Below are 218,382 nucleotides of genomic sequence, written 5' to 3' on the forward strand. Positions count from 1 at the left end.
GGGTTGTAAATTAAGAAAAATGAAACAATTTAACGTGAGATGGAATGTTTTAATTGAATTAACAAGTACATAAATTAAGTCAAGTTTAGAACAATTAATAGTTTTTATCTGGAAATAGTAATTATTATTACATACATGGCATACACGAATTATAAAAATAATTCACTTAAAATTACTCCGTAAATATTATTTTGTATTTACAATACTATTGGGTTGATGCAAAAGTAATGACCGTTTTTTATGATCCCAGGTAAAAAAAAATTTTTTCATAAATTATGAATAGCATCTTCTTTTTTTATGAATCCATTGTATAAAGGATGTTTTCCCTCTACTTTCTATTCAGTTTTGGCCTGGCCAGAGTACAGTAATAACCCCTTGTATTTTTTCAAAATGTCGTTCGATAAAGTGCATTTACGTCATTGTTTACTTTATGAATTCCGTAAAGACAATACCGCGAGTGTGGCAACCAAAAACATTTGTGAAGTGTATGGAGCAGATGTCATCAAAGTTCGACAGGTACGAAGATGGTTTGCAAAATTCCGATCTGGAGATTTTTCACTCATTGATAAACCACGTACCGGGCGGCTATTGAAGTCTGATGACGACGAATTAAAAGACATAATTGACACCAATCCACGTCTAACCATCAGGGAGATTGTGTCAATGATGGGAGTCAACCAAACAATCGCATTAAGACATTTGAAGCGTATGGAAATGGTTTTGCGGTACGACGTTTGGATACCTCATCAATTGTCGGCTGCCAATTTATTGGATCGTGTTTCAACGCGCGTTGCTTTGAGTGCGAGACAAAAACATGAACCTTTTTTGCATCGTTTGGTGACAGGAGATGAGAAATGGGTCGTGTACAACAACGTGACAAGAATAAGACATTGGACTATACCTGGACAAGCCCCATTAACAACTTCGAAGGCCGAAATACATAAAAAAGTTATACTTTGTGTTTGGTGGAATAATAAGGGTATTGTGTATTTTGAACTCTTGGAACACGATAAGACAAGTACAGCGGAACAATATTGTCAGCAATTATCCAAATTGAACATGGTCCTTCAAAAGGATAGACCAGAATTGGTAAACAGAAAAGGGGCAGTGTTTCATCACGACAACGCGAGACCACATGTGGCTATGATGACCCAACACAAGCTAAATGAGTTAAATTGGGATGTTATCAAGCATCTACTGTATTTTCCAGATCTTGCTCTTTCTGATTTTTATTTATTCCGATCACTGCAAAAAAATTTAAATGATGAAAAAAATTATTCAATAGAGCAGGTAAAAACATCCCTTACTTCATTTTTCGCATTAAAATCCACAGAATTTTATACTACTGGTATTTATAAGTTGATAGAAAGATGGGAGAAGGTTATAAGAACTGATGGAAATTATATAATTTATTAAATAAATAATACACAAGAAAAAAAAATTTAAAAAAAATATATGTAAAAAACGGTCAAAACTTTTGCATCAACCCAATAATTGTTACTATTTTAAATACCATCCATTCTGACTCCCAGTTCTTACGCTAGAAATATTACTCTAGTTCTACTCATTAAAGGTAAAAAAAAAAAACAATTTCTAAAAATAAAAGCTAAATAATTGTTTCACAACTTACACAGTTACACAAGACATGGAAGACATTAGAAAATTATCAAAACGATTTTGTTTAAAATTATGGCAATCACTAGACAGATAATAGAAAAATGAATGTTGATTATTTGTGAGTTAGTTAATCATATTAGACAAGAAATAAAGTGTCCTTATCAATCCGCGCAAGAAATATGAGCAGATGAAATATATACATCTGTGTACATTTCTAGTACTGGGCGTAAGTAGATTACATGTTTTGTATTTGGCATCTGCAATAAGAAAACCTAAGCAAGGTGTAAATGACATTCATTACATGTGATATTTTCATAGAGCGAATCAATGCACTTATACATAAAGTTTTTATAGCAATCGCTGCGTTAATCATTATTTCTCAACATAACATTCCCACACAGGGCTGTGTTCAAGAACTACATCTGACGATCACCCGACATGACTCGTTCATAAAGTCAGAGAGCGGTATTCGAGTTTGTAGAAAGGTATCGCTGACGAAATATAAAATACCTGTTTCTAATGAAATTCAATAAATTCAATACAAGGGAGGTCTTAATATTGGATTTAGCATACTCTACATTTAAAGGGATTTTTTATACTTATCTCACTACATATTATTTTTACACATTTATCATTGTAATTTGCAAAATTTGTTTATAAAAAAGCGCATTTGTAAGTTAAGCAATATATGGCAACATTAAGAGTACATGTTTGAGTACGTACATTTCATTTCTCTCGATTTACACTTCTAGTTCTACATACTTAGGACAGAGTATGCAAGCTACAAATAAAGTAGAAAATATAGAAGTAGAGAATAGTACCCATAGATCGCAAGACTTACAGATTTCTAAGTATTTTGGACAAATGTTATAACTCCGTAATGTTTTTCATATGCATGATAATGGGCATTCACTACAAACGGTTAAATCTACCTTCCTAATATGCAGGCTTAGTAAATAAATACAATAATTATGAAATATGGTTTGTGACTCACATTTTTTTAAAGAAAAAAATTGTTTGAAATTTAACAAATCTTAATGCTCCGTTAGTTATAAAACCTTTATCACTCTGACCTGGGTGATTGTCTGACGAACTCTCTAAGTAACTGAACATAGCCCAACCCTCATATAAAATAAGCACAAAATCAATCCAATTTGTAATATACTCCATGAATCTGATATCACTTATTCAATCACTCGTTACGATTCACAGCTAGCAGACTAAATAGTCTGCTACCCGTATAACACTATAATTAGTTGGGAGAAGCAATGTTTTTGTAATTTCAGTATCGGCTGAGTTTGCTTTCCCTGTCAGAGTATTTCCCGCTAAGTTTGCTGACGGAGTACCTATCGGAATATCTGTCGTCTGCGTGGTAAGGCTTCTCTCCCGCTCGGTAGTGTATTTCTGACGGCCCGATGGTCTTGGACCAATGGTGTGTCCAGTACAGGTCCTCGGGATGCATGCTCCTGGGAGCGTCTCTGCACACCACTACGCAGTATATCATGCTTCCGATGAGTGTCAGGAATCCAAATATTAAGAAGATGATACCTAGAATCCTGAAAGAAGATGAAATACAAGATATAATTAAGAAGGTATTGAAGGCCAACGTAGTATGATTTCACTATAGGGAGTGAAGGGATAATGATGTTCAGCATGATTGATAATGATTTGAGGGGTTCCTCATGTGTGTAATTTGTAAAGAACCCCTTGAAAGATATTGCAAGTAACAGCTTTGTGTTATAAAACCGCCATCAGTTTGATGAAATCAATTTACATAATAAAGGACGAAGTTTATCGAAATTGAAATATGTAAGTGTGTATTGCATATTTCTGTCTCAATGAATGTATGTTGATATCAACAAAATCTTAATATAAATAACTCATAAAATGCAGTATTTGTGAAAAAATATTGTCACAAACTTAAGATATTGTGAAATATCAATAAATGTATTGAAATTGCAAGTTTAAGGCATGAATTCTTCAATTTAACGGTTCTATTGTCCGCGAAAAGGATGACAGCCTGGAATGACTGATATAAAAGGAATGTAGAAGGGGAAGCTCTCCAGTTCGATGAAGTGGTCAAGGGGGCCACAGGTCTTACTCATGTGACAATGTGAGAGAGCGAGGAATATTGATCACAATACTCGGGTGGGATTTTATTCCAATAATCATTAGAATTTAAGAGTCTGTGGGTAGTGGGTAGGCTCCTTACCTATATTTGGATACCCGATATATTTGGGATAAACTAAGATGAACCAACAGAGAATCTACAGTGGGCTCTCTCATACTCAAGAATACCTGATTGGTAGATTTTCTTTTGATTGAGTAACTGTCCCAGTTCAGTCAACTAGCCGTTTTTATAAACGTCAAAGAAGGCCCATATTTATGGTCACGGGGCGGGTGACATAGTCGCAGAACACCAAAAATGTGTTTTTGACCATATCAGCTGCCACCGAATGATTCACTACTCTACCAGACTTCTCCACCAACTAAACTGAGAATCAATTGATCTTTCGAAATGAGAATTTTTTTGTAAAACTTACCAAACGAAGAGTGGCTCGAAGAACTGTATGACTATGACGAAACCGAGTGTGACGAGGATGAGGCCGAGGTTGAGGAGCAGCATGAGGCAACACATCCCTCGGATGTTGGGGCAGAAGGGGTTCGGGGCCGTCATCGCCTCCACCTTCAAGCCCGCCTGGAATAAGTTTTATTTCTTTTCTTAGGTAAATCATAGGTAGTTAACTTGCAATTTCTTCTGAACCTTATCAAATCACCATATGAGGTACAAAATTATTGTAAAAAAAATAACTATGCCCATCCAATTCTGATCATCATCCGAACCCATTGGTGCAGAGGACACAGCATTGTATCGACACAGTGTAATTTTGATTGTTAATTACATAAAGGTAAGGTGATCTGTCTCGCGCTTCAGGCATCAGCTCTGACCTCCCTGAGAATTAAACCCGGGACCTCCAGCGCTGTAGCCAGTCTCGCCAACCTTTACGCTACAGGACCATCTACTATATCTAGGTCATTTTATAAAACTTTATCATTTCTTTTGTTGTCCATAGGTGTTAACCCCATTCAAATTTAAAATAACATGTTTGTGTTTTTTTCTTCTTTTATGCATCGACAGTTGTAGGTAAACTGACTACTCAGAAAATATCATGATATTCAGTAAAGATGCTGTGGATTTCAGAAGTCCTGAAAAATCTTGAAAACTAAAAAAATAATAATTTCATTAATTGATTCGGCAGTCACTTTGTGGTAAAATCTATCCATTTTTAATTAATGTTTTACTTAGTAAATACCACTTAATTCTTAAAATCTACTGTGACGTGTTTTGATGCATTCCGCATCATTTTCAAACACCGTATGTGAAGCTAATTCTAAATTTTAGAGTTGGGTCCTTGGGACTTTGAAGGTTGAAGAGGAAGTAGTAGCTGTTTCTTATTTTTATTTATTTATTGAATTTTTATTTTTTATCAGTGGGGAACATAGACAATAGGGGGGGGGCTTTAGTCATTGTCATATTGTTGATTGTGGGTTTATTGTTATTTATATTTTTATGAATTTCTATTGTTTCAAAATGTTGCAGTTAATGGCTTTTCGTATTAATTATTTTTAGGATTTCTACGTTATTGTGGTTAAATTTGTGATCATTATCTATTGAATGGTCAGCGAATTCCAAATTTTTTTTTATTTCTCAAATATAATTCATGTTCCCTGATTCTTGTTTTGAATTTTCTGGAAGTCGTACCAATATACGAACTTCCACAGTCGCAGTTTTATTTATATATGCCACTATTGTCTAATATATTTCCAGGATTACCATAGTTTTTACAACATAACAGCTTATGTACATACGTAATTAGTTTTTACATTTATACGTTATTATTATGTAGATTATGATATACGTGGGCAGATTGTATTATATTATATCGCAATACGACATACACGCACGACTATAAATTTACAATAAAAAAGAATGAAACAGGTCATAAATAATATGAAAATAGTTTTACCTCCATTTTTGTCACAAATTTATCCGAAACGCTGTCTGAATATAGTTTTGACTACGCGAACGTGAAACCGTCACAGGTGACGAAAGCAACTGATAGAAGTACGAGCGAATGTACGAGCCTCGTAGGTACAGGATTTGATTTTGAACATAGCTAATAGCTACTGGAAATGTGTGTAATCGGAATCAAACTTACGTAGGCCGAACTACCCACGATCCTTCGGCCTTTATAATAATTAGAACGATTGTGTACCTTGACACCTCTATTGTAAAGACATGATAATCAGGTATCGGCATCAAGTTGGCTTATTTATGAAAACACAGATGATAAAGTATTGGGCAAATTTTCACAGGTAAGCACGAAAGAATATTTTATTGTATGTAGGTACATAGGTACCTAACTAGCAGGTTTTTTTTAGATGTAAACCCTCAATAGGTTTTTTTTTAATATTCGAATATCGATAATTATTTAAAACAAATTGAAATGAGTGACATCTTTGGAAAATCAAACTTAGTGGAAATACTAAGTTACATTAGTGTCTCTGTAACTCAGTGAAAAGTGTGAGAAATTAAATAATAATTACATTTGTTTATTTGATGAGATTAATGATATATTTAGGAGTTCCAAAAAATAGAGTAGTGTGGTTGTAAATAATGGGTAGAATGGTGAATGTTGCATGTGTGTAAAAGTGATAACTTAACCAGCCTTTGACAGGTCATAAACCCATCCATAGGGTGAATAATCTAGTGTCTGATATAGTAAATGATATTAATATTGGTAAAATATTGAAAAATAAATTTAAATAAATTATTATTAATATGAATATAGAAAATATTCATTACCTTTCGTGATGTTTTCGTCCTCGCTGTTGAGGCTACGGATGGTGCAGCTCCGCTTCGGTAGGAGTACAGGCTGCGAGGGGCACGGGAATGTCTGGAATTGCGACTGGAACAAAAATTATAACATTATTTACATAAAATATCAACAAAACAGTATAATTAAATGCACAATTGTCTTGTTAGACCATTTAAGATTAAAATGATTTCTCTATTTTCAACAATGTCCTAAAAGTAGGTTATACTATATTTATGCAAGTATTTTATTTTAATTTTATTATATTTTATTTACGGCTTATGTAACATTAACAAAAATATGTAAAATAACAATTAAGAATACACTAATAAAAATCACCACTGTCATACAATAGATTTAATACAATACAATAGATTTTCTAAACAACTCGTCGAATAAACGACAGTTAGATACATACTAGAAAGTATGTAACTACCACCACAATCCTAGATTATTGACTCTATCCTACGAGTGACGTTGTTGCTAAACATTCGTAAAAATACGACATAGAAATAAAACGGGAGTAAATAAGATTTTTTTATTTTTTATTATAATATTTGGAAATGATAGTAACATTCATTGGGTTTAAGAGATCAAAAGCATTGTAAAATTAACCACTAGAAATGCGTAATTTCTGTTTTATTTCTATTCCATTTAACCAGACTAAGCCACAGCAACGCGTGGCCGGGTTTAGGTAGTATTAAATAATTTGAAATATCTTCATTACGTTTTTGTTTCATATTACTTAAACGGTATATTTCAAGTGGTACAAAGTATAGTCGTTAAACTGTCCGAGAATGGTTCACCTACCCTGGTTTAATTTAAAGATATACTCGTATAACACATTTGGCCCAAATGTTTTTCTAAGTGCCAGATAGTTGTTGCTATAACGATTATAAATGATTAATTTCTAAAATTTCATCTGACACCTTTAGGATTTCTCACACTCTCGTTATCACCTTTGCACCTCAAGGTTAAACGAGGGTTAGGTCAGGATATGTTCGTATGGGTCTTATTAGCTCTCATGCTCTTTTTAAACATTGCCTGTGACTTTACTCACGGGAATATAATTTACGATTAGGGTAGGCCTACTTGTTAGTAATAATATTCTGAATATATTATTACTGTACAAGGCAAAACTAAAGTACCTGTATATTTTCTAGTTAAATAGACACCTTATGATACACCTACTACTACTACCGACCCTTATCCGCATCCAGTGGTGCATAGGGCACTGTATCAGACGTATGAAATGTTTATTCGATTATGTAATATGATCAGTTCCGCGTTTCAGGTCCAGGGTAATACGAGTATTAAATAAATATTGGAGTGAAAAAATACATACTTATTTTGAACGAAAAAAATATAAATATATTGGACGTACAGAACATATTAATAAAATTGATAAAAGAAAAGCCACCCATCTTCAAGTGTGGAGGCTTGCATATTTGCAGCGTTTTTTTGTGTAACGCGCACCATTTTAATTTAGCTACAATTTTTCACGCTGTTGTTGTTCAAGTTATGTCGGGGCCAGTGATAAATCCATGGATGTGCATAATACATATATATGACCGTGAAAAATTGTAAGAAAACCAAGCACTTACTTAGAAGATAACCGAGGTGTTGGAATCTAAGAATATTAATAAGCTGACAAATGAAGGCTGTGATCTGTGATCACAGTAATTGATGGTTGTTTACGATCAGATGATGCATTAAAAATTACTACCGCCCTTCCAATTCTTTACGATCGACGTTCGACGCATCGTAATGAGTGCGGTACGTATGTACCTACACGAGACCTACAAAGTGCCTACAAAGGTACTCCAGTTTACGACCAATAAAAACACTAACCATGCCCCAAAATCTTCTCCGTGTGAGGATTTTACCTTCGGGCCGCGACTAATTTGAAAACGCGTTATAATAAAACTTAAATGAGAGGACGAGGCTGTTCGTCCTATTCTTTACAAATTACGTTCGACCGGCGTCAGTCAAAGGGAACTGTTCACGTTGTGTTGAATCAGAGTAATTGTCTGGTTGTAGGTCATTACCGAGGTAAAACATCTCTAATTTAGTGTAAGGGCGGAGTTACTGCCTTCACTGTTACGGGGGACCACGGTGGATCAACCCGTAGAAAGCTCACTACTAAATTAAAGTCAAACTGAACGAACAAAGGAAACCTATAACGGTGTAAATAATATTACATATTTGTAAACTCGGAAGTGTCTGATGAAACGGGAATTGAACGATATTATTATGCGAATTCGATAAGTTGACTTTATTTGTTTAGTCAAAATTTAAACCGTGTTTAAAGATGCGACGTCGCAATTAGTTGATAGTTTATTTAAAATTTTCACCAACTAATTTGACTGTTTTGAAAATTCGTTTTTACGTGAATATTTGTGTAAATACTCGATACTTATTTTACATTATTTGTATTACATGAGGCATAGGCCACTGTATTTTATTCATAAGACGTCATCATCGTTAGCCATATATAACATAAAGGAGAGCTTTAAGCGTTAGGTGTCGGCAAAGGTTAGCATTTTATATATAAATTGCGAAAAAAGCACATGTACATGTATACCAATAAGGAAATGTAAATATATATATATATATATATATATATATATATATATATATATATATATATATATATATATATATATATATATATATATATATATATATATATATATATATATATATATATATATATATATATATATATATATATATATATATATATATATATATATATATATATATATATATATATATATATATATATATATATATTTATATATATATATGTGTATATGTGTGTTATACTTGGATAACATAACGTTGTGTATAATGGTATTTATTCCTATGTGGCCGAAGATTCGACGACCCTCGATCTCTGGGTGTGGTTGTTGAAACAGGCACAAAAAGAATGTTTTATAGCATGTGCTATAAAGTTGTAATGGTTTCGTGCTTATAGCTATGATTATTTAGTGTTGAATTTGTATGGTTTATGAAAGATTGATATAAAGTTCAGGGACCGTTAAGCTTTTAGGATGTAAATAAGGGAAGTCGTAATTTTTATTGGGAGTGTTGTATTGTATTTATATTGAATCCAACTGTAAAAATTAAAAAACCTGTTGAATGTACACGTTGATTTTTAGGTACAAGGTGTCCGAAAACAATATTTTACTTATCCGTCCAAGAATTATAAGGTTTGGATTTGATCACCTCGCCTGGCATGTAATTAGTGATCAAATTAACACCGCATCGATCCGATGCGGTTCTGTAAACATCATCTTGGTGTGGCGTACTAAAGCTATCCTGAACCTGTGCCATCAGACGTAAGTCATAAATATGTAAGTTACAAACGACATTATCCAGCATCGGCGACTAATGCATCGAGTGTAGATAAGAAAAACAAAAAAAGGTGACAATAATGTTTTTTAAACTCTTATCCGCACCCGATGGTGCATAGGGCACTGCATCATATAAACACAGTGTTATCATAATCGTCAACACACAAAGGAAAGGTAATCAGCCTTCCGCTTTAGGTACGAGTCCAGGGTAATATTAGAGTGAACAAATCACTTATATTTATTTACCGAACCCGGGACCTCCAGTACGGTAGTCGAGCGTGCTGACCATTACACCACGGAGGCGGACAATAATGTTAACGACTGGTAAATTTATTGACCGTCAATATTTTCGTGACAAAATAAATATTCCGGGCCGAAGTCGGCTCTCTTATAAATCAGTTACATGCTGCGTTCGGGCGTGTCGCGATCGCTTTCTCGAAATGAGACAAAAACCAACATGACCAGACCATGACCGGACACTTCCCACAACGGCCGACCGCGTCCCGGCTCCATCCCGGGGGTAACAATGCACCTCGTCCACTGGAACGTCACGCTGAAGTAAACAAAAGCCGACAACGGAAAAACCACAAAGACGAGGAAGGATGGCCATCGATGAATCTACATTTATTGACTCTTCTGGTACCCACTTTAAACAGACGTCAATTATTATAATAGTCATTCAGAACCTACCAATTAAAATTGGTCGTGGCACCTAAAATGTAGTAAACTACATCATGTAAAAGAACAACATTAAAAACCTCAAACAATTATGTTTTTCTTCACATGTTTTAAAGCCTGCAAAAAACATTGAACAGATTCTCATACGCGGTAAAAATAAACACAAAGAATAGTAATTACGAGAGCAGCCGTTATTGAAATGATAGTATTATTAATAGAGTGATTTAAGCATGCTATTATGTATGATAATAATACAAATTTGAAATAAATAAATGATTCGTAATTAATAACCTCTGTGTGGATATAAATTGGCATTTTTACACAAAACAAAATCTACGTAAAAACTAAGTTCGATAGCATTTTTTTGTTGGTAAGTTTTGTAGCCTATTAACCAGACTAGAATGCTATAAAGTTTTCACTTTTTATAGTAAAAAAAAAATATTTAGTGGATATCGTTTTGAGTTTCAATGATGAATATCTTTCTTTCTTTACCGTGCGTCGAATTTTCTATTGGTACGTATAAATTGTTATAAGCTCACAGTTGACTGGCTAAACTATCGTGATTCAGATATTGGTAATATATTTATAGTGGATCGGGGAAAAATAATAGTTTGGGTGAAAAAAAATCCACGGTTTTAGGCATAACGATTAAGCAATTGTTATTTCGCGGACTTCTCTATTTAATCTCACTTAAATCCTATCCCCATACGCGAAATCATCCGACAAATCGCGGATTTCTCGCATTATACTTCAATATAAATTTGTTATTAGCAGTATAAATATATCGCATTAAACTTCCGTATAAACAAATGTTTGGCGCTGAATTTTTATATCAAAGTAATAGAATTCCCCTTTAAAAATTTAGTTTTTTTTTACATTTTAACATTAACATTTTCTCTACGTATTTTGTTTTTGATTTAATTTTTTAAAGAATATTAAGTTGAAGAATCACATTATCTTAAAATTAGTTTTATCGTGGATGTAACACATAAAATAAATTTCCACAAACGTGTTATATTGAAAATTAAACTAGAACATCTCCACGGAGGATTTTTCGCTTAGTACCGTTTTATTTATGATGGATTAATATAAAATTAATACATCTTAATATTTTGGTAAGGAAAATAAATCAGGTCGGTTTTTTTGTTTATTCCGGGGTAGTTGGGTACCTGCACACGTAATATAACATGTGCAGGTATATGTGAAAGTGTACCAGGGCACTTGTTGATGACCGTGTAAATGCGGTTAGATTATGACTTATCCCGGTATAGCTATGGGCGCGATATAAACTGATTTATACAATATAAGTGTACTACAAACACGCTCTATCATGAAACATCTAATAATGATTTCATTTCAAAAAACACTTTACAACCGCAATAAACGTATAGAACAAGCTGATTAAAGTTTATTAAATATAAAAAGTATTCTTAAAACCTTCGGGGAGATGATAAATTAAATGATGTTGTGGCTATTTTAATATGTTTTGTTGTTTTGAAAGTTGTAGGTACTATTTATAAAAAAACAATTAAATTAATGATAAAGAACATTTTTTTAAATTTAAATTATTTGCTTATTCAATAAGAAAATAAATATAGTCGTAAACCAAAATTTATAATTTTGGCATTTATGAAAAAAATCATAAATCATTCTTAAACTGAAAGAATGTAAAAAAATCAGGTGTTTTAATTAAAAATAATACATTGTATTATTGAATTTAGAAAAAAATTCAACTCTATTTTGGATCTGCGAAATAAAATATAGTAATTATTAATAAAATCTAAATTATGATTATTATTTTGAAGGCATACCGGATATTGCAAGAAAATCATGTCAAATAAATGGATGAAATTGCGTTATCAATCTCATCCAATTTAAATCTGCTTTCCATAGTAATTAACTACAAAATTCGACGATGAAATGAAAATGATCCTAAGATAAAGGAATGAAGATTAGCCTAATACCTTTTGTATGTAGTTATCGTTACTAGGTCAAACATTAACAGGCTTTCTGAATACGGATATTATTGTCTTTGTCACGCCTGTTTCTAACATTCAATTAAAATCCTAGGGCAACATTGATTGTATTTTTAATAGAATTTGAACAGCACCGTACGTTTCATCAGTAACAATAACCGACGGTATTCAATTGAAGATGAACAAATGTTTTTCAAGGATTAAAATACTAGAGTCTTCATTTGAATATGGGACTACAATAACACGCCTACAATATTTCGTTATGTATAATTTGCATATTAGAAACAGATGTCTATTCGATGTTATCAAATAATAGATACGTAAATAAAGCTATGTTTATGTAATAGTATGCAAGTAGGTGAAGACTTTTTTCGTTTATCAAATAAAAATGTATTATAAAATAATAATGAATTAAACAAGCGCAGAGAGTTTCTTTTTGATATTTATTCTTCACACATATTTTAAAAGCTGTTAATAAAACGCTAGCACGTAAATATTTGCGAAAAGGAGTATGAAATTTAAGTGAATGTCAAAAAAACAATGCTCAATTCATCATGTTTTTACATACATTATATTATGCATTTACTTTTTTTTTAGTGAGGAACATTTTAATATGCTTCATGTATACTGAGTGAACTGAAAATAAATTTTCTTTCTAAAAATACGAATAAATTTAATCGTAACAATTTTATTTGTTTTACCAAATAATATAAGGTGGCGCATTGGGTATTGATGGTTTTTAGAGTGTTATTATGGATAAAATAATGACACGACCAAGGACAAAAACGTGTGTTTTCATTACACGTGTAACACAGTTTTACAACATTTTTTGTTGTTGTTTAAATAACGTCTTATGGTTCTGCGCGAATTTGCATGCCTGCTCTAAGAAAAAACGTTTCCTGGGCAACTTGTACCCGACATAGTGATTTTAATTGGCAGGCAAGGCATATTAAACCATCCCTGATTTTTTTTCTTATGAAGAAATTTGAAATGTAGGGTTTTCGTAAAAAGGCCTCAAACGCAACCATCTTTAAAAGCCAACATTACTCAAGAAATCAGAGTGATAAACAGGAGATACGGCCACCAGTTGAAAAAAATTCAATTAGGACTAAAATATTTAGAAAAACGCGATGAACACTTGAAAAACGTTATTATTAACAAAAAAAAGTGAAATTATTATTATGTGTAATAAAAATGGATTTTTTTATTCTCAATATTCTTCTTAATATTTACTTTGTGGTAAGTCGTTTTTACATTGTTATTTTTTTACAAAAATGTTAGTAATATTAGAATATAAAATGTTGATCACATGCGATTTTGTTCGACCCGAGGACCAACATGCACTAAGGATTGTAGAACAACATGCACTAAGGGCCGAGGTCTGATATGCTTTAAAGCACTAGTGCATTTTTGACTTCGCCCCTTAGTGCATGTTGTTTTGCAATTATTTGTGCAGTTGGTCCTCGAGTCGACCAAAATCACATGTGATCAACATTCTATGTAGTTAGAAGTGAGTGAGTAGTGCTATGGTAGTGACGTGTAGTATTGTTTGCATGCTATTGTAGTGATTGTCCTGACGAAGAGACGGGTACGTCTCGAGACCAGTAGGTAATCTTGGTGAGTGGTTATATTCTAATATTTGTAATTTTTTTTTTCAAATAATAATATAAAGGTAAAGATTTTATTTTTATTTTGGACGTTTCATTAGTATACGTGTATCATAATAACTCTCTAAAAACCGTAAATACTTGTTGCGTCACCTTGTATAAGGAAGATTAAAAATCTAATCGAAAGATAGTTATAACGAAATCAAATCATGTTTAAAATTTCCTGTTTCACGTGTTGACTAGAATATGAATGCATTATTAATTTTATTATTCACGCGGTTGACCGACATATTTAAAGACGGCCTTTTAGGTTCATAACGAAATAATATCTCAAAACGTCAATTAATATTTTATTTTAGTTAAGAGCACGTTTTTCGTTTTGTGTTATCGGTAGCCTCAATAAATCCATACAAATCAAAGTGTGAATGGAAAATAATACAAGAACATCCAAGACGTGATTATACTTGTATGATTTGTTACTTACAATAAGTAATGAATGAGAAATTTAATAATAGTGTCCTAGGACCGAGAAGATAAAATAATTATCTTATTCTTTCATCTGTAGAGTTTTATCGGTTTTTATCGTACCACGCGCACGGAGAGAATGATTTAATTAATGTGTACATCCACTGTGGATACCTTTCAAAAAAGGATATTATTTCAGCAAATCAAGTACTGAGACTGGAGGTGTACATATCGCTCACTCGTTTCAACAACGTCATAAATCAAAAATCGTCGATTTTCAGTTGTGCATGTTTTCGGAATGACCAGAAAATGTACTATATCCCAGCAAAAGAGGCATATTTTTAACTTAATATTTACCCGCTACAGGGCAGAGAAAGACGTTTTTGCATTTTGAAGAAAAGGTATTGTTTAATTATTCTTTTTAAATATACTAAATATTTTCAAACAGAGAAAAAACCTTCAGGTTTTACCTAAAAAGATCTGTTGCACAGTAAAAAGTTCAATAAGTGGCTTGAAATTTGCTTTTAATACATTGTGTTATATTTTTAAACTTTAAAAACGTTTTCCTGAAAAATAAAGTTCTTTGATTTATGACGTTCTTGAAAGGAGTGAGCGATATGTGTTGATTGGATTGTTTTTAGAGGTCATAGTTACGATGTTGCCAGGTTAAATAGTAGCACTATTAGAAAAAAAATAATACAACGGTGTTCCAATGAGAAAATTGTTGAAATCGAGGATCTTCGATTTTTAGAATAGTAGAAAGTCATACGTGCGAATAATTATACGGTCATACGTGCGGTTAGAAGAAGGAAGTCATATAAATTAAGGGGATATTCGCAAACACAGAATTCATTCCACCGGAGGCCCACTGGAGAGGTCACATGTCTGTTCAGGCCCAATTTTTTTTATAGAATGTATTTTGGATTTTTTGCTGTTGTTTAGAATATATGTGTGTAGAAAAAATATTTTTATACTTTTTTTTAAACTCCTTGCCTTTCAATAACTCTTTTTTTTCAGAACCATTCAATTATTTCGAAGAAATACTTGTTTTTTCAATGTAAAACCGGTATTGTGAGAAAAAATATCAACTACGTTAAATGTTACCTGGATTTAGAGAAAATTACGTTGCGACTTAACAAATAATAACGAATACTTGGCCTTAAGTTACAACAGGAAATCACGGTAAATACTGCTTAGTTTGCATATAAAATGCATATTGAATATGCCATCGATGTCAAAAACAGTTTAATAGTTTGTTGAATTCAGTTAATTTCGTTACAAGCCATTGGAGAGCAGCTCGTCAAGTGGATGACCTTTTAAGGATATCGATTCTCGCCATTTGGAGAAGTTGGTTGTTAGTCACGGTCAAAAGGAGGGCGTGGAAGGCACTGCTGCAAGTATAGAGCGACAATGGTAATTACCTATGTAAAACGTTCCTCTCCAAGATTCTTTAGCACCAGTTCATTCAGCAACGGGTTATAATAATTGCCTTCTTGCCACGATTAGCGGTATTGTTCTCATTTATAGTCCACTTCGAGGCGCGTTTACAAAAGGAATTCGACTCGAATTCATATTAAATTACATTAAGGCTGAGATCTCAGATGCTCTAATTCAGAACGCGAACGGCTGGGCTAGGGACCGGACATGTTCCGGACATAGATTTTTAATATGTTCATTACTTAACAAGCATTATGAAATTAAACATGCAAGAAAAATGCGCTTCTTATTTTCCTTCTTTTCCATTTGACCAAATTGAGTCATAGTAACCGAGTAAATAACACCAATAAACATCGTAACTAATGCGTCATTCAATCTGAAATACATTTAAATTGTAGCCGAACAGTGTTGTGTGAAGGAAAGCGTTCTGTTAAAGATAATTAAGTTTGGTAATAGAATAACTCAAATTAGATTCTCCCCTAGAGTCTAGAGAGCGGCTTAGATTAATTCATTTACTGTCAGTAACAAAAAATGGAGCATCTACGAAATAATGGCCACCCCAGACACGGTAAGATCGTAAAAATAACTTATTTATTTAGTAGAGTCGCACGCAACGTGACTACCTGATAAAATGTACGAGTAATTTATGGCTACAAGGGAACAATTATAAAGACGAGATTTATTCCGGAGCTCGGGGTCGTTAGCACGATATTCAATATTAAATTTAAATAGTAATGTGTCTGTCTGCGTCAACGCGTTTAAAATTTGAATTGAATGCATTCAATGCCGCAAGAGTCGATACACGACCAGAGAGGTAGCACCAAAAACGGATCAACACATCTCAATCTCTTCATTGTGGGCTAAATCGACTCTCGGAAGAGTGGAAACGTTTCTCTATTATCAGCCGGAGCTGGTCCTAGGACAACCGTGAACACAAACACAATCTACCCGACTCTCAACACGCCTATTGTACGGAGTTAATGATTTCTGTTCAAACATCAAATACCTACAGCGAGATCTTCTTTCATAACCGACTTTCCAGCCGGAATGCACTTTATTATACGGTGATTTTCGTTCCCATAATGAGTTTCATTTGATACGAGAAAAAATTGATTGAATAAATTAGTGCTTTGGATATTAAAATCCGAACGACTCATGCGTAAACGTAGTTAACATTTACAGACAATATTACTATTATTTATTATTTCAGACACTGGATTATTCACCCTACACATGAGATGTCGATTTATAGGTGTCTCAACTCGATATAAAACATTTGTCATGCGAAAGAAAATGGAATTTTGAGCATCGGTTGGTTAAAGTGATCACTTGAATTGAACAACAAAACTGTTTTGGTTTTGAAAAATTGTATAAGTATTTGTACCTAATTGTTATAAGTAAGTATTATAATTGTCTCAGTATTTTATGTTCAATTAAATATCTCGTGCCGCTCTTGAAGATTGTTATGAGAAAATATATCACATATACCTATGGTAGGTACATAGGAGCTACCGGATTAAAAAATATATGTCGTTATTTTAACGCGGCCATATTTTTTTAGGAAATAGATGACTGATGATTATGTATTTATTTATTTATTTCACCATGTACATAATAACTAATTACAATCATGTGCACTCACTGAGTTTTCCCGTGCCGAGGGCACATTTTATAAAGTTATAATGATAAAATTGATTAAATAATCAAATACGACATGGCTGAATGATACGATCTATTTCAGATCTACCTGCTTCCATTATCTAGTTATGAATAGCTCCTTCATATTTGGTTTGATTTTTAATGTTTTTAAATATATAATAGAAGCAGTTTGCACAATTTTATTGCATAATAATAAAAGTTCTTTTGACCAAAAGAGGTATGTGTTAGATTTAGTTTGACGTGTTACTGTGAGTAAAAAAGCACGAGTTTAGCTTATCAAGCTTTTTAATTAAATAAAGAAGCAAAAACCTTCTGAAACTATCAAGATATACGCGTATAGATAAAATGATAAAAGATAACAATGTTCACACGTCTGCTTTAGGATTTTTTCACATATTTCAAACCGTGTATATTCCGTAACTTCTACAAAATACTTCACGCCTTGCATATTTTTCATTTATATACGAGAATGATAAAACCGCATTCTTATATTGTAATTGGATTATGTAAGTTATAGAATACGGCTAGAAGAATAATTAAAATTAACTCCAAGAATAACTGTTGGTTATATTAAATCAAATTAATACTTATTTCGTGATGAGATTAATTGGACAGGCTCTGTATATCTGAGGCGGTCGTTCGCCTCGTTTATTGAATAATAATTATGATCGCAAGTTTGTAAGGAAATTACTGTTTCTTTAACTTTGAAATGCATCTTAAGGTTTTTAATATAAACAAATACAAAAATTACAGTAAAAAACTTTAACTTCTTTACATCTCACCAATAGATGTCTCTAGTGAAGTTCTAGTGATTCAAGAACAAGGTTTCTAAATTGGTTCATATATATAGAACTTCCAAGAATTTGAGTAGTGTGGTTGTCAATAACGGGTAGAATTGGTGAATGTTACACGTGTGTAAAGTGATCACTTAAACCAGACTATGACGGTCCTCAGCCCCGTAAATGCCCAGACTTCCATATTCTTCTTCATCTTTGATGAGATGTCAAAAAATTATATGAAAATAACTCCTGTAATTGGAGATAATCCAGATTTTGTGAACAAGTATTTGGACACACTCAAAATGTTGTAAGTAAAAAATTTAAAATAAATAAATCGGAAGCCTCAGAAGCTGAGCATAATAATTCAAATATATTTATTATTTATTTTATTTATATTATTTTTTTGTTTGTTTATTATTTTAATTTTAATTTCATTATATAAAACATTGTTGTAAAACATATATGGCTGTCAAATATTGCACCGATGACATAGTAAAGCTGGAATAAAAAAGTTATTATTATAACTAACTAAACATCACGCCGCTTCCCCGCAGGGGTAGGCAGAGAGAATAGAACGCCACACCACCCTGTCTGCAAACATTCTTCGCCTCTTCCACGTTCATGCATTTCCTCATACGTACCCGACGATTATTACGACTCCTAATCTGACCACTTTCAAGTATTTGGCATTCCTGATCGTGCCAAGTTTTTCTCGGTCTTCCTCTGCTACTTTTTCAAATTACATTTGCCTCATAAATTTGTTAACCGTTTTTTACTCGCTCATTTGTTCTACATGTCCAAACCATCTCATTTATTATTATAATTTAAAATATTCGAGATATATGTATATTTGTAATTCTTAGTCATCCGGTCCAATTTTACAATATAATAAATGATATGATATAATCAAAGGTGGTTTGTATCCTTGTTTTACAACATCGCACATATTTTTACGTGTACTTCTTTCGAAAAGAGAAAATAAACGTAAATTGGATTAATCTATTACAGCCCTCTAGACTCTAGATGGTTCATCCTTTTTTAAAATTGAATAATATTTAGATGGGGTTATTTCTGCACTAGGTTATAAAGAAAAAATATTAAATGATCTATAATATATGATTGCAGTAAAAAAAAAACATTTTATGGTGTTAAACCACTTTGAAAGAATAGACATTATATTTATAAAGAAATCAAGAAATAAATATATTTATTTAAATATATATATATGTATATATATATATATATATATATATATATATATATATATATATATATATATATATATATATATATATATATATATATATATATATATATATATATATATATATATATATATATATATATATATATATATATATATATATATATATATATATATATATATATATATATATATATATATATATATATATATATATATATATATATATATGTATTATATATACACTCACGCAGTGCAGTGTGATAAGCGTGCGATAACGCGCATGAAAGATTTCGGATCTACAATAGAAAAGGCGACATTTACTTTGAAAATTATCTCCATGTTCGGGGTGTTTGTTATGCTACTGCAATAAGGAGATGGTAAATATATGGCCGATTGCATTCCTCAGCACGTTGTTGAATTATTATAATTTGAGTATAGCGGTGATCATACGAGTAGTTGCGGGCGAGGGTCAGGAGAAGTCTCATTATTTGCAAACAATGCATCAGGCCTGTGGATTACCATTTACTGTCCATTAAGACAAGATAAAGGTATTCACAGACACGGAGACAAGGGCGAGTATGAAAATGGCTTCTAAGGCGGCATTTGAAGAGATAAATTTACATTCGTTAAAATAATATTACGGTAACGAATATCTGCAGGTACCTTAAATTATTCCATTCTCAGGATTTATCAATCCCCTTAGATCCATTTACAGAAAATTTTGTTAATTGTAATAAATAATCTGAATAAATCAGAAAAACTTAACAATTCTTTTTAACATGCCCATGGTATGTCGATACCCAACAAACACACACAAACATATACACACACATATATATATATATATATATACATATATATATATATATATATATATATATATGTATATATATATATATATTTATATTTATATATGTGTATATATATGTGTATATATATATATATATATATATATATATATATATATATATATATATATATATATATATATATATATATATATATATATATGTATATATATATATATATACATATATATATATATATATATATATATATATATATATATATATATATATATATATATATATATATATATATATATATATATATACATCGCCTTACAGTAAACAAAACATTTATTTTTAAATCCTTTTATACTCTTCATTCTTCATACATTCAGGCATCTCATCATACATTTTCAAACCCTTATACATTAAACAATTTAAATATATAGAAGTACCAGCTTACCTTACTACCTATCTCTACTCCCTACCCTAATTAATTCTCTGTGCACGCTACTGTATACCTATTTAATTCGATTTAAAAAAAAACATTGATTGATAACATTAACTGTTATTTTGACGATTCAATTTCGTTTGATAGTTCTGTAGTGTGAAGATTACTCAAAAATAGAATTGAGTATTACCAAGAAACTAACATACCTAAATCATGCACAGAGAGCCCTCGGCGTAATCTTAATGAATTAATTTGAGTGTGCACATTATAATCTAAAGAATCTCAATAATGTATCGCTCTGTTGAATAGTGAACAGCTAACCAATAATACCGGGAATCCAAATAGGTAGATACTCATCACACCTGGTTTAAAGGCGTATTATTATGCTAAGACGGATTGACATATTTACGGAGGCGGGTGAATGAAGGTTGTGTGTGGACAAGCGAAATTATACATGGATCATTCCATCAAAGTGCAGGAGGTACTACAATATAATAGGTACCTACTTCTCTTCTTCTTCAAACCCTTATCCGCACCCCAATGGTGCATAGGGCACTGCATCATATAAACGCAGTGTTATCCTGATCGTCAACACATTCAGGAAAGTTGATCAACCCTCCACTTCAGGTACCAGTCCAGGGTAATATTAAATAAATATTAGAGTGTAAAATCACTTATATTTATTTGATCCACCCTGGGAATCGAACTCGATAAATAGGTACAAAAAGGATGAAATGCTTATAAAGGAGGGAGTTGTAAGTGAAATATATAAATTTCAAAGGGGAAATATTTTACATAAAAAAATGATTTGATTTATTTTGAGATTCTTTGAATATCCTTCGATGAACCGCCAATTTTCCATCATTAAAAAAAGTATGACGTAAAATGAAAACAATATGAACAATATAATACTAAAGAATTACGATACAAAAAAAAACACTTTTAAAATTGAAGTAAACAAAAATTGAAAAAAAAATAACAAATCAAGCTCTCTCCGATGGAAGATGGAATCAATTTGTGTATTTTTTTAGACATTATTTAAAAAAAAAACGAAACTGTATTTTTTAATTCAAACAATGTACTATTCATATTTACCGCTACTCGACTTTGAAACAAATTAATATTTCGTTTTTATTAAACAAGATGTTTACTCTTAGTATATTTCTGTCAGGAAGTGGTGGAAATTACAATATCCTCAGGATTCACAATATATATTTTCTTTTACTGAGAAAGGTGATAAATTTAGTAGTATTGTAATATTTAGACTTCAATGCAGAGAAGAGAAGATGCTTTAAGATCATCGTGAATATAGGTACACAATGGAAACTAAATCAAAATGTGACTATGACTTCCGTGTTGTGTCTAGGCGAACTTGCGCAACATTCATAACACGGTAAAACGAATCATTCTTTTTCACCATTCAGATTTGTAAAGAACATTTTGTATTAAAAATTATACAATAACTGACCGTAATCGAGCAAATTAAACCTTGGTTCAGGTAACTGTTATTATGATGTACAAAACAGCCTATCCGCTAAATCTTAACACATTCGTGTGGTGACCAAACCGTAACATATTCACTTGCTCGTAATGTATGGTAAAGTATTAAGTACGTATTTAATGTGATTCAATGACCTATAAAATATGTATTTAAAAGGATTGTCACAGGTAAATAAAATGCCTTTGCTTGTCACAGGTAAATAAAATCACTTGAAGTTACTCATGTTACACGCAATTTTACTACATTTTTATCAATTGAAATACAAAAAACACGATTTCAAATTAAGATATTCGCAAAGACAGAATTCATTCGCCGGCCAACTGCTGAAGAGGTAACACGTCTTTCCACGTCCGATTTTTAAAAAAATGTACGAGTATATTGGATACTTTTTTGTTTTTTAGAATAAATATAGAAAAAATATTTTTACATATATTTTCAAATCTTTACTCTTCAAAAACTCTTTTCTTTTCAAAACCATATAATTATTTCGAAGATTTTTTTTTCAATACAAAAACGGAGTTTTAAGCAAAAAATCAAATAACGTCAAATGTTTTTTGGGTTTAAAGAAAATAAAGTTGCTATTTAACGAATACTAGGCCTTAAAGAAAATAAAGTTGCAATTTATTGTATATTTGGCCTTAACTAAAAGGATTGATTGAATTTTATAACAATGGTATAAATGTCGTTATTAGCGATTAGTCGTGGCCTTGATTAGATTGTTAATTGCTCTATTTGAACCGAGTTGAGTTGTCGCCCAGGACCGTTTTGTAATTGGTCCCTTGATTTATCTCCTCCGGTCGGAATTTCACACACTCCGCGACCGTTTTGTGATAATAATAGCGGCAGTACGCGCGCAGATGTGAAATCATTACCATAAACACAATGAAGTTTCAGTGTACTCAAGTGTAATAAAAATGGCGAAATTATAACGGTTACGTCACGAGCAGGGCCGGTCCGCCCACGGGCCGCGGCCGAGACGGGGTCCCAATGTCAAATTCCTCTGTCGAGCTCGGATGATGGATACACATGCAAGAATTACTTTGCATGGGCGGTTTCGATTATTTATAGATAGGATAGACCATTAGCGTCATCGGCTTGTAAAGAAATAAACAATTTCTGGAAGCCCAACCTTAAACATTATGGTTGAAAACAAATAGATGCACGTAATAGTGCTCTCACTGGGCTACGTGCATAAAATATAATTTATAATAAATTATTTACTAAAAAAAAAACTTGTATAACAGATAGGGGTTAATGATGAATGAAAATAAATAAAAGATTTTATGGAACAAGTATGTAAATCTATTAAGTTTAATTAACTATAAGAATATAATAACCCTTATCTGCACCAAAATGGTGCATTGGACACTGAATCATATGAAGCTTGATGGTTAACTATATGAAAGCAAGGTGATTTTTTCATGGAATACAGATGACATAAGTGAAGGAGTTGAGTGTGAAGGACATTGCTGCTATGTAAGAAATGGAGGAGGAATAGTAGGTACAATAAGAGGTAGACGAGAATAGCAGTGATGGCAAGAGCACTCAAGGTTGGATAACTGTACTCGAACTATGTACTTAATTTAACACTGTTAATATGTGTCTTTGGAGAATTATGCAGTGTAATGTATTTCAATTTCGCAAAAACGTAAGAATTAAGGCAGAAAAGATGGAATTATTTGGTAAATTTTAATGATACTTTATAATAATCATTTGTAAATCTAACTACCTATACTTTCATATTCTTCATTCTTTTTCAAACCCTTATCTGCACCCCTATGATGCATAGGGCTCTGCATTATATAAAGGCAGAGTTATCTTGAACATGAAAGAAAGGTGATCAGCCCTCCGCTTCAGGGTATTAAGTGGAAAAATCACTTATATTTATTTGACACCCCCCCCCCCCTGGGAATCGAACCTGGGACCTCCAGAAAGGTAGCCAAGCGTGCTGACCATTACTTATCTTAATACCAGTAAAAAATAAACGATTGTAAAACTTTATTTAAAAAAGTATTACACGGTTTATTATAAAATTTGGCCAGGTTATTCTGCTGCAAACTTGGTGTCATTTTTTTGAAATGTGATTTAACACCGTTTTCTGTGAGGCAACAGAATAGAAAGGTGAAATGATCAAACTTCACACCTAGGCGGAGATAAATAGTTTTCCTCTTTCCCGAAAATCATCGCTATTTAAAAATTAAGCACGCGTTATAAAATATTCCAAACATTGTGTTTGTTAACATCTGTCTGTCAAATAAATAAGATATAACTAGGAACATGATGTTTTGTGTACATAGGCCAGTCGTGAGCTTTAACTTAAGAAACTTCGCTAGAAATACAATTTTACAGTATTAACATAGTATATATGCTGGAGTGAATTAACGTCAAGCTAAATGTGCCAAAATTACCATAAAAATAATGTCGAGAAGAGTACCGCTAAAGTCTAGTACACAATTGGGTACAAGTAAAAATAGCACTTATAAAAAAACGAATAAGATCTATTATTGTATTTTGGGTATTTAATGTGTGTGGCGTGTTTAAGTAAAAGGATACTTTTGACGACATAAACGTCAAGGGTCTAAAATAGACAATGTAGGTAAGTACTGTAAGATAGGTTAATTTTGCATCGAGAACATATGTACATTAAAAAAAAAGCGTTTGCATATTCCAAACTTATATTAAGTTTGATAATATAATATAATGTAGAGCATAATATTTATAATAATGCAATATAGTGTGCTACTAGTGTTTAAGGAGGGAGTTCGGTTATGTATATTAATCTCAACCCTTAAAGTTGGATGCAATTACTGGGGAGTTGAACCGGCTTTGAATCAATATTTTCAGGAAGTGGAGTTACTGAAATAAATAATATTTTTTTACCAAACCAAAATAATGTTACACTTTTTTTAAACAATTAACTAATCTGGATAAATAATGCTTTGTAGTTCCATCTCCACTCCTTACGAAAAAACGAAAAAAACGATGTTCTACGTAAAGGAGTATAATTTGTAAAAGGTCCTTTCTAATCAGTCAAAGACGGATAAACTCATTTATCTGTAGGTATTGTGGAAACGAGTGGTTTGAATCCCTTATAAAAATAATATGTTTGTTGACTCTATTTTTGGCGGATAATTAGAAGTATTACTGTATATGAAGTTCTCTCTGAAATAATCTTTAGGCATGGGGAAAATTGGACTATTGACATGAAATCCCTCCAGTCACGAATAGTGCACATTGCATATATTGAGGATACAAAGGGTATTATTTACTTTCGTCGCAGAAACCATCCCACTCGGGAAATTATAAAGGTACAATATTTTCCATGTATCCAGCATAATATGAGGACAACAATAAGAATGTTTATAATACTCAGCTTCATCTAAGACACTCATCAGTTATATAAAAAAAAAAACAATTTTGACGAAACTACATAAAAGGTTTTGAATAGAAATTGATGAGGTCATTTAGGTGCAATTTGAGGAAAACGGTGCTGATGAGGTAATGCACCATGTCATCATATGCAATATTTCTTGATTATATAAAAGATGTACTAGGTTCGTATGAAATAATTTGACTTTTAATTGGTTGTGATTTATCAAACTGTCTTCATTTAATGTACTTAAATTGTGCTACATTAGTTGCAAAACAGGGAAAAAAAGTAGCCATAAAAAGTTATGCTAAAATAAAATAATAAAAAAAAGGTAAAATAATAATAAATAATATAATAAATAATACAATACACAATGTGCACTTACTAACATATTAGGTAAATTTTTAACACAACAACCGCCAAATAATCGATCTCTTAATTTATTGTCATGGCATACATTATTGTACTATTGAAAACAACATTTATTTTTTATACTTGTTGGTATTGTTTGTAATATTGTAATATTTATTTATTACACTTACTATAAAGTGTAATAAATAAAAGTATTAAAACTGTAACAACGTTGAAATACAACGGTCTCGTTACTTTATATCTGTTACTTTCTAAAACACAAGTAACGAATATTCATATTTATCTGGTATTCGTTACTTTTTGCGTAAATAGTATATGTTACTACATGTGTTTGATCTAATAGCGGAATTCTTTATCAGCAACGAATACTTTTGTTCGAAAGTAACTAATAAGTCCAAGTCACGCAGGTGGATAAGTCCACTACGGAGTATTTTGCATGATTTTATTATTTATTTATCATGAACATTAAAGGCACTTTGTCAAGTTAATTTAAAGTTCCATATAGTACATAATTTTACTCACCGTGAACGCTTTGGATGAATTAATATGCTGAACGATTACGCATTGTTTATCGGGTTTGGATAAAGCCATACCCATATTAAATTTGTTATGCGACACTTTCTGTGGGAGGCGTCTTGTGTTCAAATCCTGGCATTATGCAGATGCGGTCGGGACTGCGTGCAAGGATCTCTTCATCACTCATACATATTAATGAGCAAGGCTGGTGGAAATATTGAAATTTGTTGTTCATAACAGTAAATAAATGCCGTTTTCTCATTTATTGATATAAAATATTATTTTGCAAACGTAAAGTTATGTATGGTTTGTTTCCGGATATTATGAACCCACTAACTAAATAATAGCCTACCTACATCGATTCATACTCTAAATTCAGATATATTTACAATATGACTCAAGGAATATCCGGTTACCTTAATGGGAATATTATAATTAATTTTTAAAGTATTTAATATTTTAATTTTGTAAATATAAAAATCAAGCACTTGCATAACACTACCTTTGAGTTCATCAATGTAAAAACGGCTAGTTGCGAAAACTATATCCTCTTGGAACTAGTGGTGTTTACATTAAACTAAAAAATGGTCTTATGCAAGTGTTTCAATTTATAATAAAATCATCATGTTATTCCACAAGGTTTATGTCAAATATATGAGAAACGTTATGATTTTCTGTTTCACAATTTTATGTACATTAATTCTTGAAAATTTAATTAATTGTAATTTTCATTACCAATTACTGTTAATATATTATAGTATTGTTTCAAAACATGTTGAAAATATCGATATATACCTACGAGGTAAACGATATCAAATCTAAAACGTCCTTTATTCAGTAGAGGAAATTAATAAGATTTTTGCAAAAAAATTAATCATTTTACTCCAAAAAGTATACCAAAATAAACTATAACAAAAATAAAATTTAATATGAAGTACTCAAAATAATATTTTTTACCTTTTAAATGTCCATACAATATAATTGTACCACAAAGTGTCTAACAGTTTCAGAGCAGTCCACATATCAAAAATGTACGATACTAACTACTCATAGTCATTCACGCGTAACTTACCTACTGCCTAATTATGAGAGATTTTAGGTTCATATTTAGGTTTGCGCCTTGTACGCATTTCTGGCATAACAAAGAAAAGAGTTAAACGATATCCTACAACATAAAAAGAGTTTTCTCAACAATTAAGCTACCTTGCATCACATGTGAGAGAATTGTCTGGTGAATGAATTCGCCATTTTAATTTAATGCAGTACAGACGATGTGCTAACTACTCATTATGTAACTGACCCACATAGCGGTGGGATAACATTATACTGTTTACGCACCGCGTGAATCCATTACGCTTTTCCCATTGTACCGACTCATCTCCCACTCACTTTAACGTCTCATCGAAGCCAAGGGAAACAGCAGGAGAAAGATACAAAGTCATTTGAAAAATTCAAGCAAATTCGGTTTTTCATTTGCATATGACAGTTACATTGAGGACAACATTCGTAGATAGTACACTTTACAGTGGTTATGTAGTAACGAATGCTAAATACATTCTTGAATTCGATGAAAAAAGAAACGCGAAAGACAAAAGCGATATAAGATGAAAAGAATTTCCGTTTTTCTTTAAATTTTACAGCAAACAAGGGTTTGAGACGTAGAAGTATATTTCCATTAGTTGAGGTTATGAGATATTTGACAGAATATTCATTTGAAAATGCAAACAAAAAGGTAAAATAAGTATATTTAAAAGGATAAGAAAATTAAGGGGAGAACAAGAATAGTAAGAAGAAGAGAGCCGATTACGGTATTTACCTAAAAACGGTAAGCATATAAGGTTAAAAAATTAAATACGACAGGAAAATTTTGAAGTGATAGGCATCACAAAATTAAAAAAAAATGGTTTAAATTAATACATGAGGGGTAAATTTACCAAAAATAAAAAAAAAATAAGAATCGATGCTTATTTGTGCAAGCAAACATTTGAGTTGAAGTTGAATAAAATATTATATAAAAATATAAATATATAATAAATAAAATAATATTAATAATATTATAAAATAATATAAAATAATATATAATATATAAATATATAAAACATAAAAAAGTTTAATAAAATAAAGTTGAGTGGGAGTTGAATAAAATAATGCCTGTATGAAACGATATTCATTTTTGCAAGAAAAAAAGCATTGATACTTACATCTCAGTCATGCACATGCGGTGTATCGTGCAACCTAAATGCAATATGCATTATAATGGTCGGTAATGTACGATTATTGGGACACGAACGCCCATCGCTAACCTTAGAAAGTCATTGTCAATGTGTCCAGTATCTGCACATTGCTCATGTACCTGAGGTTACCATCCACTTAATGCATTTATGCATCATCAGTTTATAAGTATAAACACACTGTAATGCCTTCAATCATCTAACTGTAATGGTTTCCAGCATACAATCAGCAGTTCCATTTAGATATTTAAAGTTTTTTTTCAGTCAATGTTCAAAATGCAAAACTGTTAGCTTTTTAAGATTCGTAAGATAGTTTGCAGCTATGTACTCTAAGCCAGAGAGAGAAAAACAATTATTAAAAAAAAACTTTATTTATTAAAAAAAACTAACTAACCAACCATCGCACCGCTTCTCCGCAGGGCTAGGCAGAGAGAATAAAACGCCATAATTATCTGTGTTTGCAAACAATCTTCGCTTCTTTCACATGCATGCATCTCCTCATACATACCCGCCAATTGTTCCTACTACTGACCAACAGGTATCACTTTCAAGTACATATTTGAAATACTTGATCATGCTAGGTCGGATTGTGGTCCCTTATCGCGGACTCTTGAGTCAAAGTTTCTCGGTTCGAACGCATTCTAACACAATTTGATTTCTAATAATGAGTTGTTTAGGCTCGCAGAAATAGTATGAAATTGTAGTATTTTTGTAAAAATAAAAACAAAAGTATTTCTCTCTTTTTTTAAGTTTTCCTTGGTCTTCCTTTGATTCTTTACCAACAACATTCGCCTCATAAATTTGTTTTACTGACTTTTCTTCACTCATTCGATTCAAATGCCCAAACAATCTCAACATAATAATTATGATTTTGAGTAATTCTGCCAGCAAACATTCAAAAAAATATATTACCAATTTACCGTGTCATTTTCTAGGTACTAAAACAAATGAAATTTGACGAATGTACTAATCAACTAATCCATTAATTAATTTTATTTCTATATTGATTTGAAGACACTATAAAAACAAAATATTCAATCAATCTTAATAACAAATAATAAAGCATCCATTTCGTTACCCGTGAGTTTGTTATTTGAACATAAAAGACGCCATTACACAATAATAAAAATAATAATTATGAATATATATAAAGCTCCTTTTAATATCAATAATAATAGTCGAACAAAGAGAAAAATACATTCGCAGTACCAGACGGCCAATGCAGGATATTGTATAGGTATACAATGAAGTAAAAACAATAAATTATTTCGCTTCATTATCAAAAGAAAATTAATCCAACACGCCGTAACTGTCCGCTTTAATCGAGGCGTGTAATTAATGATCGTGTTAAGAAGAACTACACAACAAATCATCTGAAACTCACGGGCAGCATCTTTTGATACAACATTAAATATAACATACTCGGTTCAAATTTTAACAGCTGTTAAAAGTTAAATTACCAGTTATTCTATTAATCTAATGATAACACTGTTTGGTAAAAAAAATAAATATGGCTAAACAAATTAGTGATTTGTACACTGAAAATATTCGTGTATATATATATATATATATATATATATATATATATATATATATATATATATATATATATATATATATATATATACATTTTAATAATATAATAAAAATAATTGTGACACTGCACAAATGTGTCTACTATACGCCATATCACACATATAATGGATGTTCGAATGGTGATATACGGAAAGAATGCAAGGCTGACATTAGCATTATCGATTAAATTAAGAAAGGTGAGTTGAGATAGTTTGAGATTGTAAATCGAATGAGTGAAGAAAGTATGGCAAAATAAATTTATGAGAGGAATGTGATAGAAGCAGAGGAAAACTTGGCATGATCAAGTATTTCAAATACTTGAAAGTAGTCTGGTCAGGAGTCGAAATAATTGGCGGGCATGTATGAGGACATCCATGAACGTGGAAGGGGTGAAGAATATTTGCAAAGACAAAATGGTGTGGCTTTCTATCTTTTCTTTCTACCTCTGCGGGAAGTGGCGTTAGAAAATTAGTTAGGATTTCAGTGACATGTGCACGTTAGATGCATCATCATCATCATTAAACCCTTATTCAAACCCAATGGTGCATAGGGCACTGCATCGTATTGACGCAGTGTTATCTTAATCGTTACTTCCATGAAAGCAAGATGGTCACTCCTGCAACCCAGGGACCAGTCCAGGGTAATATTATATTAATATTAGAAAGTAAAATTACTAATATTTATTTTCCCCCCCGCCCCTTGGGAATCGAACCCGGGACTTCCAGCACGGTAGTCGAATATGCTAACCATTACACCCTGGAGACACACGTTAAATGCAGATAAGAATTATTCATTTGTATACGAATTGTTTACTGACATATTTCGTATATTAGATAAAAGCATTGTTAACTTTGTGGTATTGTAATATAGCACTCTCCTTATCATTCATTACTTATTACAGTGGTATTACACAAAGTGAACGATGAATGATAAGGAGTGTTGTTTACTAATATGCTAAACCTAGTTGATGAAAGAGGAGTGGAAGTAGAAAATTGCGTGTAATTCCGTGATCAGAGACTTTTCATGTCAGTGTCACTAAGAGTTCAATTTACTAGTCACTATTTTCTCACTGTTTCTGCAACACACTGCCCATAATATTATATGCTCATCGCACACGAGGCACATTTCCTTCGCGCATTGTCATAAATTATTTTCTAAACTCTGGCCATTGTTCTGCTCTATTATGCTACGTGAGATACGTTCGATGAAACTATGAGTGACGTCATGTCAAATTATTAAAATAATTATACGCTTAATCGTCTAAAATCAAACTTTCAAGTTTGCGTCACTCTAATTATACACTTTTCATAATTATTTAATTGACTTTGTGCAACATTTTTATATGAAAAATGGTTTAATATGCAGCAAAAAAGTATACAATAAGCGATAATTATTACGTTACAATATATTTATGAAGTCTTTAAAAATAAAATACATAAACCAACAATTGTTTCATTATATATAATGTTAAATGAAGAGAATAGTTGTTTTTTTTTATTCACAGTATTTTAAGTGTTTACAAATTATAATTCGCCAATTCTGGATTTGCTCCCCTTAAGAGTTATTCATATCTAGATTTTTTGAGATTTCAATAAAAAAATCTTTAAAATACATTTCATCTTATCGTTTAGTGCGAGAAAGTCGGGTGACTTCTTGATTATTAAAAATTAAACACTAACAACAAAACACCACTACATAATTTAGTTTTATTTCATTTCATACGACTAGTTTAAAAAACTAGAGATGTTTTTATCGACAGGTGCTGACAAAAACTCTCAGCTTTTGTGAGCATCTGTCGATTTAAACATCTGTAGTTTTCGAAACTAGCATGTCATTCCACAAGTCAAGTTAATGCCGAATAAATAAATACTGAAATGATTCCCTCAAATTTTCTTATATCCACCCAAATGATGTATCCACTGCATTAGATAGATGCATTTATAATGCATAAAGGCAAGGTGATAAGTCTTTGTATTCGAATGACATTCGGGGACCACAAAAAGTTAATACACACATCAATTTTTACGTTTATCTATCAGGGAATCGAATCTGGGACCTTTACTATGTAAGATTGTGGCTATGGGAAAAGGGTGCCTTCATTGTGGAAATATGGAATATCTGTCGTATATACTAAATGATCTATACAAGATGATAATAAATTATGCATCCTGAATCATCACCGAAAATGTTCATGGTGGAATAAAACCTGTTGCATTATTGACTCAGACAAAATTTTCTTCGACGCTCTTCAAGTAGTCTGTGAATCATGTGGCGGAAGTTTTCTTATATATTATAAATCTCCTCAATTTACTTTCTACACCTCTAGAATCCATTATAATCATGTCATCGGAAACAATGGGGAGCGGTATAGGTACTTCGTAATGGGTAAACATAAAATGCACACTATTCTTGTGATCGTTGCAGTCTCGCATTTCTTATGCATACATCTGGTTAGTCACTGAAGGTGAAATTTAATACTTTGACTTTTCCAGTGGAAAAGCATTTTTTGTTTGGAATAGAGACAAAATTAAATATAATTCCAACAATATACTTGTATTTTATTGAAATTTTTAGATTTACTATTCAATTGTCTCGCGTTTTGAAAACAGTTGTTAGATCAAAGAAAGTAAAGAAAAGCGTGTAGGAAAAGAGAGTTCAGTTGAGATTAGATCTAAATTCAGATCAGAATTAGGCATCTTGATCGTGAGTACTGGATTAGTGTCTTTCGAATTAATAGAGCAGATATTAATAATAATTTACAGCAAAAATTGCTGAAATAGATATGTGTATAAAGGAATAAAGGGGTAAGGTTTACTGTTTTTTTTTGCATGTTTAAAATCAATAATATATATGAGAACGAAAGCCATTGTGCAAAAGTATGTTATAATTTTTGTACTGACATTTCTTAATGGCACTGCATTTTTTATAATAAATAAGAACCGTGAAGTTTTTTTCCATATACTTGTGTATATTTTATTTACAGTACCGGGTTTCGTCGTTACCGACATCAACCATCTGGTTTATCTAACAGTCTTTGAATGTGTTTTGTTTGGTGTCTCAAAAAATACTAACTGAATTTCTTTACAAAATTAAGGGCTATCCCTTCTCGAAAGCGCAATTAAAATGGTAGTAATGCTATGTAATTTAGCAGCCGGATAAATGATATACAGAAAACAAAGAGCGGTTGTCTAGTTGCGCATTAAATAAACGATTTTGACCTGTGCATTGATTTCGTAATTCAAATCAGTTTAAAGTACAGTAAGTCCTCTACTTACGCGATCAATTCGTTCCAAGGGTTTTCGTTTAAGTCGAAAAATCGTGTAAAATAAAAAAATTTGTGATATGTGGGTAGATAATAATATGCGTTAATTTCAAAGGATATTATATAGTACATACGCGAAAATAGAATAGATCTACATGCATGTGTTTACTGAAACATTTTTAGATAAACAGATACATACATAATTATTTCTGAGAATACATATGTAGTTACATTTAAGTAGAAACTGATTATTTATTATTTATATTGCTATACTTTTGGTAATTGTCGTATATGGCATTAGTACTGATTTTATTACATAATCCATAATTCGAAAATTCGATGTAATAATGGCTCTAATCGTAGAATGAGAAAGTGAAATTATGACTTAGTCCTTAATCGCATCCTTGGTCAGTAAAGGCAGAGGGGGGAGAGGGGTGCCAGTGCCGTTTCTCTCTTTCTCTCTATCACTATCGCATCAACACAGTAGTTTATGTAAACAAAGTGAAAAGACAAAATCTTCTTTCATCTCACAATAGATGTCTCTGGTGAAGTTCTAGTGATTCAAGCACAATGTTTTGAAATTGCATCATACATATAGAACTTTCAAGAATTTGTAGTGTGGTTGTCAATCATGGGTAGAATTGGTTAATGTTACACGTGTGTAAAGTGATCACTTAAAACAGCCTATGACGGTCATGAGCCCCGTAAATGCCCAGACTTCCATATTCTTCTTCATCTATGTACATATGTTGAGATGTCAAAAAATAATATGAAAGAGATTTTTTTTTTAAATTTGGCGTAAGAACGAATTCACGTAAGTCGATATCACGTAAGTAGAGGACTTACTGTACAGGTTAGTTGGGCGTTTGGAAGGAGGTTGTAGAAGGTATTTCTCCATTCTCCCCGAGGGAGAGCCGAGATTAGAGTTGCGCCGAAACTGCGCTTGAAACTAGATAGCAGTATTACAAATTGAGATTGTGCTCGAGTAAGGTAAGGTAAGATTCGGAATACAGGTTCAAGCGTGGAGCGTGTAACCTATTTAGGTGTAGCCAATCGCGGAGTGGTGTTTTCTCAAAACATTTCCACAGCGTGGTTTGGAAACAATCACATTCTTAGGAGAGATTTCCGCAACACTGTGTACGGAGCATTACACACGCAGAAAAATCGTGCAGTGAGAACGGACTATTTCTCTCAATGCAATTATAATTAAACGAAAAAACTGAACGACTCGTACTTAGAGAATTAACTGGCGAAATCAGAGCGTAAAAAAGGCATTTTTGGATGCGTTTCCAAATCCTTGTTCACGGAGAAAAACTTGGCATGATCAGGTATGTCAAACACATTAAAGCTATCAGTTCAGGAATTGAAATAATCGAGGGGATTCATGAATGTGGAAAAAATGTTTGCAATGAGTGGTGTGGCGTTCTATTCTCTCTGCCTATCCCTACGAGGAAACGACACAATGGTTAGTTTGTTAGTCAGGTGCAAATTATTGTTCACAACAAAGATTTTGACATACCCAAAAACGTCATCAATAAAATAATCTGTTTTTACTACAAGCTGTATAAAAATAGAAAATCACGTTTTTAGGCGTCTTTCAGTATGTCAAATAATCCGGTAAGAATCTTGCATACATCCAAAAAAAGGGTCTCAAAAAAGAGCTTTCTCAAATCAACCGTAGATGGATCCCGTAAACTGAAAAAAAGCGTCATGAGTTAAGCTTCAAGATATACTTATGTCTTTTATTAAACAGTAATTCTAATCAGACTTCTAAGTACGTTTTTCGTCGTTAGATATAGGTTATTGTAATCGGTATGAATTTAATTTTAGAGAAAATCTGAAAATATCTCTGAAAAATTTAAATTTGCTAAAAAACCTCAGCATGTTGAAAGTGGAGATTACTTCTGTTATTTCGCTACAAAAAAAACATTGATGAATGACACTAACCCACTAAAGTTAAGACCGTGAGCAAAAACTAGTAAATTGATAAATAAAATAATTGCACAACGATCGCAATTTTCATTACACTTGACCACAAAGAAATTTATGTATGTAAATTTGCCGACTTACATACCGTCATATTTTTAAGACCGATTTGAAAAAACTTTATGACCCATTTGCTCACGCAATTATATACCAATTTATTGATTGGGTCGGTACTTCCAATAATTTTGGTAGCTCTTTTAACAGTCGATTTATTATTTGATGTCTGAATAGATAATCAGAGAATAAAGCCACACAAACAAGTCAAGCAAGACATTTATAAGTTACATACTTGACGATTCATGCAACAAAGCTGCACTTAAATTATTATTGAATACTTTCATCAAATGACTACGTTTCCGTTAGTAATTACTAATATCGTATTTTTTGCTTGGAATGTTGAGTATTGAACTCTATTATCTATGTACATATAAAGTAGTGATGGGCAATTGAAGGCCAGCGGACAGTATCCGGTAGCAAAGATATTATTAATTCAAGAAATTTAAAATAACGTCATTACAAACAAATACAGCTTGATACAGAAGTAAAAAGACTATTAAATCATATTTAACACCTCCTCTGCGATGGTGGGTCTGGTCAGACCCACCATCGCGGAAAATTATTGATTACGTAATAGGTAATTTGTTTACGTCGTTTTCCTTGAGTGTAATCGTTCTTCAAAAAATTACCTACAAATTGAGATACAAACGAAAATTATTGGACCAGATTCAAATGAGTTATTTAAAAAAAAGAACAAATAAAATATCAAAAATCATATTGAGTATGGTCAGTTGTTCGCTATCAATGTGTTAGTGTGCCGTCTGCCGTGATTTTGAAATCCCAAAAACAAAAGCATACATTGTCAATCTTTGGCGATTGTTTCCGTTTATTGTTTTTTTTTATATTTGTTTTTAACTGATTTATTTGTTTACTTGTATGACGGATTAAATATCATATATATACAGTATCTACTCAATGAATTAGGGCCACGCAGAATTTCGCGCAATTTCTCAATTCAAACAGGAATAACTCAGAGAAAACCTTGAATAAAACAACATTGAATTTTATTTACACATGAACACTTTATTACGCTTAAATTATGCATATATTTTCATATAAATATAGTTAGTATTTAGTATTTCCACCTTTGGCAGAAATAACTGCCTCAATTCTTTTTGGCATACTTAAAATGCACTGTTTTATCATGTTTTTTATTTCTTCGTCTTCTGACCAATTTTTTTGAATATTTTTTTTTAGACAGTCTACTGTCGGATTTGGAAATGAGTATACCTTATTTTTAACATGCTTTATACGTTTTCTATAGGATTAAGGTCGGGAGAATTTCCAGGCCAGGGGAGCAAAGGCAGATTTTTGTTAGACAAAAATTTTATTATTGATTTAGCCCGGTGGCAAGGTGCCCCATCCTGCATGAAGGTGTATGGACTTTCTGTTGGGTCGAGTGTATGGTAGAAGGGCAATAAAATTCGTTCGAGGACCTGCTTATAGGAATTTTGGTTCATTGTTCCTTCCACGAAAAACAACGGCCCACGTAAATTGTTAATAATACATGACCATATCATTGTTGCAGGGGGGTGTTTGATAACTTTTACCACACTGGCCTCATTGTAACGTTCCATTGGTATTCTCCTGACGAATCGACGGCTCTCTGTCACGGCTTCTAGCCGGCACTCATCACTAAAGATGACCTGAAAAATAATGAAAATTTAAGTTTAATTCAAATATATAACTTTATTTACTAAAATGATATGTTGAAAATTCAATTTAAATAAATACCTTTTTCCAATCATCTACCGAGTAATTTCGATGTAGCTTGGCCCATTTTAATCGATCCGCTTTCATTTGTGGTCTCAAGTTTGGTACTTTTACAGGGCGCCTGCATTTCAGATTTACTTCGTAAAGACGTCGCCTCAGTGTTGATACCGATATATTTATACCCTCTTCTTCCAATTTATTTATTTATTTTTAATGTTTTTGCTGATGCACTACAGTTTTCTAAGGCACTTTGAACGATTTTTCGATCAGTCCTCGGTGTTGTTTTTCTAATCCTACCACAGTTCTTTCGCCGATTGCTGGTAGCGGGAGACTGATTTTTTATTGATTTTGAAATTCTGTCCACTGTTTGACGACAAACGTTTTCTTTTTTTGAAATTTCTCTATTAGATAGTATTCCTAATTTCAGTAGCACTATAATACTAGACTTTTTTTCCTCAGAAATGTCTTTACTTTTTCCCATTTTGTCCTTTTCAAAAAAAACACTTGTGTTTACAAAAAAAAATTATACTTTATGAACTAAAATTAAAAATTAAGTTTTTTTCACAAGACACGATAACTATATAACCTCTCTGAACAAAACAACAACTAGAACTCAAGAAACTTCACTAATAAATGAGGTAGGACTATTTTTTTAACTTTCAACTATCTGTCTACCTGTACTAATTAGGGACCTTTCTCAGAAAAAGGGTTTTAAATTTAGGAAAGGCTTAAATAATCCAGGTATATTTTACATATTATTGAAGGTAATATACATGATATTAGATGTCAATAGAAAACTTAAAGTATTTATGTAAAATAAATATAATAATCCAAAAGATTTCAGAGTATTCAAAAAAATAATGGGTGGCCCTAATTCATTGAGTAGATACTGTAGACTATAAGGTAAATCTACATTTAAAAAATATTAATATTACAAAACGCAGACCTTCACAATAAACTGTTTTATATTTGAACGATTTCTAGTTTTATTTTTTTTAAATCTTTTCGACACTTTACCACAATGGCAGGAAAAAAATAATTATCTCATGACGAGATTGAACGACTTTTGGACAGTTCTAAAAGTGAAAGAAAAGTGAGAGAATAGTGCAGATGACAGTGATTTAGAATTCAAAAACCTTAGATTCAGAATTTGAAAGTGCAACGGAAAACGTGGTTTTATAAGAAATGTCAGTAAGTGATAAAAACATCAATTTCATCAAGAAAAGTACCGATTGTCCTCTTATTTTTGGGTAATAATTTATTGGTCAATAATAAAAATAAATATCATACCTATTATGTCTAACGAACTTGTATATAAAATTTTTATAATAATTAGTTTTATTTGGTTTCGTACAAAATTGTATTCATAATTTCTAAAACCCGCAAAATGTTTATGTAAGAAATGGCGAACTTTAAATGAATATTTACACCATTTTGGGCAATTCCGTATATATTTTTCAATGAAAATTTAAATATTTTCACTGTATTTAAAATGAATTTTAATTGCATTATGGACAAAAATTTATCTTGAAATATTAACTCAAAATCCTAGAATCATTTTGTGGTTTTTGGAGCTAACTGCCACGTTTTATATTTGAAGATAATTACTTAGTTGCATTTTGTTAATAATTCTATCTGTTATGATGTTGACTTAAAATATAGTTATAAAATTAAAAACACAAATTATTTGAATTCAGTAAAAATAAAAATGTTTACAATCACTGCTTTATTGCCAACCATGCTACATGCGCGTGTGACATGCTCCGCGGTAGTAGCGAGTATATAAATTAGTTAGTCTGTGGTAGTGAGCCGCAGCGCGCTGTCGCGTTTGGATGTAAAATTATGCGCTTGGATAATTTAATTTCAAAACTATCAAAAACTTGAAAATTCTCATACAAAACTTATGACACATTATCCTATTGCTATGTAGGCTATTTTGAATAATATATAAAATATAAAAACCCGACGAAAAACGCCTAAAAGGCGATTTCTGTACTGGGTCAGATCAGACCCACCACCGCTGGGCGCGTTTTGTTTGAGGCCATCGCGCTTTAGGTGTTAATGAGGAACGTGTCTGTATAAGTAAAAATGTTTTTTTGTTGTTGATATCTCAACACTTATTTACTCAATGTTTGTACCAATGTCGTTAAATAAGTGCAAAAAATCATAAAAAAATCTCGCTCCGAGTACCAAATACTTAGAACAGGGATAGCAATCTACCCGAGAAGAAGAATAGTATCGAGTCTAAATTATGCCTACTCGAGATAAACTCTTAAATTGCAATGACGTCACATCTGAAGTCATTATGATATTATCTTGGCGGAAATTAATATATGGTACAAAGCGTTTACTAATCCGTAAAATCATCCTGAATTCATTATACATTTTTTCCAATTTCCTTATTTTTAAACATTATAATTTACTACTAAAAAGTGATAATACGCCGATGCCCAGCTCCGTACTATACGTTGCTCGCTGAAGTGAATTAATTTAGTAGTCGAGAGATTAAAATGCTTTTAACTTTAGCAGGTCAAATTTGTGAGAACGGTATCGAATTCACTGAAAAAATTATATGTAAAAAGTTAATGCTCTTTAATGGAGATATTTTTTAAGCTGAAAATATTAGATACATTGTAATTAATTCTAGCGATGTAACTGTAAACGAATTCACTGATTAAAAAAATCGTCGGCAGGAAATTAACATGCAAGAATAATAGTTTAATTGTAAAATATTTATGTATAATTAATTCAAAATATTATCCGAAATCTAAAAATATATTATTAAATGTATTGTAAAGAATCATTCAATCAAGATCTAGTATGCAAATTAGATTAACACTTACTCTGCGATGGTGGGTCTGATCAGACCCGGTTGTACATAAAATTATCGATTACTTAATAGGTAATTTGTTTACGTCATTTTCCTTCAATGTAATCTTTCTTCAAATATTTACCTACAAATTGAGATATAAACGAAAATTATGGGACCAGATTCAAATGAGTTATTTAAAAAAATAACAAATGAAAGTTCAAAAATGATTATTGAGTATGGTCAGTTGGCCGCTATCTGTTGTCTTGGTGTGACGTCTGCCGCGTCCGTCGATTTCTCAAAAACAAAACCATACATTGTCAATCTTTGGCGATTGTTTTCGTACATATAATTTTTTACATTTATTTTTAACTAATTTATTTATTTACTGCGTTTTAAATCACTGATATTAAAAAAGTTGTTAATAGTTTTAAAACACAAAGTTAGTGACTCAAAACATCACAATAAATTGTTTTATGTTGAACGATTTCCAGTTTATATTTTTTTTCGCCACATTGCCACAATGGCAAGAAAAAATCAATTATCTCATGACGAGATTGAACGATTTTTGGAGAGTTCTGAAAGTGAAAGAAGTAGTGTAGATGACAGTGATTTAGAATTCGAAATCTTAGATACAGAATTCGAAAGTGAAACGGAAAACGTAGTGTTGGAAGAAATGTCAGAAAATGATGAAGATATCGATGACATCATTGAGCAGCCAAATGGATCCGATGAAGAAGGAATATTTTTCACTTCTAAATCTGGTTTTCTGTGGTCCTCTTTGCCACCACCTAACTCACGGTCTAGGGCTCATAATATAGTGACAAAAGCTGCAGGATTAAAAAATGGGAGCGAAAACATACTGACTATAAAAGATTCTTTCTTCTTGTTTGTTACAGAAGAAATGATAGATGAAATAGTAGATTGCTCCAATAAATTTTGTCAGCTGAATCCCAAAAATTCAAATATGCCAGCCATTACACGTGAGGAAATCTATGCTTTTTTTGGAATTCTTCTTGCCTCGGGAAGAAATCGTGGAAGAAAGTTAGCATTAGATGAATTGTGGACCTCCGACGATTTGTTCCGGCAGCATTTCTTTCCTGCCGCTATGGCCAGGGACCGATTTCGTTATATTTTTAGCCATATCCGCAGCGATGACAAAACTACAAGGGAAGCAAGAATTGCTCAGTCTGGAGATAAAATGGAAGCCTTGCGATCAATATTTGATAAGTTTGTCGCTGCCTGCATTAAAAATTATGAGCCAGGATACCATGTTACCATAGATGAGCGACTTGCAGCATATCGTGGACGCTGTCCGTTTAAAGTCTATATGAAAGATAAACCACAAAGGTATGGTATAAAAATTTGGATCGCTGCCGATTCTGCAACATCTTATATCTGCAATCTGCAGGTTTACACTGGCAAGAAAAATAATAAAAAAGAAGTTAATCAAGGCCAAAGAGTTGTTTTAGAAATGACCGCTCCATTGGCAGGTTCAGGTCAAGGTATAACAACCGATAATTTTTTCACAAGTATACCTTTAGCAAACATTTTGTTAAATGAAAAGAAATTAACATTGACTGGGACTTTGCGTTCAAATAAAAAAGAAATTCCCAAAGAATTTCTCCCATCAAAAGAAAGAGAAGTGTTCAGCAGTATTTTTGGATTTACCCATGACCTGACAATTGTGTCTTATGTACCGAAAAAATCAAAGGCGGTAATACTTTTATCTTCAGAATTTAACTATAAAAAAGTAAATTTCGGGCCGAAGAAGAAACCAGAAATCATCCAACATTACAATAAAACGAAAGGAGGTGTTGACGTAGGTGATATGATGACCAGGGAGTATTCATGTGTAAGAGGGACGAGGAGGTGGCCATTTAGGTTACTTATGGAGATATTAGATATGGCCGCTCTGAATGCATACATAGTGTGGATGACAAAATATCCTACCTGGCGAGAAAAAGAGAGTGCTCGCAGGAAGAGATTCATAAGAGAATTAGGGAAAGAATTAGTCTCTGAAAATGTCAATAAGAGACAAAATAGTGGACATACGTTTCATCGTCAGCAGCTAGATAGTTTCGCGATATTTGATAAAACAAAAAATAAAGATAACATCAACGTAGAAGAAAGTGTCATGAACAGCAAATGCCAATATAAACGACAACGGTGTAAATTTTGTCCATGCAAATCCGATAAAAAAACCAAATTTTCGTGTTCAGCTTGTAATAAGGCAATTTGTAGTACTCACAAATATGACACAATTTACTGCCCGGATTGTAAATAAAATAAATTTACCCATTTTAAATATATATATATATATATATATATATATATATATATATATATATATATATATATATATATATATATATTTTTTTTTTGTGTATGTGTATGCATATAAATTCATTTATTCATTTGGTGAACGTCTCACCAGGCAGAACACGAGACATTCATTTATATTGTAAAGTTTATAAATAAATATTTTTATTTAAAAGATATTCAGAAATTAGTTTTATTTGGTTTTGTACAAAATTATATGTACATATACTCATAATTTCTAAAATCTACAAAAGGTTTATGTAAGAAATGGAGGATTTTAAATAAATATCTCAACCATTTTGGGCCGTTCCATAAATAAATAGTTTTCAATTAAAATAAAAATATCTTTAATATACTTTTAAATTTTTTTTAGGTTGAACTAAAGTCTAAATCCAACAATCAATTGGTGGTTTTTGGAACTTACAGCCAAGTTTTATGTTTTAGGATAATTACTTAGTTGCATTTTGTTAAAAATCCTGTCTGACAGTGACTTATAATTCAGTTATAAAATTAAATACATAAATTATTTGAATTCAGTTAAAACAAAAATGTTTGGAGCCACTGCTTTATGCGTATACACGCTGACCACTATTCACGCGCGTGCAACATGCTCAGTGGCGTTAGTAGGTAGCTATGCGTCATCGTGTCTGCACGTACGCTTCGATAATATGTATGCGCTTGGATAATTTAAATTAGGAACTATCAAAAACTTGAAAATTCCTACACAAAACTTATGGCAGATTATTCTATTGCTATGTAGCCTATTTTAATACATTTATAAAATATAAAAACCCGTCAAAGAACGCCTAAAAAGCGATTTCTGTACTGGGTCAGATCAGACCCACCACCGCTGGGCGCGTTTTGTTTGAGGCCATCGCGCTTTAGGTGTTAACAAAATGCGAGCTACGCAAGAATAGTTTTTGGCAAATTTTTGCTAAATGCTGATTTTTTGATATTCATGTTATACACGAAAAAGGAAGCTTTGAAATTTTTGTAGGAAATCCAATTTTATCCAGTAAGAAAAATACATTCCATAATTTTAACGCATTTACTTGACTTAATTTTTTTTTAAATTCAAGAAATTTAATCGAAAAAAAAGGTGAGCCAAAAAAATTTATATTTAAAAAAGGTAAATGTTGATAATGTAGGTAAGACCTAAATACAGTTTTTGTTTTATTCGTTGTAGGATTCCAGTATTTTTTATACAGAAGTATTGATAAACGTACACGAATGAAATAAATACATACATACATATATTATTCGATATGTGTGGTACAAGTAAAAGGGCTAACTAGCACGATATAGGTGGATGTAAGGAATAATATTCGGATAATGGTGGGTAGCTTGTATATATGTATGTGTGTGTATAAAATATATACTATAATTGATGCATTTCAGTGACCCGGGGATAACATTTTCTTTCCTCAAAATTCTAATGAATCGCCGTAAATCATAAGTCAGTTATGGCAATCGCTTCAATAACGATTAATCAGTCACATCGATGAACATTAGGACGTAACATAAATGTGATGTGAAAATTCACATTACTGACTTTTTTCTCTCTTTGAAACCCTCGAGACGGTTCGTTTTGCTTAAAATTTCGGCTCACCTGATTTCTGAGGGTGGTTTGTAGGCGGCGCTGGTCACGTATATGTCTGATCCATTGTCCGTGTGGTGAGGGTCCGGCCCCCGTGACGAGGGGGGCCCCCTTGCCGGGGAGAGAGCGCGATGCTTGCGAGAAGGAGCCACCGGAGGGGTTGAGCGCTCATTGCTCGTCTGAAAAGAAAATGGACCATATTAACTGAAATTGGACACTTGGTAATTTGGAAAATAAACACAGACTTTTAGTATAGATCTATTTATTATTTATCATGTTAGGGCATTTTTGTAGAATTATTTGTAGTTGGAAATGAAAACCTTGACACAGGAGGTCAATGCATCGCAACTCAATATTTTCATACATATTTCTTTTACTAAAGAATTAATGATTTTAATAAGATGAGTTTTGATGGACAGTTAGGATTCTAATGATAGATAGTAATGTCTCAGACGTTTCTTTAAAGTTATAAGAGAGAGTCCATTTTTTACAAGGAGAGGTAATTCATTTTATAGTCTGGCCGCTTGGATGAGAAAGAATTACTGAAGAATGATGTGTTATCGCGAGAAATGGAAAAAAAGTTAATTGGGAAGAACGAAGTGATAGACCATGATCTGAGATGTACGTAACTCACCATGTACTCCGATAGGGTTCTGTCAGAGGGGGCTCTGTGTGAGTCCTCTCCGTCTGTAGAGTACCCTCTGTTGTAGGCCCCCGAGCCAGGAGAGCTCCTGTTCCCGGAGCCGGTACTTGGCCTGTGGGTCGCCACATAGTGGTTATTCTTCACCTTGTGGGCCATGATCACAATTTTTAACTCAAGTAAAAAACAACTTAGTATATTCACCACTTTTATTTAAAATAAAAACCACTTTGTAACTCAATGTTTGAATAACACTTTTCTTCTTTTAACGAATAAAGTTTTAATTTAGATTTCTAGATGGGTGAGATATAGTTTATCAATGAATTCCATTATTTTTCATAAAAGAACTGTTGAAAAAGATTTTCGTTTTCAGCGCGAAAAAACAACGTAACACTTTTCAAGTACACATAATTGACCGTAAAATATTTTGACACTTATTTTTCTTTGCATTCCGCGGGCGGCGTTTTTTAAGCTCCGAGAGATCGATTCTATGTAGAAGTTCTACGCTTTAAAATAGTGTAATTTATATATCGCAGCCGGAGAGAATTATTCGTATTTACCGGAACGAATCAAGTGACGAGATGGTTTGGGAGCGAAATAAAAAAGTGATCGAGCGAATCGAGTATTAGATCTTTTTTCCGTTCAATCTGGTCAATGGGCACAATAAACACCGTTCAAAATGGCACTTTTTGATGTGTAAACATAAAGGCCGAACTTTTAGTGGGACTCTTAAAAGTGAAAAGGAATACCACGAGGATCGATCATGATTTAAGAAAGTTTCGTGTTGCGGTATCGATGCACTATTAAATGTCATTCAATATAGAGAACGAAAGTGTGTCTGTGTTGTGATCTTGTAATATCAGCATGGTAGTGTTTGGTCATGCCGATTGGTCCGAGAGACGGACTTGCAGACAGTGCAGGCGCCACACTCGATGCATTCACCGACCGCCATCACTCTGAAAAGAAACGAAAGTCCAAATTATGTAAGCTTTAATTAGACATGTGCGAATAGACACAATCATGTGTAATACGTAATTGATATATAATTATGACGAACATCATCATATGAGATGAAAGTAAAAGTCGTCAGACATGAATCGTGAAAGAAAAAAAAAGCAAAGCGTAATATAGTTAGGTGTTAATATATATTAATTTTGGGCGTTGCATAATTTCAAGATACGAGTTCAATGAAAAAACAACAAACTGTTTTGTGGTAACGAAGTTTGCAAGAGATATGGAAATATAATTATTTATTAAGTAATTAGTTTTTGGCTTTAAATATTCTAAGAAAAATATTTGATTAAAAAAACAAATTTTATACTCCTTTTATACATGGATAATAATGCAATTTTTTTAAAATAAAAATAAACCTATTTTATCGAGAACAATCTAAATTAACTTTACTTATTGACTTAATGATAAATAAAACATACATCATTTTACACAGATTAGTATCATTCAGCTTAAATACTAAAAATTGAGTGTGTTAAAAAAATAATTGGGAAAAATTTGTTCCTTATTTTAAGATTAACTTATTTCAAGATTACTTGTAACTATAAACTAATTTTACAACATTATGCTTTTTATGTAGTCCTAGCCAGCCCGTTAATAAAGAAATAGGAATCAAGTGTTAGAGAGTGATTTCGAATCCATAAATTGTGACTTAGAGTCCGCGACTCTAACCACGGGACCACAACCCGTTTCCTAATTAAAGTCGTGAATGTTAAATATTTGATCTCAGCATGCTAGAAATTATTATGATATCGAATAAATAAACATATTTAAGACCCATTAATAAAATAAAAGGACAATGAAATAATGTATTTAAATCTAACGATCAATATATTACAATATGATACAAAGTAATCACTCGCAAAACGTAAACACAATCCAGTTCCAACACATTGTTCCAAGCAGAAACTAATTAGGTGCTCAAACACAATGGGCATTGGAAGGTCCTGAGATAAATGGCAGAGATATAAATTTATTATATATTTCTTGCGATTCTAAATAACGGGGATTTTAAATGGCCTTTATAATATCGCCATGTGCTGATGGAGAGTCGTACGGTGCACGAGGTACCGAGTCAGGTGCGAATGGCTCAATAGACATCTCCTAATAAAGGCAGCTCTTGGGAAATAATGGGTGGAATGAATCACAGACTAGCAAGGAGAACCGGTCGACATGATGGTATAAAAAATTTGCACCTCAATGAATTTGTCACGTGTGTCGATGAAACAGAATAGGCTACTTTTTAACATTATAAAGAGTATTTAACTATTATCAATATACAGGGCTTTTTTTCATGTAACGCGGTGGAACGGCGATTCGGAACCTTTTTTCACAGATTTTTTTTTTGTATTTTTTCAAAATCAATAAGAAGAAACAATGTCTGCGCAAATTATTTTGATTATCTATTTTAACATGATATGCGCACCACAAAAGAAGAAAAGAAAAAAGGAAAAAGAAAAAATAAAAACTATTTCAATACATTAACTCTTTTATTTTGCCTTTCTCCATATTTTTATACGATCTAAGCATCCTGTATTGCACAGTTGTTAACAATCACATCCAATGTATTGGATATCATAATAAATAGCCCTTAAGGTTTAAAATTCAATATTTGGTACAATCATACATTTACGTGATTTTTTTTATTGCGAATTTAATATCGTAAAAAATCTAGAATACGAAATCATAATGTAGCCAGCGGAGCGACAAATGATTGAGATGAGATATTTAACCTTTACGGTTTTCCATGAGTTTCCATTGAGTTCTCTTAACAACTATAATAAAGGCGTTATTTGTCGTGTTGCCTCAAAAGGTTCCCGTATTCATGAGTAACGCTTCACAGCGGAAGCGGACTCCCAGACACAGAAAAATTATTAGATTTAAAATAATACACTTATAAAATTATCAGCATTAAATTGTAAGAACAAGATATGTAAATATATATATATATATATATATATATATATATATATATATATATATATATATATATATATATATATATATATATATATATATATATATATATATATATATATATATATATATATATATATATATATATATATATATATATATATATATATATATATATATATATTTATTTATATACATATTTATATATACATTCAATTCATTACCTGATTTGCTTTCTAATTTCAAACGGCTGTATATGGTTTGATAGTATCTGCTATGAGTTTGTTGTCTTATTATTTTTTGACACCTCAACATAGATGAATAAGAATATGGAAGGCTGGGTATTTACGGCGCTTACGACCGTCATAGGCTACACTTCACACACGTGTAATATTCACCAATTCTACGCATGAATGACAACCACACTACTCAAATTCTGGGAATTTCTATATGATCCGATTTTGAAAAATTGTTCTTGAATCACTAGAATTTCACTAGAGACATCTATAAGTGAGATGAAGAAGCTTTTTTACTGAGCAGAATCTGCATATACATATTTGCTTCGTAATAATAATCCCGTTAGTATTCATATATTCCGTACAAAACGTTTTATAAATTAACAAATAAATATATATTATACATACAATAAAACAAAAATTTAACTAATTTGTCGTTAACTCCTTACATAATACGAAAATAAAAAAAAATATATAAATTTTTATATCGTCGTTTAGTTACAAACTATAATATAAAATACTTACACATTTAAAATGAAAGAAAAAGAAGTGATTAGTTAGCATTTTCCGCAATGTTCCCCAGGTCAATCCGCGCTAGCTGTGTGTGCTCGCTAGTATCGTGATATTTGGATGGATGCTGTGGCAGGCCAGAGTTACACTTTACGCCGAAGAATGTGAATAGCTTCTTTGTTTTATTGTTTCACGATTCAAGGCTGCAGTTCGGAAAGGCGGAAATACACGATATATTAATCCGGAGCCATACCATAGTCAATTTCAGAAGTCGTGAGGCGAATCTTTACTTTATTAATCAAGAATCCCGTTGGAAAGCGCAATCGAAAAAGAAAACATTCCGCACTATTTTTGTTTTAAATTAATTAAACAATTGTTTTTCTAAAAACATGTGTTTTGATGCATTCCACATCATTTTCAAACACCGTTTCAAAATGATGCGGTTTTTATTTATTGATTTGGCGTTTAATTTGTAGAACTCCATTTTAATTTATCTATTAATTATAAATCAAACACAGATTTTTTGAGTCTACTAAGTTGTATTTTAGTAACAAAAACACATAAAAATTATATTGTGACAATTGTTTCGCCTTGTTAGGGCATTATCAAACGAATGTCATTCGTTAATGCCCTAACAGGGCGAAACAATGGTCACAATATAATTTTTATGTGTTTTCGTTAATAAAATACAACTTAGTAGACTCAAAAAATCTGTGTTTAATTTATAATTAATACATAAAATGATGCGGTTTTCCCTGTTTCAAATAAAGATTCTGATAAATACTTATGAAAAAGACATAGATGCCTTTATTGTTTCAATAATATTTCTGCCCGATCAAAGCACAAAAATTAGATATACGTAAAAAATCGTAAGCCAAGATAATCATAGCTCCATATAAAATAGTAGCATTTTTATTCAGTACCAGAGGATCCAATGCAGTGTTAGTTGGTCATTAATTACACGACGACAATATGATCAGTTCTGGGTTTTAGTTGTATTACAAAAAATATTATAACTGCTAGGTAATTAATTCCAGAGTATGACAGTTTGAACATAATAGGATCACTTAATAACAACATGTAGGAATATAAAAAGTTCTCTCCTAAGAAGAACCTCGTAAAAGTTCTCAAGAAAACATACAAGTAATAGTTTGTTATTAACATTTTCCCCATTGAAGCATTAAAAAAATCGTTTATAATTCAATGAAATATCGCAGCAGTTGACAACAAGATACAAGATTATACAGGGATATTATGACTACTATTATTCTGATATAAATCGATATACAAGGACATCAACAATACAGTTGAATGATTTTACCACCGGTCGATATTTGCATAGAGGTTTACGGCCAATCACAGTGATTACCTAATGTAAATAATCGGATATATAAAACAACGCGTTTAATTTGAATTTATTATTCAAATGACTGCTGCCAATTACAATATGTTTCTATTTTGATAAGTGAGTGAGCTCATACCAGAAAATTTATTGTGTGGAATGATAAAACAAAGATTGAAAAAATATTTTTCATTATAGGAAATATAGGAAAATTATAAATCACGTATCTTCTCTGATTGTTTTTCATCATATTTTTCGACTTTACTTTTATAGGATTCGAAAAATATAATCAAATAAAAAATATAACGTATTATCTACATATAACTTGCATTAAATTTGTTACTTATTATTGGGACATTGAAACCAGTAATTTAGCATCGAATAAATTTTACAATTAACAAATAAAATTACTCAATATTTAATATATATTAACAAATTCTTGAAAAAGGACACAATTTGAATAAAAACTACCAAAAAATATAAAACTTAAGGATCGGATAATTTTCCCCTTAAGATCATGCTAAGGTATAAATATTTATTGTAAGTAGATTTACAAAAGAAAAACGATATTTGCTTGAAGTTAACGACTTAGTATTTACCCAGGCGTGAAAGGGTCAATATTATTATAAATATTCTTGAATATATTATTCTTTAGTTATTATTTTATTCATAACATATAATATAACAGGTAGGTACTTTAAAGAGTGTGCTTGACATACTTTATTAAAATAAGCACGAAAAAAATAAGCATAATTATTATATTTACATGAAATAGTCCGATGAATAAGCCTATGTATAATATTTAGTTATGTATTAAACGATGATGGTTCTAAAGGTTGCACATTACTGTAACATATTGCGTTTGCATCAATATAAAGAAATTGCCAACAGGAAAAAATGATAAATCAACATAAATGAAGATGTCTATCGAGACGAGAAAATGGAAGCCTGGGCATTTATAGATCTAACGATCCGTCATTGGCTTTTTTAAGTGATCGTTTTATACACTGCGTAACACTGACCCATGATTGAAACCATTTCGATCAAATTTTTGATCGTTATATACATGCTTTAATTGAAAAGATCTACTGTATTTTTCGAATGAAACTTCGTCATCTATGATTGAAATGAGTAAGTTTTTTTTTATTAGAAACTTTATTAAAATGTAAGTGAGATCCTAGACTGTAGGTGGTTGTCAATCGTGAGAAGAATGGTGAATGTTATACGTGTATGAAATGATTACTTGGCCCAGCTTATGACAGGCTCGTATATACACAGACATCCATATTATCCCCCATCTATGTTAAGATCTCAATGTAAAAATAACTTCTAAGTAGAGAAATCCAGATTTGTGAACACTCCCAAAATCTGTACATATAGTATACTCATATAGGTAGTCATCTAATATTTTTGAATGAAAATCCGTCGATTTATATTGAAAGTTTATTTTGAAATGAATATGGAATTATTATTGTGAATTGTACGAGTCAGAAGTGGCCATTCTGTTCCGCATTCTCGGATTACCTACCCACAGAATTCATTCATCCCAATACACTGGTATAGAGTGTACCCAGTACTTGAAGTAAGTCATCGACTTGGTGTTTCTTAGTTTATAGTTTAAAGAGTTAAAATAAATCGTTGGCTTTATGTTGCTAAAGTAAGTCGCTTTCGGTGTCGGAGTTGAATGCTATTCGCTTGGTTTGTAATCTAGAGTACACATATCGCTCACTCCTTTCAAGAACGTCATATATCAAAAATCGTCAATTTTCAGTTGTGCATGTTTTCGGAATGCCCAGTAAATGTACTATATCTCAGCAAAAGAGGCCTATTTTTAACTTAATATTTACCCGATACAGGGCAGAAAGTGTTGTTTTTGCATTTTGAAGAAAAGGTATTGTTTAATTATTTTTTTAAATATACTAAATATTTTTCAAATGGAGAAAAAACCTTCAGGTTTTACCTAAAAAGATCTGTTGCACAGTAAAAAGTTCAATAAGTGGCTTGATATTTATTTTTAATACATTGCATTATATTTTTAAACATTAAAAAGGTTCTCCTGAAAAATCAAGTTTTTATTTTATTTATGACGTTCTTAAAAGGAGTGAGAGATATGTGATGGACTACACTACATGTAACACGAGTAGTCCACTTGGAAACCACGTTATATTCAAAAAAGTTTTTTTAGCCAATGGCGGCAGCCGGTAGAATATTAAATCTTCTACCGATTTGAGCTTTTTTGAGCGATTTTAGAAAGAGAACTGTGGATCGGCATTGCGAGTTTTGCAAGAGTATTGATTTTTCTATTCCATTTTATTCCTAACTTAACGAGTGTTGGCAGATTATGTTAAATATGGACACAAATATTTTTAATTTTCTACCGATTGGAGCCATTTTCTAAAAAAAGCTTAATTTTTAAACATAATGTGGTTTGCAAGTGGACTACTCATGCGTAGTAAAGTTCGCTTTCGTAGTGTAGTGGTTACAGCATTTGGCTGAGCGCTGGATGTATCGGGTTCGATCCCAAGGGAGGTAAAAACAATAATTAAAATGTAGTAATTTTTAACTACTTTTAACCCTTATTCGCACCTAATGGTGCATAGGTCACTGGATCAAATTGATGCAATGTTGACTTGATAATTTATTATATGAAGGGGTATGTGATATTTAAAGAATTCGTTTCACGTTAGAATTATATTAACCCATAGCACTACTCAATTTATTTTGATTGTAATTTTGTTAAACCTAGCACTAATTCTTTAATTTATAAAAAAAATAAATTAAGGGGATTACATATGTTTTATTTTGGTAAATTGTAGTGTACATAATTTTAAAAATATATTTTGGAAATTCATATGTTTATATAATGTTGAGCTTAACTCGACATCAGAGTAGGGGTAATAAATACGACATAGGAGTGTTAAAGGTTGAGTACGTCTTAAGTTATCATTAAGATAATTATTAATATTAAGTTAATATTAAATTAGTCCAGGGTAATATTAAATGAATATTGTACTGAAAATGGTAGCCAAATATCTTAATTGCTACACAATGGGGAAGACACACTTATTATAAAAAAAAAATACAGCAAGAACATCCCAAATTTCTTAAATTTAAAGTACTTGAATTTCAAGGTAACGCACTTATTAATATATAATTTATAACAAACACATATGGTAAACTTAAATAAACAAAAATAAAATAAAATGTAAAAGAAGACAGGGTAAAAAATTGAATGTTGATAATGATACACACGATTTGTGTTTAGTCCATGGAATGTAAACCCATTGAAAGGCGGTAGTAACAGAGAGCTCTGAAAGGCTCAATTTCAATAAATTGATTGTTCTTAATACGAAATCCTTGGAACAGACGAAGGGTGTTACCAGGCTGCTTATGAATTGCATACACAGTGGGGGTCTTACACGCAAGCAAAAATGTTTATGAATCAATTAAACACTCGAAGGATAGCAAATAGCTTTATGGGCAGATAAAGCAATAAGTTCCTGAGTTATAATGTTATCCCGATACTTTGTAAGAGAAAAAACGGCATAGAAATATATTTACATATATTTCATATTTGTTATAGCGTGGACGAACATAATCAAACAAAAAGTTTGAAATAATACAGACTCTTATTATGTGCAGTAATCACCTCTGCCGTTTCGACTTTAGTAGAGATACTAGTATTAATAAGTATTTTTTCCGGAATATTTCTTATTGATCAAAAATGTTGATAAACTTTCATTTAGTTTTCCTCCGTAGTGTAGTGTATTTGTCTATCACACTGGTGGTCCCGGGTTCGATTCCCAGGAATACTTATTTACTTGAATATTAATTTAAATTATCCTGAACGGTACCTGAAGCGCAAGACTGATCATCTTAGATTTATATAAGAAACGATCGAATAAACATTGTGTCAATTTGATGCAGTGCCCTATACACCATTGGATGCAGATAAGAGTCAAGTGGTGGTCTCGCTGGGTCGATTTCTTTTGTTTGGCTTCATGTTATTATCGTTATACAATAATTACAAATGTTTGGTGATAATCTGAAAATAAAACAATTTTTTGTTGTTGAAATACATAATACGTAAAGCCTCTACTTGAGATACCTGTATGTAAGTAAGATAGTAAGTAAAAGCTCGTTTATAAATAGATAGAAGGTAGATATTTAAAAAAAAATATAACAAACTGAGGCCAATTATAATTTAATATTTATTGAACTCATTTTGCAATAGGCGGGAATCGAACTTGCGACGCCAGTTTCACAGTTGAGATTTGACTACCCACTACACCAATATGCCTGTCACTAAAAGTTTTTAGGGTGCCCGGAACATTCGTACAAAAGACAGCTACTCCATTTTCAGTTTTCAGGAATTTTCAGGAACATTGAAGACCATTGTGCTAATGTATAATATAAGAGGAAATAATATAAAATATACAAGCATTTAGACGCAGACATGTAAGGAAATTAGTAAACGGTGTGATATATATATGAGGATTTTTGAAGGACATGATACTAAGACGCATGGCATGCATTGCTAGCTCTATTTCGAGGGTCGTCTCGAAAAATGTTAAAAGTAATATTATTTGTAAATAGTACATAAATCATTATGGGAATACTACTTGACCATAATAAAGAAATAAAGATTTATTATTCTGACCTTTCCTAATGATCTACGCAGTATTGTTAAATGGACAATACATGTAGGATATTCAAATCAATCAAAATAAACTAGCGGTTGTTAAAAAGTAACCCAAATCCTTTAGATATCATACCTTGTAATGTAATGAGACTTAGAAAATGTTAGTGTTGCTAATTCTAGTTTCGCACTAGACTACAAATACAGCTCGCAACCGTCTGCGCGAGAACCCATACGTGTCGTCTGCGCACGATTTGTATTTTTAGAATTTACATTGAAATTTAATTTTTTTATACAATAAATATTGAAAAAAATATTCATTCTTTTTTAACTATTCTCTTTTCAATTACTATTTATTTTTCAAAACTATATATTTAATAGGAAGTAAAACTTATTTTTTAATACAAAAGCGGTGTTTTAACAAAAAAATTATTACGTGAAATGTTACCTTGGTTAATGGAAAATAAAATTTTGGGCTATCGATTATGCCACCTTAAAGAATTAATTCTGATTTAATTCATATAATCGACGTATAAACCAGAAAGGGATCAATGCTGGCAGGAATTGAAACTAGGATTTACGAGGAAGCCTTCAATTACTATGTTTAAAAGCAGCATTTTAATATAAAAAAAAAACTGGACTGAGTTGTGAGTAAGGAAGCTTGTTATTTTTATGTGGCTATGAACACCTCAGCTTAATCGAGATAATAAATAGTATTGCTTAATGCAAAAATACGATTGTATAGACCACGGAGTAGACGCTCTAGTAACCTCTTATTTGAAGAAATTTGAAATTTTATCGCTTGTTTCTTTGAAATTTGCTTGAGACAGCTGTAGAGAGCAAACGACTCATTTGATTGGAGTTATTTCGATCTCAATTTATACACAATATATTCTTTTTCTCATCGCCTGTACATGTTGTTACGAAGAAATACACACTGCCGTGTAACAACAGCCCATACAGATTTTTTAAATAAAGAATATTCATCTGGTTGTGTTAAAAATCTGCGTAATCGGAGGGCATGTATGACTAGATGTATAGATGTTAAGGAAGCGAGGAGTATGTGTCAGGACAGAAGGGTGTAGAGTTCTATACTTTCTGACTACCCTGCGGAGAAACGGAGTGATGGTACTAGTAGTTGTAGTAGTGAATTCTTTAATAGAAATTTGACACACATTCTTATTTACGTATATGAAATCCATCATAGGACGAAAATAGGCTCCAAGCCTTATGAAGTACCAACCTCTAAACAAAAGTAGACACCGTAGTAATAAATTAAGCTGTAAAACAGTATTGCAAAAGTAGCTTTAATAACTAAATCTAATACACTTTCATGACTGCAGATTGCATAATTATAGCATCAAAGTTTTATGAATGAAAAATACTCGCCATTCCAACAGGACAGCGTATGAATATATTTCAAGGAGATGTTTCGGTTAAATTAATGACTATTTATAATTTACGAGTCTCATAAAAGTTAATTTTAACCTTGAATGGTGCATGAAAGAGTTGCGGTTACTATTAATTATGTACACATGCTATTATCAGTTTGTAAGTTAACCTTCGTTGACATTATGTCAATGTTAGTTGCTTACATGTTGTAAAGTACAATCATAACCAAAACTTTAAGAAAAATATTATTTTCATAATTCAAGGTTGAGTAAATATTAACATAATTCAGCTGTTGATGCTAAAAGGATTCCAAATATACGCGTACTTATAAAACAATTAGGTATCGCATTCTTGTAAAAAATATATAATTGTTAATAACGTAAATAATATATATAAAACCTCACTGAAGTAAGTGCAAAAATGTTCTAATAGCGGCTTGGTATGTTAGGTTAAGTAAGATTTCCTGTACTAGCTGACTTCAATTGAATTTAAAAACCCCACAAGATGTTTTTGCATACATAAGTATCGTTTATTTATTTATTATGCTTTAATACAAAACTAAATGGCAAATTACTTCATTATATTATACTTGACATTGACATTATTTTTTTTTAATCTGACCAATATGGATGCACATATCCGTTCTAAGTGAGATAGTAGCAAGTATATTATAACAAAATGGTGGCCCAGACCTTACTTTACTATTTAAAAAGTCATTTTCAAGTTTTACTAATATACATTTTATTGTTTTGGGTTCAGATTTTAGAAATACATATCATTGATATTTTCACAGGTAAGAAAACGATATTTATCGGGAATTGAAAATCCAAAGATAATCATTTAAAATTAATTATTGCACCCTCTCAAGGTCCCTATTTGTGTGGCCTATACACTCTTTTTGTGAATAATGAAGCAGTAATTTGGGTGAAATAATTTCAATAATTTTAACGCACTTTTCAAACCGTTATCCGCACCCCAATGGTGCATAGGGCACTGCAATATATAAACGCAGTGTTATCTTGATCGATAACACACGAAGGAAAGGTGATCAGCCCTCCGCTTCAGGTACCAGTCCAGGTTAATATTTGATAAATATAACAGTGAAAAAAAATCACTTGTATTTATTTCACCCACCCTGGGAATCGAACCCGGGACCTCCAGAACGGTAGCTACGGTACGGAGGCGGACACACACACTACGGTACGGAGGCGGTACGGAGGCGGACAGACGCACTTACTTGTTTTAATTTTTTTTTTAAATCAACGAATCTTAAATGAAAAAAAGATGTTTAAAACTCAATTAAAGTAGGAAAGACCAAAATTCAGTTTTTATTTTATTAATTGTGTGATTCCAGTTTTTTTTTACAAAAGTGTTATATAAAAAATAAATACCATACACACATCAATTATCCATCATGTGTGGTACGAGTAAAAGGGCTAACTGGCACGATACAGTTGGATGTAAGGAACAATATTCGCATTACGGTGGGTAGCTTGTTGGTGTTATCGGTGAACAACCAGAAGATTAAACTTTTGACCTTTTTATCGCCCCTTCAGCGTGGAAACTACACCTATCGTTCGATTTTATTATTGCTTCCTCTTTGTTGAAGTTAACGTTAACGCTAATAACATGACGTATATTCAAAGAAACTTATTTAACGCCATTGTTCTTGTAATTTGATACAATGTTGAATATTTTTCACTAAATAAAATTGATCTGCTATTTTATATTTTTTCAAGCAAGACTTAGGAAAATAAAATGCAACAATTTTAACGCATTTACTTGTCTTAATTATTTTTTGTTTTAATTGTATTTAAAAATAAGACATTGCTTATTTAAATCATCATAGGATTTTAATGTTTATAAAATTTTTAAATGTCAAATTACAATCCTTTATAATATTGATGTTTGTTTTTTGTTTCATTTCTGGACTATAAAAGTATGAAATAAACAATATGACCAAAAGAATACATTTGTGCATGTTCATCAATATCATCCATGAAATTTCACAACATCATACAATTCTAATTAAGTATTAAAAGCAATATATTAATTGTATGTCGTTTGTTAAGTTCTGTAAATAAAATAAAATAATATCCGTTATAAACTTCCATTACTGATCAGTGTTATTTAAAACCGGTACCGATATCAAAATGACTATCGTTTTGCAATAATTTTTAGCACGAAATGTAGGTGATGCGATTTGCATTCCACCGATCAGCCTTAGGGGGCGAATTTGCGTTCTCTGCCCAGTACAGGTTCTGCGTGATTTGGTCCAGAACCTCCCATTAGATGATGCACTTGAAGCATTGATTGCGTGTAAACGGTCCGAGGCATGTCATTTGCGTTCCAGTCCGGGGTAAAGACAGGGCCGGGAGACGAAATTGATACACGTCATTATTGCGGTCGACCTAATGTGCACGTGTCGCGAGATGAATGAAGTCCGACGTAGTACGAGTACTCGATCCACTGTTGTTTACCGATTGGTCACGAAGAGCGGAAATTGTTTACACAAAGTACCCGCCATTACGTCGCTGTTTAATCGATTCGACAGACATGTAATACAAACATGCGATTATCGGGAAAATAATAAAACATAGGTGTCAGTGAACGCCCGTGGCAGTTGGGACTCATAATTCACGGGAACAGAACGAGAAATTTCAAATTTAGGAATAACGTACCGCCTTTGTTGCGTATCAATTTTTTCGCACAACGGGGTCAACATTAGTTGTTAAAACAATGCACGCTTTATTTCAATATCCGTTTATAAATCCTACACGGATGAGAAGCTTCGAAGTAACTATCGTAACACCTAAATTGATATTACAAAAAATACGCGTATCGCTATTATTTCAAGAATTCGCATGTGTACAAAATTGTGTTGCGGACTTCTCCTTAGATAAAATACAACGAAAAAAGAGTACTTCACACTCGTACATTTGATCAGTTCAAGCTGATAACATAATGAATTTTCAACGATCTTCTTCAGAAGTGAAATAAAGAATGTAGTCAAGGTGGTCTTTGATGTGATGCTTTGTATTTGTTTTTTATTGAAAGTAATGTTATATTTAATGGACACGAGTAAAGGGGAGCACGGTTGTAAATCTATAGAAAGCACTTAAATAAACGAAAGACAGAAATCCTAGAGTTACGAGAAGTATAGAACGTAAACTAGGTAGTAAACAAAGATTTAGTAATAATTTAAGTCGCATTTTCAATAGACAAAGAACTGGCGGAGATAAAGTAGTGTGAGCACATGTATTTAAGACTTTAATGGATCGCGGCCATCATTAGCGAAGCGCTAAGGGCTCATGCAACTCGTCGGTACGCGCTTCTTCCATTAATCTTCAGGAGCTTCTATCAGGATAATCAACAATTTTATAGACGTTCTCAGTAATTTAACTTTATTGTGTTGATTCGTACAAAGAAGGGAAAATAATGGGCTATAAAGACTACAAAAATCAGAAACTATGAAGATATTAAGACATTAACTCTTTGAAAAATACGAATATGATTATATATTATTATATTTTATATTACTGTTTCCTCATCTATGAGATGAAGAAGTTATTGAGATGTAAATATAAAAATCTGGGTATTTACACACAAATGATTGGTTCGAGTCAGTGGCGGCCAACCTCAAGCATACCATGGACCAATTTATTTTTACAGAAAATTTCAGATGCGCCATATAACTCAAGGGCGATTTTTAAAATCTTTTTGTATAAAAAAGATAGGTATAGGATCTGCTTAAGGGAGAATTATGATAAATCTCAAATATTATTTTGTCCTTTTTGATTTGAATCTGCAACAAGAAGTATTTTAAAACTAACTCTTCTTACTGAAAAAAATGATGATGACGATTATTTTCGTGAATACTTTTGAAAACTTAATTTTAATTACTTATAATAATAAATAATTACTGAGATGTTTGATATTATTTTTTGTTATGAACAGAATACATTAAAATACTTAGTTAATTATTCAAACACTATAGGAAGTTTTTCAGGATCATTATTTATCATTAGAAAAAATATTTTTCTAAGAAGTGTAGGTTAATTGGGTTCACTTATGGTTAAAGAATGTCTGCACTTAGTTAGTCCTTTGTGTTCTATAGAGGCAAAGAAATAGATCAATCTTAATAATACAATAATTTACAACGTGTATTTTAATTATTACGAAGAGAAAAATTAGATTACTTTTCAGATAATCAAAGCAAACCTTTCTTTGGTTGGCAAAAATTTATCTAAAACTATATATGTAGTTAGAAAGTTCAAAGTTCAAAACCATGGTAGAAAATGACCTAATTATGCACTTTTGTTTTGTCTATCACTATCCATGTCTCATTTACATTAAGCATTTTACATTGATGTGTTTAGCATTTTTATTAAGTATACATCTTATTGAATGAAATATTCTTGAAACTTATAATAAGAATTATAAATCTCAATTTGATATGATAATTATGGTATTTTAAGGTACCTCTAGAATATTAAAAAAAATTAAATATACAATTTTGTAAGATTTTTATCTTCTATTCATGAAAAAAATTATATGTATATAACGTGGTAATATTTTTCTTTGTAAATTGGGTGTAAATAATATGTAAAGTGGGTGTATAATAATAAAATAAACAATGTGTTGCTTTGTAATTAAAGTTTATTCTTAATATAAAATATTGTAAATATCTTTACAATATTTTAATATCTATTTATCTATCTATCTGATTCTGACAGTTCAGAATATTTTTTTTTTCTATCGGATGTCTTTTGTTTTATTCTGTGCGACGCATACGACATCTGGAGGTAGAACTGTATTATGTAGGTTCTATTTGTAAGTACTTAATAAAATGTATAGGTAGGTACCTAAGTATTTTATTACATGTATTAAGTGCTGCCATATATTTTTAACGATTTTCTATTTGAACAAACTCAATTACGTTTTCATAAGTTTGGATTTGCCTCGTAATGAGCCAGAGTGGGAGGAATTCCATAGGGTATGCTATAATCTGCCACAAGCCACAAGTCACACGGGAATCTTCCCTGTATCATTAGAACAGTTGGGAGTTGGATGTTCACCCATTATTCTATGGACAGGGGCATTAGTGTGATGATACGAGAGATGCTTTCGATATAATCACGGCGACGCCTTTGTATATCCTGAGTGCTGTAATTAGATAATTCTGGGAGTGCTTACTGGGATTTGCTTCGTGCTGTCGAAGTGTGGGAATGTTTTGGAACGATTATTGTTTAATTTCCTTTATTCTTGCTTATGACACGCTGTATCTACAAAGATTTATTTGTATTTTTGATAGATCTCTGCTAGTATTTCGGCCGCCAGGCGAATTCGTAATGATTTATGACGCTGTGTGTATTACATCGTATTAGGACATCGGGTAATTTGGTTTTAGGTAATTATCCCAATGAATATATTACTGCTGTGCAGTTTCTAAAGAACAGTAGGACCGTGTCATAGCCATTTTAGTAAAGGGCGCGTAAAGAATTCTACGATGGATGATATTGAAATTATTTTTTGTGTTTTTGCAACACTAAATTTTAATGAGCTTTTATTTGAAAATTTTCATATAATTAGGCACGAGATTTATACTTTCATTCTTTAAAAAACTACAAGTTTATGCATAACAAAACAAAACGTGTTTTACGTCAATATTATACAACATTATCAAATGGATGTTGGTCAGTTTTAATCGCATACAATATTTCTTGTTTTTTAATGTATTAAGGTATAAGTGCCTAAATCTCTTTTTAAAGTTTGTATGCGTTCACTTTAAGGTATGTACGTAAATTATATCGAGATAATGTGCATTGAAACATGCCTTTATCATCTTACTCAACTCTTTGATCATTGACGTTTGCGCCGTTAATCAGTTTCAACATTCTTTCCTTATTTATTTGCAATTCGTGATCATCTATTTGACAGCCCTTTTGAACTTAATCGGTAAAACTTATCTCAACTTTTAATTATATTCATATTCAGATATTATTCGTAGTGCTGTGACCTTAAACTTGTAATTATCCAGTCCTGTGATTCAGTTTTAGGCATGAGACGCTTTATTTGTAATTCTTAGTAAAGCATCGACCATTTTTTTTCAATTTTTTCAATTATGAAATGATTTTTTACTTGCGGGGATACATTCAATTAGTGTGTTCTTAGTATACATTAAAAAAAAACTGATATGCGGATGGGTTGACGTACAACTATTCAAAGCCATCATTTTGACTTCGAAAAGTTCTTCATACTGTAAAAATAAAATAAAAACTAGAAAAGAAAAATGATAGATTTTTAATAGTAGTAAACATATACTAACTTGTTTTAAGTCAATTCGAAGTAAATTTATTTAAATTAAAATAAAAAAAAACTTATCGAAAACTACTTTTCAATTTATTTATGTACATAACTTGTTTCGAGAATATCTGTGATTCCCGAAACTAGTCGTGTTTACTTTAAAAAACTCAATAGTAGTGTTTTTGAAGTGTTTTATTTTTATATTTTAACCAGTATGTAATTCCATAAAGTTAACGCTAAATCAATATATTTTTATTTATAAAAAAAACATAGATTTGTATATAATTCATAAGTAAGTTTACGTTCAAATAATTAAGTTGCGATGCTCCTTAGAGTACGTGACGGCCGTACTAAAAATAATATAATACCTGTTTAAGAGCGCAAAAACAGTTCAAATAATAATTGTTTAAGGCAAACATGCAACAAGCTTTACGATTACTGCTCGTGCAGATGTTGTTTGAATGTGGTAGTTGCAAGGATAGTATGTCAAGATAGGCATGCTATCATCTCAGTCTTCCCCTGCTCTCCCGGGACACGCGTTGATGTTACGTTAATTGGTTACGAATGCTGGGATAAGAAATAAAATAAAAGCTGAATTTTCCCTCGCGATTCTCCGAGGAGGTGGATGGATGCTGAATTAGAAGCGGAAGGATGCCCGTATCAACAGAAGCAATGCCTTGTTAATAAATTAACCAGCTTATTTACATATAACGGTGAATGTTCTTATAAGTATTGCATAAATCAACGACCCTACTATTAATGATTATTTAATTTAATGTATGTTTAAATCAAGTAAGTACAAGAGGAAATTAATATTATATGATTTATTATTAAATATAATATTACGTCAATAACATTTATGTATACAAGTAGCGTCAGAATTGAATATTTATTTTCATGTTTAACTTTTTTCCTATGTAAAAACCTCAGTAGGCACAATCCGTATGGTAGTAGATATTAATAGATATTAATATATTTTACAGTAGGTATTTTAAATAACGAGATACCTCTCTAATAGAGCGTGTTTAAGAAGTTCGTTTTAAAATTTTATTTGCAACTGATTTTCAATAATAATTCTTATTCTAAGATAAAAATAAAAGAAAAATAGGGGGAAGAAAAAGAATTATTACAAAAATAATAAAGTAACAGTAAATAAGTAAGATTAGTTTGTTTCTAATGATTGGAATTCATTTTAACTTCTTTTTTTTAATTTGCCATAATCTTTCTTCATCGTCTTCTGAAAAGGCACTAAATTAGGTTGTTGCCGAGAAACTTGTGTTGTTGTACTGTTGTTGTTTTTGGCATGATTTTGACACCTCTCGTTCTTCGTCGGTCTTGGTCATTAGTACAGCATAAATACAAAGTAGACTGCAAATATTGAGCCGACAAACAAGTCACTGTCGTGGAATATTTGCCACCTCTATATCGGAAAGTTAATAATACTATATTCATCTAAATGCTGTGTAGATATTAATACAAAATATGACATGCAACAATTTAGATCAGAAACAAAGATACATACAGTAAATACCGAAACATTCATAAGAACAAGAGGATTGACCTTTATCAATGAAATAAAGTTTGTATGATAAATGTAATAATTATAAGATAAGAAACATTTAAAAACTTAATTATTCACTTCGAACAGAATAGTTTATATTTGGGAATATTCTAGACTTGATTATATGATGATACATACATATGTACCTACCATCCCAGATTTGATTTGATTTTGATAAATGGTATCTTTAAAAGTAGTATGTATACTGTTTATACATCTACTGCGTAGATAGCGCTACAAATTGCAACTCGGTCGAAAAAAATATGAAAATCGTAAATCTAACCCGGTGCCCTACGTACCTACCATTGGATTCGGATAGTGGTAAAAATAGAATATTGTATTTTCCATAACATAAAGTTAAGCAAAGTAAGTAGTAGGATAAAATAGCGAATGCTAGAAACATCTGAATCCAGTCATAAAAATACATCATAGTACATCATAATACATCAACACATCATCTGAATCCAGTCATAAAAATACAATCGTAATAATCGTCGGGTATGTATGAGGAGATGCATGAATGTAGAAGAGGCAAAGAATGTTTACAAAGACAGAGTGGTGTGGCGTTCGATTCTCTCTGCCTACCCCTGCGGGGAAGCGGCGTGATGGTTAGTTAGTTAGTTAGTTAAAATACATGTAAAATTATAGAGATTGAGAAGAATTTCTTAAATTTGATTTATATTTTATCCAAACTTATTATCATTTTTCATTTATATCTGAACGTGGACCAATGTCCATCCTGATGTATCCTAATGGGTAGAGTCTAAAAATCGCCGATAAAAACCGAAAATAATTGTCCATTGCCTAGAGTCTAGAATGGATCCAGTCGCATGTAGAGATTAACGGTTAGCTCAGTACGAACAAGATGCGGAGAGGAAATGAAGAGGTTACACGGCTAGGAACATTCGTGACCGAGTGTGAAGTATTAAGTCGGTATGACAGCGCAGCGTTTTGCTAAATAAACATGTATCGCGATTTGCTCCGTATACGAGTACCAGTGTCGGGTTGCGTGATATGCCACAGGCTACAAGATGACAGAAAAATAAACACACCAACTTAATTGGCGTTAAAAACGAATCATTCACGAAAGCGATAAAAACGAGAAAATACTGTCATTAAGAACTATAATAATGTACGTTGAAAACAAATGGCTGATACCCACTACCTGGGGTGAAAAGAACATTTAACAATAAAGCAAAACTCACAAATAATTACATATTTATATAATTATATATATATATATATATATATATATATATATATATATATATATATATATATATATATATATATATATATATATATATATATACATATAATATATATTTATATATTTGATATCTCAATAAAGATGAAAAATAATGTGGAAGACTGGGTATTTACAGGATTTACGACCTGTAATAGGCCGGTTAGGTGATCACTTTATACACATGTTACCTACATTGAACATTCTACGCAAGATTTTAAATCATTCCTTAATTTTTTAGAAGTCATACATACATAAAAGATCAATTTCATGACTTTTATTTAGTAGAGACCCTTTTATTTGTATGCACGATTCGTATATTTATTTTACATACTGGGAAATGCCTTAAACCCTGATTTTTATTTATATAGTTCGACTTTATAGTGTAATGGTTAGAGCGTTTAGCTATCGTACTGGAAGCCCCGGGGTCGATGCCCAAGGGGGGAGGGGTCAAAATAAATATGAGTGATTTTTCACTCTAATACTTGTTTAATATTATCCTCCCACCTGAAGTGTAGGAGACCTTGCCTTCTGGTGGATGTAGTGCCCTATGCACTACTGGGTGCGGATAAGGCTTTTAGGACTATGATATACATAAATATTTTGTCTGAAATATTTTCGATCGCTTAAACCAGTTTATGAAGAGTCATAAGCCATGTAAATACCAAGACTTCCAATATTGTTGAAAAATGTTAGTAATAATAACATAATATATAATATCATTTTTTAAACATGACAAATTAAAAGGATGAACCAATTGCAAGGTTTGCTTGTCATTTTAATTTTACTTATGTGTGTGAGTGTGTGTTAATTCACAGATCAAGCGCTAAGGTTGTTCTTTTCGGCTTATTCCTTATTTGTATATCGGTGTCAAGGAAATTCAACTCAATGTCACGCAAAGAGACGTCGGTCTAGATATTTCCATTCAAAAGAAATCACGGCATTTCTTAATTAATATATAACATTTTTTTATCTTACAGTTTTAAATTAATAAAAATTAAATTCGTATCTCATATTTAAAAAATAAAGCGATTCTTAAATTGTAATGATTTAATATGTTTATTGAAGGTATATTTCTACTTTTACACTGGTGTGATACGTATAATTTAGGAAAAAAACACCCTTCATAGCGCTCAAATATCATGCATAGGAAAAAATCAAATGTTCGTTTCTGCATATAGCTTTAAAACTGTGAGAAACATTACTGTATATTCTGTTATGTAATCTATTTTTGGAATATTGATGCATTTGATAGGATCCACTTCGTGGAAAATTACAATATACATAATTTAAAATAAAATTGGGGTTAAACGATTTTTTTTATTATTTATAAATATACTATTAAAATAAGCAAATAAAAATAGCTGCAATAACTCCGCTGTATATTTGCACGAAGCTTCATACGAACGATGTTTTAAACAACTTCGATGTCACAAAGAGCGTCACGCGAAACGCACGAGTTAAACTAGTGCATAATGATTTTAGTCACATCTATCAAAAAACAATGTTGCCTATGAAGATTAATTTGACGTCAATATATATAAGTTGCTGTTTTTTCGTAGGCAGATATTCACGTGGTGAAAATAGACAACAAATGGGACACATGATGTTACATATTTATAATCAGTAATAATTGGTTAGTTGGAAGATATTGCTTTACAGAAATATCCCCGCTGACGAGCATTTATTCGGTACAAGAAGGTTGATAAATTAATAATATATTTTTATTGGGATATTTTATCACATTTTAAAGAAGGGTATCCATAATATAAAAAAGTTATTTTTTACAGAATTAAAAAAAAATGGCACGGCAGTAGAGCTCCCTTAAGGTGGGACATTCGATAGCCCGCTACTTAACTTTCTTTAAACCCACATAAGATTTGAATTGATTGAATTTTTGCTTCACACAGTTTTGTCTTGAAAAAACAATTTTTTCTTCGAAATAGTCCTAAATATATGGCTTTGATTTGAAAAGAGTTATTGAGAGGTAAAGAGTTAAAAAAATCAATACATTCTAAAAAACAAAAATCCAATATGTATTCTAAAAAAAAGGACGTGATCTGACGTCCAGTTCTCTGTTTTGCCGGACGATAATTGAATGATATTATTGCGAGTAAGGCCTTAGAGAAGGGTTTCATTTTTAGCAAGGCAGTTGAGCTCCCTTAATATCTTGGTATTCCTTTCCTACGGAGTATTTCATTTAGGCACCTGCAGATAGCTAGTAGAAAATGTCCCATTAATTCAGGCGCGCAGTGTCAGACCCGTCAATCGTCTAAATCCATTTCCTTTCCGCAAAGCGACGCGCGACGGTGCTGGTCGCAAGGGGCGATGCGCAGTGCGCACTGCGCAGTCACGACTTCCATCCGCACTCCGTTCTCACGAGCCATTGCCGGTCGGACACAATTCCCGCCGAGATAATGGCGCGGAACAAGCTTTGTCGAAACTCTAATAACTCCATCTGTGATGGTAGTTGGAAATTAAAAATTCACGAATCCTGCCTTCTCGGGGATAGATGATTTAATTATTACGTTATCGCAACGCAATTTAAACATAGATGTAAAAAATGCTTTATTTATTAAAATTCAAAAAGTGCTCCGCCGATAAAACAGAGCGCGACAGAGATAAACCAAAATGGCAATGTTTTGTCAGTTTTGAGAGGGATTTGATAAATATCTATTTTACGTAAATAAAAATATCATTTGTTAAATGTCTGCTTTGATTGCGATTCTAATCCGTGCGTATTTTTATTTATCTATGTAATTAAAAAATAAATGTTCTTTTATTCAAAATCTTATAAAACGTTAGTTTGTTCAAAATTTTAAATCTCCTAGAGTATTCAATTTTGATACAACGTTGTATTCGAATCTGCGCGTATATTTTTACATAGTAGGTACACAGGTTAAAACGTTAAAAATTATGATACAGGTTAAAAAAAATTTTTTTACCGTAGCAGTATCATCTATATAGAAAAGGAGCAAATATTCACCTAATTAAGAAAACACAATGTATAATTTAGAAAAAAGTTCATCATTATTTCATATTTTTAAAAAAGTAAATCACATAAAGTTGAGGGGATTAGATTATGTAACATCAAGAAATTACATTGAAACTTATTTCATTATACTGACAATTTATTAAATTTGAAAAATATAATTATAAACTGTTATTAACAAATAAATATAAACTGGTAAGTACATAAAAACCAAAATATTATTCCAAGCGTATTTTAGTATATGTTCATGATTCAAAATAGCATTCAAGTAAGAAAAAAGTTTGAAGAGGTTTAAGATTTTAAGGTAAAGATAAAAACAACAACTGGTTTTTCAACTACACGAGCAAAACATACTTCTCCAGTGACATATTATGTGATATCTTTATACATTTAAAATGTCATTTTTTACTGCGCAGGAAATTCGCCTTAATCTTTCTAAAATGCTGATGGAGCGGTGTTTATACAAACTAGTTAGAGCAAGTATAGTCTGATGATTTATTTTAACAAATTGCAAGGTTCAATCATAAGAGGTCAGTATCTCGTTTCGCAACCGCTGGAAGTTAACAAGACCGGCAGATGAGAATATATGGATGACTGGATGGCCTTAGATAGTAAAAGTCTTCAGAAATTATGTACATAATAATATTATATTAGAGCAATAATAATGATATTATTACTATGATGGTAATTTGAATGAACTAAATTCAAGAATATTATTATTTATTTTGATGTAGAACAGTGGTTCCCATTTTTTTCTTCTTCATTTGAGTCTTCCTGGTCTTTCTCGAGGTGATTTCAAGAAAGACCCCAAACATGCAAATCCGTTATTGCGGGAATGAAAAGCAGTTTTTTATTGAAACATTTATCACCACCAAGACACAGTTCTAATGACGTCAAAAATCAGTTTCATGTGATGATAAATGTTCTCGTTTTTCTCGGCACAGCGCTGAAAAATCAGCTTTCAGTCTCAAGTCATTTTCCAGTCCAAGTCTGTGACGATGTTTCGTTTTTGTGTTTTACCGATTAAATTATCTTAGTAAAAAAATGAGTAGTGTGGTTGTCAATCATAGGTAGAATGGTAAATGTTACGCGTGAATAAAGTGATCACTTAAACCAGCCTATGGCGTTATGTAACCCCTGTTAATACCCAGACTTCCATATTATTTTTCATTTGTGTTGAGATGTCACAATATATGTTTTATATTATTAAAATAGTAATAGTTCATATTCATATGTACATTTGATTTTGCATATAAGAATAATTCATATAAGTAAAAATAACTCCTTAGTGGAAAAACCCAGATCTATGAATAAGGAATTGGACAAACCTTAAATGTTGTAGACAAATATTAAGATTTCTTACTATTTTCGTAGGTCGATAATATAAAGTCAAAAAAATAGACCAAACCTAAAGATGTAATGGAATAATAATAATAATACATTCAGAAGGTGCACGGTTGTACATGTATATTAAAAATTAATGCATCATCCAAAGTTGACCTTATAACATTTGGGTTATAAAAGTACGCACGGAAAGCTTTTAAGAGAAGAATGAAGCGGCCGATGGACCTGCGATAGGGTCCGTATAAAAACAAAGGCTTTATGGTCTCATGGTAACAAAAATCACGATACGGTTCCTTCAAATTGAGGGGTCAGATGGCTTGACACTAGATGGTATCTTATCGCGGATTTAAAAGCTTCTTTCGTAGGACTACTTGCACAGCCATAAAATGGAAGAAATCAATTTATTTTAATGATTTATTTATGTTCCTCATGATTAACTGTTAAAAATAGTCGGCTACTCACAATATTTTGTATTAGTGTGTATTCAAACAAGTATCTAGTTTTTTCCACTTTTATAAGTTTAAATACAAGGTCAAATAAAAACATATAAACACTATATACTTAGTTGTTATTTTATTTTGTATTCAAAATGCAGTTCCAACAAGAAATGTCAGTACAAAACTCATTTTCCCAAATCTTTGTTCACAAATCTATGTTTTTCCACTTGTGAGTTAAAATTGATATCTCAACATAGATGAAGAAGAATATGGGTTTCTTGGTATTAAAAGGGTCTTCAACACGTCATATATCATCAATCATGGGTAGAATAAGTACGAGTATGTTAATCTGTGAAAAACTTATTTTTACGAGAGGTCCAAATTCCAATGGCTTTAAAAATAATGTGTGGTAAAAATAAAAAATAAACCAACAAAAAAGGAAAAAAATATCTTTTCGTAAATCTGAAAATTAACCTAATATGACGTTATTAAAAATATGACAACCTCTAATTAAAATATGCAATTATGATTGTGAAAAAGTCGTGGGTTAGTAAAATTCATAATCTATGTGATTGAGTAGCTTGACGATAGGAAAAATAAATGAAAGCTTTCTTGGATTGAAAATACCCACATGAAGTTATTTATTTATTACAGAAGTATCTTTTGTCGTAGCTATAAATCGTACTATCAAAGGACATTATTTCAAGAGATACAAATGTATACATGCATGTACATATATACACACATAGGTAAACATATCTTGAAAGTGAATGTATAGGGGCGTTTGTACATAAAAACCCTTTTAGACCTGAATCCAAATTGAAAAATTTGTATCTAAATGAAAAAATGTAAATAATGCACGGTACACGATAAAATAATAGGTACAATATAACGAGTGAATTGGGGAAAATAGGCTTAAAAAATATTTTATAAATGAATAAAATACATTTTTACCGTTTTGTAATTTTATTTGAAAAAAATGTGAAATTGTGTGTACTTGTTATATAAACAAATATTTTTCTGTTGGCCCAAGCAGCCCGTTATTACTAATGGGTACCAAGTTGTGGTAGAGTGCGTTCTAACCCATAAACTCTGACTCCGAGTTCGTAACCACGGGACCACAACTGGTCTGTTGTTTTATTGAATATTAATCTAAATATCGCCCCATTTGCAAAAACTTTTATATATGTTTTTATATATATATATATATATATATATATATATATATATATATATATATATATATATATATATATATATATATATATATATATATATATATATATATATATATATATATATATATATATATATATATAGTTTTATAACAATATCAATCGCACACATAATATGAATCCATTATTTAAATAAATGCTATTATAATTCACTATAAAATAACATATTGATATCTTCTTTTTTAAGAGGCCATGTATCGAAGGGTTAACGATAAAATCATATCGGAAAGTTTATATTTTCATTAGCTCAATAAATAAAGTCGAGTCGGAGATTTTTAAGAAGGAAGTACATAATTTATATACCCCATTAGACGTTTCAGAAAGATAGGGTTAGTAAATAATAAAATTTGTTACGAGATTATTATAGTATCAGGGACATGAGTTGGGAAGCTGGGAATACGTATATCGTATGTACCTATCGTTTTGTGATATTATAAAACAAAGAAGATAACGCTCTATTACAAATTATAGAATATAAGATGGGAAGATGCTTTTGTATAGGTAGAAATATGTATTATTTATTGATTTGGTATGAACTTTGTACAATAACATGATATAAACATAAAAATAAATCACTTGGATAGGTTTATTTTAAAATTTAAATTGAGTCTACTAAGTTGCATATTTTATTTAAAAAATAAATAATAAAGATTCGTGACAATTGATTCACCTTGTTAGGGCATTATCAAACAACTGTGAAGATTACATTTCAATTTGAAATATAAATATGGAGTTCTACAAATTGAGCGTCAAATAAATAAATTCACTTATACAGGACTACTTTTGAGGTTATTAATGTAAACTACAGTGATGTAAACGAGAGATCGCATTTCAACTATATTCAATCTACTTTTATCATTTTTTGTCGACCCCACGCTTCACTTCCATACATTTGAGTTGGTACCAGGACTCCATTGTATGTAGACAAATATTGTGTGATGTAGACATATATTTCAATTCCACATGTGTGACGTAGACAAATATTTAAATTTAATACTATTAAATAATACTCTTTTGACATTTCAATTCAGAACGACGATTTCATAACGTCATTTTAAAACACTAACATTGATTCTGCCAAAACAGTGGCGAGTCCGGGATAATTGGTGTTCAGTGGTCGAGCAAATATGTACGTGACATCCGCTGGCCCCTGGTAGGGAACTCAATGCAGAAGTTATACAAGGAAGATAAAGCGTCAAAAAATATTAAAAAATAAAAAATATACGCTTTTATTCTGTCAGGTAATCGGTAATCGGTAGATTCTACAATGTCCCTAAAAAAAAAGAAGTTTTCTTACAATTTTTCTAATTCACAATAATATTTTCTCTAAGGACTATTTTCAATTCTCAGGGGGTCAAAATAAACCTATGTGATATTTTTTAAAGGCCCAATATACGAAACATCACAACTTAATTTTCATTGAACCTAGGTAATATTTAACGTCATTAAATTTTGTGCTTAAAACACCGTTTAAATATAAGTTTTACTTCGAAATCAATGTGGTTCTGAAAAGAAGAGTTGTCGAAAGAGTTAAAAAACGACATAATTATGTTTTCAATATTTTAAGAAAAACTCAAATTCCAATAAACATTTAAAAAAATTGTGCGCGGAGACACGTCTTGCCTCTCGCACGGCTCGCTTAATAAATTGGATGTTTGCGAGTACCCCCTTAATATTTACTAAATATCACCCTGAAGCGCAGGACTGATCATCTTGCCTTCGCGTAATAAACGATCAAGATAACACTGCGTTGATACAATACAGTGACGAAAAGATCATTAAGTGGTAAGGTTAAAGGCAAGAATAAGTTGTACATTTTATTACAATCATGGGTATACAACCTTGAATCCCCTTTTAATTTTTGTGATTTTATTTTTCCACTTTATTCCTTTTCCATTTCTTTTCCCATACTGTAGTTACGTTTTTCACACCAAGCTTCTTCTCTTAAGTTATATGTATCCTGTCAAATATATATCCTTCCCATACTCAATAATCTGGAGTACAGAACTGATCACATTGCGTTTATGTAACTAGAGATCATGTTTACACTGGGTATCATGCGGTGCTCTATGCACCATCCGGACGAGGATTGGGGTCAAAGAACAATTGCTGGCTGATATATATAAAGTGAATTTCTTGAAGATGTTGATTGTATACGTCATTTTAACAGTTTACTAATTTTTTGTTGGGATTTTTTTTTATCGTCTAATCTAATATAAAATCTACAACCGTTTAAAAAGTTTTTTTTCGGAGTGTGCCAAATAAAAAATCATTAAAAAATAAATAAGTATGTATCAATAATTTTAGATTTATTATTTAAGCTTTTCATTTCTATTTTAAGTTACCAAAATGAAATGCAGCATTGATATTGTTCAGAGCTATTTTGATCGTAAAAAAAACACGAAGCCAAGGTGATTTATCAATGATTTTATGTATCAATATACGGTAATGAACTCAATATTTTTTGCAAAAATGTACTTAATTTTCATGTCGTTCAATTCTGAAATCGAACTTGGGACCTTCGTTCACGGTAACCAAATGTACTAACCACACCTTTGTCTTTCAGTTTTTGCATAACTTCCATCTGACTCTTACTTTCGACAAGATATAATGGTCATTTTATGCATTTGTATTTTTTTGTCATAATAACTAATATCTTTCATATTCGTTTGCAGTTTCGAGGTCATTGCGGTATTCATTTAACGTAAGCAAATCAAAACGTGTATTTTCAATAGTATTGAAATGCATTTACTAAGTCCAGTGCTTGTCCACTAACTAACCCCGTAATGTCTTGTATGCAATAGCAAACAGTTATGTTCTACTTTGTTACTCGTTTTATTAAAATAAATATTGCGCTTGAGTGAATATAGACATACTCAGGTTGTATTTAAATCACGCTGTATAATCACTAAGGTTAGTGGAACTCTGGACTGCCAGAACACATTTCGCTCACTCTTTTCAAGAACGTCATAAATCAAAAAACTTGATTTTTCAGGAGAACGTTTTTAAAGTTTAAAAATATAATGCAATGGATGAAAAATAAATATCAAGCCACTTATTGAACTTTTTACTGTGCAACAGATCTTTTTAAGTAAAACCTAAGGTTTTTTTTCCATTTGTAAAATATTTAGTATATTTAAAAAAAAAATTAAACAACACCTTTTCTTCAAAAACAACACTTTCTGCCCTGTAGCGGGTAAATATTATGTTAAAAATATGTCTCTTTCGCAGGGATAAAGTACATTTTCTGGGCATTCTGAAAACATGCACAGCTAAAAATTTACGAATTTTGATTTATGACGTTCTTGAAAGGAGTGAGCGATTTATTAATCGTCATCAATGTAGTGGAGGTGTATAAATAATACATTCTATATATACACGGTGTTTATAATTACTAAGTAACTTACTAACTAACTCACGATCACGCCGTTTCCCCGCAGGGGTAGGCAGGTAGAATATAACACCGCACCAATCTGTCTTTACAAACAATCATCGCCTCTTACATATTCATGCATTTCCTCATACATACCCGCCGATTATTCCGACTGCTGACCTGATCACTTTCAAGTATTCGAAATACTCATTTATTTATTGATTTGGCGTTTAGTTTGTAGAACTCCATAATTTATATTTAAAATTTTAAAATTAAACAGTGATATTTAGGGCTTATTAACTATTGATTTTATTTAAAAAAAACATAAATATTAAATAAAATTAGTGACAATTTTTTCAACTTGTTAGGGTTTCAACTTGTCTTGAGTTGCAGTAGTTTGATAATCCCTAACAAGGCAAATCAAAAGTCATGATTAATATTTTTTATTATGTTTAAAAAAGATAAAATACACAACTTAGTATACCTTAAAAATCAGTGATTGATTGTAGACTGGGGGTCCAAACTAGACGGTAATTACGTGACTGCAATCAAAGGATTTTTGTAGGATTGTCACATAGCTCATGAAACTGCACTGCATTATTTATTGTTCAAAGACGTAAGTTATAGTCAGAGGCGTGGATTCTATATAGGCAGAAAAGCAGTGCCTACTCTAGATTACTCGCGTTCCATATAGAAACACGACCAGTGCCTACTGCCTTTCCCATCCTTTCCCATCCCTATCCTTTCCCAATCCTACTGCCTACCCTAATTTAAAACTCTATAATAATGAAATTAATATAATAATAAAAATAGTATACTCGCTAGTTTATATTATATATATATATATATATATATATATATATATATATATATATATATATATATATATATATATATATATATATATATATATATATATATATACGATATGTTTCGGTTTAATGAAAAAAGTAACGCTATGAAAATAAAATATTGAGCGGACGAATGTTATAAATAATAAAAAAGGAGAACAGAATAGCAAATCATGATAGCAGAGCGGAGAGCTTTTATTACAAGTCCGACATTGTAGTGTCCAAACCTTACATGGTTGTTTGTCAGCTAACTTCCTAGTCTGAATAGTAGGTTATACCACATAATCAGTTTTTACCCGGGGCTACGTAGCACGTTAATTCCTATGTAGTCTACTTAATACGATATTTCGAACATTTCACGCAAATTTAATTAAACATGATGTAATTATTCAATACAAGGAAATCTTTATAACCGAATTAGTTCTGGACTGCTTGGAATATTATGAAAATAATACTTTATGGGTGCTTACGGTAAATATTATAAAGTTTCTGTGGGAAATATAAATCTTAAGTAAATTAATAATAAAAAAATGCGATTTCAATATGTGTCATCATATTATGTGGTCCAAATTCAGTCTCCGAAATATTTAATGTTTTTAAAATTATATTGTATTAAAAATGACGTATACATTCGAAATAATTCATTTCATTTATTTTAAGTCATAGAATATCCACAATCTAAGCTACAGGCGCATGTTGGAGATTCATTGGAAGGAAAATATCGGGAACAACGAGGTATTAAGGCCCAGTAAGTATTCGCATCTTAATTTTCATTAAACCCTGGTAACATTTAACGTAATTGAAATTTTTCTTGAAACACCGTTTTTGTATTGAAAAAATAGTTTTTCTTCGAAACAAATATGTAGTTTTGAAAAGAAAAAAATAATGGGCAGGTAAGGTGTTTAAAAATATTATAAAAATATTTTTTCAATGTATTCTAAAAAACAAAAACGAAAAACAAAATATATATTCAATGAAAACTTGCGTCCGGCAGCGCTAAGGGGCGGACGCTTGGACCAAATTATGTCCGACATGCGTTGTAGTGGGTACGCCAAGTTGAAGAGACGAGCGAAGGATAGAGATGGGTAGAAACTGACCATGAAACTAGCAAACCAATCATCATAAAGATTATAACCCACGAATAATGGTAACATACATGAACCAAGCTAGGACATAAAATGCCGAACCCTCTTCTAGTGGAACGGAAGGTATGTTGACGACGGTCAACAGTCCGGCCTCTCTTGAGGAGTTTTACATGGTTTCCTCCCAGCATAGAGCAAATACTGAGAAGTTCCTGATTGGCTCACACTAGATTATCTCTCCTGTACCCAACACAGATTAAAATTAATCATTTTTTTAGCTAGACAAAACAAAAATTTACTTGATGATGTAATAACGAGTATAAGCTGAGTAAATAATAAACTCCTATCTAAAAAAAACTTCCACGAAGAAGAACATAGAAAATCATCGCTATTCTATTTTAGATACCTTTTACAACGTTTTGAGTGTGTCCAAATACTTGTTCACAAATCTGGATTATCTCCATTTCATGTCACCAATAGATATCTCTAATGAAATTCTAGTGATTCATGTGCTGTGTTTGGAAATTGAACCAAATATATAGAAGTTTCAAGAATTTGAGTAATTGGTTGTCAATCATGGTTAGAATTGGTGAATGTTACACGTGTATAAAGTGATCACTTAAACCAGCCAATGACGGTCGTACGCCTTGTTAATGCCCAGATATTCTTCTTCATCTATGTTGAGACGTCAAAAAAAAACCTTTTAGATATCAAATAAGTATTATTTATTGATTCGGCATTGACTTTGTGGAATGACATGTTGATTATTTATTTAAAAAAATAAACACTTGTACCTTGTACTATACCACTTAATGAGTTTTATTTTTATATACGACTAGTTTCGAAAACTTACAGATGTTTTCATCTACAGGTAAAAATTAAAATACAACCCCTTATACCGCTAAATATTTTTTGCTCGTTAGTTTTTATTAAGGGGTATAGTATAAGTGTTTAATTTTTAAAAAAAGAATCAAATAAGTAAATAGTAGAGCACCTATACACGCGTAATGGTTATTGCGATTAGATATAAGAGATTTTGTTTGCGATGATTTCCTACCGATCGCCTTTCAATTCGCTACGTCCATTACTAGTTTTCCTCGGGCCAACACGACTTATCTTCCTATCTACATCCGCTTTGGTAATTATTTCCACCAATCTCTCATCAGCCTCATGTTCCACACGTCTGGATGCCCCGCGGCTGAATGAGGAGGTAATAATTCTGGAATTATTGTTTAAATACAACCTGGGAGCGGTTGTAAATCGCAATCTATTAGAGCCCCAAAGGTCGCGGGACTAACGATGCACCTTCAGGTATTAGTCATATGGATTCATACGCCGCGAGCCGCGAGCCACGTTGTGACAGTGAATATGAATAATTTACACGCTTTTTGTGCTAGCTATGAACGTAAATGGAAAAAAAAATGCAAAAAGAAGCATGGTCTGTTATAACTCACACTAAAATATGACGTGTTTCAAGACAATGTTACATTTGACTCTAATGTCTATTTATTTATGATTATTTTTTATGTGAATAAATTAAGATGGAACTCGCAGACTTCAAATTCAAAACGCGAACGACCACGCTAGAGTTTGGTCGTGTTTCCACGGGGGAGTTAAAAAAATATACACATTGGAATTATACTTTTTTTTTTAAAAACAACTTTATAAAAAAAATATATTTTCATAATTTGTTTTAACTCCTTTCGTTTCAATAACTATTTTCTTTTCAAAACCATACATTTATTTCGAAGAAAAACTAATTTTTTTCAACACAAAAATGATATTTTAACCAATCAAATCAATTATGGTTACATTAGAATGGGGCTACTTGAACTTTGATGTGTTTCTTGAGCCCAGTAAAAAAAATATTTTGATCGTGGTATCGATCGAAGTATCGTGACAATAAGTGTCACCGTCAGGGAAACAATGAATCATGTCGATACGTTCATTATTGTAGACCAAATACAGATTTAAATCTTTTTTTGTACTGGGCTCAAGTAACACATCAAAGTTCAAGTAGCCCCGTTCTACGGTACGTTAAATGTTACATGGGTTTAAAGAAAATAATGTTGCAATTTATCGTATATTGGGCATTAACAAATGGTTTGATTATTCCCATCCTTCCAGTATATTCTGAGATTATAACAAATCATATTTAAGCAATCATATTGAGCAGAGAAGGATTTTGTGAGTAAAAAATTATCGGTTACATTTATTAAAGTAAAAAAAAAAAACATACAAATACGACATTGACATATTAGAGTCCCAACTATATGAGATAACACTACTGTTTTGAGTTGGGACAAGATGGGACAAGATGGGACAAATGAGTAAGTATATAAAAAGAATCAACTTTTTCATTCCATTATTAATAAAGAATGTCGTCATAGAAATCCATTAAATATTCAAAAAAGTGTTATTTTTTTTCGCAATCATCAATAAATAATACACAAACTTTGTTTTTAAATAGTTTTATTTTTGGTACTATTATTCCAATCAGTTTCAGACGAATTCCTTGTTTTATTCAGGGATGGATACGAATATCTAAGGATAAAGATAAGGTGTTCGGAAACAGTAGCAAAGTTTGTGATTTAGCAACCATTTTCGATTTTAATTTCAATTTCAAGTAAATTTCATAGAGTTAAAAAAATGTGCTACAAAGTATTAGCAAAAAACATTCCAAAAATTGTAGTTATAAATTGCGCATCATTATTCGCAAGCATTCTTCCGGCAGGCATGAATAGATCCCTGTTTGAAGTTGGGTTTATAGTGATGGGCGTAACTCCTATTCTGAGGAAGAACGAAATTATCTGGGAGGAGTTAATACCACACGTGTTCACTGTTCACGTCACAATCTTTAAAGGATGATTTAAATCAAAGTGGTGAGGATACCCTTAGCATTTTACACCCCATTATTCTCAGGAATGCTCCGCGCGCCGCACGGCATTCTTCAAGGAATTCCGGTGATGATAACTCTATTAATAATTTTGTTTCGGATATCACGCTTAGGTAAAATTTTATTATATTCTAAATTAAGTATTATTCAACCCTAGTCAAGTAAGTTGATAGCCGTACAATACAAGTTTGAGCAGTCTTTTGTAGATAGATAAAAAAATAGGTGTCCAAATAAAATTGTATTTTAAAATGAGGTTTATTTATATACGCACTTGTATTACTGATTAATGACTAATCTACATAGTCTAGGATACCTTTTAAAGTTGTATGTGTTGTGATGTAAGATTTTGCACTACTGGACAAATACGAAAAGCAGAATATTACATTTTCATACAGGAAATGCCAATCACGAATATTTTATTCAAATCGCTTTAAATTGAAAGGATTTATATAGTAACGGAAGAACAAGATGTTTTCTAGTAGGTATACTAGTTTGCACTATGCAGATTTCACATCGCGTTCCTGTTTTGTAGGTACTCGTAGCAGTGCATCAGTCGAAACATCTTTCTCGTCTCTAAGAGTATCTAGGTAGGTTTATTATTGTGTCATATTTACAGATTCTCGAGCGAGAAGATTAAAGCGCGAAATTATAGTGTATAACAGATAACTCTCGGCCGAACATAAACAAAAATAAAATACAGAAAACCTCATCCCGGCCGATAATCTGTCGGGGTTTATTTTGCTGAAATAATATGATGTAGCGCTCGATAGCCGTAATTTTGCAAACCATTCAATTTGTTTTTACCCGAGATATTGATCATGATATTCTATTTGTTTTCGGAATGGAAGCTCCGACATGACCGAGACCCGAGACGGGAGAGCGATACTCGGAAGCGATGGCTGCCGCTGAACGATGATGAACTCTGACAGATAAAGCTTCGCGCTCCTAGATCTGCAGATGGTTGCGATTCTTCCCGAGGGCTGAAGGCTGCCGGATGATATAACAGCGGGACATGACAAAGGCGTTACCGAGATTAACTGTAAATCGCGAAAATATCCGCAATCGCGGACTACCCGAGCCGCTTTATCGAATTAGATACAATGCGGGTTACCATCGTAGTTCGTCGGGACTACAGCGAGCTGAAAACAATAGAAGCAACGGGATTTTCACGTGCAACACCGACCGTCCTTGGGTACTTAGTATCCGTTGAAGAATATAGACAATCCAAATTTCCTCATACTCTGAGATCTACCGCCTGATTACTAAAACAAATAAAATCGAGTGACCTTCAACGTAAAGTCTCAGATCCCAACGGTAAATCTTATTACGATTGTTCCAAACTCCGAAGTATTCATCGCAAGAAAAAAGTCTTAACTGTGATTATTTTTCAGGAAACGATTACGTAGTAAATACTTCATACATAGCGAGTGATAGAAGTGATGAGGGAGATAAAACCTAAAATTATCGCAGCGGCTACTCGCAACGCGGGGGTAATAAATCAAAAGAGGTTCAAACAGTCAATTAACAAATACCTTTCCGCCTTTGAAGTATTATTAACAATAAAGTGCAGATTGGCTACGATTTCAGTAAGGTTTGCATTTCTGCGGCGGAGTTACGGATAGTTAACGGGCGTACTAAGAAAGCGTCAGATGACCTGTCGGATTACTGCCGTATGCTACTCGACTTGTATGGAAAATTATAGCATTAGATAGCGGACATTGCGATGTATGGCGTAGTGTGCTCGATGTAACTACGCCGTGAACTAAAATACATTAATTGTTGTTAAATTGTAGACATGCTTTGTGGAACTGCTGATACTGCAAGTGCGTTATTAAATTTACGTTATGTACACATGGATACTCAAAACCGACAGGAAATTGATTTCGAATGAATAGGCAGAAAGGTATTGTAAACAGGCATTCCAAGTTATTCATAAAAGGCGCAAGTCTACAAAAAGATCATTGATGCAAAGAATCACTTGAAAATATATCCGTTGAATGTTTTTATAGCTTTAGTAAAATTTAAGTAGATAGATACTTATATAAGAAACGCAACATAAAACAAACATAACATTTAGCCTTGGCTGCTGCATTCAACACATGAAGCTATGATGTTTAACTTACCTACATAAACGTATAAAATTAGAAAAAAATGTGTGTATACTAGAACTGCATATAATGTTACGTAATTCTAAAAACATTAGTTTATTTTTACTGCCATTTTTCCACATTAAACACACACACACACACACACACACACACACACACACACACACACACACACACACACACACACACACACACACACACACACACACACACACACACACACACACACACACACACACACACACACACACACACACACACACACACTCACACACACACTCACACTCACACACACGCACACGCACACGCACACGCACACGCACACGCACACACACACACACACACACACACACACACTCACACACACACACACACACACACACACACACACACACACACACACACACACACACACACACACACACACACACACACACACACACACACACACACACTTTGAGCGGAATTGTGATTTGTTGATTTTTTGAGTTATCAAAATTTAGGGTTGTCGCGATTAGAAGTGCAATATTAGAATATTTTACTGGCTAAATTGTCAGAGATTAAATTCATCTTTATCATAAATTATACGAAAACAATGTGACGATGCTACTTTTAAATGTTCCAAAAATGTGAAAAAACCCCGTTATTATTGTGCGATTTTTATCTGATTTTTGACCTACTTGGAGTTATGACAATGATAATCCATCATGCTGAAGTAGCAGAAAATAAATCAGTAACGGACTTCAGCGTAGTTCGCCTTGTCAATGTCTGTTTAGAATTTAATAATGTTTTCTCTCATGGAAGAGCGGTTTCGCTTGTGGCGTGACTGTATCAGTAGTATCACGAGTGACCCTCCCGTGGCATGTGGCATGACTCCATGACTGTCGTCTTGTGACCTTCGTACCATGACTGTATCTCCGTGTGACCCTTCAGAGCCGGACTTACACTGGGCCATTATCACCATTTTAATTAAGGTGCATTTTTTTCACTTTATTTAAACAAATGTTTAAACAGAAATATAAATAAAAAAATAAATAAAACGGAAATATTACATATCAGAGAACCCAGGACTTTCTTATTTAAATGTGCAGTAGAAGGAGATGTCAACCAGCAGTTATAGATTCACTAATATATTTAAAAAATATACAAAAATCCATTTCTATAATAAAATTATATCAAATGAAACTTTAAATACTTACCATAACATATGTATAACCACTTAAATTCATTAAATTATATTTTGTATTGTCAGAATAATTACAATAAAATTATAGTTTTAAACCCCCGCCTTGTTGAGTATAAGACATATAAATTGAGTGTCAAACATAGAATTTTGTCTAGCCTCCTACAAGCGTAATAATGTCGGTAACAACGAAACTTGGTCACTGGTCAAATAAAATAAACGTGGAAAAGACCATGTATGTATTTGTTATTTCATTATATAAATTGACAATGAATTAAGAATCAGGTAAGATATAATATTAGTTGGTTGGAAGATATTGTTTCTTAACAATATCTTCCAACCAACCACCGTACATATTTCTTTTCTTTACATGAAGATAAAGAAAAATTGTGCATACTTTACTTTTATATGGTGTGTATTGAATAATTAATTATTATAAACTGTAGGCAAGTAAGTATACTGACAATGAATCTTGGTTTAATGGTTAAATGTACAATAAGTGTCGGGTCTATTAACCCTCATCTGACCCTGTTATTTAGCACCATGACTATATCACAACAGTGTGACATACCCTGGGGTCAAATAGGTCACGAGGTCGTCGCGAATCGTGAAACCGAGTCCGATGCACACGGTTTAGTTTAAATAATTGTTTCTGGCATTGTATAAATACAAAAAAAAGTATAACAGTGACGATTTTACTTAAAACTCAAATTTTAGTCAAATTAATACGAGGAGTGTATTTTTTCTTGCAGTAATTAAGAAAATCCCTATCAGCGTATGGAGCACAGTTTCTCAAACATGTCTATATGGACCCCCAAGGGTCGATTCCGACATGCAGGGGTCTTTTTTTTTTCATAAAGCAATGTTTGATCAGTGGTTGAGAAATAAGACAAATTTTTGCCCATATGCCTTTCTGTTTCAAATGCATTGTTAGAATAAAGTCAGGAAGAGAGACAAATATTTTATTCAAAAAGGTATCTTTTTCAACCCCAATGATTTGATTTTTTTATGATTTCAACGCTGGCGTTCACGTAATTAAATTCACAAAACATGATGAAACGATAAACCGTGATATGGTCGCGATAAAAATAAAAATTTATGCTTTAAGCAGCGTTTAACGATATTTTTATAACGATATTCCGTGCTAGGCAGATAAAATTGTTTATATCATAGATTCTAAATATTAGATTAATGAATTTCTTATACACAAATTTTCGTTTTCAATCAGCTTCAATAGGTTTTATGCACTTCCAAAATTACTTTAAGTATCTAATATTTTTTTATCACTAAAGAAAGGAACGGTTTTTTTCAATTTATAATATTTTCCATGTTTTTAATGAAAAAATGTCTTTTAATATTCTCTTCAAAATGTTTTCTTATTTGACTAGTTTTTAATATACACAAGGAACGTTTATAATGAACAATAAATTTAACACATTTTCGGTTGTCCAAGAAAAACACGTGGAACTAATTTATGCTAATTTCTTAGATTTCTATTGGAGCTTTTTTTACAGTAACGATTTTAAATATTTAATTATTTGGACGATGGGAGTTTGACTGAAACTATTTATATTCTAAATACTTTATTGCGATGTGTATCTCCACATGTTTACATTACACGTATTTTGTACCTAAATGTGTCTATGGATATGTAGGTATAATACGTAGCATGTAATTTTAACGAATCATGTAAAAAAAGTACCAATTATCCGTAACATATGAACATATCCGTGTGCTCGTATGTTCGCTCGGAAAAGCCTTTTATGATTGAAAAATTATAGTATTTAACTTTTATTGTTGAATTAAGGTGCCTTCAAGGTTACGAACGGTGATTTATAGCCCTGTTTAACGTATGTACGACACATGTATAAGAAAAAATAACAAAAATATCCATGATTAAGTACAAGTACAATGTACTTCAGTATCCAACGTCAGCTCGAACGAAGATGCATATCTCCATTTATATTGTTGGATCATGATAGAAAAGAAGTCGAATGAAGAATGCAACGTTACTTACTACGCCTTTAGTGCACATAAAATAAACCCTATTTTTACATCCATTACATACACAATAAAGATCTTAGGCGGGAGATAATTCAAATTCTTCTAGAAAATTCCTTTCTTCCTCAGACCGTTCACGACTATACTAATTTATTTAGATTTTCACCTCGTACGTTTACCGATACATCAGGTTTATAAAACTACATAAAGCGAGGCATTCCTTAATAAGCGTCTAATCGACGGTCCCGGTGACTGGGATCCGAAGCAGTAAATTCGGTGCGAGGAGGTACTAAGCTTTTTGACAATTTATTACATCAGAATGCCGACAAATTGGTATTGAAGGCTGAAGATTTATTTGACCGGAGAAAAATATGGTACGGCTAATAAACCTATTCAAAACCATGTTGTGGGTTATGGCATTAAATGGGCTTGAAACGGTTTAACGGAACAAGTGGCTTTTCTACAAGTTTAAGGCTTAACAAGTTAGTGCGCCATAAATTAGAGTAATATCCTATATTCTATATCAATGGGAAAATATTAACAAACCCTGCTATCGTGATGGAACGATATATATCTAATATCTAATCTGCGACAAAAATCTAAATTTAAATTATACCTTGAAAAACATTTTTCAATAAATAAAGTGCAAAAGAAATGACATGAAAAAGGTAATCTTTAAAAATAATCATTTTTAGATTGAAAAAATTGAAAAGTGATGACAGACAATAATATTTTATTTTTTATTTTTCAATATATTGTTTATTACTTTGTTCTATTCATTGATCAAATAGCTGAGACTGCGGTTTGACGTTTCCGAGTTTATATATTATAATTTTGGAATTGGACTTATACGATTTTTCACATTTGACACAGACCTCCTTTAAATAAATTAAATAAAAATAAATTCAAATAAAAATATGTACATAAGTATGCGAACTTTGTAATTATTTCAACAACGGAAAATGGATAAAAATAGTAATTATTGTTGGACAATAGGTTGATACCTTATCGTCAGACTGAAAATATAATTTAGAAACGATTTTATCACATATTTAATACTATAAAACTTGGTGAATCGATTTTGTCCTGAAGTTCAGCATAAACTTCATACAGTTAATTGATACGGGCTTGATAAATCATTTGACTGGCGTAAACGCAAGTCTGATTTATTTCTTTATTTTAGGATTATGTACAATTTTATTTTAGGGTTCCTTATTTTAGGATTATGTATTATTTTTCATAATTTCAAGGTACATATATGTAGATCTTCATTAGTTACATACTTACATATATAAATTTTAGCATAAAGCAAAAAGCTTTCAAAGAGTGATTTTTATTCCGAGAACTTTGCGATTGGAGAACGCAATTCACTTCAGTTTTTTTTCTCAAAAGTGGTAAACATTGTCATTATCCCGGTTGGTGAATTGATGATGTAATTACAACAAAATTGTTATGAACTTTGGCAAGCTTCGTTAATCACAACGGTATGGAAGTAAGATGGCAGAAACCATGACAGAGGAACATGGTGACTGGTAGAGGCTGCGACGTCATTAGTTTCGGATGGACGCTTCCGACGCTTCATTGCCGATGGCCAAACTAGTATCTTCTATTATAACTATGCACGTAGGTATCACTGCTAACTGGTCAACTTTTCGTGTCATAAGTTCGCCAGAATGCAAATACAGGGTGGCGCAAAATTAATCAAACAAATGTGTATGAACACCGGCGGCAGCCACTTGACGGATATCATATTTTCCACTTTACAGAAAAAATGTAAAGGTGGAAATAATGATTTCCATCACTGAAAATCATTTTTTTTAGTGAAAAAGTTTTTCAAAAACAAAATAATTTGATTAATTTTGTGCTATTCTAATTTTTTGTTTACTGCAGCTGTCTATTTCACATGTCACTCACTCCTTTCAAGAACGTCATAAATCAAAAATCGTCAATTTTGAGTTGTGCATGTTTTCGTAATGCCCAGAAAATGTACTATGTCCCAGCAAAAGCGGCATATTTTTAACTTAATATTTACCCGCTACAGGGCAGAAAGTGTTATTTTTGCATTTGGAAGAAAAGGTATTGTTTTATTATTTTTTTAATATACTAAATATTTTTCAAATGGAGAAAAAACCTTCAGGTTTTACCTAAAAAGATCTATTGCACAGTAAAAAGTTAAATAAGTGGCTTGATATTTATTTTTAATACATTGTATTTTATGTTTGAACTTTAAAAATGTTCTCCTGAAAAATCAAGTTTTTTGATTTATGGCGTTCTTGAAAGGAGTAAACGATGTGTCTAATATGCTTAACGTAAGACGCCATTTGCAAAAAATATAATATCTTCCGATAGGGTGATTAATTATGCGCCACCTTGTAGAATTATATTTTTACTATCCATAATTATTGTTATCGATTGTGGAGATACGCAAAGCCATCTGAAGAGTGTTGTTGGCGAAGATATTCTTAATGCATTTTTTAATTTATTGACCTATTCTACAATACATAACTTGTAAATAATGCAAACACGATAAATAAAATAAATATACCTCAGACGATAATTCTCGAAATAAAGCTGTAAAAATTCTCCGAAAAATCAAGCTGCACGATGGGTTTAATATATAAAATAATATTCTCCTTGATCTCAGAGAGGCAACTACTCGAGAGACGGCAAAGATGTTAAGACTTTTCACAAATCCGTGAGAAACTCGCAATACAAATTACAAAGTATTGTTCCGGAGCCATCGCCTAACGGGAATCCGACGGCTACAATACCGAAATGAAAGAAATATCAATATTTGATTGACAACTGCGATATCTCACTTGTTGGTTGGTTTAAGGGCCGTGTGTCGATGGCACAGATTTGCCACTCGAGTGGGTGGCTGCAAACGTAATGATTGATGTCGATAATTATCGACTAGTAAACGATTTGACTGGCAGTTGCGAGTAAATGTATGCATGGAATAACCCGGTTCTATAATAAGGCTACTACGTACTCGTACATTGTACGTAATGCGTAATTAAACAGTCGCAAGTAAATCAATTATTTAAATTTACTGCTTTAGATTGTAAATACAATGAAGTATAATATTTAAATAAATCAAATGTTACATTTTTTAAACTTATTTCTGGTATATTCGTAAATTGGAAATAATTGGTAATAAATATGTAACCAAATTTTGTCACTCGATCGACAAAATTCGGTTATATATTTTGTCAATCGAGTTCTTGTTTAGAAAGAATCTATTATTCGGTATTTACTAATTTAAATGTAATTTGAGGAAGTCTTAATCGAAGAGGTGATTTTTAATCAATCTACAAATAAGAAATGATTTTTAATCAACTCGTGGCATTATTGGAGAAATTATCAAGAGCACTTTGTTATTTTAGTTTTTCTTAACCCAAAATGTTTTACCTGGAAACGATGTATTTATGAAATTACAAAAAATAATAGATAACCGCGAATCAAAATTTATAAACGCAGTACAATTAAAATCCTTTTATTCTTTTGGCAGTTATTGGTAGTTACAGTACGAAAAAAAAGTAAAAAAGAAATATAGTGGTTTTTCAATAGTAGTATGTCCATAAAATTCGATACATGGTGATTTATTATTTTCAAAACATTTTTGTAAAGAAATGTATTCAAAATATAATTTGTATATATGTAAGTAAATGTATATTTTAAATAAAAGTAAATAGTTAGTGGTAAAAGACGTAACTATAAAGATACTATTTTGAGATGTTCCTTATTACAAATCAGATAACAATTAGGAGTTAGTACGTTCAAATGTAGATTATTTATTTTTATTTCATAATTTAATTTAAAAAAAATAATGGTCTACAATGTAGACTATACATAAATAACTTTTTTGTATAAATTTAAAAATCAGTTAAATAAAAATAGCCTTTATATCTTCCATGAAACTAAGAGATGGGTTTAATAGGAATTCACTCGATGTAGGTACGTAGGTATACATAATAATGTAACGAGTTTAAAAGAAACAAATAGACCCTAATTATGGATGTACGGAGAGTGGAGATCGTGCGTTTGTGTACTCGCTTATCGATCTTTGCACAATCTTGACGCTAGACGATCGATCAATATGTTCAAAATGATATATGATCTGTCTCGCTTAGATTTTCAGAAAAATATCTTTATCAAGAACATCCTGCTAGATGTATAATTATTACTAAGAATGCTTTGGAAAATACCTACAATTTATATAATATTGTATAGAAATAAAGACAAGAGCAGTTAATTGTTATGTAAAGTTATTTGTAAGCTGTGCGCTTAAAATCGGTTGAAATATTTTCGTTTATACGTATTTGTGATAAATTTGAAGTTCTCATTTGAAAAAAATGGTTTTATGACCAAAAACACATTATTTTACTATTTTACTATATTCACTAAATAAAGCTCCTTATGTATTTTTTAAATACATCACAAACGATGTGTTCGGGCAGATTCGACTGAAAATGTTGCGAGATAAAGAACTTTAGGACATTCTCAAGTTTAAATGAATGATATTTACACTTGTGATTTTCAAAAAATATGAAAAAAACATGATTTTTCTTAAATGTTTTTTTATGGTACGTATTCGTATTTTGATGTTATGTTATAAAAATGGGAAATATTAAGTACATATCTATTTTCAGAATCGTTTCACATCAATAAATATTTTTCTGACCTACCCAGTACGAAAAAATGTTTGAAATCTTATATTAAAAATGTATTTTAAAAATTCAACTTCGATTTCATTAAAAAAAAGTAACATTTATTGTGAACAGTTGATATGTCATACAAACTATATTTTAAATAATTTCTTCTAGATAAATTTTATGTGTGGGTAGTCGATGAGCTATAATAAAAGTTGAATTTTAAAGAGTAGGGATAAAATTTTATAATAATTGCGTAATTTATTGATGACGGTATGTAATAATTTTATAAATGATTGTAAATATTTGTATATCAATGAGTCAGTATTAGAAAGTTTATAAGTTATTGCAAATAAAGACATTATGAATTCTTAAAATAAGCGATTCGCATTACAAAATTGTGAATAAGGAGATGGTAATAAATGTGACGGAGTTTGGAATTTCATCTCGTGTAGAAATATGAGGAAAGTAAATGTAAATAATTAAAATATTCATTGAAGATGATAATGCTTATTTGAAAAGTGAAAGTGTCTCTCTTACGTCGGATTGCCATATGAAATAACACAAATAAAGATTAGGTAATTTGACGTCTGAATACCATGGTTTTAAAAGTGATATTTTGGTATATCAGTGAAAAATTAATTACATTCTGTGTAATATTACTAGGAACGTTTACCAATACATGGCAATCTTGTTCGCCTTTTTATTTTTATCGTTTTAAAAATAATAATGATGTATAAAATATTAATGCACGCTTATTAAACATCTTTGAAAAAATGTAAACTGAACTTCTACGGTTTTTTAGCATGTTAATTGTGTTAAATATTCATAGTAATAGTAAGTGCGTTCAACTACCATGCCGGAGAGCCCGGTTTAAATTTCCAGGGGTGGTGAAAATAAATATGAGTGATTTTTCACTCTAATCTTTATATGGTACTATTATGCAATGAAACCTAAAGCGCAGGATTAATCACCTTGCCTCTATGTACGGTTAACAGGATGCATTGCCTTATGCACCATTGAGTGCGGATAAGGATTAGAGAAAGAGTAATATCTTAATGGTAATCGAATAATATTTTATTTTTAGGGTACTGTGACAATTTTTAGTTATCATATCAATTCAAATAATACTTTTTCACATTCTCCTATTACGTAACAACAAACAAATTGGAAATTCCTCTTTTAATTATTATTCGTTAATTCATACTTATTTCTTGCAGTGATACGTTCAATAATGATCTTGTATGAACTAAAAAATTCCTAAATGTCAGTTTTATGGCAATCATGTTTTTTATTCTTTAAATATGTCAAATATTTAATGAATTTATTTTAAAAATTTATTTATACAGTAGTTGCATGATCATTAAACTTATCTAAACTCGTATATAAAATAAATAATTTTATCTACATCTCAAAAAAGACCAAAGAATTCGTGGATGTTACAGAAAGATAGCATGATCCGAAGGCATGTCTTAGGTGACGTTGTCCATAATAGAAGGACATATTAACTGAAGACGAGGAAAGCTGACCCCGACAGTTTACGAAGACGATAAGTTGGGATGGAGGCAGGAAGAAGAAGAAGAAATGGTTGAATGATCATAATATATGCATGACCATGGGGCATGTTAAATTAATAGATGACTGCGTAAAAATAAAAAAAAAATAAGGAATTTCTTATAGATAACGTAATTTTAAAGAAAGAGTACGTCATAGAACAGTACCTAAATAATAAGAAGCAATAAAAATGATAGGTGTACACAAAAGTTGTGTAAAACTTAGAGCTTTTTTATAACCCAATTTTATACGATCTGCATTATTTAGCTTCGGGGCTTATTCTAATATAATGATCGCATCAGAATTCAGCACGAATTATGATTCATACGTAAGAGAGCTAATCCACTGAAGATGGAGCAGATTCTAAAATGTTATTCTGGTACCTAACGCCCAGTATCACTTTGCATCTTCATGTTATAAGCAACCGATTTAACATTGTTTCAATACATACACCATTTATCAATAAATTGCCCTATGCACCATTGTCAAAAGAAGCAGTGAGACAAACTCAATAACCTATAATAACTTTTTGACATCTCAATGTAGAAGAATATGGAAGTCTGGGTATTTCCCACCATAGGTTGGTTTAAGTGATCACTTTATACATGTGTAACATTCGCCATTTTACCTTTGATTGACAACCACACTACTCAATTTTTTGGGAACTCATATATATATCATATAATTCACATTTCATCTTTCATGTCAATTGATACATCTACAAGTAAAAATCGACATATTTGTATATTTTCATAGCGTTTTTATAATACCAACCTAATCTTCAACAAGAAACATCATTATTAGGTACGTTAAAATAATAAAACGTTAAAAATAAAAGTTAATTAATTTACAGCATAAATTTAAAATACGTCAATATCAATCATTTGGCCTTACCTAAAGGAAAAAGGTGTGCCAGGCTCATAAAACGTGAAGTTTCGTCATCTGTAACCAAAAGACAAAAAAACATTAGATTTATGAAAGGAAAATTAAACAGAAATAATAAATCACAATTCCCATAGTAGCAGCAAAGGAACTAAACTGCATGAAAACTCAAACTGCGTACACGTTTGACACGATTCTCAAGAAAATAGATAAGTAGGCAATAAGCTATTCATATTTCATACATTCAATAATGGGGACTTAGCGGAGACTTACTAACTCACATACTTCTTATACAAATTGTTTTATTATATTTTAAATTTACATAAACGCAACTCGTAAAATTATTTTTTACAAATAGTAAAACTTAGACATGACGGACCTCTATTTAACGGACAAAAAAAACGGTCGAATGTAAAAAAAGGTCCTGCTAATATTATTCATGCTTTAATTCAAGTGTCGCCACATGTAAACAATTTTTAGCGACTATGATAATCACGTCATACGTCTAGCAAAAGGATTTGGGACATAATGTGTGACAACAACAATGCCAAAAATGAAGTTTTCAGTGATAAGATAACATTTTGACGATCTAATAACATTTTTGGACTTTTTGACAGATAACATAGTTCAACTATATTCTACCCATTTTTGTAATTTTAGAGAGCAGATGATATATTTTTTTGAAAACGCCAAAAGTGCAAACAAAATTTGATACCTTTCTCAAAGCGGATTACCGAAAGCAAACGAGTCAGTATCAAACATCAACGGCACTTCACGTGGAGTGCGAGTGTCCGAAGATAGCAATTATGTATAATTTTGTTTGTGTTTTGTATTGTTTATTTAAATCTTAATACAGTGTTCATATTTTCAAAATATTTTATTATTATCTATTTTAAACCTATTTTTTATAACGGACTTTCGGCTTTAATGTACATTCTCCTACCCCCGATTAGTCTATTATATCGAGGTTTTACTATAATTAATTTCATTGTACTCGTAGCAGTAGTAATAGTACCCATAATGATAATATCAATATGTCCGCTTAGTTTAATTCATAATCAAATGCACTATAATACATGCAATTGTTTTGCAAATCATCGCGTCCATTGTTATCGATTCTTAATATCATTTTATGTAGATCGAATCCAAACGATTTCGTACGGCCGATTAAATGCCCGGGATGGCGTACAGACAAGGAGATAATGAGAAACTAACTGCCATTAACAACTGTAATAGCAATAATAGATAATAACTTATGCCGCTTACAAAAACTGTCGGAGAGAATGACTTACTAACAATGCAATTTGTTCAGGGATAAAAAATAATCAATAACATACCGGTGACCTCGTGATGTATTTGGACTAATTGAAAATCGATATTTCATGCTTCATCGATCGAATAAAATTATGATGTAAATTAATATTTTCAAAGGAGGTTATTGTTAGTACTTGTAAGAACGTATCCGTTTAAAAGTTATTATGCAAAAAAACGTTAATGGTTCTGCTTAATTGCCGACTGATTAAATTATTAAAAACAAATTATAATACTCGTCAGAACTGCGAGCTTCGACTTTTTAACCATGTTTTGTTTTGCACTCGCAAAATCAGCAATAGGAAATATATAACTTTTTGTATGCACACGAGCTGTGTTGGTATTTTTTAATTAATTTAATTTATTGATAGCTTCTGAATGATCAGTAAAATATTATATAAGTGATTTGTTCACGATGCATTACGACCTACCTGATAATGGTAATGATAATAATTTTCTCACACCTATGGAAAACTTTTATTATGATCACGAGTCTCGGATTTTATTGGAGGTGTCAATTAAATTTAAACGAACAGTCATTTTAAAGTTCAAGGAAACCTCACTCGGGAGTGGATTAATATTATAAAGGTGGCACTGTACTCGGCTTCTTGTACTAAAATCAAATTGTCTCGTAAGTTGCAGACTTTGTGGCTTCCTCGAGAACCATTTGGTTACAATGTATCTCGCTATGTGCAGGTCTATTATTTTCTGGGTTGTATTTACTTTTTCTATGTAGCAGACCTCACTGTAAGGGTCCCCTGTGGTGAGGTGGAAAAGGTGCTATACTCACGTTATAAAAAGGAAAATATTTATGTATTAAATATTTACTTACTTTAATAATAAAGGTAATCCTCTAGTAAATACGCCTAAGTATGTGCGGATTCGTGCGGTGCGGAATTGAAATTTGATTTTGATAACACCTTTGAAACGATAAAAAGTTATAGAGCGATCTAAAACCGATATATTTAATTTTATAAAGAGTTGATTCAACGGATGCTATACATAGTTTAAAAGGTGTCTTAACTTTATATGAAACGTACATCATTATTCCCTTTAAAAAAAGGGAATAACGATACATGTTTCATGTCAAGTTGAGACACATACAAAATTGACATCTCATCCGTAGGAGGAATAATCTAGTGTCCGATATAATAATTAGTATTGATATTGTAAATGATATGGTAGTTATTTACAAAATTTTGTAAATAACTACCATATCATGAGTCCAAATACTTGTTCACAAATCTGGATTATCTCAAATTATGGTGAGAAGAAAGAATATTCTTCTTTATTTAGTTGAGATGTCAAAAAAATAATATGATAAACAACTCCTATAATTGGAGATTTGTGAACAAATATTTGGACGAACTCAAAATGTTGTTAATATAGTTATTTAATTTAAAAAGAAAAAATATTAATTATGTTGAGATAGTGCTGCAGCTTATGGCGTAAAGCTTTCAGGGTGCAGGGCGCAGGCGTGCTGAATAGTCGCGGGTACAGCGGGTACGGCGGGTACGGCGGGGACTCGGCTACCCGCGGTACCCGCAGACTATCGCGTATTGTTATCTAGCCAGGGCTGACATTCGTTAGATGGGACGATAGCGGACGGCAGACTTAGACGATACGGTTAACTTTTTAATTGGCAACATATCTCCCGCACGCCTACTGCCCTAGGAGCGAACGAGACAAACCCGCGAGAGAGGGATGGAGGCTTTGAAATATGCACCAGCAAATTAAAAAGCACGCGGGCAATACATTTTATATCGTGGGCTATTGGAGATGTCCAGATTGCGAGATAATGAAAGAACAATGAAATTGTAATTTAGGTTGTTTCATTGCTTTCTTCGTTGCGGACGGCAACACAATGGTGATAGCTGTTGTTGTTCGAGACACCTCGCCGGCTCGATGGCGATATGCGCATTGTATACGACTAGTAACGAGAGGAACCAGAGAGGTTTCATTCAATTATACACATCTAATTAGCTGGATTGCAAATCACTAGAAATCGACGAATATTATCAATAAGAATCATCATAAAATATCCATGATTATTTCCTAAAATTCTTTTACAAAATACCTTGTTTATAGCTAGGCATATTTCTTTGAGGCAATATATTATATTCAACCAAAAACAGACGACTGATAATTGTATGCACTTTGTTAAAGTTTGTTATTATTGGATGGATAGTGTTTCTAAAAATAAATAAAAAATGTACCAAGAAAAAAATAAGTATGAGAATTCCAGTAAAAATAATAAAATAATAATAATGTTACGAATTGATGGTGGAATATAAGTGCTGTGCATAGGGCACTGCATCGCATTAAGAAAGTGTTCTCTTGATCGTTACTTATATGAAGGCAAGGTGATAAATCCTGCACTTTCAGTACCTGTCCAGGGTAATAATAAAATTTAATAAAAAAAAAACACGTTCAATTATTTTGACTTCCGTGTGAATAGAGCCCAGGACTTCTAAGCTAAACCCGTTAATCATTATACTACGGAGGAGGATCACTAGAACGATAATATTGAAATTGATATATTATCGGTGTTTTTAGGAACATTTACCGTATTTCACTGCAATACAGCGGTATGATATCAAAGGCGCACGATAAATAAGCAAGATTGTTCATTAATCGCCAAGAAAACAGATGACCAATTCCAAATAAAAATCCCGGCATGTTTTTACATAGTGGTGATTAATAAATTAACAGATCTTCCCGCATTTTTAGAACAAACAACAAATTACAGCGCCTAGCACTGGATGTAGAGAACACGTTGGGAATATTTCACAAAACAAATTTGAGCAGGGTAGAAAAAATCGTGAATAATGGCAACCGAGATAACATTTAGCACGAAGTCTGAAGGCACGAAATATGGATGGAAGTCAATCTAAGCTACGTAATTATTTAATGCCGATATTTGAAGTCCTCCCATTCAGAGAAATTATTTATTCAATCGTGTCTGAAAAGCCAGATACCGATATATTACGTCTCCTGAGGCAGCCACAAAGAAAATATATTTTTACACAACATCATGTACCTCCATGACTGGAGAATTTGTACGTATTTATTAGCATTAGAGTCCCATAATCCGTCATCTAATATTAACATTGTATTTAGAATCATTTATGTGGGTCAAAATTTTAATAAAACAAGCGTTTTATTAAACTTTATTCAAATAACTAACTGGTACCATATCAGATTTCATGGGTACCCTGTTGTGAAAAATCATTTCAAATATATGTTTCAATATTTTCATAAGATTTCGTGAAAGGCGTACTCAAATTATGTACTCCGTAAGCATTTAATATTGTATAGAGTTACGTAAATTGACTAGTTGTGTATGTAGGAGTATAAGCCCTTAATTCAAGAATGTTTTTTTTTTTAAGATAAATATTTGTGTTTTTATTATTTACACAAATATTTCGATTTCATACTGTTTTTGTAAGCCTAAGTCTTAGTTTATTGAACTTAAGATCCTTTAATGTATTCTGAAGCCGATTTTGTACATGGCTTCATTAACTGTTTCACTTTAAAAGAGGGAAAGTATGATTTAACCGTGAGAAAAGTAAGAGTTTAGACATATTCGCAATGAAGAGTTTCTCAAAGTATGGCCGAGCTGGTTCCCAGTTCCCACAACTGCGTCTCTTGGTCTAACTTATTTATTACGACACGTTCACGAGGGCATGTTACACCGCGGTCTGTACAGATAGATGCACATTCAAATGGAAAAACTCTTACATTATTGCGTCCGACGTTTATCCGAGAATGCGAGGATTCCGAGCGATATATCGCGTAGCCAGTACAGAAGGTACAAAGGCGCTGCTCTCCTAGGTACTAGATTGTGCTCGACTTCCCGAGACTGGGAATTCTTCTGATCAAAGGGTGTTCCGATCAACTCCCCGAAGTGTTAATGTCTTTTCGCTGACGAGGAATCTTTCCTGCTAAATGCTTCTACACAAGTACATACGAACGTTTCGCTAGCCAAAGCGTTTTATAATAATAGTAAAAACATGAACCTATATTATGAGAGTTGAAACTGATTATACGGCAGGTAGGGTAGACAACATAATATAAGTTATTTTTAAACGTTTGCTTGTTAATTTTTATGATTCTTTAAACATTATGTTATGGAAAAAAATATTACATAATAAATAAATGCATGTTGAATATTATATTTTAAAGTAATTAAATGTGATACATACATTACTCTTCTATGAACCCTTATCCGCACCCAATGGTGAATAGGGCACTGCATCGTGTAGACTCAGTAATGTTTTGATTCTTTAATAAATGGAAGAAAGGTGATCAACTCTGTGCTTCAGAACCAGAGTAATATTAAATAATAGATAAAATAAAGTAATATGAAAATAATTACTCTTATTTATTATGAATCCCTTGGGAATCGAGCCCGGGACCTCCAGCACAATAGTTCAACGTGCTGAATACTACACTACGGAGGCGAACAATACTATATTATTCTTAGTCATCAATATACGCATAGGTATGTATTTGGGATTGTCCGCCTCCGTGGTGTAATGGTCAGCGTGTTTAGCTACCGTGCTGGAGGTCCCAGGTTCGATTCCCAGGGGAAGTGAAAATAAATATTAGTGATTTTCCACTGTAATATTTATTTAATATTACCCTGGACTGGTTCCTGAAGCGCAAGAGTGATGACCTTGCCTTCATGTAAGTAATGATCAAGATAACACTGCTTCAATTCGATGCAGTGCCCTATGCACCATTGGGTGCGGATAAGGGTTATAAGTAAGTAAGTAAAATTTGGGATTGATTGAAATAATTGTGAGACTCTTTTTTGCTACAGAAAAAAAGCATACTTATGAAGTTAAGCAATATAAAATAAAACTGATGAATAATGCGAGATAAGTAAATTATTTGTGGAATATTTGGGTTATCAATTGCGGAGCATCTAAGCAACAATAGCGCAAGTATTCAACTCTCGCCAACCAGTAGCATGGAGTACAGTGATACTCCGATTTACGTTACTTCAACTTGCGTCATATTATAAACGTACGCAACTGATAGAGGTCAGATGTCCTAAAGTTTTAGAATGATGGTTCGAATAAACGGAGAGCAGAATTTAAATTTGTACACAAGGTATAAAAATTATATGATCCAATTTGAAAACATCAAAACTAACAAAAATCAACCATAACATAACTTTGTTTTCTATCAAAACAAAAAAAACCTGATTCAGCTTATAATTTTTTTTTATGTTTGAAAAGAAATTAAAATACATAATTAATTATACATTTTTGCTTCCACAATCCTATACTGCCTTTAAGATTGTGAAAAGAGGGTATTGTTACATCTTTAATTTGAAATTAAATTAATTTATGAAGTTGGACAAACAATTAATGGATAAAGAAGGTTTATATAAAAATACAACACAAATAGACCAAACCAGACCAATCGAAAAAGTATTTCTTGATTTTATTTTGCAATTGGCGGCAATCGAACATGTGTTGAATTCGAAACGTTCGCTGAATTTAAAAAAAAACCATTTCATTCATCGCACCTATGAAAGGACAGTATGAAAGGACTTAATGCAAATCTCGATTAACGTTCTTTTTAGTTAAATCTATGAATATTCTTTTTCGAAATCTCAACAAAGATTAAGAAGAATATGGAAGTCTGGGCTTTTACCGGGCTTACGACAGTCATAGGCTAGTTTAAGTGATCACACACAGACGAGTAACATTCACCAATTCTACCCATGATTGACCACTACACTACTCAAATTCTTGGAAGTTCTATATATATATATATATATATATATATATATATATATATATATATATATATATATATATATATATATATATATATATATATATATATATATATATATATATATATATATATATATATATATATATATATATATATACATATATATATATATATATATATATATATATGTATTTACATATATACATGTGCTTAAATCACTAGAGACACCTATTGGTGAGATGAAAGAAGCCTTATATTGAGCAGAAACTCTTTCGTTTCTCCACTCAAAATGTTGTTAAATCTTTGAATTGTGGGATCACCTACGTCGTAACTTCGGGGTGTTGCTAAACCGCGAACGGCATTTTTGATTTACAGCCACGACTTCTTTAGTTCCAGCATTCCAGGTGCAGCTGCGGAGAGGGGACAGGAACGAGACCTGAGATGTGTAATGGACCAATAACTCCGATTTGACGTATAATTGCTGAGTGTATCGTATTACGGTGTGGTCGTCAATTATTATTATTGTAACAATTATCTAGTAACAATTATAAAGTAATGATGCTAAGCTCACTTTATAAACGTCCAAACTTTATAAGCCATCCATTACTTCACAAATTATATACTTTTTCGTGTCCGTAACTATTTAAGGTTACTTGTTTTACGACATGGAATAAGAACAAAACTTGAAAAATAATCATACAGAAGCTTCTCTTAGTTATTATTCATTTTAAAATAGTACTTACAAAAAAAAGAAAAATTGAAATAATATGCAAATTGTCCTATAAATTGTCTGCCCAACCAGACAAAAGAACACCGAACAATTTACAACGAATTAGAATGTAACTGTAAGATGCAAATTATGTATATATATATATATATATATATATATATATATATATATATATATATATATATATATATATATATATATATATATATATATATATATATATATATATATATATATATATATATATATATATATATATATATATATATATATATATATATATATATATATATATATATATATATATATATATATATATATATATATATATATATATATATATATATATATATATATATATATATATATATATATATATATATATATATATATATATATATATATATATATCCACATATATTAATTTAACGCAGCACATAACCTAAGTTAAGAAAATGTAGGTTTCACTACAGCATAAAAACTAAAATTTCATGTTTCTTCATTAATTTTCAGATAAAAACCACGCAGTTCTCAAACTCAGGTAAAAAGGATTTAAAAAAATAAAAAAATAATACTCTGCTTTTCGTACTACCTACCCTAATTATAAACTCTGTGCACGCCGCTGCGTATATGGAAACGCATTAGAAGGTCGACCGTACAAAGTATCTACCTGACCATGTGACAATACTCTTCTCATTTGCTGTTGAAAATATTAATTGAGTTATTATCATCGATAGTCTTTAGTACATATGAGGGATGAGAGGGGATATGCAATGTTTAGTATGATAAGTTGGTAGGGAAAAGATGTAACTGATGGATTTGAAAGGAATGAGGAAGATGCTGAATAAATGCTGGTAAATAAATATAATAAATATTATTTTTTGACATCTCATCAAAGATGATGAAGAATATGGAAGTCTGGGCATTTACGGGGCTTACGACCGTCATAGGCTGGTTGAGTGATCACTTTACACACGTGTAACATTCACCAATTCTACCCATTATTGACAACCACACTACTCAAATTCTTGGAAGTTCTATATATATGAACCAATTTAGAAACCTTGTTCATGAATCACTAAAACTTCACTAGAGACATCTATTGGTGAGATGTAAAGAAGCTTTTTATTAAGCAGAAACTCTTATATTAGTATGTGAGATCCGAATCCCGGATTATAATCACACACATGAGAAACGCCAGAAAATACCATTTTCATTTTTATTATTAAGCTTATAATTTGACCAGATAATTTATTTACAACATTTTGAGTGTGTCCAAATACTTGTTCACAAAATCTGGATTATCTCCAATTACAGGAGTTATTTTCATATTATTTTTTGACATCTCATCAAAGATGATGAAGAATATGGAAGTCTGGGCATTTACGGGGCTTACGACCGTCATAGGCTGGTTGAGTGATCACTTTAATGTTACACGTGTGTAAAGTGATCACTCAACCAGCCTATGACGGTCGTAAGCCCCGTAAATGCCCAGACTTCCATATTCTTCATCATCTTTGATGAGATGTCAAAAAATAATATGAAAATAACTCCTGTAATTGGAGATAATCCAGATTTTGTGAACAAGTATTTGGACACACTCAAAATGTTGTAAATATAATAAAAAAACTTATTTACATTATTTTGTATAAAAAAATAAGGAAATTATAAAAAAAAATATTATCCCTTTAATTTTTTCTCCTAATCAAAGTTAAAGTAAACACAGTTCATTTCAACCGCTTTCTTCAGTAATGTACCGTTATCTGTGTGCAAATATAAAACCTAAAAAAAGCAACCGCTAAAATGGCATTTGGTGTAGTCAATAAAAAAAATCGGGAAAAGGAAATTAACAAGGCAATTTAAGATAAGCAGCTGTTTATTTTACGTATAGATATTTATTCACTATGATTACGCAAACACTGAAAAAACATTTAGGTAGACAAAGTTCAACAAACTTGAACACGAATGGGAATTCGAAACGAATAATATTTACTTAAGATGCACTACTGATATATTTGAATAATATACACGGACGCGTGTGAATAAATAATCAATATCTCGAATTGCTTTGGGATGAGGGAAATGGGAAGAGACACGCTCCAACCTACGGGTAAACACGGAAACTGGTTCCGTGATGACGGACCTGGTGTAAGATGTTCTACCACCAGAGACGATTCAGGTGTATGCTGTCTGTTCAATATATGTATGTATATTTGTAAAATATCTGTCGGAGATTACTTTGAAGGGGACAACATATATATTCGTGGATAAAATTAATGAATACGTGATTAAAAAAATATTTTTGAAAAAAAAAACCGCGAATTTTTTTTTAACAGAACTCGAATAAGCATACTTTTTTATTATTTTTTTTTACAAAAATGTTAGCAATATTAGTAAATAGCCTCTCACTGAGATTTTTTTTTCTACCGGTTTTGAGGTGTACACGTCTCTTCGTTAGGACAATCACTACAACATCACGTAAAGAATACTACCCGTCACCACCATGGATGTGTGTGTCACTATTCACACACTTAAAACTACACAAAATTTGAATATTAAGTATCGAAACCCATTTTTTCTCAATCCCAAATTTCCAGGATTGCAAAACAGGATAAACTCTTTTAGATTGAATTTTCTAGTACTAAGGTAATAAATACTTCAAATTAAGAGGTATTCTCGCCCTATTATACGAAAAACTACCATGAATGAATCAGTTGTTTTTTCTTTCTCAGAAAATACTTATTATTTGAGTAGGCTACAAGTGTGCGGAGTGCATATGTATATATGTATACAGAACGCTATCTGGATAAGTACCTACTCAAATTATAATAGTTGGTTCATCTAGTATTTAGTGTAATAATAAAGGTACTTTATGGATAGCTCTTCGCTCGAATGGTCATTTAATGTTCGGACATCTAGGATGTTCTTGGTAATTTAATAAATAAAATCTAGGTTTATTAGACCACCGGCTGCGAGCAGATTCGCCATACCTCAATACTATCATACTTTGTTTTGATGTACGAGATCCTCCGACAACAAATTATATGCCAAATTTAAGGAAAACCTACGAATCTATCCCTGGTTAATAAAGGGTGTTTTTAAAAATATGCAAATTAAAATTTCCCGCAATAAATTGATGGTGGTACCCGCCGTGTAGTATGTTGCGCCATTTTATTAAAACCACACCTCTGTCACATCAATGCCATTCAACTGAGGTACGAATAAGTCTTAATGTAATAATGGTTCTGCAACGCTCTCCATTAACCGTAACATTCTAGCAGGCATCGTCTATTTAAAAATATGGGTTAATGATTCCACCTGTCCATAAAGCACACCAAACAGTGACTTTAAATGGATGTAAGGGCGTCTCGACAAAGGCTTCTAGATTTTCTCCACTTCAAATCGGCAATTCTGCTTATTGACATAACCATTTAACTCAAAATGTGCCCCATCGGTGAGCAAAATTTTGCGTTGAAAAAGAGGTCAAGCTGAACATTGTTTTCTGTCATTCAGTTTTATCATGGTAAAACGTACTACAAATCAACTGTAAACCCTCAAATTGACAGTTGACAGTTGATTTTGACTTTGGTTTTTAAACTGGCTGCATTGTTTTTAACCACAGTAACATTAAATATGAACATATCTTTATAAATATAAGAAATTTACAAAAAATCATTTGTTCTTATGGATGATTTCATTGTTTGAAACAGACTTTAAATATAATTAGAATATTTTTTTGCTATGTCCAAGTCACATCGATCAAAAGCAGGTTTGAATCTCAGTTATTTAGAAAAACTGGTTTCAATTCACTTGTAATTTATTGACGGATAGCGATGTCAAATAATTGAACTCTTGCCCTCGACAGATGTCAGAACACAGTAAGTAGGTTCTTGAGTGCCATTTTTTTTAATGTCTGGAGTGAGTTACCAGTAATTGGCATTTAAAGTCATCCAAATTGACAAGGTACTTATGATTATATGTTGTGTTGTGCGAATAAAAACACTAAAGTATTATATAGTTAACTACTTTGTTATAAAATGCCTAATAAATAATATAAGTAGGTACGTACTACAAACATGTTTGTCCGCCACCGTACAGTAATGGTCAGCACGCTCGGGTACAGGGATACGGGGATTTTTTTCACTCAAATATTTATTCAACATTACCCTGGACTGCTTCGTGAAGCGGAGGGCTGATCACCTTTCCTTCATGTGTCAATAATCAAGATAACACTGAGTTTATATGATGCAGTGCCCTATGCACCATTATGTGCGTATGAGGGTTTGAAGAAGAATGACATAAATGTTTAATATAAAATTTACTAAGAAGTATACGATATTGTGATAGGCATTATTTATATCAGGTAATAGGGATAATTTTTATAAATTATTTTTTAAATTAGTTTTGCAGACCGAATTTATTTTTTATCAAATTACAAAACTTGTAGGTGCAATAGAATGCATTGCATTAGCTTATAATATACATATACCTAATATCCTACGTATGTATTATTAGTTCATTGATATCATTTAGAGAAGTAAAGATTTGCGTGGGTTTCGATTTGTATAATCACGATAATATAATATAGAAAGGAACGGACCAATAACAAGGAATTTGCTTTTGTTCAAAAGTGAACGTATTTTTTAAAAACCTTGAATAACTAAAAGTTTTCGAAAAGGCTGTTGCGTACGACTATTATAAAGCTGTCAATACGTTTTGGTCCATTATGATAATACATACAATTTGTTAGGCGGAATTTAGGTAGGCCACGTTCACTTTTTTTAAATGAGAAAAATGTGGATGAGAATTAGTTCTGTACTAATTTCTATAATATGATGGTTATTGAAACGAAGCAGTTTTGAGCGAGTAATAAATTATGTAACTAAATAGAATAACAAAAAGTAATTGACAGTTCACATCTTAGCGTTTTTAATAATGATTACGGAGGAAATATGCCGCGGGAAGACAAATTATTTATTGACAGTGATAGCCGATATGATAGATGTTCAAATAATCAATAATAAATAAGCTCACTGGTTTTAAACACGTAGGTAAGGAATAAAATATAAATTATTATAGTAATGTTGGTTTTGTTCAATAATAATTAAAATAAAATATGTATACATATCTATCTTACTAAGTTGAAGCTTTTAAAAAAAAAAATACATCAGCTGCATACGTACTGCAAATAGGCTTTTAAAATAATTTTTTTTCATATAAAAATAAAATTATTACACTCTCCTCATCATTCATTGTTCACTTTACGTAATACCACTTTAAAAAGACACTACTTCATGACTACTGGTTTCGGAATAATCATTCCATCATCAGGTCCAATGTAGTGTCTACATTTTACATGATGATGGAATAATTATTCCGAAACCGGTAGTCATATAGTAACTAAAAAATGGTATTCCACAATGTGAACGATGAATGATAAGGAGAGTGTTATATCACCGTACCACAAAGATAACATAAAATTATTTATTATCTGTGTTGTTGTTACCTACTCGTATATAAAAATAACACATAATAATATAAGTATACGACTTCTTACATCTTCCAAAAACATGAAAATATCAATTTACAGTATTTATATTGTATATTGAAAAAATTACTTTTAAATTTATTAAAGTAAACATAAATAGTTTCAAGAAATACAGATCGCTCACTCCTTTCAAGAACGTCATATATTTAAAAAACTTGATTTTTTAGGAGAACGTTTTAAAGTTTAAAAATATAATACAATTTATTAAAAATAAATTACTAGCCACTTATTGACCTTTTTGCTGTGACACAGATCTATTTAGGTAAAACCTGAAGATTTTCCCTCCATTTGAAAAATATTTAGTATATTTAAAAAAATAATTAAACACTACCATTTCATAAAAATGCAAAAACAACACTTTCTGCCGTGTAGCGGGTAAATATTAAGTTAAAAATATGCCTCTTTTGCTGGGAAATAGTACATTTTTTGGGCATCCCGAAAACATGCACAACTGAAAATTTTCGATTTTTGATTTATGACGTTCTTGAAAGGAGTGAGCGAGATGTTCTCATCAACGTATGAAAATACAAACTCCGTATTAAGTAGTTGTGTTTTTATTGATTAACTTAAAAGTGATCATCGTGTTATTCCACAATGTTAACGTCAAATTAATAAACAACAATGTAACAGCGTTTGTAGTCTATAAAAGTATTTTGTGAAAAATAAATTAATTGAAAGATTCATCACTTATCCCGTACGTGTATTAGATAATGTGTGCAGATGATGCAAGAAACATGATAGTAAGCACTCAGCATACAATGCAATACATTTAATGATACATTGTCTTCGACTGTGTTTAAAAATGCTTGGCGGAGTTTTCTACGAGCGAATAATCTGACAAATTGTTAGGGCGGGATTATCAATAGCCCGCAACTTCTTCAAGCAACGCATTTTCTTCAAGCCCAGGTCACATATAATATCGTTTTAGTATTGTAAAAATAAAGAAAGTTTTTCTTCGAAATAAATATATGATTATGAAACGTAGAGTTATTGATTTTTTTAGGGAATTTCCAATATTCCAAGTCGCGTACTGACTTTGTATATTAAATAGTTCTGTTCTATTTATGTTTTTAAATATCCTACGTATAACAGTGACCTTTACTATTCGGTTACTTTGATTTATGTAATTTCTCTTCGAGAACATATTTTGTCTCATTTATTACAATGTAAACACATTGAAAAATGAAGTTCAAATTGAAATGTTCCCATTGAATGCGTTAATTGTTGGGATAAACCTGTTCATATTCTTCCATGTACATTTATGACATATTAGGGCGTTTGTGCACTACACGGAATTACACGGAATTTTACCGTCCGGCACGTCAGTTAGCGTTTTAAAACGATGATTGGCTTGGATTGGCTCGTGCTTTTGTCCATCTTTCTTCAGATCGGTGCGTGAACACGTTGCGCATAAATTATTAGTATGTACATATGTACTTCTATTTATAAATTGATATAAAATATACCGTAAAGGATTACCTTCAATCTTTATTCTACTGCATTATGCAATTATTCAATTGCACAATGCAGTAGAATTAACAGGATATAATTTTATTACCTTATTAATGATCATTTTGAAGATATTTGCAAGAAAATTTTACTGTGAATTCTGATGAAAACAGGATATTTTGAACTTTTTAAGGAAATGTCAAAATATACATAACACGAATATTTTTAATACTTTTATAAATGCTGAATTCTAATTTATACATTTTAAAGTATTTATGATCGTGTTACATGGCTAGCTAAGATTTATGTTGAAAAAAAATGCAACGTCGAGTAGATGTTTTGGCATTTATAATATGCCATTTAAATCGATGATCGTGTTAAAAGGTTTACTGATTTTGTTTGATTCATTAGATTGTAAGATATTACATAATCGATGTATGAAAAATAGAATCATCGCCATAAATCATGTGCAGTAAAGTCTCGGTAACTCAGTAACATGATTGGCGGATTAAGTGAGTTTTTGCTTTTATGTAAAAAAAATAACTATATGTTTTTTCCACGTTTATTTTATTTGACTGCCATCATCAAACTGGTGATACAAAAAGTAATGTTTTGCAGTATATTCCGGCCTTATTATTTCATTATCTACGTATATAAAAATTAACTGCCGCATATTTTTGCGTTAGTATCGATAAAATATAAGAATGGCTAGACCGATTTGTTTTTTTTTGTAGGTTTGTTTGCCTTAATACTGGAGTTTTACAACAACCCACAAAACAAAAAAAAACCCACAGGAACAGCCGAAAAATCGAAATCGGTAATTTTTCATGGTAACTGCTTCAATCAATACAAAATAGAATATTTTGAGTGTGTCCAAATATATGTTCAGAAATTTAGTAGATTAAATTCACGCAGGAATTATTTATACATACATTATATAATCCGGAAAGGAATAAATATGGAAATGTTTGTTTCTTCAAAATCATGCTTTTTGGAAAAAAAAACTATTTACAAAGCAATATTTTTACGTAACAACAACAAAAAAACATTGGTAATGGCAGAAAGCGTGCCTATTGACAGGTACTGTCACTGGTTTTAACGTAACATCAACAAAAAACATTGCTAATGGCAGAAAGCGTGCTTATTGACAGATGCTGTCATTGCTGTTTCATAGATTTTTAAAATATAATTGCTTCATACGCATTGCAAAATGACATTAGAAACGTGTACTTTACATATTTTTATCTATTTGAGTAGAGCTAATCCTGGATAGTAAAAAAAAATATAAAAAACTGTGACTTTATTTTATTTATAGCTTCTAGAAATAACACTCACCTTATCATTCATCGTTTAGTTTATGTAATACCACATTTATAAACACTTATTCGTGACTACCGGTTTCGGAAAATCAATCCACCATCAGGACATTAAAATACAATTATTACGATTTGACATTGGTATTAAAAAAAATGATGGAATGATTTTCCGAAGCCGTTAGTCACAAATAAGTGTTTATAAAAGTGGTATTAGACAAAGTAAACGATGAATGATACGGAGAGTGTTATATTACCATACCACAAAGTTATCAATGTTTTAAAAAATATGTTTCTACAAATACATACATTGAAACAAACACAGTAAAACACAGAGAAATGAAAATTTTGAGATTCAACGACGATTATTTAATTTTTTGGATATTTTTCCTGTAAGATATAAAAAAACCTATAAATATCAATGTGACAAGCATCCGATACCATGATATTTAGTTAAGGTTACACCACAACAAAATCCATTCATAATGCTTTATAAAGCTATATAATGCTGTATATTTATTTTAAGCAAAAATTGATTCGAACACCCACGCGAAGTCTTGAAAATAAAATAAAAGAATCCAGTTATTACGCAACGACTCAAGTGATTCCATATTCAAATGTCAAAATCGCCGGTTGCGACCTTTCGGATTGGTCCGTTCCGGAGCATGGCGGTCAGTTCGTAGGGTGCTTGTGCACTATACGGAATTTTACTCTTCGGCAGTCCGGTTTTTTTTAAATAAAAGCTACTACGACAGTTTAGCGTGATCGAGTTCACGTGTATACTGTGATCGCGCACCGATCCAGAGAAAGACGGACAAGTGCACAAGCCAATGGGCACTTGTGCACTACAGGAATTTTACCGTCCGGCAGTCCAGTTAGCATGATAAAAACGAATGATTGGCTTGGATTGGCTTGTGCTTTCGGTCGTCTTTCTTCGGATCGGTGCGCTTGATCGGTGCGTGATCACGATGCGCATAAATTCGATCACGCTAAACTGTCGTCGCTTTTATTTTAAATACCGGACTGCCGGACGGTAAAATTCCGTGTAGTGCACAAAGGGCGATTGTCCACTACCCGGAATTTGACCATCCGGCAGTCCAGTTTTAAAAAATTAAAGCGACTACGACAGTTTAGCGTGATCGAATATACGCGCAACGTGTTCACGCACCGATCAAGAGCACCGATCCGATAAAATATGGACAAAAACACATGCCAATCCAAGCCAATCACCGTTTTAAAACGCTAACTGACGTGCCGGACGGTAACATTCCGTGTAATTCCGTGTAGTGGACAAACGCCCAAACGCTCTATCATCCGTTTTTTCACGTTAACCGGATTGCCGAGCGGTAAAATTCTGTGAAGTGTGCAAGCGCTCGTACTGTTCGGTATCGGTTCGCCGGATGACGTCACTTCTTGCAAGTGAAAGTCCGGCACCTACCTGCCTGCGCGCCGGAGGAGGGTTTGCATGTGTTGGTGCGGATCTCGGGCAATGTGGATGCATGAAGCGAGCCATTGTCCAGAATCGATATGTGTGGGCGGTTAGATGTTGCGATAAAGTAGGTACTTATTACATAGTTAAAAGTAGGTATTTATTCATTTTTTTAAAATGGCTTTTCACTCTTCTAGGGCGTTCTAGCTGGGGTAAATATATCACATACTTAGTACACACTTCAAATAATTAGGTACTTTTATAGAGTTTTGTTAAAATGTTTTTTTTTTTAAATTTTTATTTCATTTAAAATCATAGTCCACTATGTCCCGTTTTTTTCAATAATTTAAAAATCAATTTTTGTAATTAATAATGTTGTATTAATAGTTAACGTCAAAACGTGTTTTTGATGAACAAAAAATTACAACAATTATATAAAAATATAAATGAAGAAGAAGAATGTTTGCAAAGACTGTCTTTGCAAACATTCTTCGCCTCTTTCACGTTCATGCATCTCCTCATACATACCCGCCAATTGTTTCGACTCCTAACCCGACCACTTTCAAGTATTTGGCATACCTGATGGTGCCAAGTTTTTCTCGGTCTTTGCTCCTTTTTCCAATTACATGGTGTGGCGTTCTATTCTCTCTGCCTACCCCTGCGGGGGTAAGCGGCGTGATGGTTAGTTAGTTTGTTTTAAAAACATTTCTATCTTCATCATACTCCGATGAATGAAAAAAAAATTGTGAAAAAACTCACTCCTCATAGAACGGATACAATTAAATTACTCACTCCCGGTTAAGGAGTTTTTTTTGTATAATATCGCCCGTTGCTGTGAAAACTTATATTTGTGACGCATTCAGTGTCATCTACACAGATTGATTTTGCTTTCAACGGAGATCAAACAAAGAGGAATTTATCCAATACGTAACTAAGTATGGTGTATGCACGTGAAAATGCGACGACTTTGCGTGCGAGCATCACGTATTTTAATTAATCGACCATGACACACATGGCAATTATATACATCAATTACCTTCCATTTTGTGAGTTTTTGCTCATTTTGCACGAGTGGCCTGCTTACCCTTGCTCGTGAGTAGACTCGCGCCATTAACGAGGTGTTTCTCTCTGTCAGCTAAGGATGCCGCTAATGGGGCTGTTCCGTCACAAAAAATACATTTATCTCGGGAATAATAGTCCTTTTTATATGAGAATATGTATGTATACTATTCAAATTATAATGTTTTATTAATAATATATAAAGAATGTTGTTGTTGTTTATTTTATTATTATTTTTTTAATTTTTTGTTGTTAGTAGAAGCAGAAGAAGACCTAGGAAAACTTGGCATGATCAAGTATTTCTAAAACTTGAAATTGGTCAGGTCAGGAGTCGGAATCATCGGGGTATATGTATGTATGTATGTATGAGAAGATGCATTAATGTGGAAGAGGTGAAAATTGATGTGGCGTTCTATTCTCTCTGCCTACCCCTGCAGAGAAGTGGCGTGATGGTAAGATAGGTATTAAGAATATTATTTTTTGCTAAAAATATTGGGTCAGGTTTACAGGGGTTATGACCTGTCATATGCTGGTTAAGTGATCATTTTCCAAAGTGCAACATTCACCATTCTACCCACACGACAATTTTTTTTGTAACTCCTACATTAATCATTAATCTCATGAAATTGTGGATGTTGAGTTCACTGGAGCCAGCTATGGTTAGATTGAGAAAAATTTCATTTAGCAGACACTTTTTTATTTGTATGTATGCAAGATCCAAACCGCGTATTATTTTTACATACCTTCTGAGAAACGTCTGAAAACATGATTTTCAATTTTATGCAGCTTATAATTCGGCTAGTTATTTATTCTCAACATATTCCTAAGTGGAAATAAAAAAAAAACAACAGATTTGTGAACGAGTATTTGGGAACACTCAAAATTTTGCGAAAATAATGTATTTTTTCATTCGTTTTTTCTAACGAATGTGGAATACTTGCATATTTGATATTACATACCATCCAATGAACAAAGAGATTTAATTTTTTATGCATTCATTTTTAAATCAAACACAGAGTCTACTAAGTTGTATTTTATTAACAAAAACACATTAAAAATTAATATTGCGACAATTGTTGTTGTTATAAATTTTTTATGTGTTTTTATTAATAAAATACAACTTATTAGACTCAACAAATTTGGGTTTGATTTGAAAATTAATACATTTATTAAAATGGAGTTCTACAAATTAACCGCCAAATAAATAAATAAAGAGATTTCTTTTTGTCTCTTTGTCATAAAGACAAGTCAGGTTTATTTATTCTACACATGTAAAACTAGCTCGATAGGTCCATATATAAAAGAAAGTAGCGAAACGTTGACTACTGAAAGGGTATTAAAAGAATCTGAAATGGCCATCACCGTTACTTCCACCAGCAAGTGTCATCAGATAAATACACTTTGCAGGCAAAGTGCGTGCAAAGACACGCTCGAATTCTTTCTAGGTCGAATTCTCACACCACAATGAATCGTTCTGGCGTTTATTTCAGTTTATTGAGTCAGATTTAGCGAATGATAGCAGGTGTTTAACATTCCAAAGGCTGAATCTCATTACATCGGACGCCTAAAGAAGACGAATCAACGAACTACTGCATGCCAATAGAAAATGCTACAAAGAATTCGACTGAGGTTTTCAATATAAACAAAATATCTACGTCATAGGCTGGTTTAAATTATCACTTAACACACGTGTAACATTCACCAATTCTACCTTTTATTGACTACTCGAATTCTTGGAAGTTCTATATATATATATATATATATATATATATATATATATATATATATATATATATATATATATATATATATATATATATATATATATATATATATATATATATATATATATATATATATATATATATATATATATATATATATATATATATATATATATATATATATATATATATATATATATATATATATATATATATATATATATATATATATATATATATATATATATATATATATATATATATATATATATATATATATATATATATATATATATATATATATATATATATATATATATATATATATATATATATATATATATATATATATATATATATATATATATATATATATATATATATATATATATATATATATATATATATATATATATATATATATATATATATATATATATATATATATATATGAACCAATTTTGAAACGTTGTTCTTGAATCACTAGACCTTCACTAGAGACATTTATTGGTGAGATGAAAGAAGCTTTTTTATTGGGCAGAAACTCTTACATATATTCATTTATGGGGTCGTCAGCCTGTAAATAATATGAAAATAACTCCTGTAATTGGAGATAATCCAGATTTTGTTAACAAGTATTTGGATAAACTCAAAATGTTACAACTTATAAATATATCTGTACATGTATTTGATTTATACATATCGCTCACTCCTTTCAAGAACGTCATAAATCAAAAATCGACAATTTTCAGTTGTGCATGTTTTCGAAAAGCCCAGAAAATGTACTATATCCCAGCAAAAAAGGCATATTTTTAACTTAATATTTACCCGCTACAGGGCAGAAAGTGTTGTTTTTGCATTTTGAAGAAAAGGTAATTTTTAATTATTTTTTTAGATATACTAAAAAAAATTAAAATGGAGAAAAAACCTTCAGGTTTACCTAAAAAGATCTGTTGTACAGTAAAAAGTTCAATAAGTGGCTTGATATTTATTTTGAATACATTGTATTATATTTTTAAACATTAAAACCGTTCTCCTGAAAAATCAAGTTTTTTTATTTATAACGTTCTTGAAAGGAGTCAGCGATGTATTTTTAAGTGCCCTTCACAATTAAATGAAATAAATTGCGCCTTCATGGTAGTAACCTGCATTAACATATGTATTTATATGTATTATTTGTTCAATGAATAATTAATTAACGATGCAAAGTTCATAAATAATAAAAATACGTAAGTATACATAAAATGCTGCGTTTTATCTGGTTTCATCTTCATATGCTTAGTATTGATATTATATAAGTAACTGTCATAAACAATTTTCATTTCATATATAGTGGAACCTTTCATAACGAGCATAATTCGTTCCAGAATCTTACTCGTTAAGCGAAACACTGGTTATGCGTAACATTTTTTGTTTTGACCGGCGTGGAAGTCAAAACAAAAGTCCCAAGTGAATGTCGTGAAAAATGGACTTGCCCTTTCTCTATTACTCGTTATGCGAAATTTTGCTCGTTAAGGGAGCAACTTTTTTATTTTTTTGGTCGCTACGCGAATTACTCGTTCAGAGAGGTTCCACTGTAGTTTTGTCTATAAGTATTGTAAAATATGCCCTCGGCTCGGGAAAACCCAGTGAGGGCATATTATTGTAATTTGTAAGAATATGTATGTTGAAAATAAATAAATAATTCTTGAAAAGGAAAAAAGCTAGCATTAGTAGTATTTCACAGTGATGATTGTTTAATTATCAATTTTTGAAATATCCTAAAATTCTCATAATAATGTCAAACATAAAAAAGGCAATTTCTATTACGTGTCTCAAACTGGAGGATCCTCGCCTCGTTACACACTAAACGAAGCCTAAAATATAATTAGATAAATTGCTCAGGAAATAATTATTGCAACGTGTGACGAATGTCATGACTAAAATAAGGCAAACAATATTTTATATTAAGCAACCGGCGGAGTAACGAAAATTAATTCTCGACATGTGTGACTGACAAACTAATTTATATCGTACGTCTAAATAAACTGATAAGAGATCATTTTCTATCGATATATAAATTGTATAATATTCTTTTGAAACATTGTAACAGTTATATACATATCTAGAAAAAAAGGTAAATTTATGTCACAATCAATCATATTATTTTCAGTGTGCTTAAATTTTTGTTGACAAATTCAGGATTTTGCTTCACTTAGGAGTTATTTATTTCGACATTTTATAAAGAAATTTGACTGTTTTAAGTAGGTTGTTTGATTGTAAATTGTGGGTAGAATGTTACACCTGTATAAATTGATCACTTAAACCAAGCTATGACAAGTCCTAAGTCCTGTAAATGCCTAGACATATTTTCCTTTATCTACGTATACTATAAAGATATATATATATATATATATATATATATATATATATATATATATATATATATATATATATATATATATATATATATATATATATATATATATATATATATATATATATATATATATATATATATATATATATATATATATATATATATATATATATATATATATATATATATATATATATATATATATATATATATATATATATACATATATACATGATAAATTATTATAATTGCTTTTTTATTGTATTATTCTTAAGAATGCACGTTAAGATATTTAATAATTTAGGTAAATTTAATAAAAAATATATTTCAGGTTATTTCATTTCCTTTCAACTTATACATTTGTAAAATGAAAACATCTGAATAGAAGGTTCAAAATTGGATATTTGCATAAAATGTCGATGCCTTGGCGCACAAATGTATTTACTTATCATAGTGCAAAAAACTTACAAAACTGGTATCGTGCGTCCGTTTGGACCCGATGACAAGATGTATCTCCGCTTTCAGTAATATGATGAGGCCGAATATCTGACACCGATTGGAATACGAGATACATATCATGAGAATAGGACCCAGGATTACATGGTGAGAAGAAATTACAAAAACTCAATTCTAAATGGAATCCGGTTAATATATCGCTCATTTGGTACAACATTGACGTAATTACACTTTTGAAAAAAGTTAAATATGTGATATGGAGCGAATGCCATTGTAAAATTGAGTAAAATTGAGCCATTTCTATTGCTACAACATCTGAATGGCATCTCAATAATATTTATAAAAGTTTAATTACGCTATTGTTGCACAAAATGAGCAATATATTGTATTATACAAGAAAATGTGTCGGGTTGTGGTCCCGTGGTTAGTATGCGGACTCTTAAGTCAGAGTTTCTCGGTTCGAACCAACTCTACCACAATTTGATACCTATTTCCAATAATGAGCGGCTTAGGCTCACACAAATAGTATGAACTATAAATTATTTATTGTAACTGCAGAGAGTAACGGTAGAATTCCACATTGAATTGTTGGGTAATATATAAAAAAATAAACTAGGTTTATTTGGTTGAATTCTACATTTATTTATGTATATGTTAATAAGTGACGCGTTTCGTCTTCTTAGGACATTATCAAGCACGTGAGTGTTTGATAATATCATAAGAAGACGAAACACGTCACGTATTAACATACACATAAATAAATGTAGAATTCAACCAAATAAACCTCGTTTAATTTTGGATATATTAAGCAACAATGAAATATAAATATTTGTGTAAATAATCAAAACAAAAATATTTTTTTTAATGAAGCTTTTTTCTGTTAGTTCAAACATTAAATTATTATTTTTTAAATACAAATGATTAACGCTCTATTTAGTATTGATGTATCTACTTAAAACCCGATAGCTGTAATTTAGAAGGTAGATAAATGGTACAGGGGAACCGACTTGAGAAATGTCTCGTGACATGAGACTGAAGCGATGTCACAGATCACTGACACGATAGCAATTTAACAATCATTCAAGATCAAAGTTAGATTTATAAATCTCTTATTAGAGAGTGAGATTAGAGATTGCATGACTCCGATTTCCTTTCATTGGATAACAAAGGAATTAAAAATTAATATATCAACGTACTTTTGGAAGAGAAAGACAATTTTTTTACTTATCAATATTTACTTATAAATATCATTTCGTCCATATTATTCTTTATACAAAATTCAAGAGTTTTATTATAGGCTCTCAACTGAAACAAAGCCACTATTATTTTTGAACGAAGGTAAGATAGAAATAAATATAAGTGATGCACTCCTAATATTTATTTAATATTATTCTGGACTGGTCCCTGAAACGCAGGAGTGATCACCTCGCCTTCGTATAAGTATCGATAAAGATTACGCTACGTTAATACGATGCAGTGCCCTATGCACCATTGGGTGCGGATAAGGGTTATAATAAGTTGGAAGCCTGAGAATCCAAGGGCTTATAACTTGTCGGGTTAAAGGATCACTTTGTGTATTTACAGTTTATATTTAAACCCGTAGATGGAAGCATGTATAGCTTCCGAAACTAGTATTAACAGTATAATACTCAAGTGGTAAAAAAAGTGTGTTTTATTTTTACTTAAATCATGTCTTAGCACAAAGTAAATGCTGAAACAATAAACAACAAAATTTATCTATTTTTTTATTCATCTGTTAATAATCGATTTATTAGTTACAAAAATAATACTTGAACCACCCTTTCTTTCATACAAATCAAAAGGAAGAAGAAAATGTTTAACTTTATAAAAATCTGTATTCTGTAAGAATAATTCTTGAGATTATAATTTTCTAGGGAAATATGGTATAAAAAAAAATATTTTCGAAATTCATATTAACAACCTTTTCAAGGAACTACGCACATAAGAGACTCGATGATTTATTAATCACTCATCGGTGTGCATTTACAACTTTTTCAAATCGAAATAATACAACGAATATGATTTCATTCCGTTTCGTCGTCTCGAGTGGTAAGGTCGGGAAGTTTTCCGCATGACATCACACTAGCAAGTGAGCACAACATAAAGTTAGGTATAGAGACATTATTCATGAAGGTATTCTGATTGACTAATGCAGGAAGAGAAAATCATGTAGGAATTTATTCAGGGTAATGGAAAGATCTTTTGTAACAACAGATGAGTGTGTATTATATTTATATATTTATATATATATATATATATATATATATATATATATATATATATATATATATATATATATATATATATATATATATATATATATATATATATATATATATTCATTCGAACCCTTATCCGCACCCCAATGGTGCATAGGGCTCTGCATCATATAAACGCAGTGTTATCTTGATCGCATTAACACTCGAAGGAAAGGTGATCAGCCCTCCGCTTCAGGTACCAGTCCAGGGTAATATTCAATAAATATTAGAGTGATATAAATATAAATATAAATATATATATATATATATATATATATATATATATATATATATATATATATATACACATACCGTATACATAATAATAATAATTCATGAGTTCCTTGCGTGCGTATTGTAATGTTTATAATATTAAGGAGTGACCATTGCATGACCTTTTCTAGAGCACAAAAGGTTTCTATAATATAATTTCACAACAAAAACAAACTCAGTGCCCTTTGTAACGTGCCCAAGTTTCATAACAAGTCATGTAGACCCACGCCACGATTTTGGGTCGATTTCATGTAGATTTATATCGGCTATGCCGTGTTTTCCCTTGTACATAAAATAAGGCTTTTTAATTATAATTAATGTTAACTACCCACTCACAGTTTCCACGACACTTGACTCACACAAAGAAACCAGTTTAAAAATACATTTCTTATTTGAATAAACACTGATTTTCACTTCAGTTCAAACCCTTTGCAATGTCAAGTAAAAACACAAAAGTAAGTATTTTTGTGTGAGATTTTCTTTCATATTGATGTTTCCAAAATACTGTATCAAGTAAAAAAAAAAATTTAAATCAACATTTAAAAAAGGATATTAAAAATCACCTAAATTAAAACACACAAAATAAATTATGAGTTTTAATTTTTTTTTTTTTACTTTGCTAATTTTGATAATTATTCGTTGATATTTTTTGACATTAAGTGACAATTGCTTCATTTTTAATCATATAACACTTTAAATGTTTTTTTTTAAATAAAAAAATGTTCTTTCTTTACATATATATATATAATAGAGGGCCCGTGAGTATTAATTCAAATGGGATATTTTTATTATAGATTTATTTATTTATATTGTTGCAATTTTTATGTATTAATCTTGCTTGTGTCTTAATAGCCTTACGGGTTTCTTATATAAATATGTACACAAGTAAATACATAAACATATACATACAGATAAACGAGAATAAAATTGATGTCCGTAAATGAATGTAAATACTTTTGAAAAAAAAACTATTTTGACTAATTTCTCCCTCTTTTTAAGAGCCTTAGCGGCAATTGAAAATCTCTTGAACTAGAACATGAGATAAGAATAAGTTTAAATATTCTGATGTTTAATTATGTCCGCCTCTGTAGTGTAATGGTCAGCACGCTCGGCTATCGTTTTGGAGGTCCCGGGTTCGATTCCCAGGGGGGGTCAAATAAATATAAGTAATTTTTTCTCTCTAATATTTATTCAATATTACCCAGGACTGGTACGTGAAGCGGAGGGCTGATCACCTTTCCTTCGTGTGTTAACGATCAAGATAACACTGTGTTTGTATACTGCAGTGCCCTATGCACCATTGGGGTGCGCATGAGGGTTTGAATGAAAATTAAATATTCTGAACCATTTTTGGCACATTTTAACACATCTCTCTTAATTGTATCGATAATGCTTATCTCAGCCTTGCATTCTTTCCATATTTTACTATTCAAATATATACATATATGAACATAATATCGTATTCAATTTGAACATAATAAATTAAAAATAATATTGCAAAATAATCGAAAGTATGTACTCCCGGCGAACGGGACCCATTCGATTCGATTTCTATCAAAAGTGTATGCGTTTTTGGTCAGGAACCGAGAGTGAAAGTTGAAATACACAATATGGCTCACCCGGTCGTGGAACCGAAAACCTTATATGGTCGCGGGCTGTGATTATTATTTTTATTTATTTTGCGGCATGGTTATAAAAATTATTTTATTTTTACCGCTCACTCCTGACGCAACTGACGCAAGTGGGAGCCGATACACGTTTTGTAAATCAATCTTATTTATAGTTATTTATTTATTAAATCGCTATATATCTTATTGTGTGCAAATCAATATAATACATTATCCCTTATTAATATCGATAGTTATAACTGATTTTTGGTATATTGGTTTTCTATTTCTCGAATGCGAAGCTCCTACTAAGCTTTAGTAAGTCCTCATTTATAATAAACATATAGGAGACCTGAAAGGTATAAATGCGGTAGATCTAAGGCAACTCTTGACTATTTCCGAACAACTTCAAGGTATAAATTTACAAGTCATGAATTAAGACAAGTTTTACACCATCGAGTTTATTAATTTTCACAACTGTATGCATAAAATAATAAAATAGTTTACATATATTGATACACCATATAAACTAAACTTATTACGAAGAAGTCTGCAATGAGTTTCTTGTATTACCAATATTAATATTATTCGCAATATTATACATATGAGTGTCCATTTCATACAAGATTACTGCTAGTCGTGTGATCTTATTTGGCGTACAGTGGGCGAAAGTGCCATCGAAGCCAAACCAGTATCGCAGAGTGGGCAACCTCGAAGGATTCGCGTTCACGTGAAGGCATTACATGCAGGTATCACAAGCTCTATGGTGGGTGTTCTCACAAGTTTCTCGATGGGAAAACGCTTTCGCAAATGACGACTGGTCCAATTTATCTCTCGATACCGAACGTGCCAGATGTTTTCATCTCGGGAGCAGCCTATTTCCTGGATTCTGAGAGTTATATCTTCGTGACATTTTGATACATTCAACAAGCTAACCTGTCGCCGGAAGGGAGAGAAAATAAACTGCGAAAATGATACAGAGAAATGGAAATATGAATCGTTTCGTGTTTACATTTTCTTAAACTTCAAAATTGATTTCTATATTTGCATTTAACTGTAAAAAAGTTGAATATATTGGCGTTCTGAAGTTTCCGAGATATTCCCGATAAGCCTTCAAACATTTTATAAAAACACGAACTGTTTTGAAAGCTGTTGAAATTTTAACATCGCTCGAAAGTTTTTCAGATATATGTAGTTTTAAATCTCATTTGTTTTTTAAGGAATGTTGTTCATTATGTTAGATTTATTTAAGAATCAATAAAACATTCCTCTATCGACATTTCCTGAATAATTCTAAATGTATTTCTAACAATCTCATAACTGATACATCGATAGTAAATCTGGAACTTTACGATATTGAACTGATCCGAAAGGAAGCCAAGAAAATGACGCGTGGCAGTTACTTAAAGACAACTTGTGGTAGCTATATGCTCCACCAAGGGAGTAAACATGGATATAAAAAAGAAACCTCTCATAACTACTACCGTACAAAACATCCAAATTTAATTAAGTACGCAAAAGTAATTATTTATCTTTTGAATTGTACTAAGCTTACAACAATGTAAAACAAAGCATATCAAGTACTTCCTGACAAACTGCATATAAATATACTAAAAAAATACTTTTAAATGATTTTTTATTTGTAAGTTATGTATGTACTTACAAATAAACTTACAAAATTAAATAAAAATATTCATTTTTGTAAGTAAGTTTTATAAATTTAAAAAAAAGTTGAGGAAATTGAAATATATTATTAGATTAAAACCAATATTTTTAGCTTTTCCACTTTATTTTTATTTGACCAGCGACCGGGTTTCGTCGTTACCGACATCATCAGACTGGTGACCAGTCTGATGATGTCGGTAACGACGAAACCCGGTCGCTGGTCAAATAAAAATAAAGTGGAAAAGCTAAAAATATTGGTTTTAATCTAATAATATATTAAAATGCAATTCCATCACGAAGTGTCAGTGGATAAAATAAATCTATTAAGAAATTGAAAAAGTCAATAATTATATTTTATGACTAGCACTGATAAGTATGGTATCAGAGGGATAATAAGTATTGCAAGTTAACCATCAATATGTACATACAGCAACGCACTATACTCGTACATATTATTTATGATGTATTTTTTGTTGATATATAATAGGAACACCATGGTAAATTTTGTGACAAAAAAATTATTAGTGAGGTTTATTAAAATTTTACATGCTTCATAAATAGGCAGGTACTACAACCTTTCAAGCACAAATGAATATAACATGTTTTTCTGATTAACTGCCGATTAAAATCAATAAACTACATGCAGTTTATATCCGCATCAATAGGATTCAGTAGGCAATATATGTATTAATAAATATACTATACAGTGTAAAAGATTTGATACCTTAATGACCTTGATTTTTAGCTGCGATCAAACTTATAACTCTGTGATCATTAACGTAAATATTTTTTCTACAATATGAATTTGGGAGTAAAGGCCCGGTAATCAATAGCCTGCAATTTGATTTTAATTAAACCCATGTTACATTTAACGTAATTGAATTTCTTCCTTAAATCACCATTTTTGTATAGAAAAAATAAGTTTTTCGTCAAAATAAATACATGGTTTTGTAAAGAAATTAGTTTTTAAAAGGTAAGGAGGTAATTTTTTTGTTCAGTACATATTCTAAAAAAATGTACACAGCGACAGGTCTGGTTTCATTAAATTGAATGTTGGCAAGTTCCCCTTAATATCACAACCGTGTAAGATAAAGCAATCGTAAAAGTTTGCAAATGAAAATAAAATTTTGCAAGTCATTTCATAAAAGAACACCGGATTCCTCAGAACAAGTACAGCGCCGTAGAAGGAACTGCCAATCAGCGGATCCAGATACATTCGTAAAAAAAACTAAAAAACTAATAATCAGGCTGCTTTACCACAGGAGTAGGCTGAGAGAATAGAAAGCCACAACAATCTGTCGCATTGCGAACAATCTTCGCCTTTTCCACGGTCATGCATTCCCGCCGATTATTCCGACACCTGATCCGACCACTTTCAAGTATTCGAAATACTTAATCATGCCAAGTTATCTTCGATCTTCCTTTGCATCTATTAAAGACCACATTCACCCCGTAAAATTGTTTTAGAATTCTTTCTTCACTCATTCGATTCACATGCCTAAACCATCTCAACACAACTTTTTAAAATTTTATCGATAATGCTTATTTAAGCCTTGCATTATTTCCGTTTATCACCGTTCGAACATCTTTAGCATTCAGTCTACTTTCATCCTTCTTTTGCCGACTCTGCTTCACTTCCATAAATTAGGATTAAAACCAGGACTCCATGGTGCACTGCTACTTTGACTCTCTCTGAAAGGTTTAAAAAGTTTTTGTAAAATATTTTTAAACGCGTGTTTTTTTTGTACTGTCTAACCGATTCTAACACAACATCCTGAACTACATAGATAGAATTGCTATGTAATAGATTGTAATTCTAGTTGGATATGTAAAGGTTTGTGACATGTGATAAAATTAATATTGCTAACTGCAACGAGCGCACATTAACAAAAAAAAATTAGCAGGTATCAATATTTTATTTTTTATTTATTAGGTGAATACCAGCAAAATAATTTATAAGAATTTAAATTGCTGATCATAATAAAGTCATGAACTGTTGATGAGTTTCTGACATGTTGAGTTCGAAGTTAAACATAATTTATGAGTTATATGTAATATTCTGAGTGACAGCTAGATTATTGGATAACAGGTTAGTAAACTTAGCAAGTATGGAAACATAATATCTCACGTAATATAAATTACGTAACAAGTGCGTAGAGAAAACGATCTTATGGAAAATCTCAGGAAAGGCATTGCAAGTATAAAGAATATGAGATAAAAATCAAGAATGTAAAGCAACTAGACTCTAGTTACTAGAGCGTACATGGGAAGATTTTTTCACTTAAATAATTTTGTACATATGTGCAAATCAAGCATACTGTAGGAATATGTAGAGTATAAGCATTGAATGAAAACTGTAGTGTATTATAATAAAAAAACATTTTAAACAAAAATTACTAAGCTCGGTAAAAATCATCTACAGCGGATACTTTTATCACGTGTCTTCATAACGTACCATTCGATATTGTTATTTGAAGAAAAGTTGTTAAATTCTTTCAAAAGCATGATTATTTTCCTTAATGTGATGTCATGTACAGAACATAAAAATTTCGGTGCCATAATGAGCGTTCTACGTAACTTAACTGTTTGTATAGGACTAACTTATAATAATTTATATATGTATGAATTATTTTACTATTTCTATATTTTGTATACAAATATTATAAATATTTAAAAATAAATAGTATTTTACTTAAAATCGTAAAATTAAAAGTACTATTGTGTCAGCACTGAAAAATAGTTATATCAGAGATATTTTTTAAAGTTAAGATACTGGATACAGATTTATTTGTATTCTCAATATGTTATCATAAATTCACCATTATATAACTCTCCGCGGGCATATTTATATGAAATCTAAAAGGGGATCTAAAAAGGGATTACGAGAAATTACCATAATAAATAAGAAAAATATTTTATGAAATGTGGTATACATTTTTCAAGTCATCTTTGTCGGATTCAAAACAAGTTTAATTATTCATAATATCTATCCGAGACAGGTACAAATATATGTTTATGTGGTACTTTTGTTTGTTTTAAGTCCCATAGAAAACTGGAACTTTTCATGTAATATGTTAAAGATTAAGCCCACTGCGCACGTGTAACGGTTACAGCAGCATACAAAAATATAAAAGTAAAGATAAATAAAAAAAACTAGTATTTTTTTATAATGTTTAAAAAATAACATAATAGTAATTTTTTTTTGGTATAAATGTAGGCTTAGGTAAACTTATAAAAGTTTTATATCTTCATGCTTACTTTAAGTTTAAGAACGCGGGCAATTACGCAAGAGGTCGATCGTGACTTCACGCGAGATTTAAAAAAATGTTTTTTGGAATTTAACTTTTTTGTATAAATTACAGATTTTTTTCAACTCCCTACCTTTCAAAATCTAACTCCTTTTTTCAAAACCATAAATTTATTTCGATAATTTTTTTTAATAAACATAACGGTATTTTAAGCAAAAAAATGAAGTTTTAAAACAAACGATTTATCGTATATTGGGCCTTAAGTCAAAGACTTCTGTTCTTATAAATTATATATTTTCAGAATTAAAAGTATGTTACATACGATTATTGATTTTTTTTTCTTCAAAAATTGATCTTTACAATGATAAAGTCTCGTAGAATAATAAGCTGAATTATTGAAGCGAGTTATAAAAGTACAATAATTTGAACGTGCACGATGGGTCTTACAGAAGTATCGGCAGGTGTGGGCGGGTTATCTCTAGATGCCAGAATCAACACGCGATAGTAACGTACCTACATTATAATGATTACCGATTTATCATAGCTTACCGAATGACATCTCAAGATGTAGGCACAGTTAATGCGTCGGCCAGTCTGTAGGGCGTTATAAATTACTTGAGAAGATAATTATCGTATTTCCTCTCCGAATCAATAATAAGAGATAGTCATTAAATCGAACTTTAATGAAATTTTTCATGAAATAAATTACAAAAAGGCATGAATCGAATCACGAAATTCTTGGTATTTTGTTTAATGTAACTGAAATGAACGTCAGTATATCTTGAATCTAATTGAAGAATCCATGTTTCATATGCTAGTCAGAAAACGCTTAAAAATATATTGTTATTATAGGAGTTTATTAAACTCTATAATTTGATGTCCATAATTTTCACTATTAAAAATATATTCATCCATTATGCATATAGTAATTAAACGTTTGGATTTATATTTAAAAATAAATGTAAGTCCTAAGAAAAAAAAAGAGATTAAAAAATATGTATTTATATCAGAATTGTGGTTTAAAAACAATTTATAATTGTAGGCTAAATAACTAAATAACGGATGTGATATTTTTTTAGGGTCTTTGACATCACCTATATAATATCGCTTTTTCCTACATTATTTTACTCAAACTTTATTTGAGATATTACGTTTCATAACTGTACATTTAATTTCGGTAAATGATAAACATACAGATTCGAATATATTTAGTATAACATATTGTCAAAAAATTATTCGATATCATAAATAATTCATATGTTTAAATATATTATTTTATAATAAAAACGAAGATTTTTTATTATTGATTTTGCTTTGATAAATATATCAGGTAAAATTCTCGAATAAGATCCAAGTAAGAAAGTAATTGATCAAAGAAACGATTAAATTTAGAGAGATTGAATGATTTTCAATATGCACAAAATTAAACACGTACATTTTAAAATGAGATTATATTATACGATATCTCTATTCCCTCAATAAATTAAAGCAACATTTTCATACTCATTGTTCAAATAACGCGACGGAAATACTTCTTTTTTATTAAAATTATAATTTATGAGCACTGCATTTTTTCAGACATCTGTTAGCTTGCATTTGTTTTCCATAACGATTTGTTTAATTAACGAATCAGCCGTAAATACAGATGTTGCAAATTCCATAAAATTACTTTATTTGCCCGCATAATTTTATACGTAGGCCTGTTCGTATTGTGTGGGACTGTGTTGTCACCAAACTCACCAGTTGTTGTGTTATTTACGACAGTATTTGACTTTTATTAACATTCATAATTCTTTTATTACGAAATTAGTGATTATTAAAATTTAATGCTAATCGGATGACAAATATAAAGACTTTATTCAAAGTGTCATATTCATCCTTATAATATATAAATTATGAACGTTTAATAATGTGTGAGAATATTACTACTAAATTATTGAGTGATTGTATTTATCCGTTATGCAGTAACTGAGGAATAAGTTATCACAATATTTAAAGTTTTTATGTAATATTGACGCAAATAGATATTGTTAGTTATAAAATTCAGTAAAGCAATAAAGTGAAGAAAAAAAAACATCTTTGGTAAAACAATATTAACAAAACCATTACTTCGTAAATTACATCATTTACACGGAGCACTGGATTGGATTGATGCAATCAATATTCATCAATATCGAGGGTAATATATTAAATATTAACTGGCAAAAATCTACTTTTTTCACATGTGTAATTCATGGAAATATAGCTGCAGTATCCTTCCGCACAAATTTCGTCTCTATCTTATTCATGTAAACTCATGACTTATGAATAATATCTTATGCATAAGTCATGAGTTTACAAAAGAAATGTAGATATCTTAAAAGGATGATCGTTAGTTAAAATCGTCACCATATCAACTCCGTATTTAAAAAAAACTGAAATAGAAAAATTAACATTTTTACATTGATCGGCATTGTTTTTATAACTTTCGAAATATGCAAGACGAAAATAAAGCATTTTTCACTTATTCGGCATTCTTTACAATTATGATGATGTATCTTCATCTTTATCTTAGCTAGGAATAAAAGTGTAAAGTACACTAAGAAATTTGTATGAGGGCTCGCTTGATATGTAGCGAAAAATATTCCAACATATTTTCGACAAAAATATACAGGTACGAAACTTTTGTTCGAGCATGTTGGTCGAAATTCCTGTAGAAATCCTCGATTTTGCGTGGTCGAAATGAAGCACTACTATATTTAGCCAGCCGCGTCACCACTCGTTCGACCTTCGCTCCACCTTTGTCAATCTTTTAAGGTGTCTCAAGATCGTGGTTTATCAATTATAGTTTAATTTTTGCCAATTTTTTGACTAGATGGCACATTACGCGAAGGGAGTACATTCTCCCATCGAATCTAAAACTAGTTATTCTTTGAATAGTTTTATCAAAGAATTACGAATAGTTAATAACATAATATTATGGTGGGGACTGACCGGAGCCATTTCGTCGTAACGTAACACGTTACGATGCGAGCATTCGTATAGTCAGTACAGCAAGCCGAGCGCTCCATTCATAGTTTCGGTTGGTCGCTGATAATCGCCGCGAGCGACGTTACGACGAAATGCTCTTTAAAAAAATTAATATTTAATAAAAAAAGCACATTATTATCATATCAAGGGTTATATTTTAAGGTACTAACAAATGTTCTAAATTTTCTCATAACATTTAAAATGTTGTTAAGAGTTTAAACATATTATTGGATATTTCAGTATTGCATTGCATGATAATTATATTAGTGAGGATGTAATAAAAAAATGTGTTTGTGTTAAATGAACCTTTAAGATTTTTAACAACCAACGAATAAAGAGTTTACTTTTTTGACAGCTATCAGTTGAGTGGGATTATAGAAAAGGTTGTATGTAGTGTACGGAATAACATTGATTGATAGTCTTACATTCAAATTACGAGTGCATTCGTGACTATGATCAATGAATCGTATTGCGCACATTAAAAAATATGTATTTAAACATCCAATTAAATTAAAATGATCCTATAACAAATGAAGTGTAATTAAAATATGTATAAATATATAGAATCATAAAAATGTTTTGCGCGATAGGGATTAAAGAGCATGATTTTTAATCTTACCCACTAAGCCGTAAAATTGTTCATTTTTATAAATATATAAATAAGATAATACTTGACAGCTGAACAAAAAAACATTACCGAGTTTGTTTTAAATATTGAATTTCTGTAAGCAAATTATATTAAATTCGTGAGTCATATGTGCAAGATAGAGTTACCGAAGTAGCTAAAAAAGCTGAAATTGCTGACGAAATAAACAAATGAATATCTAGAAAATCATTTCATAAAATTTATATTTTATTTTGTTTACTTTAACAACGTGGAAACTTGCAACTTGAATTTTTAAATAAATTGCCTGGTGTAGTGAAAATTTAAGCAATTTCTAACTTTTAATTGCTTTTCATAGCTTCATTTTGTTGTATCATAGGATATTGTATGACTAATCTGATTTTTAAAAATATTCACCCAATCCACGAACAATCCAATAAAAATCCGACTTACTTATTAATTGAAGCGTATTGTTTTTTTCCTTGCGTAGTAGAGTTTCTGGAACAAATAAAATAAAATAAATATATTAAAAAAAATATGTCTATGAGTTTCAAAGCAATAAGAGTTTCCATCGTTTTTTGTTTTAAGAATATTGAAGAGGGTGTAAATCTTCTCGACGCCATCCACCAAGGTGTGTTAAATTTAAGGATACACAATATATTAACTTCATTCAAATGTATTATTCATTAGATTTATTATTCTATACTGTAGTGTATATTATAATATTATATATATATATATATATATATATATATATATATATATATATATATATATATATATATATATATATATATATATATATATATATATATATATATATATATATATATATATATATATATATATATATATATATATATATATATATATATATATATATATATATATATATATATATATAAACAAATTGTTTAAAGATACATATATAAACAGAATATGTCAACAGAATTCTTGTACATGACAGACAGGGATAAATTTTTAGGTAACTAATAAAGAAAAATAACACTTCACCTCTTTTTGTTATGTTTTTAAGACTAAAATACAAATAATATGAGAGGATTTCTTTGAAATATATACACATAATTCTGTGTTGTTGATATTTTGAAATTCGATGATTATGATATATAAATATATATAAAATCTGTTATTGTCATGACAGTTGTTTGAGGTTCTGTGGGCATTATGGAAAAACTGCTTGATTTTGATAAATGCTTCATCATTCATCATCAAGACTGAATTTATTATTTATCTCAATAAAAGCTTTAAAATGCTCTTATAAAAGGTGGTAAATTCAGAATTTAAAATTTTGGTTAATTTTTTTTCTTTCTCAACATTTTGCGAAATAAACAATGAAGCAGACTGACGCCAAAATCGCCATGACGAATAATTGATTTAAAAATATATTTTTAAAAAGAGATTTATCTCGGTTGGTCGCTTGTAATCGTTAGGTCGTTGTATTCGGTTGGTTAATTACCTTGGTACCTAGGTTTGGCAACATCGCATCCTTAATTTGAAAAAACGAAACAAATTATAAACACGAAACCAATTTTAAATTAGAGTCAATGTCGATATGCATTAATTCTGTCGACAAAATTCCAAGAATGTACGAGATCAGAATAATAAAATGTTGATTTAAGGACGAATACGTTAACTGGATACTTCATTTGGAAACAGGAATAAAACACGTTTGCTAATGAGATTTGATTCTGTCCTTAAAATTTTATGTGCAAACATGGAAATACGACGTGAAAAATACGAATTAGTCGACAATTTTCATTTTATAAAGTTATACTGATTTCAATATTTATTGATATATTTATTTTTATTCCGAGCCTTGAGGTAAGAGTGCTATCCTCTTAGGTTTATACGATGTCTACATCATATGAAAAAAGAAAAAAAAACGGACATACCATATATGGTTTAAGAAAAATAGCTGATTGCGGAGAGCGTACTTCTTAACAGATGCTAAAACTTTGTATACCCACAAGCATTGTGAAATAAACCATATTTGAAGTATAAGGTTTTTAATTTTTCTTTCAATTCAACCAGCCTGGGCCACAGCTACACGTGGTCAGATACAGATGCATAAAAAATATACCAATAGTGTTGAACGATCTAGTGAATTTTAATATAAAATACAAAAAAAACGCAATAAAACGCAATGTAAATTAGTCGTTTTGTTCTCCCGATGAAGTGATCTGTCCGATTTGGAATATTATAAAATAAATCGGTCACGATTCCCCGAATAGGAGTCGAGACGCTCTTCAGCGGGCGGGTTCGGTAGTTAAGAATTGAACACGCCAGCGAAAACAGAAAAAAATACCACCAATTTACGGCAATTACCAAATATTGTCCAGCTCTTCCCACGGTACAGCATTCAGCAATAAAAGTGTAAGTGGTTACATTATAGCAATTTTATTTAACAGGGGAAACAACACATTTTGCAGATGTTACAAAATATATTGTTTTGGGAAAATCATTAAAAATATTATGAATAGCACGAGCAACACTGCGTTTTATTAAATCAAAACTAAAGTAATTACACATTGCAAATAACATCAAACAGACTATGGAATGTATTACGTGTCCACTGTTAATAGTATGTATACGTCTAGTCACGAGTAAATTATACTGAAGAAAGATGGTCAAAATAAACCATCTGAAATGATGATAATGCACTAAAATCGTTTAAGAACAGGTGCATATTAGAATGAATGAGCAGTTTACTGCTGGTTATATACTGTTTGTGTCAATCAATATATGTAGTTGGAAACCATGAGCATAAAAAAAGAGCTCGAAAATAGCCAAGCTATCTGTGTTACGTGAAAAACATTTTAAACGATTGAGCGCTATTTTTCATTAAAACTTTAAAAGTACATCGTATCCGTTCTTCCTTGAATTTTTTCCTCTTCCACTAAACTTTTTACCTATTCTCTATACCCCTTTCTATTATCTCCATATTACATTTATTAATTAAAAAGAAGTGTAACTGTGTCAAATTAGTAAAAATTTCAACGATTCACATACTCAGAAAGGTACTAAACTCGACTATTCGTATCAAGATACTTACGGTGGGTTGTAAAATATTGTTTTATAGAAAGAGGCCCGGTAATATACACACCATTTAAATTCTGCTTCTTCTACTTCAAACCCTCATCCACACCCGATGGCGCATAGGGCACTGCTTCATATAAACGCAGTGTTATCTCGATCGTTAACACATGAAAGAAAGGTGTTCAGCCCTCCGCTTCAGGTAATATTGAATAAGTATAAGAGTGAAAAAATCACTTATATTTATTGGACCCCCCCTAGGAATTGAACCCGGGACCTCCAGTATGGTAGCCGAGCATGCTGACCATTACACTACGGAGGCGGAAGATTGTATAAGGGATTGAAAATAAATAAATAAATGAAAAAGGGAAAATTTCCTATTTTATTTTATTCAGTCGATGAAAATTAAAATTTAACCTAAGCAGTCGCGCGTTTTGCATATTTTTCAAGTGTTCTAATCACTAATCACTGCACTACTGAGTCAGATAATTTATAAAGTATAATGCATCAATCATAACAATCGTAAAAAAATAATATTTTACCAGACAAGTGCAGAGCAAAAAAAACTCTTAATTTTTATCGTGTGGTCAAATAAACAGGTTATAGGAAATGCCAAAATATATTTAAAAAGTTGAACCAACGAAACATTGGAAACGCATGTCAATACTTAAAATGAGTTGAATGACAACATAATCAATTGATATCACAACAGCAGAAATGTCAAAGTCAGCGTTCTCATAAATACTCAGTTTAATGTCGAGCAAGATTCAAGGTTGAATATAATTCTAATAAGAGTCACAAAAAAATATTTAAATTTCCTTCCAACTTCGTGACTGTCTACATGGATGAATGACTGAGATAATTTGGTCAAAATAGCATCCATTACACAAGGTTCTTTGCCTAGCTTTTTTAGATAAATTAGGCAAACCTTATACAAATATTATGGACTCTTTTTTCCTCTGTAATTTAGTGTCCGTGCGTAGAATCTGAAGACGTTTTTCGAATATTTAAAAAAAAAATGGTATGCGACTCAATTAAAGGATGAATTTTGATTTTCAAAATAAAAATCGATGAATCAATTTCGGAAGATTTTTTCAAAAATAACTTGAATATGGGAGTAACGAGAGAAAAACTTTTTATCACACAATAGTTGGTCGTTCATTTTTAAGGAAGTTAAAATGAATAATATTACTGGCTTCATAAATAATGTAAATATACATATATAATCGTTTGTAAATGTAATACCGAAGTGGTAAAAAATGATAATCAAAATTAGATATAAAATTCTGAACCATTTAGAAGTGGAATGAAAGGCATTGCGTTTAGAAGCAAGTTAAAAAAGTCCGTTTTCTCCTGTTGACTTTTCGGTAATTTTAGCATCACAAACTAGAGGTAAAGAAGTTCCTATGAATAGGCCATAGCCTATCCCACTTCACACAAAATTGCTTCGATTTAAAATACGTATTTTACAGAATAAAAGCCTCGTACATCAATCACATAAGCAAAACAAATCAACACTGCACTTTTAAATTTAAAAAAAAATACAATCATCGGTACAAGTACAATATAAAAGGTATTATTACAATTATAGATAGATTAACCTTATCAAAGTACCTTCGGCAATGTGCATGATGACTTGATTCAGAATAACACATAGCAAAATCCAAAAGTAAACTTTACCCTTATTATGTAATTGAGATATTTGAAGAGAAAAGGATTAAGGATTATCATAATCGAAAAAAAAACCTTTACTCGTTTTTTTTATCTTCGTTGAAACATTTCAGTTTCGCATTGCGTGTCTGACCGCAAAAATGTCGATTAAAAAGTTGATTGAGGTTAATTTGAACTGCACACCCAAAATTTCACTTTCAGCAATTCACGTTTTTTCATACAAATTGAAGATCAGATACCAAGATGGCTCAAATTTGAATAAACAAGGGTTATTGGTGGAAATTTAAATAGTAATCATAAAACAAAACTTTAGCAAACATACCGCCTAGGTTATAATGTCGTAATGTTACTTTTCCTAATTTATCATTTTTTCATAGTATCTATGAAGAATATTGAAATCTAGATATTTTAGGTATTTACAGGGCTTACGATCTGATGCTTTTAATCCCTTGGGAAACGGAACTGGGACCTCCAGAACTGTAGTTAAACGTATCGACCACTACCATGCGGAGGCGGACTCTATATACACACATATATATATATATATATATATATATATATATATATATATATATATATATATATATATATATATATATATATATATATAAATGTATTAGTATGCAGATTTGGGATAAATTGGTTATCTACATATGTTTTACATAAGTCAAAGTTTGGTTGGTTTTTGAACGACATATATGTATGGACACAAAATCTATAAATATGTCAGATAATGATCGTGGAATTTAATAGCATGTACGAAAGGTATGCGCGACCTTGAGTCAATGCATACTATGTAATGACGCCAACCTGTCATAAAAACAAACTCACGCAATGGAAGACAATCTCCATTATGTAATACCTTCACCAGGCAAGATGTTTTCCATTAACAGTAGCGACTGCGCGTATGATTACATCAATTTTCGCTCTGTAGCAAAATTATAATCGTCCAAGAGAGAACTGCCGGACTGTGGATAATAATTACCTAGAAGACACGCTTCCACGAGAAACAAGACTCATCTGCCGCCACTGATGAGCCCGGCACAACTACATGATCTGTTTCAGCACTAATCTCCATGCCAAAAGACATCCCCGGTATACAGATTTATCGCCGTTAATGCTAAGGTAAACATCAATTTATCATGCTAAATCCAATTCTAATCAGAGTCGGCTTTTATGTTGATGGGTCTTGTTCTAGTATAATTAAATAAAAATATATAAACTTTTTGCTGTATAGAAAAATATGTTAATATTAATTGAACGGGACTATTACGGTAGGTACATGATTTATATTTACGTTAACTTGCATAGTGTAATATAAATTATTAAATTCAAGAGGTTAATCGTATCTACTCAACTTAATGTGGTCAAGGATATTAAAAATAAAAGTACTTAATTAAAAAAAAAACATATCAACATACTGTTATTGATTCATTTGGTCATTGAATTGACTGAAAGTTTTCGAGGTTCATGTTTAAATTTAAATAAAAATTATAGTCTTGCATCCTAGAGGATATTAATTCATGTTTTAAATGTCATCTAATACTTTGTAAACTTTTTATCACATGAGGCAGTTTAAGGCATTTTATTATTGACAATACTTTGTTCTGCACCCTTTATTCATTTCCGTCCCTTTCATGCCCCTTATTTTTAAATGTGCAAATACATGTGAAAATTTGACAAGATAAATTCGTACTAATATTTTCAATATACCTCGAATATTTATATACGCTTTTACTCTGGGTCAATGCCACATATTTCTGAACTCAGAAAATGCGGAATTGTGTCCGCAACATCATCGGGACGATATTTTCTTATATAAAAGGTATAAAGATAGCGAAAAGTGTATGTTGATGTGTGACAGCATGACAAATGTATTGTACTTTGACATTTCGTACTTTTACAAATGAAATAAAATGTAACTGTTACTTGAACAACCGTGTGAATTCAGTCCTGTCACGATGGGTAGTTACAGGTGGAAATGGAACTGCGGAAAGGAAATAATAATCCGCAAACACGTGAGAACATCCGTGTCGTTAGATGCACCGTCACAAGATGTCCTCTGATAAGTAATCTTTGGATCTGACTGTAAACCGTGCCGCGGATTTGCACAAGGTTCTGTTAATCTACATATAAAGGTACATACTTGCGAAGGTAGTTTTCGTAGTTTATAAAGAGTACTACACCACCGATCTAGGATTTAGGTCATGCTGCAAGGAGCGGGTGAATATCAATTTATAATTACTGACTCATTTTATGAATCGATATTAGAATTCGGTAATGCAAGATAGATCCTTGTGAGCGAATTTTCTATATGCGCTAAAAGTTTTACCATTTAACGAAAAGTTCATGAAATAAGGGATTAAACTAATTCTAACCCTCTGTACCTACATGTTTACCCTCATCCATTTCATATAATTATTTCCTTTAGTAAATTGTATCGATGCTAATATAGCTTTGTCTAAAAATCCGTTGCCAGCATATCCCAAATCGTTGGGTTTAATGAGATTTGCCGGGACAAATCTTGTTAGGGTACTTATTTAGGGTAGAAGATTATTCTTCATTATATATGGTCCATGTGCTAAAAATATCTATAGAGCTGTCTACTAACTTTGGTTTTCTCAAATAAATTATGTTTAAAAAATAATGAAGCGGACTAATATAAAAATCAGTAACCCAAATTATTATTTTTCAGCTTCGTCGCCAATTCTACAATTTCGTCGGATCAGCTTTATGATAATACATGTAGGCAACAATAATAATATTGTTATGATTTTCGTTATTTTTTTAAAATAAAATTAATCAAATAATAAACGTGCTGGTGATAATTTTCTATCCATAGTACACAGTGCCTCATGGAACAAGATTGTTAATTTATTATTCATATATATTGTTATAGAATGGAAAACGAATATTTTATGTTAATTTTTGGAAGAAGTTTTGACATTTTGTCATAATTTGAAAGGATTGCATACATCTTGACCAATCACGAATTTGATTGTTAATTATGCTAGTCAACAACTTAACCCAATAATTGTCGTTTTTTCTCAAGCAAAAGTAAAATATGGAATTGTGTATAAAGTTGGTAAAACATTGATTTTTTACCCGGCACTTAAAGCAAAAAAGTAAAAAAGAAAGAAATAGAGAAATCACCACGATTATACCATATAAGAACTTGTAGACCTTGGTCAAATGTAGACCCGATGATGGAATGATTATTACGAAACCGGTAGTCATGAAGTATTGTTTTTTTTAAAGTGGTATTATACAAAGTTAACGATGAATGATAAGAAGAGTGTTTTATTACCATACCACACAGTTAAAAATGCTTTAAATATACAAAATACCAAAACAAACCTAACCAAACCTAACCTAACCTAACATAACCTAACCTAACCTTACAAAAATAATGTATGCTAATACCTCACAAAATAAAAACCTATAGCTATTTTATAGCTTCTATACACGATTAAATTTATTTGTGAATTTAACGGTATATACGTATGTATTTATGATACCGGGTGACAGCGAAAATCGTGACTATTTGCAGATATAGGACTTCGACGCCATTGGAAATTATAGATATTATGTATGGTCCACTTTTTTGTTTGAAATTTATCTGATGTCTGTAGCATCTAATTTCATGCGTTCAAATTTGTGCAGCGTAGGGTTAAAAGGAACTATTGAAAATTATGAGAGTTGTTTGCAGTGAAGGGGTCACGAATAATCGGAATAAACAAACGCCAATTAAACCAGACATATTAATAGTGATGATAGCATCATGGGTTCGATTCTCGATGAGATTATTTCGTCTTTCGGTCGTGCTTGGAATATGAATTAGCGAAGGAGGTATCGCTCTTTCCCGTGCGTTTATTCTCAACATTTTCTCTTAGTCCTAAATCTTCTATTGTATATAGTACGTACTTTGTTAGTTTAGATCACTGATAACGACTCTTATTATTAAATATGAATAAAAATTAAAAATGAGTAAATTTTAATTAAATACGTAATGTGAATCATGTCTTTAATTCTGGCATGTACGATTTTTTGTAATTTTCTGTTAAATATTTATAACAAATTTTAATTCAGCATTGGTACCGTTGAAATATGCTCATGCTAATAGTAATAAATATTCATGGATAACAATTCATAAAAATGATTATGAAAGTCATATCTCCGTAAAGTTTTAGTAATTATAATTGATATAGACATCAGTTCAGATGATAAAATTCATCATGAAAAAAATATTAAAATATACAGGTTATGTGGTATTCGAAATACTTTGGTGTAATGTTTTCGGACACACGAATGTACAGACGCGATGACCGCAAAAACTGCTGGTTTTTCGGAGTATCAAATTTACTGCTCGCGTATTATTGACGCATCATTCAACAAGATGTCCGCAGCAACTGGTAATTTGATATAAAATATTGCTGAAGCGATTATGAAGACAAATGGCGAATCCGATCCTTCAAAGTGACAGAGCCGCGCCGCGAACTTCACGACTCGCGACAGCTAGCAACCGGACACATTGTGAAAAGACAAAAAGAATTGACCAATGCTCGGAAAATACCTTCACATATCGCATACCCTTTTCGGGAGATGCGAAGTCCATCCTCTCCATTCGGAGACATAAGAGGAACATAATAGTTTAACAATGGTTTTAAATATAAGAAAGGGGACACCTCATTAAATACTCGTTCTCAAAAAGGCAGTGGTATACAATTATTTAAGTCAAAGAATTCCTTTTATGTATTCCATTTAAAGACATTCTGAAATCGTTATTAAAGAATCATGTTCAACATCCAGCATATAGCGCGGATATTTTGATTCTTTGTCCAGGACACCGAGACTGGGTTCAGGTATGGTTTTTGAATGATTCGGCACTTAAGGTACGTATGATTCGCTGATCGGTTGCTCAATCCGACCATGGAGCTTTAAGACAGTAGAGTATATTGGAATACCTTATTCTGAAGCCAAGCTATGTTCATGACTATAATTTCGAGTAATTTTAACACATGATACCCGCCATCTTATAGGTGGTCCATCATTAACGTTTGCATGGCGACTTATCAGAATAGGGAGGGTTTTCAGCATGGTACTTGGATCATGCCTTAGCGTGTGGTCCGTGTTGGTTTTTCTGCGAAGTTTTAGGTACAGATTGCAGGTGTGCCCTTACTATCCTATATTTAGCTAAACATCAGAATCAGACTGGTGTTATGGCTAGTAGAATGCTCATGATAGCGTCCTTGAGAGCGTAACGCCCACGGGCAGGTGTTTTATCGCGCAGGCATGGAATAAGTGCACTGCATCAATATACCTATCATATACTTACTGGTTAATGTCAGGATTTTCAGTTAATTTCTATATGTCGATTGCCTTCTCGGTCACTTACCGCTACTTAACAAGCCTTGTCTATATCGCCAGAAAAAGTATAATGATCGTGGGATGGATAACGATAAAAACATTTCGTAGCGTTTGCTATTTTTTGTTATAATAGAATCAATATTACCATGGACTGCTGAGAACGAGATGTTCTCATGAATACAGCCTATAATTCTCACAAATCGGAATGAAGCTGAGGGTAACTAAACCCAACAAAAAATAAGTTTGAATTTGCAATACGCAAATTATGAACTTTTTATGACAAATTGCATGCATAGTTTTCCAATAAGATTTTTATGGTGATTACTTTTCACGGATAAGCAATGTGCGAATTCTGACAGTTTTTTACATTTCATTTTTCTCGTTAATTAACACCGCGAAAGTATTTCAAATATGCTTTCCATTTTCTGACATACAAGTCGACGTTCTACGCTATTTGTAGTAGTGTGATTTCAATTCCGGTAATAACTGAACTTAATTTATATAATTCAGATTGGTGATACAAATGTCCACCTCTGCAGCGTGGTTATTAGTACATTTACATACCGTGTTTGGAGGTCCCGGATTCAAATCACAGGGAATATATATTATTAATAATTTTTACTTTTACTTTATCAGTTTCTTTGTATATTTTTACTTTTAATATATCTTCTTCTTCATCTTGGTGTAGGCCTTGTGGCCTGTTTTTAAGAGGGATTAGCCTCCTGCGATGTCGATTCCCAGCTATCGAGCCATCTCTTTGGTGGTCTGCCCGGGAGTCGTCTACCATGGGGTTGGCCGTACAGTGGGATGTAGGGGAGTCTGAATGGTTCCATTCTCCTCACATGCGCATACTATTGACTTCTTCGTTGTTTTAACATTGGAATTTTAAATGACTCATTACACTCAATTCCGCTGGTTAAAATACAATTTAAAATATTAACCCATGATAAAATTCCATAAGATAAAGCGGTTCCTATGTCAACGTTGTACGGGGGTTTACTGTAGGCATAAGACACTGTCAAAATATTCAATAATCAAATCATTCATGACAAAACGAGCATTGCGATATTCAAATATGGATTGCGGTTTCGACGAAAGGATCAAACAAAGGAGAAAAAACCGAGAATTTCGTCGTTACGCCATTAGCAAATCTTTACATTTCAAACAATCGGCTCTTTGACTAGGAAAAACAATAATTCCATTCCTAAAGGTGAAACCACAAGACGCCGAATGGCGCATTGCGCCGCGTACCTGCAAGCGCGGGCTCATTGTGAGGTGTTTATGGCGAGATTTTGTAATCTGGCCGCAAGGAAATAATGAATAGGATACAAAGTAGAGTGTGTATCCGTATTAGTACGGTGTTATACAATAAGTTGGAGTGGAGTGCCATTACTCGAGTATCGGAAATTCCTTCTCCAACTGAGTCGTGAATTGTCTCATTCTCCGAGGTAGGAAGGAACAAGAAGCGGAACTTTAATTGGATAATAAAAAATGTATTCGCCAAGAATTTGTAGCGAGAATGGGTGTATCTATAAAGTAAAGTGGATACCGAAGAAGTTACCACCTGTCTTGCAATGTACATATATATATATATATATATATATATATATATATATATATATATATATATATATATATATATATATATATATATATATATATATATATGTATATGTATATATATATATATATATATATATATATATATATATATATATATATATATATATATATATATATATATATATATATTTATATATATATATATATATAAATAAATATATATATATATATATATATATATATATATATATATATATATATATATATATATATATAACTAATAGATTTATATTATCCACTGACACTTTGTGATGGAATTGCATTTTTAATTTATTATTAGATTAAAACCAATATTTTTAGCTTTTCCACTTTTTTATTTGACCAGCGACCGGGTTTCGTCGTTACCGACATCATCAGACTGGTGATGATGTCGTCGACCAGTCTGATGATGTCGGTAACGACGAAACCCGGTCGCTGGTCAAATAAAAAAGTGGGAAAGCTAAAAATATTGGTTTTAATCTAATAATAAATTATATATAACTAAGTAACCATCACACCGCTTCCCAGCAGGGATAGGCCGAGAGAATAGGAGGCCACACCAATCTGTCTTCGCAAACAATCTTCGCCTCTTCCACATTCATGCATCTCCTCATATATACCCGCTGGTTATTCCGACTCCCGACCTGACTATGCCCTAGATAAGAGGTTCTCAACCCCGTTCCCGTGGGCACCATGGCGCCCGCGGAACGATTCGTATGTGCCCACCACTATTCGACTGAGACAGAATTTTTTCATAAACATTAATCTGAAATGTGAATTATTTTTATTTATTTGTTGGTTTTAATTGTTTTGAGCGCCTGGGTTTATTAAATACGTTCGTATGTTTGCGATATTGTATGTATGAGTGGTTCCTTTGCTGACAGTACTTAAAAATAAGTCGATAGGTGGCGCCCGCCACCCTATCGATATTTTAGAATGTGCTCTAGATTACAAAAAGGTTGGGAACCCCTGCCCTAGATCATTCCAAAGTTTTCTTCGGTCTTTCTCTGGTTCAATTTACTACATTTACATCATAAATTCATTTTACCGTTCTTTCCTCACTCAATAGTTCCATATGTCCAAAGCATTTACATTTTGGTAAATTACATATTCTAGTACTTTGGGACTCACGTATTGCGTGATTGAGTCATGTAAATTTACAAGAAGGATTACTTGTGATAATCCCAAACACGTCAGCTCGCCATTAGCGACCAAAATGGTGGACACCAGATCATCTCAGCCTACCACGTCCGCGATAGCATAATTCCTTATAAAAAAATATCATTTATCTCTCTGTAATCGCTCACCTGCGAGGACAGTGGGCCCGCATACAAGTTTGAGTAATCTCCATCGCATTTCGCAATCGGAGTTATGCGCGAGCGCCACCTGTGTATTGTTGATATCTTTTACGAAACGTGCCGAGTTTTCTTTGTGAGTTTAACCGACATCCTTCTGTCGGGAAATGTGGCATGGGTGGGGCAATCTGTCGGTTGAGGTTTACTGGCATTGAATAATCACCGACAGAGCCGGCCGGCGCGGCGGGCATAGGTAACGAGGCTATTTTCCGAGACTTTTAGAGTGCAAAGAGAGGACTGTTGGCTATTCGGTTTGTTCGCGAGCGAATCAAATCAGCCCCGATTGACCAACGCCATATGTTTTAATGTTTATCGACAAGTATTCCATTTTGTTAAGGTAAAGTAGAACTATCCCAAGTTACTTAATATGTAAGCAAACGGAATTTAGCGAGTGTGTAGCAATAATTCGTGCATTTTAGTACTTAAGTGTACTTATGCTGAGAATGTTGTAATTGTGGATGAGACGAGAAATCGTTCAAAACAAAATAATATTTATTATTCCATAATATTTTTTTTACTTTTAATATAAAATCCTTCAAAATGGACACTAGCAGAGAAATAGAAATAATATCCTGAATGTATAAGGAGATGTTTAAATGTGAAAGAAGAGAACCATGTCTACAAATACAGAGAAGTGGGGCAATCTATCCTCTTTGCCTACCGTTGCCGGAAGTAGCATGATGTCATCGTTGGTCGGTGTTTAAGTTAAGTATACATGTATTTTCATCATACACATACTAAAATGCATGTGTAAGGATTGTTAAGCTTTTAATATTTATTTAACAGATTTTATACTACTTATAATTAAAATGGAGATATATCACCATTAATATGATACAAAATAACAGCAATACAAAACAAATGAAACTGTACTCAATTCCATTTATTGGTTAAGAAAATTACTATGATATTTCAAAAAGAAAGAACTCATTCTAGCAACTTTTAATGTCAAAAGATAATTACTATGGCATCTAAAATTGCTAAAGGCCAAAGCAATATAGAAACAGAATTAGAAAATAACGCGTTTTAGCAAATACCACATCTTAAATTATATAAGTTATCATAAAATCCATTTGAAGGTGCTAGAAGGTTGATTTTAATGGAGAAAGAAGGCGTGCAACAAATGTTAAAACATTTCATTGAAAATGATTACAAAAATGCTGCAAAAATAAAATAGTACAGAATACTGTAAATATGTTTCCCTTTTAAATTGTATAGTATTAATATTATTTTCTAACGCAATTTTCCGCTCGTAAGCTTGACTAAAAACTTGGCATAATAACAAGAACCGAGTCGAGACCTAACAGGCAGGTCACGTCTTAACATTGAAATGATAAATAAAAATGCCTTTTCGCAGAAGACTTGGAAGGAAAAAAACTGTTTAGTTATTCATAATGTAACGGAACACATCAAAGTCATACATGTAACATATACATAAACGTGAATTATATTCGGTTGAAATTATAGAGATGCATACATATAATTTTGGCAAATAATGATTATAATATAGATATAATACCTGGATCTACTATGAAAAATTAAAGCAATGTTAATTCGACGTATGTGTGGGTAAGTGGACAATCTGGATTAAACTATTCAAATATCTCATGCGAGTCACGAAAGATTATGTATTGAGAAAGTTATGTCAATATAATTGGATAAATATTAAATAAAACATGTTTTTAACTTACGTACTCGTTTTTTTGTGACAGATAGGTCATTGAATTAGATTTTGAATTGATGTATTTCGTGAACATGTTTAAAAATTTACCAAGTAGAAAAAAATACATAGATTACACGGATCCTTGCACCTCTATCCTACACTCATCAATCGAAAATCATATTTTTTTCTAGTAAATTATTGTTGCCTGTCCCCCAATTAAATAAATAACGTATCCCTTTAAGATGGCATTTAAAAGTAAAAATAAAATTTCTTTTAATTTGTCATTGTATACCTAATGAAAAATATTAATGGTGTGTGCTATAAAATATATATTCTATAGTGTAATCAAAGTATTACATTTCGTATACACAAAGTTGTAATACTTTTTTTCATTTAAATCTTAAAATACTGCAATCAACATTTATTACTGTTTATCAAACATTTTCGAAGTCTGAAATAAGATTTTTTTAAATTAAACGATACGAAAAGTATTAGTTGTTACAAATGAAGTAAGAATGCTGCGTTTGTTTTCACGAAAGTATAACGTAATAATAATAAAATAACTCATTAAACATACCTAATAAAATCGTTTATCAAACTGTATCTTTTTATGCGGTTGAACAATGATTTTAAGTGATAAAACTTCCATCCGGTCAGACTGAGGAAGCAGTTAAAAATGAGTTGTAACTGAATGAAATATAATAATACTCGTATTAATATTAAATAACGGTACACTGCGACTTTCCAATATTTGCGGGGCAAACGTAGATTGATAATATAGGTAGGATAGTATTCTGCCCCTGGGATGGTAAAGCGATTATAGAGTATTGGATGCAAATAGCCAGACCATCGATAAGTACACATCGATCATAATGGGACCATAAAAACTAATAGGTATCTTCCCAAGTTGCTCAGAATGGCGGGCGATCGCGGCCTCGGGCACCAGGAGGGAAGAAGAGGAGAGAGTCATGGGCACTGCACACTGCACACTTATGTCCTCCCAGTGCAATTGTTGCAATATGTGCAGAGTTAACAAACAAATGAATAGCAACAAAAAATCGAACCGTGAAATATCATCGTGACATTATGTTTGACGAAATGTTCTTTTAACCTAGCCGGACCAAACAGGGGGATTGAAATCCCCCATTTATGAATTTAAGTGCCATTACATTAGTTTTATTAGAGATACATACTCCATATTTTTGGTCAGCTTAAAAATAACATTAAAGAAAATTTTACATTATTTATTTTTATAAATTCAAATCGTTGAATGTTTCAAAATACTGTTTTTGGTAAAAAAAATAGTAAAAAAACAATCGGTCGTTGGCGTAAGATCAACGTACTTATTATCAGCACGATATTTTTTTGTCTACTAGCAACATATTATTTCATTAACTCCTGTAATAACTCCTGTAATTGGAGATAATCCAGATTTTGTGAACAAGTATTTGGACACACTCAAAATGTTGTAAACATATTATTTCTTTCACTCTGATAAATGTGGTACTACGAGAGAGCGAGACAACTAAAATAGTCGGTTTTCATTCGATCCAATTTTCGGGCTCTCATTCAGTCACTGAGTGACGGTGTGTCGGAATGGTCGTACCGCCTACGACTCAGTTGGCGGCGACTTAGTACTTGCCGCGAGCTGCGTACTACGATTTCCACACAAATATTTTCTGGGGTCTTTTGGTACCCCGTTTCGTATTACGACTAATTTTTGGATGATCAGTACCGGAAAAGTAAAAAAATAATAATAATAAAAAATCTTTTAAAAGCATTCTGCATAATGCTACAACACATACACAATGCGGATTTTTATAAACCTTATTCAGTTATAATGTGACGTATGTTTTGTCTCGCAATAATAGAGAAAATGTTTTTAGTGCAGACGGTGATGTCAGTGATGCAGTGATGCAAAACTAAACAAATCGTTGAACTTTTTATAAAGAGAGTTGACTAGTTCATTCTTTCCATTACAAAAGGTTCAAACATGAACATGTTTTAGATTTATGTCCGATTTGAAAATCGTGTTAATGATTTTCTACCATTTGCTCAGAAGTAAAATGTAAGGCAGTGATCGTTGTTTTATATAATTTCAAAGGTTACCAAAGAAAATAATAATTATTGAAGCGAGTATAATGAACTTTAACAAAAATCACGATTTCTTACAAACTATAAAAAGCAAATAGGCAGACATTTAAACAAGACGTTTAATTAATCGCCGATAATTTATTATTATCAACATCCTTTCATTTTGTTTATAAAGTCTCTATATTCTAAATAAGGTTAGAAAATACTATAGATTAATAAGTTGTAAGGCTATTTCTTTAAATGGTTACTCACGTGCTTTTGCATTAATAAATTTTAAAACAAAATAAGTTAAAAAATAAATTTTAATTTTTTAGTGCCCAAACAAATAACAGTGTGTCCAGATTCAGTCAAAAATAAATGGATGATATATGAATAAAAAATGAAAAAATTCATAATTTTATTTATTTTAATTTATTATTACTAATACATGTTGGTTCTGAATATAGTAATATTCTTTAGAATTACAACATTAAACAACTTGGAAAAATGACAAGAACACATTTTTTTTTTTAAAAGACAATCGATGTTTTTCAAAAGTAGGACTGCATTGAATTAAGTAGGCGATATTTTCGCACAAATCTATTCTAATATAAAATAAAAGAATAAAATAAAAATTTTGCTCCTTTTTTTCTGATACATCAAATTTTACAAAATCCCAAAATGTACCGTAACATTTTATTTGCGTTTTCTCAAAACCGTTCCATGATATTTAGATTATCAGATCAAGTGAGCTACAGAAACTGTAAAGTTATTTTTGAGTAAGTAAAGAAAGTAAGTCCTATTATAGGTGTCTCATCTTCAGACAAAGTATCTCTCATTTTCATATGAAAGAAGATGGAAGTCTGAGCACTCCAGGTCTTACGGCCTGGCATTTGGCTTGCTTAAAGAAAGGAATCTAAGAGTGCAAATATACACTTTTAAAAAATATTCGAAAACGGATGTTTAATAATGGGCAGAATGATGAATCTTACATAAGTGTATAAAGTGTCATGTAAGCCAGCAAAATCCCGGGTCATAAGCCCTGGGATGCTCACACTTCTTTTTGATAAAAGGATAAACGCTTCGTCTGAAGTTGAAACATCTTTAATCTATAAAACTACCATATCACGAGAGAAAGGGAGATTACTTCGAAACCGAAAAACAACACCAGTTCTTCTTTCGGATGAAATAGATGGACGCTTTGTCTCAAGTTAAGACACCTATAATATATAAACCTACCATATCATAAGAGAAAATGTGACTACTTCGCAACCGTAAAACAATAACAGTTCTTCTTTCGGATAAAAAAGATCGATCTTCGTCTCAAGTTGAGATGCCTACCTATAAACCTTTAATATCATGAATTTTTGAATTACCTAACGTCCGAGTGACTCTGAAATCTAGCTACGACTTATGCAACACCGCCTATCATAACCCTATTCAGGCTTCAACTATTTAAGTTTTATAGCCTTTGCCTACTCGTGAGTGGATTTACTCTTTACGTTTTAATTGATAAAATAACAACTATGTAATTTTTTTCCACATGAATTTTATTTGACCAGCAACTGGGTTTCGTCGTAACCGACATCATCAGAATTTCTGTTTAAAGTTACTATAATTTCATGTAATTCATGAGTAAAAATTCTAGGCGAAAACACTCGCTTTCTCGCCAGAGGCATGAGTTTATACATTTCATTGATTCTAAGTTAGCAGCGAAGTTACTTAGGTGTATGATTTTACTTAGGATGTGAGTTTGCATATGTACTAGGTTTATACAGAGAAAAGGTGATTACTTCGAAACTAAAAAACAAAATCAGTTATAATTTGCTACTACTACTACTACCACCACGCCGTTTCCCCGCAGGGGTAGGCAGAGAGGATGGAAAGCCACACTCTTCTGTCTTGACATACACTCCTCGCCTCCTTTACATCCATACATCTAGTCATACATGCCCTCCGTTTACGCAGACTTTTGACACCGCCAGATTTTAGGTTCCGATTGATCTGATCGTGCCAAGTCTTTTTCGGTCGTCCTCGTTCTGTTTTCCCTCTCACATTCGCCACATATATTTTCTTAGTCATTCTCTCGTTATCCATTCGCTCCACATGTCCATACCACCGCAAATAACTCATCCTAATCTTTTCAATTATTCCTCGTTCAGCCTTACATTCCGTTCTTATATCTTCGTTTTTAATTCTGTCATACAATGATTTTCCACACATTCGTCTGAGGTAGCGCATTTCAACAGCGTTCACCCTGCTTTCATCCTTCCTTTGCCAGTTCCGTGTTTCGCTAATTTATAGTTATAATTCGAATTATTATTAATAGTTAAAAGTTGTGCATTGTAAGCCCCTGGCAGAAATAATAATTGTGATAAAGCGGGCATAGTACATAGATGGAAGTGAATAAGATATTGCGCTTAGATGTATCATATTTATTGGCCGGCCCGCCTACTGTCCATTGTGCGCAGTGCCGGGAATCAAACGGCGGATAATATTGAATTATTATTTATTGGGGATAAAGGATATGCCGATCTGGCAACAGCACGCGTTCGAAAATCATCATTTATCAGCTGCTTCGGATCTCAATTCAATTAGACACCCATTACGGATGGAGAATGGCCAGGGTGTATGGGCAACACACAATAAGGCTATTAATGTCATTCTGTTTAAGATTTATAAAACAATTGGGATAACAAAAGGATTCGCATTGGCTGCAATCCTAGGAACGAATAACAGGATATGCTCAAGAGTCTTAACGTGTTAATTGCCATTCGGTTACCTGTTGTTATATCTAATCAATTTATAGCTACGTTGTTATTTGTCCACCTCTGTGGTGTAATGGCCAGCACGCTCGGCTACCATACTGGAGGTCCCGGGTTCGATTCCCAGGGGGGGGGGGTTAAATAAAAATAAGCGATTTTTTACTGTAATATTTATTCAATATTACCCTGAACTGGAGCGGAGGGCTGAGCACCTTTCCTTCATGTGTTAATGATCAAGATAACACTGCGATTAATGATGCGGTGCCCTATGCACCATCGGGTGCGGATGAGGGTTTCAAGAAGAAGAAGAAGTAATTATAATAGCATACTTTTTTTTTCGTTTCACGGTAAATATCATTTGTCAAATTTTAGCAAATACACGATGAGAAATTGCTGGCAGGATAAAATCAATGACATAAACTTGGAATAATATTTTAAAGTAATAAAGTTATTGAATACATTCCCTTTAGAGCGGATAAGACAAAAAAGGAAGAAAAAACTATGTGTGTTAATCTGACAAAAAGAATCATCGTCAATCATTGAAACGCCAAAAGTTGTGAGTTTGCGCCATAGATTACTAACAGGGGACGGTAAACCGCTGGGGTGGTTTACCGTCAAACGTGGCCCACTAGAGTGGGCATTGGTGATTACGTTTGAGGTAGTAGGAGGCAAAAGGCAGTGGTGGGAGGTAGGAACAATATTTTTATTACTTCCCCCTCTCTGTGATGACAATATACCAATTCTCTTCCCTCAATCAGAAATTTTAGCAAGAGGTGTAAGATCAAAAAAAGTTGGGAACCCGTGGTGTATACATATATATATATATATATATATATATATATATATATATATATATATATATATATATATATATATATATATATATATATATATATATATATATATATATATATATATATATATATATATATATATATATATATATATATATATATATATATATATATATGTGCGTCAACATTAAAAAAAATGAATAACTAAATAACATTTGAAATTTTGAACTAACTGAACTTTTAACTTCGGACCTTACTTGAGAGGATGTAAGGAATCTGGCAGCCGACAGAAAAGCCTGGAGAGAGTCTGTGGACTCCATATGCTCCATATAGGGAGCGGATATGGTTTAAGAAGACGTGAACATTTTTATTTAAATAGATATTACATATTGTTGTCTACGTGCGTAAACTTATCAAATCCATTTCACAACAGTCTGAAATCATTTCATTGCATACTTATCTAGTGTAGATTAAAATTTTCAAAGTATGTATATTTTTAACGCCCCTGCCAAAATTGTTTACGTGAATTTAACATATTAGAACATTAATATAATATGAGTTGAGTATATAATCATTTCCCTATTTTATTTTTATCGTCAGTATATTTAGCAATACTAAAAAGTAATAATAATAAAAAGCGTAAATTCTCTTTGGTTACCAAAAACAAAAACCAGTTTATGTTTAATTCTTCATTTTTAAAATGTAAAATGTAAAGACGCAAATGCTTTTAAAATGTAAGGACCCAAAGATCGATAAAAATGTGGGTAGGTACATATAAAAATATGTGCATGGGATGATTTTGTATTCTTCTCAGGCGCTTTATTTAATAAATTATACAGCAAACGGTGGCCATCAAATTAATCACGTGGAATCAAAATGTATGACAACACATATTGCATACATGTACGTTTACATTTGTACATATTGCTAATATTATTGTTGTATGGTGACTAGCTATTTACATAATCCTTTCGTACGCCGATACCGAGTGACACAATACACAATGCAATCATGAAACGATGCACTATCAATGTTACAATACTATTAAAATAAAATGAAATACGCGAATAATATAATCTGATATTTTCAGCTGATAGAGTAACAAGTTGCTACTCATTTTATTATGAAACTTAAAAGGTTCGGCTGATATGTATGAGGTTTTTAGGTCGATTTTATTTAGGGACACGTTTCGACAATTATATAACATTTATATTTTTAATTTTAATTAAGAAAATTATCGCAAATTAAGCCTTTAAAACATCTACATTTAAAATATCATCAGTCGGAAGGTCCGAGATCAACCATCATCATTTCCTATTTTAATACACATTTTCAGGTAAGTCGCTTCGACTTATTTGAAAAAAGCATTGAAATGAATAATTTCTGTAATAATTAATAATATAAATATTAATGTTCATGTAAAAATTCTTAAGAAAAATGTATTAATTTATGAGGCAAATGTCGTTGGAAAAAGAAGCTGAGGAAAGCCGAGAAAAACCTGGCATGATCTGGTATATCAAATACTTGAAAGCGGGTGGGTCAGAAGTCGAAATATCGTCGGGTACGTATGAGGAGATGTATGAATGTGGAAGAGGCGTAGAATGCAAACACAGAGTTGTGTTTCGTTCTTTTCTCTCTGCCTACCCCAGCGGAGAAGCGGCGTATCGGTTGGTTAAAAATAAATAAGTGAAACGAAATAAAATATTATTTAAAAATAACAATGAATACAATGAAAAAACAAGTAAGTATGTGAATTTTTCCACATGAATTTTATTTGACCACCAGTCTGATGATGTCAGTTACGGCAAAATCCGGTTGCTGGTCAAATAAAATTCATGTGCAAAAAACTACGTTGTTATTTTATTTTATAAAATGCAGTTCCACCAAGAAATGTCGGTACAAAACTTAAATGTAATATTAAAAAAATACATAATCAAAAGTGAATTTTAAATTATTTATAAAAAAATATTAAGCTTACCGGGTGCTAGAAGTTTCTTCAAAATTTAATTGTTAAAAAAAACTGCTTGCAACAAAACAAATATCCACAAATTATTTTCAACGGATATCCCACATGTCAATAACAAACAAACGCAACTGTCAAAAACACTTTAAATAATTGTTATTTCGCAATCGCCGTCACATTATCCCTATATATTTCCAGAAAAAAACTTACTAATTCTTTTTTTCACATCAAAATGCAGAAACACACACGTGTGGAAAGTCGATTTCGTTTGTTTTGGGTAAATTCGATTTGAAATTTCGAACGCACAGAGAGCATGCGCAAACAGAAGAGTCGAGCGCGCGCACCTTCCCGCGCAACGGTCGCCTGACTGATTGTAAACTTCGCCGGCACCACGCTACCATGCAAGCTAATGCTATACTACGGCTAGCAAGGTAACAACATTCCGTCAAAAAGTACCCATGATTTGTATAAACACAATTAATCATTAGTGAAATTGAAACGGCTCTTTTTGTACTTTCAGATTGCTGCCCGCGAAAGTTAGCCATGAAAATTCACAGGTGTGAAAAATTAACATGAGGTTTTCGCGAGAGTAAAAATGTCAGATAAGTACCTACTTATGATAATATCTAAATATTTTTGTGGTTCATTTTGTAAACAACCTCGCATACTGAATTAATTACAGTTTTATTTAAATTAATAAATATACGACGAATTAAAAATATCTGATAATTTGATTCCATTCTTGGTATGGTCAAATAATATCAGTGTTTTTTTTTTTAGTAGAAAAGGCATTAGTACCTACCTGAAGCGTAGGACCTTGCCTTAAGGGGATATTCGCAAACAAGTATTTAAAAAATAATTTTACAGTATCGCACCATTATTAAAAATCTAATGTTTTTATTTATTTCATATTAAATTATTTATATTTACAATATCAATATTAATGATTTAAGGACGCTGAGGACCTAGCAGAAAGCAAACATCGTGGCCTCACAACATCCGCAACTGGACCGGGATGAGAGGAGGGAGGACTTGTTCCGGAAGGCGCAGGACCGCGAAGCCTTTGCCATAGTGATCGCCAACGTTGGCGTTGGGGGGACCTGACAAGGCACACAAAGAAGAAGAATTTTAGTAACGTTGAAAAGAAAATTTCTAATAGAAGCATTTAAATAAAATGTGATTAAAGTTAAATTTGTAAAATTTTTTGTGCTGATAATATTTTTTACAACATTTTAAGAGTGTGCAAATACTTGTTGATAAATCTGGATTATCTCCAATTATAGGAGTTATTTTTTGTTTTATTTTTTGACATCTCGTCAAAGATGAAGAAGAATTTCTGGGCATTTACGGAGCTGACGACCGTCATAGGCTAAAATCTAAAAGTCAAATTATAAGCTAAAATGATAAAAAATGAAAATGATATTTTCTGGCGTTTCTCATGTATGTGATTATAATCCAGGATATGTCAAAAAATAATATTTTTTTAATCATAATATGAGTAGTAAGTAAAAAGATTAAAGTAAACTACAGTTCGGGGTACTTTTTTAACCATAACCCAAAATATTTTTGTGTTAGTCGATATTACCCCCTCCCACCATTTTGAAAAGAAGACAATGAATGTAAATTTAAAATAAAACTTATTTATTGAATTAATTTACACAAAAAAAATACATGAAAATAGTAAGTACATATGTAATAGACAAACAAAATAAAATTCTCAAATTGGATCAAACGTAAATTCAGATTTCCTTTTCAGTTTTTGGAGAAATGATGTTGCTTCATGTTTGATACAATTACTTAAAAATTGGGACTTTTTGATGTAAGATCAATTTGAATAGTCTTCAGCGAGTAATCGATTTCGGAATTGTTTAAATTTGTAAAAATACTAATACGTTTATGAAATATCAAAATAGAAGAACTTCCTTATTCCCCCCAAAAAATTAATTTTTACCGAATTTTAATTTACTCCGGTTCCCCGACCGCTGAAGTAAACGAAACACCTATGAAAATACTACGTTGGGACGCATATTGAATCGCTGTTTAATTATAATTGCTGCAGATCCGGCTTAATATATAACATGAAATAATATGCCGTGATATAGAAATAATACGGCGAATATGTCTTGATTTAGTCACGCGATGTCATTTTTTTTATATTTATATTCCGTAACAGAACTATCAATTTGAATTTTAAATTAATGACAAAACCGAATTATCGTCTTCGGTTTGTTCGAAATCTCATTTTAGCTGTTTAAATAAGTATTTTACACAAATTTAATTGTAGTTCAAAGTTCATACAGCTCATTGAGTTGTCATAAAATTTGTCGTCGGATTTGTGTAACATTTTTTCAATAAATTAAAATAAAAGTATGATGAGATAGATGAATATATCGCTCGCTCCTTTCAAGAATGTCATAAATCAAAAATCGTCAATTTTCAGTTGTGCACATTTTCGGAATGCCCGGAAAGTGTACTATATTCCAGCAAAAAATGCATATTTTTTACTTAATATTTACCCGCTACAGAGCAGAAATGTTGTTTTTGCATTTTGAAGAAAAGGTATTGTAGATTTTTTTTTTTTAATATTAAATCTTCTTCAAATGGCTAAAAAGCATTCAGATTTTACCTAAAAAGATATGTTGCACAGTAAAAAGTTCAACAAGTGGCTTGATATTTATTTTTAATAGATTGTATTATATTTTTAAATTTTAAAAACGTTCTCCTGAAAAATCAAGTTTTTTTTATTTATGACGTTTTTGAAAGGAGTGAGCGATATATGAAAAATGGAAAGAGTATTAGAGAATTTAGAAATAAATGATTTGGATAGTGTAAGAAAATGTAAACAAACGGTGGAACCTTTCACAACGTGCATTATTCGTTCCAGAATCTTACTCGTTAAGCGAAACATTTTTTTTTTGACTGGCGCGGAAGTCCCGGCTCACAAGTGAATGTCGTGAAAAGAGACTTGCCCTATCTCTGTAACTCGTTATGCGAAATGTCGCTCGTTAAGGGAGAAACTTTTTAACTTTTTTCGTTGCTCGTTATGCGAATTACTCGTTATGAGAGGTGCTCGTTATGAGAAGTTCCATAGTATATATGATGTAAATTAAGTATAAAATTGGTTTAAATTAAAAATATAAATAACTAAATTAAGACTCTAAGAAGCATATCAGGTAAGAGTCTTCGAGATAGAATAAGAAATCCCAGGATCAGGGAAATGGAAGATGTCGTAAGGAGACAATGGTATGCGCATGTGGGGAGAATGGAACCATCCAGACTCCCCCACATCGCACTATACGGCCAACCCCATTGTAATCGACTCCCGGGCAGACCACCAAAGAGATGGGTCGATGGCTGGGAATCGACATCGCAGGACGCTAATCCCTCTTAAAAACAGGCCACAAGGTCTACAACAAGATGAAGAAGAAGAAGAAGAATAACTAAAGGTTTTTTAAAAACTTTTTTTACTAGAATGAAGAGACCGTCGTAACATTACTTTATCACTACGCGTGCGACGATCATAGTTATATTATATAGAGCTATGGTTTCGAATTTATCTGTTAATATTAATTTCCTTTACGCCATTGCATAGTCAGTTCTTTGAATTGATGATGGGATTCTAGTTAGAAAAAAAATATTTGAGGGAGTATGTGTTTGAGAATAGCGCCTTAAAATATTTCATTGTCAAAATGCAATAATTGAATTCTGATTTCATACGAAAGGCTCACTAAAGAAAAGGTTTTATGTGATATGGCAGTTTAGTTTTTCTACTCGCGCAGTTATGTTCAATTTCTTTGCTCAGCTTAACTAAATTCGATTCTTATTTATTTTTTATAAAGAAATAAACGCGTGATATTTAAGTATTCCCGTGGTTCAAGTTAGTGACGTGTATAGTGTTTATTTAAAATAGTATTTTTTTTACAAGGTGATTAAATAAAATAATAAATATGCTGTGAAATACAAAGCTAATTAATGCCGAGGGAAATTTTGAGCGAAAATTTAATCCAGGACATCGAAAAAAGGTATTTTCAGTGCCCTAGTAATATTGCAACATAGATGGTAATCTACATTTACTAAAGATCTTTTGAATACATATTTTCATTTTCATCCAAACCCTTATCCGCCCCCGATGGTGCGTAGGGCACTGCATAATATAAACGCAGTGTTATCTTGATCGTGATCAGCCCTCCGCTTCAGGTACCAGTCCAGGGTAATATTGAATGAATTTAAGAGTGGAAATCACTTAAAATTTTTTTTATAATTTTATAAGTGATTTCCGATAATTTTAAAGTGATTCGGGAATCGAACCCGGGCCCTCCAGCACGGTAGCGGGGCGTGCTGACTATTACACCACGGAGACGGAAATAACGTAATACGTATTAGTTAATTTAACCAATTTGGTTATACAATATATGTACTTATGTTACAGGAATAAAATAATGTTTTAATTATTATAGAATAAAATATCATTCCGGATTTGAAATAATATTATCGGATAATGCGTAGGGCTCTGCATCATATAAACGCGGTGTTATCTTGATCGTTAACACATGAAGGAAAGGTCAGTCCTTCGCTCCAGGTACCAGTCCAGGATAATATTGAATAAATATTAGAGTGATAAATCTCTTAAAATTTATTTGAGCCCCCCCTGGGAATCGAACCCGGGCCCTCCAGCACGGTAGCGGGGCGTGCTGACTATTACACCACGGAGACGGAAATAACGTAATACGTATTAGTTAATTTAACCAATTTGGTTATACAATATATGTACTTATGTTACAGGAATAAAATAATGTTTTAATTATTATAGAATAAAATATCATTCCGGATTTGAAATAATATTATCGGATAATGCGTAGGGCTCTGCATCATATAAACGCGGTGTTATCTTGATCGTTAACACATGAAGGAAAGGTCAGTCCTTCGCTCCAGGTACCAGTCCAGGATAATATTGAATAAATATTAGAGTGATAAATCTCTTAAAATTTATTTGAGCCCCCCCTGGGAATCGAACCCGGGACCTCCAGCTCGGTAGCCGAGCGTGCTGACTATTACACCACGGAGGCGGAAATTACGTAATACGTATTAGTTAATTATTCAATTTGGTTATGCAATATATGTACTTATGTTACAGAAATAAAATAATGTTTTAATTATTATAGAATAAAATATCATTCCGGAACTTGATTGGAAAGTGATTAAAAAAGATATCAAAAAATTGAAAAGTTGCATATTAAGTTGCAATCGAAATTTATTAGATGTAGAGAAAATGAGTTATTTTTTAGTTTTTTGGTTTTAAATCTAACTGCTTTATAAAATTCGTCATTTTTATTTTATAATAAAAAATAGTATCGATTAGTTCATTCAACTTACACAACAGTCTGAAATCATTTTATTTTATGTTTGTTTAAGTATTTAATTTTTCTTGTATATTTTATAATGAAAATTTGTTTGACTGCATTTGAAAATACAATAAAATACATGTATTTTATTAATTGATCTATTTTGTTTTAGGACCTGATTTGTTCGTCTCTTCAAACGGGTAAGTGCCTAGATGTCTGTAAAAAGTAATTGATTAAATTGGTAAATTTTAAATATTTCACATTGTACCAGCATTATAATAATTAATGTTTCACAAGCAGTCGAAATTTTTCAATTTATTTTAGGTTCAATGAGCTTCTTAATGATAAAAACGTTTTTTTATTACCTAACGTGCAAGTGACTCTGAAATCTAGGTAAGGCTTATGCAACACCGCTTATCGTTACCCAGTTTAGGCTTTAATTTTTTAAAGTTTTATAGTCTATGCCTACTCGTGAGTGGATTTACTATTTATGTTCAAAGTAACTATAATTTCGTGTAATTCATGAGTGAAAATTCTTGGCAAAAACACTCGCTGTAATAACGTATCGAAATTTGCAGCATTCTAAAATTCCAGTTTGAAATAAAAAAAAACAATTAGAAACAATTTCTTTCGAAGCTGAAAATGTATAAAGATTACAAAAATTTAAACGCGTTCTTATTTGTATAATGAATTGAATTGTTAATATAATTGCTAACCGTATTACCCAGATATAAAATGTAATATAATTGCCAATTACTGTAAACATGCGATTACAACCAAAATTTTAGCAGCTGTTGAAATTTTAACAATTTCAAATTTTAATTAATGACTGATAATATTTTAATTAATTGAATTAATTTCTACAAAGGATGAAAATGAATCGTAAAGAAATGCATCCAATATGTTGAACAGAAAATAAATGAATGAATATATTAATTTTCATATGGCTCTGTATAAAATTGATTACTGTTGAGCATTATTCAGATAAAGTTTTTCAGGCAATAATAAAATTAGTTCGCCATATTCCGAAAAATCTTTAATTATTGCAATTATTTTCCATTTGGCTGTATCTATTCTAGATAATACATTCCAAAGCGCCACGTTGAAGAATGATAGATATAATTTTATATACACACAAAACTATGGGACACATTGCTCACTCCTTTCAAGAACGTCATAAATCAAAAAACTTGATTTTTCAGGAGAACGTTTTTAACTAACTAACTAACTAACTAACCATCACGCCGCTTCCCCGCAGGGGTAGGCAGAGAGAATCGAACGCCACACCACTCTATCTTTGCAAACATTCTTTGCCTCTTTTTTTTTTTTTGAGAACGTTTTTAAAGTTTAAAAATATAATACAATGTATTAAAAATAAATATTAAGCCACTTATTGATCTTTTTACTGTGCAACAGATCGTTTTAGGTAGAACCTGAAGGTTTTTTCTCCATTTGAAAAATATTTAGTAAATACATTTAAAAAAAAATTAAACAATACTTTTCTTCAAAATGAAAACACAACACTTTCTGCCATGTAACGGGTAAATAATAAGTTTGAAATGTGCCTCTTTTGTTGGGATATAGTACATTTTCTGGACATTCCGAAAACATGCGCGACTTAAAATTGACGATTTTTGATTATGACTTTCTTGAAAGGAGTGAGCGACATATGAACATATATTATTGCTTGTGTGTTGTGTAATATTAAATTTTGTACTTTTAATGGCAACTCTTTACTTTATTTTTTTTTAAATTCTATCACGTAGGTTGCTTATACAAATTCGTGTTAGTTGATAGTGTGATTCTAACCCGACGATATCACAAATATAATAATCTGAATTCACAATTATCATTCTGCAGGTGACATCTGTTGAAAATCTAACAAACAGTCGTTTTTCAATTTCGTTTTCAATAATGACGGTAGATGGCATCACTACCAAGGAAAGTGGCGTTAAACATTAAAAACTTGCCGCTAGATGGCAGTGTATAAAAACGATAGCCGTGAATCGCACCGATTGATATTTGGGAATTTATAAATTAATTACGAGATTATCCGCCAGAGGAACACATATTTTTTAAATTTCAATATTTAAAAAATATAAATAACGGCTGGTTGTTTTATGCAAAGCGCAAAAGGAAAACATAAAAAAACATAATCTACATACATTTCTATCGTTTCGCTTACTATTGGTTTAGTAAATAAAAAATATATCACCTTGTTCGTCGAAATTCTGTTTTATATTATAATTTTGTTTTAGTTTAGATAAATTAAAAAAATATTTTTGGGATATAGTGGGATATATTAATTCATAACATTATTTTCGTTATTTCTTTTTAGATTTTTTTTACAAAATACGCATTTAAATTAAGGTACTAATGTTAAATAGTAAAACATTGTTGGTAAATATAAAATACATTTTAAATACCAATAAAATACGTTTCTACCTCTCTAATAAAGTAGATACTTTTGTTTAGAGAAGGAGTTCGTTTTTCAATTTTTTTTCAAACAAATTAAATTAAACAAAGTAAATTAAAATAAAATTGAAAATGAAAATTTTTTTTTTCTTTGGTATGGAGTCTAGGTAGGGGTGAATCTTATTTATATATTTTTTTATTTTAGTTTTAAAGATTTGATCATTTATCATATTAGAGTTTTAATAGTTTGCAAAAAAATATTGGATATCATAAAGCTGTATTTCCCATGCAAAATCTTTGATTTCACAATGAAACTGCTTTAAAAAAAATACCAACAATCGATAAAGTAATAATTAATTCATTAAGAATACGCAAACTTTGTAAATGCCCACATAGCAAAAACATTAAATTGTTAAGTAGGTACCTATTCATTTTTAATTAATGTTTTACCTAGTAAATACCACTATTTCTTAAAATCTACTGTGACACGTGTTTCGATGCATTCCGCATCATTTTCAAACACCTATTTCCTAGACGGTTGGTCCGAACAGATGTTCAATTTGGCATAGTTTTAAGTACTAACCCCAACAGGGTCCGAATAAAAAATGGAATAATAATCATTTATTTATGAATAAAGGGTGACAATGCATCGGCTGGTATTTAAATGTGACCCTTCACTGCCCCAATGAGCTTAAATCGCCTAAACAGCTCAGGAATCACGGAATTAGAGGGTACATTGAAAATAATGCATATCTTAACTAACCCTATTGTTAGCAATCAGTGCGTAATGGAAGATAACTGGACCCGACGTGAATATTTGTAAAATTAATCTGTATAAGTAAAAATTTAAATGTTCGTTTATTGCAAATTCTAATTGTCCTAAAGTAATATACGGTTTCTTTTGAAATTCTTTTACAACTTTGAATTCGAATACGCGTGTGCTTTTTGTGTTTTATTTTGTTGTCCCGTGAATAATGTATTTACCTGTGACAAGTAAAACATTTTTCGCAATGGCAGCGCCATCTATTAACTATTATTTATATTTAAACACTACATTTTTTCATTAAATTTATATTTAATTTAATTTAAATTATTCATTAAATTTATGGTGCTTAAATAATTTATATATTATTTAAACACTATAAAGTTAATGGCGGACAGGCTGAGTTTTTGACAACTGGTGTCATTATTTCACTATTTCATTATATTTTTATTATTTCACAACCATTGTGAAAAATATGTATTTTAATGTTTCTATCTTATCCATTTATTAAGATGGTGCCACAGCAACGCGTGATCTTGTACAGTTAATGGTGCAATAAAAAATTACCTGGGTTCAACAATATGGTATATGCGTTCAAATGGACCTTTAAAGGGTATCATTATTTTTATTTTACTTTTAGTACAAATTTGATTTTTTTACAATCGTTTCAATATCGCCCGTTATTATGCGTTTTCCTGTAGTTTTTATTTTTTGTTGATTTCAATATTACATAAATCCATATTGTTTAAGGTATATTTATTTAAAGATTTATATAAAATCTCTACAATACAAAGGTCAAATAACGATTAATGAATTTATAAGTTCATGGTCACATCTTGCCTATTTCTACTCTTTCCCCTTTTGTTTAAAATTTATTTTCCCGTTTATAAAGTGGGCAACTCTTACTATAATTCCATTGTAAAAGAGAAAAACACAATTCTGACTTTTTTTCATATATTTTATAAATTATTACACAATATTACGCAATATGTTGCATAGTATTAATGAAAAGATTTTGAAGGTAGTTAAATTACAATCAAGCGAGTGGTATTGCCTTAAATATTAGATATAAATTTATTTTCTCGTTAATATAGTGGGCAACTCTTACTTTACATCCTTTCTAAAAGAGGAAAACACAATTCTGACTATTTTTATATATTATATCAATTATTTCACAATATTACACTAAACATATGTATATTACACAACATTACACAATATTAAACAATATGTTGCACAATATTACACAATATGTTACACAATATTACACAATATGTTACACAATATTAATGAAAAGATTTTACATGCAGTTATATTACAGTTGAGCGAGTGGTATTGCCTTAAATATTAGATATAACTAACCATCATACCGCTTCCCCGCAGTGGTATGTAGAGAGAATAGAACGCCACATAACTTTGGCCGCAAATTTTCTTCGCCTCTTTCACATTCATGCATCTCCTCATACCTCATAGGTCCGAAAAGACACTAATTTATCTTAACTTTTATTATTCTTTTTTGACATCTCATCAAAGATCTTCCAAGAATTTAAGTAGTGTGGTTAACAATAATGGGTAGAATTGGTGAATTTTACATGTGTGTAAAGTGATCGCTTAAACCAGCCTAAGACGGTCGTCAGCCCCGTAAATGCCCAGACTTCCATATTCTTCTTATCTTTGATAAGATATTAAAAAATAATATGAAAAATAACTCCTTTAATTGGAGATAATACAGATTTGTGAACAAGTATTTGGACACACTGAAAATGATTTAAATTAATAATAATAATAAAACCCTTATCCGCACCCCAATGGTGCATAGGGCACTGCATCATATAAACGCAGTGTTATCTTGATCGTTTACACATGAAAGAAAGGTGATCAGCCCTCCGCTTCAGGTACCAGTCCAGGGTAATATTGAATAAATATGACAGTGAAAAAATCACTTATATTTATTTTACCCCCCTTGGGAATCGATCCCGGGACCTCCAGAACGGTAGCCGAGCGTGCTGACCATTACACTACGGAGGCGGACATGTTTAAAATTAAGTTTTATTATTATTATTGATTAAATACTACCTTTGAAAGCGGGCTTCTTAAATATGAGTTATAATCATACTTCTTTATCCGTTTAATTAGCCTTCTTTAACCGATTCTCATTACATTGCTAATGATATTAAGTTAATTGAAAAGTTAATTAATTTCGTATTATTTGATGTCATTAATGTGTACCCCTATTTTCTTGTTCAAGTGCGCGGATGTCAGCCGATAATTACTATAATTGCATCCACTAATTTAATTTGTGGATATATACTAATGGGTAATGTATTAAGCCTAACCAATTAAATACGAACGCCATAGGTTACCATACATCAGGGGTCGTAAATATAGGGTTAGCGAATCTATAATGTTAATACAACTCGATTTTTTTTAATTAAAAAAATTACAACATACCATAAATATTTACTTCATTCATATTTAAAAAAATACATACTTATATATTTTACTGATAAAAAAATGGTTTTATTTTTATTTTTTAAAAAGATAAATATTTGAACTAACTAACTAACAAACCATCACGTCGCTTCCCCGCAGGGGTAGGCTGAGAGAATAGAACGCCACATCACTCTGTCTTTGCAAACATTTTTCGCCTCTTCCACGCTCATGCATCTCTTCATACATACCCGCCAATTATTTCGACTCCTAACCTGACCACCTTTAAGTATTTGGCATACCTGATCTGTTTTTATTATTTACAAAAATACTTAAATTTTAAACTTTTTCTGTGAGCCTGAGTGACTCATTATTAGAAATAGGTATTAAATTGTGGTAGAGTGGGTTCGAACCCAGAAACTCTTGACTCAAGAGTCCGCGACACTAACCACGGGACCACAACCCGACATCCCGATGTTGATGTTGGATTATTCTTCACATAACACATAACACAAGTGCCGTGGCGTAGTTGGGTAGACGCTCGACTGCAAAACTGGCGTCGCGGGTTCGATTCCCGACCATTGCAACGTAAATTTAAGAAAGAAATACATATTTTCAATTGGTCTGGATGTTTGTGATGTATTTTTCACATTTGCCTTCCTTATTCTTACTATCATAACTATAGACAATTCCCTAAAAATGGAGAGTTCGCAGGTTTAAAAAAAATCATTAGATTCACATGAAAGTAGACTGTATACAGTCGAAATGTAATCTCTGAGACGAATGTGCGGCAAAAGGATGTTTGATGGATGTTCTAATGGTGATATAAGGAAAGAATGCAAGGTTTAGATAAGAATTATCGAAAAAATTAAGGAAGTTGTGTTGAGGTGGTTTGGGCATGTGAATATATTTGATATTTTTTCTTGAATTGATTCGGTAGTCACTTTGTTGTTATATCTATCCATTTCAAATTAAAATAACCTAATCAATACCAATATTTATTAAAATCCATTGAAACGCGTGTTTCAATGCATTCAACATACGGTGTTTGATATTGATGCCGTATGCACCGAAACACGTTTCACAATAGATTTAAAGCAATAGTGGTATTAACCAAGCAAAATTCAAATAAATACCGTACATGATATTTCTTTATATTTCTGTTATAATTTTATTATCATAGTTGATAAAATGAACGAAAAGCTTTTACAACATTTTGAGTGTGTCCAAATATTTGTTCACGAAATCTGGATTATCTCCAATTACAGGAGTTATTTTCATATTATTTTTTGACATTATAAAAAAATTATATGAAAAATAACTCCTATGGGTTTTTTTCATATATTTTCTGGCGTTTCTCATGTGTGTGATTATAATCCAGGATTCAGACCTCAATTACTACTAAAAGAGTTTCTGCTCAATAAAAAGCTTCTTTTCATCTCACCAATAGATGTGTCTAGTAAAGTTCTAGTGATTCAAGAATAATGTTTCAAAATTGGTTTATAAATAAAGAACTTCTAAGAATTTGAGTAGTGTGGTTGTCAATAATGGGTAGAATTGGTGAATGTTACACGTGTGTAAAGTGATCACTCAAACCAGCCTATGACGGTCGTCAGCCCCGTAAATGCCCAGACTTCCATATTCTTCTTCATCTTTGATGAGATGTCAAAAAATAATATGAATGAAAAGCTTTTACTATCCCTGCCGAACATAGTCTCCTAGGTTTTATGCAAGGTATCTAATTATTATTATCGTTTTAACTCGTAAATATGCTTTCCCAAATCCATGTGCGATAGCAGTAAATGTTATGCGCTTAAGTTACTCGCAATTAAAATTCTACCTTGCAATTAATACTGATTAAATAATTTAAATTAGAGGTTTAAATCAATGCTCTACACTTTTGAATGTGTTTGAAGTTCGTTGTGCCTTGTAAAGGGGTGTTTATTTTTAACTAAATTTTCAACTATAATTTTCACGTTTGTACTTTTTTATTGAAAAATATATTACCTGAAAGTAACACAATTTTTATTGCAACTAAAGATGTTATAAACGATCTTAACATAATATTTTTGTTAGATGGTGAATTACTTATAAAGAAAATTGTTTATTAAATTCACGTAAATTTATTTAATAGATTTTTTCTACAAATTCGTTAACGTCTGCATTAAAATAGCAAAATGTTACCTAGATTTAAAGAATATTAAGTTAAGAACTTTAAAAGTTGAATCGATAACATTTGCAATGTTAAAAAAATTTTTTTTTGAAGCTGGGTTATAAAAATGATTCACTCATATTTCCCTTACTTAATTTGTAGAAATATGTACATTTTAAATCAAATGAGGGTGTTCTATCACCCTCATTTGATTAAAAATTTGTAAAAGTGTATATATGGGCTCTGTGTATTTTAAAAATGTAATGTACCCATATACGTCATTTGAATTCTCAAATGGGGAACATACAAAACTGTACTTTAATTTTATTTTGAAATTGCACCAGTGCTCAGAAATTATTTGCTGAAGTTTGATAAAATTTAATAGAAATATTTTATTGACGTTTAAATATAGTCGAACTATAAGTGTCAAGCATGAACCGGATCGATGATTTGATCAGGTTTGATTTTAAGACAACATAATTTAAAAAGTCTCTAAAAACAGCCTTCCGATCTTTGGGCTTGTGTATAAAATGTATGAAAACAGTTTTGGGATTGTCCAAATTCAACCTATCGAGATTTATTCTAAATATAACAATATTTTAATAACATTATTTTTTGACATCTCATCAAAGATGAAGAAGAATATGGAAGTCTGAGCTTTAATTAACGGTGCTGATGACCGTCATAGGCTGGTTTAAGTGATCACTTTACACACGTGTAACATTTACCAATTCTACCCATTATTGACAACCATACTACTCAAATTCTTGGAAGTTATATATATATGAACCAATTTAGAAACCTTGTTCTTGAATCACTAGAACTTCACTAGAGACATCTATTGGTGAGATGTAAAGAAGATTTTTTATCAAGCAGAAACTCTTACGTTAGTATGTGAGGTCCGAATCCTGGATTACAATCACACACATGAGAAATATTATTTAAGCTTATAATTTGACCAGATATTTTATTTACAACATTTTGAGTGTGTCCAAATACTTGTTCATAAAATAACTCCTCCAATTGGAGAAAATCCAGATTTTGTGAACAAGTATTTGGACACACTCAAAATGTTGTAAAATTTTTATTTACTTCATGTACGAGTATATATGGTCCATCGTTTCTCTCTTGCCAGGAGAGAATTTTTTCCATTCCTCGCCATACCACAGCATTCTTTATTAATTCCTTTTCGGCCTAAGCTAGAATCTGGAATTAAGTTATTTTCTCGTAGAAAATGTAACTTCTCTGATAACCTTGAAAAAATCTCTGAAATATCATTGGAATGCTGACTGTCCATCATATCATCCATCATTTGTGCTCCCTCCCTCTCACCCTTTAGCTTCTTACCCGATCTAACTCCCTTTGCCTAACTTTCTTCCATTGATTCACAGTTTTATTAATATATAATATTGTACTTACTTAATCATTCACACCTTTTAATTTACTCTTCTCACTTGTGTGTTGGAGCACTTATCTGCCCACTAATTTTAAGCAGCTGTATAAGTTGCAAACGACTATTTCTAGTCTATTTTTAACTGGCAGGAAGTAATGCTTCATAGCACTAACCGTGAAAATTTTCCTACTTGTATTATGTACAGGATGTTAATGAATAATAGTTTAAAAAAAATGATTATCGCAAAAATAATTGCATTACATTTTTTATAGTAAATACACCTCTGTAACTTTAAACAGTAAATTATAAATACTATTTGCGCTACTGGGAGTCCCCTACAAAGCCCTCTTTAAAAAAAATCGTTTTCCATCTCGCGAAGTAACAACAATCGCGTCATATATGTAGAAGGTAATAGACTCCATGACTGTCATAAAAATATTTTTTCTAAGAACTCTTATTGACAAATAGAGAAATGAAATTTTCATATAATTTATGGAGAAAAAAAATCGAGTAAAAAGAGGACTTTTATTTGAAAATAATATCCATTTTCAGTTATGTGAAAAGTTATCGTGTTTATTTATTTGGTATTTAATTCAAAGAATAACACAATGATTCGAATATAAAAATAAAACACTTGTGTAAGACTGCTTTTAAGTTTATTAATAAAAACACAACTCGTTCCGAAAACTACAGATCTTAGGTGAAATACAAACTCAATTGGTATTTTGGCCTGTTTTTGATGGTTTGTATTTCACTTGTTGAACATTTGTAGTTCTTAATACTAGTCCTGTTTGCATTAATAAACTTAAATGTAGTGTTATAGAAGTGTTTGATTTTTAATATTCAAACCTTAATATTTTGCTGGCGATACATGTCTTATAAATTTTTCTTGACTTAAGCATTTATTATTTTTTAACATACATGTGTTTGTTTTTTTTTGTCACAAATGTTTGTTTTTTTTAATTTTATTTATACCCTAATAATTTGTTGGTGATAAATGTCTTATACATTTTGGTTGTGTATCTATTTATTAATTTTTAACTCTACGCTAAAAAGGCATTAAAAAACCATTTTCAAATTTTAAACTAAAAGTGACATTATTTGTGAAATATGAAATTGGAAAATACTATTAAAATAAATAGTTTAACCGAAGGCTGGATGCCTTCAATCACACAAATTTTATTCAAATCCATATTGAGTTGACGACATACATTTTTTATTAAAATATATATATTCCAAAAATACTTGATAAAAAATATATATAGTAGATTTTGTAATAAAAATAAAAGGTGATAGGATGCATTACCTTAAACCTCGCATGCACCCTTACTTGTTAAAACATCCGACATTAGGAACGCTAACATACCCTACGTATAATATTTTGACGAGACGCTGTCCGCCATAAATCCATTTCAAATAATAATTCGGTGCTCTTCTATTTGATCAAATAAAAAATTCGTTTACTCTATTATCCCTCCTCTCCCCACCCTTCATACTACCTCACTCTTCCATACCAACCCACCAGTCTGGAGGGTACGTCCACCCCTAACGAGTTATTACAAAGCCTTTGCAATTATTTACTTATAAAACTCTTTTATAATTTATTTTTTATTATTAAAAAAATAGTGATACACTTTATGAACTGTATAAAAAAGATGTAATAATAATAATAATTTTGAAACGTTTAGTCATTTTAATAATCTTATAATGATTGGATTGCTTCTTTCATGGTCAGTCTCCACCCGTCTCTTAAACTCGGCGTACTCTCTACAGAGCCATGTAGTTTAAGCAGAGTCTTCTTCTGTAGTTTGTGCCTTTGTGCATGCTCTCCGCAATAGTAAAAATTAGGCCTGGGTGTCTTTTAGTATGGCCTATCCATTTTGCTCGCTGTTGTGTTTCTTTATTTAGTAGGCATCTAGACTCTCCAGCCCTGCTTAGTACCTCGTTGTTACCTAGATGTCCCGACTAACAAATCCCCAATAATAATAATAAAAATAATAAACAGCTTTCCAAATAAAAAAAATAGTACATTTAATTAACGACATTTTGAATGTGTCAAAATCTTTTGCCCAAGAAAAGAATTGCGCACAATAAATAAAATTAAATGCTTATTTACTTCACAAGGATTTGACTAGATGTCAACTCTTACACACATGTGAATGAAAGATGAATGTATAACTTAAAAAAATCATGCGTAAAAAGGATGATCACTTATTGTAGGTACACGAGTAATATGAAAGTTACTCAAGTAGAATAAGTGATCACTTAAGGCAGCCTTTGACAGGGCGTAAGCCTTATTGCCCAAGATTGCTTTATTCCCATCTATAATTTATTAGTTATACATAATTTTATTTTTCTTCTTAATTTAAAGACATAATGTATGTACTATAATAAACAGAGTCAGTGTAAATGTGAATTTGAAAAACTCCCAACAGGTTCTTAGAATCTATTATAAATTTATATTATTTTTTGACATCTCATCAAAGATGAAGGAGAATATGAAAGTCTTTTGATGAGATGTCAAAAAATAATATGAAAATAGCTCCTGTAATTGGAGATAATCCAGATTTTGTGAACAAGTATTTGGACACACTTAAAATGTTGTATTATTATCGGCCTATCAGCCGCCAACCATCGGCTGTTGGACCACGCATTTAACTTCAAATGTTTTGTGCGCGGTACCTTTTTCTGCATTAAAGATTATTTCTATTTTTGTTGTCGTTTTATCAGGTGCAAAATATTAGCGCCTCCTTGTTTGACGACCCATATCACCTCCCCTCCGAGCGGGGCAACTCTCTTACTTGCGGGGATACATTCAATTAGTGTCTTTATTTACATTCGATTCCCAGGGGGGGTAAAATAAATATAAGTGATATTTTCACTCTTATATTTATTCAATATTACCTTGGACTGGTACCTGAAGCGGAGGGCTGATCACCTTTCTTATCTGATCACCGTTTTTATCTTATCTTATATACATGTTTTGAAAAAAAAACTGATATGCGGATGCGTTAATTTGTATGTTCTTATCGAATTGGGGTTTGTAAATCTGCTCCGAATCCGCCCTTCACGTGTTTCCTCCCGAGTCCTCCCACAAAATGGCCTCCTTCCACCTAAAATGGCCCCCCGAAGGAGAGACGAGCCCTTTTCGCTTCCACTCTCGCTGCCACCCTCAAGCCACCCTCGCCCCACCCGTCCAGCCCCCGCATTCCTCACCGCCGGCCGTAGAATCAACCCTAGCGAAAAAAACTTAAAAAGTGTTATCCCGCCTCGCCGTCGTCGGTCACCTGATTGACTGTCGTAAATGTCATTTTCGTGAATTTGCAATTAGAAACAGTTTTATTTAAAATTTTCAAGAGAGCTTTTTCTTACTAGGTCAAATACGTATTGTATTCATTTGTTACGAAAAAAATTATAATTTAATTCATTTCCTAGACATTTCTACTTTTAAAATATTTTAAAATTAAAACTTTATTAAATTAAATAACTTTGTTATAACCTCTTTTTTATAAATACAATTTAACCTACCGGTTTCGACGACAACCTTGTCATAATCAGGGTTTATTTTAATTCAAAAACATAAAAATACTCTCACCAAAAAACTTCCACACACTCCGTAAAAATCGTAAATGTTATTTTATTATTCATGAATTAGCTATGCAATGAAAAATAAAAATAACATTTAGGATTTTTACGGAGTGTGTGGAAGTTTTTTGGTGAGAGTATTTTAGTGTTTTTGAACTAAAATAAACCCTGATGATGACAAGGTTCTTGTCGAAACCGGTAGGTTAAATTGTATTTATAAAAAAAGTGGTTATTACAAAGTTTTTTTAAAATTTTATAAAGTTTATATAATGTGCCACAAAGTATCTGCAGAAAACATTCAAGAAATGTTAAAATTTATACTAATTTATACATTTCTACTTTTAACATATGTTATATATTTATTTAGTTACGCTGTTCCTCTCCAATAAAAAGACTAAGCTCTTGTGCTCAGATAGGGACTTACACTCATTAAAATACCCTCCTTAGCATTCAAATTCTCCTTATCATCATTCTTTCTCTATGTCAAAATTTTTATTTTTGTATAAATAATATATATGTCAGACCGTAATAATTTTATTTTATTGACCTGATGATGGAATAATCATTTCGAAACCTCTAGTCATGAATTAGTGTATATTAAAGCGGTATTACATAAAGAGAACGATGAATGATAAGGAGACTGTTATATTACCATACCACAAAATTACCAATGCTTTTAATATACAAAATACTTACACTCATTGTTTATTGTTTATACTTGTTTTTTGATATGATTTTTTTTTTATATCTGTAGGAAGGTTATTAAAATATATAGTTCCAGAATATATCTTGTTTCTAAATATAAATATATCTTATACCTTTTGAGTATTTAATAATTTTTCGTATCAAATATGAATTAAATTAATAAAAATACAAAAATTATATTTAAAATGTTGACTAGTTTTAAGCGCAAAGTCATAAATTTCAGATGAAATTGAAACCCAAAACGGCACACAAATAATTTTTGTAAACGCAGATATGACATTTAGTCAGGGGAGCGTCGATACGTACCCCTGAGTCCATAAAGGGTTTTCTATGAAAATATTATGACAAAGGTTATTTTAAAATATATTCTTACCTTTCCTTTAAAAAAAACATGACCTTGGTTATGTATGTACCATATTTAACACAAACATATTATGATGTCATGTCAATTAATACAATTTCTTTGAACCATTGCATTTTATTACACATGTAATAAGTTTGTCTGTTAATGTTAATATTGTATTATTTTATGAATAATTTTAATATAATAAATACAAAGAAATGTTAAAGGTTAATTTTTCCTCTTAAAAGTTATTAAAAACGAGTAATTTAGTTCAATTGTTATTTTCATAAAAAAATATATGTAGTTATTTATATCCTTATTACGAGTGCATTGAAAAAAATAGATGTTAATTTTCATATGGTCACAAGATTTTTAAAATAATTTTATTCATTTGCGAGACATTTCTTTTCACTATCTTAAAATTAGCAAACTACCTCTTATGCTTGGAGAGGGAAAATATCCTAACTTACCCGCGTGACATATAAAAACGCAACCAGTACCTACCTTACCTTACTAAGTAGTACCTATCTTACCTTTCTACTTTCTTCTACTGCCTACTCTAATTAATTCTCTTTGCATGCCACCGCATATATATGTATATGGCGCTGAATAATTTGTACGGATTTATTTTTATTTTTATAGAAATGTAAAAACAAAAGCCATACTTTTTTAATTCTTAAAACTATTACCCTTTACTTTAAGATCACCTTTGCGCGTACAAACTATACGCAAGACATATTTTTATAATAAAAATATCCAACGAGCATTCACCCTCGTTCTCCCCTATCGGCCACCTCGCCGGTTACCATGGCGACATTCTTTTCATGGCGCGGGGGAGGAACATCCATACCTAATTATGGGGAGGGTGGGGCCAATACGGATCCAATGGAAAAATGGTGAACCGAAAAAGGGGGTTATTCCATACAATGTGTTTGAGCTAAGGAAAAATCAACAGAGGCTGGATAGAATTGATTTTTATTACATTTTTTCTTACTCCCGGGAAAAATTTGAATGGGTAGAAAGGATTATGATTTTGAAGCTCTTGTAAACATCCGAATATTTTATAAGCTCACGGGATTATTTTTATTCAGATAATGAATCAGTTTAAATGATATTATGAAAGTAAATAGTACATGTGCAAATATTATTTTTACGTTAAAATTGTGGAAAAAACCTTATAGCAACACAATAAAAATATATATTGATTTAAATTAAGTAAAAGCTGTAGTATAATAATCTAAATATACGTCCTTATCTTTTTCAAAAAATGTTACATTATAGTTTTCTAAATGTTCTGTTAACTAACTGATAATAATTGAAATGTTTAACTGTTTTTTCAAATGTTAATACATTTTTCATGGGAACCTGAATTGCAATTTAAAATAATTTGCCATAAAATAAATTAATTCTCTTAATACTGCAGATGCGAGGTTGATTTATAGGAATTCCAGCATATATATTAATTAAGACAGGCGCTGTGGCGTAGTTGGGTAGACGCTCGACTGCAAAACTGGCGTCGCTAGTTCGATTCTCGCCAATTGCAAAATAAATTCACGAAATAAATATTTTTATTTGGTCTGGGTGTTTCTGATCTGTTTTTCACATTTACCTTCCCTATCCTTACTATTCCTTCGCAGACAAACCTCTAAAGTTTGATGCTTTGCGGGTTAAAAAAAAACATTAAGTCGTGCGAATTAATTTGAGTATAAAAATATGTACAATACTTATAAGGTACATAAAGAGAGCAAATATCAAATGCTTCTTCTAATTAAAAATAAATATACATAAATATAAATATATATATATATATATATATATATATATATATATATATATATATATATATATATATATATATATATATATATATATATATATATATGTATATATATATATATATGTATATATATATATCTATATATATATATATATATATATATATATATATATATCTATATATATATATATATATTTGAATTCATGTTTTACTTAGTAAATACCACTATTTCTTAAAATCTACTGTGACACGTGTTTCGATGCATTCCGCATCATTTTCAAACACTGTAAATGTGTATAAACGTGTTTGAAAATGATGCGGAATGCATCGAAACACGTGTCACAGTAGATTTTCAGAAATAGTGGTATTTACTAAGTAAAAAATTAATCAAAAATGGAAAGATTTTACCACATATTGACTGCCGAATCAATTAATGAAATTAAAAATAAATAAAAGTACGAGTTCGTCTTTGACATAGCTTGGTGAAAATAAATTTCATATTTGTAAATTAATTTATTTGAATTGAAATGAAAAAAAGTTTAGCTTTAGCAAGGCTTCATCTATGTTTTTGTTAAATTTCCCTTATTGAAAAGAAGTAAGATATTTTAAAAATAATTTCCACCCCATTCTGATTTAAATTTACGCTTCACTTCACATCTCTGTTTCCTTCTTCAAACTTCTCCGCACTGAATCAGGCTTTCTTTGTCAGTTTATAATAAAGCATGCATAGAGAACATTTTGCCTCGGGCTAGTTAAGTTCAAGTAAATTATTCTTCCGAGTTGGCAATATAGATTACTTAGGTATACTTCAGTCATGGGCGACCAAATTAAAAATCCGAATCAAATAACGACTATTTAAAATAAGTCGTTAATTAATTCAGATTCTGCCATAGATTCGATCATTTAAGGCCGAGATTTCGAGTGTTCAAATTATAATGCATTTGGCCGCGCTAAAGGATAAACTTGATTTTTTAAAAATATGTATTGGAACTACACTTTTTTATAAATGTCTGTTGAAAAACATTTTTCAACTCCTTACCCTTTGGTTACTCTTTTCTTTTGACCACATATTTTTTTCGAAGAATAACATTTTTTCCAATACAAAACGGTGTTTTAAGGAAAAATCAATTACGTTAAATGTTACATGGTTTTAGAGAAAATTAAGATAAAAATTGAGCGGTTTATCGTATATTGGGCCTTAAACGCAACTAATTACTGCGCAAATTTAGCTCAGTATAAAGAAAAGACAAAGAAAAGGGACAAACTTGAAACTAGGTGTATGGTTCTATTTAGAAGCGTTCAATGATTTAGAGGTAAAATAATGGTAACATTAAACTTTTTTGAAGATAGATAACCTGTAAGTAAATACAAAACATATATTTGTGACTTTTTTACTGCAATATTTATGTATTATTACCCTGTACCTACTAGTACCTGAAACGCAGGGCTGATTTGTATTCATGCTCAAGATAACCACTAGTTCTATAAGATGCAGTGCCGTATGCACCATTGAGTGCGGATAAGAGTTAAAAAGGTACACATGCGTGTATGTTAAAATAGTAGTGTGCAAAATAGTATTTTTCGTTTGAAATCATCATCTTGACATATATATTTATTATTTAATAAGCAGGATATTAAAAAAAATGAAGGCAACTATATCGTTTTCCTTTCTTTCCTTAAAAATTACTAAAAAATATATTGAAACATCACTGCTTAGATCGGTTGTTTTTATAAATTGCTAAGATATTTTTTTGGGTTATTTAATTCATTATAATTAATGATATAATGATTTATTACATCTTTCCTTGAATGTGATAAAACGTTCTTAAATTATTCACTTATGAATACCCCTTAATCTTCGGAAAAGCCGTTTTATTTTCGTTTAGCATTACCCCAGCGAATGTTTCGGACCCCTGCTGTTAAGAAGGGGGAAATATTCCGGAATTTTAATGAGGCCACGCCGTTGAAATTATAATAATAAAAGTTTAAAGGCCAACTTTGGTTTGCACGAGGGAAAATGAAAAGAAAATCTCCGTTGGGTTAAAAAAGATGGCGCGAGAGGATTCGTTTAAAGATTACGTCATAGTATCTGTATAGATCTTTAAATTACATCATGTCTACATTATTATACTCTCTCGGATGGGTGCTCCCGAGCTTAAGAGACGGTTAATATCTACTTTTATACATATTGACTCTTAATTGACTGTAACATCATAATTTATAGGGAAATTAAAATGCAAAATAATTTTTCCATTTAATTATATACGTCTCTGGACTCATATCAAGAAGGCTTTCAGCGTTCCAAAGTCAACTATTATAATTATTTATAACAAGTTTAATGAGTTGATAAGTACCTATTTCATATAATATTTGCTTTACTGACGTATTAAGAGCTGAATAAAAATATTATATGTATGTTTATTTAAAGGTTTATCATACATATCTGTACAAACGTTTAAACAGAAAAGCTTTACTAGAGAATCAGCTGAAGTATAAAAAAAATTATGACACCAACAAATCTAGAAATTCAAGGATATTTTTCAATAAAAAACGGAGCTGCAATAAAATTTTGATACATCATCGAAATTTTTTGATGAAATTGTATCAGTATATTCTCAATGGTGCAGCCTTCGATTTCTAGGAGGGGGGAGAAAATAAACAAAAGTAGCTTTTTAATCAAATTATAATTTCAATAATACCCTGGACTGGTACCTGAAACGCAGGTTGACCACCTTTCCTTAATGTAATTTTAAGTTTAGTTTATAACACAATATGATCCATTGGTATATACACTATTTGGTGCGGATTAGGGTTTGAAGATTCAATATGTCAAGAATAGTGTGATAAAATGATACAGATAAATGATCTATAGATAAATTTTATATTGATTTATACAATATATTAATAAGTGACTCAACTTGAGATGAAGCATCTATCGTTATTAAACGAAAGAAGATGGAAGTCTGAGCATCTTATGGCTTACGATCTGGCATTTGGCGGGCTTAAGTGATCACTTTATACAATAGTGTAACGTTCAACATTCACCGGAATAAACAAAAAAAAATTGTTAACCTATCAAAAATTTACAAACGTAATTATTTTACGGGTTTAAAAAAAAGTTTGTCATATGCTACTAAAGTTAATAAGGACAATATTTAGTGTTTTTATTTATACGTACAAAAAAAAATTGACATAATACACTGAACACTGGTGTAAACATGTTTTTGTTTTAAAATGACAACATAGATGCTGAAGTCCGGGTGTCTACAGGGATTACGATCTATGATAATAGGCTGGTCTGAGTGATCATTTTACACACGTGTAGCTTCACCATTCTACCATGATTGACAACCACACTACTCATATTTCTAAAGATGTCAATTTATCCTACAATTGACACCTTCTTTCACATATCGCTCACTCCTTTCAAGAACGTCATAAATCAAAAATTGTCAATTTTCAGTTGTGAATGTTTTCGGAATGCCCAGAAAATGTACTATATCCCAGCAAAAGAGGCATATTTTTAACATAATATTTACCCGCTGCGTTATTTTTGCGTTTTGAAGAAAAGGTATTGATTAATATTTTTTTTAAATGTACTAAATATTTTTCAAATGGAGGAAAAACCTCCAGGTTTTACCTAAAAATATCTGTTATAATAAATAGACTTTCAAAACGTTCTCCTGAAAAAACAATTTTTTTGATTTATGACGTTCTTGAAAGGAGTGAGCGATATGAGTTTTTAGTACATCTATTTTGAGTTTAGCAAGTTTTTATTTATCAGAGTCCTTCGTGAAATGTATGTAAGATTCTTCTAGAATTATTTTATACACTAGGAAACCCTCCAAACACAATTTTTATTATTTTTTAACATATTATTTGACTATGTATTTTATTTATAGTAATTTAATTGTGTCATCCATGTTGAGATGTCTATATAAATAACACGCCCAAAATATATTTGATGGCTGAGAATGAAATCATGTAAATAAAACATGTTTTTTATAAAAAAATGCTTTATTTGTACTTTTTCGTTAATATTATCTTTCCAATCTTCTGAAATAATTTTATATTGAAGCTTCTCCTTACCATTTACGAGTCTGTACCAGCTGCGTTTCGACAATTATTTTATCTTGTTTCTGCGACAGCTGGGTATATGTATCAATTCCGAATGTAATTTCTGTCACACCAAATATGCGATGATGTTTTGCAAAGGGTATGTATGTATGGTGCGTCTCAAAAAGGACATGAGTATTTTTGTCGTTATTCTCGACGAAATGAAAAACAAACTGACAATATAATTTTATATTTGAGTAAACAAAAAAAAAAACATACAAAAAAATGGATATATATATAATATATTAACGTATTATATAACATTTTACAAAGATTTTTCTGCTGTATTATCCTCTGTACCCAATATTAAAATAATAAACAATACATATATTTATATATATATATATATATATATATATATATTTATATATATATATATATATATATTATATATATATATATATATATATATATATATATATATATATATATATATATATATATATATATATATATGTATATATATATATATATATATATATATAGTAAATGTATAAGTAAATGTTACAAGTGTGTTTAATGAATTTTGCACGTGTGTCAAGTGATCACTTAACCAGCCTATGATAGGTATCCCTGTAAATACACAGACTTCGTCTTCATGTTTGAGAAATCAATACAATATATACATCAATACTTCTTCATGTTTGAGATATCAAAAAATATAAGTTGCCAATTGCAATATATTTTATTTTATAATTTTGTTAAAACCTGATTTGTTTCACCTGTTATGCTTTGATTATTAAAATAAAAACATTTTATTTATTGTTTCAACATTAACTTTGTGGTAAGACATGTTACAATGATTAAAGAAAACACTTGTTTTTTACCACTTGAGTGGTAAAAAACAAGTGTTTTCTTTAATCATTAAAACAAAAACAATCGTAAATATTGTAACTACTGAATCAATAAAACCAATAATTTCTTTATTTACTACTAATAAACAATCAATTAGGATAAATATTTATAAATTTACTCATAATCATTAAAATGTGGTGAATAAATATTTATTTCCAAATTGCTCGTAAATTTTTAATGGGCTGTTGCAAATGAAAAGATCACAAAAGCTTCATTTTACAAGTGTAATCCTCAGACTTTTCTGAAATCGGAGCTTTTTGATTAACATTTTCCTTCGGGGAAATGAAGGCAATCTAAAGGGGGTTGTTACACACAATGAGAGGCTGTAGTGCCTGAAAGAAAAATCTCAATTTCCCTTCTTTTGTCATCAAATTGCGCATTAATCTTAAGGCTGATCACAAGTGACCATTGACACGAGTAGATTATTCGCTAGTCTTTTATTCCTGAAAAGAATAGGCTCTCAAAATAGGAAGAAGAAAATTAAAATTCAGTTTTATACCTCAAAATCTCTGTTAAATTTTATTATTTATTGGTATGATATTATCAACGGGGAAAAACATGATTTTTCAAGTATAAAATGTATAAAATTTGTATTGGACCACTTATATAAGACACCTTTTTGTGATTTGTAAACATTACTAGTTTCGAGAACTTCACATGATTTCAAAACTATCAGTGTTTACAATAATAAACTCAAAATTGGTCTTAAACAAGTGTTTTTTTGTTGTTGTTGAAGTATTTAAACACTTTCAAATATATTTTTAACTAAAAAAAACTTTTAAATAATTGTATTTCTTTATTACTTGTAGTTTAAACCGTAAACGCTTAGAATATTTTTTGAAGCCTCAGCTAATTATAGGTGATCAACGTAACTAAGTTTAAATATTTTTACTATTATTTAAGTCGGTTAATTATAATTCTAAACAATGTTAATGTTTGGAATGATTACATTTTATGAATGTTCTTGAGAAAAGAAAATTACACAATTTTCATGCCTTATTGATAGTACGTAATGCTAATATAGTTATAATTTAGTCAGTATTTTGCGTTACTGTACGTATGTGTCCGCCTCCGTAGTGTAATGGTCGGCTATCGTACTGGAGGTCCCGGGTTCGATTATATAAGTGATTTTTTCACTCTAATATTTATTAAATATTACCCTTGACTGGTACCTGAAGCGGAAGGCTGATCACCTTGCCTTCATGAAATTAACGATCAATTTTACACTGCGTCGCTACGATGGAGTGCCCTATGCACCTCTGGGTGCGGATAAGGGTTAAAAGAAAAAGTACGTATGAAAATATGATGTTTAATGACGCATTAAAATAATGCTTTAAAATTTTATTTCCGTTCAAGTATTTTTTCTTGAATTGTTAGCAAAAAAGAGACAAAATTAACCGATGTAAATTTAACTCATAAAAATAACCTTGTAACGACGTCGGCTGATAATTTGTGCATTTAAATAAATTCAATGCGTAGGCGTACCCTTTTACTAAGGTAAATAATGTATTTTCTGAACCCGTGGATAAAAATATCCATTCTCGCTTTCCATATCGTTGTGTTAATTTCGTTTCCCTCTTCTGATATAACCGAGATGAGATTGGATTTTAAATTGGATCTGTCTACTGAATGTGTGTAATTTTATTTTTCCTGTTCTGTATTAAAATGTCATCAAATGCAGATTCGCGTCTCGAAACCACCGAGACGCTTGTGCTATGAGCGAAACCGTCGAGCTCAGTTTTTCACCATTTGCCCGCTTAAGCACTTTAAAATATTATATTCACTATTAATAAATATTATTTATTGGGGAAAATATTTCAGTTATTCCTTGAATGTTTTCCGCAGATACTTTGTGGCACATTTATAATCGTTATAAAATTAAATAACTTTGTTATAACCACTTTTTGATATTTTTCCAATTTCTGTTCCGAAAATTTCTGCACAGTAGGTTTTTGTGTGTGTTCTCCACTTTACGTATGCGTGCGCAGCTTCATACTGTTTTTTGGGTGATTACATTAGTTGTTCTTTGGGGTTGCTATGCAATGAATAATAAAAATAACATTTAGGATTTTTACGGAGTGTGTAAATGTTTTTTGGTGAGAGTATTTTAATGTTTTCAATGTTTTTGAATTAAAATAAACCCTGATGATGACAAGGTTCTTGTCGAATCCGGTAGGTTAGATTGTATTAATGAAAAGTGGTTATAACAAAGTTATTTAATTTTATAAAGATTACAGTTATTACTGAAAATATGTTTTCCGCCTCCATAGTGTATTAGTTACTGCGTTTGACTATCATGCTAAATGTCCCGGATGCAATTCTCTTAAGGTTTTATCACTCTTATATTTATTTTATATAACCCTTGACTAGTACCTGAAGCGTAAGACTGATCACCTTGCTTTCATATAATTAACGATCAACTTAAGATTGAATCAAAATAATGCAGTGCCTTTAGCACTATTGGATAGCAGATATGAGTAAAAAGCAGAATAATATATATTAGAATGCAGTTATAGGCGGTGCTTTCCATATATGCACGTAAGCCGTGCCTAACGTATCAAATTTGCATATATTTTTTACCAAATTATCGAAGGAGTACTTTCAAGAATATGAATACGAGAACTGTTACGAAGCGCCAAATCGATCGCCTAAATACATGAACTTATCTGCCTAGATTACTTGTCTTCTTTTATGTACCGTAGAACGGGGCTACTTGAATTTTGATGTGTTACTTGAGCCCAGTACAAAAAACAGATTTAAATCTGTATTTGGTCTACAATAATGAACGTATCGTGACAAGTGTCACCTGTCAGGGAAACAATGAATCATGTCGATATGTTCATTATTTTAGACCAAATACAGATATCAATGTCTTTTTTGTACTGGGCTCAAGTATCACATCAAAGTTCAAGTAGCCCCGTTCTACGGTACATGAAAACGTCGGGTTTGTGATAGTTTGTGATAGAAAGCACTAGTTTTTTTGGTGTTTGTGAAATAAAGAATATTTTATTTATAATAAAAATTTAATGAGATTTTATCCGTAATACATATATCCGTTTGTATGTGAACACATATTTTTATAAATACATTCATTGGTGATTCAGATTTATGAGGGTTGAAACCAATAATATAAAAGCTCTATCGTGCTTCAAATCCATCAGAGATATTATATTTAAAAGGGATACACATTCGTGTAATAATAAAAAATATAAAATTGAACAGTATGAGATTGTGTTAGTGATAAATGACACGATTGATGTAATGTAGGTTTAATGTAATTATATTGATTTAATGTAATCATAGTATAAATATTACGTATCTGATTCTGGAAACGCATGAAACATTGTGTTTTTGTTAAGAGAGTAAAAGTGTACGTATTATTTAATGTGACAAATACATTTTGATTTCGCAATTTATTCATGCATACACTGATTTTCCTCTGATGATGTATTTGTTAACAGTTTATCTAAAATGTAATATAATTATGACTTTTTAAATATGAGCTATGTTTATCAATTGTCTAGGAACACGTACTCTCATCTTCGATTTAATAGCAAAATAAATAAGTTTGACGTGGGTTTAACAATAATTTAAATTTAATTTTAATAAACCTACTTGATCATTTTTAAAAATGTTTTTAAAAACTTGGCCATTTATGTTGATGATCTAAATAGAGTCATAAACATTTTGATTGAAATTATACCAGTTGTAAAACGATTTGAAGACGACTTTAAAAACAAATTTTAAAATGTAATTGATTGTTAATAGTAAATTTAGAAAATATAAAAAAAACGATAAGTGTCAAGAACTACCACTAATCATTTTAGAAAATATAATGTTTTAAACAAGGAATATTCGTTTGTATTAATAGAGGTAAAAAATCATGCAAATATTCAAATCTAAAGTTTTATGAAATTTTTAAAGCAATATGTAAATTACTTATTTATAATTTTTTTTCAAATCAATATTTAAATTGAAATAAATTGATAAATACATATTAAAAAAAATGTTTCATTCTTAAATCGCGAGGTTGCATTTTTTAAATATGGTAATTTAATCGATTAAGTTCCGTGTTTAGAGAACCCCACAAAAATTGCTAAAACAAAAACCACGACATCATAGTTTGAAGAATCATTTTCATGTCAATATTATTTCATTTTAAAAACTATATTCATGTTTAAATCTAGTATTAAATAAATCTTAAAAATTCTGAAATAATTTTGTTGGAAACTATTATCTTCTCCTATAAAGAAACGTTTTCAACAGTAATCCACCCCTATATTCTATGCGTGTATTTTTCATGATTCAGCGGTCATAACAGGAGAAAAGTGGTTTTTCCCGCAAAGGCTTCTTGCCTTTTTATTCATCATTAACCGCGTCGTTTTGTTGCCTAATTAAGCCCGTAATTGAAAATTCCATGGGTCATTTTCAGGTCGTTAGTTTTCTACCCTTAATATACTCTCATACTTAAAAATAAAGTTAATCTTCTTACGTAAAAAGTAGATTATTTTACTATTGTTATTTATTTCATAATTTCAGTATTATGTAGATATATATATATATATATGTATATATGTATATATATGTTTATATATATATATATATATATATATATATATATATATATATATATATATATATATATATATATACACATATATATATATGCGAGCTTCTTATGTATATATATAAGAAGCTCGCATTTGAATTTATGTGATATATTACATTTAATGAACCAAAGGTTCTCAAACTTTTTTAGCCAAGCTTTCTAGAATATTTAGTCGATTTAGGAAATGAAATTGCAGGAATATCTCCATATGGAAAGAAGGGAATAATACAAATATACTTTTCACTTATAAGTCATCCATTTTCTATCCAAGGATTTCTAGTATCCCGTATAATATTTCTCCAGCGTTCAAAGATATCGCCTTAATGGGAACGTTTTTAAAATCGGAAGGGAAAGGTATTAAAATAATATAAATGGATATTATTACTTTTATTTATAAGTGGTAGGTTACAAGGACCAATTTTATAACACCCGGTTACTTATTTGTGAAATTAAATTCAATAATTTGCTACTTTAACACATACCTACACATAATTTATATTTATAATATAGGTGAAAAGTCATATATCATTTTTTGTCAATTAAAATTATGTTGTGTAAATGTCGAATTACATACATAAATTAATGAACTGGGAGATGGAATAATAATATTTTACTAATAATATTTACTGAATAAAATAAACATTTCTAAATATATAAAATATCTCTATTCGTTATATGTTTATGTACCTAGAAATGTATTTACTATCGTCTGTAATAAAGATAAAAACGGAATTTAAAATACTTCACAGTTGGCCCTCGCTTTAGTATCCGACCCTCATTAGTGAAGGTTTACGATGGGAGATTAATTTCCCTTGAAAATACCTTGGAAAATTAAATAAAAAATGAAGAAAATTGAGCAGATATGCTTATCCACAAATATTTCAATATTACAAAATATTTGCGTATCATAGAATAATTAATTTTTGAGTGATAATTTTATTGCTGGATGAAAGACTTCTATTTCCTTTTACTCAAATTATATTTGAAACAATTTAAAACGAACTTGCTTTCATAACATATTTAAGATATTATCATTGATAATCTTGGTTATTAACAATTTCATACTTATTTAACACATTTGGCAGCAGTAACGTGTTATTTTAGAAGAAATATTAAATAATTATTTTAAAACTTGATTGGTTACTAGAAACTTAATGCCTATGGCTTGAAAAGTATTTATAAAACCATGTCATGAATTATAGTAGACAAAAATAATAATGTTGAAACCCCACACATACGTAAAAATTCAACACAATGCTTTTGATTTTTAATTAATGTATACTTAGTAAATACCACTATTTCCAAGTAAAACATTAATTTAAAATGGATAGATTTTACCACAAAGTGACTGGCGAATCAATTAATGAAATAATATTTTTATTTATTGCTGTGCTGTAACGCCATTGCAGATTGATAAAATGAAGAGTAGTTTTAAGAATACAATTTAAAAAAACTTTTTTATGTTTCTCCAGGATATAAAGATCCGATGAACAAGTATCACCTGCCACATAATAAATAGTAGACATAAACAAGATTGAATATCTTATTTGAAAAAACATTAAAAACATATTTGCTGACTTTTACTGGTCTTAACTCGTAAATAAAGTTGGTAAAAACACCGTACGGTATTGGAAAATGTTGCGGCATGCATCAAAACACGTGTCACAATTGAATTTAAGAAATTGTGGTTTTTAACAAGTAAAATTGAAATTAAAAATGGATAGATATAAAGACAAAGTGACTGTCGAATCAACAATGAAATTAAATCTTCATCTTAAAGTGGCGTATTGCGGACATTGACGATCATGATGCCTTCAGCTTCACGCCATCCGAAACAGCCTCTGGACTTTTTCGACTGTAGTTTCTTTTTTTTAAAATTAATTTATATTGTTTTATACAATATTTTTTTTATACATTTCTACTTAATACAATTTTAGTTGCGCTTAGTCTCTCCAAAAAAGAGACAGCTATTGTGCTTTGAGAGGGAATTTTTAGTTATTTTTTTGTTAGTGACATAATATGTTATTATCATACATTAAAAAAAAGATAATTTGGGTACAAACCTACGTATATTTTTATGCAGTGCGAGGGAGTTATCTTGTTTAGTTTTTTTTTTGTAAAGGATGTATGTGTTTAAAGTGTTTGTTTATTTTTTCGAGTGTTTGTGTTTTTTATATTTTTAATTCCTTAAGGGAGGCTGTAATTCAAATTTTTTTCAAGTAGGTATATATTATTTTGTTGGTATTGTTTTGTGTCGCATTAAGTATTTTAAAATCATTTTTTTATTTCTTTGGGGTATATTTCTTTCTAGTCTTGAGTGATTGTTTTCTTTAAGAAATTTTAAATTTATATTTTCTTTTGTAGACATATTCTATTCCATGTACCAACTAGGAATTTCGTAAAAAGGTTTTGTGTTGAGAATGTTGATCTTTATTTTAATATAACTTTGATAATTGTTATTTGTACTGCTTTTATAGAGTTCAAGATGTTGTTATGTCCCTCCTTATCCAATCATTCCATATTGTAGTAGTAAGTGGCAAAATATCCTTTTTCTAATAATTATTGATGGTTAAGATATTTTGTTATCTTAGTTACGTCGCTTATATTCCAAATTCTTCTAAGTGCTCGACACTTCTCACTACATGCCTAATAAACAAGATATGCTAATTAACAAAAAAAACATACTCTAATTGTAGGATGTAAAATTCACTTCGATATTTGCAGCTTTCGAAAGTTACCGCGTTGACAGGTACACGTTATATATTTACAAGCAATACATTTCACTACATAATCGCCAGTTGCACAAGGATGTTAACTGAAATGCAAGGTGCAACTCTACAACTGCTTTACGGTTATATAACACTTCGAACGAATTAAAAATAATATACGGCTTTGCTTGCTTACAAAAGAGGTGATCATTTTAACGTCGTTATTATTACCATGAACAATTTATTTATAAAATTATCAAAATTAGCATCTAGGTTTTTATGAAATTTTGTTCATTATTCTAGGTAGCCAAGTTCTTGAAGATTACGTGTTCACATTCATATATCGCTGACTCCTTTCAACGACGTCATATGTAAAAAAAATCTTCAATATTCAGTTGTGCATGTTTTCGAAATGCCCAGAAAATGTACTTTATCCCAGCAAAAGCCACATTTTTTAAACTTATTATTTACTCGCTACAGGGCAGAAAGTGTTGTTTTTGTATTTTGAAGAAAGGTATTGTTTAATTATTTTTTTTAAATATACCAAATATTTTTCAAATGGAGAAAAAACATTCAGGTTTTACCTAAAAAGATTTGCTGCACAGTAAAAAGTTCAATAAGTGGCTTGATATTTATTTTTAATACATTTTATTATATTTTTAAACTTCAAAAACGATCTCCTGAAAATCAGGTTTTTTTAAATATGACGTTTTTGAAAGGAGTGAGCGATATGTATATATTGTTTATCTTTTTTATGTTTGTGTGTGTATATATTTATGATATAAAAACAAACAAACTAAACAGCATGCCGCTTCTCCACAGGGGTAGGCGGATAGAATAGAACGCCACACCAATCTGTCTTTGAAAATAATCTTCGTCTTCCACATTCATGCATCTCCTATATACCCAAATAAAATATAACTCAATAAGTACAATAATTTTAAAAATAATAAATACGACTTTTTTCAAGAACTGCAGATGTTACTATCAACAATAAAAATACGAGTACTTTGTTTATTATACCTATTAATATTTAAAAACTAAAAAAAAGTATCATGAAGAGTGTTTAAAAAAAATATATTTAAAGTTATAAAAATACCTAGTCTTGCCCATACGTGAAGTAGTACGTCACGAGTATTTTCAGAAAGTACGTTTCCAATGATTGGATTGATGAAAGTGGAAACTGATATAATTTAAAAATGTATTTATCCGGGAAAGCGGTTGCGTTTCTAATTACGGAAGGCAGAAGATTGGCAGGTCCCCCCCGAATTCGCATTTCGGAATACTGATGAAAAATTAAATGCAAAGAGGAGGCACACACCCGAGAAGTTTTATTAAATTACAGCACCCTTTTTAAATCCTCCCCCGCCAAAGAAAGGATCGGAATATTTCGAAAGGTACGCTAAGAAATATTTATTTTCAAATGTATTAGGGGGCGGTAAACAGTGGACACCTACCCATAACTCGGGGCTCAAAGAGAGCACTCGGATAGAAAGAAATTAATCACTAACTTGTTCTTTGTTCAACTTTTTTACATCGAGTATATACTATAATGTAACAAGACGAGGAGATGAAACGAGACGTTGGCGTTGGTAGGCTTCCCCCATCTCTTTGGGAGATTATAATGCAACAATTACAATAAATATGTATGAAAATATTAATCATATTACACAAAACCCACGTTTTAAACCAAATATATAAAAAAAACATACAACCTACAACACTTTTTTATTCGTATATGTAAAATAATTTAGAATTATTATTTTATTTTATTAACAGAAACATTGTATACTTTTTTAGAAATATTTAAATTTCATACTTTTTTCGTAGGCCTAGGAAGGCCCGTTATTAAAATAAACTCCCATCTTTTTATTTTATGTATTAATTTTAAATCAAACACAGATTTTTTGAGTCTACTAAGTTAGTAGACTCAAAAAATCTGTGTTTGATTTAAAATTAATACATAAATTAAAATGGAGTTCTACAAATTAAACGCCAAGTCAATAAATATCCCATCTTTTTGTAAGACTATAATATAACTACAAAATTATATATGAATGAAAATATTAATTGTACTTCACAATTTTATTTATTGTTTCGGCATTCACTTTATGGTAAGGCATAATTAAATTGTAAAGAAAAACACTTGTTTTTTTACCACTTGATTTATATTTATTGTATTTTAACGAGTAGTTTATTTAATATTTAGACCCAAATATGGAAGCATCTGTAGCTTCCGAAAATAGTCGATGAAATAATATAAATATAACTCAAGTGGTTAAAAATAAGTGCTTTTCTTTGACGAGTACTTAATAAAATGAACGTAATAAATCAAATATATAAAAATATATTAACTATATATTTTGTACTCACACCTATAATATGAGAGATTTATTTTTTTAAAGATAAATATATTTTGTTCTTATTATGCATATTCATAAATATTTCAATTTTATTCTACTTTTGTAGGCCTAAAAAGGCCAACAAAACTACGTACTGTCCATCAACTGACAAAATAGATAATACAGTCTTTCCATTTTTATAAGATACATACATACTTTGTATCTGTAAACTAGAAATATGTATTTTTTTGCTACTCTTGGTGTATAATTTAATTGTTCATGCAACACCGCTTATCAAGTTCCTAATTAGATGGGTATATATTGCGGTGTAATTACTACGACTATGTAACTCTAAAATAACCTTTATTGGGAAATTGAAACATAGGATTGCGACCAGTTTGTCCAAGTTTTTGTATTGTTATAATATTTCAAAAATATGTAATGAAAAATTCAGGATGACTCTAATGCATTATGATGTATATTTGATGAATATACAGACTAGAAAAAATGTTTTTATTAGTGTCGAGCCCTAAAACATGGATTTCAAACTTATCTAGTTGTAGTAATTAATTACCCTTAATTCGAAACCCATTTAGTAAGATTTCCATTTGCAATTTACCTATTATTCATCATTGTAGACACTGGACCAAAATACCTCTAAATGCATGAATTTCGTTATTAAACCACGGAACATCCAATATCGCGCGTATATTTTTCTATTAATATTGTACTTATCACCAATTGTCTACTTTTTAAGATTTTTGTTTAGCACTACATAGAAAAACTACGATATGAAAAGTCTCATAACGACGTTTGATACTATGCAAAATGCTTGCTGGGATCAATAACTTAAAAAAATATTAATTAACTAAATATAACGTGGTCTTATAATAAATTAAAAGCAATTTGTTCTTAGCTATCTACGAGAATAATAATATATAAATATGCATTGATATTTCTACTGAATAGATAGTTTCTACCTAATCGTAAAAAAATCAATTTGTTTATATCTGAAACTTAATTTTTAACTGGTACCAGATATTTAAGACGCATTGCGTCTGACAATAGTTACCAGTATTTATTTACGATCATGATTACGCTTTATGAATCCAACTTTGTGTATTATACATCATTATATGCAGGCAGAAGCAATATAAACAAGTTGATTGCAGGTTGTATTATCTTAATTACGTCGAATTTGACACAAAATGTCAATAAAATTATGATAATATCTACAGAAGCACTTTGGCGATCAAATGCAAGATTCGCGTGTGATTTCATATTATAAAAGTGCATTAGAACTATTGTCGATCGATCGGTACAACCAGACGTGAACAAGTTTAATTGCAGTGCTATAATAAATAAAGGGAGGAGGTAAAAATCAGCCTACAAACATTTGCATTTCGGTGTTGAGGGGGAATTGCTCGCGGAAACGTAACATTAAATATGTACTTTTAAATAAAACTCATTTCAGGGTAATTATTCATATATTTTTATTAATACGAACTTAAATTTATTACATTTGATAATAAATGATGAATGAAGTTAGTAAATAATTTTTATAAAATGATGAATATATTTTGTCATAAACAATATGAGATTCTACACTTTTTATGAATGCTTTATCTGATCAAGTCTGATTAATTTCAAGTTTTATTTTTAAGACAGATGTCAATACAAAGTATAAAAAATAAGCCATTGTAGTAGATAATTATTCATAGTCTAATCATCCCCTTCAAACAAATTTATTTTTGATCCAGGTTAGATCTTTAAAATATGAAAATAAAACACATTTTTTCTTTGAGAAAAAAAGGTTAAAGTCATGGTCATCTTCTTTGAATTTTTTTTATAAAATGTATGTTCCACATCTTTGTTAATGTCTCCACATTTAATAGTAATCAGGATGTTTCAATATGATATTATTTTAATCGATAATAATAAAAAAAACTGTTAATGATTTTTAAATATATGATTATTATTTAAAAAGAGTTCAAGATATAAGTATAAATAAATCGGTGTGAACGTACAAATTATATTTTGGAATCAAACTTTTTTTTGAAAAATTGTATAATTTTTTAGGCAGTTTTGAAACATCAAATTTAAAAATGTTTTAAAATAATGTATTATGCTATATACTTTTTTTCAGATTCACATTTTTTTACAATAATAATGCGTATTTCATTTTTGTAATTTTACTGGTACGAATGAAAATTATCCTTTTAAATGAAATATTTGTTAAAACTCTTGATGGTGGTTGATGGTGACCGATCCCGCTATTACATCAAATCGTATAGTGTGACGTGAATACGCGTCTCGCTGCAAGACTAACCTATTGGTAAGCTTACGATCAATTATCTGTATACTGAACTATTTCCGCGTAGTTTATTGTCCATGTTCTAAGAATATCTTACACAGATCTTGAATACATAGGAGTGGAAACGATTTTGAACTGGTTTTAATGGTATTGGTATCATTAAATGTTAAGCATGTTAAAATTATTATTCCTCCCTTGTTAGTTAATGTTTTACTTAGTAAATACCACTATTTCTTAAAATCTACTGTGACATGTGTTTCGATGCATTCCGCATCATTTTTAAACACCGTATATGCATCGAATGCTATATGCACCGTATATGAATCGTGCACCGAAATGCATCGAAACACGTGTCACAGTAGATTTTAAGAAAAAGTGGTATTTACTAAGTAAAACATTCATTAAAAATGGATGGATTTTACCACAAAGTGACTGCCGAATCAATTTATGAAATTCTTCCCTTGTTATAATTCTTTATTTTCTCTCAAATTATGAAGGTTTGACCATGGCGTGCTGATAAATATATAAGTGAATAAATTACATTAAAAGAGTAATAGTTGTTTATTTGTCATGCAATATTACATTTTAAAAATATTTGTCTATCTAACGTTTCTGCGAGCCTATACTATCGTCGTATCGCCGTTCGCTTTCCGCAATTTCCTCCTTACCCCTCGCGAGCCGAGGCCCCGGCCAATCACGTGAGGCTTCCTTCCCCTCCCGCTGGCTTCGTCAGAGGGGGACATTTTTTCACAACGTTGCAAAAACGATCTAACGGCGCGATTTTGCGAGACCAAAACGCGCTAAGCGACCTTAGCGCGAGAAGGGGACTTGCGGCATCTTGGCAGTGAGCTGTTTCCGTGTTAGGGCGTTTTTTGTGTAGAGGAAAATTGATTCAGCTACGCGAGGGGGGAGTGGCTATTCTATCGAAAGACTGCATAATCAAATGGGAACCCCGAGTAAAAAAATAAAAACGATTCTATGAAATGAAAAATTGTACGAGAGAAATGATTGAGATATTTTAAATGAGTGCTTTCAAATCAGTCGTCATTTTTAGAAATTTTGGCTTAGCGGAATATCGCGCTGGTTTTTTTTTCTGTAGATACTACGTTTCTTTGGGGGTGCGGGCTGTCAACTTTATTACGTCTTTTTCAAATCGGGTGGGGTGAAGCTTTTTTCCAGCCATTTTTTCACGAGCCTCGTTGATTTTTTTCCTTGGGGCTAGATTAGAAACTTCCCTCACCCCATGATTTTTACCCTTGTAGAAAAACGCGGGGGACATTTTTTTCATAGCCCTCAGGAGCCATTCCTTGTAGTCAAATCAGGAGAGATTTTTTTTCAATTTGCACGTACGAGGATAAAAGTAGGGGGAGAGAGTCGCTGCAAATTTCCTCTTTATTCTACGATGTGCCACTTAGTTCGACATACAAATTATGATAGACTTTTAATTTGGTTCGGCTATCATCCCCCATTATGCTTCTCTCCCGAAGGAAGCCTCTCCGCCGAAGATCATAAAAACAAACGCTTTTATTTTAATAAAATACTATCACGGTCTTTACTTTTTTTATAGTCTGAGCCTATCAAAATTATCTCTCCCTGGGGTGGAATTTATTTCCAAGGAGATATTATTACGCGGGGTTTATTCTTACTTCACTTCTCCGTTAATATTATTTTTCAATGTTATGAATACTAAAGACCTTTGAGTTTATTAACATATATATTTGAGCTTACTATGTGAATTAACATATATTTTTCTAAGTTAATTAATAATTTATCTTTTTTTCTTTGTATAATGTATACCAATAGGTATAAAAAAATAAATTATTTAAAAAAACAGTATCTAATAGATCTTACGTTTTAAGCATCAATAATGCGGGACGAGCGATTTATTCAAACAATTACTTTCATCAATTGATTCGGCAGTCACTTTGTGGTAAAATGTATCCATTAATTTAATACGGTGTTTGAAAATAATGCGGAATGCATCGAAACACGTGTCACAATAGATTTTAAGAAATACTGGTAATTTACCAAGTAAAACTTAATAAAAACAAACAATTAATGTTTTATGTATAAAAAACAGTTTATTTTTAAAAGTGGAACTAAATCTCTACTATAACTACCTACAATTGAATCGTATCCGCACCAAATGGTGCATAGGGCACTGCATCAAATGTATACAATCTTATGTCGTCTAATTTTTTGAATGCAAGGTGGTCAATCTTGCATTTCAGTCCAGGGTATAATAAACAAATATCAGAGTGAAAAATCACTTTGACCTCCTGGGAATCGAACTCGGGACCTTCATCATGGTAGTCAAATCCGCTAACCGCTACAATATGAAGGCGGATAATACTCTCTTCAGTAAGTATATACCTACTATAGTTCTATTCGATATACTTACTATTTATTAATAGATTTATATTATCCACTCACACTTCGTGATGGAATCGCATTTTTAATTTATTATTAGATTAAAACCAATATTTTAGTTTAATTTATTTTAGTTTAGTTTAATTTAATTTATTATTAGATTAAAACCAATATACCAGTCTGATGATGTCGGTAACGACGAAACCCGGTGCTGGTCAAATAAAAAAGTGGAAAAGCTAAAAATATTGGTTTTAATCTAAAAATAAATTACTATTTATTACACATAAATTTACTTCCTGAAAATACGGATTAATCAATCTAATTTATCAGCTTTAAAAATGACAGATTTATTAGACATAATAAACCTGAAAAAAAACATAAAATTACCTCCGCCACGTAGATAACGCGGTATCTTTTCTTAAGAAAATCCAAAATTTATTATGAAACAAATTTTTACAAGTAAAAAGTCAAAGTGCCAATATAATTATTACTTTCAGCAAACCAAGATAAAGATATAAAGGTCTTTATAGGAAAACAGTTAAATTGTATAGTGAAACATGTAAAAACGTTTTTACAGTAAAAAATGCATGATTTTTAAAAATTATTTAACCCGAAAACATCTAGTCGCTCGTGATTAAACTAATGTCTAAAAAGGCAAATAAAAAATACACAAACAAAAAAACACTTTTATGTACTGCTTTTAATAATATATATTAAAAACCGCGACGAAACGTAATTCATGTAAATGATCAAAAGGAATGTTTGCTTCAATCTTAAAACGAGAAATCGCTAATATTCGTGCATCCATATTGTCCCTTTCCTATGTGCATGAAAGGAACTATATGGCTATTTACAAATGTGTTTTTTTTTTAAATTTTCCCATACTTAAACATATCAATCAGTTAGTATCTTCAAAATAAATGTTTTAATACAGATAACGAAAAATCAACCCCTTTCACCCGTATGCATATTTAAAAGTCACTGTACTCCATGATCATTGTCTCAGTTTTTTATGCAAGCTTGCAATTTAGGTATCTTTTATCACGCAAGCACTCTATAATGGGGTGGTCCATGTAAACCCATCTTGACTACTATACCTACCTTCCTAAAGAGAGGGATGAAATGTTGCCATGGATAAATACTGTCCACAGCTTGACGGAAAATATCTCGCTAAAAGGGGAGTTAAAAATTCACGCTAATTTCGCCAGTTGAAACCTGGAATAAAATATGAATTAATCCTGTTGGTGTCTTATTTCTAAAGTTGGTAGACATGGCTTATTACTTACTTATTTATGGTGATCATTTTTTTATTATCAAAGTGATAATTATCAGTGAACATGATTTTGCAAAATAAAAATGAAAACCCTTTTACCACGACTGACAGTCTAGGATAATATAAAAATATATACCCTATGGTAACCAGGATTCATACTTAATTTATTGTAACGCGATACTCAGATTGTAATTATTTTATATTCAAAACATGGCTAATTATTTAAAATGCAAAATGATGTCTTTTTAAATAGTAATAAAACTATTTTTCCGCCAACGGTGATCAGGTTTATATTACAACGAAACACAAATTTCAAACGAAATTTAGACCTGATGAAAATCATAAACTTTAATTTTTTTGTTTGATTTTAACTAAAAAATATACTCCTGTAAACCATTTTCACTCTAAATTACAAGCATCTAAGCATTTTTATACAACTTTTAATTTTTTAAAAAAAATTTGTTGTGAATTAAAATTTTAAAGCATTGCAGAATTTTGAACATCTTAAACTATTACTGTAGTATAATTCAAATATATTGTATGTTATAGATGATATAAAATAGTGATACATCAATAAAAATTGCCAGTTTTTTGTTTAAAAATAAATCTTAAATTAAAAGTATCTCAAACATTTATCAAAGACTTGAAGAAAAGTGCTGTGTTGCGATTAACGGCTATCTAACATAATATGTTACATCCGATCCTTAGAATCACTTAATGCTGTTTATAATATTTATTGTTTGGGGTTTTGTTAGTTTTATTTTATTTTATAATGCTATGTAGGTAGTTGTATACAAAATATAGCTGACTAAATAATGCACTCGCCGCTTAGGCAAGCCGGAATAAAAAATATTACTATCACTAGATTGTGTATATATTTATGTGTATATGGAACATTAAAAAATATAAATAAAAGGTTTTACTATGCACGTATAGATAAAACATCTGTGATTTTTGAAACTAGTATTGTGTAATAAAATAAAACTATTACTAATGTTACACGTGTGTAAAGTCATCACTTAAACTACCCTATGTAAGTCCTAAGCCCCGTAAATGTTCAGACTTACATATTCTTCTTTATCTATGTTGAGATGTCAAAAAATGATGTGAAATAAAATTCATTAAGTGGTATTATAGTGTTTGAAAAAAATGAAGTCATTACTTCTGTTTTTGCAATTTTTTGGTAAGTATATTTTGCAAGTTCACAAAGGAAGTTCTCACAGACCTTGATAAATACCAGTTTTGCAAGCTCCAAGAGCATCTGCTCTGTAAAAAAGCTCTCCAGTAACATTTCTCCTACCGATCCCTCTCATTACATTCAACTTGCTCGGTTTAGTGGAGAGTTACCGGTTCTTTTATCGGTCAAGTTCAAGAGCGAGTGTTTTGAGAGAACGAATTCTGGTTTTGCATAATACAATAAATGGTCCACTTTATACCTAACTGTAAAAAATAACCAAGTCATTTTTCGTTAAATCCTTGAGTCAGCCTCTTAGAACTGAAAGATCAAATACGTTAAACACTATTTGAAATATTTGTAGCGTAGTTGTTATACATATAAAAACACTTTCAACATGTTTTATTTAAAAAATATGAATAAAAATCTTTCTTTATTTTTATGTATTTATTATTTATAAATTTAAATAAAAAAGGTTTTAATTGACATTATGCAAAAAATCATATATTTTTATTTAGAATTAAACATGTTTTTTCCTTATCATAAGAATCAAAATTATGCTTTAAAATGATTTGAATAAAATGTTTATACAATTTGTATAGTAGAAAAATGACCTTATATAGACTGGTTAATATTTTTTGAAATATCAGAAAAGAATTTTGTACATTGGCGTGTTGGTATCTATGAAACTATATCTTCCAACCAACCAAAACATACTAGTGATATTGTTCAAAACGTTTGACACCTTATATAGCTGTTTGCAATCAGAGGGTAGATAGTGCTTGAACACAAAGTATAAATGAGAGAGAAAAAAAACATAAATAAAAATTTAATGCTGTATTAATGAGGCGACTACTTTATGTGAAATATTTATGAAAATTACAAATTGACGCAAATAATAAATTGATGATACAGCTTGTACAAAAAAAATTATCACACGTCCTGAAATCCCTGAATTTTTATTTTATTATTGTGTTTAAAGACTATGTGACATTTGCCTATATGGGGACAATAATTTTAAAGAATGACATATTTTTTCAATTCTTTGGTACAAAATGTCGTTAATCGTATCCGTGAATAGATAGAGCACCTGGACGAAACTATCTTATTCGTACAAAGCTATTCTACAAAAATGTATGCAAATTTGAAACAAACATACCATTCTCTCAAGAATCGAGGACTGTAATGCCGACCATTTTTTACACCCCAACAAAAGGGTTTTTGGGACCATCGCATTTCGGGAGGGACAGTTTGAAAGGGATTCTTTGCATAATAAAGGTCCCCGGAACCTAATAAAGGTGGGTATTATTGCAAAGAGAGGTCATTGTGATGCAGCGTGGACCCGGACATCGGCCAGCTGCCCCTTTGTGAAGACCATGACGCTCGAGTAATTGGGCGCTCACCAAAAAAAGCAATTATTATTAACCCCGAAAGGTTAGCGCTAAATGCCCGCTCTTGGTCCTTCCCTTTTATAGTTTATTGTGTGTTTTTTGCACAACTTTGTATGAATTAATTAATTTTCACGCTATTTTGATCTTTGAATTAAAATGCCTTCGTCGTTCATACGGAAGAAAAAATAAATTAAAAACATATCGCTCACTCCTTTCAAGAACGACATAAATAAAAAAACTTGATTTTTCAGGAGAACGTTTTTAAAGTTTTAAAAATATAATATAATGTATCAAAAATAAATATCAAGCCACTTATTACCTATTCTTCCTAAATACCTTTTCTTTAAAATGCAAAAACAACACTTTCTGCCCTGTGGCGGGTAAATATTAAATTAAAAATATGCCTCTTTTGCTGGGATATAGTAAATTTTCTGGGCGTTCCGAAAACATGCACAACTGAAAATTCATAATTTTTTATTTATGACGTCCTTGATAGGAGAGAGCGATATTATAATCAATTTGTTTGTAATAACGTATTTAAGGCTCACAACATTTTGAGTATGTTTAATACTATATTATACTTGTTCACAAATCTGGGCTTTCTCCACTTAGGAGTTAGTTCAAAATTATTGACATCTCAACATGGATGAAGAAGAATAAGTAGGTCTGGGTATTTACAGGGATTATGACCTGTTATAATCTGGTTAAGTGATCACTTTGCACACGCACAACATTCACCATTCTGCCCAAAATTTTAAATTTGTACATATTCATATGTATGAGTTTATATATGGTATGTATGATAATTTTTTTAGTATCATGAAAGTCATGAGTAGAATGGTGAATGTTACCCGTGTGTTAAGTGATCACTTAACCAGCCTGTGACAGGTCATAAGACCTGTAAATACCCAGAGTTACATATTTTCTTCATCTATGTTGAGGTGCTATAGAAGTCAATACTAAAACAAACAAAAATATATTAAATTAAGTGATGATTAGCTAGGTATATTACTTGAGGTATTTTGAAAGCTGTTTCAAATAGATGGGAAATATTCATAGACTTATAATGATAAATTGTTCTAAATAAGCTTACTTAAAATGAAATTGATTGATACAAAATGGCAATCGATTCAAATTTTTCATTTATTTAATCTATATTAATAGGAATTTTTCCAGGGTATAAAAAAATTAAATGATAAGCACACAAATATACACATTTAATTTTTTTTGCTTATTTTTATAATAACTAATAATAATTCCAAATATTCATTACAAATTGTGAAATATTTTATGAAATATTCAGTCAATGGCGATAATTTTTATTGCCTGAATAAAAGCATTGAAGTGTTTAAATAAAAACAAACTTCCTATTAAAAGTCAATGCATTAAATCACCACGTCAATAGCAAAAAAGGTGTCGGTACCATTCAGAGCTCCATCCTTCCGTTTTGCCGTCGGATCAATTCCTGCACACTTTTTTTTATCAATAAAGTGTTGTGTGATTTTTTCATAAGAATAAAAAAAATATTTTTAAGTGCTAGGCTTAACTAGGGGTTGGGACCCAGGGTTGTTTTTTTATACCTGACGGAGGGGTATTTTTTGCATTATTCAACACCCAATTGATTTCGGCATTTTATTGCTGTATTTACTATTATCTCCTTTCAATAATGGTATTAAGCACTTTAGTCAATTTTTTATCGATATGTCAAGTGTTCGATTCAACGTTCTATTGAGGTGTGCATTACAAGTGCAGCTAACAAAAAAAAAAATACAATATTAATCAAACAATATTATGAAGTATTATTCGTCTATATATTAAAAACATTTGAATGAAGAGAATCATTGCGACAATATCAATTAATTACGAATATATCACTGTAAAAATATCTGTAAGCTCAAAGGCTCGAACCCATGACATAGTGGTATCCAGCTAGCTTCACGTCTTTAATTGAGATAGATTTTTTTTACTGACATTTCTTGGTGGAACTACGTTTAATAGAATAAAATAACAACCATGCAGTTGAAAAAACTACAAAGTTGTTATTTTATTATATGAGTTATTTTATTATATGAGATAGAAAAGCTTTCAACACAGCCATATAATGGGATGAAGAAGTCATCCAAAACACTGAGGAATTAATAATTTAAAGACGTGATTTAGTTGTCAAACACAAGTACGGTTCGTTGGTTCATGAGTAAATATTTGATTTTTTCAAGCTAAAATGAAAAAAAAAAAAGAATTTTCATTTAGTACCTAAATGCAAACTTAAAATAAAGAGCATTTTCTTATCCTTAATTTCTTTTATTTATCTTTTTCAAAACATTCAGTAATGAACGACCCACTGCACGATTTAACATACGTTTGGATTAGTTAGCTGGCGTTTTATATATATATATATATATATATATATATATATATATATATATATATATATATATATATATATATATATATATATATATATATATATAGGTATATATATATATATATATATATATATATATATATATATATATATATATATAGGTATATATATATATATATATATATATATATATATATATATATATATATATATATATATAGGTATATATATATAAATATATATATATATATATATATATATATATATATATATATATATATATATATATATATATATATATATATATATATAATATATATATATATATATATATAATATGTATCAATATACAATATACATTCATTTACATAATCAAAGGGAAAATCCAATCTTGATATATAAACATTTAAAATTACTGTCGGTACGTGGAATATTGTGAATGAGTATCATTGTTGAACAACAAACCAGACAAAAATATCGAAATCCTTTAGTACACAACCATGATACACGATTTATACACAACGAAGGTTTGATAGTCCCCAGAATTAACAATAAATATGGGAGTCGAACACTGCAATATTTCGTTCCGAACATTTTTAATTTGTTGCCGACGAATGTTAGAGGTCAAAATAAAATATGGAACAAAGGAAAAATAAAGAAATGGGTAAATGATCAAGAGTTAATTTTATGAAAATTCTAAAATGTTTAAATTTTTTTTTTCTCTTTTTTGTGTGTATATTAGGTTAAAATCGTTAAAAACAATGAAAAATGTATTAAAAAAAATTCCACCGACAAGACACACATAGTGGCTTGGTGGACCTCTGCAAAAAAAATGTTCTAAATACGTAAAAACTGTGATTAAAATAAATGTATACAAATAGTATTTGTGTCTCTGTACCAATATGTATACCTCTTACTTGTTCATGGTAAATCACGTAAAAAACCTAATTTATTCAGGCTGCGTCTTTTGCGGCAGTGTTTCAAGAAGAAATTCAATTATGACAAAAAAGGGGGGAAATTACCCCAGGAATGAAAGAACTAGTTTGAGTTTGAGATGAAGACTTAAAACATGAAAGGATCTCCGTTAAGATGAAGAGGGGTAAAAATTTCCTAGTCCCCTTCTGGAATGGGGCTTCGGTAAGCAATTTTAATATTTGAGATTTTACTTAGCAACTCGACGGACCAGCTACGTAAGGTGAAACGATAATGTAGTTTGTTTAACCAGCTTATCAAAACGAGGAACTGATTACATACTTAATTTTAATTTGATTTTACTGACATTTCATGAATTCTAAGATGGGCTACGCAATTAATAAATTAAATGGTACACCCCGGTTTATTTTAAAAAAAATCTTCTACATTATTTAAGCTGCTGTTTAAATAAAAAACCCTAAGTGAAGCTTATAAAAATCTCGTATTATATAAACTTAATATAATAACTATCTTCGTAACTATATATTTTATATATCTTTATATTTTAATAAAAGACGTAATGTATTATTTAAAAGCTTTTTTATTTATGATACGATTTAAAACTATGATTTTTAAGCTAAAGCAATGTTGAACGGATAAAATATGACATATTAAATTTATTTTTAAATATAACAAATAGGTGCTCGAAAGAAAATCAAATCATTATTCATTCCAAGAAAAAATGTGTTTATTTCGATTAAGCAAGTACGCTTCAGGTAGAAGTTTAATTATTAGAATCGTCAATGAGATTTATTATTTATATTAGGCGCATGCTACCCATACATGCAGTGGATTTGGTTTAAATTTGCTGTTGATTTGCTCTTAATTTTTGTGCACACAACGTGTTATCTACCCTCCACAGTTGACTCAATACTGTCGGATTTATAATATGTATTTGAATAGATCATGATCTTTTAGACTCAAGGAAGCCACAGCTTCTTACCCTAAACGTACATAATTACATCTGTGACGTCGAAATCTAAGATACTTATTATTTTCTTTACTTTCAATAATCTTGTTTGTAACCAGAGGAGTAACAATTATTGGTCGTATATAGTAAAAAGAGACAAAAAAAATACTATACTTTATTTTGAGCCATTTATGCTTCTCAAGTAAATTACCAACATGTTTTTTTCTTCTTACATTTCAGTCTTACATTTCACACCCCAGATCTATATTTAAGTAACGATTTCTGAGCATTTTTTTTTATTTTACTTGATCTTATATTAAAATAAGGCTGTACGCTTTGAGTTTCCTACGGATGCTAAAAACCAACATCCAGACTTAAAAAGCAAACAATTAATGTTGAAGAGTGTTCAAACAAATTTAAAAAAAGAAATATGAGCTAAAGCGAGGTATATTTGATCAAAGATGAAAATTGATCCTCTGTAGCGCGCAAGGTAAGGAAGAAAATATTTAAAGAGGCACTATCCCCTTTGCTACCCTCACCCCCTATTTTTAGCATATTTAACCCTCCCCCGAGCGAAATAACAAGCACTGCCTGGCTGCAGGAGTAGGGGAGGTTTGGGGAGGAGACAGCGGCCATTTTTCATTTCTCCCACCCCTTGGATGCCTCCTCGCATAGCATTATGGCGGCAGTGTATTTTATAGATATTTAGCAGGGAATGAGCACTAAGATAAATAGACAATCACCGCAATTCTTTCGATGGTACGCAATACGAAATGTATCATTATCAAAATGTTACTTAAATACTCCGAGAAACCAGGGCCTCTAGGAATTGATTATTAACCGGGAATGAGTAGGTACTAAGAAAATCTTTCGATAGCAATACGAAATGTATCATTGTCAAAATGTTATTCAAATATTTCGAGAAACAAAGTATATTTTTATATAACAAATAAAAAACTAAAATATGGGTATTTCCAAGACTTAGACCTGCCATCGGGTACTTACACAGACCAACTGACATTTAAAAGCGGCTGTTGAAAAGTACCATATACTTAACATCCAAAAATTTAGGTAATACGGGTCAATTCAATAATAGCCAGATTGGTCAATGTTTTACAATTTACATCGTGCATTGATAATAAAGTACTTCTATTGAAACATCAATAACTAATGCATTATAATATGTGATGGATGTAAATAAATCATTCCCGGAAAAGTGGAGTATTTGAACAATAATGTAAATTTTAATAACCACTTTTAATATCACTAAAAACTATTATGTGATATGATTATGAACTTTTATATCATATGATAAATTAAGCGAGTACACTAAACATACGAACATATTTCGTTAGCTAACTTGCCAAGGTTTTTTATGGTAATCCATTTTTTTAGGACCTGCAAGACGCTAGGATCTGGTTGTTTAATATAAATGGTATAATAGAAAATTGGTTTGATAGAAAATTCGTTTAATAGAAAGCTTCTCGAAGGATCTATTTTTCATATCTTGGGAACCGTCATAGAGCTTCATATCCTAGATAACTTCAGGCTACCGAAACCGTATTGTAACAAAAAATATTTGGCAATACATAAGTACGTACTTACATTTACATAGTAGCAACCCTGTTTTTCTCCCCCGTTTATTATTTTTAACCCCACCCCACACTCCAGTTACCCTCGAGGGGGAGAGATCGATTAATATGACGGCTAATGGTCATGTGCAAACGAGCAGATTTTATTCGTAATTACGGGCAATTTAAGTGAAAATAAACGAGGTGTTTCGAATTAAAAAATACGGACGGTCTATTTAATTCATTCGAGATTACTTATTCATTCACCCATTAAAATCATGGCGATCATTTAATTGGTTATTTATGTTCTCTACCAAGTAATAAATGATTTATTGAACGTAATGATTATTAATTAACTACTATATTAGTATATTATTTATTAATATATTGACAAAAATTAAAAACTTACAAGGAAATTTCTTCCAATTACTAATCGTAATTTTATCCATAAGGCGGACCGCTAAATAGTATTTTAATAAATATTTCTTTTTCAATATTGATATCTTTATAAATAAATATTTTAAATAAATGTTCAAAAATGAAATAAGTAGGGATGAAATTATAATACAATAAAAATAAACTATTATTAAATATTACGTAGGGACATTTATTTTTGAATGTTTCTATTTAAAATAACAAAATACAAGCGTTTCGATGTCAATTCATTTATAACGAATACGAATATACATAGACGTCAACGACTATCCCCTTCTTTTTATATCACGTACACCTAATGGTGCATAGGGTACCTAATCGGTTCGATACGTCGCTAAGACAATTTATTGTATTATTGGAGAATATTTTATAATATACAGTAGATGATGTAAGTAAAAGAGCTAAGGGTGAAGTACAATACTGTGTTAGATGGGAAAAGAAATAGAGGAAGAATAATGAGTGCTATTATTTGAGAAGCTGATAAGGAAAACAAATTTACAAATGTAAATTGTTGGATACTGCCAATGAACCCAGAAGTATACTTATTTATTTTATTCATGTACAGAAATTTGTGCTTTTAAGTGTATGTATACTTAGGTACATTGTATTTTAGCAAGTTTACTTGAAAAGTTCCACAGAAAACCCCTTAGGTATACAATACATTTCATAAGTTTTACAAACAAGGCGGTAGAGGTTGTAAAAGGACTTTCAAGTTTTTTAATCAGCGAAATATAATACATAATACATAGCACAAAATATTCCCCAACGTCTAGAAATTATTTTATAAACCTACATTTAAATAATGCACGAATTTTCACATTTTAACGTTCTGTTCCATTTTATCCACTCTCCCATAATTAATTTTAAAACCTGATTTTTTAATTTAAATTTTTGAATAATGATTTAAATACTGTATTTTTTTAAAAAGCTGGTTCTTTCATCAGTTCCGGGTGGTAATTTTTTAATTTAATAACCTTATCCTCTTCAGATATCTTTAAATATAAGTACTTCATAAAATAACACGTGTAAGATGGATATAATAAACGAATACATAGGTACCTACAGGTTTATTTAAAATATATTAAATTTTCTTAATCTCCAGGAAATAATGTACATAAGTAACGCTAAGTATAAACACTGAAATAAATATAAACGTGGGTAAATTTGAGTAATATTGAGTGGATAAGTCGAATGACACGTGCCGGGAAAATGAGAGAAGAGTTTAGTATTACGTTTCTAGAGTGCGTACTTAATTATTTACTGCAACATTACTACCTTTATATATATATATATATATATATATATATATATATATATATATATATATATATATATATATATATATATATATATATATATATATATATATATATATATATATATATATATATATATATATATATATATAAATATATATATATATATATATATATATATATATATATATATATATATATATATATACATATCGCTCACTTCTTTCAAGAACGTCATTAATTAAAAAATCGCAAATTTTCAGTTGTCTATGAATTCGGAATGCCTAGAAAATATACTATATCCCAGCAAAAGAAGTATATTTTTAACTAAATATTTACCCGCTACAGGGCAGAAAGTATTGTTTTTGCATTTTGAAGAAAAGGTATTGTTTAATTAGTTTTTAAAAATAAACTAGTTATTTTTCAAATCGAGAAAAAACCTTCAGCTTTAACCTAAAAACATCTGTTACACGGTAAAAAGTTCAATAAGTGGCTTGATATTTATTTTTAATAAATTGTATTATATTTTTATACTTTAAAAACGATCTCCTGAAAAATCACGTTTTTTGATTCATGACGTTCTTGAAAGGAGTGAGCGATATATTATGAGCTTATAAATGAATGTGCCTACCAGGTATTAAACGTACTTTTTTATTATTATTTTTTTCCGTAAAAATAATGCCTTCCTGACTTCCTCATTGTTTCCAAGTATCACGGCTTTTGTAAGAACAATGCACAAAGAGTTTTTATGTAAACAAGTTCTTTATATGTTTATAAATAAAGAAGACGTTTAATTAAAACCACATCCTATCATATTTCTTAATATTTGTATTTGTTTTTTTTTCTAGCATCTTATCTTATGCCGTTTATTATTTAACTTATGTTGTTAGTTGACCTGTTGTGCGTTTTTATAAAAATTATCATCATTTAAAAAAATATATATTTTACTTGATAAAAAAAAATAGTACCCACTAATGATTCAAGTCCAGAAAACAGTTGCAAAGCTTAATTTAAAATGTAAATGCAATATTATAATTGAATTAGTGGCTCATTTCACCATTTTAAATAGCTTATATTAAAATTACATGAATCAATATTTATTTTTTTAAAACGAATTGATTTTACTGGATATTTTTTAATTTTTTATTTAGGGTTTAAGTTAAAAAATAACCTCTTAGCTGAAATAAAAATGTCGAAGTAATATTATTGTTAAATTTGTAAAATAAACTCACAAAACTTGTGGCGTTTTTTTTTAACCATTTATAATAACTTATATTTAAACGAGTTGACATTACGTGATACTTTTTGTATTTTTACTTATAGTTTAAATTTAAATACACATGTTAACGCTTTAATCGTGTTTAAATATTTAAAGCAATTTTATAAATAAAATTGAGCAATAAATTCACAAAACTCGCCGCCTTTTTAAACCATACAAATTATACGTTAAAATTACAAAAATTACTTGGTAATTTTTTTGCAATGTGCCAACGAAATATTCAGAATTACTTCCGTTAATATTTATGTATAATTTTCCCCCGCCCATCAACATTATAATTACACACATACAATTTCATACTTACTCAATTGCAAAAGTAATAAATTATCCGTCCGTTGGTCTAATAGTAATAAGGTAAACGCTTAATTCTCGTGGGTTGTAACGTGGCTCTCTCAAAGTTATAATATAATATAATTGAAGTTATAATGTAATTTTGTATAATTAAAGTTATAGAAAAATAAAACATAAATAAATTTATAGTTTAATGTAATATAATTAAAGTAACAATACAATATTTTTACTTGAAATAATAGATGCACCTTAATTTTGTTGCAGAATGAATAAATAGCCTTATTTTAGAGAACATGAAAAAATATTATGAAAGGGGTTGGTTAATATTTTTCCTGTGTGTAATTTTTAAAGGTGATATATTTACCCAATTTACACCTAGCTAGTGTATAAATCATCGGAGCATCATTGAAAATATGCATTTCAAATACGTTACATTTTCTTGTTCCACAAGAAATGGGAAAAAAAACACTTTTTGGTGTCTGCCATTTTCAATTTAAATTTTACTTGGTATAAACAACATTTGAAAAATATAAAGACACGTGCTTCGATACATTCCGCACTATACGGTGTTTTAAAATGATGCGGAATGTATCGAATCACGTGTCGCAACAGATTTGAAGGAAAAGTGAATTAGATTTTGACCAAACTAATGTTTATATTTTTATTTAAACACATGATAATAATGATATATACATTTCTTCTTCTCCCTCTTCTTTTAACCCTTATCCGCACTCAATGGTTTATAGGGCACTGCATCGTATTAATGCAGTGTTATCTTGATCGTTTCTTGTATGAAGGCAAGGTGATCACTTCTGCGCTTCAGGGACCAGGGTAATATTAAATAAATATGATAGTGTAAAATCATTAATATTTATTTTCACCCCCCCCCCTTGGAATCGAGCTCGGGACCTCCAGCACGGTAGCTAAACACGATAACCATTACACCATGATAGATGCAATTAAAAAATATAATTAGATTAAAAGATAAGAACAACTATAATTTATTTAAAGCTTATAATATTTTTAAACAAAAAGGATGGCGCGATAATCATTATGAAATTATATACTAGAGTTTTTGAAAATATTTTTGATAATCTGGACGAGTTTCGCGTGTTTTTCTGTTGAATGAAGTTATTTTGACGTCCAAATTATAATAATTATTGTTATCATCTGTAGGTCTTCCTTTTCGTACAGAACACGGTACCTCGTAATCTGTGGCAAAAATTAGAATATTTTTTTGTTAAAATAAATTTATGATATTTTTTCGGTATCTCTGAACACATTATTTTATTTTTATGTGTACGTTCACTAGCTGACCCGATAGACTTTGTCCCGAACAGGTGGGCTTTTTGGTAAAAAAAATATGATTACAAATTTATATATTTTTAATTCAAAGAATAAGTGAAAATAGTATGTACAATATAAAATATGGTAATATGAATGATCATATAAATGCTAATGTGTGCACTTTGTTCTTTGTTTCTCTAGCTCGAGTATTAAAAAAAAACGTTTTTTCATCGCGAAAGCATGTGACATAGGTTGTAGTGATAGTCCTGATGGGTACGTCTTGAAACCGGAAGTCAAAATTTTTTTCCGTGGTTTTACACTAACATTTCTTACATTTTCTGTAAAAATAAATTTTAAAAAAGTATTATAAATTGCATCACAAATGAGGATTATTTAATAATAATTGTAATTTACAATTGATGACTTATTATTTTCATAACAATTTGCAGTTAGATGACACTAAGTTTCATGGTATCGTGTACAATGTTCGTTGAAGTATGTTTTGCTTGTCGCGTGAACATTATAAATAATGATTTTGGGAGCATTTACCGTTCAAAATAAGGAAATAAAGTATGATATTAAACAATTATCGAATGCGAATTCGAAGAAATGCTGTTGACATTGATGACAAAAATAAGGCACAAGGATATGTGTATTTTAATTTTTTTGTACCTGTTAGTATTTCTTTCTCAACTGCTTCAAAATTACATTTAATGAGGTATATTTATTGCTGAAAAAATGAGTGCTGTGGTTGGTAAAAAATAAAAAAATATTTTCTGAATCTTTATCATTTTGAAGCCACTTCATAGTAATTATACAAAATACGAAATTGTATTGATGTGTTTTCTTGAGTTTGGAAACGAGGATTGAAGTTGAACGTAAATTGTAATGAAAAGTTAAAAAAATGAATATAAGAATTTTAATCATGATGTTGGCATTACGTTTCTGGAAAATATTCTTTAATATCGGGTAAACCCATTGGGAGTCCGTGAACTGATTTAAAAATTATATTACTATAATAAAAATAATTTTGGCCTAGACAGTGTGGATTAAGTGCATTTATTGTTTTAATATTATCACTATGTATTATTCCGCCTCCGTAGTGTAATGGTCAGCGCGCTCGGCTACCGTTCTGGAGGTCCCGGGTACGATTCCCAGAGGGGGGTCTAATAAATATAAATGATTTTTTCACTCTAATATTTATTCAATAATACCCTGGACTGGTACCTGAAGCAGAAGGCTGATCACCTTTCCTTTGTATGTTAACGATCAAGATCTGCGTTTATATGATGCAGTGCCCTATGCACCATTAGGGTGCGGATGGGGGTTCGAATGAATTATTCAGTATATCGTTAGAAATAATTTAACAATTGCATTTGTTAATAAGTAAACCATATCAAAAGATATGTGATATTACTTGGTAATATATCATCGCTGTTTTTTACTAAACGCGTGAAGTTATATACGTTTTATATCAACTCTTCGATAGGAAGACTACTGTCTCTCTCTTTCCAAACTAAGAGTGTTGACTAGGTTTGTTAAATTGTAAGTTAAAAGAGAATTTGCCAACAGAACTCCATTGTTAATGAATTTAAAACATACCCTTACAATTTATCAATTCGCTTTATTTTCTGAAACAAAAATGCCACCCCAAGGATTCAATGCATTTTCATTACAAAAAATATAGATGCATCGAATTTATATTTGAGTGATGGCAGTGTGCGAACCTAGGTCACGCTTTTCTACTCTAGGAAATGCTTTCAGTCTCAATTGATTTATGAAAAAAAACACAAATCGTGATTTATGGATATGTGATATTAAAAAAAATAATCTATAAATAGTGCAATTAAATAGTATGTCATGCAATCTGATTCATCAAAATCACAATGTAGATATTCACATTACATTTTGTTATATGTAAATAACTTTAAAGTATTATTTTTTGACATCTCATCAAAGATGAAGAAGAATATGGAAGGCTTCCAAGAATTTGAGTAGTGTGGATGTCAATAATGGGTAGAATTGGTGAATGTTACACGTGTGTAAAGTGATCACTTAAACGAGCGTATGACGGTCGTCAGCCCCGTCATACCCAGCCTTCCATATTCTTCTTCATCTTTGATGAGATGTCAAAAAATAATATGAAAATAACTCCTGTAATTGGAGATAATCCAGATTTTGTGAACAAGAACACACTCAAAATGTTGTAACTTAAAAGTAGTATGTAAATGACTTAAAAGTTTGACGTAGTATGTAATATATGGTCTATTTTTTAAATAAAATAATAAATTTGATGCCTCAGGGCTTCGTTAGACAACATCTTTGAAGCGTAATTCGACGCCATCACATCAGAAACAATAATGAAATCGCTGATGTAAATGAGATGCCATCTTTTATTCAAATCACCCCCTCATTCTCTAATGAAAAAACTCTTCGTATTCGCATAAATTCGATAAGGCGCCATTGCCTGTCTGTCGTGCATTTCCTTGTCACAGCTCAGTGCTCTAACCAGAGTATCAAGAGACACCACCCTTCTCTAATCTCATGTTCTTCGGGTGCGTCTTTTTATTTCAGGAAGAAACCACCCCAACTTTATAAAAAGAGGAAAAAAGGGAGAGAGAGTATCTAAATGGAAATAGGAATAAAATATTAAGTTTTTTCATACACCCTTTGCGGTATATTTTCCTTCGCCCGTCAATAGATCATTAGTTAAAATGGATGAAAGTTTTTGAAGCGTTGTGCTGACATTTAAAAAAAAGTTTTATCAGTTGTTCCGTCCGCTAAAGAGATCCAATGAAGGGAAATTAAATTTCCTATGAATCACAATACTAAAAAAATTGTTTCGAAATATAAAGACTTGTAATTTTATTTAAAGCAATAATAGAGTTTAGGTATTCTGAGGATCGAAATTCGTGAAACAGTATTGAACCAAAATCTGTTCATGTATGTACCTACTAACTAAATAACATAATTTTCGGATTTAAACATCTTTTCAGCAGCTTTTAAATCTCTTTAAACTGTTATAGATATGGAAGTGTGATGATTTAGTCTATACATGATTACTTTACTAATTATTTTTTTAGTCAAAATAATAAAATATAACTGAAAGATTGTGATAACATAAAAAACGTAAAATCGTATCGGTAATTAAGAACATTTTACAGCACTATTTTACCATTCATATATAAACACATAAATGAAAAAATAATAAACACAATAAATTACGTTCATATACAATATCATAAAATTATGGTAAATATTATGATTTGTCTGTTAACTGTTTGTTTATAGGTAAATATTTTTTTAAATTTCATATAAATAAAGTAAAATATCATAATTTAAAAACACAAGAACCGAATTAAATATAATGGTGAAAGGTTTTAAGGATATCCCATTTTTTTGTTGACGTTAACATACCAGTTTGGGCTTACGACCTGTCATTGAACACTTTGTAATACTCAATATTTTGCCGAAGATAAAACATCCCTATTTCAAGAGTACTCTTGAATCTTGTATGTATTCCATCTTCATTAAAAAAGTAACATATATACAGTGTTTACTGTAAAGGAATAAACTTAAAATATTGTTTTTTATATCAGGGTTGTTACGTTACTATACATTTTACGTATACATATCGCTCACTCCTTTCAAGAACGTCATAAATAAAAAATCGTTATTTTTCAGTTGTGCGTGTTTTCGAAATGCCCAGAAAATGTACTATATCCCAGCAAAAGCGGCATATTTTTAACTTTATATTTACCCGCTATCAAGCAGAAAGTGTTGTTTTTGCATTTTGAAGAAAAGGTTTTGTTTAGTTATTTAAAAAAAAATATGCTAGTTATTTTTCAAATGGAGAAAAAACCTTCAGGTTTAACCTAAAAAGATCTGTTGCACAGTAAAAAGTTCAAAAAGTGGCTTGATATTTATTTTTAATAAATTGTATTATATTTTTAAACTTTAAATACCTTCTCCTAAAAAATCCGTTTTTTGATTTATGACGTTCTTGAAAGGAGTCAGCGATATATTAGTTCATATGATGCAATGTTCCCCGAAACATCTGCAAGAAGCGCGAGCTATAAACGATATAGCAACTCCCTCAACTTAGCACAAGCTTCCATGAAATTTTACGGGTATTCACTGACACTATCATTTTAAGAAAATAACAAATTATCGCACAGCATCACAGGTTAAAAAATGGTATTATATCAGAACACTTAATAAACTTAACTGTACGATATTGCATCGTCAGGTAAACTGTCATACGTAACACGGCGCCGAAATACGCACCTCTGCCGTTGAAACTCCATCCCCTAATTCTATCTAACAATTTGCATAAGTAACAAAAAACAAGCATCCGACTTAAAACAATATCAGAATTCAGATTCGTCCTTCCGACTTTCTCACACTGACTGAATGTTCCCCGCTCAAAATTTGCTTTTATTAATGCTAAACCTTTTCGGCAGCAAAAACAAAACAAAGAGTCACGTTATAAACGTGTGGCACCCCGCGAATGTGGGACACTGGAAGGGTTACGGGAATAAGACAATGCGCGTTGGGCACATGGGGTCTAATATCTCCAAAGGTTGCAAAACAGGTTATTTCGGTTTCCTCGCTGCTCGCACTCAACGGTCGAGGGGTCGTCATTTCAATCTGCAAGCTTACCCATTTTATTTCCACTCACACACAGAAATGTGGTAATTATGCACCCAATTTTTGACCAATATGACGTGTTATATTTTAGTGGGGTAGTGTATGAGGTGTTTTTGAGTTTATTAATGTAAACATGGCTAGTTTTGAGAATTGCAGTTATTCTCATCTCATCTTAATCACATCTTTTCTTAACTTATTTCATCTTAACTCATCTCATCCCCGCTCAATGTGTAGTTCTCAAAACTAGCCTTGTTTATATAAATAAACACAAAAAGTGGTCGTAAACAAGTTTTATTTTTATATTTAAACCATCATGTTATTCTATAGCTAATGCCAAATCAATAAATAAATAGAAATATTATTTATGTGCGTGATTTGTTTCACTTCGACTCATAGGACTAATCACCTTGCATCGAAAAGATTATTGATTGATAATTAATAAAATGGGTAAGGAAGGGACAATATGGAAATATTTGGATAGTTTTTAGATGGAATTATTTCGACAATTTTACCATGGTTTAATCAATATTTTTTACTATCGTATTTGTTTTTTTTACCCTTCAACATATTGTACAAAGTATGGTGTTTCGTTGTTATAGTATTTGATTGAACTATTTTGTAATTTAAAGAAAAAAAAACATTGCATTTCTAAATATTTTTACACGTTAATATTAACAATTACTCTTTACCACATATCATTGAATTGGGAAGTATTACATAAAGTTAATTTGAATTGTTTATATTTTTTCTAAATAATAAAATTGTTTACTATTGAAAATATAATATGTTCCCACTAAAAAGAAGAAAAACATTTATTTAACACATACTTATTTAAAAAAAAATAACGTTGCTCTAACGCTTATGAATAATTGATTTAAATATAATATCTTTATATTTGTAATGAACTTTCACACAAAAGACAAATAGCAAAGTTCAAAAATAAAACAGTAAGACCTTTGTGAAGTTAGTTCAGTCTTGACAAGTATGTATACTTAACCCTTTGAGAACGCATAAATTAAAATGTTAATAGGATAGGCGCTTTATTTCGTCGCGAATATGCAAATTGCGTTAGGATAGAGAAAAAACATAGGTGTCACACCGTCATCTCAGTGAAACAGGTTTTCAAAGAAGTACAATATTCTTCCATATGCATATTATATAAGGGTAATGAGAATAATTTCACAATACCGCATCGGCTTTTGTGTTGAAATGGAAACAAAAAATGTGCGCGATAGTTAAAAACTAAAGAGCTTCGGGAATAATAATTATTAACAATAACCGGGAGATTTATTTCTGCTTTAGGGGAGCAAATTTTATTATCCGGAAGAGTTTCGAAAGGATGGAATTTAATGAATAAACATTTTGTCGGTTGTAGAATTGAGTTGACATGAGAAAATTTCGTGCGAATTGTGATATCGTTGTATTGTTTGATAGTAAGAGTACAGTAATAAATTCTTATTAAATCGAATTACACGTGAGAGAAAGGCGATAGATAATACAGGAATTATTAAAATGTTTTTTTACGTGATACGTACAGCATTCAGATTCGGAATTATTTTGTTTATTTATTCTTAAAATTAAAAAAAAGTATCGTAGGACGAGGCTACTTGAACTTTGATGTGTTACTTGAGCCCAGTACAAAAAAAAAATTAAATCTGTATTTGGTCTACAATAATGAACGTATCGTGACAATAAGTGTCACCTGTCAGAAAAACAATGAATCATGTCGATAAGTTCATTATTGTAGACCAAATACAGTTTTAAATATTTTTTTGTACTGGGCTCAAGTAACACATCAAAGTTCAAGTAGCCCCGTTCTACGGTAACGTATTTCTATATACTAACGCTTTCAATATTGTAAGTCCACTGAAGCTTCAAATACAGTTACATATCGTACCCCTAGATCAAAAGAGTATCAAGTCCAAAAAAAACTATTTTTCAGGAGAGACGAAAAACGTATAATGATGTCGCCTCATGTAAAAGAAGTTTCCTGTTTTTTTTTATGAATGGACAATGCATATCAAAGAATGTTTACATTTAAACATTTCATACCAACTAACTACCTAACCATCACGCCGCTTCACCGAAGGGGTAGGCAGAGAGATACGAACTCTTTTATTCACCAAAAGGAACATATAGTGATATATTTTGAAGAATATTTAATATATTAACAAATCTGATATATTAAAATATGCTTATTCGTTTGTAAAATCCGAATAAGTGATTATCTAAAAATCATAATTTTTCAGTAGATATAGTTTTGATCTAGGTGTTCGATATATATATAAAAAAAACTGCTTAGTCATACGAAAATGCATTTTTTTGTTTCAATATAATAGCACATATTTAACCAGTTCCCTGACTAACCCGAGTGTGACTCGGGCAAGGAGTTTGTATTGCATTTGACGAACTCGGGTTAATCGTATTTCGAGTTGTCAGTCCTGCTTTTCCCGAGTTAAATATTGACCCTTTGCTTTCATCGGATAATTCGAGCGCTATTCATACAGTCTTGTTTCGACTTGTGGGTGACAATTTTCTGCACCAACGAATTTTCTCGCCAAAATTCAACTGTTAAGTAGTGAATATTACAAGATATATCAAAACATTTCTCTTAGGGTATTTCCAGATTTCCACTTCAGAGGGTTAAATTTAATCGTAAAATTATTTATTAATATCAATAAATAAAATAATATATTTTTTTAAATTTTCAGCTTAAATCATTCGGCATTCAATTACTTCGAATACTGAGTCATTGATCGGTTTAATAAAAAAAAACCTATTATTCATAAAATGGGTCGATCACGAAATTCGACGAAGTGTATAGTAATAGTATGTCGCCTACACCAACGCGCCGTCTGTTATTATTGTTTCATAATATATAATGTATGTATGTAATTACGTAGGAAATAGAAAATGTCCCATGTAATTGCTATTGTCTTAATTATAAAAGATATTTATGACTTAATTATACCTGTTAAATACGTATAATAATAATGATATGTTGTACACCTTATGTTTGAATAAAAAAAATCTTGGATTTTTTTATAGATAGGTACCGTAAAATAGTATTCGTCAGTAGAAGATAAAACAGTGCCAGTGGTTCCAAATTAATTATATATACGAATCCCGAAAGAACTGTATAAACAAAGGGTGAATTTCAAATTTACCCATTTTTTCTAGCTTTTCTTTCTTCATATATCTCTTTTGATAACAAAACCGTACTAAGTGAGAATGTTAATCAAGTTTCTGTTTTGTTCAATTGTCCACTATCATATTTAAATGCGGCAATTTTTTGTTTGTAATCCATATTGCATGTGTCGATGGTTGCTTCGCATTGGAAGGGACAAGGTAGAAAGTGATTTAAATAAAGTCCAGGTGTAATTATTTTATTGTAAAACCTTATATTTATATATATATATATATATATATATATATATATATATATATATATATATATATAAAATATATATATATATATATATATATATATATATATATATATATATACATATATATATATATATATATATATATATATATATATATATATATATATATATATATATATATATATATATATATATATATATATATATATAAATATATATATTTTATATATATATATATATATATATATATATATATATATATATATATATATGTATATATATATATATATATATATATATATATATATATATATATATATATATATATATATATATATATATATATATATATATATATATATATATATATATATATATATATATATATATATATATATATATATATATATATATATATATATATATATATATATATATATATATATATATATATATATATATATTATATATATATATATATATATATATATATATATATATATATATAAATATATATATATATATATATATATATATATATATATATATATATATATATATATATATATATATATATATATATATATATATATATATATATATATATATATATATATATATATAAATATATATATATATATATATATATATATATATATATATATATATATATATATATATATATATATATATTGTATTAACATGTTAGTATTTCGGCTCAACACAGGCCATGCCTAAAAAGCCGTAATACATATAGTAAATGTATCTATGAATGTATCCATATATCTATGAAATATATATATTTTTTTAAATAAAAATAAAAATAAAAATTGGCTATCAGAAGAAACAGGGAGAACGTCATTGGGACCTGACATGGCACATAAGATAAATATATATATATATATATATATATATATATATATATATATATATATATATATATATATATATATATATATATATATATATATATATATATATATTTATATATATATATATATATATATATATATTTATATATATATTATACAGCTTTATTACATATATATATATATATATATATATATATATATATATATATATATATATATATATATATTTATATATATATATATATATATATATATATATATATATATATATATATATATATATATATATATATATATATATATATATATATATATATATATATATATATATATTCTTATATATATTATACAGTTTGATTTTGTTTAATGTATTTATTTGATCTTGTTGTTCGATATCTGTTTTGAATTTGAAACATGGATTTGTTTTGTACGCAAAAGCAGCTTTTACAATTTGCAAATGGTATTTTTGTAGTTCATGAATAAAGAAAAATGTATTGTACATTAAAATTAAAAAAAAATGTTTCAATTTAGAATGATCAAGATATTTATGATGAAGTTGTAACCGCAATCATTATAACACTGTAAATCCACATAGGGCAGTAAATTAGTAGAGCGCGATATAAGAAATGATAATTTATTTTTGAAGCACTAACTTTGTGATTTTCCATTTTATAATTAAAATGTAAGTTCGTTTTAAAATCATTTTTATTTATAGTGATTTTAAAACAAAGTTATATTTTAATTATACCATTAGAAATTGTTACAAATTTCACGAGGAGCATACAAAATCGCCTTGTACCGGTGGATTAATATTTATAATGTACAAGATCAACAAATAATTCCTTTTAGAAATTCATGTAAAAATGGATCGAAGAATATTTATCATGCACCTGTATGTAGGATGACAAATATATAATTATCTGTATGCGTTGAGTTCACCAGGCAATATTCATCACCGCGTGCAAAGGCACTCTACAAAATATAAGTGCATATGTATAATACATGGCAGTGGCGTCCACACAGTTTTAATTATTGGAGACGGTAGAGAAAATAACGTATTGATTGATATAAACAAAAAAAAACATTCCAAAGACAAGTATCATCGTTCAAGTCACAAAAAAATTATAATGCGTTTTATGTCGCTATAATAAAATAAAGAAAATGCGCATTTATGTAAAAAAAACTTTTTTCTGTAAGGAATGTGGGTATGTTTCTGAAACAGTGGTGACAACAACGTTTCGCATAGTCTGGCAAGCGGTATTCTAAATTAGTCTCTCCTTATCCTTCCCCTTAGAGCGCTTGTGCACTACACGCAATTTTACTGTCCGGCAGTCCGGTTAGTTTGAAAAAACGCCTCATTGGATCGTGCACTTATCTGTTTTTCTCCGGATCGGTGCGCTCAATTGTTGGGAGATTACGGTACGCGTGAACTCGATCACTCTTAACTGTCGTAGTCGCTTTTATTTTTAAAAAAACTTGATAGCCGGACAGTAAAATTCCGTGTAGTGCACAAGCGCCCTTACTGTACTAAAAATCCGAGCGTTCCAGTCCTGTGTATTCAATATACATGTAAAAATGAACGATTTAAAATCCGAAAAAAATACGTTCATGGATAATCGCTAAAATTTATTATATTTGATGTCAAAAATAATGTTTATTGAAATTTGATAGCTGAAAACATGCAAAAATCATCGACTCACGCTCACAAACGAGCGAGACAACCACCTCGGTTTGCTGAACATAAGCTAGGTTGCATAGCGATTTTTTTAGCATGACTACACTTGCGTCACTCATTGGCACATGTTTTAATTTTTTCCGAATTCTCCCATCACATCTTCTTAATGTGCCCAAAAAATTGTAATTGTTACATTTTTATTTTCATTCAATGCGTAAATGTACTATGGAGGAACACTTGAAATCAGAATTTACTATTTACTATATTTATCGAGATATTAAAGTAATTACAAGCAATTTTTACTAGCTACACGTCACCGGAAAGGAAGGATTAAAAGCAGTCACTAACTTAGAGCTACTTAGTAAAACTTATTTATATAATAAACCAGAGTCAATGAACTAGCATTTTTTCTGATAATCTTACACCTTACCATACAATGCTTTTAATATCACAAATATCATTTTTTTGTTGCTAAAGTAGCCAATGCTTTTTTTATCTTTATGCAATTCTCGCCACTGGAACGCACATAGATACTCGTATGTACTAGTTAGTCTACACCTTGCGTCATTAGTGCACAGAGTATTGCAACAATGTATTAAAAATAAACTACTAAAATTGTTATTTTTTTTTTATAAATATATGTATAAGCTTACATGCTTTTCAGGTGTATGTAGGTAATGTTAATGCGGTACCATGATAAAGCTACACGATCTTTGTAGTAAAATCCCACGGGGCATTGAATCCGCCTATTATATTTAATGTGAAAAATGAACATACAATGAGTAAATTAATTATAAAAATGACGATGTTGTTATACCTCGTATGCCTAGGTAAAAATATTTCTAAATATTTATAAAATACGAAAATTAAATATTATATTTTACAGTATAAAGACGTATTTACGAGATAATAACTATATATATATATAAATATATATATATATATATATATTTTAATATATATATATATATATATATATATATATATATATATATATATATATATATATATATATATATATATATATATATATATATATATATATATATATATATATATATATATATATATATATATATATATATATATATATATATATATATATATATATATATATATATATATATATATATATTTTTTTTACATCTCATTAAAGATGAAGAAGAATATGGAAGTCTGGGCATTTACGGGGCTGACGACCGTCATAGGCTGGTTTAATGATCAATTTACACACGTCTAACATTCACCAATTTTACCTAATATCGACAACCACACTACTCAAATTCTTGGAAGTTCTATATATAAAACCACTTGAAACGTTGTTCTTAAATCACTAGAACTTCACTAGAGACATCTATTGGTGAGGTGAAAAGAAGTTTTTTATTGAGCAGAAAATCTTTTATCTGGTCAAATTATAAGCTGAAAATAATAAAAACAAAAATGATATTTTATGGCGTTTCTCATGTAATCCAGAATTCGGACCTCACATACTGATAAAAGTTGTAAATTACTTTATCAACTTATTGTTAAAAAAAGAAGTTACACTTATTCAAACTCGTGTTCAAATAGTGGATAGAGCATCACCTTGGATAGACAGTGTTATGATCGTTAATTACATGAATGAAAGTTGATCCTCTTTGTTGGTCCTGCTCAGCAGATCTATGAGAGGAGAGAATATATTTGATGTGATATTGATGACGTAGCCTAACTGAAGCTAGTCACCATGAAGTATTTAAGTAAATAAACTCTCAAGATCACCAATATTCGCGAGTGTTTTTGCCTAGAATTTTCACTCATGAATTACATGAAATTATAGTAACTTTAAACATAAAGAGTAAATCCACTCACAAGTAGGCATAGGCTGTGAAACTTATAAAGTTGAAGCCTGAGTAGGGACATGATAAACGGTGTTGCATAAGCCGTAGCTAGATTTCAGAGTCACTTGGACGTTAGGTAATTCAAAAAAAAAAAAAGATCACCAATATGAACCAGTTAGAGGCATTCGAAATGTGGTTACATCTTAGAATGTTACGCATTCCATATACTTTTATGCTTTATGGTCATCAAAGTGAATTTGATTCAAGGAGCAGAAGTAGGAAGACAGTTGCTGACTGATATCAAAGCCCGGAAGATGTCCTATCTAGGGCACGTGCTTAGAGGAAAGAAGTATGAACTATTGCACTATTTGTTTCCCTATTTACTACTATTTTACACCAAGATCTACAATCATCTCTCTCAATAACCATGATTTTGGATTTGTCAACACTTGCACACATCACCTTTGTTACTGTCGCCTGCTGGTCTTCTCTACTATCGGCAAGAGGTGTTTGGGTAAAGGATTGGAATTAAAATTAAGTTTTAAATGTTTCCTAAACCAATTTCATATTAATTATGGGATTTTCGCAAAGATTTTATTTTTATACCAACCGTGTTAGATATTAGGTAACATATATGTAATACATACGTAAACCAACAAAATTCTTTTCTACTTATCACATTCAATAAAATTAAATGATAAAAAAAAAACTGAATTCACAATTCATTTAGTCTCGATTATGTCCACTTATTTTTTTCTATTTGAATATTTTCCATCTTATTTGCCTGTCTATATACAATTAATGTATGCATGTATACGAACATATGCGAATGCCTTATGCTATGATATGTTTTTTCATGTAATATTTGATGAAAATCGTAATGAACAAATAAGAAAATAAATAAATAAATACATGATAAATGAGTAAATTTAAACGTTTACTTTGTTATGTACCAAGTCCTTTATATATTTTTTTGAATTAAAAAAAATCAATCATAACTTCATTCTATTTATTGTTTCGGCATTAACTTTGTGGTAAGACATGTTACAATGATAAAAGAAAACACTTCGTTTTTTACCACTTGAGTTTTTTTATAGACTACATGTTTCATGTGTGTAAATATCAAAAATAATAGTGTATCTGCTAAAAAAGCAATAAAAAGTGCCCAAAAAACATGGCTAAAAGAAGAACTGAAATCCTGTTTTATTGTACGAAATAATATAAAAATTCTTTTAAAATATCTTCATTGTGAATTAACCCATATATTACACCCTATTGAATGGAATATCTTTGATGATAAGGTACGATATTTCGCAAGTATTGCAGCATTTCAAAAAAAGATTAAATTAGATAAAAAACTGAAATTACTTATTGATACAGACCTGAATGATGGAAGTTTAACTTCTGAAACATGTAGTCTATAATAAAACTCAAGTGGTAAAAAACGAAGTGTTTTCTTTAATCATTATAACTTCATTCAGTCGTTTTGAATAGAATAGAAAATTATACAAAAATTTGTATAATTTTCTATTCCTCAATGTATCAATGCTTTTGGATATTTTTTCACAAGACCTGCCCAACTTTGAATATTACAATTGAGTGGGTGCAGTTGCGTGTTTTCATGTTAACAGTCTGGACTTCTATTGGTCGGCTCGGCTAATAGATCTTAACTCACGTGCAAACTCTGCTATTAATTATGCTAAGACTTTCATTAAAATTACCGTTGCCTTTTGTTTTTCTACCAGAAAAAACGCAGTCACTTTGTTTTAACATAACAAAAAACTAGTATAAAGTTTCCTGTACATACAATGTTTCAAAATATCATTCGTAG

The 218,382-nt window shown here is 30.8% G+C and overlaps 1 protein-coding gene across 1 annotated transcript; it reads right to left on the reverse strand.

Annotated features, from left to right (window-relative positions):
- Positions 1-1,487: 1,487 nt before the first annotated feature.
- LOC148307166 (uncharacterized) lies at positions 1,488-150,097 on the reverse strand. Its single transcript, XM_088263849.1, has 8 exons — positions 149,741-150,097; positions 127,872-127,916; positions 91,614-91,661; positions 44,846-45,807; positions 44,224-44,390; positions 6,485-6,587; positions 4,161-4,315; positions 1,488-3,173 (listed from the first exon to the last, which is right to left on the reverse strand). The coding sequence occupies exons 4-8, from the start codon at positions 45,008-45,010 to the stop codon at positions 2,900-2,902; spliced, it is 864 nt and encodes a 287-aa protein (XP_088119975.1). The 5' UTR covers positions 45,011-45,807; positions 91,614-91,661; positions 127,872-127,916; positions 149,741-150,097; the 3' UTR covers positions 1,488-2,899.
- Positions 150,098-218,382: the final 68,285 nt, after the last annotated feature.

Source organism: Brachycentrus maculatus, unplaced genomic scaffold (genome assembly GCF_059751285.1).
Source record: "Brachycentrus maculatus isolate JH-2025_06_01 unplaced genomic scaffold, ASM5975128v1 h1tg000205l, whole genome shotgun sequence".
NCBI classification, from domain to species: domain Eukaryota; kingdom Metazoa; phylum Arthropoda; class Insecta; order Trichoptera; family Brachycentridae; genus Brachycentrus; species Brachycentrus maculatus.

Bases quoted from the DNA above. Each gene is read 5' to 3' on its own strand.
- LOC148307166 (XM_088263849.1), bottom strand. From the start codon at position 45,010: ATGGCCCACAAGGTGAAGAATAACCACTATGTGGCGACCCACAGGCCA. The intron at 6,588-44,223 runs GTGAGCCGAAAT...TTTTTGTTCCAG, and splicing joins AAACCACCCTCAGAAATCAG to TCGCAATTCCAGACATTCCC. The intron at 4,316-6,484 runs GTAATGAATATT...AACTTATTCCAG, and splicing joins GGACGAAAACATCACGAAAG to GCGGGCTTGAAGGTGGAGGC.